Source organism: Pinus tabuliformis, chromosome 4_1 (assembly GCF_031772625.1).
Source record: "Pinus tabuliformis cultivar Carrire ecotype Pingquan chromosome 4_1, CPIR1, whole genome shotgun sequence".
Lineage (NCBI taxonomy): Eukaryota > Viridiplantae > Streptophyta > Pinopsida > Pinales > Pinaceae > Pinus > Pinus tabuliformis.
The window spans coordinates 25,178,398-25,466,755 of NC_142303.1; the positions used below are offsets into that span (position 1 = coordinate 25,178,398).

A 288,358-nucleotide genomic window follows, 5' to 3' on the forward strand; every position below is an offset into this window, starting at 1 on the left:
TTTTTCATATGGACCCTCTTAAAAGGGAAAATCCTTACCTCAGATAATTTGCAAAAGAGGGGTATAGTTGGGCCCTCCTGATGCCCAAACTGGCAAGGGGCAGAAGAAACTATCCAACACCTATTCATCTCATGCCCCTTTGCAATCTCTTGTTGGAATGGAATCTCCCCCTCTGGCCCTCTCTCTTGGAACCCACAACATTCCATTGGTGAAATCCTAAGAAAATGGAAGAAGAGCTACCCCTGGCAGCATAAGAAAAACAACATAGCTAAAAGGGTGTGGGATGCTCTCCCCTATGCCCTCCTATGGAAAATTTGGCTTGCAAGGAATCGCAAGATTTTCAGAGACCAGGAGACCATCACTAGGCAACTATGCAGCAAAGCTAAAAGTCTAATGCTAGAAACCATCGCTGCTAAGAACACAAAGAAAATTGATATTGCTAGCCTTTGTGTAGAAGAAAGAGACTTTATCAGCAGCTTGATAGACAACAACAGGGGCATACAAACAACAAACATCTACAACCATCATTCTAGCATTCCCAGTCACAGTTGGAAGATTAGAGTAAAACAGGATGAATTCTCAGAATGGCTTTGGAACAATAATTCCCATTCCCTCTTCTTTGATGGAGCTTCCAAATCCAATCCGGGAGCGGCAGGGGTAGGGGGAGTCATTTACAATCCCATTGGCGATATCATAGCAACCTTTGAGTGGGGATTGGGATCTCTATCTAATAACAGAGCAGAAGCGCTTGCTCTCTATCAAGGTCTTATCCAGCTTCAAAAACTTGGCATCAGTAATGTGATGGTTTTTGGAGATTCTGCTGCCATTATTAGCCTTATGATCAGCAAGCGTAAAGCTTCCAATATCTTCATCCAACAAACAATAAGCAGATGCCAAGCCTTAATCCGCCAAAATTGGGACCTTCGATTCTTCCATGTACTCCGCGCCTTCAACAAAGAAGCCAATAAATGTGCCAACCAAGCGTGCAGCAGATCCAAAGGGAATCTCCTTTGCAACAATGTGGAACACCATCATCATTTACCTTGATTTCTCTCATGGCCTGTGACAGTTCTCCAAAATCTGACCCTTGCAGCAACCTCAAGGAGTATCCTGACAGGATCCAACACAATCCCGCCTCTGCCAATTCTCTGTCATCGAATTTTTTGCCCCTTAATCCTGCTGTCACCTCTGCCCTCTCGATTTCTGGTCGCCCTCGTGACCTCCATGACTTTTCCCTCCTTCTCCTCGTGATCTTGTCCTGCCCCTCTTGTGGCTCGCTCTTCTTAAATCTGCTTCCCCTCCCGCATCTCAGTATTCTGATGTTGAGGCCCTGACTCCCTGCATTTTGTATCCTGTTCAGCAGAGAGTTCTCTGTCGCCTCAGTGATCTCTCTCTTTTCCAGCTACTCCTCAGCTCCCTCTTTTAGTGCCCCCTGCAGCGCCAGTCCCCCTCGCTATCCATCTTCTTCCCCGAAAGGTTACCTCTGCCACCTCCCAGTTTCACTGATCGTCGTTTGTCCCGACCTCATCTTCGGGTTAATCGCGGATTCAATCCCTTATCATTGTAGCCGACCCCTTCTTTCCAATCCGCTCCCCCTTTCACATTTCAGTAATTAGCAGTTGAGATCCCGAATCCCTGCGCTTATTTTCTGTCTTCTGTTCAGTAGAAAGCTTTATGTTGCCTCTGTTATCTCCCTATTTTCCAGTTGCTCCTCAGCTCCCTCTATTTGTGCCTCCTGCAGCATCAGTCCTCCTTGCACTCCTCTCTCTCCCCCGAAAGTTTACCTCTCCCTCTCCCCTGTTTCTCTGATTGTCTATAGTCCCAGCTCCATCTTTGTTTTAACCGCAGAATCAGTCCCTTCTCATCGTAGCAGGCCCCTTCTCTCCACTCAGCAATAGGACAGTTCTAAGGACTCAAAAATGGCTCAGAGTGAAGATTGTTTACACTGTCCAGACCTCCAGGCGGAGTTGGAACAGATCAGAGTGCACCAAAGAATTCTGGACGTGAAAATTGACTCACATGCTCGGATGACCAGCGAAAAATATGAAGCTGACCTTAATCTTTTCCTCCATAGGGTCTCCTCGCTCCAGGAGCAGTTCAACGATCTAGCCAATCGGTGCGGCCACGCTCAAGAGTCAATTGAAATACTCAAATACATGCTGGAGAAACGTAATGCACCCAGCACTAGCTCATCAAGCTTCAAGAACGCCGAAGTGGACAGCAAACCGGATGAGTCAACGGCTCGCCAGATTAGCCATATCAATATAGACTAGGATGTACTGCAAATTCTGTTTTCTTTTATCTCAGTTTGTCAAAATCTTCACTTGCATTTGTTTCCTACAAGTCAGAAATGACAATAGCTTAGGAGAATTTTGTATCTCAATCTACCTCCAAGCTCAGCCTATGGGCCTCAATCATGTAATTCAGGAGCTTAGTCTCCCAAATATTTTTGGAATATAACCAACAAACGACTATGTTAAAAAAAAACAGTCAAATCAGGAGAAAGAAGAGATGAGGTTGAAAATGGTTAAGTTACAGATGCCCAAAGTGGGATTTGATTACGAGGTAAGGAGAATGATGATGTGGTAGTGGGACCAACGATCAAAAAATGGGTAATCGTACCTCAGTTGCCAGCATACCATCCCAATCAAATAACCCATATGAGGAAATAAAACATTGACTCCCATGAATAGGAGGCATTCACAATCTCGAGGCTATATCGAAGCAAGCTTGCTCTCCGCCCCTGAAGCAGTCTACAGGAAAGATAGTGAGCTTTTTTTTTCCAGTGCAGGAGCACCTACAGGATCCTACAGGATAGAGAACAATCATCTACAGGATTGGCAGAGAGCATTTTAGAAGGGAAAAACCAAAGGTTGGCTTCATCAGGTAGTGACAAGGAGGTAGGAGCTATACCTTCCCACATTTTCCAAGTAAAAAAAAATATAAAAAAGCCTTCTATTTTGTTAAAGAGATTGCAGTCTAGGGGAATTGTACACAGAATTTTCATTTAAAATCTCTCACCCATTAGAATTTGGAGTTAGACCTATACAACCCTCCACATCCATCAGAGAAAAATGACAGGGGGATTTAAGAATAGGGAACCCACCAACACTGCGAGAATTCATCAACACCCTCCTGTAGTAGAGATATTCACAAGGCACAATTATATGGGTTTCTTTGAAAAAATGAGGGGATATGATGATGAAGTGGCCGAAGACTTTTCTCTCTCCCTCATACCACTAACTAAGACCCATGCCACTGTTGTGGTGAAAGAACTCTCTGTAGAACTCACCCCTGAAGTCATAGGCAGAATTACCACACTTCCTTTAGGGTTGCCTTGGAGAAAGGAAGATAAGGGTAATAGCCAAATTGCAAAGAATAAATTATTTTTGGAAGGAGAGGAGGCAATAAAAGACAAAAATGGGGTTAAAAGAGCAAGCCTACCATATCCTTGGAATGAAATTAGCTACCACCTCATTAAGTATATATCATGTGAAGGTAGGTACAGTGTGGTATATGGGTACCATTTTAGGTTTCTCCAAGAGCTGAGGTTTGGAGCAAACTCACCTCCTCAAAACAGACTAAGCATACCCTACTTTCTTCTTCAACCAGTGATAGATATGAGCATCAAGATGCAGGGAGGAAACCATCAACAACTAGCCCATCACGAGTTAATTAAACTTATCCTAGAAGATGCCCTCCAAAACCTAAGACTCCCTATTACATGGACAACTTTTAGAGACATGCAGATATAGGGAGACATAAAAGCCCTTGAATATGAAAAAAGCCCCACTGTTAGTGAAAGGGATGAAGAAGAAACAGAGGAGGAAGAAGAGGAAGAAAAGGAGAAGGAAAGTGATGAAGAGACAGAAGAAGATGCAAAGTAAGAAACTAATGAACAAAGTGAGGAACCAGAGGGATAAGAAGAAGAGAAAGACAAGGATGAGAAGGAAAATGGAAAAGAGGAAACAAAAGAAAAGGAAGAACATAGGTCTACATTGAAAGGAAAATAAGGGGAGGAATCACCAAGGGTATCTCCAGAACCCACTAAGAAAGAGGTAGCAGCTGCCCTCACTGCCCTAAGTACCCCTATCAAGCAAAAAGGGAAGAGATAGAGACAAACTCCATTGTACTTTAGGACAAGAAAAAGTACAAGGATCAGGCAAGGAAAACCTCAAACACCCACCAAAGTTCCTATTGTCATTGAAGACTCACCAAAATAGCAAGAAAAGGTAGCTTCTCTTGTGAAAAATCAAGGAGAAGGATCATCAGGACAAGCCTCTCCCAAATATCCTATCACTTATGTTAGGAGGCCTGTCACTAGATCTACCTCATCCAAAGGAAAAGGTCTCCTATAGGAGACACAGAAGGACCTACAGGAAGCAAAGGCCATCCTACAGGAAACTATGCTAAACCTACAGGAAACTCAAAAATTGGACAAAGAAGGGATCATGAAGCAAGAAACAAAAAGGAGGATCCAGAACTAAGGGAACCTAGTTCTCAACCCAACCTTGACTCCTACTACAGGTTCATTGAAGGGGGTAGGGTCATTCCACAAAAAATTTTCATCCCTTTATTCTTTGAGCTTGAGAAAGAAAGGGCAAGAACAAACAGGTGGATGCAAATCGCCAAATCTAAATGAGTGGAGGATATAGGCCACATGGAGGAGAAAGTAAAGGAGATGGGAAGAGAACTAAGCAACCTGAGGGATAGAGAGGTAATGATGAAAGCTCAGTTGGAAGCAGAGAATGCATGGCTAAGGGGATAGTTACAAGAAAGAGAAAGTCAATTGGCATCCATGGCCAGTCTATCCTTAGAGGAAATCTAGTGCAGGATGCAAACAAAGTCCTATGCATTGTATCTTAAGGAACAATGGCTACAGTTCCAAATCAAGACTTTAGCACAGAGAGGCACTATGCCCTTCCAAGACTACAAACAATTCATTGATCTTTCTGATCAAAGCACCTTGGAGGATAGAGCTAAAATGTATGAGTTCTACCTACATAACTTGGCCTTGATAGATATGAATGTGTGGGACCCTAATTCAAAACTAGGGGACTTGCAATTGATGGATTTGGCATCATGGATGAATCATGAGGAGGCAAGAGCTGCAAAAATGAAGAAAGTAATGGAAAGAGAAGAGACAAAACCCCTCATGATAAGAGCTGAGAAATCAAATCCAATGGTTGTCATCAGCACCCACAATCTGATTGCAAATGACCCTAAACTTGCACCTAGGTAACTTGCTGCCCAAGAGAAAGCAATCACACACTTTGATGACATGTTTAGGTTGTTAGGGGATGACAACATGCAAGCTTGCCAAAGGAGATGGAACACTTTTCCCTATAGCTTTAAAAGCAGAGAGTACCATTCTCCTCATAGATTGAGAGAGGCACTAAAGAAAACACCCATGTATAAGCAAGCTCTCCAAAGACTCAAAGCCAATTGGATTTGCTTGAGACTCAGTCCACCACTACTCTTAGGAATTTTGGAAGGAAGGAAGGAAGAGGAAGAAAGAAACCAGTGGGAGGAGATACAGGGGAAGGCATGATTCTATGTAAATGAAGAGGAAAGTACAACAGAAGCATGGGATGTCAGGGAGACCACTAGAGCAATGAAAGACATGGATATAGATTGAGTTGCTCAGAGGATGAGAACACCTTCAGTAGGGGCGTGATGATAAGTCGCATCATTGGGTAACTATATGGACCTTAATACACCTGCTAGCATATTTAAACCAACTCTTCTCATAATTTCTTACATATGTTGATTATATTTTTCTTAATGAGATGAGTAAAAGTGAGATATTATGCCTAGTGGACTAATGTGCATTGATTGCAGGTTTTTGAGAGCAGATCATGGAAATTTTGGCTAATTAAGGGCATAAACTCAAACGAGACAAGGGATAAATTGTAGGAGATAGATCCTCCTCATTTACTCCTCACTCATTCGAATATTCCTCCACCAAATCACACTAGATCGGAGTTACAAACAACCAAGTCATGAAGATCAAAAGGCAACCGAGCCAATGACAGTTAAAGAGCCAGTTCATCTTGAGTTTGGGAGATGATCCTCCCTAGATTTAAGGAATTCTTTCAAGACTTCATTTGTATAATAAGGAGGCCTAGAGCTTCATTAGGATTTGAATTTTTGATGTAAAAGCACTAAGCATTTTTCGAGTTCAAGACTTGTGGAAGACATTGTTATGTAATTTTCTGATTTGATAATGAGAATGAGAATTTCCTTGATCCAACACTAAGTTGACTCAGAGGGCCGAAGCTCTTGGGTTAGGGCACAACCCTAGCAACAAAGGCTTCTCTTCTTATATTTGTATGCTTAGTTGATTTCATATATTAATGATTGAATTGTCTTTAGCATTATTTCATTGCAAGTAGTTGTGGATTTGATTAGTTTGCTTCCATTTGTGCATTGTTGTAGCAATAGCTTAGGACGGTAAAGGAATATCCAAAAGCTGTTAGTGGGTGGATCTGGCCTCACTCCTCCCTTCAGGGACCATGGTTTGAATAAAGAACTCGTACGTAGCCCCAAAAAGACAAAATTCTGATTTCTCATGGAATTTAGGGTTTTCTATTACTTAGACCATCATTTTAGTAGTTTTCAAGAATAGGATTTAATTTCCATTTCTGATGTCTTTAGCCTTGCATTATATCTCATAAAGGTTTGACATCAGTCTGCAAGACTTCCCATGCATAAGCAACTAGATAATAAAATTATGTTTTTCCTTATTTAATTGAAAGGCTTTCTTGTTTAACATGATTCATGGATAAAATGTCAGTGATTGATACAGTGAAATAATTTCAGCAATGCAGAGAGATTTCATGACCAACAACCCCATCCTAACCTCATCCATCCATGGTTATCACTTTCTTTCACTAAATCCCTCACCAAATTCATCATTCCATAAGAATACTTCTTCAAGCTTGTTGAGCAAATCCAACCATCTCACAACTCTGTTTTGAGCTCTGAAGGAGTCCTAGGCACTCCCTTGCCTCATTTCACCCACCATTCACCTTCTCTAAGCCTTACATAACCCTCCAAATCCCTCCTCTTGCTCTTGGTTGTATCCTATAGGAATATAGGGTATCCTGTAGGAGCATTAGGACATCCTGTAGGACGCATTAAGACATCCTGTAGGTTGACTTGTGTGACCTACTTTGAGGCCGAATTGTGGAAAAAGCCACTAGGAAGATAGGAGAAGACCCCTACTTGCCTCTCAATCCGTCTGACCATTCACCATCATCCCTAATCCACCTGCCACACGACCAAGAGAAGTTAGCATTCACATTTTCACACAAAAAAGACAAAAAGGAAAAATAGTTATTTTGTTCATTTACATGCACAACAGTAGAATATTTGGATGTTTTAAATTGCATGCCTAGGACAGTACAATTGCACATATGTTAACTTAGCATTCTTTTGAAGAAAAGCCTCTTAGCAGTTAGTTAGATGAATGGTGTGTTTAAGAATTTGATTTCAGTCTTTTCCTTACTACAGTAGACAAGATTTCCTTTAGTGAAAATTTCCCTTTTTCTCATTTGTAATCAATCTTCTTCTAAATCAATAGAAGTCTGGCTTGAAAAACCATAGTGGTCTATTGCCAGCTTAGCAGTGAAAAAGAGCGGACCCATCACATCTACTTGTGTATACAACACTATCACCTCCAAGTTTGTACAAACCCCGAGTTGATAAAGTAAAGTTGGTAGCCCCAAGAGTTGCAGCATTCTTGCTACAATACTGATGCTCATCACAAGGAGCACATCTCAACCTGTAACCAAATCGGGGAGCATATCTCAACTTGGAATCTCATGGGGGAGCTAAACATCTACGATCTCATATCAAGAAATAGGTGATATAGGGGAGATATTATTCAAACCATCCTATTTCCTACCAATCTTCCCAGAAATGACCCTTAATAGTCATGTGGTAGAATACCTACATCATAATCATCTTGGGTTGTACACCCCAAGTACACTCTCAACCCCTTGACCATACGGGCAACGGTATTCCCAACAAGCCTAGCTTGTGGGTATGATGCCAACCAGGGTATACTTCGCAAATACCAATATAGGGGAGAAGCATCTCCAACACTATGGTTAAAACGTAGCGGAGAAACATCTATGTCCAGAGATCCCTCAACCCCAGGATCCCTCCATCTCAATTCCTCACCCTAGGAGCTCAGACATGGGGGAAGAGATGGCTCAATGTTCTCGATCAGCGATGCACTCTATAGATCAACAACGTTTCATTATTCTCATATATGGTAATCTTCATGTCTCAATAAGATTTGCCTCATGTTCATACAAGACATCAAATCAAATATCATATTAGAACAAAAAATATATATCGAAAAAAGGATACCATAGTTATCCTCCCTCTTAAGGAGGTGTCAACCACAAGCCTAAGATTGTCTCGTACAACAACACTGTCTCAATGAAGGTATCTCATTATCGGTTATATATATAGGATTCAATAGGTTCCCAATATGTTCCATTGTAATGTTGTTACGGGAATAAGTACCCTAGGGCTTTGGGTTAGAACCCCAACAGAGCAGAAGCAGACTACAACAAGAAACACTCATACAACTCAGGAAAAATGCTTATATAAACAAACTACGTAAGAGCGACTGTACCTGGATTTCCTTTGTTCGAGTAGGTCCCACAGGGTTCAAACCCTTTGCAACTCCTGATGTTCTTCAGACCTGAAAATCATTCAATTCGAACATACATATTAGTATAGAAGTAAAGCATATTCATGAAATTTGACTTTATATCATATAAGCGAATGATCATTTATACATCAAAACAACATCCATACATGAATTACAACACAATTTGATGCATAAACAAAGTTAATTTCAGAAACAAGACAACATTTCTTTTATTGCAGTAAGCTATAAATAACATGGAGAGAATTCACCTAAGTCTTCTTCTTCCGGCTCCAAGCGGAACTGTCTTCCGGATTCATCCTATCCCAACCTTCAACAATCTTCTTCCATAACCAACACCATGATATCTCAAGCAAGAGGGAGAATATCTATAATCAAGGAAACAAGGGTTTCCTGAAGCTTGGGGAAGTGCATGAGGCACAAGGATTCATCAGACTCAGTCAGGGATAATCTCAGTATAATAACTCTATCTCTTCTCCTCTTTTAGTCCTTCCCATAGAAGTCTATTTATACTTCTCCCAATTAGTTTTTTAGTTTGGAAAAAATTGGGAAACAGTTGAGCCATCGACAATAGGAGGTAATCAACAGGTAAAACCCGTGAACTCTACCCATAATTAAGGAAATTTAATTTTTTGAGTGTTTTAACCCATATACGTAGGTTGGGTATTGACTAACCCGCGTGTACACGCTTTTATCTCAGGGAAAAGTAACGTACAGGGAATAAAACACTGTTTTAATATATTTGGACCAAGTCTGGAAGGAGGGGTTGCCCTAGGCCATAAACCAATCATCACAAATACCAAGGGTGATAAATGGTGCTATAAAAAATGTATCCATGTCATATCTAGAACTTTCTCAAACATCTCTCCAAAAAGCTTCTTCATCTTGCCTCATAGCTAGCCATGCTAGAAATATCGTACTAAACCTTGGTTGTGCTTAAAGATATGGACCTCCCATATCATGGAAAATATCATACTAATGCGGCACCCATATGCACTCATTAATAATAATCCCAAACATCATCAGTACATCCATGCAGTCACATATCACATGAAGAATGTCTTAGTCCAAAAATTGTTCATTCCATGCAAATATATCGAAGGGTGCTCAGTGGAAAATATATGCATATGAAGCAGCTCAATCATGAATCAAATGAGGTTCTATGGATGGGTGGAACATCAATGCTTCAATCAATTGATAGGTGTCAAGTCAAGTTCAACAATATCTCTTCACAACTTCTTGAAATTTAATTGGCGTGTCCAAGGATTTTCATTTCCACTTTCCAACACTTTTTCAATAGCTTCACAATATAGATTTTATTTTCCCAACTTCACAATTAGATTCTTTATTTTGAGCTTCAGAAGCCATCACCCTCTTACTTAGATCATTAGAGGCTCATTACTTGTCAGTAGTAGACCTTCAACATATAAAACCAAAACCAAAATCAAAACCATACCTTGGAACACTTATGAAGTAGAGGTTTGGATCAACATATCATCTTGGCTTCACCAGATAACTATCAATGTGGACACATTAAGATCGAGGAGCTTTCTTCATACAATGCTTTTTGCAAACATAAAATTTTAGCAAACCAATATGCTCAGTCTTAGATAAATCAATATTGTAAAATCATTCAACTAAGTCAACTAATAAAAGTTTAGATTCCATATCAAAACTAAAATCAAATCATCAATATCACATTATTAGATTATTTAGAGCAGGTGACAGGTAGAGCTCTCATCAATTCATGACTTCATCTATTATCATGCCAACAAGTTGGCATGTAATTATCAAACCAAGCTTCATCAATTCATCTTCATGATCATAATATAAGTCACTAGATGCAAATGCATATATTAAGAATAGGTTCCATCCATTTATTGTGAGATTACTTCACACTGAGTCACAACTGTCAATACTTCAACCATTGTGCTAATAACTAGGATTCCAATACAAAACCATTATCGAATACCAATATTAGTCACTGAAAATCACTATACCCATATAGCATTGTTATTAAGGCAAATCATCAGTCATCAAATCAAATCCCAAATTTTATATCATATTGAAATCTATAGTCCAGAACATATCTCAATTATCAAGTCAAAGTTCTAAGTCATTATCATGTCAAAAATCCAAACACTTCCCATCTATATCAATTAACCAAATCTATTCAAACTCTTGCAGCACAAACTTCAATGGTTAAATCATAATGACATATCTATATGCATATCCCGGTCACCTACAAACACAAGTTTAGTATACATATTCATATTATAGTAAACATTCAAACTTCCCTGCTCATAGAACTTATTTTTCTCTGCTTCATGTTTGTAGGACTGACATCCTTCAAGTGAACATCTGTTTTCATGAACAAAACTTCATTTTTATGTCCTGCGGGCATAACTCCATCCATAGGCCTTCTTCTGTGTGGTTGGGAGAATACAATCGCACCCTTGACCTTACTTCCTTGCAGATGAGAGGCTATAGTCCCACCTGTAAGCTTGTTTCCATGCAACTTAGGCTTAGACTAAGGGAAAACTCTCTCTTCATTTCAAAACTTTGCTACAGATCAACAATGTCAGATATTTTTCTATTCATGTCCATAAATATTATTTCAACAATAAAGAATATACATATAATGCCAATGGTAGTAGAAGTATGCATCTTATGGATAGATTCTCCTTCTAAATGGGAATCCACTTTAGTCATATTTATTCAAGTCATCAACATATCTATAATCCTCTCATGCATCAATAGATTTATTAGATCATAAAGTCAGACTATATCACATATTCATCATGGTCATATATGTTAGCATCAACTACTTCACTATTACATCAATTTATGATCAAGTGTTAGTGTTAAATATCTAATAGGAGTAAACTTCAAGAATCATTATCACAACAATACTTATTTGTCAGGGCATTCAATTTTACCATATGCCATAATTACTTAACATGTCAAAACATAACCTTGGTCAACAAAATATCCTAAATATAAATCTCATTGTTATACTTATATCATCATGGCTACCATGATTTTTACAAACATTATCAATAACGTCAAGTTACCATCTATTAGAATCAAGGTGATAACCCTCTTCATGGGATCAAGATATCCAAAATGATAGATGTTATCCAAACATAAAGTATAATAATATATCAAAGATAAATATTAAGTAGCTTCATAGAATAGAGAAATTCATCATGTCTAAAGTATAAAATACTTGCTTACTACTAAGTGCATCATTTCATCGTAGGAACCATGAATCCAAATCACTTTCATATGGTTGCATGAGTCATTTGAGAAGGAAACATTCTCATCATACCTTAGGACTTACCTTGTCATCAATATTGCAGCTGAAACATCACTTTGAAAAAATATATCATGCATACCTTATGGTATTCAAATGCATGTGCACCTTCTTATTTTACATAGGCAACTTGTAGCACTTTGTCACCTTTTCATCAGATGCCTCTTCCTGCATTGGACATGATCCTCAAGAAGGACCCACTTATCATATCTCATTAAGAAGTTAAAAGCATCCAAATACTCAAATATATATGTAGGAAGCATAAGTAATAATCAAAACAATAATCAAATCCCTAAGTCTAAACAAAATTAAAGACATAAAGAAGCATCATAAATCGAAAAGTACTTATCTTGAATGAGAGGTGATCATTTCCCTCTTGAGCTAGGCTTCAAGAGCCATCACTATCCATTGTCCATATAAAAATGTTGTCTTCAATATTTAACCAACTCTATCAGCAACTAGGCCTAATAGAGACTATCCCATCTAGGGCTTCATCAAATATGTTACAAGTGCTTGAGCATCTTCACATTAACCATCTAGGGTTTCTAGATTTCATATCTCAAATCTATGTCATAAACTAGGGTTTCTCCCAAACCCTAACCTCATAATATCCATCAAATACACAAATTGCCTAAGGTTTTCATCAAACCCTAGAATTATTTTAGGTCTCCACTATCCTCTCTTACATCCATCAATGGTTTCATCATAGGGGTGATCTTCATTACTTTTCTTCAGCCCATCTCTGATACCATGCTAATTTCTTAGGGATATATTGTTCTTTGCTTTAATAATTGCATTTCTTAATTTACACCTTCAGTTCACCCCATAACATCATTACATTATTTAGATTTACATCATTATTCAACAACATATGCAACTATGTAGAAAGAATAATATCATCATCATCAATGCAGCGAAACATAAAGGAACAATAGAAGAAAGCATTGACACATAGAGATACCAGGATTGGTCGAAGACCAAGGCAAAATCCACTATGGGGAAAACCATTTCAGATTATTCTTCTTATTAGATTTTCATTGAATGATTTAGTAAATGAGAGTACAATAATCCATATCTTCAACTATACAACTATCCAGCAAAAACAACTACACAATATCCATGAAATGAACCCAACAATGCCTATACTCAAAATTGTGATTCTGAGCGTGTAATGAACTATCATTGTCTGCGGTCACTAAGCGAAATATTCGGAAAAATTAAATTCCATCATTTATGTCCTAGTCGCATGGAGGAGGAGTCATGCATGTGAGTGGGAAGGTTCTAGTCACTCTTTGGAGCCTACAAGTGAGCGACTATAGTCTACAACTGAGATTCTAAAACCTTAATTCTGGTCTCACGGAGGATGGGTTGTGCATGCGACTAGGATGATTCAGTCACATAGATGAGCCTATTAGCGAGAGACTGTAGTCAATATCTCTTTTTCCTATGCTTGCAACTGAGACCCAAAACCCTAAAATAGAAATGTGAGCTTTAGACCCTGCAATTTCATCTTCGAGCGAACTTGTTCCTTCACGGAAAAGCCTCAGACCTGTGCGAGAAAAAAATGAAGATAGAAGAGTGTCTCATGATGATTTCCAAATGAGGTAGAGGTCACTTGTATTTATAACCTTCCAAGGGTGTCCACTTTACTTTAGGGTCAACCTTATCAAATATGCACATGTGTGCTTTTCTTCATAAGTACACTTTCCCTTATCTATTTTGGGTGATCTTTAGGTCAGTTTTGGTCCTTTTGAAAAGAGGAATTCAATTGAATCATCATATCCATAAAATGAGTTGTCCAAAGTGAAATTTGACCGTAGTTTCTTATTTTAACAGCTACAGACCCCCCCTTGGGGAACATCGTCCTTAGTGTTCAATGACACCTACAACCAGCAGGACCATTGAAAAGCAAAACATACTACCCATGGAGCCTTATAAGTTAGTTCGATGTAGTATTTACAATGATCAACCTGCTGAAAAGAAAAACAACATGACAACATAACAACATGAAAACCATATTGCTTATTGGCGCTTTATAACATAGCTCATGACGATATTTACATTCATATCCATATATACATATACGAAAACATCATGCCAAAACATATACCAAAATACTTTTGCTTAACCAGCGAATAAAGAAGGATACATAGTTCACATCTGATCAACCATCTCCCATGTAGCTTCATTGGGCCCAAAGTGCTTCCACTGCACTTTAACCTGCTCGATTGCTCGGTTCCGGAGCATGAGCATCTTTCTCTACAAAATACATTGAGGTTCTGTCTAGTATTCTCCTTCCGGTTCCACCTCCAATACAGACCAATCAATAACATGATCAACATCCTTTACATATTTTTTAAGCAATGAAGCATGGAAAACATCATGGAATTTCACTATTGGAGGCAGTGCAAGTTTGTAGGTGTAACAACCCTGGTGAAAATTCCATGTAATGAAAGTTAATAAAGGCAAAATAATAAACACGAATGATGAGACACTTATTCCAAGCCAAATGTTGGGCAAAATCTTAGTGATAGAGATCACTTGTGATTGGTTATGGCTAAGGAAATTGGCAAAGGCAATGGCTAAGGCTTTGGAAAGGCAAAATGGCATTTTTGGCACATTTATTTATGAAAATAATGGAAATTACGATAAAAGGGAGGTGAAAGGTCACATGTTGCATGTGAGAAGGAAAATGAAGGAAAATAATGGAAAATTAAGAAAATAGATGCCTCATTCATAAAAAGGCTTATGAGGATCAGTCGGTAACCTTTTGTCAGTTCAGTTTTGGAGCTCTATCATTATTCTCTCTCTCTCATATTATTGGAGACTTGGAGTTTCTTGGAACACTCTTGGTGGGTGTGGCATACTTGGATTCTTGGAGCAAGAAGGTAAAGGAAGAGAAGGAAAGCGCAAGAAGGCATCGAGATCAGAAGCTACATCAGATTTGCTTGCAGGTACCTATTTGCATGTGAATATGCATATGGTTTTTTGGCTGTGATCTGTCATTGGCATGTAGGATGGTCGAGATTGATAGTGGATTGCCTAGCCTTGCCATTTCTTGGACAACCATGGTGATTTTGGGTTTATTTTCATTGTTGTGTTTTGGTTGGTTCTCATGTTTCCTTAGTTTGGTTTGAGTTATTAGTCTCGTAGCCTTGGTTGGACAAACATTATGGAGCCCTGGAATAACTTGGGTTGAGTTACTAGTCCCATAGCCTTGGTTGGAAAAAAGACTTTGTAGCCCTTAGTGGGTTGAGTTACTAGTCCTGGAGCCTCGGTTGGACAAAAGCTTTGGAGCCCTGGAAGGCTTGGATGGAGACAAATCTGATGATGGTTTTGTTATGTCTGACCATGAGGTGGAATCACTGTTTGTTTGGTTGAGGTGGATGGCCTCTTGAAGCCTTGGATGAGCTTTGATTGTTGTGTTCTATGAGATCCCACATTCATGCTTGGAATATGGCATGGGGGTGAATGGCTGAAGAGAGATTTGACTCAACCATTCTACGGTTGGGTGGAACGTGGAAGTCCCATCTAGGGTTTGGATTTTGTATCATTAATGAAATGTTATTTCTCCTTGTAATTCTATGATAATTTGATGAATTAAATGTGGTCTACATGGTTGTACTTTCATGAGTATTTATGTTGCTATTATGCTAATTATGTATGTGTTTTATGACAACATCTATGTATGGATTTCACCATGTTTTACTTGTAATTGAATGATGAATGTATCTATGATCTAATAGATGGAATGGTTGTTGATGTGTTGAGGCATCAATGTTTCTTAGCGATTCTCAGCTAAGTATGAGACCCCTATGCTTAGAACTATTATTTACACCTATAGATTACACTTTTGCAATATCTTTGACGAAATGCTTGTCATGGCTAGTAGGGGTCAAATCAAGGTCTTGAATAAGTGATTGCTTTAGTACTATCATTTCCATGTTATTTTTCTGATTTGAAGAGATGGTCCAATTTTGGGTAGTGACCTAGGTGCTGGGCCTAAAAAAGTGGCTCAAATCCTGAAGTAGTTGGCATAGCATTGACAATTTTGGTCTCTGGTTGCTAGCAGGCAAGCCCATGGGAACGACTTTGGGTTTTTGGTCGCCCTCATGCCTATAGCATGAGAGCGTTTGAGGCTTAAGATGTCCAAACGATGAGTGGGACCCCAAGGCAAGTTTTATAAAGTATTGGATTGGTTCTTGAGGGTCCTGTAGCTGATGATTAATGTCTATATGGTGAGTTTCCATCGGTGCCACTTCCTTAATGTGACTTAGGAGGTTTAATCATATCATAGTGGCCTCTCGTCTCATGTTTACTCTGAATGGCTAGTTGCTTGGATAGATGTGGGAGGAGGGTGTTACAGAGTGGTATCATAGCATGTTTCACCCCTTGGACTAGATGGGCTATGTGTTGGTCATGCATGCATGTCAGGTGCATGTGTGTCTCTCACCCTTGCATTCCATGTGCTTGTTGAATTTGCATGATGTTGTTCATGGTCGTAGTGATGTCATTATGTGCAACTTGAGGTTGTTGTTGTGGAATGTAGCATCGTGAGTGTATCAATGGTTACATGTCGACTTATGTTGCTTACATGTATCACTGTAGTATGCTTGGTTACAATCTTGCATGTTCGGTTAAATTCTTATATGCTTGGTTGCATGTATCATTCTTGCAAGTTTGATTTCAAGTATCATTCACTCATGCTTGATCATATCTACTTATGCATATGTGTAGTTGGTTATGTATTGCTTATGCATGTTCATGTTTGCATGTGGTCAATTGTACAATGATGTAGTGGTCGTTTTCATCCATGAGGTTGTGGTGTGTTGTTGTTGAGGTCATGCATTGATGACTGGACCCTAGCTAGAATGACTATTGCATGGTCATATGTTTATATTTTATGTTTCTATATGCTATCATGATTATGTTATATGTGTATCATGCTGATTTGTTGATATTGCAGACAAGGTATTCTCTCCGAGCTATACTAAGGTACATTAATTTATTGTGATTTGGTTTAGCTGACATGATATACCTTGGAGGAAGAAATATCAAATGGATAGCAAGATGGTTGACTATAAAGACTCTCCCTATGAATCCGAAGAGCAATATGGTGTTGGGGACTCTTCCTATTTGGTAGTTACATTAAGAAGATTAAAGGAAGAGATAAGGAGTTGTAAGGCAGATAATGACATAATCATACAGGCACATGAAAATCTAGCAGAGGTAAATACAGTCATACTTAAGAGTTTTTTAGATTTGCAGTGACAAGGGCCACTTTAGATCAACCATGAGCAGGAGGACAGAACTAATGGGGCATATGGTGGTAGGTCGCATGGTGGTCACAAGCTGGATAGTGATGACACAGTCAGAGATGGCAGATTGTTGGACACTCCAGATAGGAGGGGGGGTAAACACATGTATTATTCTAGTTTTGATTCAGATAGGCATCATGATCATCATCATTATCATCCTTACTGGAGGAGTGATAAGTGGTATTTTCCAAATGAGTTTAAGAAAGCAAAGCCACCTACTTTTGATGGAGAGGTAAAGAAATCATAAGATGCAGAGGCATGGTTGCTAGGATGAATAAGTTCTTCAGATAGCATGACTATTCAAAGAACATGAAAGCTAGAGTGGCTACTGTTGGGCCTCCAAAATGTCTTTAAAATGACATCCACTTTCACCTTTATCACCACCATTTCACTCACATGTTGCAACTCCATTTTCATAAATATATGGGTTAGGATCCTTATGTACCAAAGTTATTTATTTTATGTGTTTAAAGTGAATTTATGATTAAACACTAGAAAATTAACATGGTTTCAAGTATCTATATATGTGGCTTGAGTTTCATGACATGTGTAGGTTATTTAGAAGCTTCCAAAGCACCCTTATGTGGCCTCCAATGCTCAAATTCGAATTCCCTTCAAAGGAGATTTGGATAAAGGTCAAAGAAGGATATGTGTCCTATTTGGATTGTAACTCTATGAGGTGTCTCATCATTTCTTATTTGGATTAGAACTCTATGAGACACCTAGGGGATATGTGTCTCATTATGAGCTATTTGGTTGTAACTATATGAGATTTTAGTGGATCCTCATTAAATAGGGTAGCTTCTTATGTTTTTGTATAAATAGGAGAGCCTTTTCCTTTGAAGGCATGTGTAAAGTTGGAGAAATGCTCATGTTTTTAATAGAGAATTTGGAGCTTATACTTGGAGATTTGAAGATTTAGTTTTTCTTGCATATGGAGCTTCTTCACTTGCCATCCTCATACACCATTGGAATGGTCATCTAATGATTGTGAAATTTAATTGCTTTTATAGATTAAAGTTCATTTACTTTCTTAGTATTAGTTTTAGAATGACTATGTAATCTTTGCTTTTCTAAAAACATTTCAATAGGGAAGATTTATGTGTTTTCTAATTGGATTAAGTTTGAGGCAAGGGCTCATAGTTATGTAGTTTCCTTTCATGTTCTACTATTTACTTTCTTAGATCAAACCATCAATTCATTTTATAATTTAATAAAAGATCAGGCCAAGAAGGTGACTTCAAATTTGGTGATTGAATGTTCAACCTATGCAATCATTGAGCTTTACTTTTTTGTGCTTTTATATTTGCTTTTAAGATCCTCATTTAATTGCATTAACTGATATTCCTAAAGATCATTCTAAGAAATTGATTTAATCATATTTCAATATTGAATGGTTGAATATTTGATACATGCAATTACTGAGTTATTTTCTGCACACTTTACTTGCTTTTCTAGGACATTAGAAGTTAAAGTATAAATAGTTGCTTACACATCATCTCAAGAAGGTAACACTTCATAATTGAATGCTGGAGTAACTAAGCATACATTAGTTGTTTTTGATTTCACAGGTTAGTTGAATTTAATTTTCATTATTTGATTTCATAGATTAGATGAATTGGTTTCCATTATTTTGTAGTTAGATTGATCTAAACTGAAAGACAATTTCTAGCACATACAGTGCACGCATGCTTCACAAGTTTACGAAACCCCTGGGTTTACAAATTAAATGATAGGCAATCAGTTTGCCCCAACATTTTGGCATCATTGCTGGGGAAGTGTGCATAGGAACTAACTTCTAGTTTAGAGTGTATTTTATTTGATTTTGTTTTCACTAACCATTTATGGACAAAGGATCTAGAATGTTCCCTAAAGACTACATTGAGTAATGGTATCAAGAAGTGGTTACGCCACAATATTCATCAATTCTTCAAGAGATCCTTGCGGAAAATCTAAAGGTTAAAACGATTTCTCATGTCCTCATGCAAAATTAGGTACATTTTGCAAATTTGGTATGAAAATTTTAGAAAGTTTAATCTGTAAATGGCTCCATTGGAAACATTCATATACTTAAAAATAAAATAAAATAAAATCTTTCAAGTAGGATAAACTAGGAAATAAAATCAAGCCTGATTGCATTTTTTTTAGAGTTCTTAATTGCATTTTTTTAAAAGTTTTTAGACTTTAAAATCTTCTAGAATTTTATTTATTTTCCTGTATTTCTTCATTAACCTCACAAAAATATTTTCAATAAAAAAAAAAACATGTTAGATTTTCAATAAAAAAAATAACATAAAAAAATTCTTCATGTTTTTGAATAAGGGAAATGTAGAATTTTAAATAAAAATGATCATTTTTTTTAAGAGAATTGACAAATTGATAACTGGCTCTAATGCAACCTACAAAGAAAAAAAATGTTAGCTTGGAATCCAAAATTCAAAAATCCATCATAATAAAAAATAAAAAAATAAAATCATGCTCGAAGAGGCTGCAGTTTGTGCAACATAGCTCAAAAATAGTTCTAAATTCTAATATTCTTTGCATGTGTTCTGAACTGTATCATACGAGCCAGCTAGTCTGGTCGTTCACACCAAAGAGGAGTCGAATTAGATTGGTAGGGTGGTTCTGTTTTGATCCAACTGCTTTGGTAGGTTCAGCCAGCGAGATTGACTGGTTATGGTTTGTAGTGACCTTCAAAATGTTGTGTCCTGTTTATGTTTTTGCTATTTGAATAAGTTTTTGCAAATTATCTACGGAACGCAGCCTGTTCTGCAGCGAACTGTGTGTTCCATAGCTAATTCCATGGTTTAGTAGGATACAGGTGTCAAATAAAGAAACCGGCCACATGGGCATCTCTGGAATCATCTTGACATTGATTCTGTCCTAGTCACCCAGCCCAGATCGATAAAAAAACCTAGCTCAAGACCACAGTCAAAGGTGGAGTCAAACATATGAAACCCAGAAGCAATAGGACTCGTTGTCTACCCTTTCGTCTAGATCCTGGTTTGAAACTTGCTTGTTGACAGCCCTGTTTTCAGTTTCTAGTACATTCATTTTGAAGCCTTAGTTGCCTGAAATTGAGAACCATTAATCATTTCTATAAAAATTCACAATTTCAGAAATAAAAATCGAAGCTACCATAATATGTTTGAAAAATAACAGTCAAACTAGACACTGGGGAGAAGCTGATCAAGCTCTTCACAGTGGATCTACTAGACAGTAGTTTCGTAGCTTCCATTCATGGATTTGATGAAGTTTTTCATGTGGCCAGTCCTATCGACTTCGTCCCTAAAGATCCTGAGCCGGAAGTTGACAGAACGCTAAATGTTCTGAAGGCTTGCACAGAGGCGTCTGTATCCACGCTTATGGAAGAAGTAGAATCAATCCATTAGATGTGTATCCCATTAGATGTGTATCTTATAACAAGATAGATACATAACTAGCCTCGAGAGCCACCACACAACAAATCGTACCCAGAAAGCTCGAGTGCAATACTTGTAGAGGAAATGCATAACAACTGAAAAATGTCAATTTTAAACGTGATTTATGGCCAAATGAAAACGAATTCAGGAAAAATGAGACATGGGTTTTTTCAGGAACAAGGTGAATTAGATAACCCAGAAATGGTTTCCTCAATTTGGTAACTGTTTGAGAGAAATATGAGATTCTTCAGGACCCTATTTCGCTGACTGTGTGAGGAAAAACAATTTTAATTAATGCACAGTTGCGGCCATATTCCGATTTCTCTAAGAAATATCCACCCAGATCTGATTTCCCTGGCTAAATTCCAGCTTGAGACAGTTGGAGAAAATGATTTGAGTTTGGGTGCCCCAATCACTTGTGCCAAGTCATCCACTGTGCGTTGGCATTGTTAATTTCCTCCATTGAAGGAGCCACCGTGAAATAGAATGAGAAAGGATTTCAAGAGATCGAATAACGGTTTAGTGATATTCACTATTTGATACCTCATGCAGTTAAAGAATGAAGGAATTAATTGATAAGAAGGCCGATTCTATTTCATTACAGCCTCAATACACATTTGAACATAAGAAAGAACAAGGATTCTCTAAAGCAGCAATAACGCCTTCCTGTTTTGATCATCCAAGTATCTTGGTTTCATTATCTTGACGTTGTATTTTGAAGGGGACGGTATGTGAGAGGAACCAGATATCTCATATCAAGTACTATGGAAGCTTTGATGTATCCCTTGGAAGGTTCTTGCGAGATAAATTATCTAACCAAATTTCCAGCCAGCAGATGCACATAGCCTTTGCCTTTGCTAGCGGTTTTGTAACCCTTGCTTATGTTGATTGGGTTTGATTGGTTTAATAGATTTCTGCTAAACATGTTTTTATATAAGAATGATCATGTTTCTTTGAGTCTTGCAGGTACAAAAGACGAAGGCATTACAAATGAAAAATCTTATGCCATGGCACAGCCAAAGAAGATTGACAAGATTTTAGCTACAGAAACTGAGCACATTCTGCAGCTGAGCAGCCTATTCTACAGCTAATCGACAATTCATCAGCTGGAAAACAATTCTACAGCTATGCATTTAACTCAAAGATTTATTTTGCAAACAATTCATTCTAACCATTTCATCTGCTTACATCATCTTTCACTGTAGCATCATGTTCACATGCCACATTTTACATGGCAATTTCACTGTTTCATAAAAATTTCAAAACAGTGTAACTTTCTCATATGACATCTGAATTCGATGATTCAAGTGTCGTTGGAAAGATCTCAACGAGATCTACAAAATGAGGAAGCTATTATTAGATTTTGAAATAGTAAAGAATGAAGAAATTGCTGAAAAGAAACAACATGTAACTTGAGGCACTACTTTCGACACAGGTATAAACTCTTTTGGTTTTCTTTCATGAACTTGTTTAATAGTACCGATTCTTATTTTTTTATGTAAATGTCATTAACAGAGAAATTTATCACCTCTCTATTTTGATAACTTTACAATCCATTGGAGAAGAAGTACTAGTTTTTTGCAGGTTCCAGGAGGAAGAACAAATGACCATAAGCAAATAGTGTCTCTCAAAGACCACATTTATTTCACAAGAAAATGATTAGAGTAGCAACATAGATGAAACATCAATGCATGAGCACATGATAATGCATATCAGATCCAGCAATTGCAAGCCTTTCAGATGCTAGTGTTTCCATTGCATCCATACTCCTTCAGTCAATAAAACCTTCATCTAATTTCCTTTGCAGTCACATTGCATTTCACTTAGTCAGTCAATAAAATTCTTATCTCATTTTACTTCACTGCTCATTTTTATTCATAAAAAATTTTCCTGCCTTGCTTTCACTAACTCATAACCCATTTTCATAAAGACATTCAACTTGCTTACATGCTGATTTGTCCTTTTACTTTCCATTCACTTGTCATTTTCCTTTCCGTTAAATAAACCTTGATCCACTGCAAAATTTTCCATTCATAGTCCTTCAAAATCATTGTTTCATGCTCGCATTAGATGATGGAGGATTCCTTAAGGCCTTCCTTCTAACAAGCCTTGGCCTATCGACATCGACACATTATCTAGGTCCAAGGCTAGAGTCCTCATTAGTACCTTGAGGCTTGTATGCCTTAATGACAGGATCTCTCGCCAACAATCATGGGAATACATCAATGTTCCTTGATCATTGGATCTTGCAAGTGGCTTGACATCGGCTCATTTATTCGCCCTTCGCAAGATGTACTTAGGTACTTTAGCACTCATTGACATTAATGGCAAGTTTGCCTCGCATTGGTTAACGACATTCATCAATGGTTGGTAATCCAATGACCTCTCTTCATGCTCGACACTGACACATTTATTTGCATGACTAGAGTTGTACCATTGGTTTTATAGCGATTGAAGACTATATCATTTCAACATTTTACAACATATACAACAGATTTAGCAGCAGAAATAAATAATCCACTTCACAACCTCAGCCACCATTTATGCAACCAAGAAGTAGATGAATTCTACATTTCATTCCATGATCCAGAAGCAGCCACACTCTTCAATTTCCATAGCTCATGCACATTGAATGTAAGTGAAGGTATGTAGTTTTCTAATTTTTAGTCATGGAATTCCTTAAAATACTAAAATTGTAACTTTGGGAAATTCCTCACTTCCTCTTTTACATTGTCATATCCTTAGTTGGGGGGAAGGGACATCATTTCATATTTATATTCATATATCATACACGATCACACATTTTAATTTCATCCTAACATACTTGTCCTAATCAATTATGATTGCATTATGGTTCAAAAAGTTATATGATTTGCAAATAATACCTAAATTATGAGCACACTATATGGCTGATTTTAAAGATGCATTCTTCCAAACATGTTGCAATTCAATGTATGACAAGGAATACTTTGCAAAAATAAATAAAATTGTAAAATGCAAAGTTTAAGGACATATGATATAAGCCAAGCTCATTCAAAAGCAAAGACATTGTAAGCAAATCAAAGGAATTAATGCAATATTTGCATGAGGACATGCAGTTACTCTAGTTGGGGGGTATGTTGGGCCTCCGAAATGTTTTTAAAATGACATCCACTTTCACCTTTATTGCCACCATTTCACTCACATGCCGCAACTCCATTTTCATAAATATATGGGTTAGGATCCTTATTTACCAAAGTTATTTATTTTATGTGTTTAAAGTGAATTTATGATTAAAAACTAGGAAATTAACATGGTTTCATGTATCTATATATGTGGCTTGAGTTTCATGACATGTGTAAGTTATTTGGAAGCTTCCAAAGCACCCTTATGTGGCCTCCAATGCTCAAATTTGAATTCCCTTCAAAGGAGATTTGGATAAAGGTCAAAGAAGGATATGTGTCCTATTTGGATTGTAACTCTATGAGGTGTCTCATCATTTCTTATTTGGATTAGAACTCTATGAGACACCTAGGGGATATGTGTCTCCTTATGAGCTATTTGGTTGTAACTATATGAGATTTTAGAGGATCCTCATTAAATAGGGTAGCTTCTTATGTTTTTGTATAAATAGGAGAGCCTTTTCCTTTGAAGACGTGTAAATTTGAAGAGATGCTCACGTTTTTAATAGAGAATTTGGAGCTTATACTTGGAGATTTGAAGATTTAGTTTTTCTTCCATATGGAGCTTCTTCACTTGCCATCCTCATACACCATTGGAATGGCCATCTAATGATTGTGAGATTTAATTGCTTTTATAGATTAAAGTTCATTTGCTTTCTTAGTATTAGTTTTAGAATGACCGTGTAATCTTTGCTTTTCTAAAAACATTTCAATAGGGAAGATTTATGTGTTTTCTAATTGGATTAAGTTTGAGGCAAGGGCTCATAGTTATGTAGTTTCCTTTCATGTTCTGTTATTTACTTTCTTAGATCAAACCATCAATTCATTGTATACTTGAATAAAGGATCAGGCCAAGAAGGTGACTTCAAATTTGGCGATTGAATGTTCAACCTATGCAATCATTGAGCTTTACTTTTTTGTGCTTTTATATTTGCTTTTAAGATCCTCATTTAATTGCATTAACTGATATTCCGAAAAGATCATTCTAAGAAATTGATTTAATCATATTTGAAGATTGAATGGTTGAATATTTGATACATGCAATTACTGAGTTATTTTCTTCACACTTTACTTGCTTTTCTAGGACATTAGAAGTTAAAGTATAAATAGTTGCTTACACATCATCTCAAGAAGGTAAAACTTCATAATTGAATGCTGGAGTAACTAAGCATACATTAGTTGTTTTTTTTTATTTCACAGGTTAGTTGAATTTCATTTTCATTATTTGATTTCATAGATTAGATGAATTGGTTTCCATTATTTTGTAGTTAGATTGATCTAAACTGAAAGACAATTTCTAGCACATACAATGCACGCATGCTTCACAAGTTTACGAAACCCCCAGGATGACAAATTAAATGATAGGCAATCACTTTTCCCCAACAACTACATTTAGCCTCAAAGGTAAAGTAGACATTTGGTGGGAAGATGTGAATAATGTTAGAGACATACGCGAGGAAGATTTGACTTGGAATGAATTTGAGCAACTATTCTAGAAGAAGTAAATATCAGAGAGATACTTTGATGACAAAGCAAAAGAATTTTATGGGCTAAATATGGGATCCATGACAGATGATGAATACACTAGAAGGTTCTTGGAGTTGCTGAGATATGTGCCTTACCTCAAGGAGGAGAAGGCTAAGATTTAGAGATTCACCAGCGGGTTACCGATGGAATTCAAAGATAGGATTGAGTTTGATGAGCCTAGATCATTGGAGGAGGCCATCTGAAAGTTGAAGCATTGTTATGAACAATTGAATCACAGAATTGAGATGAAGTCAGACTGGAGAGGTAATGCAAAGAACAAAGGAAAATGAGACAAGAAACGAGTAAGACCACAGGATTCGGGCAACAAGGAAAATGTTGCACCACCTAAGAGGTTCAATGCATCAGATAGAGGATAGGGACATAGATCTATGGAGTAGAATAAGGAGCCTGTGCGGTGTTGGACTTGTGGAGGAGATCATCGCAGGAGGGATTGTCCACAGTACTAGAGCAGTGGGCCTAAGATATATAGTGCGCAGGAGGTACATATCGTTGGAGATTTTGGTCAGAGTATTCCCCGTATATATGCAACGTTGGATAACAAACATGCAAAGCATCATGCATCTATCATTGAGATGTATGGAAAGCTTTATGATTAAGTTATTTCTATTTTGGTTGACCCTGGATCTAATTATAGCTATGTTAGTCCTGACTTGGTGGATAAGTGTGGTTTGAGTAAGGAATTACATGCAGAATCTTGGTTATTTTAGTTGGCTACAAGTATGAAGAAGCAAGTTCATGATTGGGTGAGATCTTATGCATTTGATTTGAATTATATGCTTACTACAACACATTTGAATGTATTATCGTTGGGATCATACAATATGTTCTTAGGCATAGATCAGTTGTATCTTGATAGAACAAAGGTAGACTGTTATGACAAAGCTATTGAGTGTGTTGATGACAATGGGGAACCAAGAGTCTTATAGGGTAAGAATAAATACACATCAATTAGGATGGTGATAGCTATGCAAGCAAAGTGTAGTCGTAGAAAAGGGTGTAAGTTATTCGCAGTGCACATTTCTAGTGATAAAGGTAAGGAAGTTGAGGATGAAAATGTGTTGAGCAGGTACCCATTTTTATAGCAGTTTAAGGATGTATTTCCTAAGGACATTACAGAGTTTCCATCTCACAGGGAAGTAGACTTTTCTATTGAGTTAGTGCCAGGGGTAGCTCCAACATCAAAAGAACCTTATAGGATGAGCACACCTGAGTTGGTTGAGTTAAAGTTTCAGTTGAAGGAAATGTTGGACAAAGGGTACATTAGGCCAAGTGTATCACCTTGGGGCACACCGATATTGTTTGTAAAGAAGAAAAATGGTACTCTTAGATTAGGCATTGACTACAAGCAGTTGAAGAAAGTAACAATCAAAAATATGTATCCGTTACCGAGGATTGATGACTTGTTCAACCATTTGAAGGGAGCAGTAGTGTTCTCTAATATTGACTTGAGATTGGGATACCATCAGGTACACATCAAAGAGGAATACATTTACAAGACAACTTTCCGGAGCAGATATGGGAATTATGAGTTTGTTGTAGTTCCATTTGGATTAACTAATGCTCCAACTACATTTATGTGTTTGATGAATAGTGTGTTGCGTCCGTACTTGGATAAGTTTGTTATTGTGTTCATTAATGATATATTGGTATATTCTAAAAATGAGGAAGAGCATGTCAAGCATTTAGCAATAGTGTTGAGGTTGTTGAGAGAGCATCAGTTATATGCTAAGCTCAACAAGTGTAGTTTCTTTCAAACTGAGGTACACTACTTGGGGCATGTTGTCTCCAAGGAGGGAATTGCAGTAGATCCAGAAAAGATAAGAGCCATCATGGAGTGGGTAGCTCCTAAGAATGTGGATGAGGTGAGATATTTCATGGATTTACAAGCTATTATAGGAGGTTCATCAGGAACTTCTCACAAATTGCTTATCCTATTACATCATTACAAAGGAAAGGTAAGAAGTTTGAATGGACCGAGGAGTGTGAGGCTAGATTTGAGAAACTTAAGCAGTTATTGACACATGTACTAATGTTAAATATTGCAGATCTTGACAAAGAATTTGTAGTATGCCCAGACGCTTGCAAGAGTGGACTTGGTGGAGCCCTTATGCAAGATGGATAGGTGATATGTTATGAGTCACGAAAATTGAATGAGCATGAGCAGAACTATCCCACACATGATCTTGAGTTGGCAATGATTATACATGCACTGTACATGTGGAGACACTATCTTCTGGGTAGGAGGTTCACATTGGTGAGCGATCACAATGGTTTGTGATATCTATTTGACCATCTGAATCTGAATGGTAGGAAGGATCGGTGGTTGGCTATGATTAACAAGTTTGATTTTGAGATCAGATATATCAAAGGGAAAGAGAACAGAGTGGAAGATGCTCTTAGCATGCAGATATAGGTAAATCACTTAGCATCTATGAGCTTTTATGAGACAGATCTACATGATAGGATCTTGTGGGCAGGTCAATAGGATGTTAGGTATATGGATATTGTGCACAGGTTACAACAAAATATTAGTACATGTACATGTAGTGATATAGGTATAAGTATAGGTATAGGTGATGGTACATGTATAGGTACATGTACATGTGATGGTATAGGTACAATTGGTGGTACAGGTATAGGTACAGGTACATGTACATGTATTGGTACAGGTGCAGGTGCATAGGATGTGGATTATTGCCTTATAACAGATGGATTGGTCAGGTTAAGAGAAAAGATATATGTTCCAAATAACAATGAGCTCAAGAAGGTGATATTGAGGGAGTTTCATGCGAAATCATATTCGAGTCACCTAGGGTATCAAAAGACACTGACAATAGTGAAGAAATTTTGTTATTGGCTGAATTTAAAGAGGGATGTAGTAGAGTTTGTGGCTAGATGTTTTGATTGTCAGCTAGTGAAAGGAGAATGCAAACATCTAGGTGGACTGCTACAATTGATCATGATTCCATAGTGGAAATGGGAAGTTATTTCCATGGAATTCATCACAAGGTTGCTGAAGGCAGTGAGACAACATGATTCCATTATGGTTATTGTGGACATGTTGATGAAGGTTTCACATTTCATTCCAGTGAAGTCTACATTCTCAGCTAGCGATGTAGCACAGGTATTCATCTGAGATGTGGTTAGATTGCATGATGTTCCAAAGAAGATTGTGTCATACAGGGATGTGAAGTTCACTTCCAAGTTTTGGAAGGAGTTATTTGAAGGTTTGGGCACAGAGTTGGCCTTCAGCATGACTTATCATCTGCAGACAGATGGAAAAAAAGAGAGGGTCAACAAGATATTGGAGGACATGTTGAGGATGTATGTGATGCATCAACAGAGAAAGTGGGAAGAGTATCTTCCATTGGTGGAGTTCACGTGTAACAATGGGTATTAGGAATATTTGATAATGAGTCCTTTTAAGGCATTATATGGGCAGACTTGTAACACTCCCATCAGTTGGAGTGATCCGGTTAACAGGGTATTGATTGGACCAGACATGTTGGCAGACATGGAACAAGAAATGCAGGTTATAAAGAGAAATCTAAAGGCAACACAAGATATGAAAAAGAGTTATGCAGATAGGAACATGTTGTTCAAGGAGTTCTAGGTTGGGGAATAGGTGTACTTGCGCATCAAACCAAAGAAGAGATCCTTACAGATTGGATAATGGGCCAAGATAGCACCATGGTTTTGTGGACCCTTCAATATCATTAGGAGGATTGGGCCAGTAGCCTATCGACTTACACTACCTTTGACAGAGAAATTCCATGATGTTTTCCATGTGTCATTGCTTAAGAAGTATGTTAAAGATGTTTATCATGTGATTGACTCATATTTACTGTAGGTGGAACCAGATAGAGAATTCTAGTCAGAGCCTTAGTGCATATTGCAGAAAAAGGTGCCCATGCTCTGGAACCGAATGATTGAGCAATTTAAGGTGCAATGGAATCACTGTGGGCCTGATGAAGCTACATGGAGATTGCAGATTAGATGCGAACTATGTATCCTTCCTTGTTTACTAGTTGAGGCAAAGTAGTTTTGGCTTGGTGTTTTGGTTTGATTTTGGTATATGCTTTAGTATATGCTTCAATATATTTTTGGTGATGTTGGTTTATGTATATGTATATGGATGTAAATATTTCCATGCGCTATGTTATAAAGCTATAATAAGTGGTATGGGTGTCATGTCATTATGATGTTATGTTGTTATGTTTTCATGTTGGTTTGCTTCTCAACAAGTTGATCATTGTAAATACTGCATCGAGCTAAGTTATAAAGCTCCATCTGTAGTATATATTTTTCTTACATCAGTTTTGTGGTTATAGGTGTTGTTGAACACTGAGGATGGTGTTCCCCCAAGGGGGAGGGTTTTGTAACAGCCCTAGTGAAAATTCCATGTAATAAAAGTTAATAAAGGCAAAATAATAACCATAGATGATGGGACACTTATTCCAAGCTGAATGTTGGGAAAAATCCTAGTGATGGGGATCACTTGTTATTGGTTATGGATAAGGAAATTGGAAAAGGCAATGGCTAAGGCTTTATAAAGGAAAAATGGCATTTTTGGCACATTTATTTATGAAAATAATTGAAATTAGGAGAAAAGGGAGGTGAAAGGTCACAGGTTGCATGTGAGAAGGAAAATGAAGAAAATAGAGGCCTCATTCATAAAAAGGCTTATGAGGATCAATTGGTAACCTTTTGTCAGTACAATTTTGTAGCTCTCTCATTATTCTCTCTCTCTCTCTCACTTAGAGTTTCTTGGAATACACTTGGTGGGTGTGGCATACTTGGATTCTTTGAGCAAGAAGGAAAAGGAAGAGCAGGAAATCGAAAGAAGGTATCGGGATCAACAACTACATTAGATTTTATTGCAGGTACCAAGTTGCATATATGTTTCCTTCACTAATGTTGGCATGCATAACATATGCATGTGGTTTGTTGGTTGCGATCTGTCATTGGAATGGAGGATGATCAGGATTGACAGTGGATTGCCTAGTCTTTCCATTTCCTGGATATCCATGGTGATTGTGGGTTTATTTTCATTGTTGTGTTTTGGTTGGTTCTCATGTTTCCTTAACTTGGGTTGAGTTATTAGTCTCGTAGCCTTGGTTGGAAAAATGATCTAGAGCCCTGGAACAACTTGGGTTGAGTTACTAGTCCCGTAGCCTTGGTTGGACAAATGCTCTGGAGCCCTTGGTGGGTTGAGTTACTAGTCCTAGAGCCTTGGTGGGACAAATGCTATGGAGCTCGGTAAAAGCTATGGGTTGAGTTATTAGTCTTGGAGCCTTGGTTTGACAAACGCTCTAGAGCTCGGTAAAATATGTGGGTTGAGTTACTAGTCCTGGAGCCTTGGTTGGACAAACGCTCTAGAGCCCTGGAAGGTTTGGATGGAGACCAATCCGCTGATGGTTTTTTGATGTCCGACCTTGAGGTGAAATCATTGTTTGTTGGGTTGAGGTGGATGGCCTCTGGAAACCCTAGATGAGTTTTGATTGATGTGTTCTATGAGATCCCACATTCATGCTTGGAATATGGCACTGGGGTGAATGACTTAATAGAGATTTGGCTCAGCCATTCTACGGTCAGATGGAACGTGGAAGTACCATCCCGAGTTTGGATTTTGTATCATTAATGAAAGTTTATTTCTCCTCATATTTCTATGAGAATTTGATGGATTATATGTGGTATACATGGTTGTACTTAATGAGTATTTCTATTGTTATTATGTTGTTTATGTATGCGTTTTATGACAACAACTTATATATGGCTTTCACCATGTTTTACTTGTAATTGAATGATAAATGTATCTATGACCTAATGGATGGAATGGAAGTTGATGTCTTGAGGCATCAAGGGTTCTTAGTGATTCTCATCTAAGTATGAGACCCCTATGCTTAGAATTGTTATTTACACCTATAGATTACACATTTGCAATATGTTTGACGAAATGTCTGTCATGGCTAGTAGGGGTCTAGTGAAGGTCTTGAATAAGTGATTTCTTTAGTACTTTCATTTCCATGTTATTTTGTTGATTTGAAGAGATGGTTCAATTCTGGGCAGTGACCTAGGCTCTGGGCCTGAAAAAGTAGCTCAAATCCTGGAGTAATTGGCATAGAACTGACAATTTCAATCTCTGGTCACTGGCAGGAAAGCCTATGGGAGCGAATTTGGGTTTCTGGTTGCCCTCATACCTATAGCATGAGAGTGACTAAGGCTTAATTTGTCCAAAAGATCAGTGGGACCCCAATACAAGTTGCTAAAGTATTGGATTGGTTCCTGAGGATCCTGTAGTTGATGATTAATGTTTGTATGGTGTGTTTCAGTCGGTTCCACTTCCTTAACGTGACTTAGGAGGTTGAATCATATCATACTGGCCTCTCATTGCATGTTCAGTGTGGCTGGCTGGTTGCTTGGGTAGATGTGGGACAAGGGTGTTACATTAGGCCACTGGTCCAATCCTCTCAAGGATCTTGAAAGACACACAATACCGAGGTTCTAACTTCACACATGACCCGATCCTCAAGGAGCTCTTCTTGGGCTTGATGTGCAAGTACACAAGTTCTCCAACCTGAAACTCCTTAAACAACATGTGTTGATATGCATAAATTTCCTACTGTCTTGTGTTTCCTTTATATTCTTCTTGATAATCTACATTTCTTGTTCCATCTTTGCCAACATGTTTGGTCTTATCAACACCTTGTTCACTAGATCACTCCAACTAATAGGAGTAGTACAACTCTTCCCATACAATGCCTCAAAATGACTCATCCTCAGTGACTCCTGATACCCATTATTGTAATCAAACTCAACCAATGGAAGGTACTCAGGATCATGTTGACCTTATATGTTTGTCCATCTGTCTACGGATGATAAGTTGTACCGAAGGCCAACTCTGTACCCAAACCTACAAACAATTCCTTCCAAAACTTGTAAGTGAACTTAGCGTCTTTGTCTAATACAATCTTCTTTGGAACACCATGCAGCCTCACTATCTCCCTGATGAAGACATGTGCTACATCACTAGTTGATTAAGTAGATTTCACTAGAATCAAGTGTGCTACCTTTGTCAACCTTTCCACCGCAACCATGATGGAATCATGCTTTCTATATTTCTTTGGAAAAATTGTAATGAAATCCATGAAAATGACCTCCCATTTCCACTCTGGAATCAGAATCGACTGTAGTAATCCACCCTGATTCTTACACTTTTCCTTTACCTATTGAAAATACGAACATCTAGCCACAAACTCTACCACTTCCCTCTTCATATTTGGCCAATAATAAAACTTCTTCACTATTGTCAATGTCTTCTGATATCTTGGGTGACCTGAATATGGTTTAACATGAAATTCCCTCAAGATAAGCTTCTTCAGTTCACTTATGTCTGGCACATAGATCATGTCCCTAAACTCGACCAAACCATTTGTTGTAAGACAATAGTCCACATCCTATTCACTTGTACCGTGTTGTAACCTGTACATAAGATCCCTATATTTGTCATCCTATTGTCCTGCTTTTAAGATCTGATCATGTAGATCTGTCACATAAGAACTTATAGCTATTATGTGATTTACCAGTATCCATCTGCTAGGAGCATCTACAACCTTGTTCTCCTTTCCATTAATGAACCTAATCTCAATGTCGAACTCATTGATCGTGGCCAACCATCTATCTTTCCTAGCATTCAGATTTAGTTGGTCAAACAAGTATCTCAATCCACTGTGATCACTCATCAATACAAATATCCTACCAAGAAGATAGTGCTTCCACATCCTTAAAGCATGGATGATCGCTGCCATCTCAAGATCATCTGTAACATAATTCTTCTTGTGCTCATTTAGTTTCCTTGATTCATAACACACCACCTATCCCTCCTGCATAAGGAATCCACCAAGTCCTCTTTTTCAAGAATTTGTACACGCCATGAACTCTTTATCCGGATCTGCAATTTTAAGAAATGGAGCATTTGTCAACAATTGCTTCATCTGCTCAAAACTTGTATCGACTTTAGAAATCCTGTGTTATTAAGGTTGTAATACAACAAGTTCAGAATCTAACCTCACTATCAAACGTCGAATTCCAAATGAAATAGATTTGGATAATAATTCAACCACTGCACTGTATTCTGCAATGTTGTTCGTTGTTTGACCGAGGCTTACCCCATGCATAGAAACTAACTCGTCAGAGGGTGAATAGATAACCCAAGCTGCGGAAGAGATATTCCGTGTACTACGACAAGCACCATCAGCAAATCCAATGTATGTTTGGAGAGGTGTTGACATCTGCAATATCAAGAGTAAAACCAAGATAAGCCAGAATAATGACGAAAAACACACTCTCTGAGCTAAGCACACTGACTAACTAACAAACATACTAGCTAGAAAGAAAACCTAACCTAACTAAAAATTCTCCATACCCACCATTTAAGCATAATACCTCTTTAGGTAAAGTCCATTTCTGGGTTTACCCAAAGAGTCCCCATCAAAATCTACCAGCTCATAAGCCCCTTTTGCTAGCTTTCGCTTTACAATGTACTACGACAAGCAATTTGTCAGGCGGAAAGAGTGGATAGTGCGGACACAAATCAACCTCCCTAGGAGCCTAAGACTCTCTAGTGACAAACAAGACAAACAAGAGCAATCCTTCTCTAAACATGCATTTACTATATGGGAAATCAAGTGTTTAGATCCTACCTATAATCTAACGCTGTTGTAGCAGTCCAACTCCGCTGATCCAGATGAGCTCCTCCTTCACTTTGAAACCTGCATACACTAACAATCAAACGATTAAATGGCACTTGATAATCTCATAGAATAAAACATATTTAACACATAGACCAAGGAGTACATGAAACAACTCATAAATAACAAGTTATTGAGAAGAATGGACTCATTTGCATTAATAGGTAACAAAAGGAACAAATACAACCTGAGCCTTGGTGTTGTGCAAGTCCCTCCCAGGGTCCATCAAGAGTTCTCCTTTACTTTGACAAAGCTCACCCACTTCCAAATAGAACAAGCAAAGATGGAAATCTCTCCTCACAAGCTTCTAAATGGGAGTCCTAATTCCTGCAGCATTTACCCTTAGAAATGTATAGCTTCCAACCTCCCCTCCTTCTGGCCCAATGCCTGTATTTATAGTGCTCAAGAGGAGGTTAATCAGGTCCACCATCAATGGGATAATCCCCTCTTTGGATGGGATAGCTCCCTTATTGATGGGATAAGTTCCTCTTTGGTAGGGGTGCATGAACCATCTGGAGGCGCTCAATACACGTCGAACAACCTTCTAGAATGCTCTAGAAATGACCACAAGTAACTTTTTAAAGATGAAACTTGCGCATTTTAACCTTTACAGGGGGACGCACCTACCCCTTTACATACAGAGCGTCCAAAGACGCAGCTTTTGTGAACATTGGGTGCGTCCCCGCAGGTAAGGTTGAGAGAACCTGCGTACCCAGAGATAAATACATTTATAAAGACTTTCTCTCTTTTTTGGAGTTTGACATGGAGAGCAGAGGTATAAGACTTGCCTAAGAGGATAGCATGACTGTTGATAGAGCCATACTAACTGTAAATAGTCATGGTGACATTTTTTAGTGTAACAGATTGCCTCCTAAAGTGCGAAGCCTGTAATAGATTAGGGTTTTGTATTATCTAGGAAGGGTGAAGCACTTTATCATTTCAAGGATTATCTCGTGGAGAGCCTGGTCAAAACCTGCAATTTTCAACACAAAATACATGTATAAGATTATATCATCACTGAGGTAGGCATTCCCATACTCAGATTAAAACTTTAACTAACAGACTAACTACTCTGATACAGGAATGATCTTGCAGTACATCATAATCATAGACTTTTGTAGACACAGTATGGGCGCAGCCATCTGTTTATGATTAGTCTACTTAGATAATGAATACAAAACTCCTCGCAGCCTGGATGGTGGAAACTAGATCCAGGGTCTTCATTTCTACTTCCCGAATTGGTACGATTCTAGCCATGCGAATAAATGAGTTGATGTCGAACATGGTAGAAACCACTTGATTACCAGTCGATGATGAAAACTGTTAGCAAGCGTGAGAGAGACCACCAGTAATGTCAATGGTTCTCAAAGTACCCAGTACAATCCATGAGATGTGAATGAATGAGTTGATGTCGAACATTTCACGAAATCCTTCGATCGAAAGTCAATGATGTAAACTGACGTCAAAGGCGAGAAACCTGCCATTGATGCATGCAGACTTCAAGGTACTGACGATTTCTAAGTCATCTCTCTAGATAATGTGCTGATGTCGATAGAAAGCGACTCATTGCAGGCAAGCCCGCAACACGAAATCATTGTTCAAGTTGAAGAAATGTTGCTGTAAGGACTGACTCAGGGATGGTCAAATGGATGATAAGTATTTTGCAGATGAAAGTTTTGTTTGCAGAACTCTTGAACACATAATGACACGACAGATGGCTTGGTGATGAATAACTCAAAGTTAATCCCCGGAACCCGACTGAAGACTTTCAAAGTGGTTTGATCAACTGTGAGGTAAAAGATATCCCAACCCAGGTGAATGAAAAGTGTCGTGTTCAAGAGTGGTAATAAAGTTTCTTCTGAGAAAAAAGGTAACAAATAGGCTCATTCTTCTCTCTTTTCCCCCACCATTTCTGGCAAGTACCTCTTTATTTTTTACAAGCTTGAGGAGGATAACATATGCTTGATTATAAGCTCATCCTTCGGATGAGTCCAACCTAGTTTTGATTCGAACCCTAGGAAGGAGTGGTTCGTTCCTGTTTGTAATTGAACAGGTCCTTTACTGTGAAATTTTTAACGAGCCCAGTATAGGAGAAACTCGGCATTTTTCAATTTTAGAGAGTCTGAAAAACTTAAGAAGACTCCAAGTTGAACTTTTTCGTAGATTTGTGTCCCTCAAGCCCGAAAAAGTATAAAATAATACCTGGGGGAACCGCTTGATCTTGCGACCAAGGAGTACTTTCATAATTAGTGCCACTGACCTGAAAAGTAAAAAGTGATCAAGGACACGCCGTTTTATTTCCGTATCGAGTTTGAAATGACAAAAACCCGACAATCTTTTCCTGATTTTACGGTCAGAAAAGAGCTATAAGGGGACCGTCTTTTAATTTCGTTTTAACGAGTGTAAAAGAAACGCTCGGCAATCTTTTCATTTTTTAGGAGTCAGAAAAGGGCTTAAAAGATGACTCTGATATTTTGGTTCATGAAAAATGACAATTTTCCCTCTAAATCCCTTTGTCCTGCACAAAAACGACACATTACTCATACCTGTTTAAGATAGGCAAAAATACATCGAAAAACATCCTTCCATGGTGAAAAATGAACAAATTCATCCAAAAAACCTATAAAAAGACTTTTTACCATGTCATTTTTACCGTTTTACTGTTGAGGTTGAAAAAAGGGCTTTTGGCAAGAAACTTCTCGTGGTCGCTGCGGAAAATCCGACCGTCAGAATCGAACTCTGTCTCTTCCAGGTATTTTACAACATCCTCCTCTTCAATTTCATCCGATTAAAATTGTGTTTTAGGTTTTAGTTTTGATTTTTGGGGGGTTTTGGGTTTCAAAGTGCGCTCTGCGGGGGACACAGGTGCCCTTCGGGTGACCTGCGTCCCCCGACTTTTTCCTGTACAGGAAAAAGGTCGGGGGACGCAGCCCACCTTCAGGCCAGCTGCGTCCCGACGCCCTGTGTTCTAAACGCGGGGTGCGTCCCCCGCGAAAGGCGGAATTTGAAACCCCAAACTCCACAATCAACCATTTAAAATTTCCCAAATGAATTCTAATCTTTGTTTCTTGGTGTGTAGGGCACTCACCATGTTGGATTGGAGAGAAAGAGAGCACGAGGACGTTGATTTAGCCGCAATTGAACATCAACCTTCCATTGATGCCCTAAAAGCATGCGGGCTATATAAATACTGGGCCATACCTGGCATGAGGGCTCAGGTGAGATTCTTAGAATGGCTGGTTGAGAGATGGAACGTTCAAGAGAAATGCTTTTACATAGGAGGGCACCAGCTCGAGATAGAGCCCTCTGATGTATACTTTCTCACTGGCTTGCCAAATAGAGGCGAGCAACTCAATCTAGCCGGGACTAGGCCGGGTGGCCAATCCCTTGCTAGTCTCCGGGCAGATTGGTGCACACCCAATGCACACCATGCGAAAGGCGTGGAAATCAAACACATCTCTCTGCGTGAACTCAAAGTTATAGCTTTCACGGTTACCAGAATTTGCGGCGCAACCGCTTTACATATTGCCTCCGGGTCCCAAATGCGGATGGCGATTGACTGTTACCAAGGCACCATTTTCAACTGGTGTGATGCTGTGTCGGCTAATATGAAGAGCCAACTGACTAGGGCAAAGAACGGACGACTGAAGACCTTTGGATATGGGCCTCTAGTTGTGAGCTTTGCCTTAGAGAGAGTTCCGATGCTGATCCCTCAGCAACTCACTGTTGATATCTTGGGTCCTCGGGAGCCAAAGCTGATACGATGGGTTACGGTGATGGCCCGGCATCCTGACGAGGGCACAACGATTGTTCGATTCTCTGATAGTTATTTTCACTGGTTAGAGGACCAGGTTTTTTCGATCCAGGACTTTCCGTATGCCGGAGTAGATTTTTGAGGTGATCCGGACATGGTTCTTCCACAGGGAGAACAATGGGATGACAGAGGTACTTTATTTTTCACAAGTTTTCAAATTATGTATTTTTTTTTGTTTTTTATATATATCGTCTCAAAACTGACAGTAAAAATTTTCAAAATGCAGATGTTGGTCCACAGCGCCCAGCCAACCTCCGGCCTTTTGAGAGGAGACATCCAGTTGCACCGGTACTGGCCCCACAGGACGCGGCTGCAGAGTCACTAGCTGAGTTGGAGCAGGATCTAGAGCGTCTGACGGCGGATATACCTGAGACTACCATAGATGATATTCCTATCAGACTTCAGCGCTATGTAGTCGCAGTCCCTGGACCGTTTAGGAGATTTTTGTGTAAGGTAGCCCGTGCAGTGGTGTCGTATAGGGAGCACCACCAGTGATTGGCTAGTCACTTTGTAGACACATGTGACATTTTTGACTTTTTGTACTTTATCATTTTTGCCGATCATAAGGTGTTTTTCAACCTATGATCGAAGACGATGTATATTTTTTGACACACTCCTATCTATATATATATCACTATTACCGGCTTATCTTGTTTAACATATGTGATGAAATGTTTTTAAATTTACTTGCATGATTATCGTAAATGTCTGTCCAACATTCGAGAAGCAATTGCATCTGCTAATGTATTTAAAGACCTTGGAATATGCTGATATTCAATGTAATCAAATTCACGTTCCAAGAGACGCACTCTCAAAAACAACCTTAATAACACAGGATTTCTAATGGCATAAACTCTATTAAGCTGTAATACAACAAGTTCAGAATCTAACCTCACTATCAAACGTCGAATTCCAAATGAAATAGATTCGGATAATAATTCAACCACTGCACTGTATTCTGCAATGTTGTTCGTTGTTTGACCGAGGCTTACCCCATGCATAGAAACTAACTCGTCAGAGGGTGAATAGATAACCCAAGCTGCGGAAGAGATATTCCGTGTACTACGACAAGCACCATCAGCAAATCCAATGTATGTTTGGAGAGGCGTCGACATCTGCAATATCAAGAGTAAAACCAAGATAAGCCAGAATAACGACGAAAAACACACTCTCTAAGCTAAGCACACTGACTAACTAACAAACATACTAGCTAGAAAGAAAACCTAACCTAACTAAAAATTCTCCATACCCACCATTTAAGCATAATACCTCTTTAGGTAAAGTCCATTTCTGGGTTTACCCAAAGAGTCCCCATCAAAATCTACCAGCTCATAAGCCCCTTTTGCTAGCTTTCGCTTTACAATGTAGGGTCCATGCCACATAGGAACGAATTTTCCAGCACCTAGCTTATCGTTAGCTTGATCATATAATAGCACTAGGTCTCCCTCCGAAAAACTTCGAGGGGTCACATTTCTATCATACTGAGCTTTCATTCGCTTCGCGTGAGTCTCGATTGCCAATGCAGCGTCACGTCGAGTCTCATCTAATTTAGCTAAGTATAATAAACGTTTCTCCTCTTCGGAAGTAGCTGGGAGTAATTCGACAGCCATTTGAAGTGATGGGATTTCGCATTCAATGGGTAACACAGCTTCCAAGCCATAAACTAGCTGGAAAGGAGTGAACCCTGTTGAAGTTTTTACTGAGGTTCGGTATGCCCATAGCGCTGAAAATAACATGTTGTGCCAATTCGACCGATGAATACCAATGGTTCGTCGGATCATGATAACCAGAACTTTGTTGATAGACTCAACCAAACCGTTGGCTTGCGGATAATAAGGAGTAGAGCTATCGTGGCGCAAACCAAGCTGGCTTGTAAGCTCAGTCATCATGATGTTTCGAAAATGGCTCCCATGGTCAGTAATGATTGCTTGTGGGACACCAAACCTAGTTATAATATGATTGAATACGAAAACTGCAGCTGTTTTGCCGCTTGCGTCGAATGTAGGCATCGCCTCGGCCCATTTAGTGAAATAATCAACCGCGAGGATGATATACGCATGCCCCCCGGCCGAGTGAGGGTTACAAGTAATAAAGTCGATACCCCATTTGGCGAATGGACCAACGGCAATTATAGGGTGGAGAGGAGCAGGTGGTGCGCGCATCTTGCGATCAAACACTTGACAGTTGTGGCACTTCCGGACTGCAATGATACAATCTTTAAACATAGACGGCCAGAAATAGCCAGCGCGCAACACCTTCTGAGCTGTGGCATACCCAGACATATGACCGCCACATGCTCCAGAGTGACAATCATTCAAAACCCTCTCAGCCTCTTCGTGAGTTAAACAACGTCGAAAAACTAAGTTTGCCCCCCGGCGATAAAGTGTATCTCCAATAATTTTGTATTGCTGGGATTGAAACCGAATTTTTCGACGTTCTGCCTTTGAAGCTTCAGGCCGAAAGGTTTGGGTTTGGAGATAGATGATTATATCCCCGTACCACGGATCTAAAGTACTGATAAGAAACAAAGATTCGTCCGCAATGGACTCCTCTGCCACAGTCTTTGTGTCAGCACGAGGGAAATCACACATCAATTCTGCAAAAACCAAGGATTTCTTAGACTTGGACTTCTCGAATTCCAAGTCGAACTCTTGCAGGATAACGATCCATTTAGAGTACTTGCCCCCTAGCAATTGTTTTGTCAAAATGTAAATCATAGGGTTGCAATCCGAAATAACTGTAGTTTTACGGAGAAGAATGTAGTGACGAAAACGCTGGACAGCTTGAACGGCTGCCAGGGCCAATTTCTCCACATGCGAATATTTTAGCTCAGTGGGATTTAAGGTCCTACTGAGATAATATATCACATGTTCCGCTCCGAATTCATCTTCTTGAACTAACACCATTCCAATGGTGGAATGCGAAGCTGCGAGGTATAAGAAGTAGTCCTGGTTGTAGTTGGGAGGATGCAACAACGGTGCATGGGTCAACGCGTGTTTAAGTGCATCAAAAGATTGTTGGGCAATCTCGTCCCAAAAGAATTGAGCGTTCTGTTTCAACAACCGTGTAAAACCTTTAGTGACCTCGGCGTAGTTTGGGATGAATCGGCGTAAAAAGTTCGCTTTCCCTTGCAAACTTTGGAGTTGGCGCAAACTCGAAGGAGGAGGCAATTTGATGATAGCTTCGACCTTCGAGGGATCGACGCGAATGCCGGCTTTTGAAACAACAAATCCCAGCAATCGACCTGTTTCTATACAGAAAACACACTTGTGGGGATTCAACCGAATTCGATAATGCCTACACCTCATAAAGATTGCTCGTAAGTGGACAAGGTGATCAGCTCGATGTAAAGAATGAGCAGGAAAATCATCGAGATACGGTTGCACAATGTGCTTGATGTCATGAAATGCGTAAGACATCGCCTGTTGAAAAGTGGCCCCGACATTCTTAAGCCCAAAAGGTAATTTGCAATAAGCAAATGTCCCCCATGGACAAATGAATGCCGTTTTTGGTTGGTCGGCAGGTAGAATATTGATTTGATTATAGCCCAAAAAACCATCCATAAAGGAAAACATTTCACTTCCGGCACAATCATCAATAATTTGATCGATATAAGGCGTAGGATAGTTGTCTTTTGGACAAGCTCAATTTATATCCCTATAGTCGATACAGATTCTTATTGTTCCTTGTTTCTTGTTGACCAGAACAATATTCGATACCCAATCCGTTAACGGGATCAGATAAATGAAACCTGCTTTCAACAACTTTTCGACTTCTGCTTTAATCGCAGCCGCTTTTCGAGGGTGAATCTGACGCAACCGTTGCCAGACGGGTTTAGCATCCGGGTAGGTTTTTATTTCATGAACAACAATGGTAGGATCGATTCCCGGCATTTCCTCGTAAGACCAGGCAAACACATCGCGGAATTCTTGGAATAGGGCCTTGTAAGTTTGGATTTCATCTTCTGTACATGCGGCACCTATATGAATGTTCTCCTCAATTCCAGGCTTCACTGAAATATCAATGGGAATAGTACGAGAAATATTCCCCAAATTCAACTCTGAATCAGAATGTTTCGTTGGATCCTGAGCGTCTTTGACATATTCAGTGGTAAAAATAGATGAAAAATCATTTTCAAATGCATCATCCTTAGGTAAAAACGAAGATCTGTGATGGAGATCTTCCCATGGTAGATCGTCTACACTTAGGATTTCGCGAAGTTGTTCATCAGATGAGACGACTTTGGGAAACGCTATCCATTCTAAGGTTGAGGTGAAAAGTGACTCTTCACTGACCACATTCATTTGGTCGATTTGGGTTGAATGCGAGTCGGTAAAAGACATGACGGCTTCATAAGAAATTTCATATGGACTCAAAGGCATAGCATCACCGAATGAGTCTATCTCAGATTCAGATGGGACGATCCAAGGATCATCATAAATAATGTTGTCTGATGTAATCATATGAATTGATGCAAATGAAGGGTCTGTGTTGATTGGAGGGAAAGGAAAAGTTCCCAGTAAACTGGAATCTTTAACTAAACCGAGACCAACGTCCCTATAAGGGATTGTCGTCTTACCGACATGCTGGATACTTTCTGAAGAGGCTGGGTCGGATGAAAAGTATGTCAGCTGATCAATTGTCACGATCTTACCGTTATGTGGAAACTTTATTACTCTGAAGACCGACGAAACGACCGCTGTCATAGCATATGACCAACTTTGACCCAAAAGAAGGTTGTAGTCTAGAGGGGCATCAACCACTTCCACATCCAGACTAACGGTTTTACCTTCTACCCCTATAGGCAATTCCTGTAGAATACCAAACGGACGGAACCCACGGCCATCAAAGGCCTTAAGGATGGTCGGGGATTGGTTCAGCGAAGGAGAACCAAGCGATCTCCAACACTGAATCGACATAATACACGTAGAAGCTCCCTCATCAATCACAGTCCGATGAATAGGCCTGTTTTTGACTATCACTGGAATTTGGAAAGCCATTTGATGGGGTAGACACGGTGTACTATTTTCTAGATCGAAGATTATCAGATTCGGGTCCTGAACATCAACAGCTCCGATAGTCGACAAAAGTAATTTTCGTTGTGCTGGGCATGATTGCAGCACTTCTAACGCCGACATTGCTGAGGGTGAAACAGCTAAGTCCTCAACAATGTTGTAATTCTGGGCTACTCTCGCATGTGGATTAAAAGCAGACCTTCGAAGTACACCCTTGGCGGGCAGTTTAATTACTAAGTCCGGGTTAGGTTTTTCGATCTGTAGTGGATCGGAACCAGGAGCTGAGGTTGATGGGTTAGAATGAGAAGATTCTGCTTCCTTACCATCAACAAGATTCTTACTACCATAATCTTGCGATCGAGTCGCAATCCTCACATGAGACATCATCAAAATGGGTTCTTCACTGGCAGTCAAGGAAGAACCTATCATCTTACTCTCCTGCTTTGGAAATGGATCTTTCAACACAGCAGGAGTGGGAGAACCTTTGACTATTTTCGCAACCTCGACCCGATGAGGGCAATCTCTTGTAAAATGATCCTCTTCACAAATGAGACAAGGATATCGAGGTTTGCGTTTTTCGTCATTGGTTTCTGACTTTTCCGTTTTCTCCTTCGGAGCCTTGTCTGCTTTAGCCTTCTTCTTCCCTTTCTTCTTTCCACCGTTTTTTGATTTGACCGTAGATGACTCTACAACGTGAATATCGGCGGAAAGTTCAGGAGAAGACTCTCCTGTTGGGGAATCAGGCAAGGTGATTATAGGAGTAGTAGAACTCTTGGAAGACTTCTTCTTGCTCTTTGTGTTCACCGTACCAATCATACCATCAGCGGCATGAGATCCCGAAGGAGCAGCAGCGATTTGATTCGATTTTGGAAGATCTGGAATCTTCTCGTGTAACGTACCCGACTGAGTATAAACTAAGTCAAGGTACTGCGCCTGAGCAATGACTTGCTCCTCAGTAACTACTCCGGCCTTAGCTACATCTTCAGTAATCTTCGGTAACAATGATTTAACAAACCATTCAGCTAAGATTTGGTCCGGAATAAAAACTTTCACCAACCTTCTTCGACGTCTCCACTCATGAATGTGATCGGAAATATACGTGGACGTCGATTGTTTTAGTGAAGTCAATAACTCCGTGCCGTTATCGTATCTGACCGGCAACTGAAAGTGAGTTAAGAACGAGGTAGCTAACTGGCTAAAATTGTAAAAAGAGGCCCGTGGTAACTCAATGTACCACTTGGCCGCGAGACCAATGAGTGTACGCTGAAAAAGACGTAAGCGGATCGAATCATCCGAGATAGAATTTGAAGCACACCAGAGGTGGTAAGTCATCACATGATTGGACGGATCCTCTCCAGGCTTACCTTCGAACTTGGGTATATCACTGGGCAACTTATTTGGCATTGGCGGCCAGAACTGAAGATATTGAATTGGATCATTCGTTAGGCGCGTCAAATCTGGTAAATCCAAAGTTGCGATAAATGGTAATTGCCGATTAGGATCTCTAAAACTCTGAGTCATGACACCAGCCCCAGGAGGAGGATATCCAGGATAACTAGGAACAGGAATCACATTAGGGATATTATATCCTCCTGGAAAACCAGGATTAACCGGACCGTACTGGGGTTGTTGAGGTTGTTGATAAGTGTACCCAGGATACGGTTGATACTGGTAAACCGGCTGCTGGACAGCTTGCCTTTGTTGGTACTGTCCCTGGTACGGTTGTTGAACAAATTGAGGTTGAGAAGTGACAACCGTACTTATACCAGGCTGACCTATAGGCATCTGGACCATGGTTTGAATCGTAGGTCCAGACAACGGTAAAGATGCCTGAGGAGTGGTTGTAGAGACAGTAGAAACCGGAGCTGTCGATACTCCAGAAGTAAGTGCGGTAGATGCAGCGGTAGTTGCAGCAGCCGTTTGAGATGGAGTACTAGGTGCAATTGGCGGCTGAGTAACTACCGAAGTTACAGAAGTTTGAACATTTGACTGGGCAGGTTGTGGTTGTTGGGGTGAACCAGAAACTACGGGTTGTCCAGCTTGAGGTACCAACTGTATACTTGGCTGCAACACCTGTTGACCCTGTGATGGATCCCACACTAACATTCTAGGGTATTGACCCGTAACAGGTTGAGAATACTGAGGTCCATAACCGGATTGAGGATAGGATTGATAATTGAAAGGTGCAGTTCCCATACCTTGACCATATGACTGACCTTGAGGTGGTTGATAACCTTGACTCGAGTATTGACCTTGAGGTTGATAACCTTGGGGTAAATACTGATACTGGGGTTGACCTTGACCTTGAGGTTGGTGTTAGGACTCCACTATGTATCATTTTTGCTATATATTTTGACACCATTCTACTCTTATAACCATGAACTTCATTGTCTTTTTGATCTACTTTATCCCAAGGTATATAGAAACCTCTTCTTTATTATATGTTTAATCTGTCTTACATTTAATTCCGCAATACTCTTATATTTTATCAATAATTGAAGTGTATTGTTGCTAACACAAGTCCAAAGATCGCAGATAAGTTATATGCCTTGTTGGGAACAAGCGGCCGTGCTGAGACAGCTGACTCCGTTGCTGAAACAGCTGACTCCGTTGCTAAAACAACTGACTCCGTTGCTGAAACAGTTGACTCAGTTGCTGAAACAGCCGTCAAGCACGCAAATCCCGTTATGCGTAATTTGCGATTCTGGAAGAACTTTTTGTGGAATAGTAGCAGCAGCACGAAGACACGGTTACCTGGATTATTCTGAAGATAGCACTGTTATGGTCTCTGTTGTAACAACATCTTTTTTTTGGAAGAACAGAATAGTCCTGTTTTGGGAAAGAGAACAGAATTGAGATAATGTAGATTCGCTCTCATGTAAATTGTAAAAGATGTCTCCTCTTTAAAAAGAGGAGACATCATCATTAGAAGGGAGTTATCTTTTTGTAAAAGCTACAGGAGAGTATTGTGTGAGAACTGGAGCTAGTCTCCATCTGTAATGTATCAGTTACTTTGACAGATGAATAAAATCTTCTTTTGAGCGTTCCAGTTTAATTCTTTCTCTTGGGGAATCTTGTGAGAAGGAAAGGGCCCGCCTTACTCACAAGATTCACCCTCTTGGTTCCTGTAGTTTGTTTAATTCTTTGTGTGTTTGCACTTCCCTTAATTCTGTTGTTGGACACTAGTTACACAGTTTAGTAATACTCTGTTTCTTTAGCACTACATGTATTGAATGCATGAATGAATGATGTTGGGAAGCATGTGCTGAAGATTCCTGCATAAAGGAATAGGGTCTTGCTCCCATTGATTGTTTTCCTTTGCCTGCAGTGTGATTAGGAACAAGAGAACAAGTGCTGAAGGTTCCTGTTCATGGGAATAGGGTCTTGATCTCTTGAAGCTACTTTTCTTACAGTGTGATTAAGTGTCAGGCATCAGGTGCTGAAGTTCCTCACTAAGGAATAGGGTCCTGTTCCTGCTGTAGTTGATTGATTTCTTTCCTTGTAGATTGATTTTCCTTTGTTTGGATTGTAACTGCAACAGAGAAATCATTTCTGCTATAACTTAATTGACTTCAGCTTTGATTAAGTAGAGTGTGAATCAGTAGATTGATGAGATTAATAATCGTGTGTCCTTCTTTTACTACAACATTGATTCTGCTTTTGAAATTGAGCATATCCAGTGCGCGATTATCTTTGAAATAAAAAGACCTTCTCGGGTTGACAATTTATGTGGAGCTTGAATTGTGAAAACAATTAAAGTGACCAACAGTTGGTACCCTTGAGGTTGATACCCTTGGGGTTGATACCCTTGGGGTTGCCATCCTTGAGGTTGCCATCCTTGAGGTTGATATTGATACTGAGGTTGACCCTGGGGTACATATTGAGGCTGGGGTTGACCTTGAGGCATGTATTGTACCATAGGTGCATATTGACCTTGAGGTTGCCCCCCAGACACGATTTGTGTACCTTGAGGTTGCCCCCCAGGCGTTAACTGAGGCTGCCCCCCAGGCGGTAATTGGCCACCTTGAGGTTGGGAAACGGGAACTGAACCTGACATCATGTAAATGTCTCCTACACCCAATGGTATATTACCACTGTTTCCAGCTAATAACCCATGATCAACGGGTTGAGGAGATGCCCCCGCAAAGGTACCAGAAAGTGCTTAATACCTAGTGGGAACAGAAGGACCGCCGTGTAAGAAAGATTCAGGACTTTGAGTAAACACGGACGACTGACCAGACATATTTACAGGAGTATGAATACCTCCAGGTGGAAAAGGAGTACGAGGTGGAGAAAAACCTATCCCTGAGTTGTCTAAATAATTAGTTAACGAAAGGCACCAAGTAGTACTTCTAGGAGGACTGTAAAAGATAGATTCACGCTCCCTGAGCTCAATAGTAAGTTGATCTTCAAGGTTAGAGACGCCTATTTCTTCCTCTGGAGCAAGTTCTTCAATAGCAATCAAACCAATAGGAAGATTTTCGGTGATAATTCTTTCTATTCTCGGTGAATCTGGAACACTAGAAGTCTGAGTAACAGGTTCGGATATTTCAGGTTCTTCGCCTATATCACTAGTAGACGAAAAACTACCAGCAAGCTCAGAAACTGTAACAGCTTCGGGATTATAACCTGTCTCTAGACTTTGGTAATCTGGATGGACTACCAAGGAAGATTCTCCTTCTTCAGGTGAACCTACTTTACTGCCACTAGGAGGAGTTACAAGGACCTTCAACCCTTCGTACTGACCCGGGACGTCTTCAGGAGATCCACCCCGTGATCTACGGAGTTTCCTCAACAAATCAGTTCCGGTAACAATCTCAGGTGACTTGCCCCGAAGTCTACGGGACTGTCTCAGTAATTCCGCCACAGCTAAAAACTTTTAACTACTACACACGAAAACAAAATAAAATTTCAAATCAAACCACCTAAAGTCTCTAAAGAACCAAACAAATTTGAATCACACGCCTAAAGAATCTAGGGCGTCAAACCAAGCACAAACAGTAGCCTTCCAGACCGAAAGCGCTAGTTGGTGATGAAGCCCAACATCGCTGGATTCAGTACAGAAGTGGCGGGTGGAACAGTTACCCCGGCAACCTGCTTAATGAATAGACTGGACCAAGTTCCTCCACTTTAACCGTCTCGAGTGAAGTGAACCCCCCAGAAAATCCAAGTGAGTCTAGCCGACGTCTGCTCCAGGTACAGTGGGATCTTCCCTCCACCGTCACCTCGGTAGAATCCTAAAGATAATGGTCACTAAGGTTACCAACCGCAACAAATGCACCTGGGGGAACAGTCTAAACTCCGACAGCACGCAAGGGCAGAGTATCAAGCTCAATCCCCTTGCCGGCTCCTTGACAATAATCCAAGGTTTACCGACAAGTGACCCCTGGCTCCTCGACAATGGTTAATCCGAGGTTTACCGTTTGTAATACGTGCGTGTCTAGCATCGTTTCCAATGAGGGGGGATTGATCCCCTCACTGGTTCGGACACGAGCTCGTGCTTCTCCTTTAAGAGGAGCTTTCCCAGAGTACAAATGAGACAATTGGATTTATTCTATCACAAGATAAGCTACTTGTTTGGTTTTGTTGTCTTGGAGAGTTAATTACTCACCTACTCCAAGACACTAGCCTGATCTAAATTGGTGTTTCAGAGCCCTAGTAAATAAAAGTTACTACGTCGATTTTACTTTAAGCGTTAATTTTATGGTTTTTCTTAAAGACAAAAGGTAGCGGAAGTGAAACCAATGGTGTGTAGACTCGAATCAAACCACTACAAAGATGCACCTAAGATGATTTACGCTACTTTCCTTTTTCAATGAAATTCTTAACTAAGAGAGTTGAGAGATGCAAATTTTATAGAAAACAACTTTCTTAGTAAAGACAATCAAAGAAACAATTCTCTTTATCTTTTCAAGCATACAAACATGACCACTCCGTACGTGCACGAAAAAACTCTTTTTCTTTCAAAACTTTTCAAAGCTACTTGAAACAAAGCTTTTCAAAGGTGATGTTTTTGTATTTTCTCTTTTTAATAAAGCATATAAATCTATCTTAACGAAAATCAATCTCAAAAGTTATAAAATCTATGAAAACTTGACTCACAAGCAAATCAAAAAAGGAAATTACTCTAAGCAAACCTAACAAGGCAAAAGCTCACAAAGATGATTCTAGGTTGTTTTACTTGACCAAAATCAAATCAAAGACCAGCTAATGCAGAATCAAAAGACTAGTCAAAACAAAACTCAAATCTTTTTGTTCTTTTGTAAAATGGAATTCAAGACTCAAGCAACAAGCACTTCGAAATTTACCCAAAGAAACAACTCAATGGTAAGTTGCTCTCACAGGTAGACTTTATGACAGGTCTGACTTCTAAGAATGCTGACAAAACCAGAGATATCTAAGGCTTGACAACTTCTACCGCCAAAGTCACTACAAGACCTACTAAAAAATCAAACCCTAGGGCTTAAATTTCTATGAAATCCACTAAAGCACTCAATGCTATCGAAACAAGTTCAGGTGAAGATCTTTGACAAGAGACTAATGGATCTGGGCAGTAAAAACTGAGAAAAAGCAAAATCTAAGAGAAAAAATGCAAAAAATGGAATTTTTTCAAATTTTAGCAGGGGACGCAGGCGACCTGTTAAGACAGGTGCGGGCCCGCTCTGTGCACACAGTGACAGTGCGTCCAGAGACGCACTGTGCAATACTCAGAGGGTGCGTCCTACTGGAAAATTCAAGAAAAACCAAAATAAATCTAATCCTAAGCTAACCCACCCAAAGACAAAGTCACAGAGCCAAAAACTAGAAAAATAAACCAATTTTCTCAGAGCAAAGTTCATACAAAGGAAAAGACTTTCACATCAATGGAGTCCCCAGCGGAGTCGCCAATTTGTCAGGCGGAAAGAGTTGATAGTGCAGACACAAATCAACCTCCCTAGGAGCCTAAGACTCTCTAGTGACAAACAAGACAAACAAGAGCAATCCTTCTCTAAACATGCATTTACTATATGGGAAATCAAGTGTTTAGATCCTACCTATAATCCAATGCTGTTGTAGCAGTCCAGCTCCGCTGATCCGGATGAGCTCCTCCTTCACTTTGAAACCTGCATACACTAACAATCAAACGATTAAATGGCACTTGATAATCTCATAGAATAAAACATATTTAACACATAGACCAAGGAGTACATGAAACAACTCATAAATAACAAGTTATTGAGAAGAATGGACTCATTTGCATTAATAGGTAACAAAAGGAACAAATACAACCTGAGCCTTGGTGTTGTGCAAGTCCCTCCCAGGGTCCATCAAGAGTTCTCCTTTACTTTGACAAAGCTCACCCACTTCCAAATAGAACAAGCAAAGATGGCAATCTCTCCTCACAAGCTTCTAAATGGGAGTCCTAATTCCTGCAACATTTACCCTTAGAAATGTATAGCTTCCAACCTCCCCTCCTTCTGGCCCAATGCCTGTATTTATAGTGCTCAAGAGGAGGTTAATCAGGTCCACCATCAATGGGATAATCCCCTCTTTGGATGGGATAGCTCCCTTATTGATGGGATAAGTTCCTCTTTGGTAGGGGTGCATGAACCATCTGGAGGCGCTCAATACACGTCGAACAACCTTCTAGAATGCTCTAGAAATGACCACAAGTAACTTTTTAAAGATGAAACTTGTGCATTTTAACCTTTACAGGGGGACACACCTGCCCCTTTACATACAGAGCGTCCAAAGACGCAGCTTTTGTGAACATTGGGTGCATCCCCACAGGTAAGGTTGAGAGAACCTGCGTACCCAGAGATAAATACATTTATAAAGACTTTCTCTCTTTTTTGGAGTTTGACATGGAGAGCAGAGGTATAAGACTTGCCTAAGAGGATAGCATGACTGTTGATAGAGCCATACTAACTGTAAATAGTCATGGTGACATTTTTTAGTGTAACACTCATCAGTACAAATATCCTACCAAGAAGATAGTGCTTCCACATCCTTAAAGCATGGATGATCGCTGCCAGCTCAAGATCATCTGTAACATAATTCTTCTTGTGCTCATTTAGTTTCCTTGATTCATAACACGCCACCTATCCCTCCTGCATAAGGAATCCACCAAGTCCTCTTTTTCAAGAATTTGTACATGCCATGAACTCTTTATCCGGATCTGCAATTTTAAGAAATGGAGCATTTGTCAACAATTGCTTCATCTGCTCAAAACTTGTTGCACATTCCTCTATCCATTCAAATTTATTGCCTTTTCTTTGTAATGATGTAATAGGGTATGCAATGCGTGATAATTTCATGAGAACCTCCTGTAGTAACCTACCAACCCCATAAATGACCTTACCTCATCCACATTTCTAAGAGTTTCCCATTCTGTGATAGCTCTTATATTTTCCGCATCCACTGCTATGCTCTCCTTGGAAACAACATGCCCCAAGTAATGTACCTCTGTCTAAAAGAAATTGCATTTTTTAAGCTTGGCATACAGCTGATGCTCTCTTAGAAATATTAGCACTGCTGCTAATTGTTAGGCATGCTCTTCCTCATTCTTAGAATATATCAATATATCATTAATGAACACAATAATAAACTTGTCTAGATAAGGATGCAACACATTATTCATCAATAACATAAAAGTAGTTGGAGCATTAGTAAAACCAAATGGAACTAAAATAAAATCATAATGCCCATACATGGTCTAGAAAGCATTCTTGTAACTATCCTCTTCTTTGATGCGTACTTGATTGTATCTTGATATCAGATAAACCTTCAAGAACACTGTTGCTCCCTTCAACTAGTCAAACAAGTCATAAATCCTTGGCAACAGATACTTGTTCAATACTGATGCATCCTTAACATCCTTACCTTTATCACTATAAATATTCACTGTAAATAACACACACCATTTTCTATGACTATGCTTTGCTTACATAATTGTAACCATTCTGACTGATGTAGCTTTCTTCTTATCCTGAAAGACTCTTTGTTCTCCATTTTCATCCAAGCATCCAATAGCCTTGTCATAAAATCCCACCTTGGTCCTATGAAGATATAACCATTCCATACCCAAGAGCATATTATATGATCCCAACAGAAGCACATTCAAATGCGCTGCTACATGCACTTCTTTATTCAAACAACACTTATCCTCCAGGTCAGGATTAACATAACTATAATTAGATCCAAGGGCAATCAAAATAGAAACAAATTGATCATAAAGCTTACTATCCATCTCGATAATAGATTCCTGGTGATCTGCCTACCTATTATCCAATGTTGCATAGATCGGTGGAATTATTTGCCCAACATCCCCAACTATCTGCGCTTCCTGTGCACTATAAATATGAGGCCTACCACCCTGATACTGTGGACATTATCTCTTGAGATGCTCCTTGCCACATATCCAACATTGCAATTGTCCCATACCATCACCTTTAGTTGGCTGCCCTCTAGGATGTGACCCATGTCCCCATCCAACTACATTAAACTTATTGTAAGGAACAACATTATCTTCTCACCTGCATCTTGGGGTCTTGTCCTTTTCAACTGCCATTTACCTTTAGCATTGTCTTTCTCTTTCCAACCTTTTTGAGACTTTGCCTTGCACTTTGATTTCTCATAACAATGCTTCAAATTACCAATGACTTCTTCAAGTGACAAAGGATCATCATACTCAATCATATCTCTAAATGCTAATGGTAATCAACTGACAAATATTTGAAATTTGGCTTTCTCATATTTAATATACAGTACATACCTCAACAACTCTAGGAAATTGGTCATATACTCCTCTTATGTCATCGATCCCATCTTTAGCGCATAGAACTCCTTAGATTTATTGTCATATTACCTCTCTGACAAATATTTCTTCCTAAAAAGTCTCTTAAATTCATGCCAACTCAACTCTTCTGTCCTGATGTCTCTAACCCACTTCACATCTTCCCACCAAATGTATTCTTTCCCTTTGAGGATAAAGATAGTTAATATGGCCTTCATATTCCCTTTGTAATCATGCAGCTCAAATAACTTCTTCATCCCAAGTAACCATGCCTCTGCATCTTCTGGTTTATTCAAATATCTATCAAAGGTAGGTGGCTTGGCTTTCTTGAATTCATCTGACAAATATCCCCTGTCATTCTTGTTATGTGGAATTTTACATCTACGGATAAACACAATTTCCCTAGGTGGGTAGCTACACCTAGAACAACATATTTAAAGACTTTAGCCTTTTCCTATAGAAGATAAATAAGACAAGGGACCTACTTGTTATCTTTCGCTTCCCTTTGTCTCCTTTGAATAGCTCCCATCGCTCCTTCTCGAATTGAATCCACTCAATAAGTACCTGAAATCATAAACAGAGGACAAAAACCAATCAAAGCAAGAGACCTATCTAGTATAAGCAAATGGAATCGAAAGCATTTACACATATAATCATAATACATAAAGACAAGAATATGGGAAAAGGTGTAAACAACTTTATTAAATAGAAGGAAGAGTTACAACCTAGAAGTCTGATCCCATGTCACTCATCCACATTGAGTTCCATCCTTCATCACACCAAAAGCACAACACCAATAGTATCTCCTTACAAACTCTCAAAGTCCAGCCCCTGATCACTATGATGAGTGCTCAATTTATAGGGAAATGGAGGTAGTTTTGTCATAAATTGGGCATTGAATGGCTTTCCAATTTGGGAGTGAGTTTCCATGGAGGAAGGGATGAGAGGATAGGAGGTTATTTTATTCATTCCCTATCCAATTTCGAGCTCATAGGAGAAGATAAGAGGTTGGAATCTTCTAGAATGGTCTAGAATGAAAGAATATTCCCAGAACCTTATGAAGATTTCGCTCAATCTCGCCCAATGCAGGTCAAAGTGGGCCTAGGTGCTCTACAAAGTAGGATTGAATGGGCCTAAGTGCTCTGTAGCGCACTTACCCTTGACCAAGGCTACGCTGGTCCCTCAAAGAGTCATTTTAGGATGTCTTCAAGCCAGGAAACTCTCAGGAATTATGGCATTCAATGTGATGACTTGTCTAGGGCATGTAGCAACAGAATTAGGGTTTGATGAGTCTTAAAAGTACTGATTTGAGTGATGTGCCAAATAGACCTATGACAGTTTCCCCCTAAAGCATGAAGTCAAAAATGATAATGTCGAGTGATATGCTTTATGATGTGATGAGGAGGTTCTGAAGTGGATGGTAACCTGCATCAATTATAATACATAATATCACGATATTTTGGATTTTTTCATGAATTGTTGAGGGAAGGCATACCCATGCTCAACGTATAAAATTTCATTACATGTACATAGATTGTCGTCTACAGACATAGACCCATAATGGGATGACCATCAGTGTAAAGCCATTGTACAGATGATTTAGTACTCTCCTGAAATCGCAGCCTGGATGGATGAAACTAGATTTTGGGTCTTCTATCTCGTTCAATCATTCGCTCAAGTATGAGTCTAACCATGTGAATATGTGATTTGAAGTCGAACATGGGAAGACACTGTCTGATTACCAGCCAATGATGTAAGTCATTAATAGACGCGAGAGAGATCATCGATAATGATAATGATCCTCAAGTTACTGCAGTACATTCTGCATGGTGTGAATAGATGTTTTGATGTCGAACACCATTCAAAGTCTTTCGGTTGAAGGCTAGTGATGTCAACCTATCACTGTATGTGAGAAAACTTGCCGTTGATGTATGCAAGCCTCAAGGTACTGGAAGGTCAACTTCTTGGATAATGTGTTGATGTTGACAAGAAGCGACTCGCCACAAGAGGGCCTTGATGTATCCCACATCAACGAAATGAAACGAGTGTAATGATTTTGGAGACGCAATTTAAGACAACACAAGGTTCAAGAATGTCAGTCATAAAAATTAAGGTTTATGAGTATTGCAAAGGATGAATTTAACTGAGTGACTTCTCTTGAACATGTCGGCAACACTGAATGAATTGGCAACATTGACCTAAAACCAAAGTGATGGATGGTATGATAGACCATAGGTGTGATAACCATCAAGTAGATAACCCAACCCAAGTAATCATAGAGATGAAGTGAAAGTGTCATGTTCAAGAGCGACCTGCTACCATAAAGTGGTTTACCCCTTTTCCTATTTTCCCCAGTCATTGCTGACCAGTACCTCTTTATTTTTTATCAAGATTGAGAAGGATAACATATGCTTGTTGTATAATTCCACCCTTTGGGTGAATCCATCGCTATGTGATGTTTTAACAAGTCTAGCGAAGGTGAAACTTGGTCTTGTCATGATGGACACGTTTTTCACTATTTGATGTTTTAACGAGTTTAACGAAGATGATAACTCGGTCCTTTTCATGTTTAGAGAGTTTGAAAAGGGACAAAAAGAAAACTCCACAAGTTATTTTTTGTAGATTTGTCTCTCAAGTCCGAAATAGCGTAAAATAATACGAGAGAAAACCTGTTGACCATGTTCGATCAAAGTATTCCTTTTTAGTAATTAATCTATCTCAGTCCGAAAAAGGGTTAAACTTATACTGAGTATATGTCGTTTCCAATCCGTTAATGAGCTGAAAAGGACAAGCTCGACAATATTTTCATATTTCGAGAGTCTGAAAAGATCTTAAGGAGGACTCCACTTTGAGGAACGAGTGGTGTCTAGGATAAAAACCAGTTCCGGTGATGTTGGAACATCTCAAAACATGTTGATTTATGTGAAGAGGTTGGCTAATAAGATCACTCATTGCAACTGTTCCTCAAAAGGGTAAAACAACCAAGTGAAAGTGTATGATTGGCCAAGCAGATAGTGACGATGGAAGGAGAAAAACAAAGGCTCATATGACGGAAGAGGCTGATAGAATGGCAATCACGAGGGTTAAAATAGAGATGGGTTCATTTTTACACAAGATTGAACCATAGGGAGCTATGGCTGGATTCAGTTTCACGTTTACACAAGCTTGAAACAAAAAACTATGCTTGGATTCAGTTTCATTTTTACACAAGCTTGAAACGAAAAACTATGCTTGGTTTCAATTTCATTTTTACACAAGCTTGAAACGAAAAGCTATACTTGGATTCAGTTTCATTTTTACACAAGCTTGAATCATGAGAAAGCTATGCTTGGGATTACTTTACATGCCCCCAACATGATGACTCGATTCTAGGTGCATGTTGCCTAAGCTTTATTGCATTCACCTAAGTAGACTACTCGTGGCTATGAGGTGGATGGAATAAAGGTTCCTTTATGAGATCAAGTGAAAGACTCGACTGGATTTTACGAGATCTAATCAAAGACTCGAATTGGAACTTTGCTCCAGGGGACCTTGTTTCATTTTTTAATGAGCTTGACACAAGACAAGGAACTCTGCTCAGATTCCTTGTTTCATTTTTTAATGAGCTTGACACAAGACAAGGAACTATGCTCTGATTCCTTGTTTCATTTTTTAACGAGCTTGACACAAGACAAGGAACTATGCTCATATTCCTTGTTTCATTTTTTAATGAGCTTGACACAAGACAAGGAACTATGCTCATGGACCTGTTTCATTTTTAATGAGGTTGACACAGTAAAAGAACTATCCTCATATTCCTTGTTTCATTTTTTAACGAGGTTGACACAAGATAAAGAACTATCCTCATATTCCTTGTTTCATTTTTTAACGATGTTGACACAAGACCAGGAACTATCCTCATATTCCTTGTTTCATTTTTTAACGAGGTTGACACAAGACCAGGAACTATCCTTATATTCCTTTTTTCATTTTTTAATGAGCTTGACACAAGACAAGGAACTCTGCTTGTATTCCTTGTTTCATTTTTTAACGAGCTTGACACAAGACAAGGAACTATGCTCATATTCCATTATCATGACCCATAAGAGGTCATGACTTCCAAGAGGTTCTCATTAGATGGGAGAACCATGCTGTTACAGGGAATTGTGTCTACACAGAACTGCTTATCCCACTAAGGTGTGATAGCTACCTTAGAAACAAACAAAGCAAAGCTACTTTCATTTTTCCCTTATGAAGTATAGATGAGAGAAGAACAAAGAAGACCAACCTCTGTCTTGCGCTAATCTCCTGGTTCGATTCCTCTCTCTCTTGATAGTCTTTCACTACTTGTTCCCTTGCACGCCCAGCTTCACAGAGTACCTATAAGATCACAGTAGCATAGCACTATACAAGAACATGGATCTATAATCATAAAAAATCTAGGATCAGATGTAAATTGACCATACAAATGCAGTAAACATAAATGTAACAAGAGTATGGAGGAAAACTTGAATAGCTTTTATTGATAGACAAGAAAGAGCCAAGGGGAGTTACAACCAGTTGTTCTAACCCAGCATCATCCTCTCAGCAAGGAAGCCCCTCTTCACCTCATACAAAGCTTAGATCACCCAACAATCTGATGTTGTCTCAAGAAACCAACAACAATTCCTTACAATATGCAAAATTCCAGCCTCTGGATCTCTGGGATGAGGGATCCATATATAGATATCTGTAAGGGAGATGAGTCAGCTTGTGATTTGATTAGTGTCTTCCCTCTGATAGTTCTTGCTTCCACTTGGAGATTGATGATCTCTTAATCATCCTTGGTCGAATTCAGAGAGGCAAGTGTCACAGGAGAAGTTTATGGAAGTTTCCACTGCCTCTCCACCTCGCGGAATGACACTGCCATTTGTCACTTCTCACCCATCGCACCCCATAGAGGGGCTTTTTGAAATGAAACACACCCACACAGTGTGTTTAGGTGAGATGCAACGCACTTTGCCTATGGAGCAGCTGAAATGATCCTGTTTTGACCAATTCTGAGCAGTTTTTCATGGAGAACTTCTGGAAGAAGCTGTAATCAGTTGACCTTGCTCCTTTAGGGGTTAGAACAACACTTTTAGGGACTTAGGAGCCCTTGGTTTATGGACATTTTATGCTTGGGGTTGCAGTGCCCAAAATGTCTATAACAGTTGCCCCCTAAAGCATGAGGTCGTTAATCTTTTGATGTCGGGTGAAATGCTTTATTATGAGGATCCGAAGTTCTTTCAAGCTGGGAGGAGACCTGTAATAAGATACAATACAATACATTATCTTCATAATATTTTCATGATCTAGCTGAGGCGGGCATTCCCATGCTCAGCTTTATAAATTCATCTTTATGTACATAGGACAGACAATCGTCTGAGTGTAGACTGATGATTCTGGTAGAGCCATCATCCCTTTGATTGGATGATTATCTGTGCAGCAATGATGTCTTTATTTCCCTGAATATATATCGCAGCCCGCATGGATGAAACTAGATTCGGGGTCTTCAATCTCGTTCAATCTTCACTCGAAGTACAAGTCGATCCATGTGAGAGATGTTATGGAGTTGAACATGGAAAGACATCGCCTGATTACCAGCCAATGATGTAAGCTGTTAACAGGCGCGAGAGGAATCACCGATAATGATAATGACCCTCAAGGTACTGCAGTACAATTCACATGGTGTGAATAAAGGACTTGGCATCGAACACCACGCAAAATCTTTCGGTCGAAGGTCATTGATGTAAACCTGTCGCCGGAAGTGAGAAACTTGCCATTGAGGCATGCAAGCTTCAAAGTACTAAATGGGGTGTTCCTAGATCGACTTCTTGGATAATGAGCTGATGTCGACAAGAAGTGATCCATCATAGGAGGGCCTTAATGAATCCCACATCAATGACACGGAACAGAGCAAATGATTTTAATGGAGGTGAAAACGATCTGGTGATATAAGGTTCAGGGTGGCGGTCATGAAAGAATGGAGCGTAAATGTATTGTAGCGGGTGAGACATAGGTGAATTCTCTGAATGACTTCTCTTGAACATATCGGCGACACTGACGTGATGGATTGGTAGCATTAACCCCAAATGTGGATGGTGTGATGGGACCATGGTGATGTGACCGGTGAATGAAACAACCCAACCCGACTTGGATGCAGAGTGAAAGTGTCAAAGAGCGACTTGCTACCAACAAAGTTTCTTAAAGTTTTCTTCCCAAATTTTCCCCAGTCATTGCTGACCAGTACCTCTTTATTTTTGTCAAGCTTGAGGAGGATAACATATGCTTGTTCTATAATTTGCCCTTCGGGAAAACCCATCGCTATGTTTTAACGAGCCTAGCGATAGTGAAACTCGTTCTCGTCTATAGACAAGTTTGTCGCTATTAAGTTTTAACGAGTTTAACGACAAAGATAACTCGGTATTTTTCAATTTTAGAGAGTCTAAAAAGGAACGTAAAGGAGACTCCAAAATTCCTTTTTCGTCATCTAATTCCTTAAGTCCGAAAAAGTGTAAAACAATACAGAAGGGATGAATTTTTGATCCTTTTAACGAGCCGAACAAAACAAGCGCTCGATATTTTTGTGTAATAATCGCTCAGGTCCAAAAAGATTAAAATTTAGAGGAGGGATAGCACTTCCGGTTCCTTTAACGAGCTGGAGAGGCCAATGGCTCGACAATCTTTTCATATTTTACGAGTCAGTTGAAAAGAGCTTAAAGGAGACTCGTCTTCTGAAGAACGAGTGATAAAATTGGGTAGCAGCAGATTCCAGGTAAGGTTTGGAATGTTCTAATCACGACAGTGTTACAAGGATGGCTAGTGAGATCACTCTTCGCAGCTGTTCCTCAAAAGGGGTAAACAATCAAATGGGGTGAATGATCGGCCAATACGGAGTGGAGGTGATGGTGAGAACACGACCAAGGCTTTTAAAGGCTGAAGTACTACATTCACGATGGTTGTTTACTGGGAAATAGTTCATTTTTTAATAAGCTTAAACGCGGGGGGAAACATTTGCTCATGGCTTATGTTTATTTTTTAACGAGCTTGAACTATGCGCTAAAACTGCTCGATACCACGGTCACTTCTTGACTTTACCATAAATAGCTTCGTTCTTTCAAAGATTGTACTGCATTTTAATTGCTTCATCAAACTAGTTAGAAATGAACAATAAATGTTTGAAAAATGAGTTAGAACACTAATATTTTACTCGAATTACGTAAAAAGTAATGTAAAAGTGCTTTTACCTCTCATTTTACCATTTCATTTGAACTTTGGTTTGTTGGAGCTTTGGAGGTGCTCTTCCCCCTTGATTTTCATCAGCTAATTTCGGGAGATTCTGTGGATGATTCTCGGCACCGTCTGGACCAGGTAGGAGCTAAACTTGAGCTCTTTCATTTCATGCTTTCCATTTTGCATTCTGAGCTTGATTCCTGGTTTTTCTGAGCCTCTGGGGTTTGAAAAACTCGCTCTGCCTTCAGCGCACCCTCTGTGTATTGAAAGGTGCGTTGGATGTTGGCCTGTCTACTGGCCATCTGACATGCAACGCACCCAGAGCACTACTGTAGGTGCGATGGGCGCAAAGAAGGAATTTTATGCACAATTTTTGATGGAAATTTTGCCTGTTTCTTACCAAAATCAGGATCTAACTCTTCTCTTGTCTGTTTTCAGAGATCTTTGGAGCAAGATGACCATTACATGGTGAGAATGTGAGCATGAAGAAGAGGACATGCTTGCTTTACATGACCCGGTTACAGTAAACGCACTGCGGAACTGTGGCTTGTTGAAGTTTTTCCGCATTTCTAGCATGAGACAACAGATCAACTTACTGCAGTATTTGCTCGATGCTTGGGATCCTACCAACCAGGTGTTCCAGATCAGGGGCAAATCCATCCCCTTGACTGTAGTGGACATCTATTTCTTGACTGGCTTGTCGAGGCGGGGTGCCCCCATCTCTTTATCAGGTTCGGCTCGAGGAGGTGAATCTGTGAGAGATTATGTTCGCCGGTATTGTAGAGAGGGATCTCAGCCGAGTAAAGACGGAAAGATCATCATCTGTGATGTCACTGACAGGTCCCTCAGGACTATTTTGTTTACTTTTGGTAGGATGGCTGGTGGTGCGGCTCTTCATGTAGCCAACCGATCTTATATGCAGTATGCCTTGGAATGTCTCCAACCGAAGGTGTTCAACTGGTGCGACGCAGTACTTCTTGTGATGAAAGAACAATTGACCAAGGTAAAGAGCGGGAGGTTGAAGAACTTTGGGTATGGTTCTATTTTGACTGCCTTTGCCTTGGAAAAGATACCACTGATGCAGCCGCAGTATATTGCACTCGATTTACCTTCACCGACTGAACCACGTATGCAGAGATGGGTCGACCATATGTCTAGGCATGCTGGTCAGTCTCAGATTTCATTTTCTGATACCTTCTTCGGGTGGTTTGACCGTCAGGAGATGGTTTATTCTGAGTACCCATATGCTGGTATGGACTTCCGGGGTGACCCAGATTTAGTACTGCCGGCTGGCGAACAGTGGGGCGCGATTGGTAAATTCTTTGACCATATTCCTGTTTATCATTTTTCTTTTATAATGTCCTTGTGCTTTATTCTGTCAAGAATTAACTAAACTCATGTGTTCATGCAGATGTTGGTCCCGTTTGGCCAGTAGTACGCCTGAGAGTGCCAGCTGTCGCCCCAGCAGGAGAGGCTATTGGAAGGGCTATCCTTCGCGACCTCGATGTGGCTGAGACTCTCACAACATTACAAGAACAGGTTGAGGGCCTCACTCTTGGTATTCCAGATGTGAGGACTGACGAGCTGCCCTTGAGGTTGCAGCGGCATACTACTGGTGTGCCAAGACGATGGACTCGGCTCTTACGCATGATCGCACAGGCTGTGACTTGCTATCACGAGCATCATTAGACTAGGGTGCCTCCTAGCGTTTTGAGTTTTGGGTCATTTGACCAATTTTGTCTTGGTTACAGAACATTATGTGTAAACCATAAATAGTTATATATATATTTTTGATTTTCGAAGTTTTATTTTGGTTAAGTTACATGATCCAAATGCAAATATTGATGGTATGCTTCTTTTTATAAATGTTGCAAATGTCTATCTAACACATAATTTTCCAATGAGTCAGTTAATGTGTTTAAGTTTCTGGAAATATGCTGATATTGAATAAAATCAAATTGTCTTTCCAAAATCTTAACCCTTAGGAACATGCAATAAATAGCTGGATTTCGGATAGAGTAGATACAAGTGAGTTGTAGTATGACGGGTTGTGAGTCTAGCCTGACAATCAGTCGGCGTATAGCATGTGTGATGGCATCAGAGAGAAGTTCTATCAACGTGCTATATTCAACGATGTTATTCATTGATCGACCAATACATACCCCTCTGAAACTTACTAACTCGTCGTTTGGATCAAAAATGGCCCAGGCCGCAGAAGATAGGTTCCGCGAACTACGACTCGCTCCGTCGGCATATCCAACACATGACTCCAATAGGTTTGACATTTGCAATAAATGTAAAAAGTGGATTACTTGACCAAAACAAACACTTTAGTGAAAACAAAAACATAACAAAAGCATACAAGTTACTATACTGAATCACGCATAGTAACGCTTGAGGTACAACCCGTTACGAGGTTATGCCAGTGGAATTCCGTCATAATCCATTAACTCATAGGCTCCTTTTGCTAACACTCGTTTAACAATATAGGGGCCCATCCATAAAGACTTGAATTTACCTGCCCCCAATTTATCGGATTCTTGCTCATAAAGCAAGACCAAATCACCTTCTGAGAAGACACGGGGTTTGACATTCTTGTCGAACTACGCCTTGACTCGTTTCTTATGGGCTTCGTTAGCCAAAGCGACATCACGATGGGTTTCATCCAATTGGATTAGTTCCAAGAAACGAGCCTCCTCTTCTAAAGTTTCGGGGAGAAGGTCAATTGCGAGTTTGAGGGACGAGATTTCACACTGGATTGGTAAGACTGCTTCCAGGCCATATACCAGTTGGAAAGGTGTAAACCCGGTTGCATTCCTTACCGATGTTCAGTAAGCCCACAAGGCTAAGTACAGGATTAGGTGGCAGCTTCTTTTGTGAACTCCAATCATCCTTTGCAGCATGCGTTTCAGGACCTTGTTGATTGCTTCAACTTGTCCGTTGGCTTGCGGGTAATATGGAGTAGAGCTGTCATGAGACAACCCTAGTTTGGTAGCTAATTCGACCATCATGTGATTGCGAAAATGCGATCCATGATCTGTGACTATAGCTTGTGGAACGTCGAATCTGACGACTACATGATTGAAAAAGAAGAGGGCAGCTGTTTCACCAGTATTATCTAATGTAGGCATCGCCTCGGCCCATTTGGTAAAATAGTCAACTACGACTATGATATACCCATGCCCCCCGGTCGAGGTGGGGTTACATGTCATGAAATCGATGCCCCATTTGGCGAATAGCCCGACAGCAACTATTGGATGTAGAGGTGCAGGTGGTCTTCTGGTTTTGCTATCGAAAATTTGACAAGCATGGCAACTTCTGACTGCGGTTATGCAATCTTTGAACATTGTTGGCCAGAAGTATCCTACTTGTAAAATTTTTTGCGCTGTAGCATAACCGGATTGATGGCCCCCACACGCGCCTGAATGGCAATCATTCAGGACTTTTTCGGCCTCCTCATGGGTGAGGCACCTTCTCAGAACCGTATCGATACCACGACGGTAAAGTGTATCACCGACGATCATGTAGTCTTTTGCTTGGTATCGAATACATTTTTGTTCGGAGCGAGAGGTATTTGGCCTATATATTTGGGTTTGGAGATAAATGATTATATCCCCATACCACTGATTGCTTGAAGATTTCAGAAACAAATTTTCGTCCACGATTGTTTCTTCGGATGTTTCATCGTTGGACGATGATGGGAGATCGCATAATAATTCCGCGAAAACCAGGGCTTTCTTTGACTTGGATTTTACAAATTCCAGATCAAACTCTAGTAGAATTGCTATCCATTTTGAATATTTTCCCCCCAGCACCTGTCGCGACAATATAAAGTCATGGGGTTGCAATCTGATAGAATGGTAGTTTTTCGAAAGAGAACGTAGTGTCGAAATCTCTGAATCGCTTGAACAGCTCCGAGCGCTAGCTTTTCAACATAAGAATATTTGCTTTCTGTATCATTTAAGTTTTTACTTAAATAATATATAGGATGTTCAATTCCGTTGTCTTCTTGAACTAAAACCATTGCGATGGTCGTATCCACTGCAGCCAGATACAGGTTAAAGTCTTTTTGATAATCATGAGCGTACATTAATGATGCTTTCATTAGGGATTCTTTTAAAGCATCAAAGGAAGCTTGCGCAACCTGATCCTAGACAAAGGGTACTTCCTTTTTCAAAAGACGCGTATAACCTTTAGCAAGTTCGGCATAATTTGGAATGAATCTCCTCAGAAAGTTTGCTTTCCCTTGGAGTTTCTGAATCTGAAGCAAATTTGAAGGTGGAGGAAAATTTATGATTGCCTGAACCTTACATGGGTCAAGACGAATCCTGTCTTTCGAGACTACAAAGCCTAGTAAACGACCAGAATTGACACAAAATTCACATTTGCGTGGATTGAGTCGTATTTTGTAGTGTCGGCAACGTAGAAATATCGCTCTTAAATGTTGCGGATGATCAGTCCGCTTTCGCGAATGAGCCGGAAGGTCATCGAGGTATGGTTGAACGATGTTTTTGATGTCATGGAAGGCATAATTCATTGCCCTCTGAAAAGTTGCCCCTGCGTTCTTTAAACCAAAGGGTAATTTTCGATATGCGAACGTGCCCCACAGACAGATAAATGCAGTCTTTGACTGGTCCTGTGGGCGGATGTTTATTTGATTATACCCGGAGAATCCATCCATGAATGAAAATATTTCACATCCGGCGCATTCATCAATTATCTGGTCGATGAAGGGTGTAGGGTAGTTGTCTTTTGGACAAGCTTGATTTACATCCCTATAATCGACGCACACTCTAATTGTTCCTTGTTTCTTCATAACAGGGACAATATTCGATACCCAATCGGTTAGAGGAACCGGGTAAATGAAACCAGCATGGAGAAGTTTTTCAACTTCTGCCTTAATGGCAGCGGCTTTCTTGGGGTGCACCTGCCGTAGCCGTTGTCTTACTGGTTTGACATCTGGATACATCTTGATTTCGTGTTCAACGATACTCGAGTCAATACCTGGCATTTCACTATATGACCAAGCAAAGACATCTCTGAATTCGTGAAAAAGAGCGTTATATATTTCCAGTTCTGAAGGAGAACAACATTTGCCAACATAAATATTCTCTACAACATCTGTTTTGGTCGAGATATTTATGGCGATAGTCTCTTCAATGTTGGACAAGTTTCGCTCGGAATCCACCGTGTTTACAGTGTTTGATAGGAAATCAAAAACTGAAGGATGATAAAGGTCATCAGAAGTATTTTCTTCACAATTCGGAAGAAGGGAACGATGGTGGTAATCATCCCATGGTGCTCCTTCAATTACCATTGATTGAACAATTCCTTCGTCGGTGACATGCACTCGCAACCAAGGATCTGAAGGGGTACCATATTCCTCAGACCTATCTATCCAAACACTTGATGAGCGTTGATTTGGGTTTGCCTCCCATGCTAGGAACATTGATTGCTACAATATTTCTGTTGGGCTTGGAGGCAAAACCTGCGTATGATCCATGTCGATATGGTTTTCTGAGATCTCTTTAGAAGATATCATGTTGCAGGTTCCTACCGACTGTTATAGACATTTTTGTGCCCTACAACACCAAGCATAAAATGTCCATAAACCAAGGGCTCCTAAGTCCCTAAAAGTGTTGTTCTAACCCCTAAAGGAACAAGGTCAATAGATTACTGCTTCTCCCAGAAGTTCTCCACCAGAAACTACTCAGAATTGGTCAAAACAGGATCATTTCAGCTGCTCCACTGGCTAAGTGCGTTGCATTGCACCTAAATACACTGTGAGGGTGCGTTGCATTTCAAAACTCCCTTCTGTAGGGTGCGATGGGCGAGAAATGACAAATGGCAGTGTCATTCCGCGAGGTGGAGAGGAAATGGAAGCTTCCAGAATCTTCTCCTGTGACACTTGCCTCACTGAATTCGACCAAGGATGAGTAAGAGGCCCTCAGTCTCCAAGTGGAAGCAAGAACTAACAGAGAGAAGACACTAATCAAATCACAAGCTGACTCATCCTCCTTACACATATCTATATATGGATCCCTCATCCCAGAGATCCAGAGGCTGGAATTTTGCATATTGTAAGGAATTGCTGTTGGTTTCTAGAGACAAACATCAGATTGTTGGGTGATTTATGCTTTGTTTGAGGTGAAGAGGGGCTTCTTTGTTGGGAGGTTGATGCTGGGTCAGAACCACTGGTTGTAACTCCTCCTGGATCTTTTCTTGTTTATCAATAAAAACTATTTGAGTTTTCCTCCATGCTTTTGTATCATTGATGCTAGTTACATTTGTATGGTTAACTTAAATCTGATCCTAAGTTGTTTATGAATATAGATCCATGTCTTTGTATAGTGCTCTGCTTCTGTGATCTTACAGGTACTTTGTGAAGCTGGGCATGCAAGGGAGCAGGTAGCTGGGGAGCATCAAAGAAGAGAGGGATTGGATCAAAGGATTAGCGCAAGACACAGGTTGGTTCTTTCTATTCCTCTCTATCTATAATTCATAAAGGAAATACAAAAGTAGTTTTTCTCTGTTTGTTTCTAAGGTAGCTGTCACACCTTAGTGGGATAGAGTAGTTCTAAATAGACACTTTTCCCTGTAACAAAATGGCGACTCCGCTGGGGAGATAATTAGTTTGTTTGTTTATCATTTTTTGTTGTTTGTTTCATAAACTTATAAGTAGCATTCGAACTGCATTTGCCATAACAAATGCAAAGTAGATAACTGCTGCTTCAATCCATTCACTGGATCTGTTTATGATTTAAACAGCTGATTCACAAACTATCTGATTGCCCTTGTGATAGCTCTTAGATCCTCCTTAGATCTACCCCTGATTGTTGCATTACTGATTGCTTTTTACCTGGCCAAAAACCAAGGACTGAACTGCAAACTGTGACCCAGAACCCGGACAGAGTCTCGTTTCTGGCCCAGCGCAGGTACTGTTCAGAGATCCTGAATTTCAGCACACTTCCCGAAGGGGCAACCTGCGTTGCATTTCAGATTCTCTGTGTTACAGGTGCGCTGATCAGACTAGCTCTGTGCAGCTGTGGTTCCTGTGCTTCATTCTTTCCAGTTCTATCCCTGAATTTTGCTGCCTGTGATCAGTATATGTCTATTTGAAACCTCTTTTCCTTGCTGTTATTCTACCTCCTTTGTACAAAAGAACTGTAGATGTTTTTGTGTGTTTGTTAAGTTGTTTACAGTTTTCCTTTGCAAAATTAGCATAGTCGTCCTGTCGTCCCTTGATTTGAATCTGTCGCAAGTGTCGATTTCGATCATAGGAGAAAGTTTGATTGCTGTTGATGGTCGATTATCCTGTTACTATTGCCTTTGGTCTGAATTTGTAATTTTCTAGTGTCAAGAACAAGTGTTCATTTCAAAATCGTAAGGTGTCGTAATCATCTCTGTTTTTGATTTCGAAAAAGAGCTTGTTTATATTTGTCGCTTGAAAAGAAATTCAGATTTGTACATCAACTTTCTTTTTAGCATCAATACTAAGAAAGTCGAAAACAAATACATGCATGTGCATTTGCATATAGACAGTCTGTTTGGCTTGATTTAGGAAAGTGCATTTACAGTGTGCTCTTTGCTCTTTGTGAAAAGATTCTGTCTTTCTTTTCCCTTAGTAGCTAGGATTTTCATTGCACAAAAGAGATAAAAGTTTGTTTATCATCTTTAGATTGCATTCTAGGAATTACATCTACATCTCGTGGTGAACCCGAAAGGCAAACTTCATAAACAATATCAACTTAAAATAAATTCAATGAATCTAACAACGCTTTGGAACTTAACGCACAACATTTAGAGGTCTAGGCTAGAGACGTATTCCGGCATCGTAAAGCCTGGTAACTGTTGTCCTCACTGATGGTTGGGTGATTCCTCCACTTTGAGACGATAAGTGCCAGTACGGACTTGTGCTCCCACGTACCGTCGAGTATATTTTGGGAGACCCCTATAGGCTTAAATCCTTTATCCTTAGGAAGCCGTGTCTGCCACCCTATCGATCGCAATGCACTGAACACAACATTCGGGAAGATTGACTGCCGTACCGTAAAAAGTATTCTGTAGTTTTGCGATTGGTTTGGTACTCCCTCTACCTAGATCTCCAGAGCAGTCCCTTTCGTTCCTTTTCAGACTCCTTAACGGAAAAGGTCCATCTGAGCACTTGTCACTTCAGGCTATTTAAAAATCGAAGGAGACTAGAGTCATCTTTTGTTTTTTCTCGACTCTTAAAAACTGAAAAAACAAGTTGTGTCAAAGCGTCTAAAATTCATTTAATTCGGAAACATACTTCCCATTTATTTTAGTTGATCGAGTAATCCATAATCGTGGAAGAAAGTCAATTGAAACCCCGTCATTCGCGGAGGCTTACGAGTCAACCATTTTTGTCTTCGGAATCGAAGCCAATACGGACAAAGCGAACTCGTTTAACCGGTTCCAAATCTCCTATTAAAGTTAGAACAAGTGTTCCAACGACATCAGAGACTCCGGTTACTCCAAACATTTCTGGAAACCCTGCCTCTACAGAGGAAGTTCAGCAGCCACAGAAGGACAGTGATACTGATCCTAGTCTGAGAGTAAACACTTGTGTTACCGAATCAGTTCCATCTATAACCGGTTTGGAGAGTCTTGCTCTTCAAACATCTGTCGCTGCCGATTTCACCCCTTCTTCGGCACCAAAAGTATTTTATGGACCTGACGGTCTTCCCTTCCACCTGGTCTGATTGCCATAGAAGAAATTGTAGAAGATCCTCAAACAAGTACTCCAACGCACTTTGGAGTCGGGATCACTCTATATCCTTCTTCGTTAGGAGTTAGTCTACCACCAGCGGAAGCTCCTGTAGAATCGCTAGGTAATCTTTTGGATAGACTACAAATGTCTGAACAACCGTCAACATCTAGGACTGTGTCGTCTGACACAGCAATGGCAGAACTCCCTGCTATCACTCCGACAATGTTCGCCAGTATACCATCTGTCCCGACTAGCTCTCAGCCGCTAGAAGGAGCCCACTCAGGGGCCATTTCGACAGTATGGTCCATTCCTGTTTGTTCATCCGGAATAATATCCGGAAACTCGTGTGTTGAGTCTCAACAAATTGATCCATTTGGAGGTCAATTTGGGCAGTCCAGCCCCCAAGGGCAAACAATTCCCTTGAGTTCTGGATTACCACCGTATGGGGGGTAGTATACCCTTTCATTATCCCCTCCGGGAGGATATTGTTATAGACATTTTTGTGCCTTGCAGCATGAAGCATGAAATGTCCATAATCTAAGGGATCCAAAGTCCCTAAACATGTTGTTCCTACCCCTAGAGGAACAAGGTCAGCAAACCACAGCACTGAATATCAGTTCTCCACCTGAAAACACTCAAAAACAAGCAATTTCTGGATCATGTCAACTGCTCCACTGAGCATCTGCGCTGAATGTCAACTGCCCCTCTCTGTACCTGCGTTGAATGTTAAATCCAACAAAGGCTACCTGCGCTGAGCGAGATTGGACAAGTGGCACAGTCATTCCTCAAGGTGTCAATGCCCGGGAAGCTTCCAAAATGACACTTGGATCAGGGAATTTGCCTAGTGATGAGTAAGAGGTTCTTAAACTCCAAGTGGAAGCAAGGATCTCCAAGTGGACTCAAGAACTGAAGTATAACTGAAGTGAGAGAGGACACTAGTCAGCTTGAAGCCAGCCTCAAGCTGACTCATCCTTTCTCCAAAACTCCTATATATAGAGCTCTCTCATGAGGTCTAGGGGGGCTGGAATTTTGTGAATGTAAGGAAGTGCTGTTGGTTTGAGTTTAGAGCTATTGGGTGATTGCTTTGAAGGAGGTGAAGAGGAGATTTCTTTCTGCTGGGAGGTGTTGCTGGATTGGGCCTCTTATGGTTGTAACACTCCTTGAACTTTACTTCTTCCATTAATAAAGCATTTGAGGTTCTTCTATATGCATGTGTCTCAATGGTGTATTGTTATACTTGTGTATTTGATTTATTCTAATCCTTGAATCAATTATGAATGTATGCTTCTTGTAGTTTCCCTCTCTTGCCTTTTTGCAGGATCTTTTTGTAGCTGGGTCAGTGAAAGAGAAAGGAGCTGGGAGCAAGCAGTAAGGAGAGAAGATTGGATCAATCATTAGCGAAAGACATCGGTTAGTGGATCCCTTTCTCCCCTGTTTTACTTTCATAAAGAAGAAATCTTAGATAGCTTTGCTTCGGTTGTTGCTGAGGTACTATCACCCTTAGAGTGGGATAGGGTCATTCCGTATTGGATACTTTTCCCTACAACAAATTGGCGACTCCGCTGGGGATCGTATCTTGTTGGTTGTTTGTGTTTTTTGCTATTCATTTCATAAACACAGGGAGTACCGAATCGAACTGCATTTGGATCTTTCAAATGCAAAGTAGAGGGCAGCTACTCTAGCTCAGTTTCTGGGCATGTTTATGATTTGAAGAGCTGATCCACAAGGACTCTGAACAGCTCTTAGTGATAGCTTTTCATCCTCCTAATTACCCTTTAGTGTGTACTTGATTGATAGCTTCTGATTTGGCCAAAAACTGTGAATTTTTGAGCAATCTGTGACCCGGAAACCAAGAGAAACGAAAGTTTCGTTCTTCAGTGCAGGCACTGTGAAGGCAATCTGCATTTCAGCGCAGTTCCCGAAGGGGCTACCTGCGCTGAATGTCAAAATGACAGTGTACTACCTGCGCTGAACCAGTCTTGCCTTGTGCTACTGGGGTTCCCTGCTGTTTCTTGCCCTGTTTTCACCCTTGTTTTTGCAGCCTGTTACCAGTCAATATACCTATCTGAAACCAACTTTCCTTGCCACTATTCCGCCTCGGTTGTATAAAGAAACTATGTTTGTTCTTTGTGTATTTCTTACATCATTTACAGTTTCCCATAATGTAAAGCGAACTAGTCTTGCTTTGGCCTCTTAGATCCAGAACTGTGATAAGTGTCGTAGTGATCTTAAGAGTTAGTTTGTTTGCTGTTCATAGCTGATTGAGCTTTTGCTTTCGTCATATGGTTTGAATTTATATATTTCTAGTGTCGAAACAAGTAAATCTTAAGGTGTCTTTTGATTTTGGACAAGCTTGTTTGCTTTCACTTGAAATTGAATTCAAAATTATACAACAGCTTTCTTTTTGTAATACATCAACATTAAGAAAGAGAAAAGAAATACCTGCATTGTGCATGTGCATTTTGACAGCTTGCATGTTGATTTAGGGAAAAGTGCATTAGTGTGTGCTCTATGATCTGTGTGAAAAGATGATGTCTTTCTTTTCCCTCAGTAGTTAAGATTTTCAAAGTTGAAAGATTGAAAAGCTTACTTATCATCTTAGACTGCATTTAGGAAGTTGTATATACATCTCGTGGTGATCCATAAAGGCAAACTGCTAAACAAGATCAACTTAAAATGAATTGAATTTACATAACAACGCTTTGAAACATAACGCAAACACATAGAGGTCTAAGCTAGAGACGTGTTCCGGCGTCGTTAAACGTGATATCTTAGCGTTGAGTGGTTGGGTGATTCCTCCACGGTGAAGCGATAAGTATCAATATGGACTTGTGCTCCCACGTACCGTCGCGTATATATTGGGAGACCCCTATAGGAACAAAGCCTTTATCCTTAGGAAGTCGTGTCGGCCGCCCTACTGATCGTGATGCAGTGAACACAGCATTCACGAAGATCGACCACCCGTACCGTAAAACGTATTCTGTGGTTTCGCGAAAGGTTTGGCACACCCTCTGCCTAGATCTCCAGAGCAGTTTCTTTTGGCCTTTTTCAAACTCTATAACTGAAAAAGTCCAACCGAGCATTTGTCACTTCGGGCTCGTTAAAACATCGAAGGAGACTAGAGTCATCTTTAGCTTTTTCTCGACTCTTAAAAAGTGAAAAAGCAAGTTGTGTCTAAAGCGTCGTTATAAAATTTATTTTAAACGGAACATAATCACCTCCTATTCCTGCGTTGATTTGTAGGTTGAGAAAATGGAATGCCCCAACCAAGGAATTCCCCATGATGGAAATCCTAGTCCTTTCTCCTCTTGGGGAGAAGTTGGTGCGCCCCACATGGCCACATTGTCGCTTCCAGGACTGACAATTGGCCTGCCAATTTGGCTATTCTCAACCAATGTAGTTCAGAACACCATGGTTCCTGAACAGTCGAGTCAACAGTTAGATCAGTCTAGAGCTGCCCACCAGCCTTCTACTTCCTATAACTCTTCCTCCAATCCTTCATCTTCGCAAGGTAGAGCCGGCAAAAGCCAAGCTCCCATGGAGAAGAAGGAAAGAAGAAGAGAGAGAAGAAGAAGAAGGAGCCTAAGGCGACTGGGGGCAAGCAAAAGACATCTGACAAAAATCCACACACAGCACAGACCGGGCCTAAATCGCCATGTGTCATATGTAGAGGAGACCACTTCCATAGAGATTGTCCCTGTATTCCCCGGATACTAAGGGACTGGTCCCCTCGTTTGCACAATTCGGGAGCATCAACCTCTGATAGCCATGTTGAATGCTTACCGTCAACCAGCGAAAGTGAAGGTTCAAGACAAAGAGGGGGAGTAAGATCTCCCTGCAGACTGTGTGAAGGCGATCACGCCATCCACCGTTGTCCCTTCTTAGACGAAGCGAAAAGAGTTTTGGAAGATCGTTCGGTTTCACCGTTGAGACTTCCTCCTGGATACAAAAAACTCGTGCCAAGTCCTTCGTTGGTTGAAAATACAGCTGGCCCGCTCAAGTGGTCGTTGAAGCGTCAGTCACTGAAAATGAACCTACTAAATCCAGACCGGACGAAAGTCCAAAGGTCGAAACGGCAGTTGACCCGGTTCTCCCTTCAGAAGTTTCATCTTCAGATGACACCGTCATTGAAGATTCATCTTCAAATGACACCCTCACTGAAGAGAATAAGGATGACACCATCCAGATTCTTTTCATCAACACAGACTCTGATGAGCATCAGGGCAATGCGCCCATTCCTTTATCGCAGGAAGGAACATCGTCAGGGTCATATCCGGCCGTATATTCGGTCCCACCACCAAGCAACCTGGTTGTATCCTTTGATTGGAACCAACTAGGCAGACCCCGGTTGCCAGCCAGTATACCATTCAGAATCATTGTCCAAATATACAGAATGGTAATGGCTGGCACTATCATTGATGAAGGGGCATCTGTGAGTATCCTTTCCTCTATTGCTTGGAAAGCACTGGGTTCCCCGACGCTTTTGCCTGAGATAAGAAATCTCTCGGGTTTTGATAAAGGAACCAGTCGACCATTAGGGATCCTCCCCAATGTGCCTGTTACATTGAAAGGGAAGACCGTTCAAATGAACGTGATGGTCATTCAAGGACCCTTGGATTATAACCTACTCCTTGGACAAGACTATATATATTGCATGGGGGCAATAGTCTCCTCACTCTTTAGAGTAATGTGTTTTCCACACGAAGGAAGAGTGGTCAAGCTCGTAGACCAACTTTCATTTCCAGGATCACGCATCGCAAATAGTCAAATACCAACCCTGAATGGTCTATTCAATCAAGAAATGTCTCCACCCCCAGTCCTCCTTCCCGATGAATGCGAATGATTCGGAAAGATGGGACTGGAACCCAGGGGGCATGCATCCTGGTCTGCTTCGGGCAGAAGAAACCCTGGGTATAAGGTAGAATTTCCGCGAAAGAATATGACTAGTCCGTACCCCGTCCGTATTTGGAAGAGGGGTTGTTCTAGAATAGGATTCTTTTGTCAAAATTACGTGTTTGACAACAGTCATTCACCCTTGTCTATTTCGATAGACATTGCCGAGGAAGTGTTTTGTTTGAAAGATTAACGAGACAATCTTTGGGTAACCAGAAAGAGGTAAGCCTCACCCTTTAAAACAAATGTTTTATCGGATAAGTAGGGGCAACCTTGAAATTGTATTTTATACCTGGGGGCATGCAAACCTTTTGGAGTGCAAGCAAAGAGCGGTTATTTATCTGTTTTTTGGATTGGTCGTTTCCGAACTTGCATAAAGAAAGGATGAGATGGAGTAAATCTTAGTGAAGATGAAACTCCTTAAAAAATAGAGATCTCACAGGAGACATTTCTTATCTTATGACTGGTATAATTGAGCAGTTTTAGCATAAAGTTCATGCTTGTTAAAAAATAAACGCAAGATCTGAGCAGTTTTAACGCGGTCTTCATGCTCGTTAAAAAATAAATAAAAGCAGTGAGCAATGTTTCCCCCAGAGTTTAAGCTCATTTTTAAATAAAAAATGAACCTATTTCCGGTAAATAACCATTGTGATCGTAAATTCATCAGCCATAAAAAGCCTTGGTCGTGTTTGCACCTGTCACCTCCACCGTCATTTGGCCGATCGTTCACCTCCATATGATTGTTTACCCATTTTGAGGAACAGCTGTGAAGAGTGATTTCACCTAGCCATCCTTGTGACACTGCCGTGATTGGAAAATTCCAACCTGTACCTGGAATCTGCTACTATCCCTGTTTATCACTCGTTCCTCAAAAGACGAGTCTTCTTTGAGCTCTTTTCATCTGACTCGTAAAATATGAAAAGTTTGCCGAGTTTTGGCCTTCCAGCTCGTTAAAATGACCGGAAGAGCTATCCCTCCTCTAGATTTTAATCTTTTTTGGACCTGAGGGATTATTGCACAAAAAGATCGAGCGCTTGTTTTGTTTGGCTCGTTAAAAGTACCGAAAACTCATCCCTTCTGTATTGTTTTATAATTTTTCGGACTTAAGGGATTAGATGACGAAAAAGGAATTTTGGAGTTAACTTTCTGTACCTTTTCAGACTCTCTAAAAATGAAAAGGACCGAGTTTTCCTTGTCGTTAGACTCGTTAAAATGATTAAATAGTGACAAACTTGTCTTTAGACGAGAACGAGTTTCCCTATCGCTAGGCTCGTTAAAATATAGCGATGGGCTTGCCCGAAGGGCAGGTTATAGAACAAGCATATGTTATCCTCCTCAAGCTTGACAAAAATAAAGAGGTACTGGTTAGAAATGATTGGGGAAAAATTGGGAGAACCTCAAAGCTTTAATGGTAGCAAGTCGCTCTTGAACATGACACTTTTCCTCCGTACCACATCGGGTTGGGTTGTTTCATTCACCGGTCTCATCACCATGGTCTTCGCCAAACCATCCACATTTGGGGTAATGCTACCGATCCATCACATCAGTGTCGTTATATGTTCAAGAGATGTCGTTCAGAAAGAGTCAACCGTGTCCCATCCACTGCCATACATTATCCTTCATCCATCCATGATCGCCACCCTGAATCATATGTCACAGATTGTATTCACCTCCACTAAAATCATTAGCTCCGTTCCGTGTCACTGATGTGGGATTCATTAAGGCCCTCCTTTGACGGATCGCTTCTTGTCGACTTCAGCTCATTATCCAAGAAGTTGATCTAGGAACAACCCCCTCAGTACTTTGAAGCTTGCATGCCTCAATGGCAAGTTTCTCACTTCCGGCGACAGGTATACATCAATGACCTTCGACCAGAAGATTTTGCGTGGTGTTCGACGCCAAGTCCTTTATTCACACCACGTGAATTGTACTGCAGTACCTTGAGGATCATTATCATTATCGGTGATTCCTCTCGCGCTTGTTAACAATTTACATCATTGACCGGTAATCAAGCGATGTCTTTCCATGTTCGACTTCAGCGCAATTCTCACATGGATCGACTTGTACTTAGAGTGAAGATCGAACGAGTTTGAAGACCCCGGATCTAGTTTCATCCATCCGGGCTGCGATATATATTAAGGAAATATAAAGACATTTGTCATGTACATCATTGCAGCAGATGATCATCCTACTCAAAGGATGATAATTTCAGCAGAGAATTATCAGTCTACCATCAGACGATCGTCTGTTCTATGTACCAAAATGAATTTATAAAGCTGAGCATGGGAATGCCCGCCTCAGATAGATCATGAAAGCAGAATGAAAAATAATGTATTGTATTGTATCTTATTACAGGTCACCTCTCAGCGATTGAATGAACTTCGGATCCTCCTGATAAAGCATTTCACCCGATAAACGACCTCATGCTTTAGGGGGCAACTGTTATAGACATTTTTGTGCCTTGCAGCATGAAGCATGAAATGTCCATAATCTAAGGGATCCAAAGTCCCTAAACATGTTGTTCCTACCCCTAGAGGAACAAGGTCAGCAAACCACAGCACTGAATATCAGTTCTCCACCTGAAAACACTCAAAAACAAGCAATTTCTGGATCATGTCAACTGCTCCACTGAGCATCTGCGCTGAATGTCAACTGCCCCTCTCTGTACCTGCGTTGAATGTCAAATCCAACAAAGGCTACCTGCGCTGAGCGAGATTGGACAAGTGGCACAGTCATTCCTCAAGGTGTCAATGCCCAGGAAGCTTCCAAAATGACACTTGGATCAGGGAATTCGCCTAGTGATGAGTAAGAGGTTCTTAAACTCCAAGTGGAAGCAAGGATCTCCAAGTGGACTCAAGAACTGAAGTATAACTGAAGTGAGAGAGGACACTAGTCAGCTTGAAGCCAGCCTCAGGCTGACTCATCCTTTCTCCAAAACTCCTATATATAGAGCTCTCTCATGAGATCTAGGGGGGCTGGAATTTTGTGAATGTAAGGAAGTGCTGTTGGTTTGAGTTTAGAGCTATTGGGTGATTGCTTTGAAGGAGGTGAAGAGGAGATTTCTTTCTGCTGGGAGGTGTTGCTGGATTGGGCCTCTTATGGTTGTAACACTCCTTGAACTTTACTTCTTCCATTAATAAAGCATTTGAGGTTCTTCTATATGCATGTGTCTCAATGGTGTATTGTTATACTTGTGTATTTGATTTATTCTAATCCTTGAATCAATTATGAATGTATGCTTCTTGTAGTTTCCTTCTCTTGCCTTTTTGCAGGATCTTTTTGTAGCTGGGCCAGTGAAAGAGCAAGGAGCTGGGAGCAAGCAGCAAGGAGAGAAGATTGGATCAATCATTAGCGAAAGACATCGGTTAGTGGATCCCTTTCTCCCCTGTTTTACTTTCATAAAGAAGAAATCTTAGATAGCTTTGCTTCGGTTGTTGCTGAGGTACTATCACCCTTAGAGTGGGATAGGGTCATTCCGTATTGGATACTTTTCCCTACAACAGATATCCATACGGGAGTTCACAACAACATTCAGGTTATATTGGAATTACCTCAAGTGGATGGGTACCTATACTACCTCAACAACCAAGAGTTGTATACTCAATGCAACAATGCGTACCTATGTCGAATATCCCAACTACGCCAGCTATTATGACAGTGTCGCAAGTTCAAGCGTTGCCTGTTGTATGCCAACCTCAGGTTTCTCAGGTTGTAATGCAACAGCCCTTTGACCCTGCGAATCAACCACAATCCATGACTAGGGAACAACACAGGTTCAGACAGGTAGAATTACCCCTCATCTTGGTCAGACTGTTAGTATAGGGCAACAGCACATGGCTTCACAACCATGGCTGGTGCAATACCAACAACCGCAATTCCAACAAGTATACCAAGGTTCTGAGCAACAAATCTTTGCTAACAGTGGACAGCCGTACATTCAAAACGGTCAAAATCAACCATTTTACAATGGTCATGTCCACCAACCTTACCAAACATACCAGCATCAAATGCATTATGCCGGTATGCAAAGACCAACTGCTCAGGCAATCCCATCTTATCCTGGGTATGCTTCGCCTAACCTGAATCAGCAGTTACCCTTTGTGGCAACTTTGGAGTTACCTAATTTAAACCGGTTAACCAACGATCCAATTGCTTACGCCCCTTGGTGGCCAGCGATTCCGCATAAACTTCCATCAGATATTCCTAAATTTAATGGAAATCCGGGTGAAGATCCATCGAATCATGTGATGACCTTTCATCTATGGTGTTCATCAAACTCCTTAAATGATGATTCGATAAGACTTCGCCTCTTTCAGAGGACGTTAACGAGTCCGGCGGCAAAATGGTACATCAAATTGCCTAGAGCTTCGTTCGACAACTTCAACACCTTAGCCACAACCTTTTTAACCCATTTTCAGTTACCAATAAGGTACGAAACGGGAACAGAACTTCTTACCAATTTCAAACAAACGACGGCCACTCACATATCTGATCATATACATGAATGGCGACGTCGTCGTAGAATGGTAAAAACGTATGTCCCCGATCAGCTCTTAGCTGAATGGTTTATCAAGTCATTACTACCTTCCATCACGGAAGATGTGGCAAAGGGGGGAGTCGTAATAGAAGAGCAAGTTATCGCTCGTGCGCAATATCTGGATTTGATTTACACTCAGTCCGGCACGCTCTATGATAAAATACCTGATGCCCCTAGACCAGAATTCTCAATTCCTCCTCCTCCTAAATCGAAAAATGACTCTCATGCCGACGATGGCATGATTGGCACAACAGACATGAAATCGACAAAGGCTACATCCAAAAAGGCCTGTAAGATTTCAGGTCAAAATGCAAAAGATGAACTTCTTGCTTCGGAAGTAAATGCCGTATCGATAGATAAAGGCAAAGAAACCAAACAACCAGGGAGCAAGAAAAAAGGCAAAGGGAAGAAGAAGAAACAGGAGGAATCATCACCTGAAAAATCTTCTTCAAACCCTCCTGGAGATAGGAAACCAAAAAATCCATGCTTGATATGCGATGAAGATCATTGGACCGCAAATTGTCCACACAGAGCTGAGGTTAAAAAATTCTTTAAGAATTCGAAAACCTCAGCAGTGTTAACTGATCCATTTCCAAATCCAGGAACAAATCTGGTTGAAAGCGGAAATGCTTCCCCGTCTCAAGTGCTAATGTTGTCGGTTTCAAAATAGCAAAATGATGCTTTGATATCGACAAGGAACAAAGATTACGGGAATCCACAGCTGTCAAACAATAAGGATAAAGATCAACCTAGTAGTTCGACAACAATTTCGACAGAAGTTGCGCCACCTACCATTCCTGAATTGACGATAAACCCGCTAAAGGGAGTAGTACACAAGTCAACATTTAATCCCCGCGCTAGAGCGGCACAACATTATAATATAGTGGAAGATTTGGCCCAATCGCCATCCGCTATGTCGACTCTTGAAGTACTACAAAATTGCCCATCCCAAAGGCAGGCTTTATTATCAGCCATTGGTGGGATAGACCCAAAGGATTCCAATCTTGTATCCTTCGATCATAAAGGATATGATCCTCAGTTACCAGCTCAACTAGCTTTCCTTGTTCAAGTGAAAGCCCTCAACAAAACTGTTCATCGAACAATTATTGATGAGGGAGCATCTACATGCATCATGTCGATGAGTTGCTGGAAAACTTTAGGATCTCCAACCTTGTCGCGATCTTCGACGACATTAAAAGCATTCGACGGAAGGACATATACCCCATATGGTATCCTAAGTAACTTGAAAGTTGAACTAGGAGGGAAAACGGTAGAAATAGATGTTGAAGTCATTGATGGGAATCTTGATTACAACATCCTACTAGGAAGACCATGGATATATGCCATGGCAGCTGTTGTGTCGACCTATTTTAGAAAGATTGCATTTCCCTTTCAAGGAGGGATTACAATCGTCGATCAACAAAACTTCCTCCCCAATGGTTCTCAAGTTACTGGAAGCATTCCCATGATCCATGGAAGCCCCCATTCGCTTCAGAATATCGGAGTAGGCCTATTAAAAGATCCTATACTAATGGGAACTTTCGCTCTTCCACCTCCAATCAATCTGGCAGAAGTAGCGTCGATAGGAACCTGCAATATGATATCTTCTAAAAATATCTCAGAAATCGATATCAACATGGATCATGCAGTGGTTTTGCCCCCAAGCCCAACGGAAATATTGTAGCAATCAATGTTCCTAGCATGGGAGGCAAACCCAAATCAACGCTCATCAAGCGTTTGGATAGATAGGTCTAGAGAATATGGTACCCCTTCAGACCCTTGGTCGCGAGTGCATGTCACCGACGAAGGAATTGTTCAATCTATGGAAATTGAAGGGACACCATGAAATGATTCCCACCATCGTTCCCTTCTTCTGGATTATGGAGAAGATAATCAAGATGACCTGTATCATCCTTCAGTTTTTGAATTCCTATCAAATACTGTAAACAGGTGGATTCCGAGCGAAACCTGTCCAATATTGAAGAGACTATCGCCATAAATATCTCGACCAAAACAGATGTTGTAGAGAATATTTATGTCGGCAAATGTTGTTCTCCTTCAGAACTAGAGATATATAACGCTCTTTTTCGCGAATTCAGAGATGTCTTTGCTTGGTCATATGATGAAATGCCAAGCATTGACTCGAGTATCGTTGAACACGAAATTAAGATGTATCCAGATGTCAAACCAGTACGACAACGGATATGGCAGGTGCACCCCAAGAAAGCCGCTGCCATTAAGGCAGAAGTTGAAAAACTTCTCCATGCTGGTTTCATCTACCCGGTTCCTCTAACCGATTGGGTATCGAATATTGTCCCTGTTATGAAGAAACAAGGAACAATTAGAGTGTGCGTCGATTATAGGGATGTAAATCAAGCTTGTCCAAAGGACAACTACCCTACACCCTTCATTGACCAGATAATTGATGAATGCGCCGGATGCGAAATCTTTTCATTCATGGATGGATTCTCCGGGTATAATCAAATAAATATCTGCCCATAGGACTAGTCAAAGACTGCATTTATTTGTCCGTGGGGCACATTCGCATATCGAAAATTACCCTTTGGTTTAAAGAACGCAGGGGCGACGTTTCAGAGGGCAATGAATTATGCCTTCCATGACATCAAAAACATCGTTCAACCATACCTCGACGACCTTCCGGCTCATTCGCGAAAGCGGACTGATCACCCGCAGCATTTAAGAGCGATATTTCTGCGTTGCCGACACTACAAGATATGACTCAATCCACACAAATGTGTGTTTTGCGTCAGTTCTGGTCGTTTACTTGGCTTTGTAGTCTCAAAGGACGGGATTCGTCTCGACCCATGTAAGGTCCAGGTAATCATAAATTTGCCTCCACCTTCGAATTTGCTTCAGATTCAAAAACTCCAAGGGAAAGCGAACTTTCTGAGGAGGTTCATTCCAAATTATGCCGAACTTGCTAAAGGTTATACACGTCTTTTGAAAAAGGAAGTACCCTTTTTCTGGGATCAGGCTGCGCAAGCTTCCTTTGATGCTTTGAAAGATTCCCTAATGAAAGCATCATTAATGTACGCCCCTGATTATCAAAAAGATTTTAACCTGTATCTGGATGTAGCGGATACGACCATCGCAATGGTTTTAGTTCAAGAAGTCAATGGAATTGAACATCCTATATATTATTTAAGTAAAAACTTAAATGATACAGAGAGCAAATATTCTTACGTTGAAAAGCTAGCGCTCGCAGCTGTTCAAGCGATACAGAGATTTCAACACTATGTCCTCTTTCGGAAAACTACCATTCTGTCAGATTGCAAACCCATGACTTATATATTGTCGCGACAGTTGCTGGGGGGCAAATATTCAAAATGGATAGCAATCCTACAAGAGTTTGATCTGGAATTCGTAAAATCCAAGTCAAAGAAAGCTCTAGTTTTCGTAGAGTTATTGTGCGATCTCCCATCGTCGTCCAACGATGACACATCCGAAGAAACAATCGTGGATGAAAGTTTGTTTCTGATATCTGCAAGCAATGAGTGGTATGGAGATATAATCATTTATCTCCAAACTCAAAAATACAGGCCAAACACCTCCCACTCCGAACAAAAACGTATTTGATACCAAGCAAAAGACTACATGATCGTCGGTGATACACTTTACCGTCGTGGTATCGATATAGTTCTGAGAAGGTGCCTCACCCATGAGGAGGCCGAAAAAGTCCTGAATGATTGTCATTCAGGCGCGTGTGGGGGGCATCAATCTGGATATGCTACGGCACAAAAAATCTTACGAGCAGGATACTTCTGGCCAACAATGTTCAAAGATTGCATAACCGCAGTCAGAAGTTGCCATGCTTGTCAAATTTTCGATAGCAAAACCAGAAGACCACCCGCACCTCTGCAACCAATAGTTGCTGTTGGGCCATTCGCCAAATGGGGCATCAATTTCATGACATGTAACCCCACCTCGACCGGGGGGCATGGGTACATCATAGTCGCAGTTGACTATTTTACCAAATGGGCCGAGGCGATGCCTACATTAGATAATACTGGTGAAACAACTGCCCTCTTCTTTTTCAATCATGTAGTCGCCAGATTCGGCGTGCCACATGCTATAGTCACAGATCATGGATCGCATTTTCGCAATCACATGATGGCCGAATTAGCTGCCAAACTAGGGTTGTCTCACGACAGCTCTACTCCATATTATCCGCAAGCCAACGGACAAGTTGAAGCAATCAACAAGGTCCTCAAACGCATGCTGCAAAGGATGATTGGAGTTCACAAAAGAAAATGGAACCTAATCCTGTCCTCAGCTTTGTGGGCTTACCAAACATCGGTAAGGAATGCAACCGGGTTCACACCTTTCCAACTGGTATATGGCCTGGAAGCAGTCTTACCGATCTAGTGTGAAATCTCGTCTCTCAAACTCGCAATTGATCTCCTCCCCGGAACTTCAGAAGAAGAAGCTCGTTTCTTGGAATTAATCCAATTGGATGAAACCCGTCGTGATGTCGCTTTGGCTAATGAAGCCCATAAGAAACGAGTCAAGGTGCAGTTCGACAAAAATGTCAAACCCCGTGTCGTCTCAGAAGGTGACTTAGTCTTGCTTTACGACCAAGAATCCGATAAATTGGGAGCAGGTAAATTTAAGTCTCTATGAATGGGCCCCTATATTGTTAAACGAGTGTTAGCAAAAGGAGCCTACGAGTTAACAGATTATGATGGAATTCCGCTGGCGTAACCTCGTAATGGGTTGTACCTCAAGCGTTACTATGCGTGATGGTAACCTATGTGCTTTTGTTATATTTTTGTTTTCGCTAAAGTATTTATTTTGGTCAAGTAATCCACTTTTTACATTTGTTGCAGATGTCAAACCTATTGGAGTCATGTGTTGGATATGCCGACGGAGCGAGTCGTAGTTCGCGGAACCTATCCTCCGTAGCCTGGGCCATTTTTGATCCAAGCGGTGAGTTAGTAAGTTTCAGAGGTGTATGTATTGGTCGATCAACGAATAACATCGCTGAATATAGTGCATTGATAGAACTTCTCTCTGATGCCATCACACATGGTATACGCCGACTAATTGTCAGGCTAGACTCACAACTCGTAATACTACAACTCAATGGTATATATTCCGTTCGAAACCTAGCTATTTATCGCATGTTCCTAAGGGTTAAGATTTTGGAAAGACAATTTGATTTTATTCAATATCAACATATTTCCAGAAACTTAAACATATTAACTGACTCATTAGCAAACTATGTGTTAGATAGACATTTGCAACATTTATAAAAAGAAACACACCATCAATGTTTGCATGTGGATCATGTAGCTTAACCAAAATAAAACTCTGAAAATCAAAAATATATATAACTGTTTATGGTTTACACATAATGTTCTGTAACCAAGACAAAATCGGTCAAATGACCCAAAAACTCAAAATACTAGGGGGCACCCTAGTCTAATGATGCTCGTGATAGCAAGTCATAGCCTATGTGATCATGCGTAAGAGACGAGTCCATCGTCTGGGCACACCAGTAGTATGCCGCTGTAACCGCAAAGGTAGCTCGTCAGTCCTCACATCTGGAATACCGAGAGTGAGGCCCTCAACCTGCTCCAGTAATGCTGTGAGAGTCTCGGCCACATCGAGGTCACGAAGAATAGCCCTTCCGACGGCCTCTCCTGCTGGGGCAGCAGTTGGTACTCTCAGGCGAACTACTGGACGAACGGGACCAACATCTGCATGTACACATGAGTTTGATTAAAGTCTTGATAGAATAAAGCACAAGGACATTATAAAAAAAAAAAAAAAAATGATAAACAGGAATATGGTCAAAGATTTTACCAATGGCGCCCCACTGCTCGCCATCCGACAGTACTAAATCTGGATCACCCCGGAAGTCCATGCCAGCGTATGGATACTCAGAATAAACCATCTCCTGACGATCAAACCACCTGAAGAAGGTATCAGAAAATGAAATCTGAGACTGGCCAGCATGCCTAGACATATGGTCAACCCATCTCTGCATACGTGGTTCAATAGGAGAAGGTAAATCGAGTGCAATGTACTGCGGCTGCATCAGTGGTATCTTCTCCAAGGCAAAGGCGGTCAAAATAGAACCATACCCAAATTTCTTCAACCTCCCGCTCTTTATCTTGGTCAACTGTTCTTTCATCACAAGAAGTACTGCGTCGCACCAGTTGAACACCTTCGGTTGGAGGCATTCCAAGGCATGCTGCATGTAAGATCGGTTGGCTACATGAAGAGCCGCACCACCGGCCATCCTACCAAAAGTAAACAGAATAGTCCTGAGGGACCTGTCAGTGACATCACAGATAATGTTCTTGCCGTCTTTACTCGACTGAGATCCTTCTCTGCAGTACCGGCGGACATAATCTCTCACAGAATCGCCTCCTCGAGCCGAACCTGACAAAGAGATGGGGGCACCCCGCCTCGACAAGCCAGTCAAGAAATAGATGTCTACTACAGTCAAGGGGATAGATTTGCCCCTGATCTGGAAAACCTGATTGGTAGGATCCCAAGCATCGAGAAAATACTGCAGTAAGTTGATCTGCTGTCTCATGCTAGAAATGCGGAAGAACTTCAGCAAGCCACAGTTCCGCAGCGCGTTCACTGTAACTGGATCATGTAGGGCAAGCATGTCCTCTTCTTCATGCTCATGTTCTCGCCATGTAATGGTCATCTTACTCCAAAGATCTCTGAAAAACAAACAAGAGAGGAGTTAGATCCTGATTTTGGTAAGAAACAGGCAAAATTTACATCAAAAATTGTGCATCAAATTCCCTTTTTGCGCCCAACGCACCTGCAGCAGTGTTCTAGGTGCGTTGAATGTTAGGTAGCCTTTAGATAGGACAACATTCAACACAGTTTTCGATACACTGAGGGTGCGCTGATGGCAGAACGAGTTCTTTAAACCCCAGGGACTCAGAAAAGCTAGGAATCAAGCTCAAAATGCAAAATGGAAACCATGAAATGAAAGAGCTCAGGTTTAGCTCCTACCTAGTCCAGACGGTGCCGAGAATCGTCCACAGAATCTCCCGAAGTCAGCTGATGAAAATCGAGGGGGAAAAGCACCTCCAAAGCTCCAACAAACCAAGTTCAAATGAAATGGTAAAATGAGAGGTAAAAACACTTTTTCATTACTTTTACGTAGTTCAAAGTAAAATATTAGTGTTCTAACTAGTTTTCAAGCAAATATTGTTCATTTCTGACTAGTTTGATGAAGCAGTTGAAAATACAGTACGATCTTTGAAAGGACAAAGCTATTTATGGTAAAATCAAAACAAGACCATCTAATCGAGCAGTTTTAGCACATAGTTCAAACTCGTTAAAAAATAAACATAAGACATGAGCAAATGTTTCCACCCGCGTTTAAGATCGTTAAAAAATGAACTATTCCCCGGTAAATAACCATCGTGAATGTAGTACTTCAACCGTTAAAGCCTTGGTCGTGTTTGCACCATCACCTCCACTTTTCATTGGCTGATCATTCACCTCCATTTGATTGTTTACCCATTTTAAGGAACAACTGCGAAGAGTGATTTCACTAGCCATCCTTGTGACACTGCCGTGATTGGAAAATTCCAAACCTTACCTGGAATCAGCTGCTACCCGTTTTATCACTCGTTCCTCAAAAGACGAGTCTCCTTTAAGCTCTTTTCAACTGACTCGTAAAATATGAAAAGATTGCCGAGCCATTGGCCTCTCCAGCTCGTTAAAGGGACAGGAAGTGCTATCCCTCATCTAGATTTTAATCTTTTTGGACCTGAGGGATTATTACACAAAAAGATCGAGCACTTGTTTTGTTCGGCTCGTTAAAACTATCGAAAATTCATCCCTTCTGTATTGTTTTATACTTTTTCGAACTTAAGGGATTAGATGACGAAAAAGGAATTTTGGAGTTACCTTTACGTTCCTTTTCAGACTCTCTAAAATTGAAAAGGACCGAGTTATCTTTGTCGTTAAACTCGTTAAAAAGATTAATAGCGACAAACTTGTCTTTAGACGAGAACGAGTTTCACTATCGCTAGGCTCGTTAAAACATAGCGATGGGTTTGCCCGAAGGGAAAATTATAGAACAAGCATATGTTATCCTCCTCAAGCTTGACAAAAATAAAGAGGTACTGGTCAGCAATGACTGGGGAAAAATTGGGAAGAAAACTCAAAGAAACTTTGTTGGTAGCAAGTCACTCTTGAACATGACACTTCCACTTCGTGTCCGAGTCGGGTTGGGTTGTTTCATTCACCGGTCACATCACCATGGTCACGCCATACCAACCACATTTGGGGTTAATGCTACCAATCCATCACATCAGTGTCACCGATATGTTCAAGAGAAGTCATCCAGAGAAGTCACCCGTGTCTCACCCACTACCATACATTATACTCCATTCTTTCATGACTGCCACCCTGAACCTTATATCATCAGATCGTTTTCACCTCCATCAAAATCATTTGCTCCGTTCCGTGTCATTGATGTGGGATTCATTAAGGCCCTCCTGTGACGGATCACTTCTTGTTGACATCAGCTCATTATCCAAGAAGTTGATCTAGGAACACACCATTCAGTACTTTGAAGCTTGCATGCCCCAATGGCAAGTTTCTCACTTCCGGCGACAGGTTTACATCAATGGCCTTCGACCGAAAGATTTTGCGTGGTGTTCGATGCCAAGTCCTCTATTCACACCACATGAATTGTACTGCAGTACCTTGAGGATCATTATCATTATCGGTGATTCCTCTCGCGCTTGTTAACAGTTTACATCATTGACTGGTAATCAAGCGATGTCTTTCCATGTTCGACTTCAGAACATTTCTCACATGGATCGACTTGTACTTCGAGTGAAGATCGGACGAGATTGAAGACCCCGGATCTAGTTTCATCCATCCGGGCTACGATATATATTTAGGGAAATAAAGACATTAAATGTACAACATTGCAGCGCAGATAATCATCCTACCAAAAGGATGATGGCTCTATCAGAATCATCAATCTACACTCAGACGATTGTCTGTCCTATGTACATGAAAATGAATTTATAAAGCTGAGCATGGGAATGCCCGCCTCAGCTAGATCATGAAAACAGTATGAAAATAATGTATTGTATTGTATCTTACTACAGGTCTCCTCCCAGCATTGAAAGAACTTCGGATCCTCATAATAAAGCATTTCACCCGACACCAAAAGGTTAACGGCCTCATACTTTAGGGGGAAACTGTTATAGACATTTTTGTGCCCTACAACACCAAGCATGAAATGTCCATAAACCAAGGGCTCCTAAGTCCCTAAAAGTGTTGTTCTAACCTGTTGTGGTAAAAATACAACACCCCCCATTATTGATGAGTCCGCTTCGAATAATGGGGACCCTTTCTATAAAATTTTTGGCTAAGCACCTTTTTGATTTTTATTTTAATTGATTGCCCTACGCTTTCGTTAATTTTTAGTTTTTTGGATTCTTATTTTGATTGCTTTGTTAGAATCGATTTTTTATAAGCTTCACATTGACGCTTGTTTCACCTCATTTGGTCAACTGGTTTGAAAATGGCACTCCTTTGAAATCTCATCATTTATCTAGCCTGGGTTAAAAATGCATAAAATGTACAATATCGCATTTTGTAAATAAATTTGTCCAATAACGCATTCAGTTTAAATATTAACTCATAGAGGGTTTTACTAACATTTTTCATTATGCAGCCAAATAATTAAGCATCGGGACTTAAGAAATTCACTCCAATTTTCTAATCAAATCTTAATCTCGAAAAACCCAAACATTCAAGTGGCTGTAGTTTATTTTTATTATTTTTTCATTTATTTTCTAAGTGGCTGTAGTTTTATTTTTAGTTGTAGTTTAAAAACTTAAATTCATAAAAATAAAACAAAAATAAAAAATTTATGTTTAAAATTAAATTTTAAATTAATTATATTAATTTATATATTAAATATAATTAATATAATTAAATTAAAATTTAAAACAAAAAAAAAACATATAATAAAATTATTTTGATCGCGTCGGGACTTCGCATCGGGAGTTTTTATGTGATATGAATTATATGCCTCCGATATCCCTCATCCCCCGATGCGATATATCGCATCGGGATTTCGCATGCATTAAAAAGGCCGACACCCCTCCCTCCCGATTTGCCGATGCGAAAGGATATGAAGTGCTTACCATAACTTTCATACGCCGACTGCGAAAAAGTCATAAGGCATTAATTTATTTTGAATGAATATAGTTTAATATATTTGGTTTAAAGGATTTATTCCTTTAACTCTTACGTAGGGTGATATGTTAGTTTTAATGTTTTACATATATATAATGAGTGGAGTAGGATAATATATTTTAACATTAGTTTATATATATGAGTGTGGAGTAGGATAGTATATTTTAATATTAGTTTATATATATGAGTAGAGTTAATAAGTAGTGGTGTGGGTTATTAAATCTTTAACATTAGTTTAAATAATATGTAATATTATATTATATTAATTAAATTAATATATAATATTTAATTAATTTGATTAATTTAGATTAATATTAATTAGTTTATAAATAGTTTAATAAATAATTAGTTTAGTTTAATTTAACAATTAAATTAGAATTAATTAGGGACTAATGTAGAATTTAATTTTTAATTTAAATTCTCATTTTTTAGCCCAGCAACAGAATTTCCAGATTTACATCAGATTTGACCCATCAACTTTGGAAGCTCATAAATTGAGTTCTACTTGGCCAAATGAGGCCCAGGACGGCTCATTGGAAAGAGAAAATCAAGGAGGACATGTTGGAGGAGGTTTCACCAACAGATTTGATCATTTATTGGGCCAAAAATCAGGCAGAAGATCAGGCTCCGAATTTTGAAAACAAAATCAATTTTCTGAGTTATTTCTTCAATTTCATTTATCTAAAGCCTCTTCTAATTGCAGATCCATTGGTCAATGATATCCTTTACCAATCAAATCATTCCAAGCATCAATACAGAGCTTATATTTTATTTTTTATTATTTATTTAAAAAGAATTTGATTGGGTTTGATTTAATTGCCAGAAATGATATTTTGATTGCATTTTAATTTATTTTGATTTCTTTTGCAGGAAAACAGTGGAAAAGATATGGAGAAAAGGATTTCAAGCAATGAGAATGCTCCAGCAATTGAAGATCAGAATTAGGAGCAAGTAAAATTATATTTGACAGATTTCTCTTCAACAAACTCTCCTCTCCAAGAATTCCTTCAAAAATATTATAAATAACAGATTGCAGAATGTAAAAAGGGCTGCTCTCCTCTGCAATTTTAGAGACTTCTGAAAGCACTATTGTAATAGGAATTTAGAGTTGTAGGAGAGGCAAGTGAAATCTCAGATCTGGGGATTATTGAGGATTTTTCCTTTGTATCTTGAATTATGCATGAAGAACAAAGCTTGCACTATTGTGGCTCTAGTTTTGAAGGCAGAAGTTCAAGCAATGTAAAGGGCTGTTGGAGACCAAGGACAGAGAAATGGATGCAATAAATTGGTATTTCTAATACTATTGTTTCAAATATCAGTTTTATTTTTGTGGTAATATGAATGCGTCATTTTATTCATGTTTGTGTACTATTGTCAAAATGGGTGATTTGTCTCAATCCTGTTATCATGTATCTCTGTTCTTATGGATTAATTTCTGATTTCTGAGTAACTATTTACTCAGAAAGCTGTCTTATTAAAACTGATTTATTAAGTGGTAATATGTTGTGAACTATTTCCACATATTATTGTTTAGTTATTGGATTTGCTGATTTGATAATCAATATCATTTATGTGAACTACTTCCTGAGTGTTGTTGGTTTATTATTTCAGTTAAGAGGTCTCAATGGGATGTGTTTTGGTAATTACAATATCAGTTAATTGAACTACTTCATTAACTTGGTATTCATTATAAACAAGACATATCTAAATCTCAATACTTTAATTATCTTGCTCTTAGTTGGGTTAGATCTATATCTACCTAATTAAGATAGGATTTAGATTAGTTTCTTTTGCTTGCATCATAGAATAAGCTTGCATTTAGAGTAATTTTGCATTCTTTTAAGTCCTCTCCTCAAAGAGGCAAAACTTTAGTTGTGGCTTGGCTGAACCCAAATCAGCTTAAGGGTCATTCTCTTGCCTAATCAGCAAGAAGAAGTGATCTGATGTCCCTGTCTATTGGTAATTAAAGATACATCATAAACCAATAGCAATAGGGAGAAGGTAACTGGACCTAGATGAACAGTCGGAGCCACCACACCAAACGGAAAAGGAGCTGCTTTTAAGGTCCGGACCGGGTGGTTATCCCCCAATGTTGTTGCAGCGATTTTCGAGGCATCAACATAACCCTTAAAGGAACAAGGTCAACAGATTACTGCTTCTCCTAGAAGTTCTCCACCAGAAACTACTCAGAATTGGTCAAAACAGGATCATTTCAGCTGCTCCACTGGCTAAGTGTGTTGCATTGCACCTAAATACACTGTGAGGGTGCGTTGCATTTCAAAACTCCCTTCTGTAGGGTGCGATGGGCGAGAAATGACAAATGGCAGTGTCATTCCGCGAGGTGGAGAGGCAATGGAAGCTTCCAGAATCTTCTCCTGTGACACTTGCCTCACTAAATTCGACCAAGGATGAGTAAGAGGCCCTCAGTCTCCAAGTGGAAGCAAGAACTGACAGAGAGAAGACACTAATCAAATCACAAGCTGACTCATCCTCCTTACACATATCTATATATGGATCCCTCATCCCAGAGATCCAGAGGCTGGAATTTTGCATATTGTAAGGAATTGTTGTTGGTTTCTAGAGACAAACATCAGATTGTTGGGTGATTTATGCTTTGTTTGAGGTGAAGAGGGGCTTCTTTGCTGGGAGGTTGATGCTAGGTCGGAACCACTGGTTGTAACTCCTCCTGGATCTTTTCTTGTTTATCAATAAAAACTATTTGAGTTTTCCTCCATGCTTTTGTATCATTGATGCTAGTTACATTTGTATGGTTAACTTAAATATGATCCTAAGTTGTTTATGAATATAGATCCATGTCTTTGTATAGTGCTCTGCTTCTGTGATCTTACAGGTACTTTGTGAAGCTGGGCATGCAAGGGAGCAGGTAGCCGGGGACCATCAAAGAAGAGAGGGATTGGATCAAAGGATTAGCGCAAGACATAGGTTGGTTCTTTTTATTCCTCTCTATCTATAATTCATAAAGGAAATACAAAAGTAGTTTTTCTCTGTTTGTTTCTAAGGTAGCTGTCACACCTTAGTGGGATAGAGTAGTTCTAAATAGACACTTTTCCCTGTAACACCGACGCTATTTCCGCCAAATTGATTGGAGGTGGAAGGGTGAAAGTTCCCATTAATATAGGATCTTTTAGTAGGCCTACTCCAGTATTTTGAAGCGAATGGGGGCTTCCATGGATCATTGGGATGCTTCCCGTAACTTGAGAACCATTGGGCAGGAAGTTTTGTTGATCGACGATTGTAATCCCTCCTTGAAAGGGAAATGCAATCTTCCTAAAATAGGTCGATACAATAGAAGCCATGGCATATATCCATGGTCTTCCCAGTAGGATGTTGTAATCGAGATTTCCGTCGATTACTTCAACATCTATTTCTACTGTTTTCCCTCCTAGTTCAACCTTCAAGTTACTTAGAATACCGTATGGGGTATATGTTCATCCGTCAAATGCTTTTAATGTCATCGATGATTGCAACAAGGTTGGAGATCCTAAAGTTTTCCAGCAACTCATCGACATAATACATGTAGATGCCCCCTCATCAATAATTGTTCGATGAACAGTTTTGTTGAGGGCTTTCACTTGAACGAGGAAAGCTACTTGAGCTGGTAACTGAGGATCGTATCCTTTATGATCGAAGGATACAAGATTGGAATCCTTTGGGTCTATCCCACCAATGGCTGATAATAAATCCTGCTTTTGGGATGGACAATTTTGTAGTACCTCAAGAGTCGACATAGCGGATGGCGATTGGGCCAAATCTTCCACTATATTATAATGATGGGCATCTCTAGCGTGGGGATTAAACGTCGACTTGTGTACTACTCCCTTTGGCGGTTTTATTGTCAACTCAGGAATGATGGGCGGCGCAACTTCTGTCGAAGTTGTTGTCGAACTACTAGGTTGATCTTTATCCTTGTTGTTCGACAGCTGTGGATTCCCATAATCTTTGTTCCTTGTTGATATCAAAGCATCATTTTGCTGTTTGGAAACCGACAACATCAGCACTTGAGATGGGGAAGCATTTCCACTGTCAACCAGATTTGTTCTTGGATTTGGAAATGGATCAGTTAACACTGCCGAGGTTTTTGAATTCTTGAAGAATTTTTTAAGCTCAGCTCTGTGTGGACAATCTTTTGTCCAATGATCCTCATCGCATATAAAGCATGGATTTCTTGATTTCCTATTTCTAGGAGGGTTTGCAGAAGATTTTTCAGGTGATGATTCTTCCTGTTTCTTCTTCTTCCCTTTGCCTTTCTTCTTGCCCCCTGGTTGCTTGGTTTCTTTGCCTTTATCTGTCGATACGACATTTACTTCCGAGGCAAGAAGTTCATCTTTTGCATTTTGACCTGAAATCTTACGGGCCTTTTTGGATGTAGCCTTTGTCGATTTCGTGTCTGTTGCACCAATCACGCCATCACCGGCATGAGAGTCATTGTTTGATTTAGGAGGAGGAGGAACTGAGAATTCCGGTCTAGGGGCGTCAGGTATTTTATCGTAGAGCGTGCCGGATTGAGTGTAAATCAAGTCCAAATATTGTGCACGAGCGATAACTTGCTCTTCTGTGATGACTCCCCCTTTTGCCACATCTTCCGTGATGGAAGGCAGTAATGACTTAATAAACCATTCAGCTGAAAGCTAATCGGGAACATAAGTTTTCACCATCCTACGGCGACGTCACCATTCATGTATATGATCAGATATGTGAGTGGCTGTCGTTTGTTTGAAGTTGGTGAGAAGTTCGGTTCCCATTTCGTACCTTATCGGTAACTGAAAATGGGTTAAAAAGGTTGTGGCTAGGGTACTGAAGTTGTCGAATGAAGCTCTAGGCAATTCGATATACCATTTTTCTGTCGGACCAGTTAACGTCCTCTGAAAAAGGCGAAGCCTAATCGAATCATCGTTTAGGGTGTTTGATGAACACCACAGATGAAAGGTCATCACATGATTCGACGGATCTTCACCTGGATTTCCATTAAATTTAGGAATATCTGATGGAAGTTTATGCGGAATCGCTGGCCACCAAGGGGCGTAAGCGATTGGATCGTTTGTTAACCGATTTAAATCAGGTAACTCTAAAGTTGCCACGAAGGGTAACTATTGATTCAGGTTAGGTGAAGCATACCCAGGATAAGATGGGATTACCTGAGCAGTTGGTCTTTGCATACCAGCATAATGCATTTGATGCTGGTAACTTTGGTAAGGTTGGTGAGAATGACCATTGTAAAATGGTTGATTTTGACCGTTTTGAATATGCGACTGCCCACTATTTGCAAAGATTTGTTGCTCAGAACCTTGGTATACTTGTTGGAACTGCTGTTGTTGGTATTGCACTAGCCATGGTTGTGAAGCCATGTGCTGTTACCCGATACTAACTGTTTGACCAAGATGAGGGGTAATTGTACCCGTTTGAACCTGTGTCATTCCACCAGTCGGCGATTGTGGTTGAGTTGCAGGGTCAAGGGGCTGTTGCATTACAACCTGAGAAACCTGAGGTTGGCATACAACAGGCAGTGCTTGAACTTGCGACACTGTCACAATAGCTGGCGTAGTTGATGTACTTGACATAGGTAAGCATTGTTGCATCGAATATACAACTCTTGGTTGTTGAGGTAGTATCAGTACCCAACCGCTTGAAGTAATTCCAGCATAACCCGATTTTTGTTGTGAACTCCCGTATGGCTGTCCTCCCGGAGGGGATAATGAAACTGTATACTGCCCCCCATACGGTGGTAATCCGGTACTTAAGGGAATGGTTTGCCCTTGAGGGCCGGACTGCCCAAATTGACCCTCAAATGGATCAATTTGTTGAGACTCAACATAAGAGTTTCCGGACATTATTCCGGATGAACAAACAGGAACAGACCATACTGTCGAAATGGCCCCTGAGTGGGCTCCTTCTAGCGATTGAGAGCTAGTTGGGACAGAAGGTATACCGGTAAACATTGTTGGAGTGATAGCAGGGAGTTCTGCCGTCGCTGTGTCAGATGACACAGTCCTAGATGTTGACGGTTGTTCAGACATTTCTAGTCTATCCAAAAGATTACCTAGCGATTCTACAGGAGCTTCTGCTGGTGGTAGACTAACTTCTGATGAAGAAGGATACAGAGTGATCCCGACTCCAAATTGCGATGGAGTATTAGATGGAGGATCTTCCACAATCTCTTCTATAGCAATCAGACCAGGTGGAAGGGGTAGACCATCAGGTCCGTAGAATATTTCTGGTGCCGAAGAAGGTATGGAATCGGCAGCGACAGATGTTTGAGGAGCAACACTCTTCGAACCGGTTGTAGATGGAACTGGTTCAGTGACACAAGTGTTTACCCTCAGACTAGGATTAGTACCACTGTCCTTCTGTGGCTGCTGAACTTCTTCTGTAGAGGCAGGGATACCAGAAATGTTTGGAGTAACCGGAGTCTCTGATGTTGTTGGAACACTTGTTCTAACTTTAACAGGAGATTTGGAACCGGTTAAACGAGTTCGCTTTTTCCATACTAGCTTCGATTCCGGAGACAAAGACGGTTGAATCGTAAGCCTCCACGAATGACGGGGTTTCAATTGACTTTCTTCCACGATTGCGGATTACTCGATCAACTAAAAATAAAGGAGAAGTATGTTTCCGAATTAGATGAATTTTAGACGCTTTGACACAACTTGTTTTTTCAATTTTTAAGAGTCGAGAAAAAACAAAAGATGACTCTAGTCACCTTCGATATTTAATGAGCCTAAAGTGACAAGTGCTCAGATGGACCTTTTCCGTTAAGGAGTCTGTTATCACTAGGAACTATAGTTCATGTATATAAGGTTGTCCATAAGTTTTTATAAAGTCTTGAAGTCTTGTAAATAGGTTTATTAGTATATGTCAATTTCAAATTTGAAATTCAAGAGTTATTGGTGTGAATTTGTGTAAAGGAAAAATCATTTGACACCCTCCATCATTGTTAGTTAAAGCATGTCATGTCATTGGTACTTTGCGCAGTTTCGCAGCGCGGGTGTGATTGGTCAGTTTAGCTGCGAAATAATGTTTTCGTGTTTTCGCAGCACTCTGTTGGTCAGCGATTTCGTAGCGCATCCTGTTAAATTTGAACTGCCCGCGCTACGAAATCGGGGTTTCAGGGTTTTTTGCAGCGTTTTTCTCTGAATGTCAAATCCAAGAGTAGTGAGTCACAAGTCCGTTTATGATTGTCATTTCACACCCTCTCCATGTCATGATAAGCCATTATTTCGCCATAAGGTCCGAAGTCATGTAGTTGTGTGTCAGTTTAGGGGATGTTATAAGAGGTGGTCATTTCATAATGGGTTCTTCATATCGTATGAACGTGTTTGCTATATGAAAAGCTCAAGCCTATATTTAAACGGACTACTGCAAGCGAGCCTGCTCTCCAAAGCTGAAGATTGTTTTCGTGCTACAAGCTACCATCAGTCCCTTGTGTAAAAATACTCAAAGAAGCATGGAAAGAAAGGAACACCGTTCTGGTAAATGTGTGAGAACAGAGCCGGAGGGGTTAGATGTTACTCTCAGGGATGAGGAGGTAGCAAAGGCATTTCGAAGTGCTGGCTGCTGGCGATTTTGCGAAAAATTGAAGGGAGGACATGCAGAAGTGACCAAGGCTTTCGCATTAAACTTCACTGGACTGAATTCGAAGGTGGCCATGTTGGAGTTTCCGGTGTCCCCTGAAGTTATTTCCACTGTCACAGAAATCCCGAGGGGTGGCCAAGAATGGTTCAAGAACTTCAAGTTTGACATGGGTCCATGCAAGGAGTTTTTGAAGGCATCTTATGTAGAGAAAGATCTCACTAAAGCTGTCCCAAGGAGCTATCTAAAGGAGAATTATGCTATGCTATTGACATGTATCCAGAAGTACCTGACATGTGAGGGTAGGTACAATAAAGTTTACTCCTACCACTTCAAGCTTCTGTTACACTTCACTGGTAAGAGTTCAATAGACATACCTTTTTACTTGTTCAGGAGTATTAGCAAAATGTGTGATAAGATTCAGTTAAAGAAAGATGCTTATGAAACATCCCTTTTTCATCATGGTCTAGTAAAATTACTGGTGTTGGATAGTTTACAAAAAATTGGTAAAGACTGGGATTCATTTGTGTTTATGGCCGGTTTCCCAAGAAAAACAGGCCTCACTCCATTACCTGTGAGAGAAAGAGAAGAAAGGAGTGAGGAAACTACTTTGGCTGAAATTAGGAGAGAAGTGGCAGACCATAAGAAGCCTAAAGCTAAAACAAAGAAATCAGAGAGGTCTGTAGCAGTTAAAGAAACACCTGAAGCATCAGTAGATAAAACTCCAAAATCATCTAGAGTATTTGAAAAAGAAACCCCTAAGTCATCTCCTAAGGAAACACCTTAGTCATCAAAACAGAAGACTCACAAAAGAAAAGATGAAACTAAATCCAGTGAAGTTGAAAGAGTTTCAAGGGTGAGAACTAGAGGCCAACTAAGCAAAGAAAAAGGAAAGTCAGTCCCTGTGGAAGAAAGTCCTATTTCAAAGGGTAGTTTAAATGACTTACTTGAAGCCATTGAATTAGAGCAAGATCATCCAATACAAATTGAACCACTTGAACTTGAGCAAGGTCAATTGGTACCACCAATACATATTGATCTAACTCAGTCCTCACCTGAAAGTTCTAAAAAGTCAAAGGCTTCTAAAAGGTTAAAGTTTGAAGAACCAAGTGAAGAATATGCCTTTAAACCACGCAGACCAGTGACTAGAAGGCAAATTAAAGAAGAAGAGAAAGCTCAGAAAGAGAAAGCACCTTTGGAAATGCCTAGGACAGAGGCACTTGAAATCTTCTCTGAAATAGTTCAAGCAGCCAAAAGCAAGGACAAGGATAATAAGGTGGTTATCAGTCAAGGTGGAAATGTGATTGCTATTAAGAAACAAGCTGGAGCAACAAAGGAAGGAATACCTCAGGTTCAAAATGTTTTTAAGGAAAAGGCAGTAAGATATACAAGTTATAAGAAGGCTGTAATGAAGGGTAAAACAAGTTTGATCAGTCAAGCTAGCTCAGTATCTGATGCATATGTGTGGACAGTGCCAGCTCTGAAGCAGGCAAAAATTATGAAACAAATGAATACAAGTTTAAGAGCAGAAAACAAGATGTTAAAGGAAGAAGTCAGCAGCTTGAAAGGGAAGCTAGGTAAACTAGCTAAATGATCCAAGGAAAATGTGCTTTCCAAATTTTGGTATATTTTGGCTGTCATCATTTTAAAGCTTTTTGAGACTTTTTGATGTCCTTACACCTGTGTAGAATGACTGAAGAAATCACAGAGCTGAGTTATTGTTGTTTTAAGGTTCATGTGTTTAGTTTTGATTACCTACAGCAGTTTCGTAGCGCGCTACGAAACTGCTGTAGATGACTGTTTATGTTGAAAACTTGAGTTTGAATGCTGAGGTCAGCAAATATTTAAAGGGATGACTTAATGCCAGCATGGAGACTATAGAAAGTCAGTCAGATGTTTAAAAAAAAGGATGTCAGGTGTAAGTATTCGAAGAAAAGGTGAAATTTTGTCTTTTGTTGAAAGTTTCACTTTATGTCCGAATTTTTAGGGTTATGATAGAGCTGCTGAGGTGTTAAGGGGTACACCTGTTCAGTTATGGGATGGCCAGATCATTGGTTTTCTTCAGTCATACGGGACTATCAGGGGATTAAATGACTTGAAACATGATCATTAATGCATGAACACTAATGGGAGGCAGAAACCGTGAATATAGGGTTCATATTCTTATTGGTTGATGAATCATCTATACATCAGGCATCCGAAGCTGCTCATCCATTGAATGTGTTTTCAGTTTGGTTTGGTTATTATTGTAGTGCTACAGGTGGCAAGCTTCAAGAACGCAGCAAAGTATACGAGGAGATAGACTTGAAGTGTCAATGTAATGGAGTCCTCTGTTTTTGTAGCACCATATCTCTTGTAATTAATTAGTTTGTTTATGATATAGTTAAGGTCATTAATGACAGAATTCCGAGCTCCCTTCATGCTTGTTGAGGAGTCTCAGGTAGTAGTGTTTTTGATTGGCTATATATAGAAATAACTCTTATGTAAAAAAGGTTGGACATTTTATAGAAAAACAGAGTTGTTTTGGGCCATTGTAAAGCTTATGACAGTAATAGTAAAACAGTGTTGATTTCTTCTCAAGATTCTCGATGGATTATTGTGGTCAAATATAAGGATGGTGTTTTATGTTTTATGTTCATTTACAGCCTTGTTGTAACACAATCACTCAGAATTCATAATATTATGCTCTGACTTCCTGTGTGTTTAGCAAGCTGTGGTTTTGATGGAGTATGTTTGACACTTAATGCAAAGAGCCTTGACTTGTATGAAATGATAATGTTTTTCTTGTTTACTTAGTGTATGAGACTCCATAGCCCAATGAGAACCAGTTTGACATGAATCCAACCAGCTTTTGCTTTTATCAAAGAATAAAGAGTTAGCCATCTTTTGTAGTGAATGATTTTTATCAAGAGTTTGTGAGAGAGCCCTCTCTGATCAAAGAGGCTAAGCTTTGATCTAAAGATAGGTTGAAAGAGTTACATGAAATCTTGCTTGGTTGCAGCCCTCAGTAGTGATTTTGTGATAACAGAGTCTAAAAAGGAATGAAAGGGACTGCTTTGGAAATCTAGGTAGAGGGATTACCAAACCAATCGCAAAATTGCAGAATAATTTTTATGGTACAACAGTCAATCTTCCCGAATGCTGTGTTCAGTGCATTGCGATCGATAGGGCAGCAGACACTGTTGGAGAGGTAAATCCCCTCTACGAATAGAGGCGATCCCTACTAGCCCAGCAAGGGTCTAGCAACAATCAAACAATGCTGCTATGCATGTTCCTAATTACAATTAAACAAGAGGTAAAGAGCACCTACTTGGATTCCAGCGCCGTTGTTTGACGAAGAGATGTTGCCTTCGCTCCTTCGCTTTGGCTGGTTACAATCCTCCGCGATCCCCGCGAATGGATACCTGCACATACGAAGAGGAAACAAACACAAGCGTGAAATCTAGTAAAAGCAACCATACATCGGTCAGAAAAGATGTAATTCACATTTAACCATTGCAAGTACAAATGAGAATGGAACAATAATAGCAGTCATCTATTATTAATCAGAATAGAGAAGAGTACAACCAAATGTTCTGACGTCGGTAACCTTCTCAGGAGGGGCCAGTCAGCATGTATCTCAAGCATTCACCTTTGAGGATGATTCTCCCAAGACAAACAACTCTCTCTCTCACACAAGAAACACAAAACAACCTTCCCTAAGCAATCAATCACTTCCACACCTAGCACACCAAATACCTATAGTAGCAGCAATCTGAGCACTATAAGCTCTATACAATCCAAGCTATGTCTAACTATCCAAAAACTAGCTGCTCATGGTAATGGTGGAAGTTTATGTAGGAGAAGGAGCCTCCTAAAAGGGTGGAAGGATGAGCTTATCTTTGAGGGAAACGGTTGCAAAGGGTCGAACAGTCATGCCATAGAAGGGAGTCGACATTCACAAAGCTAACAACCAAGCCTGGAGTTATCTGGAAGGCTGGTTGTTTGAACAAATTCGCCCAAACTGGATCAGCGCGGATTATGAGGATACTGCCGCGCTGTCGGCGCATCTCAATAACTGGGACAGTCATGTCAGCGCGGAAGCACACGGGAAAGGCGCGCTGTAGGCCATCGCGGAAAAGTGATGTTCTTCCACGCTGGCAGCGCACATAATACACTACAGGGCGCCTGTCATCGCGGTTATTTTAGGGACAGACGCGCTGATGAACAAAACTTTGGAAAAATGGGTTTTTAACCAGTTCAGGGAGCAAGAACTTAGTGATTGTGGAATCTGGGCACAACAGGGTGACTGACAGAAAGGCAGTGAGAAATTACTGTGTAACAGATGCCCCCTAAAGCATGAAGACCGAGAGAGTGGGAGGGGTGAAATGCTTTACAACACATGCCGAACTGGAACACCACCAGGAAGGACCGAAGTATCTCTGATAATCAAGTACATGCAGTCTAGGCATGGGCGCAGCCATCCACAAAGACATGCGAAAAGGTCTGTGGAATGGACGCAGCCACCCAGCTAAAGAGACCAGAGTAATGATAAGGTATGGTCGCAGCCATCCATGAAGACTCAGGTATGGGCGCAGCCATCCATCAATGAGTCATGTAATGATCATCCACAAAATCGCAACCTGGCCCTCAAAGATAGGGATCCAGGGTCTTGCGCTCCGTCCCGATCCGAACAAAGTACAAGTTCAAGCATGTGAATATATGAGTTGAAGTCGAACATGCATGAACATCGCCTGATTACCAGTCAATGATGAAAACTGTTAACAGACGCGAGAGGTACCACCAATAATGACAATGGTCCTCAAGGTACTATAGGTACAATCCGCGGCATGTGAATCAATGAGCTGGTGTCGAACACCCACGGAATCATTCGATCGGAGGCCAATGATGTAAACCTCGCGTCGAACACGAAGAACCTGCCATTGAGGCATGCAGGTTCTAAGGCACCTGAAGGGAGTCTCTAAGTCACCTTCCTGGATAATGAGCTGAAGTCGACAGGAAGTGACCTTGATCGAAGGTGGGCCATAATGATTCCCACATCATCGACACGAGACAGAGGAAAAAAGATTTGTGTGAGATAGCAGATGAGGTTGTATTATTGCAGAGGTCAACTTCTCTTGAACATATCGGCGGCACTGTAGCGGGTTTGGCAGTATTTGACATCAAATGAGCAAAGGGTATAGTGAGGATGGCAATGGGCAGATGAGAGGTCGAATAGGATAACCCAAACCCACGGAGGCCAGTGAAAAACAAGATGAGATGATCGCACCCAGACACGAAGCAGAAGAGTGCCATGTTCAAGAGCGACATACTGCCGACACGACTATGACTACTGTTCCATTTTCCCCACCATTTCTGGCAGGTACCCCGGTTATTTTTGGATGACAAGCTTGACGGGGGTAGCATATGCTTGAAGAGTGTCATTTCGACAATGTCTGATGTCATCAAGTGTTTAACGAGCCTGACAAAGGAAAAACTCGGCGTCTTTTCTTGTTTAGAGAGTCTGAAAAGACAGCGGAAAAGGAGACTCCAGGGGGGTCCTTTTTCGTACAGTTGTGTCTCTCGAGCCCGAAAAAGTATAAAACTATGCTCGAAAGAACCGCCCGACCATTACGATCGAGGAGTACTTTTCGTAAATAGCGTTCTTGACCCGAAAAAGTAAAAAAGCGGTCGAAAACACGTCGTTTTAGAACCAATAACGAGTGCGAAACGACAAACACCCGGCAATCTTTTTAGTTCAATCGGTCGAAAAAGAGCTTAAAATGACCGCTTTTCCTTCCTTTTAACGAGCTGAAAAGAGGCTCGGCTATCTTCTCTTGTTTACCGTCGGAAAAGAGCTTAGAGACGACATATATGGGGATCGTGCGAACAGAGGATCATTACGACCAAGTTACTTCATCTGGACCTGCACAAGAGCACTACCCGCATAAATCCATTCGATATGTATAAAAACATATCAAAACATGCCTTTAACAAATTCAGGGCTAAAGTTATGGTTAAAAATGGCAAAACCCAAAAATATGGCAATTTATGAGTTTTTTACTATAAATAGGAGGGAGTAATAAGTCATTTTTACCATTTCACTATTTTGGAACGTGAAGGACGTGGAGGAGCCAGAAAGTTGACGGAGCGATTTCCAGCCCGTACAGACACCGTTTTCTGATCTGCTTCTTCCAGGTAGGTTCTCGTTCCCTTGCCCTGCATTTTGATTGTTTTCAGTAGGATTTTAATGGTTCATGCTGCCCAATTGGGCGATTTTTTAATGCATGGGTGCGCGCTCGGTCAGCGCGGATATCCCCCACGGGTCCGCGCTGACCGAATTGGAACACAACGCGGCCAACTTCGGGTCAGCGCGGAAAACCCATGTTCTTCCGCGCTGACCTCGAAAAATATCGAAGGGCCGCCATGGTCAGCGCGTCTGTTTTTAAAACAGCCGTGCTGGCGCGAAAAAATTATTTTAGTTTAATTTGAACGTAAAAAATCCAACTCCAGCACTTCTAAATTCTTTCCATGGTTCCTGCAGGACATAATGGCTTTCCAATGGCAGGAAAGAGTGCACGATGTCGAAGATATTGCTGCTTGGGCAAATGTGGATTGCTGCAACGCCATGCGGGCTTGCGGGTTTATGAAATTTTTCCTCACACCTCGCCTACGAGCTCAGCATGATCTTCTCGAGCTACTGATCAGGGCATGGAACCCGGTGGATATGAAATTCACTATCCGGGGCCAGGATATCGAATTTGACCACATGGATATCTTCTTTTTGACCGGGCTGTCACGCCGAGGTGCGAGGCCCATCATAGGGGGGCAGCAACCTAGCGGCGGCACGCTAGATGACCTGATGGCTCGGGCATGTCCGGAGGCTGAGAAAGCGTGAAGTGGGAAAGTATCAATCCCCACGGTGGGAAACATAGTGCTTCGCACCATTCTGTTCATGGTGACCCGGGCAGCGGGTAGTATGGCCAATCATGAGGCCTCAAAGACTCATCTCTTGTTAGCTCTCGAATGCCTTGAGCCTACAGTGTTTGATTGGTGCACAGCAGTGACCAATAACATGAAGAGGCAGCTGAGCAACTGTCGTCGCGGGGAGACGAAACAGTTCGGCTACGGGTCCATCTTAGTCCCGCTCATTCGAGAGCGAGTGCCAGCCATGCGGCTGCAGACGATGGCCGTGGATGCTCCCAGGGATCCTCGAGAGACGAGGGCCTCACGATGGGCTCGAATCATGCCACGCAGAGGTGGCGGCCGGCCACATAGCTGGGGAGCATTTTTCCGAGACTGGTTGGATCAGCAGGAGATCTTTGTGGAGGACTGGCCATATGCGGGCATGGATTTCCGCAATGACCCTGATCTGGTACTGCCCCAAGGTGAACAGTGGGATGATGCAGGTATAACACTTTGACTTTTGAATTTTTTAAATGTTTTTTGGATTTATTCTATTTTTTTATGTACATGTCCTAACAAATGTCATGGTATGCAGATGTGGGGCCTACTAGACCGGTTGGCCTGGCTGCCACGGCACGGAGAGAAGGGCAGGGGGACGGGGTCCTGGCCTTAGCCCCTCCAGGGGTTGATACGTCAAAGGCTGTGGCTCGCAACCTTGAGGGGTTGCTGGAGGGGGTGCCGGACTACCAGGGGGTCGAGGAGGTTCCCATAGAGCATCAGATCCACACAGTGGGGGTGCAACCCAGGGTGCACCGCCTTCTGAGGCGGGTGGCACGAGCAGCTGTGTACTACAGAGAGCATCATCCAGCCGAATAGTTGCCTAGGCTTTATTTCCACTGTTATTTTGAGACTTCATGACTCAGACATATTGATTTTTGGACATATACACTTATTTTTGAGCGCCTTAGTGCGCCACACGATATATATATATATACATACCGGTTTTTGGATGGATCATTGTTACATGTGATGATGTTTTGTTTATGTTATGCATTTATTCAATACAATTGTGATCTTATGTATGAATTTGCACGACACATGACCCATGGATTTTACATTTTTTGATGCAAGCTTAAAAACATCTATATGAAAACTATGCTTGAAATGATTTATTTACATATGCTTGACTTTATTATGCTTTCTATGTCTTCTTGCATGATGTTTATCTGTTACGCAAATGTCTATCTAACACATGATTGGCCAATGCGTCAGTCAACGTATTTAATCGTCTCGGAATGTGTTGATAAGTAATGTAATCAAAGTTCCGTTCTAACAATCTTACACGTAGGTACAACCTTAATATGCGATGGTCTCTGATGGAATATTGCCCGTTGAGTTGATGGACAACTAGCTGGGAGTCCAGGTTCACCACTAGTTCGCGGATGCCGAGGTCAACCGCTTCGGCAAGTAATTCAATTACAGCGCTGTATTCGGCAACGTTGTTAGTGGTACGACCTAGGCAGACCCCCTGAAGGTCTAACAATTCTCCGTGAGGATCGTACATCACCCACGCCGCAGATGACAAATTGCAAGTACTACGGCAGGCGCCATCAGCGAAACCAACATAAGGTGCACTAGACATCTGCACAAGAAGAAGAAAACACAATAAGAGGAAAACACGCTTGCACACCAAGGCAAAATGAAAACATGCACAACACACAAAACACACGTATATACACAGTGAGTGCGCGAAGTTATGCATAATATTTCTTCAGATACAGCCCGTTGCGGGGCTTGTCAAGAGGATTTCCTTCATAATCAATCAACTCATACGCGCCCTTTTGTAAAACTCTTTTCCCAATGTAGGGACCTAACCACATAGATTCGAGTTTCCCTGCCCCCAGCTTATCCTTAGCTTGATCGTAGAGCAGTACTAAATCTCCCTCAACAAAGGAACGAGGATGAATATTCTGGTCGAAGTGAGCCTTGACTCTCTTTTTCTGTGCTTCGATAGCTAGAGAAGCCAAACGACGAGTCTCGTCTAACCGTTCTAGGTAAAGAAGCCGTTCCTCCACCGGAGTGGTGTTGGGGAGTAACTCGACAGCTAACTTTAATGAAGGAATCTCGCATTCGACGGGAAGGGTAGCCTCCAGTCCATAAACCAACTGGAAAGGAGTGAAACCGGTGGCATCCTTCACGGAAGTCCGGTAGGCCCACAAGGCTGGGAAAAGCATAAGGTGCCAGTTAGACTTGTGCGTATTGACGGTGCGCTGAAGCATGGTGATCAAAACTTTGTTCACGGCTTCAACTTGACCGTTAGATTGTGGATAGTACGGTGACGAACTATCTTGGTGCAAGCCTAGCTGGGATGTTAACTCCGTCATCATATGATTTCGGAAATGCTTTCCATGATCTGTAACAATAGCCTGAGGGACTCCGAAACGAGTGATAATATGATTAAATAGAAACTGCGCCGCTGTGTGACCGTCTTCGTTCAATGTAGGCATCGCTTCGGCCCACTTGGTGAAATAATCCACAGCAACGATAATGTACCCATGCCCCCCGGCCGAACGAGGGTTACAGGATGTATAATCGATGCCCCATTTGGCAAATGGACCTACGGTTACAACAGGGTGCAGTGGTGCAACAGGTGCACGCATCTTCCGGTGGTAAACCTGGCATTCGTGACATGCACGTACAGCAAGGATGCAATCCTTGAAGATGGAAGGCCAGAAATAACCAGCCCGGAGGATCTTCTGAGCGGTAGGATATCCGGACATATGGCCGCCACAAGCACCGGAGTGGCAGTCATTCAAGACTCGCTCAGCCTCCTCGAGAGTTAAGCATCGGCGAAGAACAGAATCGATGCCGAGGCGGTACAGGGTATCGCCCAAGATACGATATGGTTGAGCTTGGTGACGAATTCGTCGTCGAGCATCTTTCGATACGTTAGGACGGAACGAAGACGTCTGTAAATATACGATAATATCTCCGTACCACGGGTCGAGGGTGCTAATGAGAAACAAAGTTTCATCCGGAATGTGCTCCTCTGAGGGGGATGGTGCAGAGTTAGATGGTAAGGAACAGAGCAGTTCGGCAAAGACCAGAGATTTCTTAGACTTGGCTGCAGTAAATTCCAAGTCGAACTCTTGGAGGATTACAATCCACTTCGAGTATTTGCCCCCCAGCAGCTGACGTGATAAAATGTAGGTCATGGGGTTGCAATCAGAGATCACGGTCGTTGTGCGCAACAGGATATAATGCCAGAATCATTGGACGGCACAGACAGCTGCCAATGCCAACTTTTCGACGTATGCGTAGCGAGTTTCTGTATCCAGAAGGTTGCGGCTGAGATAATAGATAACATGCTCGGTGCCAGCATCATCGTCCTGCACTAGAACCATACCGATGGTGGTGTCAGCGGCAGCCAAATAGAGAATATAGTCGCGGTGATAGTTCGGAGGTCTTAAGAGCGGAGCTGAGACGAGAAGGTCTTTAAGGCGCTCGAAAGACTCCTGGGCGATGGCATCCCAACGGAAGGATGTGTCTCGCTTTAATAATCGCGTGAAGCCTTTAGCCACCTCGGCATAATTCGGGATAAATCGTCTGAGAAAATTAGCTTTCCCTTGCAAGCTCTGCAATTGCTGCAAAGAGGCAGGGGCAGGAAGATTCAAAATGGCCTCGACTTTCAGGGGATCCAGACGGATGCCTTCCCGGGAGACGATAAACCCGAGTAGTCGGCCAGCTTCCACGCAGAAGACACACTTGTGAGGATTAAGTCGAATACGGTAGTGTCGACAGCGGAGGAAGATTTCGCGTAAATGAGATGGATGGTCTTGACGTTTAGCTGAATGAGCTGGGAGGTCATCTAGGTAAGGCTGTACGATGTGTCGGATATCATGAAAAGCGTATGGCATCGCACGCTGGAAAGTGGCACCGGCATTTTTGAGACCGAAAGGGAGCTTTTTATAAGCAAAGGTACCCCAAGGACAAATGAAAGCTGTCTTGTGCTGGTCTGCGGGGGCTATGTTGATCTGGTTGTAACCAGAGAAGCCGTCCATAAAGGAATAAATCTCACTTCCTGCGCATTCGTCAATAAGCTGATCAATAAAAGGTGTAGGGAAGTTATCTTTTGGACAAGCGCGGTTGATATCGCGGTAGTCAACACAGACCCGAATAGTGCCCTGCTTTTTATTCACAGGGACTATGTTAGATACCCATTCCGTGAGAGGAATGGCATAGATGAAACCAGCTCGAAGAAGCTTTTCAACCTCGGCCTTGATGGCTGCTGCCTTCCGAGGGTGCACAGGACGTAAACGTTGACGAACAGGTTTGGCGCCTGGATAAGTAGGAATTTCGTGCACCACAATACTAGGGTCGATGCCGGGCATTTCCTCGTAAGACCATGCAAAGACATCCCGGAATTCACGAAATAAAGCGGTATAAAGCTGAATTTCCTCTGGAGTACAGGTGACTCCAATATGAATATGCTCGACAATCCCTGGTTTGACAGAGATGTCGATTGGCTGGGTTTGCGTTATATTTCCCAAATTGCCCTCCGACGACACTTGATATAGCTGGATAGGTGTTTGGAGAGGCGGAGATGGGACACATGAAGCAAACCGCTCGAGACATGCGGCCATTTCCGGATGGGGAGGGAGAAACGAAGAGCGATGGTGGTGATCTGACCAAGGGAGCTCTTCTAGAGACATAGTCTCTATAATGGCCTCATCGGACGGGAAAATCTCTTTCAAAGGGTCCGAAGTAGGCTCATCTCCTAACCATGGGAAATGATCGTATGAATCGGGAACACTGCTTAGAGAAGCAGGTTCAGGGGGTGGAGCCGATGCAGCGACAATCTCGATGTAATTGAGCTCGGCGGGACTCAATGGCATCATATCGCCCCAAGAGTCTTCCTGATTCGGGGGAGGAAGAACCCATGGATCTGAGCGTACGGAGATCATATTGACAGAGGCGAAATTGGGAGGCAGGAGGGGAAAAACTCCCATCAAAGCAGGATCTTTAAAAAGTCCGGCTCCCACACTTTCGAAGGACTTGGAGGTATGCTCCACAAATGGCACATTACCTTCGGAGGAAGAGGCGAAGAAAGAGAGTTGGTCCACCGTGACAATCTTTCCTTGGTGAGGGAAACGAATGACACGGAATAAAGAGGACGCTACGGCCTGCATGGCATATGTCCAGCTGTGGCCGAGGAGGAGGTTGTACGTGAGATTTGCGTCAACGACCTCTACCTCTACTTCGACTGTCTTGCCTTCTAAGGAAATGGGTAAACGTTGGAGAATACCATAAGGGCGAGATTCTCTTCCATCGAACACTTCAAGGGTCGTAGGAGACTGACTCAGAGCGGGGGAACCAATAGCCTTCCAGCAAGCGACTGACATAATACAGGTTGAAGCACCTTCATCAATAACGGTACGATGAATCGTTTTGCTATTAATGATGACTTGGATAAGGAATGCTACTTGGTGAGGCAGTCTCTGGGAAAAACCCTCGAGATCAAAAGTAATCAAATCCGAATCTGCCGGGTCGATGCCACCAATGGCTGATAGCAGGGACTTCCTCTGTGAGGGGCAGCTCTGGAGGACTTCTAATGCGGACATAGCGGACGGAGCCTGAGCTAAGTCCTCGACAATGCTATAGTGCTGGGCGGCACGAGCATTGGGGTTATAGGATGACTTCCTGAGTACACCTTTAGGAGGGGGTCGGGGGATCGTCTCAGCGCTGGGCCGTTCGATGTGAAGGGGACCAGAACTGGACGGAGGAGCGCTGGAGGGAATCTCCGGCTCTTTCCCGGCTGAAGAAGGATAATCTTTTGCTCGAGTTGAAATATGGATGGGAATGGTGCCAGCCATGAACACTTGAGAACCGAACGAGGAAGAGGACTGAGAGGGGTCAGCCACCTGATGCGTCTGTTGGGAAGGGAAAGGTTCTTTCAACACGGCAGGAGGTCCAGGAGCGCCTTTCAATAATCGACTAACTTCGGACCGCCTAGGGCAGTCTTTGGTATAGTGATCCTCCTCACAGATGAGGCAAGGATACTTAGGTTTTCGCTTGGCTCCATCTTCAGATGAATTTTTAGAAGGTTCCTGCTTGGGTTGTTTATTCTCATTTTTCGGTTTGCCTTTCCCCTTCCCTTTCCCTTTCGAGGATTTTTCCGCCGCGGTGGACTGAACGACGTTAACCTCTGAGGTACTAACAGGATTCGATGGGCCCTGAGAAGCATTTTCGTTGGAAACATTTTGCTTTTGCTTTCCAGGGTTTGCGGAGGATTTCTTCGACGACGAATTGACAGAGCCAATGACTCCATCTACTGATGGTTTCGGCGGAGCCTTGGTCTGTCCAGGCCTCGGAGCATCTGGCAAATACTCATATAGAGTACCTGACTGATAATAGACTAAGTCTAGGTACTGAGCTCGCGCGATCGCTTGCTCTTCAGTTACACACGCTCCCATGGCAATATCTTTTGCGATCTTGGGCACAAAGGAGGTTGTAAACCAGTCGGTCAGGAGTTGATCAGGAATCCAGAATTTGATCAAACGACGACGCCTTCTCCATTCATGTATATGATCAGAGATGTGCGTAGCCGTGTCCTGTTTCAAAGACGTGAGGAGATTAGTCCCAGTCTCGTACCGAATGGGCAACTGAAAATGGGTTAAAAATGCCATAGCTAACGAGTTGAAGTCTTGAAACATACCGTGATTCAGCTCAATATACCATTTCGCAGCTGCACCGGTGAGAGTCCTCTGAAAGAGGCGAAGCCGGATAGAGTCATCAAGCCATGAGTTGGATGAACACCAAAGATGATAAGTCATAACATGCGCTTGAGGGTCCTCTCCTGCTTTGCCGTCAAACTTTGGACAATCACCAGGTATTTTAGTTGGGACCGGCGGCCAATATGGATTATGCAAAATGGGATCATTTGTTAACTTGGACACGTCCGGAAGTTCCAACGTCGCTAGAAATGGCAGCTGAGGATTAAAGGACATCCGAGGCTGAGGGTTCGAAGCAGTATTAGGGTTCCAACCAGATTGTGGTTGCCCCCAGGGATCTTGTCCAGATGGACCTGGCCCGAAAGGGCCTGGAGCATAAGAACTCTGTCCCGACGGGCCTGGCCCAAAAGGGCCAGGCGCATAAGGACCTTGTCCCGACGGGCCTGGCCCAAAAGGGCCAGGCGCATAAGGACCTTGTCCAGAGGGGTTCTGTCCATACGGATTTTGTCCATACGCAGACGATTGACCCTGATACTGCCCCCCAGCACCCCATGTATTAGCAGCTTGGCCCGCAGGTGCACCATATTGATAGTTTTGATAAGGAGTGGCCTGTGGTTGCTGATAATTTTGATAAGGAGCAAACTGATTCTGCCCCTGGGGTTGCTGGTAGCCATATGGTTGCTGGGCCCCATACGGAGCCTGATAGGCAGGCTGCGTTTGGTAAGAAGGTTGATAACTTGTTTGAGTTTGAGGCCCAGGGTAATGTCCTTGAACCGGCTGAGGTTGAATCATCTGTCCCGAAGGTTGACTTGGTTGGATTTGAGATGGGCCTGGTTGGCCAGCAGGATAAACTTGTTGGGCGCCAGGCTGTCCATGCGCCACCAAGGGTGGTCTTTGCGGAACGGATGACTGAGCTGGCTGGATAGCTGGTTGACGCCGAGGTTGGCCAGCTTGTCCAGCTGGACGATTAGGGCGGACAGCGGGTTGGCCTTGCTGCATAGCAGGTTGGCCCGTTTGCCCCCCGGGGTGACCAAACTGAGCAGAGGGCTGGGCTTGCTGCATAGCAGGCTGCCCTCCTTGGTGCATAGGCTGAGCAGAGGGTTGGCCTTGCTGTATAGCAGGTTGCCCCCCTTGCCCAGAAGGATTCATGGATTGAGCAGTGGGTTGACCTTGTTGAACATAAGGTTGCCCACCTTGCCCAAGAGGGTATCCCTGCTGGATTGCTGGTTGATTTTGAGGATTATAAGCTGACCCAGTTTGTCCAGATGGGTACCCTTGCTGGAAACCGGGTGGGCCTTGCTGAACGTAAGGCTGCCCGGTTTGTCCAGTCGGGTAACCTTGCTGAGCACCAGGTTGCCCTGGATACCCAGTAGGTTGACCTTGATATGAATACGACGGACCTCCAATGGCTGAGGGTTGTCCCTGGTAGGGTTGTCCCTGTGGGCCCCCAGATTGTCCTGGGTCAGGCGGGCCATAAAGTGGTTGCCCCTGGGGGGTTTGCACGTAGAATGGCTGACCTTGATTGGGAGGTCCTATGGGCTGCCTGGGAGGATCCCGGTTCCCTTTGAACATATGAGTAGCGTAATCGTACGTGACATTCAAGGGTTCCTCGTTTTCTTCGAAAGGGCGATGAGGGAGGCCTGAGACGCTCTCAAGGAACTCACCGTTCTCATCATAGAAAAAGAAGGGACCTTCGTAATCCGGGTCCGTTATGGGTTCCCCATAAGCATCATACGGCCCTGATCCTGGAATTCCACCAACAAAGGAACCAGCTTGAGGGATTTCAGACGAGGAAACCGGTACAGCACTGACGACCGGAGTCGAACGTGCTACACAGACAGTAGGTTGAGTGGGAACTGAGGTGACGGGCGTGTTAAGCCCTGTCGTAAGGGGTGTACTAAGGGGCTGCGAAACAAAAGGCCCGGTGGAGGCAGCGAGACTCGGATCCCATATAGTTGTAGAAGTCGTTCTAGCGGCATACCTATCCCTCAGCGATTGATATCGAGGGGGGAGGGGAGAGGAAGCCGGGATCGGGGTCCCGATGTCTGTGACCACGGGTGTCTCACCGGTGCTGGAAGCTGTCTCATCCATAGGGGAAGTAGACATCGGAGACGACATACCGAGAGGAGTACGAGGGGTACGAGGGGTATAATCGGGCTCCCAGATAGGATTCCAATCTTCTATATAATCTTCGTCGCCTGGGGCACGTACGTTGATAGGCTGGATACTCGGAACAATGGAAAGAGTACCGCTTACAACTGGTACCTCTGGAGCAACAGAAGATGGAGAACCCTGATCAATTGGACCGGGAGTTGACGGGTCAGCCAGGATGACAAGACCCCTTAGAAAACCTAAAGCAAACTAACGATAAAAACCCTACTCAAAACTAACGCACACAAGATCTAACAGGAAATGTTATCGTAGCCGAAAAAAAAAAATTTTAAGACATTGGAATTAGACTTGACCTTTTCATGTTTCAAGAGTCGAGAAAAGGACGAAAAGATGACTCCAGTCTCCTTCGAATATTTAATGAGCACGAAGTGACAAGACGCTCACTTACACCTTTTCATTTAGGGAGTCCGAAAAGGATCAAAAGTGACTGCTCTAGAGATTCTAGGTAAAAGGTGTGCCAGACTTTTCGCAAAACCACAGAATACTTTTTAGGGTACGGGTGGTCAATCTTCGTGAATGCTGTGTTCACTGCATTGCGAATCGTAAGGCGGCAGACTCGGCTTCCTATGGATCAAGGATAAAAGCCTAGTGGGGTCTCCCTATATACGCGACGGTACGTGGGAGCACAGTCCGTGTTAGACCACTATCGAGTCACAGAAGGAGGAATCACCCAACCGTAATGTGAAACAACAGTGACTATGTTTAAAGACGCCGGAACACGTCTCTAACCTAGACCTCTAGATATTTGCGTTTAGTTCCAATGCGTTTTTAGATTCATTCGGTTCATTTTATAGTTGATCTTGAGATTAAGTTTCGATTTCAGGTCCTATCGTATGTTCTCTCACAATTACCTAGATGCAAACTACATGTCAAAGAGAATCATTTTGTTCGATGAATTCTAGCTATAGAAGGGTAAAGAGATTTCAATCAAACAAAACGAACACAATCAATCAAACAGCCTAATGCAGCTAAAAGCGAGGAAGGGAAACTTTTTCTTTTGAAAATGCAAATCAATGAAACATTCTTTTCCTTTTCAACCTTTTTTAAAAGCAAAGCTACTAGTTTGATTTTCTTTCAGTGACATAAAGCATCCAAAATAATTTGGAGGAACTAGAACACCAAGTAAACTACTTAATGAGAGCACACAAAGTTCCCGAAACACTCAACCAAAGTTTCCAAATCAAAAGAAACAAAGTAATGCACGAGCTATGTGATCTAAGCTCTGCAAAACAAGCAAAGATTGCAAGCAAGGAGGAAGCGAAAAGAGACCACTCGGAAACACAATCCAAAACACTCCAACAATCACTGGACAAATGCGAAAACAAGTCTAGAACCAGCTGGTCAAGCAAGCAAACAGAAATCCTACGGTAGGCTTGACACACACACGGCCTCTAGATGTCCTAGGGCTTAGAGTGCGAAATCAATAGAGAAAAGCAAACACCCGACGGACGAGAGTTACGACCAGTCAATTAGGGACTCAACACAATCCAGCAATTGCAAAAGTAAGGATGGCAACACGAACCAAGCAGCGAAAGCAAAAGAAGGGAAGGTATTTGCAAACTCAAGAACTGAGCAAAAACGAAACCCTATGAAGCCAGGCTCCGCAATCGAGCAGTTTAGAGTTCAGACAGTGAAAAGCAAGTCACAAAGCAGGTGGAGAGAAGAAGGGATAGTCAAAGCAAAAGGTTCAGGGGGCTAATTTGGTCAAAAATGAATTTTACAGGATCAGCGCGGGTAGCCTTCAGCAACTCGGTGCTGACAGGAGGAGCCCTTCAGCAACTTTGCGACGTCAGCGCGGAAGAACAGGAATAAAGCGCGTTGTCTCGGAAAAACGAGGTCAGCGCGGAAATAAAACACACAGACGCGATGACGAAAAATACAAAGAAGCGGGGGTGCGATGTCAGCGCGGAAGGACACGAATAAAGCGCGCTGTCTCTGAAAACGAGGTCAGCGCGACTGTTAGACGTACAGGCGCGATGGGAAGAAAACCAAAGAATAGGGCCGCGATGTCAGCACGACTGTTTGGAATTAAAACGCGCTGAAGATAAAAAACAAGCAAGGCCAAAGCAAAACTCCCGAAACCAAAAGCAAAAAGCCTTCTAACAATCAAGACACTTCCCAGATGTACCCAGAAAGTTTATAAGCAGAGAAACAATCCCGAAATCTCGGAAAAAAGGCCAATCAAAGTCAAACACAAAAGTGGACTCAAGAGACAAAAAGGCTGATCCCCAACGGAGTCGCCAAATTGTTGGAGAGGTAAATCCCCTCTACGGATAGAGGCGATCCCTACTAGCCCAGCAAGGGTCTAGCAACAATCAAACAATGCTGCTATGCATGTTCCTAATTACAATTAAACAAGAGGTAAAGAGCACCTACTTGGATTCCAGCGCTGTTGTTTGACGAAGAGATGTTGCCTTCGCTCCTTCGCTTTGGCTGGTCACAATCCTCCACGATCCCCGCGAATGGATACCTGCACATACGAAGAGGAAACAAACACAAGCATGAAATCTAGTAAAAGCAACCATACATCGGTCAGAAAAGATGTAATTCACATTTAACCATTGCAAGTACAAATGAGAATGGAACAATAATAGCAGTCATCTATTATTAATCAGAATAGAGAAGAGTACAACCAAATGTTCTGACGTCGGTAACCTTCTCAGGAGGGGCCAGTCAGCATGTATCTCAAGCATTCACCTTTGAGGATGATTCTCCCAAGACAAACAACTCTCTCTCTCACACAAGCAACACAAAACAACCTTCCCTAAGCAATCAATCACTTCCACACCTAGCACACCAAATACCTATAGTAGCAGCAATCTGAGCACTATAAGCTCTATACAATCCAAGCTATCTCTAACTATCCAAAACTAGCTGCTCATGGTAATGGTGGAAGTTTATGTAGGAGAAGGAGCCTCCTAAAAGGGTGGAAGGATGAGCTTATCTTTGAGGGAAACGGTTGCCAAGGGTCGAACAGTCATGCCATAGAAGGGAGTCGACATTCACAAAGCTAACAACCAAGCCTGGAGTTATCTGGAAGGCTGGTTGTTTGAACAAATTCGCCCAAACTGGATCAACGTGGATTATGAGGATACTGCCGCGCTGTCGGCGCATCTCAATAACTGGGACAGTCATGTCAGCGCGGAAGCACACGGGAAAGGCGCGCTGTAGGCCATCGCGGAAAAGTGATGTTCTTCCGCGCTGGCAGCGCACAGAATACACTACAGGGCGCCTGTCATCGCGGTTATTTTAGGGACAGACGCGCTGATGAACAAAACTTTGGAAAAATGGGTTTTTAACCAGTTCAGGGAGCAAGAACTTAGTGATTGTGGAATCTGGGCACAGCAGGGTGACTGACAGAAAGGCAGTGAGAAATTACTGTGTAACAGACACGGCTTCCTATGGATAAAGGATTAAGTCTATTGGGGTCTCCCAAAATATACTCGACGGTACGTGGGAGCACAAGTCTGTATTGGCACTTATCATCTCAAAGTGGAGGAATCACCCAACCATCAGTGAGAACAACAGTTACCAGGCTTTACGACGCCGGAATACGTCTCTAGCCTAGACTTCTAGATGTTGTGCGTTAGGTTCCAAAGCGTTGTTAGATTCATTGAATTTATTTTATAGTTGATCTTGTTTATGAAGTTTTCCTTTCAGGTTCACCGCGAGATGTAGATGTGTAATTCCTAAAATGCAATCTAAGATGATAAACAGTCTTTTATCTTCTTTGTGCAATGAAAATCCTAGCTACTAAGGAAAGAGAGACAGTATTCTTTCACAAAGAGCAAAGAGCACACTCTAAATGCACTTTCCTAAATCAAACCAATCAGACAGTCTAAATGCAAATGCACATGCATGTATTTGTTTTTGACTTTCTTAGTATATAAATGATAAAAAGAAAGTTGATGCACAAATCTGAATTACTTTTCAAGCGACAGTTATCAACAAGTTTCTTTTCGAAATCAAAAATGGAGGCAATCACAACACCTTACGATTTGGAAATGAATACTTGTTTTCAACACTAGAAAAATTACAAATTCAGACCAAAAACAATAGTAATAGGATAATCGACTATCTACAGCAATCAAACTCTTTCCTATGCCTGAAAACGACACTTGCGACGCTTTCAAATCAAAGGACGACAGTACGATTACGTTACTTTTGCAAAGGAGAACTGAAAATGACCCAACAAACACACACAAACATTTACAGTTCTTTTGTACAAAGGAGGCAGAATAATAGCAAAGAAAAGGGGTTTGAAACAGAGATATACTGATCACAGGCAGCAAAATTCATGAATAGAACTGGAAAGAATGAACTACAGAAACCAAAACTGAACAATGGCTAGTCTGATCAGAACACCTGTAACATAGGGAATTTGAAATGCAGCGCACCTACTACACTCGGGAAGTGCGCTGAATTTCAAATTCTCAGAAAAGTACCTACGCTGGGCCAGAGACGAGACTTTGCTTGGGTTCCGGGTCACAGTTTGTAGTTCAGTTCATGGGTTTTGGCCGAGCAAATGGTAATCAGTAATGCAACAATCAGGGGTAGATCTAAGGAGGATCTAAGAGCTATCACAAAGGGCAATCAGAGAGTTTGTAAATCAGTTGTTTAATTTATAAACAAATCCCAGAGATTGATTGAAGCGGCATTTATCTACTATGCAAATGCAGTTCGAAAGCTACCTGGCTCGACTTCAGGCTTCGTCTGTAAGTTTATAAAATAGACAACAAGGAAGATAAACAAACAAACTAATTCGTCCCCAGTGGAGTCGCCATTTTGTTACAGGGAAAAGTGTCTACATAGAACTGCTTATCCCACTAAGGTGTGATATCTACCTTAGAAACAAACAAAGCAAAGCTACTTTCGTTTTTCCCTTATGAAGTATAGATGAGAGAAGAACAAAGAAAACCAACCTCTGTCTTGCGCTAATCTCCTGGTTCGATTCCTCTCTCTCTTGATAGTCTTTCGCTACTTGTTCCCTTGCACGCCCAACTTCACAGAGTACCTGTAAGATCACAGTAGCATAGCACTATACAAGAACATGGATCTATAATCATAAACAATCTAGGATCAGATGTAAATTGACCATACAAATGTAGCAAACATAAATGTCACAATAGTATGGAGGAAAACTTGAATAGCTTTTATTGATAGACAAGAAAGAGCCAAGGGGAGTTACAACCAGTTGTTCTGACCCAGCATCATCCTCTCTGCAAGGAAGCCCCTCTTCACCTCATAAAAAGCTTAGATCACCCAACAATCTGATGTTGTCTCAAGAAACCAACAGCAATTCCTTACAATATGCAAAATTCCAGCCTCTGGATCTCTGGGATGAGGGATCCATATATAGATATCTGTAAGGGAGATGAGTTAGCTTGTGATTTGATTAGTGTCTTCCCTCTGATAGTTCTTGCTTCCACTTGGAGATTGATGATCTCTTACTCATCCTTGGTCGAATTCAGAGAGGCAAGTGTCACAGGAGAAGTTTCTGGAAGTTTCCACTGCCTCTCCACCTCGCGGAATGACACTGCCATTTGTCACTTCTCGCCCATCGCACCCCATAGAAGGGCTTTTTGAAATGCAACACACCCACATAGTGTGTTTAGGTGAGATGCAACGCACTTTGCCTATGGAGCAGCTGAAATGATCCTGTTTTGACCAATTCTGAGCAGTTTTTCATGGAGAACTTCTGGGAGAAGCTGTAATCAGTTGACCTTGCTCCTTTAGGGGTTAGAACAACAATTTTAGGGACTTAGGAGCCCTTGGTTTATGGACATTTTATGCTTGGGGTTGCAGTGCCCAAAAATGTCTATAACACATGCTCTGGAAGGGATATGTAGCAAGGAATCCATTAGAGAGATCTGGTTCCAATGCCCCCAGTACATAATGAACAACATCACTAAATTGATCGTCAGTTGATGTAGGCATGGAATGAGTTGCCACATAATATTGGGACAAAAGGACCATTTATGGAAGATGGTCGACTAGAAGCCATATTTGGACCGGGTAATGAAAGCTGGTCAACGATGAAAATTCTTCCTTCATGCAGGAAACACATCACTTGAAAGAGTGTTCAAACAATAGCTCCCATGTCATAAACATAGTCACGTCCAAGAAGTAATTTGTAATCTAAAGGGCCTAGGAATACCATCACATTGAGATAAATAATTTTTCCTCCCAAAGTAATAGGAAACTGAGGAAGGATCCCTAATGGTTGATTGGTTTCTCTGTTAAAAGCTAACATATTCTGGATAACAGGCACAAGTGGCGGCAAACCGAGTTCTTGCCAAGCAGTGGAGGAAAGGATGCTCACAGATGCACCTTCATCTATAATAGTGCTGGGTATAATCATATTACAAACCTGTACTATGATCTGGAATGTTAGGATATTCTGACACATAGGAAATAGTTAAGTATAACTTGGTCTAGTGTAGAGTTAGGTAAAGTGTGTTTCTTTACTATGTACTTTTGTAACATACAATCCGGCGGTCACGATATGTAGTGATTTGACGGTTCATTCTCTCCTCGGTATTACCGACACTTGATCCATGGCTTAACACCTGATTGGTCCATGATCTCTATTTAAAGAGCATGGAGGATCATTGGTAGTGTAACCGTTAATGAGAGAAGCTTACATAAATTTTCATTCTTTTATTAATAAATTGCTTGAAGTGGTCGCATTGGCTCAGGCCGTGGACTGTTTCCCTCTTTGAGGGTTTTAACCACGTCAAGAATACTGGTGTAATGTTCTGTGATCTATTTGTGAGTGGTTTCCTTTAGTGTTCTGTCTGAGGAACTTACCCTGTAAATTCCTACATGGTATCAGAGCTATTTAAGGGCCGCATCCGTTGGTGATCCAAATCTGAAGTCGGTACAACTGCATTTGAATGTCTTTTCCTATATCTACTATTTCTAATTGATTTTGGGCTAATAGAACTGCTCTATTGTGTTAGGGGCATCTGTTCCAGTGAGGAACCCCTTTCGTTTCATGCGAAACGGTTTCTGGTAGCCCCAACTATGTCATTTTTAAGATCTGGAGGTATACAGTATTTATTTGCAGTTCTAGCTATTCATCTCTCTGTTTTTATTACCAGATATATACCTTTCATTTATGCATATCCTCTTTTCCCCACGAATCTGTGCAATTTGGGCAAATCAGAAATAGAAAGGAAGGATTTTTCTCGTGTGTATGCTCTTTTTCGCGCCTTAGTGTGATATCGGAAAATCAGAAACATTGAGGAAAATATTTAGTTTCTGGCTAAAGCTAACTTCAAGCCGTAAGGTTTGTTTTTTTTTTGTATGTCTGTGTTGGGTTTTGTGTTTTTTGTTTTGTAGGCAAAAAAGAGCTTTTTCAAGTAAGCACTATTTATAGGGAAATGGAGGTAGTTTTGTCATAAATTGGGCATTCAATGGCTTTCCAGTTTGGGAGTTAGTTTCCATGGAGGAAGGGATGAGAGGATAGGAGGTTATTTGATTCATTCCATATCCAATTTTGAGCTCATAGGAGAAGATAAGAGGTGGGAATCTTCTAGAATGGTCTAGAATGAAAGAATATTCCTAGAACCCTATGAATATTTTGATCAATCTCACCCAGCGTAGGTCAAAGTGGGCCTAGGTGCTCTGCAGCACACTTACCCCTGACCAAGTCTATGCTGGTACCTCAAAGAGTCATTTCAGGATGTCTTCAGGATAGGAAACTCTCAGGAATGATGGCATTCAATGTGGTGACTTGTCTAGGGCATGTAGCAACAGAATTAGGGTTTGATGAGCCCTAAAAGTACTGATCTGAATGATGGGAGTGATGTGCCCAAATAGACCTGTAACAATTCCTCCTGTAAGGATGATAATGATGATGACGACGATACCTATGGGAACTAGAAGTATAATAGAACCTGTGTCCATCACCCCTCCTATCCGGTGTATCCAAGAACCTGCCATCTTGGATCGTGTCATCTCTATCCAACGATGCCCACCATAAGACCTACTGCCATAAGTCCCATTAGTCCTATCCTCCTGCCCATGGATGATTCTAAGTTGTCCCTGTCTCTGCAACTATGAAAAACTCTAAAGGATAACTGCATTAACCTCTGCTTATTTCTCCTATGCCTAAATGATTATGTCATTATCTGCTTTGCAACTTCTTATTTCTTCCTTCAAACTTCTCAATGTGTCTATTATGTTAGGAGAGTTCCCATCACCATGTTTCTCATATGATCAATAGGGAGAATCTCGTGAACTGTAGTCTACCATCTTGCTAGTCATCTTTGATCTTATTCTCGAATGTATAACATGTCAAATAAACCAAAATATAAACATAATCAACATACCTCAGTATAGTTCAGGGGAGGATTGCTCGCCTACAAGATCAACCAGATTAGCACAATACATGTATAAACATAATCATAGCAGTATATAAACATCATCTCCATCATAATCAGATTACCATGCATGACCATACCAACCGCATACCATGACCTCATGCATGAAACCTATAACCAATGGAAATGCATGCATATATCCCCATAGACAATAATAGATGCATATTTGACCGACATGCATTCACGACAACACATCCCAACAATAGCAGCTTCAACTTCTACATGACAACACAACTGCAACAATGACCACCACCATGCATACACAACAAGAACATAGACAAAAATCATAAATAAAACATATGCAACTGACATGTATGCATGACAAACACATTCCACCCATCCAGTCGAAGGGGTGAACCGTGCTGTAATACCACTTTGTAACATCCTCCTCCCACATTTACCCAAGCTAACCGGTCCACAGAGGTAAAAATATGAAAAAAGTTACTATGATATGATTCAAATCCCCAAGTACATTTAATGAAGTGGAATCGACAAGAAAAAACCAAATTGACCTTCCGAGGAGCTACAGAACCTTCAGGAGCCAACCAACCCCTCCAAGTGTCCAACCCCTGATATAACTTAATGTTTTTCTAAACTAGATCCCTAGTCATTACCATGACAAGCCTTACATGTGACTGAGACCCTCAAGTCACTCTCACGGCAAGGCCTCCATGTGGCTGTGGCCTTATTTAGGAATTTTTGTGCCACCGACCCCAAATTCCGAGCCACTTTTTCAGGGCTACGACTCAGGCCTTTGCCTAGAACTTCATGAAACTTCCATAAATGGTAAATAACAAGATGACAATGCCTCTAATGCAAAACTTGAACAAGGACATGACCTGAAAAGGCCTAGCCATGATAGACATTCCATCAAACACATCTTTAACATGTAATCTATAGGTCATAACAACATATCTGAACATAGGGGTCTCATACTTATATGAGATTTGTCAAAAAGGACTAATGCCCTTTCATAATAGATGCAATATGATCTATTAGGTCATACATTCATTATTCATTCATTTACTAATCAAAACATGATGAGAGCCATAACTCAAGTCTGTCATAAACCATGATTATAACCAACATAACAACAATGATTGAATAGCCATTATAATCACATAATAACAAGAACATTGACACCTAATACAAAAAAGGAAAAGAGATCTTATTAGCATATGTAAAATCCAACCAAGCCAGGGACTTCCATGTACCACTCGACCATAGATTGGGTTGAACCAAATCTTTCTTTCAGCCAATCACCCTCGTGCCATATTCCAAGCATGAATGTGGGACTCACAACAGAACCAATCAAGGCTTCCTCATGCTTTACTGTATATCTCACCAAGGGATTCCTAGCCCCAAATAATAAACATACACTACATGATTTACAACAACCCGCCATATATCGGTCAAGGGATCACTAGGCCCAACAAGGGTATTCACAATTAGGGTCTACCGTGTATCCCAATCTCTCCACCTAAACTGTGAGGAATTTGTTCGTCTCCACCCTCTAGGCTTTATCGTGTATCCCGCCATTACTAGTCAAGAGATTCCTATGCCCAACGAGGGTATACACCTCTAGGATTTACCATATATCCCACCATTACCAGTCAAGGGATTCCTAGGCCCAACGAGGGTATTCACAACCATTTTCGAGTTGATGGGCTCTAATTTCATTTTTAATTGCAAAAAATTTATTGAGTTGTTTCATTGCTTCATTAGGGGCATACTTCTTAAAACTCAAGAGTGAAGTATTTAACATGTTCTTGGCCTTTAAGGCCTTTGTTGAGAAATAATCTGGACTTCAAATTCTTAAGCTAAGATCTGATAATGGCAGAAAATATGTTAACAAAAAATTCATCAACTTTTGCATTGAGAATGGAATTCAAATGCAACATACTGTTCCATACACTCCACAACAAAATGGTGTAGCTGAAAGGAAGAACCACACCTTAAAGGAAATGGCTAATTGTATGCTTCAATCTAAAGGACTTAGTCTTAATTTTTGGTCAGAAGCAATTAACTATGCAAATTACATAGTAAATCACACTCCTACTAAGGTTTTAAAGAATATCAGTCCAGAAGAAGCATGGAGCTCAATTAAACCAGATGTAAGTCACTTTCGTGTTTTTGGAAGTGAAGCATGGGCCCATATTCCCAAAGAGAAACATAAAGCCTTAGAACCTAGGAGTGAAAAATGTATTTTTGCTGGATATTCTAAAGATGTCAAATGATATAGACTTCTTTCACCTAAGTCCAAAAATGTTATCATTAAAAGAGATGTAAAGTTTGTTGAAAATATATCGGCCTACGAGCCTAGTTCGACGGATGTGCCATCTCTCTCTATCCCTTCTAGTGCTGAAAATATTTCTTCTTTAGATGATGACAATCCTCCCCCATCTTCTTGGGATCCTCCTTCAACTCCTCAGCTTCCAAAATGGGTTCGTGCTACTTGGGATGTAGCAGGTGCTCTTGCAGGTGATCCTAAGATCAACGATGTACACGTTCTCAGTTCGATAAAGCCTCTTCTTTATTGACTCAAGCTTCAGCGAATTATGATCTTGACACCTTTGCTGAAGCTTCAGGCCATCCAGATTGGGACATAACTATGAATGAAGAATATCGTTCATTATTTGCAAATGATACATGGGATCTTGTTCCTCTTCCAAAGGGACAAAAACTTGTTAGATGCAAATGGGTTACAAAACCAAGTTTGGACCAGATGGAAAAGTTGATAAACATAAAGCTCGCCTTATTGCTAAGGCTTTTTCACAAGTTGAAGGAATTGACTATACTGAAAATTTCTCCCCTGTTGCCAAAATGAACTCTATCCGCCTTGTTCTTTCCTTTGCTACCTCTTTCAAATGGGAAGTCCATCAGATGGATGTTAAATTTGCCTTCTTGCATGGGGACTTGGATGAAGAAATCTATATGGAACAACCTCCTGGCTTTATACAAATAGACTCCAGCCTTGTATGTCAGCTTAAGAAATCCCTTTATGGTCTCAAGCAAGCCGCTCGGGATTGGTATGCCAAAATGGATAGATTTCTTTTAGATATTGGCTTTTCTAGGTCTCATTCTCACACTATTGTCTACACCAAGAAAGTGGGTAAGTCTCTTATCATTCTTGTTCTTTATGTTGATGATATTATACTTATTGGTAGTGATCCAAAACTTATAAAACATGTGAAGCCCAACCTTAAAAATAAGTTTGAAATGACAGACTTAGGACACTTGCATTATTTTATTAGTCTTCAAGTCTTGTAATCGAAGGAAGGTATTTTCCTTTCCTAGTCCAAGTATGCCTGTGATTCTCTACACCATTTTCACATGGAAGACTGTAAGCCAGTCCCTTCTCCCTTTCAGTCTAGAGACAAACTTTCAATCACTTGTACTTCCCCTGAAGTTGATGCTACCTTATACCATCATCTTGTAGGAAAAATTTTATATTTGACCCATACACGTCCCGACCTTTCCTTTTTTGTTGGCCTTATTACTCGGTTTATGCAAAAACCACATGAAAGTCATTAGAAAGCAGCTAAAGAATACTTCGTTATGTTCGAGGTACAGTTCTGTTTGGGATTCATTACAGTACAAAACCACCTCCTCTATTGGTTGGTTTCACTGATTTCGATTGGGCTGGTGACCCTGGTGATCAGAATTGTACTGCAGGTTATGTCTTCACTCTTGGTTTTGGACCTATTACATGGGCTTGCAAGAAACAAAGTGCCATTTCTCTTTCTTCAGCAGAAGCAGAGTATCGTGACGCTGTAGAAGCTGGTAAGGAAGCCCTTTGGCTTCGTCAGATCCTGTCAGAGTTTGGCTTTTAGCAGCAACATCACTTTGGTGTGATAATCAAAGTGCCATTCAACTATGCAAAGATCCAATCCAACATCAATGCAACAACCACATTGAACTACATATGCACTTCATCAGAAAGTTCATTCATGACCATGTTCTTGAAGTGCAATATTGTTCAACCGATGATCAAGTTGCAGACATCTTTACAAAGGCTCTCACGGAGGAGAAGTTTACTAAACTTCGATTTATGGTTGGAGTTCAGGAAATTGTCACTAAGGGGGGATAGGCTCTAATTCCTCCTTTCTTCTCCTATTGTGTCATATTTGTACATCCTTCAATCCTATCCCAAGTTGTTCTTAAGGGGGGATGTTAGGATATTCCGACACATAGGAAATAGTTAAGTATAACTTGGTCTAGTGTAGAGTTATGCAAAGTGTGTTTCTTTACTATGTACTTTTGTAACTTACAATCCAACGGTCATGATATGTTCTAGACATGAAGTGATCCAACGGTTCACTCTCTCCTCAGTATTACTGACACTTGATTCGTGGCTTAACACCAGATTTGTCCATGATCTATATTTAAATATGTTTCTGGGAAAACTAGTGTCTTTTCGACCTACTAGTCCCACTAAGATTGGTAGCTATCTTAGAAACAAACAATCAAATAAATTTTCGATTTCCTTTAGGTGTGATAGATAAGAGAGAAGCAAAGGGGACCAACCTGGATCTTCTGCTTGAATCCTTGCTTGATTTCTCTCTCCCTTGATAGAGCTTGCAACTCCTCTCCTACTTGTCCTGCTTAGAGAATACCTGTAGAGCCAAAGTAACAAAACACCATCAAAGCATCTTGATCTATAATATCATAAACAATGCAGAATCAGAAATACATTGAACATACAATTTCATTCACAAATAACAAGATTCACAAATACACGATTGTATGGAGGAAAACTCAAAGAACTTAATTAATAATAGAAGAGAGGATTGCAACCCAGATGTCTGATCCAACATCATCCTCCCAGCATCAAAGCCCTCTTCACCTCATGAAAAGCAAGATCACCCAACAATACAATGTTCCTTCTCAAAGATAAACCAACAGCACTTCCTTACAAATTACAAAATTCCAGCCTCTAGATCTCTCAGATGAGGGATCCATTTATAGATGTCTGCAAGGGTGTGAGTTAGCTCTGGGTTTTTGATTAGTGTCATTCCACTGATAGTTCTTGGTTCCACTTGGATATTTCATTGATCTCTTACTCATCCCTGGGCAAATTCAGAGAGGCAAGTGTCATAGGAGAAGTTTCTAGAAGATTCCATGAGCATCCACTTAGCAAACTGTCTCAGCCATTTGTCCATTCTCGCTCATCGCACCCTACAGAAGTCCTCTTTAGTATGCATCGCACCTAGCTAGTGTAGGAGCCAGTATGCATCGCACCTTGACAGTGGAGAAGTCAGTATGGTCCAGTTTTGGCCAGTTTTGAGTGGTTTTTTAGGTGGAACTTCTGGGAAATGATGTAATCAGTTGACCATAATCCTTTAGGGTATGAAACAACACTTTTAGGGGTTAAAGAGCCCTTAGTTTATCAACATATGTGATTGGGGTTGAAGTGCCCAAATATGTCTGTAACAGTTGCCCCCTAAAGCATGAGGTCGTAAATCTTTTAATGTCGGGTGAAATTCTTTATCATGAGGATCTGAGGAATTTGAACTGGAAGGTGACCTGTATAAGATACAATACAATACATCATCATTATATTATTTTCATGATCTAGCTGAGGCGAGCATTCCCATGCTCAACTTTATAAATTCATTTTCATGTACATAGAACAGATAATCGTCTGCAGTTGCAGACTGGTGATTCTTCATATGAAGGGTCATCGTCCTTGGCTTGGATGACCATCTATGCAGCTTTTGTGTACATTTGATGTCTTTATATTCTTGAATATATCGTAGCCTGGATGGATGAAACTAGATCCGGGGTCTTCAAACTCGTTCAATCTTCGCCCGATGTACAAGTCGATCCATGTGAAAAGATGTCCTAAAGTCGAACATGGAAAGACATCGCCTGATTACCAGCCAATGATGTGAGTTGTTAACAGGCGCGAGAGGAATCACCGATAATGTTAATGACCCTCAAGGTACTACAGTACAATTCACGTGGTGTGAATATATGATCCGATGTCGAACACCACGCAAAATCTTTTGGTCGAAGGCCATTGATGTAAACTTGTCACCGGAAGTGAGAAACTTGCCATTGAGGCATGCAAGCTTCAAAGTACTGAAAGGGTTGTTTCCAAGTCAAATTCTTGGATAATGAGCTGATGTCGAAAAGAAGTGACCCATCGTAGGAGGGCCTTGATGTATCCCACATCTACGACACGAAACGAAGCAAATGACTTTCTCGAGGTGAAAACGATTTGATAATACAAGTTTCTGGAATGGCGGTCATGAAAAATGGAGGGTGAATGTATTACAGTGGATGAGGCGTTAGCTGGATGGTGAATTCTCTGAATGACTTCTCTTGAACATATCGGTGACACTGAGATGGATTGGTAGCATTAACCCCAAAAGATGGATGGTACGGAGGACCAATGGTGATATGACTGGCGAATGGAATAACCCAACCTAACTCAATCATGGTGATGGAGTGAAAGTGTCATGTTCAAGAGCGACTTGCAACAAATAAAATTCTTCAAGTTTTCTTCCCTTTTTCCCCAGTCATTGCTGACCAGTACCTATTTATTTTTGTCAAGCTTGAGGAGGATAACATATGCTTGTTCTATAATTTTCCCTTCGGGCAAACCTGTCGCTATGTTTTAGCGAGCCTAGCGACATTGAAACTCGTTCTTGTTTAGGTGGACAAGTTTGTTGCTATTGTTTTAACGCATTTAATGACAAGGATAACTCGATCCTTTTCATGTTTAGAGAGTTTGAAAAAGGATGAAAAAGAAACTCCAACAGTTCTTTTTCATATCATAATCCCTTGAGTCCAAAAAAGATTAAAATAATACAAAAGGGATGACTTTTCCGATCACTTTAGCGAGCCAAAAAAGACAAGCGCTCGATCTTTTTGTGGGATAATCCCTCGGGTCCAAAATATTAAAATACAAGAGGGATGGCACTTCCCCTTTCTTTAACGAGCTGGAAATGCCAATAGCTCGAAAATCTTTTCATATTTAACGAGTCTAAAAAGAGTTTAAAAGAGACTTGTTTTTTGAGGAACGAGTGGTGTTTTCAGGTAGCAACTGGTTCCAGGTAAGTTTGGAACTTCTCAAAACATGGCGGTGTGAAGAGGGTGGATAACAGAACCACTTGTCGCAACTGTTCCTCAAAAGGGTAAACAATCAAGTGGAAGCGTATGATCGGCCAAAAGAATGGAGGTGATGGTAGAACACAACCAAGGCTCAAAAGGCTGATAGCATGGCAATCACAGAGGTCGTTTACTGAAGGTGGGTTTATTTTTTAATGAGCTTGAACCTTGCATTAACATATGCTCAGTAGTGGGTTTATTTTTTAATGAGCTTGAACCTTGCGGAAACATTGCTCATCAAGGGGTTTATTTTTTAACGATCTTGAACCTTGTGGAAACATTTCTCATTACAGTAGTCAAAGATGTCTCTCATTGGTAGGTTCATTTTTTAGTGAGCTTGAACTCTACGATAACATATGCTCATTGCCTTTTTATGTAGGCTAGAAACGACCAAACTACAAAGCTAGAAAAACTAAAAAGCTAAGGAACTACTGAGGTTAGGTAGGATGGTTTTGTCTTCTGTCTAGACAAAACCCTTCCTTTGGTCCGTCTGGTGTGTAGACGTTTCCGGACCAACCGCCTAACCTAAGAAGTTAAAACTAAAAGCTAAAAAATCTAAAAAGCTAAGAAAAGAAATTGGTCATTTTTTCGCTTGCATAAAAAGGTTTGCATGCCCCCAGGTATCGAGAAAAGGAGAGCCTCCAGGTAACTATATGGAAATCACTGTGGTTAAGCAGGATTGTTTCATCTGCAGTGCAGACAAAACATTTCCTTGGCTTCGTCCGCAGCGCAGACAAAGGTGAATGGTGTGGGTCAGCACTTCCAATCACTCAGCTTACAGGGAAATTCATATTGTAGGATAGTTTTGTCCGCAGTGCAGACAAAACACTTCCTTGGCTTCGTCTGCAGCGCAGACAAAAGTGAATGGTGTGGGTCAGCACTTCCAATCACATAACCTACAAGGAAACCTATTTTTTTCAGCTGGGTTCGTCTACCGAAGCAGACTAGGATGCATGCCCCCTAAGCTTTGTTACATTCACCAGACTACTCGTCGTAATCAGGTGGATGGAATGAAGGTTGAAGAGACATTCTCGATGCAAAGAGACCATTTAGGGTTGATGTTTGACTTGAAGCTGTGTTTGAACTGGGAAATGAAAGCTGGTCGATAAGCTGTACCATTTTTCCTTCATGTGGGAAACACATCACTCGAAAGAGTGTGGAAACAATAGCTTCCATGCTATATATATAGTCACATCGAAGGAGTAGACTGTAATCTAATGGTCCCTGGACTACCATCACGTTCAAGTGAACTATTTTCCTTTTCAAAGTTATCGGTAACTTCGGAAGGATTCCTAACGGTCGACTGGTTCCTTTGTTAAAGCCTGACAAATTGTGTGTCACAGGCATAAGCGATGGCGAACCAAGCGCTTTCCAAGCAGTTGAGGAAAGGATACTCACTGAAGCCCCTTCATCTATGATAGTGCTAGACATGATCATTTTGTAAACTCTTACTATGATCCAAAATGGTACATTAGATGGAAGGTAGGGATTTTCTAGTTGATTCCAATCGAAGGAAACAACTAGACTGCTCAGAGGGGTTACCGGATAAACGGTTGAATGAACCCCTTGAACTGGGGAATTTTCCTCCTGTTGTAAAGGAACGGGTGGATTGCCCCCAAGTTCATCAAACTCTGTATTAACAAAAATAATTTGAACAGTATTGTTCTCATTCTCTTTGGAAATTGTATCATCTAAAGGTGGACCTTCTGAAGAAAGACTGGGTCAACTTCCATTTCGACTTGCTGACTTTGGTCCGGTATGGACTCAGAAGGTTCACTCTCAACGATAGGCGTTTCGACTGATGATTGAGTTATGTCAATTGGATTTTCAACTAGCGAAGGACTTGGTGAGAGTTTCTTGTATCCAGGTGGAAGTTGCTGCGGTGAAGCAGGACGGTTATGCAAGATTCTCTTGGCCTCATCCAAAAAAGGACAACAGGGAAGGTGATGGTATCCTTCACATAATAGACATGGAGTTTTGACCTTTCTTTCATGTCCAGGAACTCCATTTTCACTAGTTGATGGTGTGTTGTCAACATGATCGCTAGAGGTTGATGACACTGGACGGTGTGAACGGGGAGACCATTCTCTCAAGATCCGCGGAATGCAAGGAAAATCTCGATGAAAATGGTTTCCTTTGCAAATTAGACAAGGATATTTAGGAGACTTAATGTGTGGATTTTCACCAGATGATTCATTGTTGCCCCCTTTCTTAACTGACTTCTTCTTCTTCTCCTTCCCTTTCTTCTTCTTCTCAGCCACTTGGTTACTAGTATCACTATTTTCACCAAGCGAAGAGGAAGAAGGGGAGGGAGAAACAAACGAAGTAGAAGGTGAAGGGTCACTTTTGGTATCAACTAGTTGCTGATTCGATTGCTGAGGAATCACCGTATTTTGAATAATAGAGGTTGAGAATAGCCATACTGGCAGACCAATTATGATTCCTGGAAGGGACAATGTGGCCATACACGGAGCTCCAATATTTCTCCAAGAAGAAAATGGACTAGGGTTCCCCTCAAGAGGGATTCCTTGATTGGTGGACTCCATTATCTCAACCTAAGATCAACGAAGGAACATGGATGTTATTCCGAATTAAATAAATTTTAATGACGCTTTGACACAACTTTGCTTTTTCAATTTTTAAGAGTCGAGAAAAAGCTAAAGATGACTCTAGTCGCCTTCGATTTTTAATGAGCCTGAAGTGACAAGTGCTCAAATGGACCTTTTCTTTTAAGGAGTAAAAAAGGAATGAAAGTGGCTACTCTGGAAATCTAGACAGAGGGATTACCAAACCAATCGCAAAACTGCAATAAACACCTTGGTGTTAAATTAAAGAGAAATTACCAAGGACTTATGTATGGCAATCAATCTTCCCGGATGCTGTGTTCAGTGCATTGCGATCGATAGGGCGGCAGACACGGCTTCCTATGGATAAAGGATATCATTATATTGTGGTCTCCCAATATATACTCAACGGTACAGGGAGCACAAGTCTGTGCTAGCACTTGTTGTATCAAAGAGGAGGAATCACCCAACCTTCGATGAAAACGATAGTTACTAGGTTTTACGACGCCGGAACACGTCTCTAGCCTAGACTCTAGATGTGTTGCGTTAGGTTCCAAAGTGTTGTTAAGTTCATTGAGATTTATTTTAGAGTTGATCTTGTTTAGAAGTTTGTCTTTCAAGGTTCACCGCATGATGTAGATGTAAAATTCCTAAATATGCAATCTAAAATGATAAATAGTCATTTATTTTTTAGCAATGAAAATCCTAGCTACTGAGGAAAGAAGATTACGATTCTTTCAACATAGAGCAAAGATCACACACTAAATGCACTTTTCCTAAATCATTTTCACACACAGTCTAAATGAAAATGCAAATGCATGTATTTGTTTTTCGTTTCCTTAATGTGAGAATGCAAAAAAGGAAAACTAAGTATAGATCTGAACTATTTTCTTCAAAGCGACATTTCGACAATTTCTTTTCAAAATGAAAGGAAGACTAAACGACACTTTTCGATTTTGAATAGAAAACTACTTTCGACACTTCAAATATTAAAAATTCAAATCAAATACATTCACAAAAGTACAATCGACTATCTCGAGGAGGAAGACTTTACGGCACTCTTCTTTTTTGACTCAAAATGACAGTTACGACACCTTTTTAATCAAAAAACAACAGTTCGATTAAGCTACTTTTTGACAAAGGATCGTAAATGATGGAAAAATACATAAAAACATTTACTAATCCTAATCAATGGAGGCTGAACAATGTAAAGGAAGGAGGCTTCAGCAATGAGATACTGATCATAAGCAGCAAAACAATTGAATAGAGCTGAAAACAAGGAGGAAAAACCCAAATTTCAAAGGGAGAAATAGTATTCCTTAGTCATCGCACATGTGCTTCTCAGAAATAGGGATGCATCTCACTTGCTACACACGGGAGGTGCGATGCATACTGGTTTCCAGTTACAGACAATGCGATGGGCCAGGGAGCGAAACTAAGGTGGGTTTTTGCTCAAATTTGCAGCTGAGTTCAGTGATTTAGGCTGAGCTACTATGAACAATAAAGAACAAAGTACAGGGGTATGATCTTACGAGGTTATTGAGCTACCACAAGGGCGTTTAGAATGCTTGTAAGTCAAATGTTCAGTTCATAAACCAACCCAGATATTGACTGAAGCAGCATTCATCTACTTTGCAATTGCATAGCAAGAGAAATTCGAAGGCTATCTGGCTAACTTCAGGCTTCGTCTGTAGTTTATAAAGTAAACAACAATAACAAACAAACAAACTATTCACTCCCCAGCAGAGTCGCCATTTTGTTTCTGGGAAAACTAGTGTCTTTTCGATCTGCTAGTCCCACTAAGATTGGTAGCTATCTTAGAAACAAACAATCAAAGAAATTTGCGATTTCCTTTATGTGTGATAGATAAGAGAGAAGCAAAGGGTACCAACCAGTATCTTACGCTTGAATCCTTGTTTGATTTCTCTCTCCCTTGATAGAGCTTGCAACTCCTCTCCTACTTGTCTCGCTTAGAGAATACTTGTAGAGCCAAAGTAACAAAACACCATCAAAGCATCTTGATCTATAATATCATAAACAATGCAGAACCAGAAATACATTGAACATACAATTGCATTCACAAATAACAAGATTCGCAAATACACGATTGTATGGAGGAAAACTCAAAGAACTTTATTAATAATAGAAGAGAGGATTACAACCCAGCTATCTAATCCAACATCATCCTCCCAGCATCAAAGCCCTCTTCACCTCATGAAAAGCAAGATCACCCAACAATACAATGTTCCTTCTCAAAGATGAACCAACAACACTTCCTTACAAATTACAAAATTCTAGCCTCTAGATCTCTCAGATGAGGGATCCATTTATAGATGTCTACAAGGGTGTGATTCAGCTCTGGGTTTTTCATTAGTGTCATTCCACTGATAGTTCTTGGTTCTACTTGGAGATTTCATTGATCTCTTACTCATCCTTGGGCAAATTCAGAGAGGCAAGTGTCATAGGAGAAGTTTCTAGAAGATTCCATGAGCATCCACTTAGCAAACTGTCTCAGCCATTTGTCCATTCTCGCTCATCGCACCCTACAGAAGGCCTCTTTAGTATGCATTGCACCTAGCTAGTGTAGGAGCCAGTATGCATCGCACCTTGACAGTGGAGCAGTTAGTATGGTCTAGTTTTGGCCAGTTCTGAGTGGTTTTTCAAGTGGAACTTCTGGGAAATGATGTAATCAGTTGACCATGATCCTTTAGGGTATGAAACAACACTTTTAGGGGTTAAAGAGCCCTTGGTTTATCGACATATGTGATTGGGGTTGAAGTGCCCAAATATGTCTATGACAAAAGAGCATGGAGGTCATTTGTAAGGTGACCGTTCATGAGAGAATCTTATGTAAATTTTCTTTCTTTTACATTAATAAATTGCCTGAAGTGGTCGCGTTGGCTCAGGTCGTGGACTGTTTCCCTCTTTGAGGGTTTTAACCACATCAAGAATACTGGTGTACTGATCTGTGATCTGTTTGTGAGCGATTTCCCTTGGTGTTTTATCGAAGGAACTTACCCTATAAATTCCTACCTCGTGTATCCCACCATTACTGGTTAAGGGATTCCTAAGCCTTGTGATTTTTTCTTGAGACCACCCCACTCAGTTTCAAAACCATACTGAATCCATCTCAACTAAGTAAGAGAACCCCATCACACGATGGTTATCCGGAAATGGTAAGGCAAAGCTGAAATCCACTGTCACACTTGGAAAGACCCATGCCAATGACAACAAAAGAAGCAAATACACATATGCATGTACCATGCATGCCAAAACTAGCAAGGAAATCATACATGCAACTCGATATAAGTAATCTTGTTGCAGTCGCTTGATCCCACTCTTTGTTACTTGATCCTTACTTCCCTTTTCTTTCTTGTCCTTCCTTTGCATTCCTTCCTCCAATACTAGAGTGATCCAAGAATACTCTAAGTGTGCAAGAGTATGAGAGAGAGAAGAGAGAGAGAGCTCCAAGCTAAAACTGAAAAAAGGTTGTGAACTGATCCTCTAAAGCCTTTTTATTAATGAGGCCTCTATTTTCATCATTTTCCTCCTCACATTCAACCTGTGACCTTTCACCTTCATTTTCTCCTAATTTCCTTTAATTTCATAAATAAAATGTCAATATTATGTCTTTCCTTTTCAAAGCTTTTGCCTTTTCCAATTTCCCTTAGCCATTATAAACCAAATGAACACCCACAGTAGGATGTTTTTCCCAACATTCAGCTTGGAATAATTGTCCCATGACCTTAGTTATTATTTTGCCTTTATTAACTTTATTACATGGACTTTTAACCTGAGGTTGTTAAATGGGTGTAGATTTTTTTTTTTTAAGAGGATTTTTGGAAATAATTAATGATATTTATGCTTCATTATGCCCTTTGAATCACTTCAAACTGATTTTCAAATAAAAATTATGCAAATTTGAAAATACACACCTTTTAGAACTTGATTTTGAGCTTGTTGATAAGGTTGAACTTGTGATTACTATATCTCTATGATTCTAGCTCTCCAAAGTCTGAAATTTTATTCTTTGGTAGCCCTCTGTGTCCTTTTTCCAATCCCACCAATTAGACCAAGATTGGATTATTCAAGTTAAATTTATGTCAATTTTTCCAACATGACCTAACTATAAATTGGTTTAGTGGAGAGAACTTGTATGGGATGCAATGTGTTACTGTTTTAACCTTCAACATTGAAAATGATATATGAGGAATTACAATATGTGAAATTTGAGTCACTTTTTACAAAAATCAAATCTAATGCACGAAACGATTGTTATGACGATTTTACTCGGAACACCTATTTGAGATAGAATTACCTAGCATGCAGAAAACTTAACTTCCTTGGACCATATCTCCAAAAATAAAGTGAACCAATCTATGAATTTTTTACACGATGTTCAACAACATTTCGGCTCCACTTGGTTGAAATTTCAGCTTTTAAAACCTTTCAAATATAAATAAATAAATATATATAGTGAAAATGTCGAGGTCACCTGTTTGAAGAATTGAAACCCTAGGATCCAGAGCTCTAATACCAAATGTTATGTAACCAGATCACAAAACAGAAGAAAATATAGATCAACGACTTGAAAATAAGCCTCTTCGAGGGGGAAAACTCCTTTTACATCACATAAATGAATAATTCTTGGATGATACAAATGACAAGACCTCCTTGGTATATATAGGAGTCTAAAGGGTCATAATATAATCAAGACCTACATAATAATAATAATGTAAGGGCACAACAATAACAATAGTGGGCTTCTATGGGGCACACAAATAACAATATGGGGGCTACACTAGTATTATAGGGACCTAATAGACAACTTCTCAGCCGATTTGATTAGGTGGGCCTCTCAATTATCCCAGGTTTAAGACGTTAAGGGAATTGAGGAGGGTTGTTGTAGTAGCTACAACATATGGTTATTACTACAAAATTTTGATGTTACCATCATAGGCTGGTTCATTCCTTGGTGGCTTTGCCTAGCAAATATATTTAAGTTCAAACCAATCAATTGACTAGAGTAATGGAGACAGACCGATAAAGGAGTGGTGGAACCCTAAGCATCCCTAGGATGTGGAACCCTGAGCGCGGGTTTCAATCAGATGCTGAGAAGATTCCCTTAGAGATCCAGAGGTGCGAGTGTCAGAATTAGGTAAGTTTTTAGTCGATTTTACATTTTTTTCGTGCTAGGAATCCATCCATGCAGTACATTTCTCTAGCTGAGCTCTCCATTTTCAGGCCATCATCCATAATGGAGGTATAAGGGTCATTTTTGTAAAGTTGCTTGTAACTAATTTCTTTTATACCACTTAATAAAATAAGGCCTCCCCACTATTGAACAAGGCCCGGAAACGTAGCCCACATTGGGTGAACTTCATAATAAAACTGTTGTGTCCTTGATCTCATGTTTTCTTATATTTTCTACTTCTTTTCAAATGGTTTAAGTTACTTGTTTATTATGCTATTTTATATGCAATTTTGAATGCATCCTTGAAGTTAAAAGATTTGGATCAAGTTTGGTATCACAACAGGTCTTCTTGATGCGAGTTACATGAGTGAATTCTAACCAAGAACAAGCTCCAAAGAGGTGAACGAAAACTTAAATCCTTTGATCTCGAAGTGGGGCGTGCACTACGAAGACAAAACATGGCAGATGAGGAAGCTCGAATCGAGGAAGAGTGAAATTATCACAAGGCTTTCTTCACCATGGAAGAGAAAGTTGACAAGCTATTTGTAGAGTATGAGAAGACAATCAAGCCTGAGAAGAAAGAGCTAGATGACCATGCATCGGTAAATCATGGAGGTGGTGGAGAAGATCCTCCTCCCTCTCCATCTTCTAGTGATAATTCTTCTTCTTCTTCTTCTCATCACTCTAACTGGCATCACAAGAATACATCTAAGAAGCCATTTTTAAAGTTAGATGTAAAGTTTGATTTGCCCACATATAATGGAGAATGTAATGTAGAGAAACTAAATAATTAGATTATATAGATCGAGGTTTATTGTCGGATTCAGCAGATTGAGGAAGATGACGCAAAGATCCAATTATCATGTCCTCGACTGAGTGGCACCGCTCTCGGCTGGTGGGAGAGAAAGTTGCAGAAAGGCAACAAAAACTTGGGTAATATCCTTTCTTCTTGGTCCAATTTTGTTTCTAAATTAAAAGACCAGTTTTATCATTTGGGTTATCGGCAAAAGACTTTAATGGGATGGAAATATTTAAGGCAAGGAAAGGGTCAAAATGTACAAATCTTCATAGAAGAGTTTAGAAAACAAACATTAAATTTGGGCATTTCACTTGATTCACCTGAAATTGTAACAAAGTATATTGGTGCTTTACATAGTTACATCAGACATTCTTTGTTATTATTTGATCCTACTACTATTGATGTGGCCAGTGTGAAGGCCATTCACCTTGAAATCAGGGGCAAGAATGATAGAGAAGAGCATCCAAAGAAATCATCTTTCAAACCTCATAATGGCAAGTTCAAAGGAAAAGGCAAGGGAAAGGACAAGAAGGTAGCTACAACCAAGAAAGAGGAAGGAGTGAAGCCATCTTGCACACATTGCAAGAAGGAAGGTCATGATGATGAACATTGTTGGAAGTTGCATCCGAAGTTGAAACCAAAGAGATTTGGTGGAAGGGGAAAGAGAAAGATGCTAGCAACCACGCAACATGACCTTGGATCTGATTTTGGTGATGAGACATTGATGACAACAGTGGGTACAAAAGGTACTCTTTCTCTTCATGATAATAAAAATTATGAATCGCGTGCAAGTACAAGTTCTTTAAAAGAGCCTCTTGTTAATGAACGGAAGAAAATTGAATTGTTCCACATTAGAGTCATAATGAAACATACTAAAGTGGAAACCTTGTTTGATCCGGACTCACAAGAAAATTTGATTTCAAAACCCTTGGTTAAAAGGTTAGGATTAGATACCAAGCCTCATCTGAAACCATACCTGCTTGGTTGGGTGTGTGATAAAGAAAAATTACATGTAACCAAGCAGTGTAGAGCTATATTTGTGATTGCATCCAAACTAGTTGATGAGGTTGATCTTGATGTTGTACCCTTGGATATCTGTGGTATTGTAATCAGGAGTTTGTATTTGTGTGATATAAAAGCAATTTTCTTTCTCCATGAAAACAAGCATCACCTCACGAAAGATGGGGTGGAATACATTGTTTGAGCTCATCGTGCTAAAGTCAGTGCCAGTCTTGTAAGTGCAGGTCATATGAAGAGATTTATTAATTCTAGCAAAGGGTGTATGCTCACGGTTGTGAGAGAAAAAGATGTCGAGACATTTGAATCTTTTCAAGGAATCCCACTCATAAAAAGGAATTGTATTAAATTTTTTATAACTATGATGGGATTTTTCAGGAACCAAGTGGGTTGCCTCTAAAGCGTGAGATCCAACATGAGATTCACTTGTAGCAGGATGCTCCTTTACCAAAATTTGGTATGTACAGGTTGTCAGTTATTGAGATGGAGGAGACAAAGAAGTAGGTAAAGGAATTATTGAACAAAGGGGTCATAATACCAAGTTCTTCTTCATGTGGCTCACTGATCATGTTGGTGCTGAAAAAAGATGGCACATGGAGGATGTGCGTAGACTACAGATCACTCAACAAAATAACGGTGAAGAATTGGTACCCTCTCCCTCGCATTGATGATTTGTTAGATCAATTGAAAAATGCTATCTATTTCACAAAACTAGACTTGCATAGTGGTTATCATTAGATTAGGATTGTAGAACAGGATGTATGGAAGACTGCATTCAAGATGAAACATGGGTTGTTTGAATGGCTGGTGAGGCCATTCGGAATTTACAATGCTGCGGCCACATTCATGAGGGTGATGAATGAATTTTTCAGGTCTTTTCTTGATTATTTTGTACTTGTGTATCTTGATGACATTCTTGTTTATAGTAGGACATGGGATGATCATGTGTGTCATGTTAAAAAAGTGCTTGATGTTTTTCAAAAATAAAAATTGTATGTCAAAATTTCAAAATGTGAGTTTGGGAAGACCTCTTTGGTTTACTTAGGTCACATTGTTGGTGGTGGACAATTGAAAATAGATCCTTCTAAAATTGATGTGATTTTAAAGTGGCCTAAACCCACCAATGTTACGGAGGTTCGTAGCTTTTTGGGTGCAGTAAAATACTGGAGAAAGTTCATTTCCAACTTCTCCGTCATTGCACCCCCCTTACATGCATTGATGACTATGAAGCAAACCTTTCATTGGGGAGGAAAGCAATAGAGAGCCTTCAATGCATTGAAAGAGAAGATCAACACCGCACTAGTTTTGGCCTTACAAGACCTCCAACATCCTTCGAAATCGAGACTAATGCCAACGGATACGCCATGGTAGTAGTTTTGATGCAGAAAAGGAAACCTGTATGTTACCATTCAGAGAAATTCTCCCAGTTTGTTTTGAGCTATCCCACATACAATAAGGAGTTGTATGCCTTGGTTCAAAGCGTGAAGAAGTGGAAACATTATTTGATTGGCAATGATACCATCATTCACACAGATCACCAGCCCTTGCAATACCTCCAGTCACATACCAAGCTTCAACAGGAAAATCATTTCAGGTGGATGGGATTCCTTCAGCAGTTTCACTTGGTGAGGGCACTAGTAATAAAGTGGTGGATACGCTTTCTCGCCCTCCTATTTGTGCATCTATATTTTTGAAAAATGCCTCTTTATATTTTGAAAGTTAGGTTGAACAGTATGTTGATAATGCTGATTTTAAGGAGATTTATGAAAAGATGACTCATGGATCGCAGGTGGATAATTACCATTTGCAAGGAAAGTTGTTGTATCGCCTTGGAAAACTTTGTATCCCCACCAATGAATGAATACATGTAATTAGAAAGGCACATACCTCTCTTGCATCAGGTCATTTTGGTGTGGGGAATGCTTTGTGTCATTTACAGAGGTTGTGTTATTAGTATCACATGAAAAATGTTGTGACTCAATATGTAAAGGGATGTGGTTGTGTTCAGTTAGCAAGCCCACTAATAGAAAATTGTGGTTTCTACATACCACTCCCTGTTCGGATTCATACATGGGAAAGTGTGTTGATGGATTTTGTAGGTTTTTTGCCTTTGTCTAGGAGAGGTCATGACTATTTATATGTTGTTCTGGATCAATTGAGAAATATGTGTGTATTAATGCCTTGTAAAAAGTAGGTCACTGCAAAGTAGACTGCAATCTCTTCTTCCAATTTGTATGGGTCCAGTTTGGGCTGCCCACATCCATTATGTCTGATTGAGACTCTCGTTTCCTTGGAGAGTTTTGGACGAGTTTGTGGAGAATGATGGACACCAAGTTGAAGAGGAGCACGACATTTCATCCACAAACTGATGGAAAAAAAGAGGTTGTCAACCACACAGTGATACACTTACTTCGAGGCTATTGTGGAAAACATCCCAAGTTGTGGTACAAGCAACTTCCTTATGCACAACATGCATACAACCGAGCAGTGCATTCATCCACGCAGAGCTCACCATTCGAGACATGCTTTGGTTATTTACCAAATGATACCTTAGACATTGTCTTTAGGAGAGATGAATATTCTAGTGGGGAAGATGATAGGGAAAAATCTCAAAAGTTCATTCAGTGGATTCACTTGATTCACCAGGTAGTGTAGGAGAAATTGGAGAAGAGTCAAGCTCAATACAAAGCCCGACATGACAAGAACCGAGTCAATCACTAGTTCCAGAATGGAGACAAAGCGTGGCTCCACATCACCAAATACAAAATTAAAGGGGAAGTAAATAAGTTATGACCGATCTAATATGGACCATTCACCATATTGGAGAATATTGGAGGCAATGATTTTCATCTTTATTTTCCAGCATACATGCAAATGTACAATGTTGAAAACTTAAATATTTGTGAGCCTTTGTTGATCATGGACATCGAAGAGGTTGGATAAGTTCCTACAGTGGATGATTTCACAGTTGAATACTTGGACAAGCTACCAAAGGACATCATTCTCGATAGAAATATAAGGACTTTACGACGGGGATGTGTGGAGTATCTTCGCATTGACTTCAAAGGAATGCATACAAGTAAGGATCAATCGATGGAAAGGGAGAAAGTGAAGGAGCGATTCCCTCACTTTCCAATTGACTGATAAAACTTTTGGTGGTCCAAAATATCCTTAGGTAGGAATGGTTCGGGAGGATCCAAAAGTACAAGTGGCCATGAAAATACCTCAAAAATCAAAGTATTCATATGGAAACGAAACCAGTACAAGATCGTAGTGCTCATCACCCCGATTCCAACAGTGTGAACGACGCTCAAATATGAGTTTGTATGCTCAAGTTATAGCAGGTCAAAGTTCAGGTCAAACTTGGCCAAGTGACAGCCTTAACGACGCAACAATTTGGTAGCAACTCGATGCACAAAATCCAGCCACCAGAAAGGGAGAATTTTATGAATCGTTAATTTTCCTAATATCCCTTATTTTCTAGTGGATAAAAAGTAATGTTGGTTTATTTAAAAACAAAAACAAAAAATATAAATTTGTGGGGCAGGCTGTCAACCCCACCAATATCCAATGGTCATATCATAACTATTAAGAAAAGGAGTGTGTGGTGGGCAGACCACCTCCAGTGGACCCACCCAACCACCATATATTTGTATATATTTAACCACTGGTGGAACCATACATCAAACCACAACGAAACCATCGACCGAAACCACTATATTAAATCACTGACAACAGTTGTTGACATAACCATTCAAACTGTGTTGACTGCGCGAACCACATGCTACCTCAATTAAAAAAGAAGTCAACTATTATGGGAGTCAGGGGGTTTGAAATCAAGGCCTCTGCCACCAACAAGCCATGGGATCATTCCTTGGCGGCTCTGCCCAGCGAATATATTTAAACTTAAACCAATCATTCAATCAAAGTAGCAGAGACAGACCGACAGTGGAGTGGTGGAACCTTGAGCATCCCTGTGGTGCGGAACCCTAAACGAGGGTATCAATCATATGCTGAAAAATATTCCCTTAGAGGTTCAGAGGTGCCAATGTTAGAATTAAGCAAGTCTATAGTCGATTTTTCGTGTTTTCGCGCCAAGAATCCATTCATGTAGCCCGTTTCTCTAACTGAGCTCTCGAATTTCAGGCCATCATCCAGATTGGAGGTATAAGGGTCATTTTTGTAAAGTTTCTTGTAACTAATTTCTTTGATGCCACTTAATAAAAGAAGGCCTCCCCACTATTGAGCAGGGCCCAAAGACGTAGCCCACATTGGGTGAACTCTGTAATCAAATTGTTGTGTCCTTGATCTCATGTTTGCTTATATTTTCCGCTTATTTTCATGTGGTTTAAGTTACTTGGTTATTATGCTCTTTTATATGAAATTTTGAATGCATCCTTGAAGTTAAAAGATATGGATCAATGAGTGCCCTCGAAGACCCCTAAATAATGGTATCAAAATAATCATCCTTCAAATCAAATCATTGGGGATATCAATGAAGGTATAGGAACTAGAAGAAACCGTCATCTTCATGTACCACAACAAGCTCATCTTTCTCTTTTAGCTACATTTGAGCAGAACAATTTTGAAGAAGCCAGTCAAGATGAACATTGGGTAGCTTCCATGAATGAAGAATTAGATCAAATTGAGAAGAATGACATTTGGGAATTAGTCCCATGAACAAAAGATAAAAAGTTTATTGGAACAAAATGGGTTTTCAGGAACAAGCTAAATGAGGATGGACAGGTTATTAGGAACAAGGAAAGGTTGGTTTGCAAAGGATATGCACAGGTTGAAGGAATCAATTTCAGAGAGATATTTTCTCTCATTGATAGAATGGAAGATATCAGGATGTTCTTGGGTTACGCATGTTCAAGAAAAATCAAAGTTTATCAAATGGACATAAAATCGGCTTTTCTAAATGGAAAAATAGAAGAAGAAGTATATATAGAAAAACCTGAAGGATTTTTCCTCATCGAAAAGAAATATTATGTTTGTAGATTAAAGAAGTTGTTGTATGGCCTCAAATAGGCTCCTAGGGCATGGTATGCCCATCTTGAAAGGTATTTGCAACAACAAGGATTCAAGAAGCAAAGTGCAGATAGCAACCTTTATGTGAGGATTGAACATGATAGTTTGACGATTATTGAAGTGTGTGTGGATGATATAATATTTGGGAGTGATGATGACAGGTTAAGTAAAAAGTTATTTGCAAATATGCAGAGTGAGTACGAGATATAACTTCTTGTAGAGCTGACATACTTTTTCGGACTTCAAATATCTCAACAAGACAAGGGAATATTTATCTGTCGAACTAAATATATCAAGGAAATGTCGAAGAGATTTCAAATGGAATATTGAAAGCCATTTATCACCTAGTTGTGACAGGTTGCAAGTTGAGCATAGATGACTCATCCAAAGATGAGGATCAGAGGATGTATACATCTATGGTTGGTAGTCTTCTATATGTAACAACTTCTAGGCTAGATGTGATGCAATCAATTTGGAAAGTTGCAAGATTCCAAGTAGCACCATAGGAATCCCATGTCATTGCAGTAAAAAGGATTTGTCGATATCTTAAGGGAACAACAAAATATGGACTATGGTATCCTAAAGGAAATGATCTAGCCATTGAAGCTTATACTGATGGAGATTGAGCAAGAAGTGTTGATGATCGTAAGAGCACTAGTGGAGTAGCCTTCTACCTAGGTGGTTTTCTTGTTTCGTGGTTGAGCAAGAAGAAATATTCAATCTCATTATCCATAGTGGAAGAAGAATAGATAACAGTAGAAGCTTGTTGTACCCAAGTCCTCTAGATGAAACAAACCTTGTATGATATTCAATTGAAGTTTGATGAGCCCATTCTAATCTTTTGTGATAACACCATAATCATCAATGTCTTTAAGAATCGTGTGATGCATTCAAAAATGAAATACATTTCGATCAAGTACCATTTTGTTAGATAACAGGTTGTCGAGAAGAACATTAAGGTTGAAAACATTGGGATGACAGAACAAATCGTTGACATGTTTACCAAACCTTTACCGCATGAGGCATTTGAGTATCTTCACCAAAAGCTTGGGATTCTCCCAATTCTTCATTAGACTGTTATTTTATCTCGTTCAATAGATGGGGGGAGTTAAGGCAGGTTACAGGTCAGCAAGAGAGGCAAGTTGTCAAGGGAAGTTACCCTTTTCCAATGATGTAAAAGGGGGAGAGAAAGTGATAGGAAGGTTAGAAGCATGATTTCAGGGGGAGTACTTGTGTTTCCATCAATGCCAAAGGGGGATATTGTTGATATGTGGTTGTCATTGATGTCAACCCAAGTAGCACCAGGAGTTACCTAAATATTTGTCAGTGCATTTGGAATGGAAATTCATGGTTTCTTGTCTCCTAATTAATCTTGTCATATTCTCCTTGAAAATATATCTCCGATGATATATGGTACCCCACATAGTTCTTTACAGTTTGAAAGTTATTTGCATTCTAAGTTGAAGACCTAGTTTTGTGGCAAAAACCCCAAAGGTAGTGACATGCCACCTTATTCACTTACAATTGTCAATATATGACAATGATTCTACTCGCAATATCATCATGTATAAGTTGAGTAATTTCAAGAACCAAAGACAATAAACCAATCACTGACTTCACAACCTAGGTAGGACCATACACACTAAGCCAATCATTGGTTTTCTTTCTATTAACATCAAATTTAAGGTTTTTATTAAGATTTATTAACGGTATGTCACTAATATAAATAATTTAAGTCAATAAGTATTAATACAAATATTAGTGAATTATTAAAGTAACCCACCTACCTTAGAATAAAATATACATATTAAAAAATATTTAACATTCTAAATATTATACTCCCCAACATTTACTTAATAAAGTCTTCCCCAAAACTCTCATCACTATTATAAATGTTAGCTTAGGGCTTAATATATTTCATCATAAGTAATTATCAAAAATTTATTACCTTTTGCCTATAAAAAAGAATATATACCTCTTCTACAGGTGTGTGAAAGAGGATGAAATGAGCAGTTAGCGAAAAACAATTCTCTGAAATTTTTGTAACCCTTCAGCCACCTATGCAACACTTCAGCAAGGATAAGGATTTTTTTGTGTGGATTGTTCTTAATTGCAGGTTGCATAACAGGGTTTGATTTCAACTTGTAATAAAAAAGTGAACATTCTAAAGAGCTAACAGATGTTGAAGATAGAAAGGTGTTCAAAGTTTTTATTGATTTGTTTGGGTAGTAGTCCGTAGGCCTTTATTGCAGATCCTCAACCTTCTTTAAACATTCAATTGGTTGAACTGAATTTCGTTTGGAACTGTGCATTCCTTAACATCTATCCAACATACAAAAGGAATATTTTGTCTTACATTAGACCCGTGGTTAGTGCCATAATCCACTGTAGTATTGGCACTGTACCTCGCTCATAATTGTTGAGAAAGTCAAGAGTCAGCCAGTGAGGGGTCCAAGTGTCATAAATGTTCCTTTATTTTTGTAAGAAGTTGAAGTTTGAGCCTGAAGGAAACTAAATCAAAACATATGTTGGAATGTACTGAAAAAAATTGCATAAGTCACAAGCACTCCAATAGTTGAAACAATGTTCAGGTAAGTCTCCTATTTTTAATTTGTTTGCAACTATTTAAGTTCAAGGTCAGTGTGATTATAAAGGTATCATTGTTTTATTAGGTCTGGATTATATCAAGGTTTGTCAATCATTTTTTGGTTTGTATTTTTCTTAGCCTTTTAAGTTACATCTGAGACACACCTACATAACATATTGTTTAGAAAATCATATCTATTAAGAAATGGAGTGAGCAGTGTTTTGCTTTTGCATGATTCTACTATCCTTCAAAAGTTTATCTATAATATAATTTTATTTTCTATAACATTTTATTTTAAGGTCCACTTGTCATCTTCATTTGCAAGCTAAGGTAAGTAATTAAGGTTTGGATTTATTTCAAATTTTTATTTTGGGTTGGGATGTATGGGCATCTTCTCTTGTAGGATTGACCATTACACTTAAGGCAAGAACAATGTTGGAACTCATTGAAGAACAAGCAACAAAGTATTGATGAATAATTCAAGACGTGAAAGGACAAGAAGGTAGTGACAAAGAAGTAACATTTGGGTTTGTCTAAGTGTCATTTGTAAATATTGTATATCATTGTAATTGGGCTATTGTTCCTAATTTGGAAGCCCAAAGTTGCCTAGAGTTGAAGAAGAATCTTGGGATGACTAGTAGTCAATTGAGTACTCAAGGGTTTTAGGTTGTTGAGTCAAGGGCATAGGCTCTAGCAGTATTGGTTAACAAACTCATTGAAAAATATTATTGCAATGTGGATCATTGTCCCGCGTACGTACCAATCCACATTTTATTTTAATTTTTGCCTTTATAGGGTGGTAGGGTGGTGTTAGGAAGGTGGATGAAGTCACCTATACGTAGGGGCCTATAAGTACTTCAAGGTGGTAGGGTGGTGGTAGGGTGAGTTGTGTTAATTTTTTCAACCGCGGTTAATTTCACCTTGTACAACTCATATTACCAAGATGATGATTGCATTAGATTCCTCTTTTCGAGAGGACCAAAATCAACCTAAATATTAGCTTATTTGGATAAGCGAAAGCTGATTTTTGTATTTATTTATTCACTCATGTATATTGGGTTAGGTCGGCCCTAAGCACATGTTCATTGGATAGGTTGGCCTCAACCCCAAGTGGATCCTCATGACATCCTGTAAATAAAAGAGATCTCAACCTCATTCAGATACATTGATCAAGTCACCTTCTCTTCTCTTATTGTCTTGGTTCACACAGGTCTGTCGGAGGAAAGTTCGCGCAAGGGTCCGAAATCTCAGGAGTGAAGCTTGTATTGATCTAGGGTTTTCTGATTCCTAGATGATGGCACAAAACTGGGCATTTTAGTCCCTGGATGTTGGCACACAGTGGTCAAGACAATGTCCAGAGAGCCCTAGACGCTGCACAGAAGCCTAAGGGAGCGTCTAGGGTTTCAGAGGTAGATTTGGATGTGTTGGTCCCCGGATGTTCGTACAGAGTGGTCCTGAGAGCGTCCAGGTTGTCCCAGGCATATGCATAGTAACTGGAAGAGAGAATATTAGGTTTTGGAGTAGATCTAGGTGAGTTGGTCCGCAGATGCACGCACATAATGGTTTAGGGAGTGTCCGGGCTACCATACACGCTGGCATATAGTTCACATAGAGCGTCTAGGATTATTATAGATACTCGCACAACTCCTCCTCCTTGCGTCCAGGACTCAAAAATGAGATTTTTGTATTTCGAAGATTCTGCTTAGTGACAACAGTGTTCAGTAAAATGACGGTAGTATCCAGTAGTTGACTACAGTTAGTGACATCACACTATAGTCCTCAAAATCAGGGTTGTGATTATAAGCATGATTAGATCTGTTTAATGGATATCATAGTTGTTTTCTTTCATAGATAAATTTATGGATCATTGTACTCTCTTTTACTAAATCATTTAATGATGATCTAAGAAGAAGAAGATTTGCAAGGGTTTTCCCCATAGTGGGTTTTTCCTTGGTCTTGGACTAATCCTGGTGTCTCTATGTGTGTGCATGCTTTTCTTTTATTGTTCCTTTATGTTACGCTGGATTGATGATGATGTTGTTCTTTCTATATAATTGCATATATTGATGAATAATGGTGTAGATCTTAATAATGTAATGATGATATGGGGTGAACTTAATGTATTAATGAATAAATGCAATTATCAAAGCAAAGAAAAGCCATGGAGATCACCCTGATGATGAAACCTTTGATGGAACCAAGAAGTGGATGCTGGAGAGCTAAAATAATTCTAGCGTTTGAAGAAAACCCTAGGCAACTTGATTATTAGGGTTTGATGGATTATGTTGTCACTCACTACTTTTTCAGTCACCAGTGGCTTCAGAATCCAAATAGAAGTGATGTTTGATGCCAAATTTTGAGCCACATAATCTGTCAGAGCCAAACTAGATCCTCTCCAGTGCGTAGTGCTCGGAAAGAGATTTCTGGTGGTATATAGAAGTCCAAAAAAGGGTTCCTGGATCAGAAGTTAGGGCTTGTTGAAGAATCCCTTTAGAAAGCTCAGAAAACCTAAAAAAATGGCTAAGTGTTGAAGAAAAATCGCAATCGGGACTTGGGACAGTTCGTCGCAATCACATATCGACGTCAACAGGTCCGGGCGCATCACATATATCACATTTTCACATATCGGTGGGGTCCCGAGTCTAGGCATAATAGTTTATCAGTGGATTATCGGCACTGAAGGCTGATATTATGGTCTTGCAGTCCCGCATTATCACATTTCGGTCAGGTGATGTATTTATCACAATTGGTGGGTCAAGGCCCAACACTTATCGGCGATTGCGATGGTTTAAGTCCCGAAACAGGAAAGGGGGTTGATTTTCAATATAGCACCAAGGTTTCAGACAGGGAACAATTTCAATTTACAAATGAAAAGGTCACCAAACCAAGGGTCAGGCCGCTCCTCTCTCCTCCACGTGGCAGGTTCCCGTATCCGGTAACCCCGCATCCCGCAAGATAGGAGTATCAGCGGGTTTCCAAACTTGAAAGACCATGTGCGAGGGCCAATATTGCGATTTAGTGCAAAATTACTCAGAGAGGGACAAAAATTTTAACACAGGAAAGACTTACAAAACAAGGCTGGGTAGGCCCTTTTCTCTCTCCTCTAGGGGGCCACGTGGCAGCCTCTGATTGGTCCTTTGAGCTAATAGGGAAGCTAATGTGGGTAGTGACGTGGCAGAGGACATGTGTCACCCGGTTTCAGTGTTTTCATGGGTGACATGGGGCCATTTCTGGGCCCCGCGGACCGATGATCGCAATTGTTAAGGGAAAAAAGCTAAAGACATTGGTGCAGATCAATTGCGATATGCGAGACTTCCCTCCCAAATGTGATAAAGTATTATGACAAGGTCTATAAGGACCTCACGTCCGGACTGTCGGCCCACTCCAAAGAAAAAGGTAAGGGGTCTTCTCCTCTAGTAGATGATTGTGATATACAGGCATTCCCCCCCGGATGCGATAAAATATTATGGCAAGGTCTATAGGGGCCTCACGTCCAGACTGTTGATCCGCGCCAAGGAAAAAGCATAGAGCAGGGTAAAATAGAGTTGAAGTGTCGATATGTAGGATTTGTGATAACAAAGGAAAAGGTCTCCAAACACAGGTCTGAAGGCCTTAGTGCCTAAGGGATCAGCCCCTGGTTCCAGCCCTCGATCATATAAGGAAAGCCAAACGAGGGGCTATGATAAAGGGGGTTAAGGGGAAATAAAAAATGCCTGTTTTCACCTGTTTTAAAGGAAAAATCCCATGCCTACGTGATTGTGTTGCTTCCATGGAATGCATCTTGTTAGCCCTACTATGCAGCGCTGACATTCTAAGGTCAGAAAGGAGCATGGTCTGTTGGTTGTGTCCGAAGGGAGGCTCACATTGGTCGCTGTTTCCTTCCTTCCTTCATCTCACTCTTCTCTAAACCCTCCTCATTCCCTGAATAAGCCTTTCGAAACCCAACAAAGCCCCTTTTGGCCTTAGCCCCGAGCACAAAACCACAAGCCTACCATAAGACCCTACCATATGTATTCACGCTTTCATAACTCACTGCGCCTCATCTCCACCGTTGATCAACCCGCCGATCCAACGGCTCCCGTCGCACTCGATAAAGTGACCCACTTGATCATTTCCCACCATCAGATCATCTCCACTAGGATCTGACGGTCTTCACTCTCATCGTGCCAGCAACTTAATCGAGCGTTAGTGCACGATGAGAGCGGTTTTTCTCTCTCATTCGTTGCTATGTGTCGATCGCTGAATGGAATCGCGCGACCCCGGGCATTTACCACTTAGTGCACCAAAAGCGGTGCAATAAATACCATTACCACCCTACCAATCCGCCCCGCCCGATAAACGCCCGCGCAGCTTCATATCTCGATGACCGTCCGATCTATCCCCTGAAGATCCGATGGCCCCAACTCATCCCGCTCTCACCTAGGCCAATAGCCTCCGTTGAGCCATCTCCACCGTCCATTTCCTCGATCCGACGACCATTTTTCCCGCTCATCCAAATCGTCCACTCACCCATGCATTCCACGTCCTTAACCATTTTGTTTGCCCGAAGAAGGAGATGACCAGCTCTGCCATTATCAGTCACTGACAGACCCCCAACAACCATATTTAACAGACAACATGGCCAAGGGAGAAAAGGACAAGCACGACCTTATAACCAAATTTATCAGTCATGGACTCCACTGGTACGAACACTCCAACCGCCTAAAAAAGGATAGCACAACACCTAAATTGATCGGATTTACCCACTGAAACAAGAAAACTCGTTCAAAGACTCCATCAGGTGGTTAAATGCAGTTGGTGGTCAATTATGACCCCCCCATACCTAAACAGCCAAGCGCCCTTGTAATGTAAATCTATAAATATCCGGAAGCAAGATGTAATCAGGGTTGGCATTTGATGTAAGTTTCAACTTCTGGAGACTATAGATATTTTGTCACTTGCAGCATCTCATCTTCATTTTCAACTAATACAAGCTTCTTTTGCTGTTAACTGCTCACTGTCCATTTTCTTCTTATTCTAAGCTTGTGCCTGATATGTTGTATTCTCGAGCTCATGGTCTTTAGCACTAGATAACTGTCATCTTATCTCTGTGTTAAAGCATTGATTGCATCATTGAATAGGCTGCCCATGTTTGTTCCTATCTAATGCAGGAGAGATGTCATCTTGTCTTTGCATTAGTAGATTAGATTTACAGGTTTCTTTACTAGTTGTAGCCGGCCATCACATGGTCTTGTGCATCTGCTGGTGTGGTTAGTATTCTCCATATTCACCTAATACCTCAAACTATGAGCATTGGTGGTCTAAAGCCTTGTAGTATGAGGGTGTTCACGCATGTTTGGAGTGAAACAAAGTAGAAGTGGTTATCTGGCTTGAACCCAACCATCTTTCCTTCCACTAAACCTGCAACAATAGTTGAATTTATATGTTACCAAGCACCTTCGAGCTACAACCTACGAGAGTTTCTTGGAATCCTAACATAATTGGCGCCGTTGTCGGGGAGAGGAGATTGAAGCTCAGCTTCCCTAGGAGAATGACATAGATCTAGCTTTGATGATAGACAAAGTCTGGACACATTTTTGGTTGTAATCATCTATCTGGAGACTCTATTGGAGGCTGAACCTCTTAGCGACTCCACATTACAGTTATGGTTCAGTTTATGAGACATACTCGGAGAAATCCTCAGAAATCACCAGCTGACCCAATGCCTGACCCTGAGAAGATTGTCAAGCAAAACAAGATCTCACAAAAAGGAGCATCAAGATCAGGTAAGCCCAAACAATCTTATGTATCTCTGCAAGAAAGGCTTGTAACTGAGCATGCACATGTTGAAAATATAGAGCCTAGCACTATCAGTGAAGGAACACCCTCAGATATTCATAAAGCTCCTTGTTCAATAAGTTCCCCTTTGGATCTCAGTAGAAAGGAAGCCTCCCTGCCAGTCATTTCTCAATTCCCTTCCTTTCAAACTGCCAGTATCCTTCCCTCTACCCTAGTCATGGCAGGCCCACAAGCACCTACCAAAATGGAAAGAATCATAGCTGCTAGGTATGGACCCCTGGTCCTGCCTGTTCCTTTGAATGCCATGCCTGCAGGAGACTATCAAAAGTACATGCCTAAGTTCACTGGTACAGAGGGAGTAACAGCTGAAGAACATCTTGAGTCCTTCTATAGCTATGCTGATAATCTAGATATTAGTGAAGATGATGTGTGGATGAGGGTATTTGTCCAAAGCCTAGATGGAGAAGCTAGAAAATGGTTCAGAGAATTAACCCCTAGGTCTATAGTAGACATTGAGGCCTTAGATGATGTGTTCCTAAAGCATTGGGGGGATAAGAAAGATCTGCTCTACTATCATAATGAGTTTGGGAGCTTATAGAGGGAAAATGGTGAGCTGCTGTCTAATTTCAATAAGAGATTTAACCGCATGTACAACAAGATACCAGCTGAAGTGAAGCCTACCCCCACCTCTGCCCAACTCACCTATGCCAATGCCTTTGATGCTGACTTCTGCCTACTATTGAGAGAAAGAAGATGTGCTTCTTTGGCTGATATGCAAGATGTAACCTTGGAAGTAGAATCAAACATCATGGTTGCAGAAAAGCTCAAAGGTAATGCTGATAAAAGAAGGCAGAGGGGTGAGCACTTATCATCTTCAGATCCCAAGATCAATAAAATGGCCAAGATGATAGAGTCATTGGCCTCTGAAATCTCCAAGCTAAAGGTTGAGCAACATTCAGGGAAAGCAAGGGTTCCTAATACCTTTGCTCTTCCAAATCCAAATCCATATAGAAGAGCAAATGAGCAGTTGCAGATTTTGCAAAGAAACAAAGATGCCAATGAAGACCAAAGGGTGAAGACCCCGTTTCAAAATACAGTCATGGAAGAAGAGCAGTTTGAAGAAGATGATGAGATCCATGGTATGGAAGACAAGGGAAGTGCCCCTTTTTTAACCAAAGCTGCCTATGAGAAGTCATTATTCAATGGTCAGATCAGCCAAGAATGGGATGGTGAAGCTATTCTACAAATTGTCGATCAGCACCATTATGATCTGAGATCTATAATGAATAATGTCAAAGAAGCTCCTGCTCATAAAGCTGTTGTCCCTGTCAAACAACATGCTAATAAGCAGAAAAAACCAGCAGTTTCTCCTATCATCCTCAAAGTTCCAGCCATAGAGGTAAGAGGCCTTGAAAATTCCCCTTCTTCTTTCAGTGTTCAATCAGAAATTCAGAAGCCAAGAATACCCATGCCTCTGATTGAAACAGTGAAGAATGAGTCCCTCAAGAAATCTATCCTTGAAGATCTTGAGCCTAAAATCATCCAAGCTTCCACTGACTATGCAAATTTGCAAATTGACCAACCTGCTGTTATTCTCAGCCTAGTGATCAAAAAATGTGAAGTCGGCTCCCCATCGTCTTATGTTCCTTTGTTTGTTCAAGATAAAATCCCTCATAATTGCCCCCTAGGCACTGGAGCTAGCCATAATTCAATGCCCAAGGTTGACATGGATAATCTCAGTCTTGATATTGCGAAGCCTGCCTAGTTGGCCTCCACACAGCCTGAAAAGGTAGTTTGTCTAGTCACATAGGAAGAGGGCCCACAGATTTGGGACACCTTCTTTGATGGGGCTTGTTATAAGAAAGCTACAAGAGTAAGTGAAGTCTTTGTGTCCCCCACATAAGAATACATTGATTCACCATTTATATTAATTGTTCAGGCCACAAATGACACAACCGAGTACACAACAACTCTTGTCATTCAGCAGGTGTACAAAAGTTTCCACGAAAAATATCAAAGGATGAGAGCATACAGAGAGGGGGTGAAATATAAACCATCTCTACTTGATAAGGTCAAATTACCTAAACTTTTTGAGGTAGGTGATCAAATCAACTGGCCTTTGCAAGTCTTTGATGAATTGGCTGATATGCACATTGACCAAGAGAAAGGAACCTTTCATAAAAAGGTAGAAAGGGTCAATTCTCAGTATGGTGACTGTTTTCTCCAATGGGATGCACTGAAGGAAAGGCAGGGAGATCCTGGTAAATTCAATGCTCTATGGACAGGATCATTCATCATCGCTCAGGTCCAGGGGAACAATACTTTCATGTTGCAAAGTATAGAAGGAGAAATAGTTTTTGATGGCCCAGTTAATGGGCGGTTTTTGAAGATTTATGTGGTTTAAGGCTTTTAGGCCTCAGCATTGTAAATATGTTCTTTTAAAGTTTTAGCGTAGGCTTAATTAGACTCCATGCCCAATGGAACACTAGGAAATATTGCTAATCTTATTTTTGTATGTAAGGCAGTGGTCTACAGTTCTTGAAACCTCACAGGGAGGCTTTCATCCCTAGAAGGAGCCAGTGTTAGCTCTGCTATGCAGCGCTGACGTTCTAAGGTCAAAAAGGAGCATGGTCTGTTGGTTGTGTCTGAAGGGAGGCTCACATTGGTCGTTGTTTCCTTCCTTCCTTCATCTCACTCTTATCTAAACCCTCCTCATTCCCTGAATAAGCCTTCCGAAACCCAATAAAGCCCCTTTTGGCCTTAGCCCCGAGCGCAAAACCAAAGCCTACCATAAGACCTTACCATATGTATTCGCGCTTTCATAACTCATTGCGTTTCATCTCCACTGTTGATCACCCCGCCGATTCAACGACTCCCGTCGCACCCGATAAAGCGACCCATCATTCATTTCCCACCATTAGATCATCTCCGCTAGGATCTAATGGTCTTCGCTCTCATCGTGCCAACAACTTAATCGAGCGTTAGCACGTGATGAGAGTGGTTTTTCTCTATCATCTGCTACTACGTGTCAATCGCTAAACAGAATCACGCAACCCCGGGCATTTACGCTTAGTGCCCAAAAGCGGTGCGATAAATACCATTACCGCCCTACCAATCCACCCTACACGATAAACGCCCACGCATCTCATATCTCGATGACCGTCCGATCTGTCCATTGAAGATCTGATGGCCCCAACTCATCCCGCTCTCACCTAGGCCAATATCCTCTGTCGAGCCATCTCCACCGTCTGTTTCCTCGATCTGACAGCCATTTTTCCTGCTCATCCAAATCATCCACTCACCCATGCATTCCATGTCCTTAACCATCCTGTTTTCCCAGAAGGAGATGACCAACTCTGCCATTATCAATCACTAACAGACTCCAACGACCATATTTAACAAACAGCATGGCCAAGGGAGAAAAGGAGAAGCATGACCCTGTAACCGAATTTATCAGTCATGGACTCCACTGGTACGAACACTCCAACCGCCTAAAAAGGACAACACAACACCTGAATTTATCAGATTTACCCATTGAAACAAGCAAACTCGTTCAGAGACTCCATCAGGTGGTTAAATGCAGTTGGTGGTCAATTATGACCCCCCCATACCTAAACAGCCAAGTGCCCTTGTAATGTGAATCTATAAATATCTAGAAGCAAGATGTAATCAGGGTTGGCATTTGATGTAACGTTCAACTTTTGGAGACTATAGATATTTTGTCACTTGCAGCATATCGTCTTCATTTTCAGCTAATACAAGCTTCTTTTGCTGTTAACTGCTCACTGTCCCTTTTATTCTTATTCTAAGCTTGTGCCTGCTATGATGTATTCTTGAGCTCATGGTCTTTAGCACTAGATAACTATCATTTTATCTCTCTGTTAAAGCATTGATTGCATCATTGAATAGGTTGCCTAGGTTTCTTCCTATCTAATGTAGGAGAGTTTTCATCTTGTCCTTGCATTAGTAGATTAGATTTGCAGGTTTCTTTACTAGTTGCAGCCGGCCATCACATGGTCTTGTGCATTTGCTGGTGTGGTTAGTATTCTCCATATTCACCTAATATCTCAAACTGTGAGCATTGGTGGTCTAAAGCCTTGTAGTCTGAGGGTGTTCACACATGTCTAGAGTGAAACAAAGTAGAAGTGGTTATTTGGCTTGAACCCAACCATCTTTCCTTCCACTAAACTTGCAACAATAATTGAATTTATATGTTACCAGGCATCTCCGAGCTACAACCTAGGAGAGTTTCTTGGAACCCTAACACATCTCACCTACCACGTCAAGGCATTGGTTTTGCAGTACAGAGGTTTAATGGGTCGATGGGCTAGAAGCTAGAATATTTTAATGGAGCATGGTGTAGCACTGGAGTAGTACAAGGGACCCAGGAAGAATTAATGGAAAAACATGGTGCTCCACTCCCTCTACACAGAAAAGGACCGCTTGGGCACATGTCTTTCCCACCTTGCTCCCTATTCCATTGAACAAGTCACTCAGGTAGTTAAGGCAGATTTGATGAAAACCGACCAAGCAGCAAGTGGAACGCATCACAGCAGGGGTGTGGCTTGATCAGGGGCCTCCACTGGAACAACAAGGGGACACCTCCTCCATCATATCTCTATTTTCTTTCTTTGTTCATTAATTTTTGTTTATTTCCAAGAAGGGATTCAATCTTGATTGTAATATTTTTGGGGCAGTAGAGCCTTAGACTGACTGAGACAGCTAGTCTAGCATGACAGCTGGGGCTCGGGCTTAGATATTTTGTAAACTGTAATTCCAGCTCCCCCTTCTCTTATAAATAGGGGGAAGCAATATTATATAGAGGTTTTGGAATTTCTCACCCGAGAGGGCTGAACTCTGTGATACCATATTTTGGTTCACAACTCTGTAGGTGAATGAATGTTATTTGAGATAGTATTTATTTACCCATGTAGATCTGTTAGACTATAACAGGAAAGGTGGTGATTCATCCTTATTAGCATTACGGTATGTTTTTCCTTCTGTTAGTTCCATTATGTTTCACATTCCTCTCTGCGTTGGTGCTACAATAGCTATTCGAAATTATTTCATGCTTCCTTACATATCCATGTGTGTTGATTTATTAATGCATAATGCCTGTATGAAGGGATAAAGTATATCTTTAAATTGGTCTGTAAGAATCATAACACCCATCTTCTCTCCAGTCCATTACTTCTACTTGTAACTCAAACAAGTGTAGAATTTCCCATTACTTGCAGCTCTATGTGTTCAATATAGAGTTCTGGATGTGTTGGGCTCTATATGATGAGTTATGATTTCTCCTAATCCTCTCTCATTTACTCAACAAATCCTATTAAGTTGTAATCCCATTTGAAGTAATCAACCTCCACCATCCTATGTGATACTTCTAGGCACTGTGTGTGTGAGGGAATACCTGAAATACATAGCTCATACCTTTGGAGGAATGAACCAAGCCCTCCTATTTCCTTTTATTTTTTGTTTTTTTACATGACAATTGGAGTGCTACAACCCCCTCACATATAACCTTTCAAGCACTCCTCTATTTAAGATGTCCTAGGCACTGGTCTACAATCAATCCATGTGATGTCTCTTGGGAGCTTTCTTGTCTCCTACTGCATTTGTGCTGTAGGTGCAAGAATTACCAACAACAAATTTTATGAGGTTAGGGTTGGAGAGAAAACCTTGGTTTATGGAAACAATATCAGATATGGAAAATAGTTGAAGATTCTTAAGGACTTTTTAAAGATTTGATGAAGCCCTAGATGGGATAATCCCTAGTAGATCTGGTTGGATAAGTGAAGGAAAAATTTGTATATGGACCATGGACATTGATGGCTCTTGAAGATTGGTTCAAGAGGGAGAGGATCACGTCTCATTGAAGATAAGTATTACTTGACTCATGATGCCTCTTACTTTTGTTTAGAATTATGGATCTGATTATTATTATACTTCCTGCGTATGTATTTGAGTATATGGATGTTTTTAACCTCCTTGATGAGATAGATCCTTCTTGAGGATCATTTGAAATGTGGGAAGGATGGCTACAGCTGGAAAATGTTAAAATGAACTATATGAAAAGATGAAAAAGTGCTTCAAGCGACCTATGTCTAATGAAAAGGTGCACAGGTATTTGAATACCACAAGGTATGTATGGTATGTTCTATTTCACGGCTCATACATGCATATGAAAGCGACTTGGATCTATTTTTCCTAAGATAAAATGATGCACTTGTTGTTGAACATTTTGATCTTCTTGAATTCTATGAGGCCATCTAATGTTGATACATTGATAAACTTGATGATTGGCTAACATCCATCCATTGGACATCTTAATCCTATAAATAAGGCCAACACATTGACTCTAGTAAATGATACTCTCAATACTTATCATGATGGATTTCATATATGAGGATATCTCATTGACTCCTATACATGAGTCTGCTGATAATGCTTGTGATAAGCATGATGAAAGCATACGGAAAGAGAGATTAACACTCATTTTGTTTTGGTAACTTGATATCATTGATCATGATAAGCATGGTAACCTTGATGTTAAAGGTATAACTATGAGATTGATATTCTAGATCTCTTACTACTTGTGGTCATATCTTGATGACATATGGTTAAACTGAATGTCCTAACTTGATGGAGTGACTTGATAGAAAGTGTTATTGTGTTCATAATCTTTGAGATATGATGTTGCATCTATCTGTTGCTTTGATTCTAAGCTTTGATGAAAGATTGATGTCATGATGTTGATAGCCATGATAGATATATGTTTATGATCTAGCATATATGTTGTTGCTTGAATCTAGTAGAGACTTGTTGATGACATAGATTCTCAGTCAGAGGGAGAATCTCTTCTCAAGATTCTTACTGTTATTTCTATTTTCATTTTGTATTGTTGAAGTATGATTTATCTACAGCAAAGTCTCAGATCTAAAGCTTGTACAAAAATTAGGGTTTATGCTCACTGAACTGGGAAATATCATCTCTGGACGTATGCATGCTAAGGCCCAGGTAGCATCTAGACAGTTGATGCTATAGGATAAAATACACAGTGTATGGAGAATGGAGATACCCTCAAAGGTCTTCCCAGGACCTTTGGCAGACTGTAAGATTATATGCAACCATCACAAAGTTACATGCATGTTCATAAACAATAACTAACTATCAAAGTAGGACAAATAGATTACCTCAAGCCTCCGTGTAGATTTGCTGGAGAGTGCAATGCAGCTAGGTGGAAGTCCCCTAAGCCGGCTCCAGATCAAGTCCTACACATAGAAGAGACAAGAATAATCACAGCATACAACCCTGATAAATAATACATAAATACATAAAAAGAACATCTATTTACACATAACTAAGCTACTCATGCTAAAAGGTATTGGACAAACAAGCTAATGAATGATAGTACCAACACCACGGAGTAGACAGTACAACTACAGTTCTATATTAATGTCGGAAGAGTGATTACAAACATCTGTTGCATCAACCTTCCCTTACCCATCTAGCTTCTCTCTCTCTCTCCCTTCTTACCAACTTCTTCTGATTTGAGACAATGCTCGACAATCAAGTATGCTATCCTTTCAAATGATCTAACCTCTATCACCATAGCCCTAGCTTTGCTTATGTAGCAATTGAATTAGGGTTGCCAAGTTCCTCCATGAGTTCCTTAGGGGAAAAGAAATGAAGTTGCCATGCTTTTCAGCTCTTTCACATTTGCCTCCTTCATTAGGATTATAAATCCCTCAAATAGGTCGAACTTGAGATGTTTCCTTGCTTTTCTTGAGTATATTTAGGAGCAAATATCTAGATATTTATGAGTAAATTCACTCCTTTGACCTTTAGAACTTCATTAGGATCCACTAACGATGTTCCCAAAATAACAACTAGAGTTAGTAGGGTCACTAACGCACCCTTAGGCTTACTGAGAAGCTTTATAAAGTAGGTTGTCAATGTATAGCCAACGTTAGTGTGGAAACAAGGCATGTGATCTTGGTCTTTGCTTCAACTATCATGTCTTTCCCCTCTGAGCTGATGAGGGGGTCAATTTGCTGTATAACAGATGCCCCCTAAAGTGTGAGATCAGAGGCTACGACGATGGACGAAATACTTTACTTAACTGTAATTTTCCTTCTTTGACAAAAAGAGAGAGAGGATCAGAGCTTCGGGTGGTACGGGAAACCTGATACAACACATATATATGAAACAAATAAAATCATGTCCTGAGTCAGGCATTCCCATGCTCAGTAGCTATGTCAAAGTGATTTTCTTAGAAAAGAGATATGACGATGCCGGCTGCCGATAAGCGCAATGCGGATCTGGTATCATAATAGGATCATTTTGATGAGCTGTCTCCAAAAAACAATATACGCAACTTGGGAGAGGAAGCAAGGTTGAGTGATGCAAGCCTCTACCCAAGGTCTTGATTTCCACTTCACCAAACAACATAGATCGATACATGTGAATATATGCATTGATGTCGAACATGTACGAAATAATCTAATTACCAGTCAATAATGGAGACCGTTAACAGATGCGAGGAAGGCCACCAATAATGGTGATGGTCTCCAAGATGCACAGTACAATCTAGCGAGTGTGAAAGATGTTTTTGTCATCGAACACTCGTAGAATCGCTTAACCAGGAGCCAATAATGAGAACCCTTGATCAAACACAAGGTGACCTGCCCTAATGTATGCAAGTACCAAGGCACTGAATGTGTTTTTGGTTTGTCCTCCTAGATAGAGTGTTGAAGTCGATAGGAAGATATTTGTCGAAAGGTAGGAAATAATGTGTCCTACATCAATTGACACAAAACGAGACAAGAATGATTTTGTTTTTTGAGGAATCTTTGAGCATTGGGTCTAAACGACAGAGGGCATGATGAAAGGATATGCTTGATGGGTTGATGGAGGAAACAAAAGGTTAACCCTTGAACAATAGAAGGCACGACAATGGTTTTAACCATGCAACACTAGACTCATGAACACCAAAGAGTGTTAGGATACAGAGATGCAAGAACATCGGGGTATTTAGGCTAAAATCATAGGATGGTAGGATTCATATTGAGAGGCCATCACAAGGAAGGTTTATTTGAGGGAGTGCCATGTTCAAGGTAACGATTGCTGCCAAACCACGCTTTCTAATAATGAATGCAGTTGTATTGTCTAGTTTCCCCGTCTGATTATTTTAGTGAGTCCAAACGGGTAAACTCATCGATCTTTTCATATTTTAAGAGTTTGAAAAGGATCACCAAAAGAGCAACTCTATGCCCTATCTGATTAGTTTAATGAGTCCAAATAGGCAAACTCGTCAATATTTTCATGTTTTGAGAGTTTGAAAAGGATCGTAAAAAGAGCAACTCTATATATTGTCTGTTTAATTTAATGAGTCTAGATGAGACAAATCGGTGGTATTTTCATATTTAGAGAGTCTGAAAAGATCGTAAATAATGACTCCAGGGTCATCCCTTTGTCATAGTTTTTAACTGGGTGCGAAAAAAGGTTAATAATATACCTGGATCTGTTACTTTTTCGTGAGTTAATCTATTGAATTCGGATAAAGAGAAACCTATGTTCAATAGATGTTGACCTCATTTTGTTACGAGTACGAGGAGATAGACTAAACTCATTTTTTGTCGTGAATTTTTAATGAGTCACACGACGACAAAGTCAATACCTTCATCAAATTTTAACGAGTCAAATGAAGAAAACTCAAGGTGTCTTTTTTAGTTTATTGAGCAAGGAAAAACAGGTAAAAGAACTACTCATTCCTTCTTCGTAGATTTATGAAGCCCGAGGAAGGGTAAAAACTCAGGGATTTTTCGATTTAAGAGCGAGAAATGGTCCCAAAAAAGCAAGTGCTCTTGTTGCTGCCGTAGATGTTTTAACGAGCCCGGTGACAAAACTTGGGATATTTCAGTTTAACGAGCCCGGTGACAAAAACTCAGGATATTTTAGTTTAACGAGTGAGAAAATTACCTAAAATAATGCTTGTGTCATCTTTATAAATTTTTAACGAGCCTAAAGAAAAAAAATCGGGATTTTATTTTATTTTATTTAGTTTTATGAGCGAGAAAAAAGCACCTAAAAAGAATGCTCTAATGATCTTTTTCAATTTAATGAGCTAGAAAAAGAGCGAAAAAGAGTTGCTCAGACCGTCATCGTATGTGTTTAACGAGCCCAACGATGACAAACTCAGGGATTTTTCAGTTTTAGAGCGAGAAAACATCCCATAAAAGAACATGCTCATATCTTCTTTGTAGTAGTTTAACGAGCCCAAAGAAGTAGACTCGAGGTTTTTTGGATTAACAAGCAAGAAAAATACCATAAAAAGAATGCTCGATCTTCTTCATGGTAGTTTAACAAGCCCAAAGAAGGAGACTTGAGGATTTTTTGGATTAACGAGCAAGAAAAATACCATAAAAAGAATGCTCGATCCTTCTTGATCTCATGCTTGACAATAGAAGGGTCTATGCCATGCATTTCCTCATAAGACCAAGGGAAAACATCGCGGAAATCCTTAAAAGGGCAGGTGAAGCTCACAATTTCCTCAGGATTGCGATTGGCTCCAATCTGTTTGTTTTCCACGATGCCTGTCTTGACTGAAATATCGATGAGCAATGTCTTTGAAAGATGGCCCATGTTTCCCTCCGAGTCCAAAGTTTGGATAGTTGTATAAGGTGAGGAAATGATTTCAGATGCGTCAAATGATAGGATTTGAAGAGGCATCATGTCCGAATCAGATATTGAAACACGATGGTGTGAGTCCTCCCAAGGTCGCTCTTCTAAACTCATGATTTCTCTAATAGCTTCATCCATAGGTAGGACTTGATTGAGTGGATCAAAAGAAGGAGTGGTTATGGGAGGGGCAGTGGGACCATTGGCTGTAACCAAAGTGACCAGAGATGCGGATGCAAATTGAATGGCTTGGTAGGCCAATTTAGTTGGTGATAGCGGCATTTGTTCTCCATATGTGTCAATGTTTGAAGGAGCCGGTAGGATCCATGGATCGGTCTGTTCATGAGGAATAGATGAAAGCATATTGACTGTCTGTGAAACCTTGGGTGGCTGAAGAGGGAAACAACCCATGAGGGAAGAAGCCTTCAGTAGACTGGTACCGATACTGACGTAAGAGTCAGGTACACCACCCACTAAGGGTACAGAGCTGCTAGGTAATGGAGAGTAATCTGGGGTGCAAAAGGACAGCTGGTCCACTGTGACTATCTTTCCATCCAAGGGAAATAGTATGATACGGAAGACCGAAGACACAATGGCATTCATGGCATAAGTCCAAGTGCATCCCAAAAGCAGATTATAGTCGAGTTTATGATCCATGACTTCGATATCCACTGTTATCATTTTCCCACTCAAGGTGATGGGATAGCTAGCTAGGTAACCTTTTGGGATGAAAGTGTGGCCGTCAAAAGCTTTAAGGGAATTCGACGGTGGGGATAGGGTTGGAGAACCCAAAGCGAGCCAACATGAAGCCGACATGACACAGGTAGAAGCACCTTTGTCGATGACAGTTCTATGTATACCTTTACCTTTCGAAAAAATTTGCACCTGAAATGCAAGCTGGTGGGAAAGGGGAGGTTTACACTTTTCCATGTCGAAAATTGCAAGCATGGAATCCCGTGGGTTGATACCACCAATAGCTGAAAGCAAAGATTTCCTTTATGTTGGGCATATTTGTAATACTTTGAGCGCTGACATAGCGATGCCGCTTGTGCCAAGTCTTCTACAATGCTGTAGTTTTGGGCAGCACATGCAAATGTATTTTGCATTATGCGTCGAAGTGCCCCTTTGGGGGGGCGAATTACAAGGTCAGCAATCGGCCGTTCGATATGAAAATCATTCGGTGGTAGTGGGTTTTGACTTGAGGAAGGTTCCTCTTCATGAGAGACAGGAGCTCCATAGGATTTGGCTCTTGTTTATAGATCTACTATTTCAAAGGTGTAAATGGTAGAAGATCCTTCACCAGTTGAAGGATGATGCGAACCACTGTTGCCCCCTTGCGGGGGTTGGGGTTGGTTTGCAATAAGGTGTTGCTGCTGCTAAGTGGGGAAAGGATTATTCAGGACAGTGGGGGTCCTACCAGTATCCTTTTTAGAAATGGAATCTGTGCATTCTTGAGGACATGGACACAGATATGTCATGTGGTCTTCTGCACATATTTTGGAAGGGAATCTGGCGGGTTTATCCTTTCCATTGTCAGGAGGTGCAATAGTATTTTGCTTTGGGTTTTGCTGCTTTGTTGACTGCTCCTCAGAAGGAGTAGTCTTTTTCTTATTCTTCTTGTTCTTACCACCGAGTTTTGCGTAGACTACACATAGTTTATCGCAGTGGTAGGAAGAGTAGTTGATTTGGTAGAGGGGTCCACTGACATCTGGGCAATGTGGCTGCTGAGTTATTTTACAGTAGTCCTGGAGGTTGCGCCAATAATCCCATCAACGTGTGCTCCAGGGTGCTGAGTAGCGGAGACATTGGAGTTACGAGGGGCATTGGGGATTACGTCGTAAAGAGTGCCAAACTGTGAATATATCAGATCTAAGTGTTGGGCACGACGTATGGATTGGTCTTCTATGACCGCACCACCTAAAGTGACATCTTTAGCGATTTGTGGGAGTAGGGACTTGCAGAACCAGTCCACTAAGAGATAGTTTGGGAGGGGAGCTTTGACTAACCTCCGCCTATGTCTCCATTCATGTATATGATCAGAGATGTGGGTGGCGGTATCCTGACGTAATGAAGTGAGGAGCTCTATGTTAGGCCCCTATACTACTAGTGTAACCCTTATTGTTATTAGTATAACCCACTTATTATATTGATGTACCCATGTAGTGCCCATATTGTTACTATTGTGCCCCATAGAAGCCCACTATTGTTATTATTGTGCCCTTACATTATTATTGTTATGTCGGCTCTGATTATGTTATGACCCCTTAGACTCCTATATATAGAAAGGAGGTCTTTTCATTTGTATCATCCAAGAATTGTTCATTTATGTAATGTAAAGGAGGTTGCCCCCTCGAAGAGGTTGAATTCTAAGGCGTTGATCTATCTTTTCTATCTTTTCTTGAGCTGGTTTCATAACATTTGGTATCAGAGCTTTGGATTCTAGGGTTTCGCTGCTCCAAACAGGTCATCGTGGCATTTTCGCTATAACTTTTTTTCTACGATGTTTCAGAAGTTAAAAAAAAAACCCATTTGAGACGAAATCACGCTGAACCTCGGGTCCAAATTTCATATCTTTTCGTGCTATATTTGCGGAGATATGATCTGAGGAAGTTGGTCTTTTTGCAAACTCCTGAATTACATTCCAAACAGGTGACCTGGGGAAATCGTCATAACTTTCTTTCTGAGCATCGGATTGAAATTTCGTAAGAAGTTACAGAAAGAGGATAGAATGTAGTTTTCTTGTATATATTTTCAGAGTCAAAGGTTGAAATAGTGACACGTGGCACTTCATACAAGTTCACTCTTTTGGAAAGGTCTATAATCAGGTCATCTTGGGAGATTGTGCATAACTCTTTCTTAGAGAATACAATTTGGATCAGACTGGTGGCATTGGAAAGAGGACATAGAGGGCTACTATAGGTCGCAATTTCAGAACTTAAAAATCTGAAAGTACAAAGTTATAGTCGTTTCAAGGTCGAGCTCCTAAAATCAAGAAAAAGCAAGATGAGGAAGTTTGATGGCAAGGATCCGGTAAATTGGATACTTCAGATGGAGCAATATTTTGATCTACATGGTGTACAACTGCTACAAAAGGTATGTATTGCATCTTCATATTTAGAACCAGATCAATTTTTATGGTATGAAGGGCTTTGTTCTCGTAAACAACTTGTTACGTGGTCAATTTTCATGGAGGAAATGATAGCACATTATGAGGATACAAAGAGCAACACCTTCTTTAGAGAAACACCACAACAATTGGAAAGAGTAAAAGGGCTTTGTGGCATAGTGGAAAGAAAAATTATGGAAACCAAGAAGCGTACCCCTCACAACTATAAAGATGGAAGTGTTGTTTCTCCTAGCCTTCCACAACCTACAAGGGTTACACCACAACAATTGGAAGAAAAAAGAGAAAAAGGGCTTTGTTACAATTGTGATAGCAAATGCACTAAAGGTCATAAGTGTGCTGAGAAGAAATTATTTTACATAGAATATGAAGAGGAGGAAGAAAAGGATCAAGAAACATCAAAAGAAGAAGATATACGCCAGGACCCCACCCCAGAGAAAGAAGAAATAAATCAAACCATCTCTTGTAAAGCATTGGCAAGAATTACCACTCCTCAAACTCTCAAGATAGAAGGACATATCAAGAAGAAAAATGTGCAAGAAGTGAAAGATAACATTGAGAAAGAAGAAATGAATCCAACCATATCTTGTAATTCATTGTTCGAAATTACCACTCCTCAAACTATCAAGATAGAAGGACATATCAAGAAGAAAAATGTTCAAGAAGTGAAAGATCACATCGAGCATCAAGAAATGAATCTGACCATATCTTGTAAAGGATTGGAAGAAATTACCACTCCTCAAACCATCAAGATAGAAGGACAAATCAAGAAGAAAAAGGTAATAGTGTTGATTGATTCAGGAAGCACGCACAATTTTATTCATTGTAGGGTAGAAAAAGAATTGAATTGCTTCCTATATCCAGCACCAGAGTGTCAAGTGATGATTGCAAATGGAGGAACAATAAATTGCTCTGGAAAGTGCCATAATATCAAGCTATCCATGAGAGAATATGTATTGACTAGCCCAATGCTTTCCATTCCAATGGGAGGTGCTGATGTTGTACTAGAAGTCCAATGGCTACAATCCTTGGGTACAATAGCTTTTAATTTTCAAGAACTTTTCATCAAATTTTCTACGAAAGGAAAGGAAGTTGAATTAAGGGGTATTGCAGGGAAACCAGGAAAGATAATCAGCTCTAATGGCATGACAAAGCTTCTAAAAAAGGAGCAAAGAGGTGTAATTGCACAATTATGTTCGCTAGATGTTTCCACATTGGAATCATCTATTTCTCCAGATCTCCAAAAGGTCCTGAACAATCATTCCAAGGTATTTGAGACTCCCAAAGGTCTCCCACCTATGCGTGATCATGATCATGCTATTCACCTGATTCCAGGAAGTGTTCCTCCAAACATCAGGCCGTACAGATATCCCTATGTCCAAAAAAGTGAAATTGAACGTATGGTTGCAGAAATGCTAGAGGCTGGTATAATTCAACCGAGTCAAATTTCTTTCTCAACTCCAGTAGTATTGGTGCACAAGAAGGATGGATCATGGCGCATGTGTCCGGATTATAGGGAGCTCAACAAGCTCACTATTAAAGATAAGTTCCCCATTCCTGTCATTGATGAATTACTGGATGAATTGCATGGATCAATTTACTTCACCAAGTTGGATCTTCGTTCGGGATATCATCAAATCAGAATGAAGATTGAAGACATTCCGAAAACGACATTTAGAACTCATGAGGGTCATTATGAATTTTTGGTCATGCCTTTTGGCCTTACCAATGCACCTTCAACATTTCAAGGTTTGATGAATTCAATTTTTAAACCATTCCTTAGAAAATTTGTGTTAGTATTTTTTGATGATATACTAACCTACAACAAGTCTTGGAAGGATCATGTTGAACATGTTGACACGGTGCTACAACTATTGGAGGAGAAACAATTATATGCAAAAAGATCCAAATGTTTCTTTGGAGTCCAGGAGGTGGAATATTTGGGTCATATTGTATCTCATGAAGGAGTTAAGGTAGACCCTAGCAAAATTAAAGCCATTAAGGAATGGAAAATCCCCACATCCATAAAGCATCTGCGAGGATTTCTTGGGTTGACAGGGTATTATCGCAAGTTTGTTAAGAATTATGGGAGAATAGCAGCACCTCTAACAACATTATTGAAGAAAGATTCATTTTCATGGACTCCGGAAGCAACAAAGGCCTTTGAACATCTTAAAGAGGAAATGTGCCAAGCACCGGTCTTAGCTACACCGAACTTCACAAAAACCTTTATTACGGAATGTGATGCTTCAGGAAATGGAATTGGTGCTGTTCTGATGCAAGATGAAAGACCCATTGCTTTTGAAAGTCGTCCAATCAAGGGAAAGTTTTTAAGCAAGCTATTTATGAGAAGGAAATGTTGGCAATACTACGTGCACTTAAAAAATGGCAACCTTACCAAATGGGAAGACTCTTCAAGGATGAGGATGTGGAAGCATTGTTTTTTGCTATTTATATTATCCAACTAGATTGGATAAACGAAGTAAGGGATGAATGGAAGAAGGACGAAGAAGTATGGCCACTTATTCAAAAGTTGCAAAAGATCCCAATTCAAACAATATTTCCAGAAATTGAAGAGGAAGGAAAAATCATATTGGAACCTGGAGCAGTCACAGAAACAAGAACTCGACAGCTACGAAATCGATCAATTTCAGAGTATCTCATCAAGTGGAAGAACTTACCTGCTGAAGATTCCACATGGGAGGACAAGAATTTTATACAGAAGCATCAAGAACTACTCAAGCGTTGAGGACAACGCTTTTTGAAGGAGAGGGGCATGTTAGGCCCCTATACTACTAGTGTAACCCTTATTGTTATTAGTATAACCCACTTATTATATTGATGTACCCATGTAGTGCCCATATTGTTACTATTGTGCCCCATAGAAGCCCACTATTGTTATTATTGTGCCCTTACATTATTATTGTTATGTCGGCTCTGATTATGTTATGACCCCTTAGACTCCTATATATAGAAAGGAGGTCTTTTCATTTGTATCATCCAAGAATTGTTCATTTATGTAATGTAAAGGAGGTTGCCCCCTCGAAGAGGCTGAATTCTAAGGCATTGATCTATCTTTTCTATCTTTTCTTAAGCTGGTTTCATAACACTCTATCCAAGTCTCATAGTGGATGGGTAGCCAGAAGTGCTTTAAGAATTCCATCGCTAGAGTGTCGAAGGTATTTATTGACGCACGTGGTAACTCAACGTACCACTTAGCTGCGTTGCCAGTGAGGGTGCAGGGAAAAAGACGTAACCGGACACTATCGTCCACCATGGAGTTGGAAACACACCAAAGATGATAGGTGGTGATATGGGTGCCCGGATCCTCCCCTTGTTTCCCTTCGAACTTGGGGATGTTTGTTGGTATCTTATGCAGGATCGACGACCAAAGTAAGTTGTGGTAGATGGGTTCATTTGTAAGTTTGTACAAGTCGTGGATATCCAACGTTGCCAAGAAAGGAAAAGTGTGTGGTGCCCCCGACTTGAACCAAGGCGATGACATATGACTTGAGGAACCTTGTGGTCCTCCCATCGTTTGAGTCCCAATATTATAGATAGGTTGTGTGGCATAGTAGTTGCCTTGGGTTATGTCGTTGTAGTGTGGATTTCCATGGGGAATCTGATGTTGGGGTATAGAATTTCCCCCAAGATAAGCAGTTCCCCCTTGACTCATTTGAATTTGTGAGTAGGGTGCCCCCATGGGTTGGTTGGGACCTCCTTGAGGATTCCCGCCCACCACAGAACTAACCATATGTCCTTGATTGACATAAGGAACGCTCATGTCAATCAATGACTGACCATGCATGCATGAGAATGGAGGGGGAACGGTTACATTCCCGGCTGATATGTGAATATTGGGAATGCCCCCAGATACTTGAATATGGGGGATTGAACTGTACAATGGTTGCTGACCATACTGTTGATGGACGGGAACTGTGCTAATAGTGCTATATTGAGCATTGTAAGGAGCGCTGTATGTAGAACTTTTCGAAGGTATACAGTTTGACACTAAAGGGGTGGAACCTGACATCAGCTGGGTTCCACTCGTGGAGGGTGTCATGTGAGTGTTTGTACCTGGGACAAATGGGATAGCGGGGTTCACCATCAACAGTGTGGTGGTGACTGTCGATTAGGGAAGTTGTGGAGGACCAAAAGTGTCCACAAAGTTCCACGACCCATTATTCGTCGACAGGATGGATCGAAATATTCCAACTAAAGAGACAAGGAGTACAGGTGCCACGAGAACCAAGAGTGGGTCCAACAGATGTGTGAGCAGAGGGTTAAAGGGAGGAATAAATCCTTCGGTAAAGAAATCCTCCAGCAAACTTGAATGGTCGGTTGTCCAAATGGATTTCGTGTGATATCTAGGAGACTGATTCCCCGAAGATGGGGAATCCGGTTCACTGGAGCTCGGTGGACCTTCCATAATGAGTGGAGGAAGTCCTAAAAATTGTCTAGATTGGCGACAAGGGCCGAATGTAGCCACGATGACCGTTAATTTTTATCAATAAATTTTATCGTGATATTTGTTAAAGTCTCAATGATAACACACAGGTACCTAAAAAATATAAAAAATACACTAAGTTGATCAATCAGAAAACAGAGGGAAATCACCTTGTCTGATAAGCACCGATCACTGGAGATGAAACCCAGTATCATAATGAATAACAGAGAGGGCTGGCCAAATGTACAGTTACGGTTACTCTAGAGCTTCGCTCGAACCTCAGATTGAGGTGCCAAGTACTCTTGTGAAGACGAGCACCCTCCCAAAAACTGAAGATAGAGTAGGTCCGTCTGTGTCAGGTACCAGGGCAGCCCGCCCCAGTCACCTTGTGTATGTCCCTAAAAGCTTGGCCACTAAGGATACCTCAGATCATAGACACTACCTGGGGGGGACATAGTCGCAGACAGTATGCTATGTGGGCAGGATACCTGAGTCCCCGACTCAGCTCTGAAATCCCCGAAGGGATCCCCAATACACAGAATACCTAAAGGATTTGCAAGCGAAGGTGGGCTACCTTCACTTATAGTCTGATGTTGTCTCGTATTTAGCTCTGATTTGACTGGAGTGGTCCCGGTAGTATGAGTGCAGAAGGAATTTTCTCTCTTTTAATGACACTAGTTTTTGTTTCTGATCTTGGGCAGTTTACTCACACTACCTATCCTAAGATCCTAGCCTAAACTAATGTTTGTTTGCTCAATAAAGAGTTACTGATTAATTTTAGGTAAATTTTATGTTTACTTTTTTATTGTCTTCAGTAGGGGAGTTGACGTATGAAATGTGATGGGACTTTGACTCAAAAATCATGCACAAGATAAGGCTTTAAAAAAAATATTCAATTCGATGAAAACAAGCTGTATTCTACAGGTGAGAGTCTTTCACATATTCATATTTTTTCCATGCATCTTAGTCATTGTAATACATGCATAACCAACATAAATATTTCCAATGCTTTCCTAACAACTATTTGAAACCAAAATAAAGCAGCTTTTAACCAACTAAATAGAAGAATGAATAAAAAATGTGGATCTTTCTTTCATAAAAAATGTTTTAAGAAAGAAAAAAAAAACTTATTTCCTAAAAAAAAAATTCTTTCAGGACATCGATCTTGCTAAAAAAATGCAGTTGTAGACCCTCTTTCAGTCCATGAGTAGGCTTCCTATCCCCTTGAGTTTGCAGACACAGCTGTATATCAAGATTTTAAGGGACTAACACTCTATAGCAGTGGCCATAGAGAGTTACTGGGTCCACTAATGCTCTATGTATGCAGACACAGAGCTTTATAAAGCACTGTGTAGTTTGCTAACCTACGTTAGTGTGGGAAAATAGCTCAAAATAGGGCCTTTTGGATCAGATTCAAGGCTGAATATGTGAAGGCAGAATGCAAAAAGTTTTTGGTGGGTCAGAAAGGGAATGCAGGAGTATAGGGAGGTCTTATAAGGAGGAGGAAACTGAGAACTATCTGGGTAAACCAAGAACTCTATGTATATTCCCCATCGGAGTAGCCAATTCTGCTATAGGATAAAATACACGGTGTATGGAGAATGGAGATACCCTCAAAGGTCTTCCCGGGACCTTTGGCAGACTGTAAGATTATCTGCAACCGTCACAAAGTTACATGAATGTTCATAAACAATAACTAACTATCAAAGTAGGATAAATAGATTACCTCAAGCCTCTGTGTAGATTTGCTAGAGAGCGCAATGCAGCTAGGTGGAAGTCCCCTAAGCTGACGCCAGATCAAGTCCTACACATAGAAGAGACAAGCATAATCACAACATACAACCCTGATAACTAATACATGAATACATAAAAGAACATCTATTTACACATAACTAAGCTACTCATGCTAAAAGGTATTGGACAAACAAGCTAATGAATGATAGTACCAACACCACGGAGTAGACAGTACAACTGTAGTTCTATATTAATGTCGGAAGAGTGATTACAACCATCTGTTGCATCAGCCTTCCCTTACCCCTCCAGCTTCTTTCTCTCTCTCCCTTCTTACCAACTTCTTCTGATTTGAGACAATGCTCGACAATCACGTATGCTATCCTTTCAAATGATCTGACCTCTATCACCATATCCCTAGCTTTTCTTCTGTAGCAATTGAGTTAGGGTTTCCAAGTTCCTCCATGAGTTCCTTAGGGTAAAAGCAATGAAGTTTCCATGCTTTTCAACTCTTTCCCATTTGCCTCCTTCACTAGGATTAGAAAGCCCCCAAATAGGTCGAACTTGAGATGTTTCCTTGCTTTTCTTGAGTAGATTTAGGAGAAAATATCTAGATATTTGAGTCAATTCACTCCTTTGACCTTTAGAACTTCATTAGGATCCACTAACGATGTTCCCAAACTAACAACTAGAGTTCGTAGGGTCACTAACGCACCCTTAGGCTTACTAAGAAGCTTTATAAAGCAGGTTTTCAGTGTATAGCCAGCGTTAGTGTGGAAACAAGGCATGTGATCTTGGTCTTTGCTTCAACTATCATGTCTTTCCCCTCTGAGCTAATGAGGGGCTCAATTTGATATATAACAGTTAAAGATGCTCCCATGATAACCTAAAGGGAGCATCTAGGGGTTTGACTACAGTTGACCGTCATCTGAATATTTTTTAAGCTACCTGAACTCTGAATCAAGGTGTCTCTAACATATTCTGCCACTGTAATCTGATTTCTGAAGTTTTTGGGTTAAACTGTTGATCACGTAAAATTGAAGTACTATGCATGAATTTAGATGGCCACCTGGAAGATGTCAGTTCCACATATTTGTTGCAGATAACAAGATATGGAAGCAAGAAAACCTTGAATGTTTTCCATAACATGAACATGCAAAATGAACTTGTGTTAGCAAGCGACCAGGACATACATATAGATATGTCACTATGTTTGTGCTACAAGAGTTTGGCATGATTTGGTTGATTGATATAGATGAGTAGTATTTAGTGTTTTGTCATGATGTTTGACAATAACTTTGAATTGATGATTGAGATATGCTTTGACTATAGATCTCTCTACGATAGAAAATTTGGACTTGACCTAATGTCTAATGATTTGATTTGAAGATTGTTGATTTTCCCTGATGTCAATGCTATGTGGGCATAATGACTTATGTGGGTATTCAGAAATTGGCCTCCTTGTTCCAAGAACAATGTTTGAGGTAATGATAGTTGTGATTCAGCATGAAAAGTGGAACTTGCATGCCTCATCCTTGGTGTGTGCATTTCCACCTAGCGACATAAATGACTTGTATTATGATTAAGAGAATGATTTGATCAAGTTCGGATTGACAATGAATGGTTTATGAAAACTTGTTGACATAATAATAAATGAAGTTACGACTTGATATGAGCTCTCCCCGTCTCTTGTTTGAAAGAATTGACACTGTGATGTTGATGACTTTGATAATGGTTGTGATTTGAATTCTAAACTTTGATAAGCTAACTCTATTGATGTGATGATACAACATTGTTCTACATAAGGCTAATTATGATGGCTTAGCAAGGAATTATGCTTAGAGAATTGCATGAAGCAAGCTCCCCAATCTAGATATGTCTATATATGACAGTTATCTGATGAAGTCAAGATGATGAGTTCCAAGGTATGGCTTTGATTTTGATTACGGTTTTGGTTTTATATCCTAATGGTCTACTCTTGACAAGTGATGATCCTCTGATGATCTAAAACAGAGGGAGGTAACTTCTGAAACTCAAAATGATGTATCATGGCAAGATGAATCGATTTCTGGAATTTGGAAATGAAATTCTATATTGCAAAGATATTGGAAAATGTTTTTGAATAATGAAAATGCAAATCCTTGAATACTCCAATTTGAAGTTCAAATATGTTGTTGAACTTGTCATGGCATCCGACTGTTTATTGAAGCATTGATGTTCCATTTTGAAAATCCACATATATACATATACATATACATATACATATATATATTCTTGGGCACTCCAACGCAAAGCTAAAACTAGAGTCTCATGGTCTGATATAGTCACACAAATAGTTTGGTCTTTTACTGGCATTTTAAAACAATGGTGGGATAAGTTGTCTGAAGAAGAGATGACCAATATCATTGAACATCCAACAGATCCCTTGAAAGCTATTTTCGATGCCTTAAAACATGAATTTGTGGGAGTAGTACCAGAAAATTCAGTGCATCATGGTCAACTCTTTTTGTCTCAAAGATTGTGTAACATAGATTATTTGCATGATTATTATTGTGTTATGCAAAAACTTCTTTATCAAGCAGCAGATCCTCACAATGTTGCTTATTTGAGATATTATATAGCTTCAAGGCCAGGGAAAATTCCAGATTTGATTAACCAGTATATTGAGACCAACAAGATAAGAATTGAGAATTCTTCATTTGCTGCGATACACCAAATGATAGTTTCTATTCTGCAAAAGGAATGTGCATCAGAAAAAGCTAAAAAGAATTTTAAAAAGCAGATGCATTTCAGTACGAAGTTATGTAATAATTTTGCAGAAACTTATGATTTTGGATGTAGTAGCAAATCTAGAAAGAAAGTATCAAAAGTTTCTTGTTCTTGCAAAACAGACAAGTACATTCCTAAGAAAAAATATTATCCTTCTAAGTTTTCCAAAAAGAAGAGGACAATATTCAAGAAAAGAGCAAAGCCTTCTAAAAGGGTAACCTATTTTATATGTGGGAAAGAAGGCCATTATCCAAATACATGCAAAGAGAAAAAGAACAAGAAACAGTTGAAGATTATGGATGTTTTCACTACAGTCCATAATCCAGAAAATTGGGATCTCATATCCCACTCGGATGGTGAATATTTTGAAATTTCTAGTGATTCTTCTATTTCAGATACTGATGATTTACCTAATATCAGCAAAATAAGGTTGGAATCGGATTCCTCTGACTCTGATGAAACTTTTATTACTGACATTAAAATGTTCTGCTTCAATAAAACAAATAATCTGCAAAATCAGATTGATGAGATTAATACACAGCTAGCCCAGCTTGCACCATCCCAGTTAACGGCCAGAAGAAGATTGAAAGAAAGGCTGGAAAGCTTGGAAAAACAATTTCCTTCCAGAAGGACCATTGATGATGAGAATTTTGTGGCAAGAGAGTTTGCTTCAATGTTCAAACCATTGTACCTTACAGAAGCTTCTCAAGATACAGGTATGGATGAAATTAATACTCTCAAGAGAAAAATTAGCAGTTTGGAATCATCTATCAAATCAACAAGATCAGAAATGTTTCAATTATCAGCCAAACTTCAACGTCTTGTTTCTGAATATGATGATACTAATTCCAAATTGGTGAGAATTCTAATGAAGGATATTCCAGAAGAAATGCCCATGAAATCTAAGGAAGTAGATTTGGTAAACATCATGGGAATAGGAGATAAAGTAGTAATTCCTTTGAAGATAAAATTGCCAAACATAAAGGAATATACTTTAGATGCACAAATCGATTCTGGAGCTATGTGTAGTTGCTGCAAGTTTGGTGCAATTCCTGCTTATTATTGGCAACCTACTAAATTGTCCTTCAGAGCTATAAATAAAGAACTAATGGATATTAACTATATATCTCCTGATTTTCCAGTCTATTTGAATCATGTACAGACTTATGTTACATTGTACAGTTTTGATACAGGCTCAGATGTCTTGTTAGGACAAGATTTTTTGAAAAGGTTCCTCCCAATCACCTTTGGCAAAGACACCGTCACATTTACTACAAATGAAGGGCCTATTATGATTCCTGCGAAGAATGATTACCAACTTAAAGTCAAACCCAGTGAAGAAGATAATTTGCAGGACATTATGCATAATCTTACAAAAATCCAAAAAATTGTCAAGCATGCAGAAATACATGGACAAAAAGCATTGCAGGCGATCTCAGATAAGCTACACCAGGATTGCACAGCAAGCAGGCCAGACGCTTTCTGGACCAGAGAGAAATATTTTGTAGCATTACCTTATAAAGAAGGGTATGTTTCTAAAGCACAGAAAGCAAGTGCTAACCATATGTCGCCTACTAAACAAGCCTTGTGCAAACAAGAAATTCAACAACTGCTTGAACAACATTTGATTGAGCCTTGCAAAAGCCCATGGGCATGTCCAACTTTCTACGTCAACAAACATAGTGAACAAAAACGTGGCAAGAAGAGGTTGGTAATTAATTACAAAATATTAAATGAGGCCCTCATGCCTATCAGGTATCCTCTTCCCAATAAAGAATTGTTGCTTGCTAAAATAGCCAATGCTAATGTTTTCAGCAAATTTGATCTTAAAAGTGGGTTTTGGCAAATTGGCATTATTCCAGAAGACAGGTATAAAACCGCCTTCACGGTTCCACATGGCCAATACCAATGGACAGTCATGCCATTTGGATTGAAGAATGCCCCGTCTGAGTTTCAAAAAAGGATGGAAGACATTTTTGGAGGGGTAGAATATGTCATTGTATATATTGATGATTTGCTTGTATTCAGTAAAGATGTAAATACTCACAAGATGCATTTAGAAAACTTTTATGAAATGGTATATAAGCATGGCTTAGTTCTATCTGACTCAGAGGATAAATTTCAAATTGGAAAAGTCAGAATAGACTATTTAGGATTGCATATAGAACAGGGTCATATAGAGCTTCAGCCTCATGTCCTTCTCCACCTTTTAAAGTTTCCTGATGTTCTCCTTGATGAAAAGATGCTTCAGAGATTTTTGGGTTGCTTGAATTATATCCGGCAGTTCTACGAAAAACAGTCTGAAGATACAAAGATTTTGCAGAAAAGACTGAGGAAAGAAAAAATTGAATGGTCCAATAAGATGACTACAACAGTAAGGAACATAAAAAGCAAAATCAGAGAACTTCCCAAGTTAAGACTGCCTGACACTAATCTCCCATTTATTCTTGAAACAGATGCATCTGATCATACATGGGCTGCAGCGTTATTACAGAAACATGGAAGGAAGGAAATTGTTTGTGCGTATGCCTCTGGAACTTTTGACGACACAGAAGTTAAATATCCATCCTCCCACAAAGAAATACTTGCTGTCAAAAGGGGAATTCAAAGATTCAGGTTATTCTTGAAAAGTGTCAGGTTTCTGGTTAGAACTGATCTAAAGCATATGAAAGGTATTTTGTCCAACAAAAAATTTCTAAAACAAGGGAATACCAGGATTCTAAGATGGGCTCTCTGGCTAGAAGGTTTTGATTTCAACATTGTCTATAAATCAGGTGCAGAAAATTATCTAGTAGATATGCTGACAAGAGAAGGAGCTCCAGAAATCAAAGACATCAAGATGTTCAGACCCCTGTACAAAGGAGAAAGTTCTTCAAGTAAAATTCCAGTCCAGTCTAGTGTCTGTCAGTCAAAAATTTGTTCAATCTTGGTCTGTAGTCAGTGTAAATATGAATTCTGTTGGGATTGTTTTGTTTTAAGAGTCAAGTCATTACCATTAGAAGTCATCCAAATTATTTTGCAAATATGGTTTGATTCAGAGTCTGGCATGATAGCCTATAGTAGGGAGTTACCTTATAGAGATAGGCCTTGGCGTGTCTATTATTCACTGTCTAGAGAACCAGTTCCTATCTATTTTGGATTCGTCCAACATACTGATTGGACATGGCAAGATTATTTCTCTATCCATCAGAGGGCCAGGATACATGGTTATGTTAGATTCATTGCATATGCGACACAGTTAGATAATGCTAATAACTGGTGGAGTCCCTGGTTTAAGTTGTTCATGTTTAAGTATATGCCTAGGAGTGAGCATATTTGTAATTTTAACTTCTGGGAAACCATTAACACTTTAATTTGGGAGACCCATATTGCTGCTCGATACAACTACACTGTAGAGTTTGAATTTCTTCATACTGAAACAGAGGTAGTCTTACAGGATGGACAACAAATTGAACCAGCATTCAATTTGAAGGTCTGTTTCCATGGAGAAATTTCTACAGACCCCAGGACAAGACCAGCAAATGTATTCCATTTTCCATTTTTCTGCTATTTCTTGGAAGTAGCACCTCCATGGCTTGATGATGCATTTCCAAATGATATATTTTCTCCTGACATAGAACAACTACTTGAGATGGATGAAGCGGACAGGGAATATGCTGGTGCAGAAGAATGGCAATATAATAGTGATTGATGTATGTGATCACTCATTAAGATATCATGTAAAATATCCACTTTGTAATTATGAGCCGATGTCCTAGATTCTGGCCTTTTAGTTTTCATGGGTTTTCTTTAAAATATCCACTTTGTAACTATTAAGAGCCGATGTCCTAGATTCCGGCCGTCTTGTCTACTGATCATATAATCTTGCTTTTTAGATAGTGTCAGATTCGGTCCCCATATGGCACTGCCTTTAAGGGACGAGATAACAAGTGGTAGTACCCACTTGCCCGAATCTTTTAGGTACTCCTTACTGTTAATCCTTTGGTTATGATTTCCTGCGTGATATTCATACCAAAAGGAGATTCCTCTTATTGTAGGTTTCTGGTAAAAACTTCAACCGGTTAACCTGCTAAGGGATTATAAATACTAGAATGGTAAGGGGGAGGGGCATTCGAAGTTTGAGAGTCTTTTGCGTCGAGTAACTCTCCTGCTCTGCATCTGCGGACATTCTGTCTGATCTGCTTGCAACACGAGAAGAACTCAAGTCTTTAGGTGATTTGGGAGCCTGCGCATCAGTGTGCTCGGCACTGGTGAGAACCTAAAGTGGCCGAATCATTTAGGAAGTCGTCTAGTCTGTAAATGAGTTGTGTCATATTCTGAGGCAGAGCCTATCTATCGCCAGGTAGCCTTCGGTAATTCTTGTTCCTTGTGGACGACATAAAGCTCGATAAATGCGAAGATAGTCTATCTCTGTAAGGAATCTCTTTGTAAGCAGTTTATCAGATTTGTCGGTAATGCTTGTTCCTTGTGGATGGCATAAAGCCCGATAAATGCGAAGATAGTCTATCTCTGTAAGGAATCCCTTTGTAAACAGTTAATCCATTCTGAAACACTATCAGTAAAGATTTGTGGTATCAGAGCCATCTGGTTCTTTGTCCAAGCAATTTTTATTATCGGTTCTCCCATTGAGTTGTATTTGTCCCTGCCTTTGTTTATGAATTAAAGTCGGCGATAAGGCTTTGGTAGAGAGCATTTTGGCGATGAACTGTCGTGTTTTCTTTCCTAGAGCACAAAGAATTTTTCTCCTCTGTTCAGGTGCATACTTATATTTAATCTTAATGGCTGGTTCTTTGAATGAATTCGTTCTTCAAACACCCGAAGATAAGCAAATTGCTAAGCAAAAGAGATGGTCTTTTCTGAATAAATATTTGAACAAATCTTCTGAAGAAAAATTATATGATGAAAAGGTTTTAGTCCAGGAATTTGATCCACAGCCAAATTGGACATTGCCAGAGATAGGGGTAGATAAGTTGTATAAGATTCCTGCTTTTCAGTTCAGAGCAACTCAGTTATTCCGCTTTACTTCTGTAAACATTCCAATTACTACTGATCAGAAAGTCTACCAGATCCCTTTAATCAAAAGGGAAGATATTGAATGGGGTTTAGAACATGGGTTCAAATATATTCATATAGGCATGATTCAGTTCGGGATTAATCCACTTGTCAGGCCTGGGTTAAATACTTCTTGCCTAACTTGTGTTCTGGATACTAGACTGAATGAGTTTAATGATGCACTGTTGGGAGGTTTTCAGAGTCCTCTTAATAATGGTCCCGTCTGGTCCTCTGTAATTCCCAGATACCAAGTTTCTTTGAGTGACCCATACATAAATGAATTTTTGAATGCCTATATTCAGTTCAATGGATTCAATGTCGCCCCACAAACTTTCATTGCTCAGCTGCATTCTTCTATTTGTCTTCGATTTGTTTCAAGCACAATGCCTCCACTCAATCCGAAATTGTGTTCTAGAGCTTTGAAAGAAGGAGTAATAGTTGGTCCTGGTAATACTGCCCCCTTGCAGATAGGGTTTTCAGAATGCACACTGCCTGATGAATGGAATAGTACTTACATTCCATTATCCCAAAAATATCCTCAACTGCAAACGCCAAAAGAACCTAGACAATTGTCTATTGTCAAGCATCCTGATGGATCTTCTGGTCTAAAATTCACAAGCCCTCGCCTCGTCAGATCCATGACTATCTTGGATAGGTCTCCATTTCTAGGAAGTCAGGATAGTACAAAAGCAGTAATACATCCACCAGTTATGCGTTCTCCTGCTCCTTTATCAATTCCTGTACCACCCACATATTCTGCTCCCAAAAAGAATCAAAAGAAACATCTGACTCATAAATCTGATGATTGCCAATTCTGTGTATCCGGTCCATCTTCCAGTTTCCAACTCGAAGACCAGAAGCTTGAAGCCGTATTACCTGATATAAAAAGCTTTAGTCTTCCTAGAGCTCAACAAGATCCAATTGCAAAGATTAATGAAAGATATCTGGAGCCTACAAACTCTAGAAAAACTTTCAAAAATGGTACTTTGAAGTCAGACTTTCAATGGTTACAGATGAAAAATATGTCAGATACAGATCAGACAGAATTAGAGAAAATGCATAATTATACAAACTACCAGATTGTTTGTATGCTGCAGAATATAGATGATATAGCCAAAGATGTGCTAGAGATTAAGGAACATATAAAGAAAATGCACAATGGTTATAAAGAATGTTTGAAAATGCAAAATGAGCACATACAGAGATTGAATGATGTCAATTCCAACATGGGAATAATCTCTAAGTCTCTCGAACATTTAAGGAATGCATTACCACAGCCTACTTCTCCACCTCATTATAGAGAAGTAGATCTTTTAAGTTCAAAATTGAAGTTTTCTTCCAGATCAGAAGAATCAGCAGAAGGTCTTAGGAGTATTTTGTTTAAAGGCATAGACAATGTAAATATTGCTAAGATAGAAAAGGTTCAACAAGGAATAATGTTAGCCAGGGAAAAAACAAATTTGATGAGAGCTAGGCTAACCACTTTTCCTACTGTTGAAAGCTTAAGGTTACCAAAGGGTTATGTCAGTCTTCGAACCCTTGTAGAAAATGGCCAACCATCTACTCCTCAAATCTTGGCCATGTCTGGTGTTACCTCCCCTACTCCAGGAGAAACTAGTTCTAAAAGAGATAGAGGAGACACATTTTCATTTTCACATAAAGGAAAGAAAGGCGACACTGACACTTTTGCACATGATGCCTCCGCCGATAGTCCGTTTTCCCGATACAGAGATAATCTGGAAAATACCACTGCCAAATTTGAAAATCCCTCAGCTAAAGGATTTGGTAATACACTCCTGGTAAATATTGATTGCATGGGAAGTGAAGAAGTAATAACAGTCCTGCATAATGTTCATGCTTGGGCACTCCAACGCAAAGCTGAAACTAAAGTCTCATGGTCTGATATAGTCACACAAATAGTTTGGTCTTTTACTGGCATTTTAAAACAATGGTGGGATAAGTTGTCTGAAGAAGAGATGACCAATATCATTGAACATCCAACAGATCCCTTGAAAGCTATTTTCGATGCCTTAAAACATGAATTTGTGGGAGTAGTACCAGAAAATTCAGTGCATCATGGTCAACTCTTTTTGTCTCAAAGATTGTGTAACATAGATTATTTGCATGATTATTATTGTGTTATGCAAAAACTTCTTTATCAAGCAGCAGATCCTCACAATGTTTCTTATTTGAGATATTATATAGCTTCAATGCCAGGGAAAATTCCAGATTTGATTAACCAATATATTGAGACCAACAAGATAAGAATTGAGAATTCTTCATTTGCTGCGGTACACCAAATGATAGTTTCTATTCTGCAAAAGGAATGTGCATCAGAAAAAGCTAAAAAGAATTTTAAAAAGCAGATGCATTTCAGTACAAAGTTATGTAATAATTTTGCAGAAACTTATGACTTTGGATGTAGTAGCAAATCTAGAAAGAAAGTATCAAAAGTTTCTTGTTCTTGCAAAATAGACAAGTACATTCCTAAGAAAAAATATATCCTTCTAAGTTTTCCAAAAAGAAGAGGACAATATTCAGGAAAAGAGCAAAGCCTTCTAAAAGAGTAACCTGTTTTATATGTGGGAAAGAAGGCCATTATGCAAATACATGCAAAGAGAAAAATAACAAGAAACAGTTGAAGATTATGGATGTTTTCACTACAGTCCATAATCCAGAAAATTGGGATCTCATATCCCACTCGGATGGTGAATATTTTGAAATTTCTAGTGATTCTTCTATTTCAGATACTGATGATTTACCTAATATCAACAAAATAAGGTTGGATTCGGATTCCTCTGACTCTGATGAAACTTTTATTGCTGACATTAAAATGTTCTGCTTCAATAAAACAGATAATCTGCAGAATCAGATTGATGAGATTAATACACAGCTAGCCCAGCTTGCACCATCCCAGTTAACGGCCAGAAGAAGATTGAAAGAAAGGCTGGAAAGCTTGGAAAAACAATTGCCTTCCAGAAGGATCATTGATGATGAGAATTTCGTGGCAAGAGAGTTTGATTCAATGTTCAAACCATTGTACCTTACAGAAGCTTCTCAAGATACAGGTATGGATGAAATTAATACTCTCAAGAGAAAAATTAGCAGTTTGGAATCATCTATCAAATCAACAAGATCAGAAATGTTTCAATTATCAGCCAAACTTCAAAGTCTTGTTTCTGAATATGATGATACTAATTCCAAATTGGCGAGAATTCTAATGAAGGATATTCTAGAAGAAATGCCCATGAAATCTAAGGAAGTAGATTTGGTAAACATCATGGGAATAGGAGATAAAGTAGTAATTCCTTTGAAGATAAAATTGCCAAACATAAAGGAATATAATTTAGATGTTTAAATCGATTCTGGAGCTATGTGTAGTTGCTGCAAGTTTGGTGCAATTCCTGCTTATTATTGGCAGCCTACTAAATTGTCCTTCAGAGCTGTAAATAAAGAACTAATGGAGATTAACTATATATCTCCTGATTTTCCAGTCTATTTGAATCATGTACAAACTTATGTTACATTGTACAGTTTTGATACAGGCTCAAATGTCTTGTTAGGACAAGATTTTTTGAAAAGGTTCCAATCAGTATGTTGGACGAATCCAAAATAGATAGGAACTGGTTCTCTAGACAGTGAATAATAGACACGCCAAGGCCTATCTCTATAAGGTAAATCCCTACTATAGGCTATCATGCCAGACTCTGAATCGAACCATATTTGCAAAATAATTTGGATGACTTCTACTGGTAATGACTTGACTCTTAAAACAAAACCATCCCAATAGAATTCATATTTACACTAACTACAGACCAAGATTGAACAAATTTTTCACTGACAGACACTAGACTGGACTGGACTTTTACTTGAAGAACTTTCTCCTTTGTACAGGGGTCTGAACATCTTGATGTCTTTAATTTCTGGAGCTCCTTCTCTTGTCATCATGTTTGCTAGATAATTTTCTGCACCTGATTTATAGACAATGTCGAAATCAAAACCTTCTAGCCAGAGAGCCCATCTTAGAATCTTGGTATTCCCTTGTTCTAGCAATTTTTTGTTGGACAAAATACCTTTCATATGCTTTAGATCAGTTCTAACCAGAAACCTGACACTTTTCAAGAATAACCTGAATCTTTGAATTCCCCTTTTGAAAGCAAGTATTTCTTTGTGAGAGGATGGATATTTAACTTCTGTGTCGTCAAAAATTCCAGAGGCATACGCACAAACAATTTCCTTCCTTCCATGTTTCTGTAATAACACTGCAGCCCATGTATGATCAGATGCATCTGTTTCAAGAATAAATGGGAGATTAGTGTCAGGCAGTATTAACTTGGGAAGTTCTCTGATTTTTCCTTTTATGTTCCTTAATGCTGTAGTCATCTTATTGGACCATTCAATTTTTTCTTTCCTCAGTCTTTTCTGCAAAATCTTTGTTTCTTCAGACTGTTTTTCATAGAATTGCCGGATATAATTCAAGCAACCCAAAAATCTCTGAAGCATCTTTTCATCAAGGAGATCATCAGGAAATTTTAAAAGGTGGAGAAGGACATGAGGCTGAAGCTCTATATGACCCTGTTCTATATGCAATCCTAAATAGTCTATTCTGACTTTTCATTCACATAGAGCTTCCATCGAACATCCTTTGAAATATCTGCATGTGATATTCTATTTTTTCTCCTATGACATGTGATTGCATGGATTTATTATTGTTGATAAAGATTATTGTTAGGAACATTTGGATGTTTCTTTGGTATGATATCTACCCGATATCCCATGATATCTTAGATGAGGGGTCCATAGTATGATTAAGGATGAGTACGATGTTGCTAGTATAGCTAGCTGTGATCCGGATTTAAACAGGAACAAAATAAAATACAGAGATAACCATATACACAAAGATGCAGCGAAAATAATACTTCATTTCATTAATGTGAAATACTGAAATATGCTTACAAATAGAAATGGAAATAAACCAGCTAGGGTGATGGTAGCTTATCTCTGAGAAGAGATGTAGCGGCTACATGCCTCTGAACTATGTTACAATGAGGCTCGAAGGCCTATTTATTGTTGAGAAACAATGGAAAACCCTTAACATCCAAAAACCTAACCCTAGAAGATGAAAGACCAAATTGTGGGCCCCGTTTTGGGTAAGTTGGTATGTCAACTTCCCGGGGTCGTAACTTTGGCACCTGATCTTTGTTTGACGCGCACAATAGCTCGTTAGAAAGATATATCCGAGCACTACAACTTTGAGAAGAGCAACATTGATCCATGGACCCATTTTGCTCCCAAATTTCCCAAAAAATGTCGTTTAGGGCCTCAAAACAGCTTCAGAAGTTCAGGACCCGAAAACTGCTAAAAATAGTAAATTGTGCTACAATTAAGGAAACTGAAAAACTGAAAGAGATAGTTGTGGGGGTCCAAATGGGATAGGTGGGTGGCCACCAACATCCACTTGGATCAAGCTGTGAGGCGAGATGAAGAAGATCCTTATGGATTTTTCTGAGCATGATCTGGATATGACATGGATACATTGTGATGACATAGAGTGAGATCCGATTGGCATAAAGTACCATACTTATAGTCGGGATTGAGATACTCTCGTATATTGAGACAATGCAGTTGTTCGAAACAAGCTCAGGATTGTGGTTGGCACCTCCTTGAGAGGGAGGATGATTATGGTATCCTTTTGAGATTTATATGATTATTTATGTTCTACCATGATATTTGATTTGATGTCCTGTATGAACATGAAACAACTACTATTGAGACCAGATGATACCATATTTGAGTATGATGAGAGCAACATTGATCAAGGACACTGAGCCAACTCTTCCTCCCTGTCTGAGCTCCCAGGGTGATGAATTGAGGTAGAAGGGCTCCTGGGGTTGAGGGAACTCCGTACAATAGGGCATGGCCCCTATCTGTTATCCATAGGGTTGAAGATGTTGCTCCCCTATCTTCATAGGGTTAGAAAATGTTGCTCCCATGTTTGGTCTTTACATAGTATACCACAGTTGGAATCATAACCACAAGTTGGGCTTGTCGGGAATACTACTCCTCGTTTGGCTAACAAGTTGAGAGTTTACTTGGGGTGTACAACCCAAGTCTATTATGATGCAGGTGTTCTACCACAAGAGTATTCAAGGTCATCGATGGGGAGATAAGTAGGCAATAGGATGGGTTGAGATAACCCTATCTGATTCCAGGTTGAGATTGAGCTTCCTGATGAGATCCTAGGGTCAATATGTGGTCCCCTCTGCGTTTGGATATCCTATTGCTAGATATGGGGTTGTAGATGTATATCTCCCCATGAGATTCTGGGTTGAGATATGTTCCCTGATGTGGTTCTAGGTTGAGATGTGCTATTGATGATATGCTCTTTGATGACAATGTTTTGGGTAATAGCCCGCTGGTAGAGATTCCAGGTGGCAACCTGATGGATAGAGGGTGGTATCTTAAGCTCCCCTCCAGTAACAAATTCTTCTTCTTCTAGATTCGAGAATGTCCAACATACAAGCAGGAACAATCAAGAGATAAACAAGAATAAGCAAGGGATAGATCAAGATGTGCATTGATGATTTGTGATGATGCGATACTTGAGGTGGTCATGGCATGATGAATTCATGACAAAGATGATACGTGTAGATACCAGAATGACATATTGATCGATGGACAAATATTGACAGGTGGAATTATCCCTAGTTGAGAGCGAGTGTTAAGTTTTGCAACTACGGTCAAATTCCACCTTGGATAGATCAGATGACCGAGATGATGATTGCATTAGATTCCTCTTTTCGAAAGGACCAAAATCGACCTAAATATCACCTTATTTGGACAAGCGAAAGTTTATTTTTGAATTTATTTATTCACTCATGTATATTGGGTTAGGTAGGCCCTAAGCACATGTTAAATTGGACAGGTCAGCCTCAACCCCAAGTGGACCCTCATGAAATGCTATAAATATAAGAGACCTCAAGCTCATTTGAACACATTGATCAAGTCATCTTCTCTTCTCTTATTGTCTTGTTTCGCATAAGTCTGTCGGAGGAAAGTTTGCGCAATGGTTTGAAATCTCAGGGGTGAAGCTCGCACTAATCTGGGGTTTTGGTTCGTAGACGCTGGCACAAAATTGGACATCTTAGTCCCTGGACGTTGGAACACAGTGGTAAATACAACGTCCATAGAGCCTTATATGCTGGCACAAAAGCCTATGGGAACATCCAGGGTTTCAAAGGAAAATTTGGAGGTGTCAGTCCCTGGACGCTCGCACAGAGTGTTCTTGAGAGCGTCTAGGTCCCGGATGCACGCACAGTAATTGGAAGAGATTGTCTGAGGGTTTGGAGCATATCTAGGTGAGTTGGTCCCCAGACACATGCACATAATGGTTTAGGGAGCATCCAGGCTACCATAGATGTTGGCATACAATTCACAGAGAGCGTCCATGATTGTTATAGATGCCCACATAGCTCCTCCTCCCTACATCCATGACTCAAAGATGAGATTTCTATATTCTGAAGATTCCGCTCAGTGACAACAGTATCTAGCAGTTGACTACAGTTAGTGACAACACACTATAGTCCTTAGAATTGGGGTTGTGATTATAAGCATGATTAGATTTGTTTCATGGATATCATAGTTGTTTTGTTTCATAGATAAAGTTATGGATCTGTTGATGGTGCTGGACCTGCCAACATTTAGGGGATCTCTTCAATATGAAGTCCCAACTAGACCTCACACCGTTTGGTGTAGGAGTCCCATCTGGTATGATGGCCTGGTTGCCATTATCTTAAATGTTTTCCTTAGCTCTTGTTTGTCAGCACAAGAGAGTGGTCTGCTTTGTTTTCGAACAACGAGGTTCGTGTGCCTGGTGAGTGTTAGTGTTACTTGTGTCAAGGTTCTTTCACAGTAGAGAGAGAGGGTGGGAGTTAGTCTCCAGTTAGAAGGGAGGAAGTCTCAACTCTATCAGAGACACACAACACAACATGATATACACAGGTTTTTGAAGATTAATCCACGCGGATGCGGCAGTCACAACACACAAAAGGAAAGATAGCACGTACAACACCCAGAAAGACTGTCCGTGCGAGTGTGATCATTTTTATAACAAGTTTACATGAAAGGTTTTGTCTGATGTCCGAGGAGGTAACCAACATGAGTAGGACAACGTTAACAACATATACAACAACTAGTATCCAATAGTTGACTATAGTCAGTGACAACACACTACAATCCTTGGAATCAGGTTTGTGATTATAAGCATGATTAGATTTGCTTCATGGATATCATAGTTGTTTTGTTTCATAGATAAAGTTATGGATCCGTTGACGGTGCTGGACCCGCCAACATTCAGGGGATCTCCTCAATATGAAGTCCCAACTAGACCTCACACTGTTTGGTGTAGGAGTCCCATCTGGTATGATGGCCTGGTTGCCATTATCTTAAATGTTTTCCTTAGCTCTTGCTTGTCAGCACAAGAGAGTGGTCCGCTTTGTTTTCGAACAATGATGTTCATGTGCCTGGTGAGTGTTAGTGTCACTTGTGTCAAGGTTCTTTCACAATAGAGAGAGAGGGTGGGAGTCAATCTCCAGTCAGAAGGGAGGAAGTCTCAACTCTATCAGAGACACACAACACAACATGACATGCACAGGTTTTGGAAGATTAATCCATGCGGATGCGACAGTCACAACACACAAAAGGGAAGATAGCATGTACAACACCCAGCAAGACTGTCCGCGCGAGTGTGACGGTCGTTATAACAAGTTTACATGAAAGGTTTTGTCTGATGTCCAAGGAGGTAACCAACACGGGTAGGACAATGTTAACAACATATACAACAACTAGTATCCAACAGTTGACTATAGTCAGTGACAACACACTACAATCCTCGGAATCAAGGTTGTGATTATAAGCATGTTTAGATTTGTTTTATGGATATCATAGTTGTTTTGTTTCATAGATAAATTTATGGATCATTGTACTCTCTTTTGTTAAATCATTTGATGACGTTCTAAGAAGAAGAATATTTGCAAGGGTTTTCCCCATAGTGGGTTTTGCTATGGTCTCAGACCAATCCTGGTGTCTCTATGTGTGTGCATGCTTTTCTTCTATTGTTCCTTTATGTTCTATTGCATTGATGATGATGATGATTTTATTTCTATATAATTGCATATGTTGATGAATAATGGTGCAGATATGAATAATGTAATGATGATATGGGGTGAACTTAATGTATTAATGAAGAAATGAAATTATCAAAGCAAAGAACAATGTAGCCCTATGAAAAATCAACAAGTTGTGGCTCACTTGGGTGTTGGGGCATCCTTTAAGATGATTGTTGATAAAACTAGGGCATTGGGGCATCCTCACAGTGGGAGTTGGAGAAGAATGATTTTATATAATTCTAGGAATTTCTAACTTCCATTTTAGTTGCAGCTAAAGATTAAAGAATTTATTAGAAAAGTGTTCAGTGGTTTTTGACCCAAAGGGGGTTTTCCACCTAAAAATCTTGTGCCTATTGTCTTTATCTTTTACATTGTTGTTTACTACTTTTACTGAATAATAATAATAATTGAAGATAAACTAATGCTTTGAAAAAGATTAATAAAGTTCCCATTGCTAAGAAATATTGATTCACCCCCCCGGTATTTCCAACAAAAAACGACTAAAATGGAAAGTTCAAAATGAAAATGAAATTCTAGAGGTGCATTTCCATACAAAACTGAAGAAAAACTCATGTGATACATTTAATCTCAGCTGTCCAACACACAAAAAAACCCTTGAATATTAGTCTGGATTAAGAGCATGACAGGGTGAGCATTAAATTCACCACCTTCCACTCTATTCCACGCTAGTGTTCCATGCCATCAACCAAAACATGTTATGTCAACCCAACACATATGCCACATCAACCAAACATAATATGTATGCCATTCAATCCACTCCCAACAAATGATCTGCATTAACCATAATGTCATGCCAACCCAACATAATACATATATACAATGTGCATGATACATGAGTCAACCAATACATATGCCACATAAACCTAGAAAGAGACTTATGCCATTAACATAACATATATTCAATACATATACCAACGAAAAAATAATAAATCAATCCAAGGCAATACATACGATATAAACCATGTGTGCGACTCTTGCCAAATGAGTCAAGGTATCCCAGATTGAAAACAAAAAAAAGGCCTATAGCATGGAAATCAAATTATCCCAAGCCATAAATCTAGTCAACTTAATGCATGCGATGTTGCAACATAAGTTTGGTATTTTTTTATATGTGATATTGGTGTATCAAACTTTCAATGTTTAATACCAAAGTCAAGAGTGCCATCAACATATATACAACCCTTTGCATATAAACCAATGGTTATGAACCAAAATAATTTTTGCCACCCATCATATATAATATATGCTTTTAAATTAACCCCTTAACGATGCCATAATCACCATGATGCCAAACATAAGACTTAACCTACAATGATGCCATATGATATATGAACCTGTAACATATGATGTATTGGCATACGCATTAATAGCTCAAAACAAACCACTAATCTTGAGAGTTGGAGAAACATTTTAGAATCATTTTATTCATTCTTTTAGTTGTTTAGGTTATTTAAATTCTAAATATGCTTATAGTTTCTCATGTGGAATCCTCCCTAACCTATGATCATGGTAGAGGGTAAAAACAAAACAAAAAATGGGAAGTAATGCGGTGCACTTTTATAGCCTTAATGCAAAAGTAAAAAATAAATAAAAATTGGTATCAATACCACACTCTTTTGATATCTTTTTTGAGTCGTCTTCTTCAGGAACATTAAACCCTAAAGAGCCTATTAATACCTCTAATACTAAGCACATGGCATTAGCTGGGTTTTTTTCTACTATTGCTCATCCCCCTATTGTTCATGCTACTATTAGTCCTAATACTCACAATTCTACTAGTCCTGATGATCATGTTCCTGATGACCCTTTAACTGTTTCCATTCCCAATCAAGTTGCCCCTGAATTCTTGCAAGTGCATGATGTTGATGAATCCTGTTACAGGGAAAAGTGTCTATATAGAACTGCTCTATCCCACTAAGGTGTGACAGCTGCCTTAGAAAGAAACAGAGTAAAGCTACTTTCGTTTTTCCTTTATGAATTATAGATAGAGAGGAACAGAAATACCAACCTCTGTCTTGCACTAATCTCCTGGTTTGATTCTTCTCTTCCTTGATAGTCTTTCGCTACTTGTTCTCTTGCACGCCCAGCTTCACAAAGTACCTGTAAGATCGCAATAGCATAGCACTATACAATGACATGGATCTATAATCATAAACAATCTAGGATCAGATGTAAATTGACCATACAAATGCAGCAAATATCAATGACACAAGAGCATGGAGGAAAACTTGAATAGCTTTTATTGATAAACAAGAAAGAGCCAAGAGGAGTTACAACCAGTTGTTCTGACCCAGCATCAACCTCTCAACAAAGAAGCCCCTCTTCACCTCATACAAAGCTTAGATCACCCAACAATCTGATGTTTGTCTCAAGAAACCAACAACAATTCCTTATAATATGCAAAATTCCAGCCTCTGGATCTCTGGGATGAGGGATCCATATATAGATATCTGTAATGGAGATGAGTTAGCTTATGATTTGATTAGTGTCTTCCCTCTGATAGTTCTTGCTTCCACTTGGAGATTGATGATCTCTTACTCATCCTTGGTCGAATTCAGAGAGGCAAGTGTCACAAGAGAAGTTTCTGGAAGCTTCCATTGCCTCTCCACCTCGTGGAATGACACTGCCATTTGTCATTTCTTGCCCATCGCACCCCATAGAAGGGCTTTTTGAAATGCAACGCACCCACACAGTGTATTTAGGTGAGATGCAACGCACTTGGCTAGTGGAGCAGCTGAAATGATCCTGTTTTGACCAATTCTGAGCAGTTTTTCATGGAGAACTTCTGGGAGAAGCTGTAATTTGTTGACCTTGTTCCTTTAGGGGTTAGAACAACACTTTTAGGGACTTAGGAGCCCTTGGTTTATGGACATTTCATGCTTGGGGTTGTAAGGCCCAAAAATGTCTATAACAGTTGCCTCCTAAAGCATGAGGTCGTTAATCTTTTGATGTCGGGTGAAATACTTTATTATGAGGATCCGAAGTTCTTTCAAGCTGGGAGGAGACCTGTAATAAGATACAATACAATACATTATCTTCATAATATTTTCATGATCTAGCTGAGGCGGGCATTCCCATGCTCAGCTTTATAAATTCATTTTCATGTACATAGGACAGACAATCGTCTGAGTGTAGACTGATGATTCTGGTAGAGCCATCATCCCTTGGATGATTATCTATGCAACAATGATGTACATTTGATGTCTTTATTTCCCTGAATATATATCGCAGCCCGGATGGATGAAACTAGATCCGGGGTCTTCAATCTCGTTCGATCTTCACTCGAAGTACAAGTCGATCCATGTGAAAGATGTTCTGGAGTCGAACATGGAAAGACATCGCCTGATTACCAGCCAATGATGTAAGCTGTTAACAGGCGTGAGAGGAATCACCAATAATGATAATGACCCTCAAGGTACTGCAGTATAATTCACGTGGTGTGAATAAAGGACTTGGCGTTGAACACCACGCAAAATATTTTGGTGGAAGGCCATTGATGTAAACCTGTCGCCGGAAGTGAGAAACTTGCCATTGAGGCATGCAAGCTTCAAAGTACTGAATGGGGTGTTCCTAGATCGACTCCTTGGATAATGAGCTGATGTCGACAAGAAGCGATCCATCACAGGAGGGCCTTAATGAATCCCACATCAATGACACGGAACGGAGCAAATGATTTTAATGGAGGTGAAAATGATCTGGTGATATAAGGTTCAGGGTGGCGGTCATGAAAGAATGGAGTATAAATGTATGGTAGTGGGTGAGACACAGGTGAATTCTCTGAATGACTTCTCTTGAACATATCGGCGACACTGATGTGATGGATTGGTAGCATTAACCCCAAATGTGGATGGTATGATGGGACCATGGTGATGTGACCGGTGAATGAAACAACCCAACCCGACTCGGACGCGGAGTGGAAGTGTCATGTTCAAGAGCGACTTGCTACCAACAAAGTTTCTTCAAGTTTTCTTCCCAATTTCCCCAGTCATTGCTGACCAGTACCTCTTTATTTTTGTCAAGCTTGAGGAGGATAACATATGCTTGTTCTATAATTTGCCCTTCGGGAAAACCCATCACTATGTTTTAACGAGCCTAGCGATAGTGAGACTCGTTCTCGTCTATAGACAAGTTTGTCGCTATTAAAATTTTAACGAGTTTAACGACAAAGATAACTCGGTCCTTTTCAATTTTAGAGAGTCTAAAAAGGAACGTAAAGGAAACTCCAAAATTCCTTTTTCGTCATCTAATCCCTTAAGTCCGAAAAAGTATAAAACAAAACAGAAGGGATGAGTTTTCAATACTTTTAACGAGCCGAACAAAACAAGCGCTCGATCTTTTTGTGTAATAATCCCGCAGGTCCAAAAAGATTAAAATTTAGAGGAGGGATAGCACTTCCGGTCCCTTTAACGAGCTGGAGAGGCCAATGGCTCGGTAATCTTTTCATATTTTACGAGTCAGTTGAAAAGAGCTTAAAGGAGACTCGTCTTTTGAGGAACGAGTGATAAAATGGGTAGCAACTGATTCCAGGTAAGGTTTGGAATTTTCCAATCACGGCAGTGTTACAAGGATGGCTAGTGAGATCACTCTTCGCAGTTGTTCCTCAAAATGGGTAAACAATCAAATGGAGGTGAATGATCGGCCAATGCAAAAGTGGAGGTGACGGTGCAAACATGACCAAGGCTTTAATGGCTGAAGTACTACATTCACGATGGTTATTTACCGAGGAATAGTTCATTTTTTAATGAGCTTAAACGCGGGGGGAAACATTTGCTCATGGTTTATGTTTATTTTTTACCGAGCTTGAACAATGTGCTAAAACTGCTCAATTGAATGGTCTCTTTTTGACTTTACCATAAATAGCTTTGTTCTTTCAAAGATTGTACTGTATTTTCAAATGCTTCATCAAACTAGTCAGAAATGAACAATATATGCTTGAAAAACGAGTTAGAACACTAATATTTTACTTTGAACTACGTAAAAAGTAATGAAAAAGTGTTTTTACCTCTCATTTTACCATTTCATTTGAACTTTGGTTTGTTGGAGCTTTGGAGGTGCTTTCCCCCTTTGATTTTCATCAGCTGATTTCGGGAGATTCTGTGGACGATTCTCGGCGCCGTCTGGACCAGGTAGGAGCTAAACTTGAGCTCTTTCATTTCATGCTTTCCATTTTGCATTCTGAGCTTGATTCCTGGTTTTTCTGAGCCTCTAGGGTTTGAAAAACTCGTTCTGCCTTCAGCGCACCCTCTGTGTATCGAAAGGTGCGTTGGATGTTGGCCTGTTCACTGGCCATCTGACATGCAACGCACCTAGAGCACTACTGTAGGTGCGATGGGCGCAGAGAAGGAATTTTATGCACAGTTTTTGATGGAAATTTTGCCTGTTTCTTACCAAAATCAGGATCTAACTCTTCTCTTGTTTGTTTTTCAGAGATCTTTGGAGTAAGATGACTATTACATGGCGAGAACGTGAGCATGAAGAAGAGGACATGCTTGCCCTACATGATCTGGTTACAGTAAACGCACTGCGAAACTGTGGCTTGCTGAAGTTTTTTCGCATTTCTAGCATGAGACAACAGATCAACTTACTGCAGTATTTGCTCGATGCTTGGGATTCTACCAACCAGGTTTTCTAGATCAGGGGCAAATCCATCCCCTTGACTGTAGTAGACATCTATTTCTTGATTGGCTTGTGGAGGCGGGGTGCTCCCATCTCTTTATTAGGTTCGGCCCGAGGAGGTGAATCTGTGAGAGATTATGTTCGCCGGTATTGCAGAGAGGGATCTCAGCCGAGTAAAGACGGCAAGATCATCATCCATGATGTCACTGACAGGTCTCTCAGGACTATTCTGTTTACTTTTGGTAGGATGGCTGGTGGTGCGGCTCTTCATGTAGCCAACCGATCTTATATGCAGTATGCCTTGGAATGCCTCCAACCGAAGGTGTTCAACTGGTGCGACACAGTACTTCTTGTGATGAAAGAACAGTTGACCAAGGTAAAGAGCGGGAGGTTGAAGAACTTTGGGTATGGTTCTATTTTGATCGCCTTTGCCTTGGAGAAGATACCACTGATGCAGCCGCAGTATATTGCACTCGATTTACCTTCACCTACTGAACCACGTATGCAGAGATGGGTTGACCATATGTCTAGGCACGCTGGTCAGTCTCAGATTTCATTTTCTGATACCTTCTTCAGGTGGTTTGATCATCAGGAGATGGTTTATTCCGAGTATCCATATGCTGGCATGGACTTCTGGGGTGATCCAGATTTAGTACTGCCGGATGGCGAACAGTGGGGCGCCATTGGTAAATTCTTTGACCATATTCTTGTTTATCGTTTTTCATTTATAATGTCCTTGTGCTTTATTCTGTCAAGACTTTAATCAAACTCATGTGTTCATGTAGATGTTGGTCCTGTTCGGCCAGTAGCACGCCTGAGAGTGCCAGCTGCCGCCCCAGCAGGAGAGGCTGTTGGAAGGGCTATCCTTCGTGACCTCGATGTGGCCGAGACTCTCACAGCATTACAGGAGCAGGTTGAGGGCCTCACTCTTGGTATTCCAGATGTGAGGACTGATGAGCTACCCTTGAGGTTGCAGCGACATACTACTGGTGTGCCAAGACGATGGACTCGTCTCTTACGCATGATCGCACAGGCTGTGACTTGCTATCACGAGCATCATTAGACTAGGGTGCCCCCTAGCATTTTTGAGTTTTTTGGTCATTTGACCAATTTTGTCTTGGTTACAGAACATTATGTGTAAACCATAAACAGTTATATATATTTTTGATTTTCGGAGTTTTATTTTGGTTAAGTTACATGATCCAAATGCAAACATTGATGGTATGCTTCTTTTTATAAATGTTGCAAATGTCTATCTAACACATAATTTGCCAATGAGTCAGTTAATGTGTTTAAGTTTCTGGAAATATGTTGATATTGAATAAAATCAAATTGTCTTTCCAAAATCTTAACCCTTAGGAACATGCGATAAATAGCTGGATTTCGGACAGAATAGATACCAGTGAGTTGTAGTATGACGAGTTGTGAGTCTAGCCTGACAATTAGTCGGCGTATACCATGTGTGATGGCATCAGAGAGAAGTTCTATCAACGTGCTATATTCAGCGATGTTATTCGTTGATCGACCAATACATACCCCTCTGAAACTTACTAACTCGCCGCTTGGATCAAAAATGGCCCAGGCCGCGGAAGATAGGTTCCGCGAACTACGACTCGCTCCGTCAGCATATCCAACACATGACTCCAATAGGTTTGACATCTGCAACAAATGTAAAAAGTGGATTACTTGACCAAAATAAACACTTTAGCGAAAACAAAAACATAACAAAAGCATACAGGTTACCATTACGCATAGTAACGCTTGAGGTACAACCCGTTACGAGGTTGCGCCAGTGGAATTCCGTCATAATCCATTAACTCGTAGGCTCCTTTTGCTAACACCCGCTTAACAATATAGGGGCCCATTCGTAAAGAATTAAATTTACCTGCTCCCAATTTATCGGATTCTTGGTCGTAAAGTAAGACCAAGTCACCTTCTGAGAAGACACGGGGTTTGACATTTTTGTCAAACTGCGCTTTGACTCGTTTCTTATGGGCTTTGTTAGCCAAAGCGGCATCACGACGGGTTTCATCCAATTGGATTAGTTCCAAAAAACGAGCTTCTTCTTTTGAAGTTCCGGGGAGGAGATCAATTGCGAGTTTGAGAGACGAGATTTTGCACTGGATTGGTAAGACTGCTTCCAGGCCATATACCAGTTGGAAAGGTGTAAACCCGATTGCATTCCTTACCGATGTTCGGTAAGCCCACAAAGCTGAGTACAGGATTAGGTGCCATCTTCTTTTGTGAACTCCAATCATCCTTTGCAGCATGCGTTTCAAGACCTTGTTGATTGCTTCAACTTGTCCGTTGGCTTGCGGATAATATGGAGTAGAGCTGTCGTGAGACAACCCTAGTTTGGCAGCTAATTCGACCATCATGTGATTGTGAAAATGCGATCCATGATCTGTGACTATAGCTTGTGGTATGCCGAATCTGGCGACTACATGATTGAAAAAGAAGAGGGCAGCTGTTTCACCAGTATTATCTAATGTAGGCATCGCCTCGGCCCATTTGGTAAAATAGTCAACTGCGACTATGATATACCCATGCCCCCCGGTCGAGGTGGGGTTACATGTCATGAAATCGATGCCCCATTTGGCGAATGGCCCGACAACAACTATTGGCTGCAGAGGTGCGGGTGGTCTTCTGGTTTTGCTATCGAAAATTTGACAAGCATGGCAACTTCTGACTGCGTTTATGCAATCTTTAAACATTGTTGGCCAGAAGTATCCTGCTCGTAAGATTTTTTGCGCTGTAGCATAACCGGATTGATGCCCCCCACACGCGCCTGAATGACAATCATTCAGGACTTTTTCGGCCTCCTCATGCGTGAGGCACCTTCTCAGAACTGTATCGATACTGCGACGGTAAAGTGTATCATCGACGATCATGTAGTCTTTTGCTTGGTATCGAATACGTTTTTGTTCGGAGTGGGAGGTGTTTGGCCTATATTTTTGGGTTTGGAGATAAATTATTATATCTCCATACCACTCATTGCTTGAAGATATCAGAAACAAACTTTCGTCCACGATTGTTTCTTCGGATGTTTCATCGTTGGACGACGATGGGAGATCGCATAATAATTCTGCGAAAACCAGAGCTTTCTTTGACTTGGATTTTACAAATTCCAGATCAAACTCTTGTAGGATTGCTATCCATTTTGAATATTTGCCCCCCAGCAACTGTCGCGACAATATATAAGTCATGGGGTTGCAATCTGACAGAATGGTATTTTTTCGAAAGAGGACATAGTGTCGAAATTTCTGTATCGCTTGAACACCTGCGAGCGCTAGCTTTTCAACATAAGAATATTTACTTTCTGTATCATTTAAGTTTTTACGTAAATAATATATAGGATGTTCGATTCCGTTGACTTCTTGAACTAAAACCATTGCAATGGTCGTATCTGCTGCAGCCAGATACAGGTTAAAATCTTTTTGATAATCAGGAGCGTACATTAATGATGATTTCATTAGGGATTCTTTTAAAGCATCAAAGGAAGCTTGCGCAACATGATCCCAGACAAAAGACGCGTATAACCTTTAGCAAGTTTGGCGTAATTTGGAATGAACCTCCTCAGAAAGTTTGCTTTCCCTTGGAGTTTCTGAATCTAAAGCAAATTCGAAGGTGGAGGCAAATTTATGATTGCCTGGACCTTACATGGGTCGAGACGAATCCTGTCCTTTGAGACTACAAAGCCAAGCAAATGACCAGAACTGACGCAAAATACACATTTGTGTGGATTGAGTCGTATCTTATAGTGTCGACAACGTAGAAATATCACTCTTAAATGCTGCGGGTGATCAGTCCGCTTTCGCGAATGAGCCGGAAGGTCGTCGAGGTATGGTTGAATGATGTTTTTGATGTCATGGAAGGTATAATTCATTGCCCTCTGAAACGTCACCCCTGCATTCTTTAAACCAAAGGGTAATTTTCGATATGCGAATGTGCCCCATGGACAAATAAATGCAGTCTTTGACTGGTCCTGTGGGCGGATATTTATTTGATTATACCCGGAGAATCCATCCATGAATGAAAAGATTTCGCATCCGGCTCATTCATCAATTATCTGGTCGATGAAGGGTGTAGGGTAGTTGTCTTTTGGACAAGCTTAATTTACATCCCTATAATCGACGCACACTCTAATTGTTCCTTGTTTTTTCATAACAGGGACAATATTCGATACCCAATCGGTTAGAGGAACCGGGTAAATGAAACCAGCATGGAAAAGTTTCTCAACTTCTGCCTTAATGGTAGCGGCTTTCTTGGGGTGCACCTACCGTAGCCGTTGTCGTACTGGTTTGACATCTGGATACATCTTAATTTCGTGTTCAACGATACTCGAGTCAATGCCTGGCATTTCACTATATGACCAAGCAAAGACATCTCTGAATTCGCGAAAAAGAGCGTCATATATTTCCAGTTCTGAAGGAGAACAACATTTGCCAACATAAATATTCTCTACAACATCTGTTTTGGTCGAGATATTTATGGCGATAGTCTCTTCAATGTTGGACAAGTTTCGCTCGGAATCCACCGTGTTTACAGTATTTGATAGAAAATCAAAAACTGAAGGATGATAAAGGTCATCAGGGGTATCTTCTCCACAATCCGGAAGAAGGGAACGATGGTGGGAATCATCCCATGGTGCCCCTTCAACTACCATTGATTGGACAATTCCTTCGTCGGTGACATGCACTCGCGACCAAGGATCTGAAGGGGTACCATATTCCTTAGACCTATCTATCCAAACGCTTGATGAGCGTTGATTTGGGTTTGCCATCCAGGCTAGGAACATTGATTGCTACAATATTTCCGTTGGGCTTGGAGGCAAAACCATTGCATGATCCATGATATCGTTTTCTGATATCTTTTTGGAAGATATCATATTGCAGGTTCCTACCGACGCTACTTCCGCCAGATTGATTGGAGGTGGAAGGGCGAAAGTTCCCATTAATATAGGATCTTTTAGTAGGCCTACTCCGATATTTTGAAGCGAATGGGGGCTTCCATGGATCATAGGGATGCTTCCTGTAACTTGAGAACCATTGGGGAGGAAGTTTTGTTGATCGACGATTGTAATCCCTCCTTGGAAGGGAAATGCAATCTTCCTAAAATAGGTCGAAACAACGGCAGCCATAGCATATATCCATGGTCTTCCTAGTAGGATGTTGTAATCGAGATCTCCATCGATTACTTCAACATCTATTTCTACTGTTTTCCCTCCTAATTCAACCTTTAAGTTACTTATAATACCATATGGGGTATATGTTCTTCCGTCGAATGCTATTAATGTCGTCGAAGATCGCGACAAGGTTGGAGATCCTAAAGTTTTCCAGCAACTCATCGACATAATGCATGTAGATGCCCCCTCATCAATAATTGTTCGATGAACAATTTTGTTGAGGGATTTCACTTGAACAAGGAAAGCTAGTTGAGCTGGTAATTGAGGATCGTATCCTTTATGGTCGAAGGATACAAGATTGGAATCCTTTGGGTCTACCCCACCAATGGCTGATAATAAAGCTTGCTTTTGGGATGGGCAATTTTGTAGTACTTCAAGAGTCGACATAGTGGATGGCGATTGGGCCAAATCTTCCACTATATTATAATGTTGTGCCGCTCTAGCGTGGGGATTAAACGTCAACTTGTGTACTACTCCCTTTGGCAGTTTTATTGTCAATTCAGGAATGATGGGCGGCGCAACTTCCGTCGAAGTTGTTGTCGAACTACTAGGTTGATCTTTATCCTTATTGTTCGACAGCTGTGGATTCCCATGATCTTTGTTCCTCATCGATATCAAAGCATCGTTTTGCTGTTTTGAAACCGACAACATTAGCACTTGAGACGGGGAAGCATTTCCACTCTCAACCAGATTTGTTCCTGGATTTGGAAACGGATCAATTAACACTGCGGAGGTTTTTGAATTCTTGAAGAATTTTTTAAGCTTAGCTCTGTGTGGACAATTTGCGGTCCAATGATCCTCATCGCATATAAAGCATGGATTTTTTGGTTTCCTATCTCCAGGAGGGTTTGCAGAATATTTTTCAGGTGATGATTCTTCCTGTTTCTTCTTCTTCCCTTTGCCTTTCTTCTTGCCCCTTGGTTGTTTGGTTTCTTTGCCTTTATCTGTCGATATGACATTTACTTCCGAGGCAAGAAGTTCATCTTTTGCATTTTGACCTGAAATCTTACGGGCCTTTTTGGATGTAGCCTTTGTCGATTTCGTGTCTGTTGCGCCAATCATGCCATCGCCGGCATGAGAGTCATTGTTTTATTTAGGAGGAGGAGGAACTGAGAATTCTGGTCTAGGGGCGTCAGGTATTTTATCGTAGAGCATGCTGGACTGAGTGTAAATCAAGTCCAAATATTGCGCACGAGCAATAACTTGCTCTTCTGTTACGACCCCCCCCTTTGCCACATCTTCCGTGATGGAAGGTAGTAATGACTTGATAAACCATTCAACTAAGAGCTGATAGGGAACATACGTTTTTACCATTCTACGACGACGTCGCCACTCATGTATATGATCAGATAGGTGAGTGGCCATTGTCTGTTTGAAGTTGGTAAGGAGTTCCGTTCCCGTTTCGTACCTTATCAGTAATTGAAAATGGGTTAAAAAGGTTGTGGCTAGGGTACTGAAGTTGTCGAATGAAGCTCTAGGAAATTCGATATACCATTTTGCCGCCGGACCAGTTAATGTCCTCTGAAAAAGGCGAAGCCTTATCGAATCATCATTTAGGGTGTTTGATGAACACCACAGATGAAAGGTCATCACATGATTCGATGGATCTTCGCCCGGATTTCCATTAAATTTAGGAATATCTGATGGAAGTTTATGCGGAATCACTGGCCACCAAGGGGCGTAAGTGATTGGATCGTTTGTTAACCGATTTAAATCAGGTAACTCTAAAGTTGCCACAAAGGGTAACTGCTGATTCAGGTTAGGTGAAGCATACCCAGGATAAGATGGGATTGCCTGAGCAGTTGGTCTTTGCATACTGGCATAATGCATTTGATGCTGGTAACTTTGGTAAGGTTGGTGGGCATGACCATTGTAAAATGGTTGATTTTGACTGTTTTGAATATACGGCTGTCCACTATTTGCAAAGATTTGTTGCTCAGAACCTTGGTATACTTGTTGGAATTGCGGTTGTTGGTATTGTACTAGCCATGGTTGTGAAGCCATGTGTTGTTGCCCGATACTAACAGTTTGACCAAGATGGGGGGTAATTGTACCCATCTGAATCTGTGTCATTCTACCAGTCGGCGATTGTGGTTGATTCGCAGGGTCAAGGGGCTGTTGCATTACAACCTGAGAAACCTGAGGTTGGCATACAATAGGTAGCGCTTGAACTTGCGACACCGTCACAATAGCTGGCGTAGTTGGTATATTTGACGTAGGTAAGCATTATTGCATCGAGTATACAACTCTTGGTTGTTGAGGTAGTATTGGTACCCAACCGCCAGAAGTAATTCCAACATAACCCGAATTTTGTTGTGAACTCCCGTATGGTTGTCCTCCCGGAGGGGATAATGAAAGGGCATACTGCCCCCCATACGGTGGTAATCTAGAACTCAAGGGAATGGTTTGCCCTTGAGGGCCGGACTGCCCAAATTGACCTCCAAACGGATCAATTTGTTGAGACTCAACATAAGAGTTTCCGGATATTATTCCAGATGAACAAACAGGAACAGACCATACTATCGAAATGGCCCCTGAGTGGGCTCCTTCTAGCGGTTGAGAGCTAGTTGGGACAGATGGTATACCGGCGAACATTGTTGGAGTGATAGCAGGGAGTTCTGTCGTCGCTGTGTCAGACGACACAGTCCTAGATGTTGATGGTTGTTCAGACATTTCTAGTCTATCCAAAAGATTACCTAGCGATTCTACAGGAGCTTCCGCTGGCGGTAGGCTAACTTTTGATGAAGAAGGATACAGAGTGATCCCAACTCCAAATTGCGATGGAGTACTAGTTGGAGGATCTTCCACAATCTCTTCTATGGCAATCAAACCAGGTGGAAGGGGTAGACCGTCAGGTCCGTAGAATATTTCTGGTGCCGAAGAAGGTATGGAATCGGCAGCGACAGATGTTTGAGGAGCAAGACTCTCCGAACCGGTTGTAAATGGAACTGGTTCGGTAACACAAGTGTTTACTCTCAGACTAGGATCAATACTATTGTCCTTCTGTGGTTGCTGAACTTCTTCTGTAGAGGCAGGGATTCCAGAAATGTTTGGAGTAACTGGAGTCTCTGATGTTGTTGGAACACTTGTTCTAACTTTAACAGGAGATTTGGAACCGGTTAAACGAGTTCGCTTTGTCCGTACTAGCTTCGATTCCGGAGACAAAGACGGTTGACTCGTAAGCCTCCGCGAACGACGGTGTTTCAATTGAATTTCTTCCACGATTGCAGATTACTCGATCAAATAAAATAAAGGGGAAGTATGTTTCCGAATTAAATGAATTTTAGACGCTTTGACACAACTTGTTTTTTCAATTTTTAAGAGTCGAGAAAAAACAAAAGATGACTCTAGTCTCCTTTGATTTTTAATGAGCCTGAAGTGACAAGTGCTCAGATGGACCTTTTCTGTTAAAGAGTCTAAAAAGGAATGAAAGGGACTGCTATGGAAATCTAGGTAGAGGGATTACCAAACCAATCGCAAAACTGCAGAATACTTTTTACGGTACGGTAGTCAATCTTCCCGAATGCTGTGTTCAGTGCATTGCGATCGATAGGGCAGCAGACACGACTTCCTATGGATAAAGGATTAAGCCTATTGGGGTCTCCCAAAATATACTCGACGGTACGTGGGAGCACAAGTCCGTACTGGCACTTATCGTCTCAAAGTGGAGGAATCACCCAACCATCAGTGAGAACAACAGTTACCAGGCTTTACAATGCCGGAATATGTCTCTAGCCTAGACTTCTAAATGTTGTGCGTTAAGTTCCAAAGCATTGTTAGATTCATTGAATTTATTTTATAGTTGATCTTGTTTATGAAGTTTGCCTTTCAGGTTCACCGCGAGATGTAGATGTAATTCCTAAAATGCAATCTAAGATGATAAACAATCTTTTATCTTCTTTTTATGTAATGAAAATCCTAGCTACTAAGGAAAGAAAGACATAATTTTTTCACAAAGAGCAAAGAGCACACTCTAAATGCACTTTCCTAAATCAAGCCAATCAGAGTGTCTATATGCAAATGCACATGCATGTATTTGTTTTCAACTTTCTTAGTATATGAATGCTGAAAAGAAAGTTGATGCACAAATCTGAATTTCTTTTCAAGCAACAAATACCAACAAGTTTCTTTTCGAAATCAAAAATGGAGACGATCACAACACCTTACGATTTTGAAATGAATACTTGTTCTTGACACTAGAAAATTACAAATTCAGACCCAAAAATAATAGTAACAGGATAATCGACCATCAACAGCAATCAAACTCTTTCCTACAATTGAAATCGACACTTGCGACAGTTTCAAATCAAAGGACGATAGTACGATTACGCTACTTTTGCAAAGGAGAACTGAAAATGACTCAACAAACACACAAAAACATTTACAGTTCTTTTGTACAAAGGAGGCGGAATAACAGCAAGGAAAAGGGGTTTCAAACAGACATATACTGATCACAGGCAGCAAAATTCAGGAATAGAACTGGAAAGAATGAATCACAGAAACCAAAACTGCACAAAGCCTAGTCTGATCAGCGCACCTGTAACACAGAGAATTTGAAATGCAGCGCACCTTCTCCACTCGGGAAGTGCGCTGAAGTTTAGATTCTCTGAACAGTACCTACGCTGGGCCAGAAACGAGACTCTGTTTGGGTTCCGGGTCACAGTTTGCAGTTCAGTTCATGGGTTTTGGCCGAGCAAAAGGTAATCAGTAATGCAACAATCAGGGGTAGATCTAAGGAGGATCTAAGAGCTATCACAAGGGCAATCAGAGAGTTTGTGAATCAGTTGTTTAAATCATAAACAGGTCCCGTAGATGGACTGAGGTAGCATTTACCTACTTTGCATTTGCTATGGCAAATGTAGTTCAAATGCTACCTGTAAGTTTATGAAATAGACAACAAGAAAGATAAACTAACTAACTAATTCTTCCCCAATGGAGTCGCCATTTTGTTACAGGGAAAAGTGTCTATATAGAACTGCTCTATCCCACTAAGGTGTGACAGCTGCCTTAGAAACAAACAGAGTAAAGCTACTTTCATTTTTCCTTTATGAATTATAGATAGAGAGGAACAGAAAGACCAACCTCTGTCTTGCGCTAATCTCCTGGTTTGATTCTTCTCTTCCTTGATAGTCTTTCACAACTTGTTCTCTTGAACGCCCAGCTTCACAAAGTACCTGCAAGATCATAGTAGCATAGCACTATACAAAGACATGGATCTATAATCATAAACAATCTAGGATCAGATGTAAATTGACCATAAAAATGCAGCAAATATCAATGACACAAGAGCATGGAGGAAAACTTGAATAACTTTTATTGATAAACAAGAAAGAGCCAAGAGGAGTTACAACCAGTTGTTCTGACCCAGCATCAACCTCTTAGCAAAGAAGCTCCTCTTCACCTCATACAAAGCTTAGATCACCCAACAATCTGATGTTTGTCTCAAGAAACCAACAGCAATTCCTTACAATATGCAAAATTCCAGCCTCTGGATCTCTGGGATGAGGGATCCATATATAGATATCTGTAATGGAGATGAGTCAGCTTATGATTTGATTAGTGTCTTCCCTCTGATAGTTCTTGCTTCCACTTGGAGATTGATGATCTCTTACTCATCCTTGGTCGAATTCAGAGAGGCAAGTGTCACAGGAGAAGTTTCTGGAAGCTTCCATTGCCTCTCCACCTCGCGGAATGACACTGCCATTTGTCATTTCTCGCCCATCGCACCCCATAGAAGGGATTTTTGAAATGCAATGCACCCACACAGTGTATTTGGGTGAGATGCAACGCACTTGGCCAGTGGAGCAGCTGAAATGATCCTGTTTTGACCAATTTTGAGCAGTTTTTCATGGAGAACTTCTGGGAGAAGCTGTAATTTGTTGACCTTGTTCCTTTAAGGGTTAGAACAACACTTTTAGGGACTTAGGAGCCCTTGGTTTATGGACATTTCATGCTTGGGGTTGTAGGGCCCAAAAATGTCTATAACAAATCTGACAACCAAGAAAATGTTAGTCTTGGCCATACCTCTACAATTGCACAAACAAAGGAAAAGATAAAGAAAGGGAGGAGAGTTTGAGCACAAACATCTCAACTTGGACTACAAAAAGTCGACCAACACCTTTAGAAAAATATCCCTTTACTGAGATTCACTATAATTCAACACAGTTTGCTTACAGATTCTGATATTTCAGTGGCAGTTAGTTGATCAATTTTAATTTTATTTTTCAGTTATATCAGTTATTTTTTTTTTTTTTTTTATGGATATGGTGGCACTTTTTTAGACAAGGTTAATTGACACTAAGAACTAATATAACTACACTTGCTATATATGTGTGTGTGTGTGTGTGTGTGATGCGCAAATGATGTCGATCATTTGATGGTTGTGTTATTTTTTAGTAATGCTTGTGTAGGAGTTACAAGGTGATGGGTCATGCATTATGGTATTTAAAATAAATTTTGAAATTTAAATTAAAAATTGCTAAATGGAAAGTGGATCCTCCATTCATATTAGTGATGTAGCCATCCATTTACTTTTTAGAAATTGTCGTTCTTTTTATTTTTATTTTCCTTCTGTCTTGGGATAGATTTTGAGAAAGGTTGAGTGATATAGTTGAGTGTAAAATTAGAAAAAGGATAATTATTTTTGGGAATCATTTCAACAACTCTTCACATACATATTTCAACTCGTAGAATGGAATGGTATCATTTAGTGTTATTTCTTTAGCTTTGAGAAGATTTATCTGTTTTGTTTTAGATATATTGATTCCAACAGATCTCGTGGAACATGTGTTCTTTTAAAAAACAACAATGAACGAGGTTAATAAGTTCTTCTCTTGTTGTTGAAGGTATTATTTATAATTTTGTTCATTGATGAGTGTTTAGTGGTGTTGCTTCTTTATCATGGTTAATCACTGATACTTTTGCAGTAGCCATACCAATGTCTAGAAGTTTATATATGAACTAGTTGCAATGATGCTTGAGCCTTGTTTTGTTTCTTTACTATTTGCATTTGAATCCTTTAGTTATTAAATGTTGTCCTTTGTAAAGAACTATTTGTCACAAATAATCATATCTATTGATATTGATTCAAGATGTCTAAACAATTCTTTTGAATGAACTTAATGGAGAATTTTCATATGATTTTATCTTGTGCTTCATTTTTATTTTCTTCTACAGTGCTTTGTAAATATTGTAGATATTTTATTGTAAATACAATATCTTCAATTTCATCATTTGTATTTGTTTTATTCGATTTGTATATTTCAACTACAACAATTTAATTAAATTATTTTCATTGTTTTGTAAATTTATCTTAAGGACGATGCTTGTTATCATTATTCATTTTAATTTTTGTAATATACATTGTAGATTCGATTTATTTTGTTTTGATTGCATAAGTTTTTATTTGCAAGGCTATAAAATCTTGGGTTGGGTTCCCATATTTCTTAGTCTAACCCACTAAGAATTTGAAAATTGTTGTAAGAATAGCTTAGGCCATTCTTACGCTCATCAAAGTTCTATTCATATTCATTGTTATGGAAAATCACTTCATTTTTTTTATTAGACTCACCTACATTTTCTTCATGTAAAGAAATATGAGTGCTTTTATTGTTCCTTGTTTTGAAGTGGCATAGTTTTAGTCTAGTTTTTTTACTATAGGGGAATGTGGCATTGTTTGCATATTTATCCCTAAAGATTAGCTCACATTAACAATCAAAATAATGGTAACTTGCAAATAGTTTTTTTGTAATTTTACTAGTTAAATTGCACATTAATTAGGTGATTTTTAGACAGAAGTTGACACCCTCATCAATTTGGCCACATGAAGGATCATAGTTCTTTTATCTTCATCCTTGTGAGAATTACGAAAATATTTTGATCCTCCCAATTTGTATCTAAAAAAGGGGCAATAATACTAGTGATTGATAGTGAAGTTATTTTTGAAACCCTTTCAATCAATGTTAGGTCCCTATAATACTAATGTAGCCCCATATTGTTATTTTTGTGCCCCATAGAAGCCCACTATTGTTATGTTGTGCCCCATAGAAACTCACTATTGTTATTTGTTGTGCCCTTACATTATTATTTTTATGTAGGCTTTAGTTATATTGTGACCCCTTAGAATCCTATATATACCAAGGAGGTATTTTCATTTGAATCATCCAAGAATTGTTGATTTGTGTGATGTAAAAGGAGGTTGCACCCTTTTGTGATTTCGTTGCATAACATTTGGTATTAGAGTTTTGGATTATAGGGTTTCATTGCTTCAAACAGGTCATCTTGGAATTTTTACTATAACTTTTTTTCTACGAGCCTTCAGAAATTGAAATTTTAAACACGTGGAGCCGAAATCGTGGTGAACTTTGTGTAAAAATTTCAGATCTTGGTTCTTTTTTTTATTTTTTTTTTCTGAGATATGGTCTGAAGAAGTTAGGGTTTCTACATGCTCCAGAATTCTGTCTCAAACAGGTGTCTTGGGGAAACTCATTATAACTTTTGTTTCAGGCATCAAAATTGAATTTTGTAAACATTGTCTGAAATTCCACAGATTGTAGTTTCTTGGATATCATTTTCAAGTTTGAAGGCTGAAACATTAACACGTGGCATTTTGTACAAGTTGTTTATATTGAACTAGTCCATAATCAGGTCATTGTGGGAGATTTAACATAACTTCGCCTTGAAGAATCCAATTTCAATATTACTTGTGGCATTGGAAACAAGACTGAGAGGGCTATCACAAGATGAAATTTCAGACCTTGAAGACCCAAAATTACATAGATACAACAGTTTCAATATCAATCCCCAAAAAATGAGGAAACATGTGTGTTTATTTTAAATTTGCATATTTTTTGTTTGAAAATTCAGTTTGAAATTATTCAAAGGGTGTAGTGAAGCATAGATATCATTATTTAGTTCCAATATCCCTTGCAGCAAAACATAGATACACCTAGTAAGCAACCAGAAAGATCTACTATGCCACATGAAGAAGAGGAAGAAATGCAACATGATATAGCAATGTTACAGGACCGAGTGCAACAAATCTCTCACAAAGAGCAACCAAAAATGAATTTGGAGTGATGAATGTTAATATGGATGGTTTATAAGGAAAAATAAAAAGGGACATGGAAGGTTTAAAAACCGACATGGAAGGTTTGACAAAGTTGTTGTAGGAAAGACTTTCTAATAGTGACAAGGTGGTCAATGAAACTCTTAATGAGAACAAAAGGGATTTGAATAATGATTTTAGAGAATCTAATCCAAGGATGAAGATCAACCATATTCTAAAGATCGATATGAGCAAGTTTGATGACAAGGATTTGATAACATGTATACTACAAATGGAGTAGATCTTCTATCTACATGATGTGCAACACACACAAAAGGTACACATTTCATCTTTATATTTAGAACCCAATCAGTTTGTGTGGTATTGATGGATTTGTTCTCGTAAACCATTTGTCACTTAGAAAATTTTAATTGAAGAATTGATAGCACATTATGAGGATACAAAGAGTAATACCTTCTTTAGCCAATTGATAAATCTCAAGCAAAAGGGTTTAGTTGGGGAGCACATTGAGGAATTCCAAAGATTGAATATCTAGGAAACTAAGAAGGTCTATCCGCTACCTTTCTAGTTGCTTTTCTCTATGGTTAGTTAGAATCTGCCTTGGCCTAGTCCTTTGCAACTTTTATTTCCCTATAGTTTGGTCCTTTGTGCACATTCCTTTTGGATTTTCTCGAAATTCTTGCCCATATAAAAGGTGAAATTTCTTCCTTGGTTTAGTGTCCCTCTCAGACTTTTTGGTTCCCTTTCTACTTTGCTCTTGTCACTATGCCCAAGTATAGGGCTCGAGCTTGACATGGTACAACTTACTAACAACAAATGGAGAATACTCCTACTTAGCAATGAGTAGAGTCGTCAGTCAGTTGATACAAGGCCAACATGCCTTAGCAGGTGTAAGAATAAATTGGCAATGTTGAAAGAGAAATAACATGGGAGAGAGGTCGCCTCTTGAATATTGAGTTTGTCAGTGAAATTTCAGATTGGATTCCAGATGTTGGCCATTCCAGAAGAAGGTTTAACTAGTATATGTACACCTTTGACATATGTGGAACCTCAAGATGTTGTTAGGACAGATCTTGGTTGATAGAAATAGAGCTTGAGAATAAATACTCTTAGTGTTGGATGGAATTCAGCGTTCATTACATGGAATCGACAAATGACTACAGCGTGTTGAGTCTCATTTTGGTCTACTTCCAGATCTAGGATACTCGTGAGGAAGCAACAAGTAACCGATTGCTATGGAAGGATCAAACTCCCCTAAGGTAGCATGGAAACTTATGTACTTCTCTCATTTGCTTACTTTCCTTTCTGGTATCTTAGTTTTCAATCTATAGTTGCTATAGAAGGCTGTAGGCCTCAAGGAAATAGCTTTTTTTATTTCAAGTTCTCAAGACATTTCATATTTTTGGATGATTAAACAACTATGGATTTTCCCTTGGTCTAGTTTCTCAAGTGGCAAACTAAGGCAAGCTAAGGCATGCCTTTTTTATTGGATATAAGTAATTGAAAAACTTTACACCTAGGAAATTGAAGAGTATTCCATAAAATATGTAGAGGAAGTCAACCTTAGAAAGAATTTTTAATTAAAAATAGAGATCGAGAATAAAGAATAAAGTGATAGGTTTAAAGGGGCAAACATAAAGGAGAAAGAAATTTTGAACAAAATTTTTAGGGACAAGAAAAAAGGACTAAATTTTTTTTTGGATTAAAATTTTGAATTTAGATTTAGAAGAGTAAAAGACAAGGAGATAAATTGTTAGGAGGATATATTTGATAAAGGAAGTTTGAAGAGATATTCATGAGGATTAGTGATCCAAGAATTGGATAAGGGATTTCCAAGATTGACTGAGTTTGTAGTCATCTTTTTTATTGAAATTATTTTGGTGTTTCTCAATTTCAAAGGCTTAATGGATAATGTGGGAAGTATAGAAGGTCATTGAGGCCAGAATTTTGGTTTGATCAAAGCAGATTAGATGTTTGGATTTGGAGTGGTCAACAATAGCATGTTTCAAGATGTGATTGTGGTTTACGTTGGAAATATGTTCCTTGAGTTGAGGATCTTCTAATTTGGCAATGTAGGGTTTACCACAAAAGCATAATCTCTCATAAACCCTCCAAAGAGCATTGAATTGGATTTATCCTCGTCTAATTTGAATACCAATTTCAATCTTTTATAAGATTTAAAAAACATTTCTATATCCTTTTTGAACCAAAATTTTGAAGATAAGATCAATTATTCCAAGAAACAAAAATGAGAGAGTGAGATGTAAGATGGCATATATAGAAAGATGTTGGAGAAACATAAAATATTTCCATGTATAAATACATCGAAATAAAATTATATGGCCTTCTTAATGAAAGAGACGGTCTTAATGAATTAACAAACTGAACATTACCCTGAGTTTTGGGTGAAATGTTCATAGCTTCATAGGCTAGCGAGCCTATGTCGGCCAAGGTCAACTTCTACTTCCTAATTACTAAATAAAAGTAAAAGTTAAAAACACAAAACAATAATATTGAAAATGAGATGAGTGAAATATCATACTTACATTTTCATGTCGTTGCCTTCTTAGTAGAGATCCATTTTTAATTAATAATTGAATACTAACTTGTGTTTTGGGAAAGTGTTTACAAACAATGACTAAATGCTGACCCATGTTAAGAGAAAATGTTTATAAACTATGTAGACGGCTTTATAGGTTAGTTACATTATAGCCCCAAGGGATAGCTCAATTGGTCGAGTTCTTGTTGCTAAGTACCTTTCCAATTGGGAGGTCACAGGGTCAAATCTCATCGACGCCCTTGGGGTTAGGCTAGACTAGATAAGCCGATGGGTAGACCCCTTTGGGTGGATCTGCCAAGATTATTACCGAATTGGGAGGTCACGGAGTCAAATCTCCTCGACACCCTTGGAGTTAGGCCCAACCATATAAACTAATGTGAATTGGGAGATCACGGGGTCAAATCTCCTCGACGCCCTTGGAGTTAGGGCTCGACACCCTTGGAGTTAGGCCCAACCACATAAACTGATGTGAATTGGGAGATCACGGGGTCAAATCTCCTCGACGCCCTTGGAGTTAGGGCCAACCACATAAACCGATGTAGAAACAAGTCAATGGCCATTTGAAAAAAAAATACATTATACAAATTTTAATAATGAATAAATAAATGATTTACTTAATTGTAAATTATTGTTATTATTGGATAAAAATGATTTCACTCATTGTAATGCGTCGTTATCAGGGTTTTGGATCATCGTAGCAGGTTGGATATCGTATGGAACAGCTTTTGTCTCTTATGGCTGGTTTTCACTCTCAACTTTTCCCAATAAAATTTATTTTCCAATAAAATCTAAGCCCGATGGGAATTAAATCTCTTATCTATCCGGTTAGTATTGATTCTAATGACTTATTATCTATCTGGTTTATTAGCATACAATACTAACCACTTTGTGGCTTATCTATGTTGTTTATTTTTATTTTTTTAAGGATCCATAAATTAAGCCTGGTGTTTTAGTTTTAAGGAGAAGCCTGGTATTTTAGCCCAGGAATACTAAGAGAGATCCGTTCTTAAACCGTATACATTCATCTCCAAAAAAATGCGTATACAATATTTTCCGGGAACTTCGTTTAGTGGTTGGACAGTTATTTAACTCTTCAAGAATATCAAGAATATTTTCCTCTTTCTTTTTATTTTGTAAGTTTCTTCTAATATTTTTTATTTACTTTTGCTGAAACACACCTTGCTTTAAAGAGTGAGGTATTTTTTTGCGATATAAGTATGCTTAAATGTTATAATGTTATCCCCAGTTGGACAGTTATTCAAGAATCTTTTCGTTTTTTTTTTTTATCTTCTTCCTCTAATATTGGGAAGATCAAATCTCCATGAAACACATCTCGCTCCAGAGAGTGAGATCTTTTCTTTGGTGATATAAATATGCATGAAAAGTTATAATGTTATACGATCTTTCACCATGTACGGCAGAAAAGCTGTTCAGCTATTCCAAGACTTTGCTCCCAATGCCGAGGATGGGAAAATCGGGCAGTTCAATGTATATATGAATTTAGGTTTTCTTTCCACTAAGTTCGTGGGTTTTCTTTTTGCATTCTCTGCGATTTTATGATATGCTCTTTTCGACGGTACATTAACTTGATATTATTTGCAGAATGATCTCGTTGAGCAGGTTCTACAAGAAGCAAACGAGCATTACTTGCGAGCGGTATCTTGTATGGAGTATGGCTCTCGCATAATTACTAACCACTTTTGTTTCATTGTAACAGAAATGGGTATTATTTTTTATGATCATGGTATATGAAATAATCTCTGCAACAGGAAAATTCAGGAGAAAGGGCTGGATATAGAAACCACTAAGAATGAAGATCACTACGGTGCAATTATTCATCACACATCTCTCCTTCGCAATAAGCGTTGCCTTATGGCTTACATGTACGGCCTGATAACGCTCTGTGCTTTCTTGAAATTGTGTGTTTTTGAGAGAAAAAAAAGTTGAGCACAGAGCCATATTCGATGCACATTGAGGTTGTAAAGCTGTAGGTTTTATACAACGGATTCTAGATTTTGAGACGTGAGTCGTTTGTGTGAACTCGAATTCGACATATACAAAGAGAATTCAAAGGTTTGAGATGGAAACCCAAGATTTTTATGCTTGTTTTTTGATGTTACAGGTATAGTCGAGCGCAAACCATTCAGAGGTTGAGATGGAAACTTGGGCCTGTATTTCCAGATGAAGTTCAACAGAATCTCAACTATTCTGAAAAGGATTTCTTAAAGGGATATTCCGATGCAATAGCATCCTATTTCGAAGACATAGATATGGACTTGACTGTGGTAAATTTAACAACCTAATTATATTAGATTTTAAGTTTTTTTGGTAGTTTTTTGCATGGGCATGATTAATATTATCCACAGTTTCAAACCCCAAAGTGGGTCCATCATCATAACAATTAGATAGAATATGAATGAAAGCTAATTAATTCCTATTTATATTCTATTCTAATTGTCTTGATGATCGACTCCTTTGGGATTTGAATAGTTGACAGAATGAACACGAAACTGTGGATAACAACTGCAAAAAAACCTAATTATATATCATTATACACTGTAAAGAGTAAATATACTATCCACCATAACCAAGACATTTTTATTTTATTGTAGATGGTGAAATATTTCGAAATTTTGATAAACAGGAGCCAAATCCAACTGTTTGACTTTGCTGCTCCTTCAAATTTACAAAATACATCTTTATCTTGATTGTAAATAGTGAAATATTTGGAAAATTTGATTAACAGGAGTCCAAGGAACCCAAATCATGATTTGACTTCTCTCTTTCCTCAAATTTCCAACATTTATCTGTAATTACACAACTTTGAGGTGGCAATTGTTTTGATTTTTGTATAGTTTTAATAAACCAGGATACGGCCGCCCCTAAAGATCCATACATTAAAGTCCGAGTTGTGAAAAGTGTTGGGGACGTTTTGCTGGAGGAACAGGCAGCATCTCTCACACGTAATTCCATCCACATGGTGAAGCGTGCTGAAGTTGAAACTCTTATTTCCCAGGTATTCATTCGATCTCTCACCTGATCTTATCACTGCAACTATCGAAAATGGATGAGGTTCAGGTAACACTTTTGGCTTTTTGTTTGAATATCAGGGCATTATGGAAGAGCTCACCATATGAGACGAGAGGAGATGAAGGGACGGTGGAGTCATACATATTTATTAATGTGTTTGATGTCGATGGGCATCGTTCTGTGTTTGTAACGCTTAATGTGTTTGATGTCGATGGGCATCGTTCTGTGTTTGTAACGCGGATTCCTGTCTAACATATTTTTTGGTCTTTTCGCAAGTAAGATTTAACGGTTGGTGTTTTATTTTGGCTTTATGTTTAGGAATTAAAATGAAGAAATGATAAATAGTTTATGGGAGAATTCATTCTTTGTTTTTAGCCTTTTGTAATTTAATCATTTTTTTATTTAAATTGATGATAAGCTGATCCAATCTTTCAACAATTTTGTCGTTGAACCATAACTTTCTTTGATGTTTTGAATGCATCACATTCCAAAATGAAATGTTTTTTAGATTCCACTGCCCCACGTGCAAAAGGTTGATGTGTGTTGGTTTTTAATTGAGCAATAAGAATCTTTGCCCTCCACCGAAGTAAGTAGTTGTTGCCCTCCACCAAAGTAAGTAGTTGCGTGTTGGTTTTTAATTGAGCAATAAAGAGCTTTGCCCTCCATGGAATGCTAACTTTTTGTTGGAGTAGTTGCGTGTTGGTTTTTAATTGAGCAATAAAAATCTTTGCCCTCCATGGAATGCTAGCTCCAATATACTCTTTTTGTTGGAGATCACAAGTAAGGTTGAATTTCTCAATGTAGTACTTCTTCTTTATACCCAACTCTCCACAACAAAATTCCTTAGCTCTTTGCTATTTGTGGGATAGATTTCACTTTTGCATCCATGTATAGTTTTGTCTCATCCATGTTTTCTTTCTTTCACTCATGCCTTGATTGAAGATAACATTAGGTCATCTACCTACTCCCATTTGCTCAATTCTTTTTAGATATCTTATTGATCTAAAAAGAGATCTAAGACAATTATTAAGGTATTATAGACTCATGTGCATGGATTTTCCTATGTTATTTTGTGCAATGGATCGATAAGATTGTGAAATACACAAATAATGAAGCAGTAAAGCAGCATAATAGACAACACACATAAACACAACAAGTTTAATAACGAGTTCACCCAATACTCCTAGGCTACATCCATTGGTCCAGCCTTCAGTGGAGACCTCTTTATTATGTCTTCAGAACAGAGTTTTGCAACAGTGAGCTCAATTTGAGCCTCACACAACAAATACAAAACAATAAGGCTTTACTTGGATCCCCCAAGTCTCTTCTGAGTACACAGACTCTCCTCACTGACTCCCTGTCTCTGTTGCTCTATCTCTGCACTGCGTTCAATACTGTTTGCTTTTGTCTTTTGTTTTCTATGGCTTTAAAGCCAATCCGCGTTGCCTATTCATTTCCTCTTCCCGGTTTTCTGTCTCCCGGCCTCTGTCCACTCAAATCCCTCTTCTAGCATTAAATAATCATTGCATAACGCTTTCAGGGGAGGTGGCCACCTATTCTGCAACGGATGAGTGCATCGGGCCTTTGAAATCCTTGAAACGACCATTTTCTATTAACACAGAGAAACGCTGCAAAAACACGGAAAATCCTCCAAAACACTGTTCATCGGATTTGAAATATTATAAATCCACCTTATAACTCCTATTGGGTCTGCCTTTGTAGTGATATCACATCTCCACCATTGATTTGGGAGATCCAGATCTAACAGTCATGGTTCATTTCGGGCAGCCCTTTTGTACCGAGGTTAACTGCCTGATGAGAATGGTTTTCTCTCTCCTCGGCCTAGACACGTGGCGGCCAATGTATGTGCTCGGGCGGAACTCGACCCAAACCACTTACCGCTTTGTTCCCCTCGAAATCCCACTTGCTTCGCAGATTTCCTTTTCATTTTGAAAATACGTAAAAACACTAAAAATCCCATAAAAATGGCGTTGGGTGGATTTGAAATATTATTCATTTTCATTACCAAAACCCTTTGGGTCCGGGTTTCATCGCATCAACGCTTCCCTTTGTATTTTGTTTAATAAACGAAATACACGAAAATACATTAAAAATGATATTTAACGGATCTCAAATCTTATGAAGTGGGGTTTATATTTCCATCAGGTCCAGCTAATCGCATCACATATATATATGTGCATATAGCCCTACTCCATTGTGTTTGTCGATTGCGATATCGGAATGCGATTGATCGCAATCGCATATGGCGATAACCCTGTGCCATTTGGTGAATGATCTATTTTTGTTTGCTGATGCAACGTGGGTCGTCGATCTGCGCAATTGATTGACGGTCCTCATTGACCCCGTTGATTGTTGTCGCGTATACCATGTGGTTTTCGCCGATAGCTTTCACTTGCCACTGTCGATTGCGATTTTCCAATCAGATCTGGACCGTTGATCGGCCGGATCTAACAACTCCTGTGCATTCACTGTTCAAGCCGCCGATAACTCTGTTTTCATTGTTTTCTTATGTTTTTGGCCTCCCAATAGTGTTTTCCGATGTTTCTAAGGGTTCTTCCCATGCATTTGTTTTGATCTTTTAAATGATTTTTGAATACTTAAAGAGTTCTTGGATCTATTTTGGATCACGCCTTCCCACTAAAAAAGGCTTTTGGACCACCAAAAGTTGGTTTCTAAGCATTAACCAAGTGAGGATACAGCTTTCTCACCTGTCCAATCTCTATCCATCTTGCATTGCTTGGTTTTGAACCTTTGAGACCGATTCTGAGGTACTCAACATCCCCTCTGCGTGTAGTTCTCACCTTCCTATCCAAAACTGTATCTTCCTACAACTCATTGAGATATTCAAGCAACAGATCATCAATAGAAGGCAACTAACTTTTCTCCTTGGGATCTTCAATCAATGAAGGTTCAAATAGTTTCAATTTCTCTGCATTAACCACTGAATATATGTGCATGTAAGCTAGCAAATCAAGGCGAAAAGCATTCTCACCAATTTTTTCAAGTATCTTGAAAGGCCCATACCTTATTGGCTTCAACTTCTTTCCTTCACCTTGCATTCTGTCCTTGCTGATATACAGCCAGACTTGATCACCAACTTGGAAGCTATGCTCAATTCGATGCTTATCATGCATTGCCTTGTACTTGGCTTGGCTCTTTTCCAGCTGTTCTTGCACTACCTGGTGAGTTTCTTGGATCTGTTCAATGAACCTCATTGCTTTGTCCACATCAATGTGTCCATCAACTGTTATGTCTTTACTAAAGACAAAATCCAAGGGAGACCTTGATATGAAACCAAAACAAGTCTCAAAAGGAGATCTTTGTGTAGAAGAATGTTTAGCACAATTGTAAACATGTTGCACATAACACAAATGTTCATCCCAAAGCTTGGGATGCTTGCTGCAATAGCCCCTGAGCAACTGGATCACTGTCCTATTGACCACCTCTGTTTGGTCATCTATTTGTGGATGAAAAGTTGTGCTCTTCTTCAGTCTGGTGTCCATCAATTCCCACAGACTTGACCAAATCTTCCCAACAAATCGGGAATCTTGGTCAGATATTATGGAAGTGGGTAACCTAAAATGCACCCAGACATGCTGAAAGAACAAATTTGTTGTTTGTTAAGCTATAATCTATTTGCTACAAGGTATTAAAATACACATTTTGCTGAACCTATCCACAATAACATATAAATAGTCATGACCTTTTCTAGATTTTGGCAGTCCCCCAACAAAGTCCATGTAAACACTTTCCCAAGGATGAGAAGGAACTGGAAGTGGAGTGTACAAGCCTAGTTTTCTATTGTTGGGCTTGCTTTTAGCACACATAGTACACCCTTTAACATATCTAGAAAATGTTTCATGCATTCTTGGCCAATAGCAGAATATTTGTAGCTGTGCAACTGTTTTACTTACACCAAAATGACTAGATATTAGAGAAGTGTGTGCTTCTCAAATTATGTTAACTCTTTCAGTTTGAGGAATGCATAACTTTCCCAAATGATACAAGAGTTGGTCCTTAACATGATAATCCAATTCTTCTATTTGTTCTTCATGACTTAAAGTTGCATATACATCTTTAAAATTTATATCTTGAGCATAGTGTTCAATGTACCTTTCATGCATTACTGAGTTATGCTTAAGTATAGTAGATGCATTTATAATAGGTCTACATAACATATCTGTAACTTTATTGTGTATGCCCTTCTTATGTTTGATGACTAGATGAAATTGTTGTAGAAATCCCATCCACCTATAGTGTCTTGATTGCTGCAACTTAGATTGTGAGTGTAAATACTGAAGTGGTTGATGATCAGTATGTATCACTGTTTCTTTTCCCAAAAGGTAATGTTTCCACTTTTTCACACTCTATACTAATGCATACAATTCCTTATCATATGTGAGATAATTAACTACTGCAGAATTAAATGTCTCAGAATGATAACATATGGGTTTACCATGTTGCATTAACACTGCTCCCATGGCATAGTCACTGGCATCTGTTTCAATATCAATTGGTCTTTGAAGATCTGGCAATGCTAGTACTGGTGCTGTAATAATATTTTCTTTCAAGGTGTCGAAGGCTTTCTGTTGTTTGCCTCCCTACTGAAACACCTTGTTCAATCCTGTTAAAGTATGTAAGGGAGCTGCAATCAAGGAAAAGTTAGCAATAAACTTTCTCCAATATTGGGCTGCTCCTAGGAAGCTTCTAACTTCTGTAGCAGATTTGGATTTAGGCCAATTTACAATGACTTCAACCTTAGAAGGATGTATCTTCAATTCACCAACCCCTACAATATAGCCCAAATAATTCAAAGATGTTTTGCCAAATTCACATTTTGATAACTTAACATAGAGATTTTTTTTTTCAAAACATCTAGAGTCTGCTTTACATGCTTCAAATGTTCTTCCCATGTTTTACTGAAAACAAAAATGTCGTCTAAATATACAATTACAAAATCATAAATTACAAAATCATAAATAAAAGGCCTGAGTACATCATTCATTACTCATGAAAGTGGCAGGAGCATTAGTTAAGACAAAAGGCATAACTAGTTATTCATACATCCCTTGCTTTGTTTTGAAAGTAGTCTTCCATGCATCTTGTTCTGCTACTCTGACATGATGGTAGCCATTACGCAAGTCTAACTTGGAAAAGTAAACAACTTCTTTTAGCTGATCTAATAGATCATCAATGCGAGGAAGGGGATAACGATTCTTGATCGTTGTTTTATTCAGTGCTCTGTAATCAATGTACATCCTCCAAGAACCAATGTTTTTTTCTCACCAACAAAATTGGAGATCAGCATGGTGATGTGCTTGATCTTATGAACCCTTTCTCGAGCAGCTCCTGTACCTACTTCTTGATCTCTGCATTCTCTAAAGAGGATAACCTATACATTCCAATGTTAGGCAATGGAGCATCTTGCTGCAAATGAATATCATGTACAATTTCCCTTTTGGGTGGCAGACCTTTAGGTTCTTGAAATAAGATATCATATTCCGAAACAACTTTTTCTAAATCAGCTTTCTTTTTAGCATCACAACCCTCAAATACATTGGTTTTATCAGGGGTCTTTTCCTTTACAACCATTAGTAAAAATTGCTTACATGAATTTACAATTTTTTTCATCTTCCCTGAGTTAATGAGAGTGTAGTTATTTTTTAGTTGATGAACTCTTACAATATATTCTATTCCATCTTTTGTCAGTTGATACTTATTTTCATCTCTATAGAAAATGGCTTTTCTATCATAAAAGTAAGGACTTCATAAAACAATACCACATATATCCAAGGGAACTATATCTAACTTAACCTCATCTACAAATGTTGACCCAAATGCAAACCTAAGTTTACATTGTCTAGTCACTTGTAGCTTTGCTTTATCACATACCCAACCTAATGGATATGGCTTCTTCTGAGGTGTGGTTAGTAATCCCAACTTCTTTACAATTGCTTCAGAAATCAAGTTTACTTGTGAGCCACTATCAAATAAAATATCAATCTTTTGATGCTTGGAAATAACTCTAATATGAAAAAGCTCATGTCTTTTCCTCTCATTTTCTTCATTATCAATAGTTTGTGCAGAATTAATAGTAGATGCTTCAGAATTTTTACCTTTTATACCTGTAGCTATGATTGTTGTTTCATAACTTGAGTCTGACCCCAAATCTTTCTGAATAGCAGCAACAACCTTCTTCTTCTTACCCTCGAACTTCTTGGGTTTCAGCTCCGGATGCAAAGACCAGCAATGTTCATCATCGTGTCCACCCTTCTTGTAGTGAGTGCATGAAGGTTTGTCTTTTTGTACAACATTTTCCTTCCTCTCTTTCCATTTATGCTTCCTCTTTTCCTTGTTCTTAGTTGTAGTGGGTTTTGATGATCCCCTAATCTCTGGGTTCACATTCTTTCTCTAGCCTCTAGATATGTAGCTGGCAAATCAAATTTTACATCTAATTTAATCAAAGGGCTAGAAGGAGGTGTTGTTAGAGAAGGCTCTTTTCCTTTCCCTTTTCCTTCTGAATGGCCATCTAGAAGAGGTTCATCCGTTCCTTTGTCTTGTTTGGAGGCTGAAGTGTCTTCACTTCGACCTTTCTTAAATTGTCGATACATCTCCTCTACCATGGCTCTCATGGTCATGAAATTGTCCATGAACTGAGAGTCTGATTCCAAGGGTGTTTCTTTTGTCATTCTACTCCTAGGATAGACTCTTCCTATTTCTGGGTTAGCTTCAACCAGTTCTCCTTCTCCTAATTTGAGCTTTGACCTAGTTATGTTAAAATTGGCAACCAGGGCAAAACTTCATGTGGGACATCTTATTCATGGCTAATAATATTTTTATTAGATTCCTTTCATCGAGAGGTGTAGGATTGATATAAACATCATCCAATTCCGATAAGTATTCATGGAGATATGAATTTATTTTGATTATGGAATTATTATCAAGCCGACCTACAACTCATGTAGGCTCAGAAGCCCAACAGTCGCATCTATTCACCCACCAACGTTGTGTATAAATATAAGAGGACTTTTCATCATTTGGAATCACTCATCTCATCACATCTCTCTCTCTCTACTGCGCAGATATGAGTCTCTTCTCTACTATGCTGAAATGGGTCTCTCTCTCTCACCTAGTTTGAAGTCGAAAACTGCTGAAACTGAAGCTGCAACTGTAGAAGTAAAGATTGACTTGCGTGGCCTAGAAGATCTCCTCTTTGGAACTGTGTTGTAGGTTCATCTGAATCTCCTTTGAAAGCCGCAACTTTTGGTGGTGGAATGAATTCAATCCGACGAACGGTTTGCAAGATATCGACTGCCCTAGTTTGAAGCCGGAAACTGCTGAAACTGAAGCTGCAACTGCAGAAGTAAAGATTGACTTGCGTGGCCTAGAAGTTCTCCTCATCTGAAATGCGCTGTAGGTTCATCTGAACCTCATCTGGAAGCCGAAACTTTTGGTGGTGGAATGAAGTCAATCCGACGGTCGGTTTGTGAGATATCGTCTGCCCTAGTTTGATAATGAAGCCGCTAATGCTGATGCTGCTGATCTAGGGTTTGCTACTGCTGATATGAATCAGATTTATTGTACTATTTCTCTTTGTTGAATTATTGAAGATAAAAGAAGATTTGATCAAAGGGTTTCCCCACACATTGTGGGGTTTGTCCCTGGCTAGCCGCCACATCTTGTGTCTCTTGTCTTGGCTTGTTTTCTGTCGATCGTTTAATGTTCTATCTGCACTTTACTTTATGTACATGTGATTGCTAATCGGTGGAATATAATAAGAAAAAGAAGTAAACTGTTATAAGCATAGAACATACCATAACTTAACAAGTTAGCATTCAAAAATCCAGTGCAAGCTTGTCTAACTGAAGCAACATAAAGCTCTGATACCACTTGATCTGAAAAGAGATACAAGACAATTATTAAGGTATTACAGACTCATGTGCATGGATTTTCCTATGTTATTTTGTGCAATGGATCGATAATATTATGAAATACATAGACAATGAAGCAGTAAAGCAACATAATAGACAACACACATAAACACAACAAGTTTAATAAGGAGTTCACCCAATACTCCTAGGCTACATCTCCTGGTCCAACCTTCAGTGGAGACCTCTCTATTATGTCTTTAGAACAAAGTTTTACAACAATGAACTCAATTTGAGCCTCACACAACAGATACAAAACGATAAGGCTTTACTTGGATCCCCCAAGTCTCTTCTGAGTACACAGACTCTCCTCATTGACTCTCTGTCTCTGTTGCTTTGTCTCAGCACTACCTTCAATACTGCCTGCTTTTGTCTTCTGTTTTCTATGGCTTTAAAGCCAATCTGCACTGCCTGTTCATTTCCTCTTCTCGGCTTTCTGTCTCCCGGCCTCTGTTCGCTCGAATCCCTCTTCTAGTGTTAAATAATCATTGCATAACACCTTCAGACGAGGTGGCCACCTATTATACAACAGATGAGTGCATCGGGCCTTTGAAATCCTTGAAATGGCCATTTTCTATTAACAAAGAGAAACACTACAAAAACACAGAAATTCCTCCAAAACACTGTTCATCGGATTTGAAATATTATAAATCTGCCTTATAACTACTATTGGGTCTGCCTTTGTAGCGATATCACATCTCCATTGTTGATCTGGGAGATCCAGATCCAATGGCCATGGTTCATTTCGGGCGGCCCTTTCGTACAGGGCTTAACCACCCGATGAGGGTGGTTTTCTCTCTCCTCAGCCTGGACACATGGCAGCCAATGTATGGGCTTGGGCGGAACCCAACCCAAACCACTTACCGTTTTGTTCCCCCCAAAATCCCACTTGCTTCGTGGATTTCCTTTGCATTTTGAAAATATGTAAAAACACTAAAAATCCTATAAAAATGGTGTTGGTAGGATTTGAAATATTATTCATTTTCATTCCCAATCCCCTTCGGGTCCGGGTTTCATCGCATTGGCACTTCCCTTTGTATTTCGTTTAATAAACGAAATACACGAAAATACATTAAAAATGCTATTTGACGGATCTCAAATCTTATGAAGTGGCATTTATATTTCCATCGGGTCTGACTAATTGTATCATATATATGTGTGTGTGTGTGTGTGTGTGTGTGTGCGTGTGTGCATATATCCCCTCTCCATTGTGTTTTCCAATTGCGATATCGCAATGTGATTGATCGCAATCACATATCGCGATCACTCCGGGCCGTTTGGTGAGCGCTTTATTGGTGTTTGCCGACGCGATGTTGCGACGCAATGTGGGTCGTCGATCTGCGCGCTTGATCGACAGTCCTCGTTGACCCCGTTGATCACTGTCGCATAGACCATGTGGTCTCTGCTGATAGCCTTCACTTGCCATTGCCGATTGCAATTTGCTGATCATATCTGGATCATTGATCAGCCAGATCTAACGGCTCCTGTGCATTCACTATTCAAGCCGCCGATAGCTCTGTTTTCACTGTTTGTTTTTTGTCTCCCGATAGTGTTTTCCAATGTTTCTATGGGTTCTTCCCATGCATTTGTTTTGATCTTTTAAACAATTTTTGAAGACTTAGAGAGTCCTTGGATCCATTTTGGATCACTTAAAGCCGCACCATAGCAATTACTTCAACCTTATCTCATAAGGTACCAAACTATTTATTTTGAACTTGCTCATGATCAAGCATTTTTGGATTTTCTCAATTTATTTCCATTTTGAGATGGGGGTGCTGCTACCCCACAATTCACACCCATATAGCATCACTGGACAAACTAGGAGTCCAAAAAGCATTTCAATCGTTTTCCAATCCCATAACTTTGCCTCTCTACCTCTCTTTTGAAGAGCATATAATGCTTTCCACCCTTCTAAAATTCTCTTCTTTTTGCAGTCCTCTCAATTAAGTTTGTTGTTGAAATCAATCTCGAGGTACTTGTACTCATTTACTTCTTCAAGAATGTTTCCTTCAAAGAAGAACACTTCAAAGAAAAACATATGCTAGATCTAATTCCTTTTATTAGAGAAAATCATTTTATAGGTGAATCTACAATCCATGGGCCGATTTAGAAATCAATACACGATCATTAGCATATAAAAGAAGCTTTATCACAAACTCCCCCAACCGAACACCATCTCCACCTTGCAGATTTAGACACTCTTCCAGTTTATCAATATATAAACCAAAAAAAGTAGGAGATAGAGGACAACCTTACTTGACTCCAACGTCAATTCTAAAGCTTTCTAAAATACCCAATGAGGTTCCAATTTTGACTTTCACCTCTTCATAAAGTCTATGGACAGTGGCTCTATAATGCAAAGGAATTTCAAGTTCTTCCATTCTATGTTGAGAATGCAACAAGATGATGGAGCTTAGTGGAAAGGAGTCGCCTTCACTAAGTGGGCCCGCAGGCAAATTATGGCGCAAAGTCTATTTTTAGACTATGTCTATTTTTAGACATATGGATCATGGTCTATGAGTTGCAGGATGCTGTTTATGGATGATTGGTCATGTTGGAAAAAATAGATGGACTTCTATTTCTGGTTCACAGCGGTGTGATCAAAGTCTATTTTTAGACTGTCAGGCTAAAAATAGAAAAGTCAAATAGTATTGTCTCATAATAATATTTAGACTATAAACATTATCTTATCCTCTTGGAGCACTTCAGTTTGAGCTACAGATGTAGCACATGCAGCTTTCAGAAGGAAATATGATTTTCTTGTGAGTCAATTGAGCTATTGCATGCACGACATCAGTTAGAACTCATGTGGTTGAGTTTGGTGGAGTTGGATGTGGAGTTGATGGAGTTGTGTTCAGTTTGACTTGGTTAAACTAGTTGTAATTAGTCTAACTGCAAATAGACTAGTGATAAGTGATGTGAATTAATTGATTAAATTAATTCACTAATTATTAACTCATAATGCAACTGAAGAATACATCAGTTAACTCAGTGCATGTACAGTTCAGTGGAGACAGGTGTTATAGGTTGAGAATGCTATCAGTTGTGACTATAGTTGTGCATGAGATCTTGCACAATCAATGGATTGAGTATGCCCATGAGGATTGCACAGTATATGCCAAGTATTATAGCCTGTGCTCATGTGATTTTCACATGGTATTGTGTGCAATAGAGGCAGGCAAAGCAGCGGAGGAGATTTGAACCTGTGACTTGTTTGGATCTAAGTTAGTTTTGTGTGTAATAGGTGGAGATAGTGCTAGATACTTGTGAGGAGTATTGTACTATGTATTGTTACATGTTCTCAATCATTAATATATAGATAGTGTGGGGTTTTCAGCTGTAAGCTTTCCCCGGGATACATTCTGTGTTAATGTGTGCATGCTATTGATGTTTCATTGTTTTTAATGCTGCTAAATTGATGATCAACGTAGAGGAGGTTATGTATTATGCATGTATTCCGCAATAGTGTATAATCGGGATAATCTCTGTTGAATAAGTGTTTATTATTCAAAATTTCTACATGGTATCAGAGCTGTTGATCATCAGATCTAGTATTAAAAAAGTGTTTACATCTTATTTCTTCAGGCAGAGTCTGTAATCGAGTCAGGTAGCCTCTGGATTCATCCTTCCTTTGGAAGGTGAGATATTCGGTAAAAGCCCATACAGTCAATCTCTGTACGAGAAATAATTTGTTCTCACGAATCTTAGATCAGAGGCGGTTGAGTTTGGAGCTGGTGGAATTCGAATTTGCAGCAGTGTTTTCTTGGTATCAACGTGGCAATGTCTTTCAACGGATTGCGATTGGAGTATGCTCTTGAGGGCAGCTCGAACTATATTTCATGGAAGGACATGATGGAGGCAGTGTTGGATGATAATGGGCTAAAGGATTTCATAGAGGCTAATGTCCCAAAGCCTACTGATGCTGTGCAACTTGATGCTTGGCAAAAGAAGACAACAAAGTGTCAAAGGATTCTGTTGGAAGGCATGAAGGATCACATTGTGTCCAGCCTGCATGGAAAGGCTTCTCCATACTTGATGTGGAAAGCGTTGACAGATCTATTCCAAAGCAAGAGCGATCAGAGGAAGCTGGCGCTCAAGGACAAACTCAGAAACATCAAATGTGAGAAGGGAGACAGTATGCCCAAGTATCTCACGAAGTTCACTCAGTGCAAAGATGAGCTGGGAAGTGGGGGGGTGACTGTCGATGAAGAGGAATTGGTGAGCTTGGATCTCCTTGGTCTTCCGAAGAGTTGGCATTCCTATCAGGACTCTGTCAATGGTCGGGAGAAATTGCCAGGATGGGAGAGACTTTGGTCAAATCTTGTGCAGGAGGAGATCAGGCGGAATACCAGGGATGGATCTTCATCAAAGGGACCTGATGAAAAAAATTGTGCTTTGGATGCCAAAGCAAAGAAGGGGAAGAACAAGAAAGCTTCTCAGTCTGGTCTGAAAGGAAAGAAGTAGGACATGTCCAAGGTGAAATGTTTTCATTGTCACCAGCACAGACACTATGCCACTAATTGTCCGCAGAAGAAGAAGAATAAGCAAGCTGCTGGATCTACAGCAGAAGAGGCTCTAGCCTCATAGTTTGAGCTTGATTTTTCATTGATCGCATGCTTGGTTTCAAGTGTGATGGGATCAGTGTGGTTCTTGGACAGTTGTGCGTCTTTTCATATGACAGGAGATCGAGATTTGTTTTCTGATCTGGAGGACAAAGATCTTAGAGTGCACATCGAGATGGGCGATGATGGTAGATACAGTGCGACCAGTATCGGTACCATTTCCTTTGAGAGAGAGTTTGGTAAACCCTTCGTATTGAAGGAAGTGATGCATGTTCTAGGATTGAAGAAGAATTTTATCTCTGTGGCGATGTTAGAAGACAAGGGATATGATGTTGTTTTCAGCGAGGGAAAGGATTTCCTGCGCAGCAAGACAACTGGAGAAACACGGAAGATAGGGGTTCGAGTGAAGAACCTTTATCACTTGCATGTAGATGGATTTGAAGCAATGGCATGCAAGGCAGAAGGATTGGTGAGCCAGGATGACGGCGAGTTGTGGCATAGGAGATTGGGTCACCTTCACCATGGAGCCTTGAAGATACTGCAGCAGATCACTACAGGGCTTCCTAAAGGCACTCTTGTGCAGTCAGATCAGTGCAAGGGGTGTACTTTGGGAAAGTTTGTGAAAGCCACCTTTCACGAGAAGGATAGTCATGCCACGAGGATCCTTGAAAGAATTCACACAGACGTGTGTGTACCTTTCTCAGTAGCTTCGACAGCAAAGCACATGTATTATGTGATTTTTGTTGATGATTTCTTTTGTAAGTGCTGGATCTTCTTCATGTAGAAGAAGAGCGAGACATACTCAAAGTTATGTGAGTTCAAAGCACTGGTCGAGAAGGAGTCGGGGAAGAAGGTGAAGGCTCTTAGGAGTGATAATGGTGGTGAATACATCTCTAGCGAGTTCAAGGATTTCTGCAGTGCAGAAGGGATTCGAAGAGAGCTCATAGCTCCCCATAACCCACAACAGAACAAGGTTGTTAAGCAGAAGAACAGAACGATCGTGGGTGTTGCACGGGTAATGTTGCATGATCAGGGCCTACCCCTTCACTTGTGGGCGGAAGCATGAAATACAGCAGTATATGTGCAGAACTGTTGTCCTCACAGGATACTTGGCATGAGTACACCCGAGGAGGCTTATTCTGGTAAGAAGCCTGATCTTTCTCATTTGAGGATTTTTGGTGCTAATGTTTACATGCATATGACGAAGGATGCCAAAAAGAAGTTGGAGCTGACCGCAAAGGTTGGGATATTTGTGGGGTACACTAATACGCCCCACAACTATCGTGTGTATTTGCCAAACAGTGGCAAGACTATTGTGCGACAGGATATAAAATTTTAGGAGGAGAAAGCCATGAAGTGTTCACTTGAGAGGGAGCCACACTTGCATGCAGATGAGGAGCTATTAGTTCCTAAGGATGAGCTTCAGGACGTGGATCAGCCATAGGACGAGGTTCATGGAGTGGAAGAGACCACTCATGTAGCGCCAACCATCAGAGGGCAAAAGCACTTGATAGAAGTTGAGCGACTGGCTGAAGATGCAGAGAAAGTTGTAGGACCACCTATAACTCAACGCAAGCAGAGACAGTCACCTGATCGGTACACTGGATACATGGCTCTTATGAGCAAATGTGTTGTGACTGAGCCATCCTCTTTCGAGGAAGCTATGGAGGATCCCGCATGGGTAGACGCCATGGTGGAAGAGTATGACTCGATTGTCAGAAACATTGCATGGGAGATTGTTCCTAGACCGGAAGGGAAATCAGTGGTGGGTTCGAGATGGATCTACAAAGTTAAGCAGGCAGCTGATGAGAGTGTGGAGAAGTATAAGGCAAGATTTGTTGCCCGAGGCTTTTCACAAATAGAGGGGATTGATTACGAGGAGACCTTTCCACCTGTCGCAAGGTATTCTTCCATACGGACGATTCTTGCTCTCTCAGCGCAGATGGGGTGCACATTCATCAGATGGATGTGAAGACTGCTTTCCTCAATGGAGTCATTGAGGAAGAGGTGTACATAAAACAGCCCGAAGGTTTTGAGATCTTCAGCAGCGAGTCGCATGTGTGCAGGCTCAAGAGAGCGTTGTATGGGTTAAAACAAGCACCACGTGCTTGGTACACACGGATAAACAGTTATTTCACCGGACTTGGATTCTCCAAGAGTGAGGCGGATCCTAACCTATGCCAGATTGTGGTGGAGGGTAAGTTGCTTATCATTGTACTTTACGTAGATGATTTGATTCTAACGGGTGATGAGTTGTTGATACTTTCATGAAAGGATGATCTTGCTAAGGAGTTTGAGATGAAGGACTTGGGCCTCCTTCATTATTTCCTGGGATTGGAAATTTGGCAGCGCAATGATGGACTATTTGTTTCTCAGGGTAAGTATGCTCGGGAGATACTGGAGAAGTTCAACATGCATGGCTGTAAGCCTGTTGATACTCCTCTTCCTAGAGGTTGGAGGAAGGAGGATGCCACTTCGGCAGAAGAAGTGGATGCCATTTCGGCAGAAGAAGTGGATGCCACTGTTTATCGACAGTTGGTGGGGTTGCTTATGTATCTGGTCAATACACGACCCGATATATGCTATGCTGTTAACCAGCTTTCACAAGCTATGGTTAAGCCTACCAAGCTCTTTTGGAAGGCGGGCAAGCATGTATTGCGTTATTTGAGAGGAACATCGGGATATGGTTTGTGGTATAGACAGGAGGATGAGGTGAAGCTATGTGGCTTCACGGATGCAGATTGGGTAGGGAGCTCAACAGACAGAAAGAGCACATCATGAGGGGTCTTCAGTATCGATTCGACAGTATTTTCTTGGTACAGCAGGAAGCAGATATCCGTGGCACTCAGTTCAGCAGAGGCCGAGTATATGGTAGCAAGTTTGGCTGCATGCGAGGCTATATGGATGAGGAAGATCCTGGTTGGTTTGTTTGGTTTTTACTTGGAGCCTACTGTGATTTACTGTGATAACCAGAGTTGCATTAAACTCTTGGCTAATCCTGCATTTCATGATAGATCTAAGCACATTGACATCAGGTACCATCATATCAGAGATTGTGTGCAGTGGAGAATCATGTTACTTTCATACATTCCAACAAAGGATCAGGATGCTGATATCTTGATGAAGGCACTCACCAGGAGAAAATTCGAATACCACTGATGTTATAGACATTTTTGTGCCTCGCATCATGGAGCATGGAATGTCAATAATTACAGGGATCCTCAGTCCCTAAACATGTTGTTCTTACCCCTAAAAGAACAAGGTCATCAAACAACAGCACTTCCAATCAGTTCTCCACCTGAAAACACTTCAAAACAGGCTTATTTTGGATCATGTCAGCTGCTTAACTGAGCTTCTGCGCTGTAATGCAACTGTCCCACTCTGTACCTGCGCTGGAAGTCAAAAGTAATGAAGGCTACCTGCGCTGGGCGAGATTGGCCAAGTGGCACAGTCATCCTGCAAGGTGTCAACTGCCCAGGAAGCTTCCAAACTGACACTTGGTTCATGAGATTCGCCCTGTGATGAGTAAGAGGTACTTGATCACCATGTGTAAGCAAGGATCTCCAAGTGGACTCAAGAACTGAAGATTAACTGAAGAGGGAGAGGACACAAGGCAGCTTCATGTCAGTCTCAAGCTGACTCATCCTTTCTTCTTCTCTCCTATATATAGAGCTCTTCTATGAGGTCTAAGGGGGCTGGAATTTTGTGTAAAGCAAGGAGGTGCTGTTGGATTACAGTTAGAGCTATTGGGTGATTGTTTTACTAGAGGTGAAGAGGAGAGTTCTTGCTGCTGGGGAGGTGCTGCTGGATTGGAGCCATCATTGGTTGTAACCTTCTCAGAACCCTGTTACTTCTATCAATAAAGTTTTGCATGTTCTCCTATATACTTGTATTGCATTGATGTATTGTATTTACATGTATATTTGATTCACTCTAATCCATGCATCAGTTATGAGTACTTGTATCTTGTAGTTTCCTCTCTTGTTTTGTGCAGGGCTTGTGTGTAGCTGGACCGGCAAAGAGAGCAAGGAGCTGGGAACAAGAGACAAAGAGAGAGGATCAAGATCGACTAAGCGAAGGATACCAGGTTGGTTGATCATTTCTTCCCCCTCTCTGTACTTTCATAAAGGAAAACATCAAAGCTTTACTTTCAGTTGTTGCTAAAGACTGTCACCTTTAGAGTAGGGATAGGGTCATCCGCATCGGATACTTTTCCCCACAACAAACTGGCGACTCCGCTGGGGAGCCTAGTATCTTGTTGGTGTTTGTAGTATTTTGCTATTCATTTCTTGAAGAAAAGAGTACCAAATCGAAAAGCTTTTGACTATATCAAAAGCGAAGTAGAGGGAATGCTACTCTTGCTCATTTGCTGAGCAGATTCAAGATTTGAAGAGCCTATCTACAAAATACTCTTTACTCTTTGTGATAGATCTTCATCCTCTTGATCATCCCTTAGCCTGTACTTGACCTATAGCTTTTTATTTCATCAAAAACAGTGCATTTTTGAGCTTTTTATGACCCGGAATTCTTTGTAGACGAAACTCTCGTGAGTCAGTGCAGGCTGTACACAGGCAGTCTGCATTACAGCGCAGGTACTCCCTTCGGGAACTGCGCTGAGAGTGAAATTGGCAGACTAGAACCTGCGCTGGTCCAGTTAGCCATTGTCTTGCTTAGCTTTCCCTTTGTGTCTTGGCCCTGTTTGCACTTGTTTTTGGCTGATTGCTTGCTGGTTATTGTACTTGCTGTAAGCCACTTCTCCTTGACATTATTCCGCCTCAGTTGTGTGATGAAACTGTGAATGTTCTTTCAGTATTTCTTATTTCAGTTACAGTTTCCCATTGTGAAAAGCGAACCAGTATAGCTGTGGCCTCTTAAATCCTGAACTGTAAAAGTGTCTTTGTGATCTTAAGAGCTAGTTTTATTACTGTTCATAGCTGTTTGAGTTTGTTCGATTTGCATTTCATGGTTTGAATCTATACATTTCCTGTGTTTTTAAACAAGTCTATCATAAGGTGTCTTTTTGATTGTGGACAAGCTTGTTTATTTCTACTTGAAATTAGATTCAAAATCATACAACAGTTTCCTTTTTGTCTAACATCAACATTAAAGGAAAAGAAAAGAAATACATGCATCTTGCATTTGCATTTTTGATAAGTTTGTGTGTCTGATCTAGGAGAAAGTGCATTAGTTTGTGCTTTGTGCTCTGTGTGGAAAGATATTGTTTTTCTCTCCCCTCAGTAGTTAGGATTTTCAAAGCTAAAAAGATTGTGAAAGCTTGCTTATCATTTTAGCTGCATTTAGGAATTTGTACCAATACATCTCGTGGTGATCCTGAAAGACAAACTGATAAACAAGATCAACTTAAAATATATTGAATGAATCTAAAAACGCATTGTAACATAACGCTCACAGTAGAGGTCTAGGTAGAGACGTGTTCCGGCGTCGTTAAACGTAGTGACTGTCGATCTCTACGAAGGTGGGTGATTCCTCCTGAGAGTCGGTGGCACTAATACGGACTTGAGCTCCCGCGTACCGTCGCGTATATTGGGAGACCCCTATAGGCTTTTATCCTTTATCCTTAGGAAGCCGTGTCGACCGCCCTACTGATCGCAATGCAGTGAACACAGCATTCACGAAGATCGACCACCCGTACCGTAAAACGTATTCTGTGGTTTCGCGAAAGGTTTGGCACACCCTCTGCCTAGATCTCCAGAGCAGTTTCTTTTGGCCCTTTTCAAACTCTATAACTGAAAAGGTCCAACCGAGCATTTGTCACTTCGGGCTCGTTAATACATCGAAGGCGACTAGAGTCATCTTTAGCTTTTTCTCGACTCTTAAAACATGAAAAAGCAAAGTTGTGTCTAAAAGCGTCTAATAAAATTCATTCAATACGGAAACATAATTCCCCTTTTTGTGTTTTAGTTGATCAAGTAATCCGCAACCGTGGAGGAAAGTCAATTAAAACCCCGTCGTTCAGGGAGGCTTGCGAGTCAACCGCCTTTGTCTCCGGAACCGAGAGTAGTACGGACGAAGCGAACTCGCTTGACCAGGTCAAAATCTCCTTTTAAGGTTAGAACGGAAGTTCCAACAACATCTGAGATTCTGGTCACTCCCAATATTTCTGGAATCCCTGCCTCTATTGGAGAAGTTCAACAGCAACAGAAGGACAGTGGTACTGATCCTAGTCTGAAGACAAGTACTTGCATAACTGAACCAGTTCCATCTGAAACCGGTCCACAGAGTCTTGTTGTTCAAACGACTGTCGCTGTCGAAGCAACCCCTTCTTCGGCACCAGAAATCTTTTACGGACCTGACGGTCTTCCTCTTCCTCCTGGTCTGATTGCAATAGAGGAAATCGTAGAGGACCAGCAAGCAAATACTCCAATTCATTTTGGAGTAGGTACCCCTCTTTTTCCTTCTGCATCAGAAGTTTGTCTATCACCACCAGAAGTTCCTGAAGAATCGTTAGGAAGTTTATTGGATAGACTTAAAATGTCTGAACAACCGTCGACATCTAGAACTGTGCCAAACGACACAGCGACAGCAGAAGCTCCTGCTGCCAATCCGACGATGTTTGCCGGCATACCAGCCGTCCCGACTAGCTCTCATCAGCTAGAAGGAGTCCACCCAGGGACTATTATGACAACTTGGTCTGTTCCAGTTTGTTCTTCCGGTATAATACCCGGTAATTCTTATGTTGAAACGAGACAAATTGATCCCTTTGGGAATCAGTTTGGGCCATCCAGTCCTCAAAGGCCATCTATACCCTTGAGCTCCGGATGGTTACCGTATGGGGGGCAATATGCCCTTTCACTTCCCCTTTCGGGGGGATACCCATACGGCAGTTTTCAACCACATTCAGGTTTGACTGAAGTAACGACGAGTGGTTGGGTACCTATGTTACCCCAACAACCAAGAGTTGTATATTCCATGCAACAATGTGTACCTATGTCTAGTATCCCGACGACGCCAGCAATTGTAACCGTGTCGCAAGTTCAATCGATGCCTGTTGTATGTCAACCCCAAGTTGTAATGCAACAGCCTATTGACCCTGCAACACAACCACAATCGCCAACTGCCGGGACGACACAGATACAAACGGGAACCATAACCCCGCGTCTTGGTCCGTCGGTTAGTGTCGCACAACAAAACATGGCTTCACAACCATGGATGGTGCAATACCAACAACCTCAGTTTCAACAGGTGTACCAGGGGTCTCAGCAACAGATCTTTGCAAATAGTGGGCAACCCTATATTCAGAATGGGTTAAACCAACCACTTTACAGTGGCCAAGCCCACCAACCATATCAGTCATATCAACATCAGTTGCATTATACTGGTGTGCAAAGACCTACTGCTCAGGCGATTCCATCATATCCTGGGTACGCCTCACCAAACCTGAATCAGCAGTTGCCATTCGTGGTGACCTTAGAATTACCAGATTTACATCGATTGACGAACGATCCAATCGCCTATGCCCATTGGTGGCCAGCGATTCCTCACAAACTTCCTTCGGACATTCCTAAATTCAATGGAAATCCTGGCGAAGACCCGTCGAATCATGTGATGACATTCCATCTGTGGTGTTCATCGAATACCTTGAATGATGATTCGATAAGGCTTCGTCTTTTCCATAGGACATTGACTGGTCCGGCGGCCAAATGGTATATTGAACTACCTAGAGCCTCGTTCGAAATTTTAGTTCCCTAGCCACGACTTTCTTAACACACTTTCAGTTACCTATAAGGTACGAAACTGGAACGGAGATCTTGACCAATTTCAAGCAGACAACGGCCACACATATATCAAATCATATACATGAGTGGCGTCATCGTCGCAGAATGGTAAAGACCTATGTTCCAGATCAGCTATTGCTGAGTGGTTTATAAAGTCGCTTCTGCCTGCTATAACAGAAGATGTGGCCAAGGGAGGCGTCGTAACAGAGGAGCAGGTTATTGCTCGTGCTCAATATTTGGACTTAGTATATACTCAGTCGGGCACGCTCTATGATAAGATACCTGACGCCCCCAGACCGGAATTTTCAATCCCTCCTCCTCCGGATCAAATAGTGACTCTCATGCCGGTGATGGCGTGATTGGAACTGCAAACGCTAAGTCGACAAGGGATTCAGATAAGAAAGCCTGTAAGACTTCGAATCAAAAAGCAAATCAAGAGATTCTTGCTTCGGAGGTAAATGCTGTATCTACGGATAAAGGCAAAAACTCCAATCAACCAGGAAGCAAGAAGAATCAAAACAAAGGGAAGAAGAAGAAACAAGGAGAGTCATCTCCTCGAAAAACTTCTTCAAGCCCTCCTCGAGATAGGAAACCACCTTATGGGTGTCAGATATGTGATGAGGATCACTGGACGAGAGAATGTCCATACAAAGCTGATCTAAAAAGATTCTTAAAGAGTTCGCAAACTCCAGCTGTGTTAACTGATCCGTTTCCCGATCGAGGAAAAAATCTGGTTGGTAGTGGAAATGCTTCACCGTCGCAAGTGCTTATGTTATCGATATCGAAGCAACAGGATGATGCTTTAATTTCGACAAGGAACAAAGATTACGGGAATCCACAGGTGTCGAACGATAAAGGTAAAGATCAACCTAGCAGTTCGACAACAACTTCAGCAGAAGTTGTACCCCCCATCACACATGAATTAACAATAAAACCGCCAAAGGGAGTAGTACACAAGTCGACATTTAATCCTCGTGCCAGAGCGGCACAACATTATAATATAGTGGAAGATTTGGCGCAATCGCCATCTGCTATGTCGACTCTTGAAGTACTACAACATTGCCCATCCCAAAGGCAGGCATTGTTATCAGCAATTGGTGGGGTGGATCCTAAAGATTCCAATCTTGTATCCTTTGATCACAAAGGATATGATCTTCAGTTACCAGCTCAACTAGCTTTCCTCATCCAAGTGAAAGCCCTCAACAAAACTGTTCATCGAACAATTATTGATGAGGGGGCATCGACATGTATTATGTCGATGAGTTGCTGGAAAACTTTAGTATCTCCAACCTTGACGCGATCATCAACAACATTAAAAGCATTCGACGGAAGGACATATACCCCTTACGGTATCCTTAGTAACTTGAGAGTTGAACTAGGGGGCAAAACAGTAGAAATAGATGTTGAAGTCATCGATGGCAATCTTGACTATAACATCCTACTGGGAAGACCATGGATTTATGCCATGGAAGCTGTTGTGTCGACCTATTTTAGGAAAATCGCATTCCCCTTTCAAGGAGAGATTACGATCATTGACCAACAAAATTTCCTCCCTAATGGTTCACAAGTTACAGGAAGCGTTCCTCTGATCCATGGAAGCGACCATTCGTTTCAAAATATCGGAGTAGGTCTCCTAAAAGACCCTGCCTTAATGGGTACTTTCGCCCTACCGCCTCCAATTAATCTGGCGGGAGTGGCCACGGTGGAAACCTACAAAATGAAATCTAATCCAATCTTCTGGTTGGATTCGGAAGATTCCTAGATATTTGGTCGGCTTCGAGGATAGTTCCTATCTCAGGTCAACCTCGTTAAAAAATGAAAAACCATGAGGATAGTTCTTTTACTATGTCAACCTCATTAAAAAATGAAACAATCCCCTTTCCAGATCTCAATGGTAAACCTTCATTCCAATCAACAAAGTTGAATGCAATGAAGCTTGGGGGGCATGCACCTCGATTTGCATTATTATGCTGGGGGCATGCAAACTTATCATCGAGCAGTTTTAGCATATAGTTCATGCTCATTAAAAAATAAACGCAAATCCGAGCAGTTTTAGGACTGAATTTATGCTCGTTAAAAAATAGAAAAGTGTGAGCAAAAGTTTCCCTCAGAGTTCAAGCTCATGGAAAAAATGAACCGGTAAATAACCTTTTGAGATCGTAAATTCATCAGCCATAAGAACCTTGATCGTGTTTTCATCCATCACCTCCACTGTTCATTTGGCCGATCATTCACTTCCATTTGTGTGTTTACCTCTTTTGAGAAACAGCTGCGAAGAGTGATTTCACCTAGCCATCCTTGTGACACTGCCGTGATTGGAAAATTCCAACCTGTACCTGGAATCGGTAGCTATCCCTGTTTATCACTCGTTCCTCAAAAGACGAGTCTTCTTTCAGCTCTTTTCACTGACTCGTAAAATATGAAAAGTTTGCCGATTTTTGGCCTTCCAGCTCGTTAAATGACCGGAACGCTATCCCTCCTCTAAATTTTAATCTTTTTGGACCTGAGGGATTATTACACAAAAGGATCGAGCGCTTGTCTTGTTCGGCTCGTTAAAAGTACCGAACAGCCATCCCTTCTGTATTGTTTTATACTTTTTCGGACTTAAGGGATTAGCTGACGAAAAAGGAATCATGGAGTTAACTTTCTGTACCTTTTCAGACTCTCTAAAAATGAAAAGGACCGAGTTTTCCTTGTCGTTAGACTCGTTAAAATGATTAAATAGCGACAAACTTGTCTTTAGACGAGAACGAGTTTCCCTATCGCTAGGCTCGTTAAATCATAGCAATGGGCTTGCCCGAAGGGCAGGTTATAGAACAAGCATATGTTATCCTCCTCAAGCTTGACAAAAATAAAGAGGTACTGGTCAGAAATGACTGGGGAAAAATTGGGAGAACATTCAAAGTTTAATGGTAGCAAGTCACTCTTGAACATGACACTTTTCCTCCGTATCACATCGGGTTGGGTTGTTTCATTCACTGGTCTCATCACCATGGTCCTCGCCACACCATCCACGTTTGGGGTAATGCTACCGATCCATCGCATCAGTGTCGTTATATGTTCAAGAGGGGTCATTCTGAAAGTGTCAACCGTGTCCCATCCACTGCCATACATTATCCTTCATCCATTCATGACCGCCACCCTGAATCATATGTCACAGTTTGTTTTCACCTCCACTAAAGTCATTAGCTCCGTTCCGTGTCATTGATGTGGGATTCATTAAGGCCCTCCTTTGACGGATCGCTTCTTGTCGACTTCAACTCATTATCCAAGAAGTTGATCTAGGAACAACCCCCATCAGTACTTTGAAGCTTGCATGCCTCAATGGCAAGTTTCTCACTTCCGGCGACAGGTATACATCAATGACCTTCGACCAGAAGATTTTGCGTGGCGTTCGACGCCAAGTCCTTTTTTCACGCCACGTGAATTGTACTGCAGTACCTTGAGGGTCATCGTCATTATTGGTGATTCCTCTCGCGCTTGTTAACGGTTTACATTATTGACCGATAATCAAGCGATGTCTTTCCATGTTCGACTTCAGCGCAATTCTCACGTGGATTGACTTGTACTTAGAGTGAAGATCGAACGAGTTTGAAGACCCCGGATCTAGTTTCATCCATCCGGGCTGCGATATATATTCAGGAAATATAAAAGCATTTGCCATGTACATCATTGCAGCAGATGATCATCCTACTCAAAGGATGATAATTTCAGCAGAAAATTATCAGTCTATCTTCAGACGATCGTCTGTCATATGTACCAAAATGTATTTATAAAAAGTTGAGCATGGGAATGCCCGCCTCAGCTAGATCATGAGAATAATGATGAATGAAAAATAATGTATTGTATTGTATTGTATTACAGGGCACTCTCCTCAGCACTGGAACGAACTTCGGATCCTCTAGATAAAGCATTTCACCTGATAAACGGCCTCATACTTTAGGGGGCAACTGTTATAGACATTTTTGTGCCTCGCATCATGGAGCATGGAATGTCAATAATTACAGGGATCCTCAGTCCCTAAACATGTTGTTCTTACCCCTAAAAGAACAAGGTCATCAAACAACATCACTTCCAATCAGTTCTCCACCTGAAAACACTTCAAAACAGGCTTATTTTGGATCATGTCAGCTGCTTAACTGAGCTTCTGCGCTGTAATGCAACTGTCCCACTCTGTACCTGCGCTGGAAGTCAAAAGTAATGAAGGCTACCTGCGCTGGGCGAGATTGGCCAAGTGGCACAGTCATCCTGCAAGGTGTCAACTGCCCAGGAAGCTTCCAAACTGACACTTGGTTCATGAGATTCGCCCTGTGATGAGTAAGAGGTACTTGATCACCATGTGTAAGCAAGGATCTCCAAGTGGACTCAAGAACTGAAGATTAACTGAAGAGGGAGAGGACACAAGGCAGCTTCATGTCAGTCTCAAGCTGACTCATCCTTTCTTCTTCTCTCCTATATATAGAGCTCTTCTATGAGGTCTAAGGGGGCTGGAATTTTGTGTAAAGCAAGGAGGTGCTGTTGGATTACAGTTAGAGCTATTGGGTGATTGTTTTACTAGAGGTGAAGAGGAGAGTTCTTGCTGCTGGGGAGGTGCTGCTGGATTGGAGCCATCATTGGTTGTAACCTTCTCAGAACCCTGTTACTTCTATCAATAAAGTTTTGCATGTTCTCCTATATACTTGTATTGCATTGATGTATTGTATTTACATGTATATTTGATTCACTCTAATCCATGCATCAGTTATGAGTACTTGTATCTTGTAGTTTCCTCTCTTGTTTTGTGCAGGGCTTGTGTGTAGCTGGACCGGCAAAGAGAGCAAGGAGCTGGGAACAAGAGACAAAGAGAGAGGATCAAGATCGACTAAGCGAAGGATACCAGGTTGGTTGATCATTTCTTCCCCCTCTCTGTACTTTCATAAAGGAAAACATCAAAGCTTTACTTTCAGTTGTTGCTAAAGACTGTCACCTTTAGAGTAGGGATAGGGTCATCCGCATCAGATACTTTTCCCCACAACAACTGAGGTAGGATAGGGGTTGCTGATAATCCATATCTTGTTGAGAGGGAGTGTTGAGAATGCAACAAGATGATGGAGCTTAGTGGAAAGGAGTCGCCTTCACTAAGTGGGCCCGTAGGCAAATTATGGTGCAAAGTCTATTTTTAGATTTTGTCTATTTTTAGACATATGGATCATGGTCTATGAGTTGCAGGATGTTGTTTATGGATGATAGGTCATGTTGGGAAAAATAGATGGACTTCTATTTCTGGTTCACAATGGTGTGATCAAAGTCTATTTTTATACTACCAAGCTAAAAATAGAAAAGTCAAATATTATTATCTCATAATAATATTTAGACTAAACATTATCTTATCCTCTTGGAGCACTTCAGTTTAAGCTACAGATGTGGCACATGCAGCTGTCAGAAGGAAATATGCTTTTCTTGTGAGTCAGTTGAGCTATTGCATGCAGGACATCAGTTAGAACTCATGTGGTTGAGTTTGGTGGAGTTGGATGTGGAGTTGATGGAGTTGTGTTCAGTTTGACTTGGTTAAACTAGTTGTAATTAGTCTAATTGCAAATAGACTAGTGATGAGTGATGTGAATTAATTGATTAAATTAACTCATTAATTATTAACTCATAATGCAACTGAAGAATACATTAGTTAACTCAATGCATGTACAGTTCAGTGGAGACAGGTGTTAGAGGTTGAGATTGCTATCAGTTGCGACTATAGTTGTGCATGAGATCTTTCACAATCAATGGATTGAGTATGCCCATGAGGATTGCACAGTATATGCCTAGTATTATAGCCTGTGCTCACGTGATTTTCAGTGTGAGTGATTTTCACATGGTATTGTGTGCAATAGAGGCAGGCAAAGCAGCGGAGGAGATTTGAACCTGTGACTTGTTCGGATCTGAGCTAGTTTTGTGTGTAACAAGTGGAGATAGTGCTAAATACTTGTGAGGAGTATTGTACCTTGTATTGTTACATGTTCTCAATCATTAATATACATATAGTGTGGGGTTTTCAGCTGTAAGCTTTCCCGGGATACATTCTGTGTTAATATGTGCATGCTATTGATATTTCATTGTTTTTAATGTTGTTAAATTGATGATCAACGTAGAGGAGGTTATGTATTATGCATGTATTCCACAATAGTGTATAATCGGGATAATCTCTGTTGAATAAGTGTTTATTATTCAAAATTTCTACATTCTACGCCAAAACTTATCTCTAGGGACTATGTCAAATGCCCCTTTGAAGTCAAAAAAACAATATAATACTTTTTCTTTGTCGCACCAAACCTTTTCAATAATGTGTCTGAATGTGATACCATGATCCATTGCAGAATGATTCGGCCTAAATCTCGCTTGTCATTAGAAATCAATACAAGATCATTAGCATATAAAAGAAGATTTATCACAAACTCCCCCAACTGAACACGATCTCCACCTTGTAGATTTAGACACTCTTCCAGTTTATCAATATATAAACCAAAAAAAGTAGGGGATAAAGGACAACCTTACTTGACTCCAATGTGAATTCTAAAGCTTTCTAAAATACCCAATGAGGTTCCAATTTTGACTTTCACCTCTTCATAAAGTCTATGGACAGTAGCTCTATAATGCAAATGAATTTCAAGTTCTTCCATTCTACGTGAAAACTTATCTCCAAGGACTATGTCAAATGGCTTTTTGAAGTCAAAAAATCAGTATAATAATTTTTCTTTGTCACACCAAACCTTTTCAATAATGTGTCTCAACGTGATACCATGATCCATTGTAGAATGATTCGGCCTAAATCTCGCTTGTCATTAGAAATCAATACAAGATCATTAGCATATAAAAGAAGCTTTATCACAAACTCCCCCAACCGAACACCATCTCTACCTTGCAGAGTTAGACACTCTTCCAGTTTATCAATATATAAACCAAAAAAAGTAGGGGATAGAGGACAACCTTACTTGACTCCAATGTCAATTCTAAAGCTTTCTAAGATACCCAATGAGGTTCTAATTTTGACTTTCACCTCTTCATAAAGTCTATGGATAGTGGCTCTATAATGCAAAGGAATTTCAAGTTCTTCCATTCTACACCAAAATTATCTCTAGGGACTGTGTCTAATGCCTTTTTGAAGTCAAAAAACCAGTATAATACTTTTTCTTTGTCCCACCAAACCTTTTCAATAATGTGTCTCAACGTGATACCATGATCCATTGTAGAATGATTCAGCCTAAATATCACTTGTCATTTTTCCCTCTTTTCTTTTACTTCTACCCACTTACTCATTCTATTTTCTACCATGCTGCCAAAAAGTTTTGCAAACGAAGGATTGATCATAATGGTTTTATAATTGGAAGGATTATTAATGTCTCCACTTTTAAAAAGGGGTATTAATGTCTCCAATCTCCAGTCTCAAATCTTTGTTGAATGATGTTGTTGAATATTTCCATGATGTGTGGTGCAAGAGTGTTCATTCCCCATTTTAGATACTCGGAGTTAAACCAAGTCCTTTGTCTTTCTTGTTTTCAACTTCTTAATTCCAATCTCCACCTCCTTGCCATTTTGCATTCCTCATCAAACCAAGCATTTACAGGAAAACAATTTGATTTTGATTACCTATTTTTTGCTCTTTTGCACTTCTCAAGTGCACTTTGAATTATTTAAGTATAATTTTTGTTTTAAATTTTTATATATAAATAAAATGTCATTAATCTCTTTTCATATATAGATTTGGAATTAAAATCAATATACTTGTACATTGTTAAAATGATTTAGCCATAAAATAAATAAATAAAAATTGCATTAATTGGCTTGAAATATTTTATTTACTATTGTTATAAAAAAATCCCAAGAAAAAACCTTAATTAATAAAAATTACATTATGTGCAAGATGCACTTGAAACCAATTACCAAAAAACTAAAGACAAAAACAAACTACGAACCAACAGGCTTATTGGCTTCATTGTAACCAACATAGTATCATAGAAGGATGAACCTTCGAAAAAACAAAAGAGTTCCAAAAACTATCAATCAGGAAAATCAGATATGTGGAATGTCCATTTGAAGCCCTTCGATGAAGGGTCTATGGTAGTATTCTATGGAGACCCCTTTCAGGATGAACCTCCTGTTAGTGTCGGTCTTGAAGCCCTCCATCAGCGATCAAAGCTCTTTGCATTTGCATAGGTAGGTGTCTCATCAGTGTCAAGTTTTGCATCCCGTTAGGCATGCCATAACCCTGATGGAGGAGCTGGTCTATTTATACCCCTCTTGGCTTTGATGGATCAGGTCATATCAGTCATTAAGCTCTTTCAAGCTTGTCTTGTTTTGTCTTGAGGTCAAAGTCCTAGGTCTAGGGTTTTGGTCATTTATCTCTGCAAGGTCATGTTTCTGAAAGTCCATGAGTGCTCAGCAAGCCAGAGGGAGGATTGTAAACATGTTTCTTCGATATTTTTATCTTGTACAGTGAATTTTCACCTTGGATTTAAAAACTTTGTTTTTAAAGCCAAGGTCATTTTTTGAATTTTTGTAAAAAGTGATGAAATTTTCAAAAGACTGCAACAGACATCATGAAACCCTGGTCCCCTTGCCAAGATCCCTCAGATGATCTACCTGCAAAAAGAATCAAGAAAAAGCACTAAAAGAGTCAATTTCAGGACAAAGGAAGCCAAAAAGTCAGTTTTATAAAGTGTCAAAGATAAACTTTAGAAAGTGGGTTTGAGCATGAAATTTTTTCAAATGGAGGTTATAAAAGCTCAATTTCCCTCCTATTATTCTTATTGTGCATCTAAGGCATTGTTGAGAGAGAGTGAGCAAGCATCAAGAGTGTTAGGCGAAAACTGGTTGAATTTCGGGCTCAGCACAGGCGCGCGACCCGTCAAGACAGGCGCGCGACCCGTCAGGAGGGCGCGACCCGTCAGAGGCCATCCCGCAGTTCAATTTTTGAACGGGCGCGACCCGTCAAGCGCGCGCGACCCGTTGGGCGTGGCGCGCGACCCGTCAAGGTTTCCCCTGCAAACTCGAAATAAAATCGCTCAAACTCCCTCAAATCTTCAAGATTGTTCGAGGTAGGCCCTCTACACTTCAGTTTGGTGGTTGGTTATGATTGATGGCCCTCATGCTTGTGTTTAAAGGTTAAATTGTGCAAGTGGATGAAATTTCAAATGACTGTATTGTTAATGTTTAAATGTGCTAGGGTTTGTGTTGTTTCAAGGTATTTCCCTCTTGTAAATTGTCTCCCTCCTTCCCTTTTTACTCATATTTGCATTCATATCTATTTTCCCCATGCTATGTTGTAAATAATTACAAACCCTTCCCTCTCCCTAATCACCAAAAATACAAACCCTACCCCCTCCCAAAGCATCAAAAACTCAAACCCTACTCTTGCTTCACCATATGCATGCTATAAACATAAAAATTTCTTGGTGAATATGTGAAAGGTTTTGTAAATAAGTTTCCAAATGTCCCCTTGTTACATACATGTATTCCCTTATGTTCACTGTTTTTACATGTATTCCTATATGCAGTGATTTTGTAAATGATTCCCTATATCCTTGTTATGTACATGTATGCCTGTATATATGCAAATATTTGTTTGCAATGTATTCCCTAAATTCCCTGTTATTCATATATTCCCAATTCCTTGTGCAAGAGGTCCCTCCCCTAACATTTCCCTCATGTCATTGTCCCCTTGAAATAGAGTTCAGCACTTTTACAAGTAGAAATAGCAGTACATTTTGTCCACTCTGCTCCTCAAACATGTCAGAAACTGAAACATATGAGCAGAGTGATGACCAAGCATCAGTGTCCGAGGTTGAGGTACAAAGGAGGCCACATAGGGGTGGAAAAGGTGGCCATCATAGGAGAGAGGAACCTACTTCTTTGGCAGGTCTACAAGCTTGTCCTATGGCAGTTTCTTGCTTTCAGTACATGTCCTGTTATGAGTTTTGTGAGAGGATCTCTCGGATTCAGCATCACCGAGAGTTGGCCCGCCTCTTTGTCTTGCACTTGCATGAGGGACATGTTAACCTTGCCGGGGTGGAGTTCATTTTGACACCTGAGATCATTGCACAGGCTACAGGGATTCCAAATGTCGGGGAGATTTGGAATAAGCGCAAGGTACTGGATACAGTTCACTTTGAGCCTTTTGTCCGGCCACCATTCATGAGACATTTGGCAGGTGTGTTTCCTTTCAGGTTCCTCCGGAGTCAGTATGCCCCCATGATGAGACTCATTATGCTTTATTTCACCTGTGAGGGCAGATTTTCCCAGGTATACTCATATCACATTCGCCTCTTGATGCACTTCACTCGAGTGCGGATGATGAACATCCCGGTCTTCTTTTATCAGAACATTGAGAGGATGGTCTCCGTCATGCAGAGGAAGAGCCCGGCCCAGCAGTACAGGAGCCTATGTCATTATGGTTTGATTCAGCTCGTAGTCTTGCATCAGTTGGCTCAGCAGGGCATCTCATGGGAGGAATTCATTTCCCGTGAGTTTTTCACAGCACCACCCCAGCCACATCCTGAGGTCATTCAGGAGGAGGGAGGACCATCTCAGCAGCCTGATATTCCGGTCACTCGACATGTTAGTTCCTCACCTCAGCTCACATATCAGAAAGGCCCGAGGGCCTTATTTGCAGCAGCTAGGCGAGTACTATCTCCACAGCAGGTGGAAGGGGTCTCGCCTTCATCATCGGCTCAGCAAGTGTTATCTCCACATCAGGTGGAAGGGGCCTCGCTTTCTTCACCAGCACAGGTACCAGAGAGGGGCAAACAGCCCATGATTGATGAGGGTCCATCAGGAGTTCCTGATATTGAGTTTGTTGATCTTGAGGCCAGTTCTCCTAGCCAAAGGAGATCATTCAGCATCTCAGAGCTGAAAATGATGCCTTGCAGCGGAAGTTAGAGGGAGCACAATGGACCATCACCTACCTTGAGCAGCGCAACAAGCAGTTGGAGGAGGAAAAAGTCCTCGATGAGCTATGGAGGATTCGTAGTGACCGAACCTTGAACCGAAGAAGGCCCGGTGACCTATTGCCTAAGGAGAGGGAGTCTATGCTCATCCGGGTCAATGCACACTTAGAGAAGCTGTTGGCGAAGGCCAAACAAGACAAGAGGCTGCTAAGAAACATGAAAAATCATTATTGGGCAAGAATGCATGTGTGCAAGGCCAAGATGAAAATGTTTCAAAGGCGGTTGTCCGAGGCCCTAAAACGGAAAAAGAAGACCAATCCACTCCGTATCTTGGCTGAGGCTTCCCTCAAAGATCAAGGCACTAATTAGCTCAACCACAACACAAATCCAAAAAAAATTGAGAATTTTGGGTGAATTTTGGCAATTTTTGGCAATTTGCAGGTTTTTCCCATTAACGGGTCTCACCCCGCGCGCGACCCTACATCATGGCAACTCAGTTTGGCAAAAACTCAGCATTTCTAGATTTTTCATGCAAAGTTACACATGCCTGTGAATGGACTTGAGATTTTGTGCAGTTTTGGTCCCCCAAAAGGTCAAAAAACTAGCAAAAATTGACTTTCTGGCCCTTTTTTGAGTTGCAGAAACCAGTCTTGGGAGAATTAAGTTTTGACAGGGCAAATGACCTCCAAATTCAAAAATTCCAGTTGGGTTGGAAAGTAGACTCACAGACCTTTCCAACAAGCCCACTTTTGCTCAATTTGGCCACCTGAAAGTGCCTCAAACATCGCTCCAAAGGCGCACGACCCGTCAGGCAGTGGCACGCGACCTGTCAGGCAGTTTTTGCCAGATTGCATTGTACAGCCTAGAAAACGCAGTTTTGACCCAGTTTGACTTTTTGGGGTGGAAGATGATTATATTTGATGTAATTATTGTAACTCTAAGACACCTTTACTCTTGTTTAACACTTCTAGAAGATTCATTCATGTAAAGGGTAAATATTTAATGAATGGATTGGTTTCCTAGCTTATAGAGGCTAGTTGTTTTGACTGCCTAGTTTGTAGTGCTTAGTTTAGAAGTGGTTGAAACAGCTCCTAGGATAGTGAGCTCGACCCATGGAGGCAAGGAAAGAGGTTAGATCATCTATATTATGTACTTTCTTGCTCATTTTCATGGTTGGACTCTTGAGGGAGAAGCTATCATTGTATTATTTCACTATATCTCTGCAATTTTTGGCTAAGGAAGACCAGGGTTTTGCAGTCCTTTTTGGGATTCTTGTGGTTTCATGTATTGATGGAGTGCTTCTTAATGTTCTTGTAAGTGTGTTATGTGATTCATCTCCTTTCTTTCCTTCTACATATTAAACAAATGAAGTGTTAAAGTAAGAATTCATGCTTGCCATGCTCTGCTTTTAAATTTGTTTAATTTCTATGTTTTCTATTGTTTAAGGAGAATTCAAAGTATTATTTGCTCTCCTTAGCTCCTCATCGGTCTTTTCCATCCACTCACCTCAATCAAAGGCATCAATACGGTCTCCTACCTCGCCCCAAAGAACCCCCTGCAGAAACTGTGTCAAATCCCCGCACCCAAAATTGCAATTCCTCAATTTGCCACCAAAAACCCAAAAAACCCCAAATCAACCCTTTTAATCAGTTTACTAGCCTAATATCAGTGTTACCTTGTTGGTCATCTCATCCCATTGAAGAGCTGCCGAGATTGACCGGAGAGAGCCTTCTCCTGCCCCGTAGGGCTAGCTACGAGGCTAAATGGTTTGATGTAGCCTTGAGGTTTACCTTTCTCAGCCTGAGGTGAAATTTCAAGTGCTAACACCTCCGAAATGACAAAAGAGTTCCAAAAACTATCAATCAAGAAAATCAGAAATGTGGAATGTTCATTTGAAGCCCTTTGATGAAGGGTTTATGATAGTATTCTATGAATACCCTTTCAGTTGCTCGAAGAATTTCCATACCCTTGAAGCTTGAGCAAACCCAGCCTTAGAAAGTGTATTTGTGACATTGTTCCACTCCCTGTAAATATGGTGACAAGAAACCCAATCAAAAAATTGTTTAAGTTGTAAAAGCTTCTCAAGAATGGGACACAATGTGTGAATGTGACATTCTTTTTCAATTACAAAAAGGAGGAGTTTGAGGTTGAGAAGTTCTACATAGTTAGTTTTTCCCCTCCCCAGATCACTCTGTAGCTTATAGAAATGATTTTCATGGAAGTATAAACCCCCCCTCCACAATCTCCATTTTCTGTAGATGCTCCATCAATAAAGGCCCAAGGATGAGATTTTCCAGCTTCCGTGGAATATGAGAAACTTCATCAACTGGGATAACTTCATAATCAACAACTTTGGCTGCCACCCAATCTAGAATAGAGGATTTCTTTGAAAATGTCTCTATTCCTCGCATTCCATATGTGCCAACAGACTAATGGAGGCATGTTTCTAAGTTGTTTGGGGGCGACTTGCTCCCACCAATATTTCCATGCTTCTCGAAAGGATGCACCTTGCTAGTTCATTAAATACCTCCCTGATGATTCTTGATGGCATTTCAAATTGCCACAAAGAAGGAATTGGAAATGAACAGGTGATCAATAGATTCATCCTCATTTTTTCACAGAGAACACCACCGAGGACCATTCATGAAATTTTTTTTAAGATTATCCCAAGCCAGTGCTTTCTTTTCTAGTAGACACCAAAGGATAAGACAAGTCTTTGGGAGGCTCTTTAATTTCCATAGATTCTTCCACCACTAAGGAATAACCTCTAGTTGTCTATTATTGCAAATAAACACGTACCCATCTTTTGGAGAGTATTCCTCCCATGGAGGATGAACCCAACGAACGGTGTCAGCTTCCTCTCTAAGGTGCACATATTCAATGTTTAAATCGATTGTATAATTGTTCCATTAACCATGAAATTCAAGAGGAAAATTTAATTGATGAGCATTGACCCATCCCTACACCCAGATGGTCGAGTTAAGGGGATCAACAACATGATTTAGAGTATGCCTACCTTGATCATTTATCAATTGAACCATGTCACGAGGTAGGTGAAACCTGTCTCCACATCCAACCCATGGATCTAGGCCAACCCATCTTCAACTGTTAGAAAAGTATATATTACGGAGCAATGGAACACATAAAATATTGCAGAAATATAAACACAGAAAACGCACAAAACAAGAGAGACACAGATATTCGTGGTTCACCTAGTTTGGGCTACGTCCAACCCGAATAGCCAGTCCTTCCTTTCTATTATCCAGCAAAATGAAGAGACACAACCTACAGCAAATACGCTGTAATATCCTGTGTTTTCTCTGACAGTCTCACCTCTCTGTTTCTCGCTCACAGAATACACATCTATATCTCAGCCTCCAATACAATGCCCTCATACAAAGAGAGGGGTTGCCTTATAGGGCAAAAAACCCTAAACTAAACATAAGTTCTACCGTCAGATCATCCGCCTAATGAACGGCCCAGATTGACTAGAAATTACTATACTTTTACAAGGCAATTTTACATTTGTTTTTAGCTTCGGGGGCGCTGCCCCCGAGCCCCCGCCGGGGGATCGCTGGCCCTCGGACCCCCGGGGGGGGGGACAAGTCCCCCCGCACCCCCCCGCGTGGAAGGGTGTACAAACTTCCTGGGGTATACATCCGGCTGAAACAAAGACCTCTGAACAATCATGCTCCACACACAACAATCTCCCACTTGGAGAATGATTGTAGAAACTCCACCGCTGCTTCATTTGCTGGACAATGACTCCTCTTTGGACCTGGATGTTTCTCATCTTCATCGTCATCCTTGAAGACCAATTGAAACTAAGCATATTCTCAGTTTCTCCCTGGTTACAACTTTTGTTAGCATATCTGCAGGATTCTGGCTAGTGTGTATCTTTTCCAGCTTCAACTCTCCATCTTCCAACACTGATCGTATGAAATGGTACTTGAGCTGTATGTGTTTAGTCCTAGAATGAAATGCTGAGTTCTTTGCAAGATGAATGGCACTTTGGCTATCACTGTATAACGTGCCCATATCATGCTCCTTACCCAATTCACCCATAAACCTTTGTAACCAAATCATTTCTTTACTAGCCTCTGTAGCAGCAACATACTCTGCTTCTGTTGTTGAAAGTGCAACAACACTTTGGATTTTTGAAATCCAACTGACAGTTATTCCACCAACAGTAAATACATATCCTGTAGTGCTCCTCCTGTTATCCCTGTCACCTGCCATATCTGCATCAACATATCCCTGTAGAGAAATGTTTGCACCACCAAAGCATAATGCTTGATTTGTGGTACCTTTCAAATATCTGAGAATCCATTTCACTGCCATCCAATGTTCCTTTCCTAGATTGTTCATGTACCTGCTTACAACTCCCACTACATGTGCAATATCAGGCCTTGTGCAGACCATTGCATACATTAAGCTTCCAACTGCTGATGCATATGGAACTTTAGACATGTAATCCATGTCTTCTTGGGTCTTTGGGCACATTTCCTTACTAAGTTTTAAATGGCTAGCAAAAGGTGTACTAACTGGTTTTGCATTGTGCATATTAAATCTTTTCAACACCTTTTGTATGTACTCATTCTGAGACAATGTTAATTTGCGATTTTTCCTGTCTCTAGTGATTCTCATACCAAGGATTTGTTTTGCAGCTCTCAAATCCTTCATTGCAAATGAATTTGCCAATTTTCTTTTGAGTACATTTATTTCCTGCATGTTAGATCCTGCAACAAGCATGTCATCCACATACAATAACAATATAATATAGCTACCATCATTTTGCTTTTTTAGATAAACACAATGATCAGAGTGACATCTAGTATAACCTTGTTCAGACATAAACTTGTCAAATTTTAGATACCACTGCCTTGGAGCCTGTTTTAAGCCATACAAGCTCTTCTTCAACCTGCACACTAGTTTCTCCTTCCCTTTCACCTCATATCCTTGTGGCTGCTGCATATATATCTCTTCCTCCAAATCCCCATGGAGAAAGGTTGTCTTTACATCTAACTGCTCAAGATGCAAATCTTCAGCTGCTACAAGACTTAAAATAGTTATGATTGAAGTCATTTTAACAACAGGAGAAAATATTTCATCAAAATCAATACCTTTCTTCTGTGCAAATCCCTTCACCACAAGTCTAGCTTTGTACCTCTGTTTTCCTCCATCTTCTTCCTTTAGCCTGTAAACCCATTTATTCTTCAATGTAGTTTTTCCTGCAGGCAACCTGACTAAATCCCAAGTCTGGTTATGCATTAAGGAGTCCATCTCTTCTTCCATGGCTACCTCCCACTTCTTCCTGCTTTCAACCTGCATTGCTTCTTCATAACATTCGAGTTCACCAGAATCAGTCAACAATAAATAATATAATGAAGGAGAGTATCGTTCAGGGGGTCTACTTATCCTGGTAGATCTTCTAACACCACTTTCAGGTGTTTGGGGTGCCTGTTGTTGTTGTGGTGGTTGTTGTTGTTGTGGTTGTTGATTATTATTATTTTCAGGCACCTTTCCTTTTTCAGTGATTTCATCAAGAACTGCATATTCCTTGTTTTCCTTTTCCTGTTTCTTTTCCTGCAACTGATTCTTATACAAGACCTTTTCATTGAATATTACATCTCTGCTCCTAATGATTTTGTGATTTTCGTAATCATATAAGCGATAACCAAAATCATTAACACCATATCCAATAAAGGTACATTTCTTTGACTTTGCCTCAAGCTTTGTTCTATTTTCTTTATCAATATGGACAAAGGCCTCACAACCAAAAGGCTTTAAAAAGGAGTAGTTCACCTTTTTACCTGTCCATGCTTCCTCCGGAACACCACCATCCAAGGAACTTGAAGGCCCTCTATTTATTAGATAAACAGCAGTATCTACAACATCTGCCCAAAACTGTAAAGGCAATCCTGCATGCAATCTCATGCACCTTGCACGCTCCATGATTGTTCTGTTCATCCTTTCTGACACACCATTTTCTTGTGGTGTTCTTGGAACTGTCTTCTCTCTGCGAATTCCATGCTCTGAACAGTACCTATCAAACTCTTTGCTGCAATATTCACCTCCATTGTCTGATCTAAGACACTTCAATTTCTTTCTTGTCTCAATCTCAACCAAAGCTTTCCATTTCTTGAAAGTATGAAATACATCAGATTTATTCTTAATACAATAAATCCAAGTTTTTCTAGTTGCATCATCAATAAAAGTAACATAATAACAAGAGCCACCGAGAGATGATACCTGAGCAGGTCCCCATACATCTGTATGCACAAGCTCTAATTTTTCATTCTTCTTTTCTTTCCCAACTCTGAGAAATCTGACTCTCTTCTGCTTTCCATAAATGCAATTCTCACAGAAGTCCAAATCAACATTCTTCAAACCCGGCAACAAATTCCTTGAGTGAAGAATCTTCATCCCTTTTTCACTCATGTGTCTGAGCCTATGATGCCATAATGCTGCATCTGCTCCTTTGGAAGTTAAAGCATTAACAGAGTTAGAAATACCATTGCATAAATACAATGTACCAACCTTTTTGCCTTTTGCTATTACCAAGGCTCCTTTGGTGACCTTCCAACCTTTATCTGTGAAAGTTGTCACACAACCTTCACCGCCTAACTGCCCTGTTGAAATCAGATTTTTCTTTAGATCTGGAACATGCCTTACCTCCTTTAATAGCCATTGGTTTCCATTCTGCTGTTTTACAAGAACCTTACCCATTCCAACGATTTTACAGGGTTTATCTCACCCAGACGAACTTGTCCAAAATCTCCTTGAACATAGTCATGAAAGTATTTCTTATCAGGTGTGGCATGGAATGAAGCCCCTGAATCTACCACCCAGGAATCAGTGATATTTTCGAAAGAAAGAATCAAAGCATCTTGTAACACCTCACCTGTCACATTTGCTTCATGGTTGTTTTCTTGCTGTGCATCTCCTTCCTTTCCCTTTCGAGATCTACAGTCTTTCTTTAGGTGTCCTTTCTTTCCACATTTCCAGCACACTATCCCCGATCTGGACTTGGATCTGCCTTTCCTTGATTTACTGCGATATCTTGAGCTCTTTCCTCTTTCCATTTTTCTTCCTCTAGACTCTACACTCAAAGCATTTCCCGATGTCTCACCGGAGCTTTTCCGTCGCATTTCCTCGCTAAGGATAGCACCGACAACATCATCAAACTTTAAAGTACTAGATCCAGAAACGGAGTTACTAATGGCCATTACCAAACCATTCCAACTTTCTGGTAATGAGAACAAGAATAACAAAGCTCTAACTTCATCGTCAAAGTTTACCCCTACAGAACTTAACTGACTTGTGACTGTATTAAAATCATTTAAATGGTTTGAACAGGTCCACCTTCCGACATATTCATATTAAATAACCGTTTCATAAGAAACACCTTGTTTGAGGTTGAGGGTTTTTCATATAGTTTCGACAATGTCTGCATCAAACCCTCTGTCGTGGTTTCCTTCGAAATGTTGAAGGCGACTGACGCAGAAAGGCACAACCGTATTGTTCTGAGTGCCTTTCTATTGAGAAGGTTCCATTCTTCGTCTTTCATACCCGTCAGCATCTTTGTTTTTCCGCCCAATGGTAGGTATAGATCTTTCTGATACAGATAATCTTCCATCTACATCTTCCACAGCGAGAAGTTTTGGCCGTTAAATTTCTCGACCCTAAACTTACCATCTTCCGCCATTGCTCCCACTCGAACCAGGAACCCTTCTTTCCTGCGAGTTTATTAGCCAAATAGACCTTCGGCTCTGATACCAGTTGTTAGAAAATTATATATTACAGAGCAATGGAACACATAAAATATTGCAGAAATATAAACACAGAAAATGCACAAAACAAGAGAGACACAGATATATGTGGTTCACCCAGTTTGGGCTACATCCACCCCGAACAGCCAGTCCTTCCTTTCTATTATCTAGCAAAATGAAGAGACACAACCTACAGCAAATCCGCTGCAATATCCTCTGTTTTCTCTCACAGTCTCACCTCTCTGTTTCTCGCTCACAGAATACACATCTATATCTCAGCCTCCAATACAATGCCCTCATACAAAGAGAGGGGTTGCCTTCTAGGGCAAAAAACCCTAAACTAAACATAAGTTCTACCGTCAGATCATCCGCCTAATGAACGGCCTAGATTGACTAGAAATTACTATACTTTTACAAGGCAATTTTACATTTGTTTTTAGCTTCGGGGGCGCTGCCCCCGAGCCCCGGTTGGGGGACCGCTGGCCCCCGGACCCCCCAGCCGGGGGGGATGAGCCCCCCCAGACCCCCAGGGGGACAAGTCCCCCCCGCACCCCCCCGCGTGGAGGGGTGTATGAACTTCCTGGGGTATACATCTGGCTGAAACAAAGACCTCTGAACAATCATGCTCCACACACAACATCAACAACAACTATAGAGAGGATAAAATCACTTTCTAGATGATGGAGATCTCAGGCCTTTTCTTATCTGGGGACTAGAGCCAATCTAAGGAGTTAGTATTGATATATTTCTTGTGGGAAATTGTTTTCCATATATTTTCTATAGAAAACAACCTCCATCCAACTTTGGCAGCCAAAGCTTTTGCAAACAAAGGAAGGATTTTCAACCTCCAACTCCTCATCCATTCAATAGTGCAATTCTATCCCATCTAATCCATGGGAATACCTTTCAATATTCCTTCCCCATCTAGAGGAACTTGCAACATAATTTTTGAATAGAGTTCAGATTTCCATATGAAATCTAGAACAAGGGCATCCAGAACATTGGGATAGCTTCCAACAAAAACTTTATAAGCACTAATCTTCCTAAAGCACAAGGCCTTGATTATTTTCTCTATCTTAGAAATTAGCCACAACCAATCATTTTTCTTGTAATAATTTGGTTTCAGGTGAAACCCCAAATACTTTAGGCCAGCTTCAAAATCCAAGGTATGAAAAGGGAACAGATTTTGTGCATAAGAGGTGACATCAAAATATTTAATTTATGGCATTGAAATATTTATGTGGATAGGTCCTCCATATTGAAATTTGGTAGATTAATCTTTCTTTTAATCTCAATTTTTATCATATAGTCATAAATAAAGGATGTCAGATTAAGGGAATTTCAAATATTAACTACCCTGAATTTCTAAATCTGTGTTTACCTTCCACATTTACCAATTTTGATTATATATCTATTGTGTGATTTGTTGGTGGTCACTTTCCCTCCCTCTACTGACATCATCGAGGCCCTCATTAGGGTTATGCCTTTGCTAATCTCCCATGCTCCACTGGAAACATGCACAACATCAACAACATCAATTTGGCTTAGCTGAGAAAATAGCCTTGTGAACATTGGCTATATTTCCAAATATCTATATGCATTCACTAGCGACAAATTAGGTGGATGTGCTAGTTTTTTTATAATCCACATTGAAATATATATATATATATATATATATATATATATATATATATATATATATATATATATATATATATATATATATATCTATATATATATATATATATATATATATATATATATATATATCTATATCTATATATATATATATATATATATATATATATATATCTATATATATATATATATATATATATATATATATATATATATATATATATATATATATATATATATATATATATTAAATGCCATGTGTCAACTCCATATAAAGCATAGAAAAATATAAGCATCCCACTAATTACACTTCTCCCTCATAGGAAGTTGATTGAATAAAAATGTATTCACTTTAATTACTTTATGTATATATCTCTTTATATAAAGTTAATATAACTTGAGGTGGATATTGAAATATCTAAACTAGTGTTCATGAAGTAAGCAAAGTAAGCTAGAGTCAATGGACATGAAGTTGATGGTCAAATTTAAAATGCATGAATGGATATATACTTAGCATATACCAACTTTCTTAGTTCATATTTGTCTCACATTATTAGAGATTGTAGTTTGTTTAGTTATTTCTAGTGAATTATAGTTATATAAGCTTATGTTTTCTTAATTAAAATTAACCAAAGATTTATTTTACCCACATCATTGGCATTAAAGCATTTTGAACTTTTGATATTAAACTCATTATTCTCTTCAACTTACTTCTAAATTTTGATATTAGTTTTGGTTTAACATGGTTCATGTGGTTCACATTTGTTATTGGTTTGTAGATTTAATTAGTTAATTCCATTTAATCTAATTGAACTTAAGAAATACATGGTAAAGATAATGATGTAAATATTAAAAAAAAAACAAGAAAATATACATGAATAGAATAATATTCCATTATATTAGAACAGAATTGCATTAAAGTTAATGATTATGAGCATGTGTTGAAAATTCAATCTCTATTACTTGAGTTTTTTGAAGTGTGATTACTTTTCAACTATAACTAACCCTTAAGTGTTATTTCTTCATCAAATATTTACTGAATTGTAGACCTCATGTTAGGAAGATTTGATAATATGAGGAGAAAGGTTGGAAATCTAAAGTGGATGGGAGATGGAGGTGTGCTCACTGAGAATTTTGAAAAAAGTTACAAACATGTATAAAAATTATTAGGCAGTACTAAACAATCAACTACACATTTTACGAAGGTTATCTGAGTGGTGAAGGCTTCTCTAGGAAGGAAAAGGTGGCATCAAAGTCAACACAAGCTCTTATCAAGAGAAAAATACTGGTTGGTAAACAAAAATTGGGAGTCACTTTACCTTGCTAATTGTAACATGCCATCTTCTAGCAACCATTTTGGACCAATGATACTTCATCATGAGTTAAATATATTTTATGACACCATAGTAGTATGTGGTTAGTCAAAATGTGAGCGGTTGAGGTGAACTACGTTGGTTTCTAATCCCATTATATTAATGATAAACTACCCAAGTTGATGTTTTAATACTTCCCATTGTAGTTAAGGATCCAATAAGTGATATACAAAATACATGTAGGAACACTTTCATGTGCTCATTTTTTGGAAATTTGGAAGCCATTCTAACCATATTTCATCATATATTATTGATCCTAACTCCTATTGAGTCAATCGAGTTATAGTGAGCCAAAGTATAAACAAATACTATCCAAATTTTCTACTAGGAGATCCATAAAGTTGTAGGAGTTTGAGAACAAAATGTACACATCAAGGTCACTTCAATTATTGGAGGGTAATTATGACTTCTCTCTTCTTCTCTATTTAGAAAGTAAATATCAAACCTACTACTATTGTGCTTTGTATTGTGCTTAGCCATCCCTTCTTACGGATATGTTAGGATATATTTCTCCTTTTGTGGTAATATTTACATGATTAACAGGTCTAAAATAATTGCTACAAATCTTCAATTGGTTATCCTTTCACATGTATTCATTCCTCCAAACTAGTGGGTAGCATGTATGCCATTGTGTATTTATCTTTATAGTTGGCCTACATACTTGAATATTGTTAGGAATGCACATATAATTTCCATGTACATTATGTGTATGAATGGTTATGTTTTCAAAAAAATTAACATGCCAAAGAATAGATAGTTGTCACAACAAAACTATATTGTTTGTTCTTCTATATAAATGTAATTGTACATATACAAATACATGAAGGTTTTACCTAAAGGTACATTAGCTTATCACAATCATAAATAGGTGACAGAATATCTTAACCACAAATTAAATATAGACCTCATCCAACAACCTCCCAAAACCACTTTAGAAGTCTATTTATGTTGACATGTTTTCTGCTTGACAATAACCAATACAATAACAAACTAACAATTGCCCCTAAAGGTATAAATAGATTGAAAAACAACATAAAAAATTAAGGACAAGTCAATTCATGGCATGAGTGACACTTGTTCCACCCAAGGTTTTCACATCGGGTTTGATATTTAGTGTTAGAATGTGAAGTAGCAGAATTTCAAATAAATTATTTTTGGGAACCCTTAACTACAATGTGTTAAGTGACATTAATCATAATAATACATCACTTTGTGGGAAGAAATTTGTGAATTTCATTTTTAAATAAAATGAAAATGATAATAATACATATTTTATATATACAAATTTACATAAATTTAAAAGAATATTAAAAATGTTACGAAAATGCTTTTTAAAGTAAAATGATGATAATATCTATTTTATATCTAAAAACAAAATTTACATAAATTTAATTAAAACGGCACCAACAATCTTACTGATTTTTTTTTAAAGTATATATAAGCTAATACAATATTTTATATAGAATTTCCAATGTAATAATACACATTTTATTGTGTTTTGTCGGGATCATGAATATGTATATAAACTAATACTGTACATAAATTTAATTAAAAGGGGACCGAAAATCTTAATGAATTGTTTTTTGAAGTATATATAAACTAATACAGTATTTTATATATAGAATTTCCAATGTGAATATACAGATTTTGCCGGGATCGTGATCGTGAGTATATATAAACTAATACAGTACATAAATTTAATTATAATAATAATATCTATTTTTAAGGTCACAGCGAAGCTAGACACCAAATTGGTGTATGAGACCTTTTTGCTTGTGGGATAAGGGACTCACTTCTACGTAGTGAATTCACTGCTAAGTCTACGAAGGCATACATACTCTACCTCCTCTGGGTTTGAACCTGTGACCTCTTAGGAGAAAACACATACTCTTAATCATTGGACCCACTCACGTTGTATAATGTCTAACATGTCACCAAAGACTCTTACAGCTGGGAGTTGTACCTGGGCTCTCACATGTGTAGTGTATTGAACCCGTGACCCACTGGAATTGCCAATTCCTTAATATATATGCACACCAAACGAGATCAATGATCCTACCGCAGGATCACAAAATTTGGGGTCTACAAATGGAATAACACGGACTTTATTGCGCATGTCTAGTTAAATGAATATTTACTCATCAGAAACTCATGCATGTCGATTCTGAGAAAGACCCAATTGAAACTAGAGTGCATGGACAATGTACTATTTGTTTTAGATTTTTCTGAGTTGCACTGATAGTGCATGCAATCAGAAACTGATCCTTGAAGGATTGTGCTATTTTTAGAAGCTTTATTTCCATTTAAATACAAGCTATCCTTCATAAGAATTACACATTGGAATAGAGACTTAGAGAGCTTTTGAAGAGGCTAAGCTTTGGCCTTGAGCTTGCTTATGAGTTGGAGATTGAATTTGTTGAGTGTTGGTATTGTTCTAGAGAGAACAAGGATTGCAATTTCATCTTGATTTTCCGGATTAATACAAAACAAATAGTGGGGTTTTGAGTTGTGGCTTTCCCCAAATATTTATTGTGTTATATGCCTTTGATTTTCTTCCTCTATTGATTACTATTTGCTCGATGTTTATGGGCTTCTGTTGTAAAGAGTAGAAGTATATTCTTGTCTCTTGCTTTAGCAAATTGCATTAGCTTGTGAATCTACAGGATTTTCTTCAAAAGCCACTAAATGTAATCCAGAGGGACTTTTCCATATTTAACTTTTGGATACAAATGACGTGCTTCTTTCACTTCTAATAAAACAAATTAGTATGTGTATCTATTTTGTTAAGATGTGAACGTGTCATTAGTTATCATATACAACATTGCGGCTTGCAGACAACAACTACCGAGCATTAAAATTCAAAGATTATGGATAAATTATTGTCACTGACTCACATTTTGAATAGTTGTTTCCGGGGACTTGAATTGTCGATTGTGTATATTTAATAGCTACAAGGGGAGACTTGAATCGGAAACCGGCGACAGATGTTTTGAGTACATGGAAAATGGATGAACAATACAGTAAATTTCAATTTTAATGAACGAGCACAGTGCATGATTGTAGGAATAAGAATCAGTTATTGTGGAGGAGGTGGAAGACATATTAACAAGTTCCTTGCAAAGGGAAAACATGGAGAATCACTGATGAGCCCAATGTCCTTGTACAATGAACTCCAACAGTATAGTGGTAATTATGAAGAGTAGGAAATGGAGAGTGGTAAGGATTTGATGATGGTATCCCATTCCCACTTTGTGGCCACGATCCCTAGTTTTCTTATTTGTGTAGGGATGCAAGCCAATGGAGTGCATAGAAGTCGTAGGATCGATTTTCGTGAGCTTGACGCCTTCTTATCATTTGATCCCCATGCCTTCCTACCAGCCCAACCCTGCATCCCTGCATCATTGTCTTTTGCGATCCCAACGCCTTCTTACCAGCCCAACCCTGCATTTTCATTTTTACAAGCCCAACTTCATCTTCATTTGAGCACGATGGAGCAGGGGTGAGGAAGTCTTTGAACTTGTGGCTAAAGAAACTCTTGTCGTTGTCGTTGGCTAGGATGATTCACAGCGGGGGCTCGATCAGTGCGTCAATGACTCTACCCTTGAGCTCGTTGAAGAGTCTTAGCATGCTTGAGAGCACTGAGGATAAGTAGTCGAGTGCAGAGAAGGGGGTTTAGAGTGATAGCTATGTTTGAACTGTAGGGGTTTGGCCTATGGAGTCGTAGCCATGTTTTTTATTTTTTGCTATGTATGATTAATCTATTATCTACAAAAAGAGAGTACTGTTACATCATTTGAGCACAGAGAGCCATCATGCCTAAGAGTTAGGCTGTTTGAGCATGACTAAATCAAAAACTGGGAGTTTGAACATGATATCCCGTGCAGGGGAAATAGAGAGATACAAACAACAGGCACTAGACAATAGTCCCAACACAACAGAAACTAGACAATAGACCCGATACAAGAACATAGAGAAAGTTTGACAAACAGAGCCAGAAAGAACCTTTCCTCCTTTCCACTGGGCTTCAAAAAACTGGTGGACAGCTGACACACAAGATTACTCGTCGGGTGGCTCCTCCACTATCCTGCACCATCCCTCTTCCGGTTCCTGCCTGTCCGGCTGAGCGTGAGCAACTGGCACAATGTTGATGGCGCTGGCTGGCTGAGGTGTCCCATGTTGCATATCAGTAGAAGGCTTCGGAGAGCTGGGATGTTGGTCTTCCTCAGTGTGAGGCATATGGGCACTAGGCTTGCCCTCGTCTTGGGCTTCTTCTAAGAAGAGAACAGAGACATGAGCTGTAATTCGAGGGCGAGTGAGAGAACAATTGAACGAGAAAATAGCTGAGCCAAAGGACGGCGAATTGGCGGAGTCTGGAGAGTTTGGGTCCAGGTATTGACTTGGACTCAGAATTCTCTCTATTCCCATAAGAGGAGGAGCTTTCCCCATGGAGCCAGACCTAGCAGAAGGGCGCAAAGGGTTGCCTCGGCCGGATCCTCTGCGACTAAGCATGCGCTGGCGGGGTCTCGGCATAGCGGACGGAAGAACACAAACAACAGTGATGAAATCTCCTTCAGTGGAAATTCCTCGACCTGTAATGAGTATGCCACGAACACCACAGGGGATGCCGCCAACAACTGAGGGGAAATTACGCACCTTGAGCTTTGCCTCAGGCGCTATCCAAAGACAGCATCCGACGCCTGACCCTCCCCAAGCCCAATCTTTCTCAAAACTCCGAATTGTTCCAAGCAGAATGAAACACAGTAGCATGTTGCTGAAGCTAAAGCTATTAAATACACAGGTGCCATTCCCTCGATCCTCACCTGCCATTACTATGGCAATCAAGTTCGTTGCAGGCAAAAATCCTCCCGAGCAGGGATAACTAGACAACGTTTTAATGCCAAGACCGAAAAGACGAACACCCATAATGTTAATCACCTGCACATTGATATCCTCCCACCTGATATTCTGTCCGGTGAGCATGCTGGACAGGTGCCAACCATGTTGCGCCTTCCTCCGTCCCATCATGGTAAATGCATTACAGATCACCCGCATCCGGGGGAGTCGTAGCCATGTTATTGCTTTGTAATATTATTAATTGTTCAGAAATTATGAAGGTTGAAAATAAACTTGTTAAAATGAGGAAAGGTACAATGGTTTGGTGGCTCATGATGTCGACGATGAAGGGAAATCAGCGCAGGGAAATGCATCATCGTATTTGTTAATCATCTACCTCCATTAATCAGGTGCTTGGCCTGTGGAAAGCCCAAACCTCCCAGTGCTCGCAAAACCCATTTCCACGTGTTGATTTTTTATTTGATTAAGTAAGACGAAAATAAAGCCCAGGGATTGGCTAGGGAAAACAGTTTTTGCCCAACCAACTCCATATAGGGAACACCTTCGGTGTAAATATGTGACCAAATACTAACACACAAGATAAATATGAAATACTAACACATAAAATAAATATGAAAAGTACTTTGTAATGAATATAATAATATAAATAATAATCATAGTCATAATAATGATTAATTAAATAATAACAAAATGTGACCATTACTAACACACAAGATAAATATGAATTAACATTCTATTATGGATATAATAATAATGATAATAACGATTAATTAAATAATAATTAGTTATTGAAGAGACATGTCTCTAAGGAAATGACTGTTATGAAGGGGCACCTACCTAGGTATATAAGTGAGCCCTCATATATATATATATATATATATATATATTCATTCCAGATATTATTCCCCGATGGGGGTGACAAATTGAGCTAATGAAGTTATGCGTGGGTATTCATAACTATCACCTGCATTGGTGCAAGGGCCGGCCTCCCCGTCCTCTCACGGAATCTTGTTTACAGGAAGCATTATTGTTGTTTTTGTGAAACCTCCATCAACCTCGAAGCGAGTGGGATGAGGCGGTCATCGAATGTTTATGGAGGGTGGTGTGGTCTTCTTCCAAGTAGTTCTACTTTACACAAGGAAGAAGAGATTTAGGGTATGGAGGAAGAAAAATAAAATTAGGAAAAGGGCAAAGAAGATCTTCCACAAGCAAAAGACAACTAGGAAGAAGTTTTTGTCAAACAAAAAACACCGAAGGAAACAAAAATCAGCCAAGAAGAAGTCCATGACAATTAAGACCCTCCAGATTCAGCGGCAATGTAACTGCAACCAACCCTTCTGAAAGCTGGATCCCTTACTGAATATCCAAGGAATAAAGTTGGAAAAGAAATTTCTTGGGAAGATTAGGTAGATGTGGAAGAACCTAAACGCAACAACACTCACTCACTGAAGTGTGGCCTGTCGGATTCAGCAGAAAACATGAATTGGATTCAAGTTGGGAAGAAGATAAAAAATATTTGGCTAAGGAAAACAAGAATTCATTCAAAATCGAACAAAAAACTAGTGAAAAATGGATTGGAAATGTAATTGGACCTTGGGAGTATTCTAGAAAATAATTAGCTGGAAAGGGAACAAAAATTTTGGGGTACTTGCTTGAGGGTTTGGATTGAACCTCTGTGCAACAAATATTAGTAAATAATATTGATAAATTTGACGAAATATAATGGTTATGGGTCAGATCCCAACCTTTTTAATAAAGCTCCAATATCTATTATATATATATATATATATATATATATATATATATATATATATATATATATATATATATATATCTATATATATATATATATATATAGATATAGATGTATAAAAGTCAAAATATATATATTAAAAAAAAGAGCATATGTATTAAAAATAAAAGAGGAGAATAAATTAAAAAATATATATATCAAAGATAAAACTAAAAAGATTTAAAAATAAAAAAAAAATTATATACAAAAAAAAAAGTTTTAAAAAAACAAATAAAATAAATAAATAAATATATATATAGATATATAGATATATAGATATGCTGTAGCTGCTACAACCACCCTCCAAAATTTTTCCTTAGCCTGTTTTGGAGCCTCCCTACCAATCTTACACAACATTTTGTGTTGCTTCGTCAAATACTCAAGCTTCAGTGTTTTCATCGCACAAGGGCAGCTTGGCAAACATAGTCGATCCATTCCCCTCACAGGCTGCTTACCCGGACTTGGTCTAGCTACAGGCCATGCAGCGTCCCCTTGAAAATTGCACATTCCTAGAGGGAAACCAACCTTCCCTCTAGGAATTGGGAAATCCTCTCTTATAGCCTGCTGGGCTCCAGGATTATGCAATCCTGCCAGCCAACCCGCCTAGCAGGGTTTGCGCAATTTTTCCCAGCAGCAGGTTTTTCAGCCCAGGATTTGCGCAAATCTAGGCAGCAGTCAGCTGTTGGGCCCAGAAATTGCGTAATCCCCTTGGGCAGTCAACCCAGCTTACAATCAAGAATGCACATTTTCCCAAGCAATTGAGCACTGGCATGCATGGATAATTTGGTTAACTAGTTCCACCCGGGACTGAGGAAACTTGACTTACATGCATGCATGACTTGATCTTCCTGGAATAGCAAGAGACAACATGCAAAAGGCATCCCATGATTCAGGGAGCTATTTTTAGCAGCTGGGGGTTACATGCAAAGTTGTTTTAGAAGTTTCCCTCCAAGTGTCGCTTTTTCCTAGATTTGTGGCATGCACATCATAAGGCCAAAATTATTTATTCGACGCATCAGAGCTCATTCATTCACATCGATCTTGGAGCTCTAACATCCCACAACACATCCAGGACTCTTCGACACATCTGGCTCAGCTATTCACGGGTAAGTGGCCTCAACTTGTCTTTTTCAACATTTCTATCGCTTTTTGTGTATTCGCTTATGTGAGTGTTGTTTGTTTGATTTCTTTGAATGCCTACTTTCGTTTACATATATTCTAGCTTGTCCTATCTTTGTTTCAATTTTCGTTGCTATCTCACTGTTGTCGCATGCATGAAACTGTTTTGCATGGACATTCACCCAACTAGCAAACAACCTCACCCACATGCATGTTGATATGTTTGCTCAATTTTCCTTTCATGTTTTGCGTGCATTGTTTATCACTTCTGGTATCACTTAGTGTCGCCATGCATTTCATCGACTTATTTGCTTTCAGTTGCCCATTTGCGAGTCAGGCTAACCTTAGCCCGGTCTCTACCTTCACCAAGGTTGCATTGTGCGATTTGGAGAAGGAAGGCTCACCTTCCTCTCCAAATTTGCGCATTATGGCCCAGCACTAGCCTCCTCAACCGAATTGTTCATTTCTGGAGGTCAGTGACTGCTTGGCTCCAAAATTTGTGCAAATATGTCCCTGGGCTAGCAGTCTTTCCCAGCTGGAATCGCACATTGCCAATCCCAGCATCCAACTGCCCAACTGGATTGTGCATTTCACAGATCCAACAGCCAGTCCAGACTGCCTTTTGCATAGTTCTGACAGCCAGTCGCTCAGCCTCCTGGTGAAATTTGTGCAATCTTGCTCATCAGTTCCCCAGGTATGTGTTGTGTCCTTCCTCAGATTTTCTTTGTTTTCACTGACATATTTCTTGCCATGCATGTTGCTTGTTTCCAAATATTTTAGGTGTTCATCTGTTTCAATGGCTTCCAAGAGAATAGGATCTCAGGACACTGATGGTATGGTAGCTGGAACAGTAGCTAAGCAGGTGTCCTCTGGTTTGCCAATATACGAAGATACGAAGCTATATCTGGACAAGGAAATCAAACTGAAGTGGCAAGAGGGGAATGAAACATTCGCAGATACTTTTAGGGAATACCTTGAAGACTATCAAGTATATGTGAACATTCATAAGTCTAGCTTGTACCGGATTGCATGCAGATACCCCGCGTTCCCATGCGCAGACATGATTCACTGGATCGTCTCTCACACTGACCCCAAGACAATGACCTTGAGCAGTGTCAGTGGGAAGAAGCTTGCAACCTTCTGGGCACGAGATTACAATGAGATGTATCAGATGGACGAGCCCATGATTGTCATGACCCCTCCGTTCAGCTTGCCCAACAGCAGAGGCCACTCTAGAGACATTATGAAGGATTGGGTAAAGGAGCCAGCTCGTTTCAAGATGACCCCTAATCAGATCTATAAGACAAAGATATTGAGAAAGGCATACCAATACTTGGTCATATTTGCATGTCGACTGAGTGGCCAAGAAAGCACTAAGACCTTCCCTCAGAGTTGGGTGGTCACACTGGACCAACTAGATAGAGAAGGAAGACCATGCAACTGGTCTGGCATACTGGCTCATCAACTGAAGGAGAAATTCACGAAGGCTCGATAGTTGCTCGAAGGCATGCATACAAATATTTGCATGTCCGACTACATTCTAGATTCAGTCTATGCCCAACATGAGTTCAAGGGCTTAGAGTGGGTATGGTCACTAGCGGGGACTGTTGTGACCACATATTTCAAGCTATTCTCTGAGTGCAGCTTTAGAGGAGTGATCATACGGCTGTCTGACCATCTTGTCACCTCAGTGTACAGGTTGATATTCGAACAGGATCCACCTTGCATGTCAGAAGAAGCAATGAGGGCATTGTTAGGCATTGCAGATTGGTATGCCTCATCGGACGACACGTTCATCTGAGTGTTCAGTGCGGAGAAGCCTTCGCATGTTCTACCAAAGTTTTCTTTGGACGTGCTTGTCATGCAGGAAGTAGCATATCATATCTCAGCAGGATTAACAGCTAGGCTGCAGCGGAAGAAGAAGGCACCTTGGCCCACTCTTCTATTGCGGATTGGGTTATACAAGATCCGGAGCATCAAGCAAGCGGATGTCGAAGCTAAACAAATGAGGAAGTACCCATTCAACCTCCAAAGCTTCAACCCGTATGACCCACATTGCATTGTGAAGGATCACTGCATGAGAGTTCAGTTCAATTGGATCCATGGGGCATTTCATTGGGCCGAGGAAGACTCATGGAGGTATTGTTACCATTACTCCAGACCCAATGAATAGGTTGGTTTCACCATAGAATGGTTAGCACAACAGCATGAAGCAACACCACAAAGAACACCAGTAGTAGTAGCAATAGCAAAGGCAGCAGAGCCAAGCATACCTATGCACGACAAAGGGAAGAGAAAGATTGTCGACCGCATGGAGGAGGAACAAAGTTGCAAGTTTCGAGCATATCCACTTGTAGAACAAGCAACTATGGCTATTCAATAGAAGTGGCAGTAGCGCGACAAGTTAATCGTGCAAAGGCAGAGGGATTAGAAGGGAATGGAAGAAGAAGAGAAGGAGTTGCATTAGTTGAGGGAGAAAATCCAAAAGAACAAGAGTTGCAGCAACATGAGAAGGAAGCGCAACAGTAGCAGATTCAGCAGGGGGCATCATGCGTAGACAGACAAAGTAGTGCCCGTACAAGTAGTTGATTCTTCTGAACAGCTAGCATCAGGTGAATAGGGTGAACCCTTACGGGGGTAAAACTTTGCTCATGAGATAGAACAGGCTCTTGAACAGTTGGATGCAGACATGGAGCAGCAAGAGTTGGAATAGGATGCCAACCTCATGCCTCACCACAGAGAGGTCGACTCGCCCGCTTCAATGCATCAAGATGATGAGCAAGTCTCGAATGACCAAGGAGGCACTGAGATCTGTGGTGGTCAGCCAGAAGCATAGATGTGCAACAACTCCTTTAATGAATCTCAACGTAAAGTTGTGCAGCCAGACAAAGTACCAACTCCAAAGGACCGAACACCCCCTGCGCAAGTTGAAGGACAAGTGATCGTGACCGATGTGCACAAGGACCTAACTACTTTGGCCGATGCAACTAGAGTGTATTCCAAAGACACTAGCTCTAGTGTTTTCTTCCTCATAGCTGAGAATGAGCGAATGGCAAAGGAACTACAGGTGACCAAGTAGGGAGGAGACTTGGTGACAATGTCCACTCGAGCTAAACTGAAGAAGGCAATACTAGATGAAGTATTGTCCTTGGACACAGTCATGCGAGCATTGTACTCCAAGTTCGGTACCGTGCATCAAGCAGTCGTTCATCTTCACGGATGGTAGCATCGATGTGTGAGAAGAGCTCGCATCTTGAAGAACATACATGCTATCATTGACAACATGCAGGCATGGATGATGAAGTACAAGGGAGCCCCGCTTCATTTTCCCAAGATGATGAGGGCCAATGCAGTTGAGCTACAAGCACATATTCGGAGTCAGATCCGAAACTATGAGGACCTATCGCAACTCATCACTGGCATACAGGCTTCCCATGCACGAGTATTCAAGAGCATGGAGGTTGTGGTGCACACACATGCGCTTCCATCACTTGGGACTCTCACCCAAGCAAAGACCAAGAAGCAGGTCCAACGAGAACTTGACTTGTACTTCAACGAGTTGATGTGCATCACCACCAATCCAAACTTTCCTATCAGTGCAAACATCATGCGCAAGTATGTTGCTAGTCTGGCCACATTGAGGACAATGATGTGCAGGTTTTCAAATGAGTTGGACAGAGGAGCCGAAGCAATGTACCCGAATGCCATGGAGGCAAGGTTCAGGTTCCAGAAGGATGTCATACTGGCACATACAGACACTATCAGATACTGCCAATATTGGCACCAATATGTTACTGTTGATCAGCATGAGGATGTTAAGCAATTGGACTTCTATAGTTGTCTAAGTCAGAGTGGTGTCTAGTTTGGCTTGTTCAAGCCATTATTCACATGGGTACATGTGCATTGTAACGTTGAGTCATGTCAAGTGTAAGTCAAGTGTCAAGAGTGGATGTAACATTCATAAAGTATGTGAAGAGTCATGAGGGTAGTTGAATGGTCACAAAGGGGAATGTCAAGGGTCACCCCACCATTTGCTATAAATAGTCCCTCATAACTAATTATAGAGGCTTTTGGTCAGCCAAGCTTCTACTAGGACTATCTTGAAGAAGGCTTGGACAATATTGTAATACGCCTTGGCTTCTCTACTGCATGGAGCTAGTACATCTCTTTGGAGGAGCAGGCGGATGTGGTTGTAACGTTCCACTGTTGGGGCTAGCAGGTCTACATGGTGTATTTTATCATTAGGACTTACACTTATTTAATAATAAGAGCCAACACATTTTCATGCATATGTTGTTATTGTAGTTGGACTGTTCCGGTTGCCTTAATGATATATGTTGTTTAACTTACGTACTTGTATATGAACTGATTTGTATGCAATTATATGAATCCTGTTGTTAATGTGTTGCATATGTTGTTAATGTTGTCACCGTCTGTGTCGACTGCTCTACCTGACATCAGACAGACCTTTCTCATGAACCTTGCTATATCAACCGTCACACTCGTCTCGGACTGGTCTGTGAGTACTACTCTGCTAGAAGCTGTGCATGTCCTTTATGTGGTGTGTTCCTAGCTGAGTTGGGACTGATCCCTTTCAACCTAGAACTCACCTTCATCTTCCTCTCCCTTTGAAGTGTTTGAACCTCTCGTACACATTCCTTGACTCTCTGCATCAGTCACACCCTTTCTACTGACAGAGTTATCTTACTTGCCTCTGTGCGACATCGCAGTCAAGGCATTACCTTACGACCCACTGTTGGGACTCCTACACCAAACAGTCTGAGTTCTAATTGGTACTTCTTACCGGGAGATCCCCTTGACATGTTAGCGGGTCAAGCACCATCAATAAGGTACAATTATAGCTTTAGCTACAAGCCGTCGCAGCCATAAGTCAACAATTGCAACCACAAGTCGTTGTTGCCTCAGTGACAACAATCATTGTTGATGGCCAACCACAACCACCCCTACTGCTATCCACTAGTTCTATCGTTTTTCCACCGCCACTACGGATGAATAGTCCACCTAAAGTTGTATGTTGATAATTTATTCCGATGGAAAAATTGGTCGCATTTACAACAGTAAGCCACTGTGGGCTTATACTTAGTTGGCAAGAGTTACCACTTAGCCATTGGATGTACTTTGCATTCGAATCAGGGACGTTGTCACTGAGTGTATACAAAAAGTTTTGAAAGAAAAAAAAGAAAGAAATTATTTTAACATCCACGAGGCTAAAGATAGCCTATGGGACAGATTGCTTCTTCATTTGCTTGTTGTATTCAGCCATTTTTATGTGAAGCCTCACAATAAATGCTCCCAACTTCTCAACGAACCCTTTGCTAAATAGATTATCCCAAGAGCTAGCTGCCAGCATATCTGTGTAACTTTCCCTATTGTCCTTAAAAGCCTCACATTCTAAATAAATTAATAACATTAATATTTTGTTATTTATTTGAAATCGCAAGGGTTAGAGGTACAGTTGTCTCCACACTACAACTGCCAAAGCACAATTGCAGTTATTCTCTCCGAGTATAATAAAAGAATCCTCAAAATGAACAATATCAAATCTAGTGGCCATGAAAAGTGATTCCTCCACCGACTTCTCACTAAAACAAGGGTCAGCGTTAATGTTGCATCCATTGTAGCGAGATATGTTAGAAGCACCTGCAATCTCTTCCGTCACACAATGTTTTTCATACCATAGAGAATTGAAAAATCAAAGGCAAAAATATAGCCAAAAAAACCAAAAGACGTGAGTTTTTAAACAACGCTGCATAGCTAGTGTTTCTTGTCGCTTAGTTTAAATAAAATATTTTAATGTTATAATGTATTGTAATATACAATGTTAAATAGGTGATGTGATTAGCAACCATCTAAATTACTTATTATAATTTAATGTGATAGAGACATTATAGTTATTTATATATTATTAAAAGAATATAAAGTCCATAATCCATTTGATCTCTTTAATCTCTTTATGTACATGTACACGATTGACTGTATAAGTTTTTAGAAATTTAAGTTTATTATATTTTATATAAATTTAAGATAAAATAATATCAATAAAAAATAAATCCATTACCATAATTCTATTTTTATCTTAATAATAATAAAGTTGTGTCTTTATTTTTTTATGTTAAAAAACAACTTTTAATAAATACAACTTTTAACGAATAAAAGAGTAAGGCGACATGGAATAGAAATTAGTATAATCAGTATTTGTCACAATTAGTAACCTATTTCAGATGTGTCACATTTATTAAATTATACTTAAATATTTATGAATACTTTCATATATAAAAGGATTTTGTCTATATATATAATGCTAACAAGAATATATATAAAAGTCAATCATATGGGTTGTACATGGGTTGGGACATGACCACTGCCATGCGTCACTTGTCTGCTTCCTAGCAATTTCTGAAACGCAATAGCTTACACTCTACCGCATCTGAGCTTCAACCAAAGACATTTAACCGCGAAACAAAAAACTTCACCTCTAGACAACAAAATTCTTCTAAAAGTAAGTGAAATTGTTAAGAAAACCATAGAGGAAAATCGACAAAAGTCAAATACAAAAAATCTAAGCCCGTTAACTGCAATATCCACAATCTTTCCCAAAACTTTAGTGATATTTAACAACTAAATATGTCTCGTCAATTTCAGCTCCAATAATGAAGTTCAACTGCGGATTTAGACAAACTGTTGTACCAACATTTATGAACTGAAAATTGTTGGTACACCAGCATCATTACAGAATAAGACCCAAATTGATTCAACCAATCAAAATGTAGAAAATGAAAAAATTAAATTATTTTAAAAATAAATTAAAATTATTTCTAATGTTAACTTTGGAAATTGCTATTTAATTTTTCAGTCAAACTGAGATTAATTGAAAGTCAACCATATATCCAATATGTTATACATTATACTGCGAACAGAGCAGGATAATAAGTGTGACTTATAATATATTTGAAAGGTTTCATTAAAAAAAATGAATATATATATATATATATAGAGGGGGAATAAAAGGTGACTTTACAAAAGGTTTTTCTAAAGGGAAACTTTAAAGATAAAGTGAGAATAGTAAAAATAATTAAAGTGGTCATTTAGGTAATTATAAGTTTATAGAATATTATAAAAGGAGTTGTAACATTTAAGTATATTTTAGAAACGGTATTTTATAAAGTAGGAGAAAAAAGTTGAGGATTAATTTTTAAAAAGAAGGGCAATTAAATAAATAAATAAATTATAAGATTAACTCAAAAGTTTCCATCAAGGTTATTAGAGGATTTTAAAATAAAAAAGAGTTTTATAAATAAATCAATATTTTGGATTAAATGTTTTTTGTAAAATGGAATTTATGTTTTCATCCATATGAAAAAATATAAAACATGGTTGTTCAACATGTGGATAAATATTTATTATGAAAGAATGTTAAGGTGATGTGCATATGCAAATAAAAAGATTAGAATACAAATTTGCAAAACTTCAATATAAAAACAAGGAATCAGAAAAGAAACATAAATGTTTCAAAGATATGTTTTGCAACAAGTCAAAAGAAAAGCATGAGGAAATTTCGCATCTAAGGGATTATAGTCAAAAATTACTTGAGACGGTCAAAAAGTTAAAGGCTACAAAGAAAAAATTAGAATAGGAAAAGGAATATATAAAGAAGAAACTCAACAAGAATCTATTAGAGAAGGAAGAAAACAATTTGTGCTTAAAAACCTTAATAAAAAATTACCAGAACAAATCAAAAGTTTAAAAGATGAAAAGCTTGAACATCAAAATAAACTTGAATCAGAAAATGAAGAAGTCTTACGTCATAGAAATAACAATCACAATTTACTCACTCAAATTAAGAAACTTAAAAATGATAAGAAATCATTAGAGAAAAATTAGAAGAATTTATGACAAATCGAAGTCTTCAAATGAAACAGCCCAAGTTGAAAAAAAGGAACAAATGCTCCAATACTCCCCTTTAATGAGTAATTGTTTTGTCTAGTGAGATCTTCATTACTCTCTAGTCAACTACAACAAATGCTTATTCATATTCTAAATATGGTCCCACATTATAATAAAATCTTCACTTGGTTTGGTTTAGTATTTATATTTTGTACCTTGAGCATAGAGTGACCATCAAATGGTCAAAATCCATATAAAGGAACAACCATCACTAGAATACACAGGTGTTTGAAACTGTAAATATTGAGAGTAAGGTGAATCAGTGTTGAGTTATTATCAACTTTTATCTTTTCTTTCAAATCCTAAAACAACCATTCATTAGCAACTTAACATGTGAGAGGATCTAGTATGCTTAAACATGTACCAAATGCAGATATAACATGAGCATGTAAACATATCAAAACACACACACAAATCATCATCAAAAGGAGACATAATAATATATGGTGGAAACCCTTTTAGGATTAAAACCACCCTTCTTGTTATTGTGTTACTCTGAATCTTCTATTATGTGTCAAGAAAATGATATCCTTTACATAGATTGTTGGCCACCACTAGCTAGGAGACTCAACCTCAAACAAAGTTAGTTGGCCACCACCAGCTAGGAGACTCAATCCCAAAATACAGTTAGTTGGCCATCACCAACTATTACCTAGCCACCAGTGAACGTAAACCACCACTCCCATAATACTATTTCTAGCCACCACTAGCATGGAATCATTGCTCCAACTTAGCAAGCCACTACTTTCCAGATGCCACTCCTCCACAAACTCTATGCGGACCTTCATTTCAAAATTTTCATACTGGATCCCCAAGACACTATGCTCAACAGTCTCAGTTTTATTATCAAACCCCAACAATAATATACTCTCAACAACTCAATAACAATTAGCTCATCAACATAAACAACCAATAGCAATACTACAACTCACACACTCAACCATAATATCAACATACATCAATCAAGCCACTCATGGCCATACACATATCATCAATACAAACTACATCATACAATAAACACATCAAACCCTCAGTATATCAGCAACATAAAATCATTATGGAATTTTTCCATATGCACCAGAAACCCTACAAAATAAATGTCAAATAATGCAACATGTTCACTACTCAATCCATGCTCAACTACGGGCCTTTTTCTGAAGACTATATTTCTACAGATAAACTTTGCTATAGCAGCCAAAAATTTGATCTTCAAACTAATATTTTACTTCAATACTCTGGTATAGGCCTTCAATCTGGTCACCCCACCATTTGCACACATTCACAAGATATTTTTTCTCACCAATACACTTGAAGCATTATGCCTTGTTGCAGAGATTTTTCTTACTCAAACACACTAACCAACCACATCTCAAATCCAAAATGAGATATATATATATATATATATATATATATATATATATATATATATAATGTTTGGGTGAATTCCTCTTTTGGACTGAGTTCATAGGTTCTCAACTTTGACAAAATAAACCCATAGCTGTCCTTACTTGTGCATTAAAGGCATTCATACCCAATGGAGGACTTATTCAACTAATTTCGAGCATGCCCAATTGATTTTGAAGCTTTTGGGAATTACCATGAACAAATTCTTTTGTTGATGTGTTAGGAATGAAGAGATTTTCACGTTTAGGCTATAGTCATAGGGATAATAATTAGCTCCCTGCAACCATAGTTGCATCCTTTCCATTGGGTTCCCAACAGCTGAGAGCCTACAAATGCTCTATGTAGGTCTCACTCCTAACAACTGCGGCTTATCTTAGGAAAACCAATGAATCTTATGCTTATAAATTTTTCCAACCTCTAGGACACCTTATTTAGCACATGTGAAGTCCTCCATACCTCTGCCAAGCTTTGTGACTCTTCAACAAATAGGCTAACACAATAACCAAGTGCCACCACTAGGTTGACCTAAATGCCAACAAGCCAAGATTTGACATCAATGCCAACAAGCCATTTACTCTTCCTTAGACACCTGCACACCTTCAACACCTCTGCACAACTCTGAAGCACATCAATATACCCACTAATCCATGAAAGCCAACATGATTGGCTCACTGAACCAGGTTGACATCAATGCCAACACAAACCAGCTACAACCATGAAATCCATAATTCCAACAACGGGTATTCAACTATTGTAACCATTGATTTAATAGGAATTCCACCTACATGGTTCATTGAATTCCTTGATGAATTCCTACTAAATGTGTAAACAAATCCACTAGTGATCCAGGTGGATATCGTATGCCACACACCTATTCCACTATTTCAACGATTTTCTATCTTTTTGGCAGTTTTTCTATGATTTTGGGGTCCCAAACTTCTGAGGTCATTTTGAGGCCCTAAATGATTTTTTTAAGAAATTTGAGGGGCTATGGTTTTTATGGAAACCTCTACAACCCATGGCCCTAGTAAAAATTTGAAATCTATGGATAGTTCTTTACACGAAGCTATTGTCCACCCCAAACAAATAGTGTATGCAAAATTTGTGTCCCCATGAAGTTGACATACCAACTAGCCACCTCGAGGCCTACAAACATTTTGGAATTTCATCTTCTAGAGTTATGTTTTCGAGCCTATAGAGTTCTTTCTTTATCTTAAAAATCCATTCTTTCATCCTCTTGTAATATCTTTTGTGAATGCACGTAATCTCCTTCTCTCTTTTTCCAGAAATAGCTACCACCATACTAGCCAATTTGTGTTCTATAGTATTTTGTTATTTCACTTATAAAGAGAAGTTTGGTATTCACCATATTATTGTAATCTCTACTACATTTCTTTATGTGTGTTCCACTTACTTTCCTACGTTTCATTTTGTCTCTACTATATTTTTTTGTATGTTCCATTTACTTTCTTGCATTTCATTTCATTTTGTGGACAACAGGGACCGATGGTATCATAGCATTATGCTCCTTATTTCTTGGTGAATGTTCCCAACAAGGTTGGGATACAAAGAGTTGGGTCTCGAGCTAGTTTCACTTGGGAATGTTTTTTCTCAAAAACCTAAGCGGCCTCCCATGGTGGAATAAAAGAGAGATGATGGAGCAAGATATCATATCAAGTTTTTGCCCGAGGAAGAACTCATGTGATAGAAGAATGAGATGATGGAAAATTTCACCCATATCCTTTGATAATTTCCAACAGTGGTTAAGGCACATTCAACAATTGAAATTTTGGAGGTGTGATGCCTTTAAAGTACAATTTAATTTTGATATCCCTTTGTTTGAAGGCCAAATAGATGCAAATTATTTAGATAAATAATTAAATGTGTAATATGGATAGTAATCTATCTAAAAAAAATCAGCAATGCGAACATCGCCTTTACACTACTAAAATTCATTCTTGTTACCCACCAAAAGTGTGTGACCCCATAGGAGAAAATATTTCTCCCCTCATCTCTCCAAGTCAAATAGCCAGTAGCCCCTGCAGCCACCACTAAATGACGATGATGTGTCATTCATATTTCCTCCACCTGCATAAGCCGTATATCTTCTTACCCACCTCACAAGAGCACTTGAATGAAGGTGGGATTTTGATCAAAAGGTACTTTATTCATTTTTCAATTGAGTTTATGCTTGTTTGTATTGGGCTTTTTGCATGGATTTAGGGGTGACCTCGAAGAAAGAGGGATTTTTATTGTGCTCTTATTCCCTCACTTTAAATATGGGTTAATCTTCAATCCTGGTCCAATGGGATCTCTCCTAATAGTTCAATGGTATAGGAGGGGCACTACTGGAGAATCCTTGATTGAGATAACGTGTTGCATATATCCTTATTCCATATTTACCACTTTCCATCCTACAATACGAGAACTACATTCCACCTCCATTCTTCAGGTTTAACTTCTGATTAGTTCTGTGGGATTTGGAACCCATAGATTGTCATGTCCAAGTAGAGCCAAAAACTTGGCCCTTGGAGGTTGATGTAGCTAAAAGAAAAGGAAAAAGAAAATAATGGCCACAAAATAAAATCAAATAATATTAAAATGCAAAAGGTTGTCGGGACATACACATTAGTGTTAATTTTCCATTGTTCAATGTTGTTGCAATCACTTTAGCCCAATTCTTATCCTCAATTAGCAATCTTTCAAAAAAAATTAGTATTCCAATGATCAATAGAAATTATAGATAGAACACTAAATACAATGAAAGTAGAAGACAATCAAGAGAAATAACAAGAGAGACACCAAATTTGGTCAAAGGCCAGCAAAAAATCCCACAAGGGGGAAACCCTTTCAAATTCTTCTTCTTACTAGATTGGAAAAGAGAGTAAAATGATACAATTTAATAATCAAGAGCAAAGTTCAATCCTTTATTATCCAACAAAACCAACCAGACAATATCCAAGAGATGAGCCCAATAGACAAATCTTATCAAATTCAAAGTCTCCAAAGTCTGCGGTCAACAGTCAACATAATTTTAGGTCACATCTGCAGGGACCTAGTGACTATCAGTGTGATTGTATCTCTCCAATTGCAGGGAGCACCCTATCAACCTAGTAGTTGTAGCTGAATTTTCCTCGACCTAACCCTGCAACTCCAACTTAATTCCTTCTCTTTGGATGAGTGAGCTTGGAGCCTGCAATTTCAAATATGTACAAACCAATCTGAAGAAAAGAGATCGAACCTCCAAGATAAGAAGAATGAATGTGTGATTGATGTGTCCAAATGAGGTAGACTTGCCTTGCATTTATATTCTTCCAATGGGTGCCCAAATTTTCTTTAAAGTCAACTTGTATTGTTCTGCAAATGTGGATTTTCACCTTAAAATACAGTTTTCCTTAACCCAATCAAATTCTTCCAAGGGTTAGGAGGGGTCTTTCTGGATGAGGAAGGTTTTCCAAAGGAGGGCATTTTTCCTTGAGCTTCCAAATTAACACTCCCTCTTAGTTAGGGAGAAATTATCGACCTCACCATGTGTCCCATCTAAAATATCTTTTTGTCATTAAGTCAAAATTCATCTCTACTCATCTTTGTTGAATGCTCTTGAATCTAAAATAAGAATAATTTGACACCATGGGGGAGCTTAAGCTACTAACCTCTATCAATAGGAAAGGGAAAGGATCACACTCTGCTTTATTGACTTGGGACAATAGGTGATTTCTACTCAAGGATCACTCTTTATCCTACCATCTCGTGACAATAGGTGAGATCGACTTGAGGAACACACTTTTTCCTATTGTACGTTGATCCTCCATCGAGACCCTTAAGATTCAAATGGTAGAACACCTGCATCTAATACTTGAGTGAGATCAAAATACCATATGGGTAAGAATAAACACCCTATCTCAAGTGACCTCAACCCATTGGCTAGATGGGGAGGTCCAATCCCAACAAGCCCGACTTGTGGGTAGGATGCCAAATGGGGTACACCCTATCTTGTTATCTAGAGGACCCTCAACCCCAGGAACCTTATTACTACATTCCCTCCCTAGGAGCTCAATAGGGGGGAAGAGCACACTCAGTCCAAGTTTCTCTCTAAAGACCAAGAAATTCCCTTTCGGAAAAGCCTTGGGGAGTATATTTGTTATCTTCTCATTAGTAGAAATGTTATGGAGCCTCACTGCTCCTCTTTGCACCTTGTCTCGTATACAATGATACATGATCCCAATATTCTTGGACTTATCATGAAATATGGGATTCTCTGCCAATCGAATCCCACTCTTATTTTCATAATGTATCACAGTCGTATCAAGGACTTGCTCAAAAAACTCTCCAAAGAGCTTCCTCAACCAAACTGCCTCACAACTAGCCATGCTAGCAGCAATATATTATGCCTCGATCGTGCTCAAAGCTACAAACTTTTGTTTCCTGCTCATCCAAGATAACATGGTGAAACCCAAAATAAAGTAGCATCTTGATGTGCTCTTCTTGTCAATACATTTCTAGCCCATTCAACATCAGTTTAACCATGAAGTCCAACACCTTTGACTATATATCTCATACCAAGGTTAATTGTCCCATGCAAATATCCCAATACATGCTTGGTAGCAATCTAGTGTGCATGAAGGGGCTTGGTCATAAATTGAATCGAAGTTTCCACTACAAAGTATATGTATAGATGGGTAATCACAAGGAACATCAATGCTCCAATCAACTATTAATACTCAGAAGGGTTTTCAAAGTCAGGTCTATCAGTGTCTCCACACAACTTCTTGAAGTTTATCTCCATCGGTATGTCGAGGGACTTGCATTATATCATTCCAAATATTCTATAAACTTCACAACATATTTCCTTGAGAAATGAAAATATCTCTAACGCAACCCTAAGGCTGCCACAACATGTATACCTTATCGGGACTCATTTTTCCCTTAATGCCCTTTAAAGCTTCATGCCCACACATAATTATATCGGAAGTGTATTATATGCATTTAGTCTTAAAAACCCCAAATGGATAAAAAATGACCCAATAATCACCCCGCCGAACACCCCTTTTCCTTTCCAAACTGTGCCTTTTCCTATCGGGAATGTGTTGTGGCTGGCAACAACCCCCCCTTTTTCTTTTTTGTTCGTTTAAGTGTTGACCAAAATACTAAATGAATGGGGACCCTTAGTTAATTTTTAGGAAGAACAAGAGTTTCCTTTCCTCAAAATAATGTTAACATCATAAGCTTAGGTAGGTCTTTAGAATATTTTAAACCTAAGTCTATGATAAGGAGAAAATCTTTAAAGTCGCGTTGCAAAAAAAGATAGGAAATGCCCCCATTTCCCTTTAATACCAATATGCGCAAGACCCTTGTGTTCAGTATAACATCGCGTCGCAACAAAGTAATGCTCATAAGGAAAAACTTAAAAATTTTACCGATCTGCGATAACGCCGATCGCAAGATCGCATATCGCAGAAACGAGCTGGCAGGACTTGGCAAACATCAAACTTCTGTGATCTGCGATATTGCGATCGCTGTGATATTGCGTTCTCACGATCTGCGATGGTGCGATTTGCGATGGCGCGATATGCGAGGTTACGTAAGAAAATCATAAATCACTTCATTACGAATCCTTCGGGCACGCCATTCAAGGAAAAAGCCACTTACCATAATCTGACTCCAAATCATGCGCTTTTAATGATAGTAAATGAATTAGTTGTCAGTTATTAATGGAAGTAAAGACGCGTGCCTTTATAGAGAATTACTTCACGTAAGGTGGCATATTTGATACATCTGTTGCATTTAAAACTCTCCCATCACCTTTCTGAATTAGTCATTTCCATTTCACTCGTAATCTGCAGGAACAAAGAGCCAAGACGATTCAAACCCAAACGCAGTAAGAAATGGGAAAGAAAAATAAAGCCCAAAGCTCTGAAGCGAAGGAAAAGACGAAGGAGATGGCGCCTTTGTATACAGACACAGCCTGTAACAGAGACGCAGGGATATCGACATGGGAAAGTATGTACAGGCTGCTTGAGGAGGAAAATCCTAGAATAATGAAGGTTGCTGCTGTCGCGGGCTCACAACGCTCTTCCGAGGCATCCTTAGAGGAGCTGGCATGTTCATTTCTTCACAGGATAGAAGAAAGACCCAAAATTCTACCATATATGGATATGATCAAGTGGATACTTGATAATGCAGACATGAACAACAGACAATTCAAAGTTCAAGGACACGGGCTCATCGGATCATTCGTTGCGCAAGATTTGAAGCTTATGTATCATCTTCCTGAACCGCAGGCGACTTACAATGCACAATTCGTCAAGAAATTTGCGGCCGAAAACCCAGACCTATCAGAGACCACCAAAGATTGGTCCAGAAAAGAGGAGCCGCTCAAAAAGGACAAAAACGGTATGTACAGCACTGGTTCCCTCACCTCTCCGTATTGTTTTGTTGCGGCCATGCTTTGTAGGTTATTTGGTATGCCAGATATCAATAAGTTTTCATCTGAGTGGCTAACATTAATTGATGCTGCCACAAATGCCGATATTATGGATTGGGCCAAGATCCTTTCTGATAATCTATACACGACTGTTATCAATTACCAGTCTAAAAGATCTTTGTCTCAGAGGATCTATCCTCCTTTTTATCTGTCTGCATATATTATGGATTCTATTTGTTATGTGTCTAAATTTCCCATTATGGGTTGGAAATGGACTACCCAAGACCCATTACCTATCCATGTTTATCATAAGGTTTTATGGGATTCTCATTTCGTCCCTCACTTCTACCAGATTTTCCACGGGCTTATTTTGCCCTTGTATAGAATAATGTATGATGAAGACCCCCCGAGGTGCTCACCCGAGGCACAAATAGACATCATCCCCATCGCAAGATGGTTCGGGGAAGAATGGTTTACCTATATTAGAGTGTTTGGAAGCACTGTACCTCCACATGTCCTACCTCTATATATTCCTGATAAACTTTTGGCTCGGGAAATTGGTTATCAAACCTGTTCAGAAGGCGGCCTGACCAAAGACCTAAAGGACAAAAAGAAGGCCATATGGCCTCAATTTCCTATAGCTTGTGGGGCCTTCTCATTGTTCGATGTAGGACACGCTTTCACCGAAGTAGAGAATGTGACGTGTCTACAATTATTTAAATTCCCAGCAAGGCCATTTGACCCAAATGATGTTGCCCAAGATTTCACAACGAACGTCAAAATAAAAGTATTCGTTGGAAAGAAAGATTTGTTTCAGAGTAGAAGCTCACTCCAAGAAATTTTGCGGGAAGCTCGGTCGAGGTTGTCTCCAGATGACCTCCAAAGATTCATGTTATACAGGGAAAGAAGGCTGGCCAGTGTTCCTCTAGAGAAGCTGCGACTGCCTGCCAGAGAACCAACTCCAAGCATTAGCCTCAGTGGAAACTCTAGCAATTCCAGATCTAAATCCAACGCTGCGCAAGGAGTACCAGAACATCCTAAAGAGTCTGGATGCGACCAAGGAAAAAACGAAGAAACAACTAAAGATACAGCTTAGTCAAGTGCAATGTCGCAACAACAAGTTATCGCCTCCCCGCCAAGAGATGTCCCCCCCTCCTGTCATGGAAGCACCACTCGTCACAACAGAACTGGACAAAGAATGGGAAACCTTCAATGAACTGATCAATCTTGAAGGGCAAGCCCCCAAAACACCTGTGAACAATACGCAAGTAGTGCAAGAAGTGGTTTCGACCATAGTCAGCAGTGTCACAGAAACGGAGCACATTCCTATCGCTCTGCCTTCTGAGCTTCTATTTAATGTAGAAGAAATTCCCCCACTGGATGTATTCTATAGTCCCCAACACAAAGCAATTGTAAGGAGACAGAGGAAGAAAATAAAACTAGAAAGTACACTGTCACAAGATGTTGAACATTTGGACGTCTTATGGAAAGACCCCAACAATAACTCGACTGAAAATCTCACTAAGCTGTCTCAGATTGCAAGAGCATATGCTTCTGCAACTATTGACAAGGCATCGGAAGTTCAGCAACTACTGAAAGAACAAGAAGATCAAATACAACTGCTACAATGACAGTTGCATCAAGCCAATGCTAATATTGAAGCTTCCAAACAGCTCGAGAAGCTGCAGGAAGACTTTCAGCAGATGCAGATAGGCTATCAAAGAAGTCTAGACGAGAAAGGAAAACAATTGCAGACTTTACAGGAAATGCATAAAGATGAGCCTAAGCTGGCAGAATTTATTTCAGAATCTATTGGCTTAAATGAGAAACTACTGCAACAATAGGAAGAGTTGGGACGTAAAATATCACAGTGGAGTCACTATTGCGAGCTGAGCGATAAAATCACCAATCAAGTGGTAGACTTGCGGAGTGACTATGATCAGAGTGACAGGCGGGTGACGGAATACTTAACTTGGCAGGATGAAGATGCAGGAAAAAGAGCAGGTGCACCCAGGATAAACGAAAATCATAAAGAATTGCTCTTTAATAAATGGGATGATCAAATCAGGCAGGCGGAGCGAGCAGCGGAGACAGCGGCTACACAGGCAGGCATTCTTATCGACTGTGTAAATGAGAATTTACACAGGACCAATTTAATCGCAGAGACCACCCCGGGGTACCTACCGAATAAGTTACAACTGGAAGCAGAATGGAAGCAGAAAGCGCTGGCAAAGGGAAAGGCAATCCAAGCATTAAACAGGTTGGATTGGGAATGTTACTGGACATACTTGGTCAAACCACACAGTCAATGGATGACGGTGAAATGCATCACAAACGCGGCCGAAAAAGTAGTGCCAGCTCTCGTAGATGCTGTTTTCGTAGCCCAGCTCAGCGCAGAAGTCAGTCAGCCGACTCTCCTCAAGCCCATGATGAACACTTGCAACTTTAAGGACCAAATTCAAAAGTAGCCTTATTTTAGAATGTTGTTTTTTCTTTTTATTAGATTAGAAAAAGGACAGTCATTTGAAAACCGTATCCTAAATTTTGTAAAAATACTGTTATTAGAATTAGGAAGTAGTATTTAACCCTTCTCATGCATTTAGAGAAGGGTCCAGAAATTTGTCAAAAACTTGTCCTCGGAACATGCACTTCTGCACCCTCAGAGGAGGTTTTGATGAATGGATGGATCGAGATTTATTAATGTTTGCATTTGATGTCTGCTACTGATGTTGCACTTCTGTACTCTTAGTAGATGTTAGAACAAGTAGAGATAAATCGTTTTTGCTTGAAGCTTGTGAGTAGGATTAGTCATAAATGGTACTTTTATCTCTTGACCATTTCTACTCATATTCTTAAAGTGATATACTGTTTTCAGTTGTTTATATGTTAATGCATGAATGTGTGGGTTACCATTTGGCACTTCTGTACGGTGGAGTCATTTATTTGTGTTTGATATATGAATAACTTATTATGCGATATGCTGTTCACAACTGTTTTGCTTAACTTTTTATGCAGAGTGGTTTATCTTAATTGATTTCTATTCTTATGATAGCTGAATGATATTTATTACCAGTTATTGTTCGAAATCTCTTTAGATCGCATAATAGAAGAAATACACCCTGGGTTAGCGTAGATTAGATGTGTTGTTTCCTATTAGATTACAGTAGCATAGAGTTAGTTTAGAAGTTTGAATTAAATTAGCTTTAAGTACTCCTAGATCAGCATCATCCAACTCTACACACACACACACCCCTTAGATTGGGAAACTGGTCCCGTTATCCCCAGTCGGACCCGCTATACCAAACGGATAAGGAGCTGCCAACCAAGGTCTGGACCGGGTGGGTATCCCCCTTGTTGTCGACCTGATTTTCGAGGCTTCAACAGAATGAAAAGCCTTTGGAAAAGCTTTAAAAACTATGCTTTTCCCTTTCGGGACCAAAATAATCTTGGAAAGGCTAAAATAGTTCTTTAATGCCTTTTAAACCAATTATATGTGTGTTGCCGCAGATCTAGATCTGGTCGATCGGACGGCTCAAATTCAATCGCTATATCGGTGATCAACAGTCTTAATGGTCTGCAATATCGGCGCTATCCTTTAGCGAGGGTCCGATGCGATATCGCTAATCTCTATCGGCGATCTCCATATAACCGATTTAATATATGCCGCCTCCCCGCTAAACCTCCAATGCGATACCCTTATGGATCTGATAGGCTATCCAATCGCCCCTATATTGTTTCAGATCCGGGTATGTCGCACTATCGGAATTCGGTGATTACAAGTCGATCCCCTTCCTTTGTAGTGATGCGATTATGGATCGGACCCGATAAGGTCCAAAAGCGCGATTTATAATATTTCAAGTCCACTTCATTGAATCCGCTAAGTGTTTTTGTGTAGTTTCTCTGTGTAAATGGGTTTTCCACTTGCAGACCCAAACTACACCAGATTTGCCTTAGTCGCGGGGATTTCTACTATTAATTATGGAAACACAGAGTCGGCATCGATTTCATCCAAATATGAGGAAAAATAAACATTCAAGGTCTCCACGGCTGTACATGGAATTACACACACAACATTGATTTATTCAAGATAAACAAAATAACAGAGTCTTGCCTTCGGCCAGATTACACAGGTAAAGACCTCTGTCTCAAAAGCAATGCAATCAATTACACAATTCCACCCTCAAAATCAATTCTCTGTGTACAAATATAAATACAAAACTATATTTGAGGCCCTCGCCCTTCTCTGGCCTAATTCCTTTGGTTAATGGCCTCTTTCTCCGATGCTGCCCATAGGCTTACAATACTCTCGATCTTCTCCCTCTCTGTCGCACTTCTTCCTTTTAGAAAAGAAAGGAAACACATATATGCTAAGTTAACCATCTCCTCCATAATTGAAGGAACAAAATATACATTTAGAAATCAAATCCTATCCTAATCTAAACAAACTAGACTACTTGGCTTGATCTCCCCGCAGGGAGGATCATTTGCCATTTATTCCTAATTCTATTCAGAATTTGGCAATAATTCACTACTTACATGTATTTGAAATTAATACAAATTAAACAACTAAGTCTTCCTCCAAACTTGCATTAGCCACAACATGTGACCACTCCATCACATTGTTGGCTAGGTCTAGATGCTCTTGCATCAAACTCCCAAGGTTTAAATTAATCATGATCTCCTAATCATGCACTTCTGGTCTGTGTCCTCCTCGATCCCATACTTTGTTTGGTAGTATGTCCTTGGTTACTGATGTTGTTTGTTGTTCTCCCGGTCTCCATACTTTATGTTGCATTGCCCCATTCGTTATGCTCTCACTGTTTGTTGTTGTCCTTTTCATATATCTTATTGTGGTTTGCTCATCATTACAGTTTATGACAGGCTCCCACATATCAATTTGCAGTTCTCCATTTCCTTCACTTGTACCATTCTTTCCAGCCAATCTTCCTTTCTTCTTTTGTCCTTTATTTGTTTTATTGGAATGTTGTTGTATGAGCCTCCATAACTCACCTAGTTCTTTGTCCACTTCACTTCTCATGTGTTGAATAATATTCTCCTGCGATTGATTGTGTTCTTGAAATAGAACATCATAATCCCTATGGCAATAACTTCCCATATACATTTCTGAATTGTACAAAAGCCTTCTCCATTGATCCTCTACAATAATTCCAGTTCCTTCTTCTGGCTTCTCATTCATGACTTCACTACTTCTTACTTCAAATCTCAGCATCCCTGTAACTCCACAAATTTCTTGAAAACTTAGAATTTTTCTTGCTTGTTTAGCCACTTGGAATATTTCTTCTTCTAGTAACTTCATTTCTGCACTCTTAAGAATCATGGTATCATACTTTTCTGCTTCTGAAATGTCATCTTCAGCCTCGTCTTCATCAATAAATCCCTATAGTATAATTGTAATTCTATTACTATATGTTATCACTCAAAAATTTCAAAAGGTTAAAGAAAGAGATTTCCGAGGTAACCACAAACCAATCTTCAGACTCAGGTTCTAAACAACCTAAGTCCAGAGAAGGCTCTCTATTTATAATTTAACTTTGTTTTGGGTGGGATTTTAGGCTAGTTCTTAGTGCTCATAAGGTTTTGATTTTGGTTGGGTGGTGGAATTCTAGGAATAGATGGGCAGAGCAAGCCTTCAGGCCATTGGCCTATGTAGTCAATCAAAGAGTGGCTTAACTGGATCAGATCAATTACTAAAGGAGGAGTTCACAGCGCAGGCTAGCACAACAAAAAGCAATTCTGCAGGTTCAAATGGATGAGGTAGTCCTAACCAGGGTAAAAGGGCAATGAAGAATCCTTAAACCAGGATCAAGATGAAGAACAGAAGGAGATCAGTAGTTGTTAGGTAAACTTGACTCAGGATAGAGTCAAAGTTGACCAGGCTAAACAGTGATGGTTTTGGGGCACATGGTATTGTGCACCCATAGTATTCTGCCCGTGGTATTATATGTAATGGAGCTTATAAAAGGCTAGAAGGACTAATTGTAATGCAAGACCTGGAGGTGAGCGGTGAAGGCTCACTTGGTCGGATTGGCCAGGGTTTTGGCCAATGCTAATGAGATCTTATTAGGTTGGGTTTTTCCCCGGCTTTGGGGTTTTCCCAGATAAACATTTGTGTTTATGTGTTTATGGTTGTTGCTGGTTATTTTTATATTTATTCCTCTCAGTAATTATTTATGTTATGTAGTAAATTTATGTCGCACCCACCCCCCCAGACCCCCCCTGCAACGAATATTTTACGGGTGACATTGCCTCCCCATTTCGAACTGGGGTCCAATGTGGCGATACCTTTGAATACAAAAGATAATCAGGCTCTACACCAAACAGTAGCAAAGGGAAAGTAAGAATCCTTTACTATGGACCTAGGGGGGGGGGGACTACGGAAGTAAGCGAGCAATTAAGAATTCCCAGACTAAGATAGTTTAGTAGAAAACAGTGAGAAAGTAAATAGTCAAGACAGAGAGCATTAAAGCTAATTCTGAAATATCATTCCTTGTTTACTATTCAGATTTCATAGAGAAACATGTGAATATTTATAAGATGAAGAGAAAACAGTAATAAACATGAAGAGATAATACTTATTTGATTTCCACCGTGCACAAGAATCCTGTGAAATGTATTTAACTTTATTTCATGATCCAACAAGCCAATCCAGTCTTGATTACAATAGCTCCTTAATTTGATATGAAATGTCTACAGAAATGTTTTTTAATCCACCCCAAAATACTTCAAATGAAGAAGTATTTATACAAATTCTACACTGAAATATCTTGAAAAAAATATTAAGATTGGTTTTACAAATATCTCTAATTGTTTTACACTAATAGAACTTAAATAAAGGACATTCAAAACTAATGAATCTATTTGGAACTATTTTTATGGATTTATGGTTACAAAGAAGAGAAATATGAATTTGATAGCAACTCTTAATTGATGATGAGGCATCCCAGTCACTAATTGCATCCTTTCTTTGTGCATTCTGCTCCAGCAATTCAGCAAGATTAGGGTCCATTGATACATTTTTATATCTCAATCCGTGATAGATATGTAAAACATGAAATAGGTTACTGTAGATAAGTATGTTTTTGAGATAAACCTCTCTCTATTTCCAAAAATTCAGCTCCAGCTATTCACAATATTCTATGCAAAAAGATGTCAAAAACAGGACTTTGCACAGTCCGAAAAATACGTTGTGAAGACATGCACTTATCTCCATTTTGGTAATACCTATGTAAAAGATGAGATAGGTTTTTTTATATTATCCTTTTAGGAACACAAACCTCCTTCAGTTTCTCAAAATACTTCTTGGATTGGACATAATATTTTCTGCGAAACTATGACTTAAACAGGGAATTTCTGAAGAATGTACGATTTCTGCTCTGATTTCATCTTTTAACTATTTTTCACTTTTACTTTGGATAAACTTCATTGTTGCTGATGAAAGTGTTTTCATCTCTATTTAACCCTTACTGCATCCATGTTTACTTTTACTATTTACTTTTATTGTTTACTTTTACCGCTCTGTTTTTTCATCTGTCTTCACTTTGACATGAATCTGTATGCTTTGTAGTTGTCTTCCCTGTTGTTTTTCTTCATGCTAGTTGTTTTACTTAACTTGGTATTCAATCTAATACTATTTTAACCCTGATACACTTTGACTATTCTTTACTGTGTCCTTTTACCTTCACTGTATATTTTGGGTTTTTACTATCTATTTCAACAGTAAATCATTTAATTCCATGTTTCATCTGCTTGTCTTTTAACTGTATGTTTTATTTTCCATCTCTGTTTGAATAGATTTGATAACAGTCTCAGAGTAAATAGGTCTTATGACTAGTATTAAGATTGTTTATCCAAGGCTGCGGTCTTTTGATCGCCTGTAAAACAAAACAAACTGTTAGGAAAACGTTGGGTTGACAGGGAGGGTCATTAATGGCTTTATTGAGTTTTATAGGTCTATGGAGTGAGTCCAAAATGATTTCAAGAGGTAAACCATGTTTGAATTGGTTAGCAGAGGCTTCAGGTGGCATAGAAGGGTTACACAGGGTTTTACTGCACAAACAGGCGAAAACGAGCAACACTGGGGTTTTTGTGTTTAAATGGGTAAACATTTGATTTGTTTGAATTTTGGCACAAAGTGAACAATAGACAGTTTTTCATGTAGCGGGGTGAATAGTGATAGTTTTGGCGGGTAGCGGGCTGGCGGTAAGCAGTTTATTTCACACAGCTTTTGGGCGCTGGGTGGTTTTGGGGGGAGGCTGCCTGATTCCATAGACTGAACGACACATAGCACGGGGGCTCGGCCTAAAACCACTCATATCAGGTGGGTAACGTTCGGACGTCGGGCCCGCCCGATATGGTTAATAATCGTCGGATCAAAGGGGAGGAAATCACATGGTGATCAGGTTTGGGAGTTGTGCGGAGGGTAATGGAGGGGCCCGGCTAATGTTTAAGAGCGGTGGTTTTAATTAAATTCAGGGTTAAGGCAGGGGTTAAGGGATCGGGAGTAATTCTATTGGTGAAAGGTTTGACTTTTTAATTAATCACAAATCGATTAATTTACGTCATTTGTCGGGGTTTTATTTATAAAGTTTATATTACAAACTTCGGGGATGGGATATTAAAATTAAAGGGATTTAATAAATACATATGGGAGAGGGTATTTTTTGGGAAATATATAAATAAAATTAAAATTTAATATGAACGAAAGCGGTAAATGGATTTAGTGCTAAGTACAATGTACATTTATAATTCATTGGCTTTGCATAAACACATTATAACTTAGGCTAAGTGCATTTTTGTGAGTTTTTCATAAAAAAGGGTATCCATGGGGGTGATTACTTTTCCTTAGGTAAATGGTGTTTTAACCTTAGGAAAAGGGGTTTACTTGGGGGTAATGGCTTTTCCTTAGGAAAATGGTGGTTTACCTTAGGAAAAGGGGTTTTATGAGGGGAATGAGGGGGAGTGAAGAGGGGTAAATATTTATGAGGGGATTTTTTGTACTTAAGGTCTATAAGTCATTAGGCCAAGGGTCCGGTCCCTCCAAAAGTCAGAGAAATGCTCTAAGCCCCTTTGACTTAAGATTTTAGGTACTTAAGACTTTTCTTGGAAATTAGTTAAGTGAAAAGTGTAATGAATGAGGGAGGTTAATCAATTTGACTTTGTGGATTTGATACATGCCCAATTATTATCCATACTTGGAAATTTGATGATGAAGGTGATCAATATGCTTTTATTTAACAATCATCACAATTCTGCAACCATTCTTCTACTTACCCACCTACTCATCCTACCATTTTTACTTCTCTTTATTAGGGTGCACTTAAGCTGGCAAACCCTTATCAAAACCTTTTTCTTTTCTTTTACAATGGTATTCTAACTAAGTCTAACCTTATTACATCCAAGGGCTCAGATTAAATAGTTGAGCTCCTTTTATTCACTCTACCTAATCTAATTATCTACCAAGGTTAAACAGTTTGGTCAAATTTTCATTCTCTATCTATAAACATGAAATTCAAAACATGGAATAACCAAGATTAAACTGTTTGATTACCATGGATTGTGGCATGAATAACAAGTTGCACACAATTATTATTATGCAGAAAAGTAAATAGTAGTGGCATTTGGACTTGCACACTTTCATGGTCTTTTTGTTTTTGGGGTTCATATTCTTTAATTTTTTTTTTTACCTTCTTTTATTCTTTTTTCCTTTTGATTTATCTTTTAGGACATACCCTCTTTACATTTTTTAATTTTTATAATATGGAAAACATTTGCAGAAAGCAAAGGTATGTACATATTACAGTTTTAATCTCAGTGATTCAAAAATTATGATTCCTATTGGTATAGGAACCTAACACTATCATCTCTTGAATTCATTTCCAGTTCAACACTCCCATATTGTAGATTCAGCATCATTCCATCTTTCTAAGACATTATGATCCCACCTTCATTAATTAAATCTGTTCTTCAGTATTAACTCCTTGGTTCAGATTGACTTCACATTGCCTTGTTCCTGCATATAAATCTTCATCAGAATTAATCAATTCAATAAACACAAATGCTTTACCCTGTTTCCTCATTATGCCAACATTTCTGACAACTTCTTCTCCATAT

The 288,358-nt window shown here is 40.0% G+C and overlaps 1 protein-coding gene across 1 annotated transcript; it reads left to right on the top strand.

Annotated features, from left to right (window-relative positions):
* Positions 1-211,103: 211,103 nt before the first annotated feature.
* On the top strand, positions 211,104-212,975 carry LOC149174016 (uncharacterized). Its single transcript, XM_089420716.1, has 6 exons — positions 211,104-211,181; positions 211,296-211,363; positions 211,463-211,576; positions 211,816-211,978; positions 212,563-212,709; positions 212,817-212,975. Exons 1-6 carry the CDS (start codon positions 211,104-211,106, stop codon positions 212,973-212,975), a joined length of 729 nt encoding a protein of 242 aa, XP_089276842.1.
* The last annotated feature ends 75,383 nt before the right edge of the window (positions 212,976-288,358 follow it).

Coding starts and splice junctions, on each gene's coding strand:
- LOC149174016 (XM_089420716.1), top strand. CDS start 211,104: ATGTACGGCAGAAAAGCTGTTCAGCTATTCCAAGACTTTGCTCCCAAT. Junction 211,364..211,462: donor CGAGCGGTATCTTGTATGGA/GTATGGCTCTCG, acceptor TCTCTGCAACAG/GAAAATTCAGGAGAAAGGGC. Junction 211,577..211,815: donor CGTTGCCTTATGGCTTACAT/GTACGGCCTGAT, acceptor TTGATGTTACAG/GTATAGTCGAGCGCAAACCA.